The sequence below is a fragment of the Rhinatrema bivittatum genome, chromosome 8 (genome assembly GCF_901001135.1).
Source record: "Rhinatrema bivittatum chromosome 8, aRhiBiv1.1, whole genome shotgun sequence".
Classification (NCBI taxonomy): domain Eukaryota; kingdom Metazoa; phylum Chordata; class Amphibia; order Gymnophiona; family Rhinatrematidae; genus Rhinatrema; species Rhinatrema bivittatum.
In genome coordinates, this window is record NC_042622.1 from 70,918,374 (window position 1) to 71,206,731 (window position 288,358).

General features: G+C 44.2%; 1 protein-coding gene across 2 annotated transcripts; it reads right to left on the reverse strand.

Moving 5' to 3' along the window:
- Nucleotides 1-7,021: 7,021 nt before the first annotated feature.
- On the reverse strand, nt 7,022-237,454 carry LOC115096662 (ubiquinol-cytochrome-c reductase complex assembly factor 1). Of its 2 annotated transcripts, none has more exons than XM_029611613.1 (11): nt 237,318-237,454; nt 227,144-227,257; nt 217,586-217,662; nt 179,285-179,365; nt 176,748-176,855; nt 166,147-166,219; nt 151,343-151,400; nt 105,756-105,864; nt 48,481-48,558; nt 31,330-31,443; nt 7,022-7,554 (listed from the first exon to the last, which is right to left on the reverse strand). In XM_029611613.1, exons 2-11 carry the CDS (start codon nt 227,250-227,252, stop codon nt 7,420-7,422), a joined length of 942 nt encoding a protein of 313 aa, XP_029467473.1. In that variant the 5' UTR covers nt 227,253-227,257; nt 237,318-237,454; the 3' UTR covers nt 7,022-7,419. The 2 variants fall into 2 exon arrangements, with proteins under 2 accessions (XP_029467473.1, XP_029467472.1); XM_029611612.1 differs by lacking the exon at nt 237,318-237,454 and adding an exon at nt 227,348-227,554.
- Between the last annotated feature and the right edge of the window lie 50,904 nt (nt 237,455-288,358).

Consider the following 288,358-nt stretch of genomic DNA (forward strand, 5'->3'; position numbering starts at 1 on the left):
TGTACCTCTTAAAATCTGGCCCATAGAGTATCTGGAAGAAGAAGTGGAAGGAGCCATTAAGATAAGCAGGCAAATGCAATATGGATGCACTAAAAATGGGCATCCAAACTGGGCACCCGTTTTTCTGTCACATGCCTATCCACCTCTCCTGGGTGCACAATGTGATATGTAAATGAATAGCCGCATTAAAAAAGATGTGCTAGGGGAAATTGTGCATCCCTAGCATGTCCTTGGCATCGGGCGCCCAAGAGACATGGCTGTGCACACAGCCATGGATTAGGAAAACAGACAATTAATGAGCGTCCCGTTTTCCAAACCTAAACACAGCCATGTGTTAGGAAAATGGACGCTGGTAAATTGAGTGTCCGTCTTTCTACCCTGACCACCATCTTTTTTTATTTTTTTTTCAAGTTGCTGCTTTCTGTGGTTCCTCTGACTTAGTATCATGATGACAGTAAGATGAAGGAACACAGAAAAGCAGTATTTTCTGCTTTTCTGTTGATGGGTTGGAGTGCCTCAAGACTTAATGCCAGCTCCAGGGCTGGCGTAAATTTTTGAGGGTTAAAAAATGCGCATTGGGCGCATGGTGATTTTTTTTACATATGGGGTACTAGTTAATAGCCTCAACATGGCATTTACATGTTGTGAGTGCTATTAGCTACACTCATTTTGGATGCGCTAATCCCATTATTGCATCGGGAGTTATTCTAGCTTGTCCAAAATGCAAGTCCAAGCATCAAGCACCAAGCATCAAGCTGTGTGCTAGACTGAGCGCACTGTATTGTCTCTTCTTGGGGCCAATGCATTAGAAGAGTATTGTTGGTTGCTATGGTATCCGAGTTATTTATTTATTTTTTTTTGCCTTTCTTGTTTCCATTTGTTTTCTCACTCCCTTTCTTTTCTGCTTCTTCTTGCCAGTGACTGCTAGTGTGCAAGTGCTTGCGGCCTGTTAGGGTAAGTTTTCAAAGAGATTTAGGGAGCTAAATAAGGATTTAACTGGTTAGATCAAAGTCTGTCAAAAACTTACTGGGGTGAGTGCCTATATTTAAGAAAGTAAATTTCGCTAAATGGCAAAATATAGTTTGCTCAAATTTTGGGTGGAGAGGGAGAGAGAGTTTTATCGCAAATTTTGTTTTGGGCATATCGCACAGCTTAATGCCAGGAAAAAAGGTGTAGTTATTTCTGGCATTAAAAACATGCAATATGTGCATTACGCTATCACACACAGCATTACTGCTCCTCATTTTCATAACTCCCCAAACTCCTCCCCTCTGACTAAAAATACAAAATTTGCATTTCCATCTCACGATGCGATAAATAACGCCATAACAGATTTTGATGAATGACCCTGTGGGTCAGCAAAGTTTAGGTGCTGCCATAGCAATCCTAAATTTGCTCAGACTGAAATATCTATTTAAAAAGAGGTCCCATGGTCCAATTCCCCTGTCTCCGAACTATAAAATATATTATAAACAGCTCATGTGGCCCTGGCCTTCTCTTTCCCTCCTATTTAAAAAAGGTCCTGGAGCCTCAAAGCCCCTTCCCTCTCTCCAAAAAAAATGGATCCCCCCACTCTCTCTCTGTTCTCAAAAAAGGCAAAGTGGCAGCCAGGAAGTTCCTTCCCTCCTGCCAGTCTGCATTTTTATTTTTGTATAAGAGGGAGGGCGGGGAGAAACCCCACCAGCACTTTGCTTTTTTTGGATAGCAGAGAGGAGGAAGGGGACTTACTGGCTGCTACTTCCCCTTTTTTGGACAGCAGGAGGGGCCCCTGCCAGCACCCTGACTTTTTTGGTCAGCACGGTGGGTGAACCTCCCCAACTGGTACTTTGTTATGGTTGAAAGCAGGGAGGGAAGGGGGTGGGGGATGGGGAATCGGGCTGCGGGACCTTTTTTTAAAAATATATATTACATTTGGGAAGGATTGGGCAGCAAGCACTTTTAAAAAAAAAAAAAATACTAAAGCCAGGCGAAGAGAGAGGGAGATTGCTGGCTTGGTGGGCTTTTTTTGTTCTTTAAGAAGATTTAGTTGACTTGGGCTGATTTTCAGTGCTAGCTGACAAAACCTGAGCGCAAAATCTAAGTGCTCAGCAGGACCTATGGGCCAATATAATAAGCCTCGCTGATCCTACCACACATTTTAACTCCTATTTTACAGGGTTTTCAGCGGCAACCCTGGTATGAAATAGGGTTTTTAGCGCTGGAAAACCCTGTGTTGTAAAACCTGTGGCAAGGGTAGCACATCTCATGCAAATAACAAGGGTAATAAGTCTTTTTAGCTATTTCCCTGCAATGCAAGGAGGCACGCTAGTAGGGAGGCTGCCTAGCATGTCTCCTTTTACAAGGGGCAGGCATTAAGCTTCCCATGGTAGACAGGAGGACACCAAATCCCATTCGAGTCCTCCCTCCCCAACATGCTCAAATCCCCCTCCCTCACCTTAAAAAGTCAGCTGGAGGGGTTAGGTAGAGCAGGGTCAGTTGGGTCTGGGTCCTGTGTAGTCATTCTTCTTCCAGCTCCCCTTACCTTAAAAATGCAAAAATTGGGCCCTGCGGAACTCCCATCTCTGGAATCCTCTCCTAATCCCACCAGAACCCCAGCCTGAGAACGAAGAAAGTCTGAGGGACTCACGAGGCAGTGTGCGTGCAGGAACTCCCATGCATGCTTAAACTTTTACTGAGCTCTTAGGGCTGGGTTCATGACAACCCCAATCGGATGATTTAAGCCTGCTTATCAACAGAGAACCATAGTTAGGAAAAAGGACACCACCAAGAGGTTTAGTAACAGGGGTCTAAATTTCATCTGCTTCAAGCATTGTGAACCAGCTTAAAAAGCAATCTCTGTTGGAGAGTTAATATCAGTTCTTGCTTTGCTGACTATGGTACATAAGAACATGCCAAACTGGGTCAGACCAAGGGTCCATCAAGCCCAGCATCCTGTTTCCAACAGTGGCCAATCCAGGCCACAAGAACCTGGTAAGTATCCAAAAACGAAGTCTTCCCCTGATGCATCGGGGCCGACCAACCAGACCACCGGGTCCCGTGGGGGCGGCCCCGATGCACCTAATTTGAAAAAACAATGTAGGCCGGAGGCGGGGGCAGCGCTAACCATCCCGACCGCCCTGCCTCCTCCCCAGCCCACGCGTGGCCAACTGGAGAAGCCAATCCGGCGCCCGCATTATCGCGGGCCTCCAGGACTGCACCCCTCCAATTATATTAAGACTGAAAGAGAGAGGAGTTGAAAATGGTTATACGTGCAATAAGTTTATGGGTGGTGATTAATGCTAAATTGTCTGGAGTTCATCAAGTTAAGGCTGTAATTAAATCTGGATGTTATAAACGAAGACTACTACGTGACCTCAAACCCCGTCTTCATTCTAGGGCTTTTCGATCAGTGGTGCAAGTTATTATATTACCTGCACTAGATTACTGCAATTTGCTGACTTTAGGGCTGCCAATGTCAACTTTAAAAGCCCTGCAATTGTTATAAAAGGCTGCTGCTCAGATAATATCAAATTGTAGGCCAAGGGACCACATTACTTCAGTTCTTTTTGACCTCTACTGGCTGCTAGTCCAGCAGAGAATCAAATACAAGGTTGCAATGTTGACATACAAGCTGTTGTCTCAATTTTGTTTCATGGGTCAATGCTATGTTCAGGGTGTATAACCTGATGAAAGCACTGCGATCTTCACAGAGGGATCTCCTGGATGTCCTGAATGTAAGGCAGGCACGGCTCACTGACAGGATGGAGCATGCATTTTCTATGGCCATGCCAATAATCTGGAATTTATTTCCCCAAGAATTGAGATTGACAGATTGCAGCAAGACTTTTACAGGGTGTTTTTTTTTAAATTTAAACAAGCATTTCTGTAAAGTTATGATGAGGTCCACTTTTTACAAGCTGTGTGCACCAGGGAATATCAGTGGTTTATGTCTCATTGCTATTTTATGTTTATTTGTATGTGTGTCTGTTGCACAGTATAGGTGGGTTATAAATAATGAATAAATAAATGTCTTGTGCTTAGGAATGTGTGAGCCTTGCAGGACTTAAGGAACTGCAAGGGCACAATTTAAAGAATTTTAGATGTAATGCTGCTGTTACAATTGAATTATACTGCATACAGTATACTTTTGAAACACTGCAGTGTGTATAGCACATGTAGGGTTTTTCCGGCAAGTATTTTGAGCTCACATAGATTATCATCACAGAACTGTCTCAGAGCTCCTTATAACTACCTGGGAATTTCTGGATCTCTGGAGGAACACTGGAAATCTTCAGATGCTATCAGCTGAATTGGTACATATGGGTCAGAAGATGGATCTGCACAGCTGGAAGTAGATGGGAGTGACATCATGACGGCTCACGCAGCCAGGAGGCAGTGGTGTTTCATTGGCCCAGAGGGCCAGAAGGTAGAAAAAGCACTTACAGCTGAACAGGTGGGAGAGTTAGGGGTTGACAGAGGCAAGACAGGGAAAAGGACTGGAAAGTACAGGAGAGGAGGGGAGAGAGATTGCATTCGTGTGTGAATGACCGAGACTGTCAGTGAACAGGAGTGCATGTGTGAGTGAGAGACTGTGAGGGGATAAAGTCCCTCTCCAACTAATATGTGCCAATCTGAGTTAGAGGGAGGAGGAGACAGAGGAAGAGAAAGTTTTTCAGTTTGAGGGAGGGGGGAGAGAGAAGAAGAGAAAGTTTGTGTGCACCCACCCCTTCGGCTAGTCAATGCCACCAGAACTCATGTTCCTAAATATGTTTATAACAGATGGGGTTGGACAATAATGGAATGGAGGAGAAGAACCAGGTACAGATTCTCCTTTATCTCAGCAGTAGAGTCCCTGGAGGAAGCCAGATGTTTTGCAGGTTCAAATCCAAAGGATCCCAGTTGAAAACAATTGTCTATATTGGTATGGGATTCTGCAGCAAGAGTGAAAGCATCACAATGCTACAAGTTCTCAAGCACAGTATTTATAACCTTTAGTTACTTATGCAGTAGAACTGAGACCACATCTCAGAAAGGATAGAGAGGTTAAAGGAAGTCTAGAGAAAGGTAACTAAAATGGTGCAGGGAGTGCATCAGAAGTCATATGACATAAGACTTGAGGATCTAAAAATGTATAACCTAGAGAAGAGACAGGGGACTATGATACTGATTTTTAAATACCTGAAAGGTACTTGTAATGCACAAGAGGCAAACCTTTATCAGTGGAAAGTAAGTTCTGAAACTCAGGGACATGATATGAGGCTCCAGGGGTAGACTCAGGATCAACCTCAGAAAATATTTTTTCTCGGAGAGGGTGGTGGATACCTGGAATGTGCTCCCGGTGGAGGTGGTGGAGAGAAAAACAGGTCTAGAATTCAAGAAGGCATGGGATAACTACAAAGGAGCCCTAGGAAGTGCTGGGGTAACATGCATGGAGAGGCAGTTACAACCCTAAACAAGGATGTGGGGATATCCTACATAGAGCAGATATTACAACACTGAAAAATCTTGCTGGGCAGATTAGATGGGCCATGTATGTCTTTTTTCTACATTACCATATTACTGCTCATCAGATCAGCTGTTATAGCATTACCTCAAACACGTAACAGTACAAATGTTGTAACAAAATAAGCGTAGAAAATAACTGATGTCATGGGGTACCTGGCTAGGATTATGATATACCCCCCTAGATATGGTACAGGACAGCAGGGATGGTCTTCTGCCTAGCCAGACCCCTCCCCTGCAGGTTGAGCCCTTAGGTTCTGGGGACCGGTAGGGATTAGCTTGATGAGGCTGGACAAGGCAGGGCAGGCACAAGCTGGAACTGAGGTCAGGCACAGTTTGAACACTGTGGGCAGAGACAGACTGAAAGCAGAGGTCTGAGTATGGAACAGGAAGGGAGCTGAGGACTGGATACTGGAACAGGCTGGCCAAGACTGGACAGGATACTAAACAGGGGCATAAACTGAATATAGACAGGCTTGGCAAGATACAGAGAAGGAACTGTGTCAGGATATGGTCACAGGCTTGGGCAGGATACTGAAGGAGACTGGGACTGGATACAGACTGGGGCAAGGCAAGGCGATAGCAAGGTAGGGAATGGATACTAGGACTTAGACTGGGCAGGGCAGGGCAGGACAAGACAAGACCAAACAAGGGTAGGGCTAGACAAGACAGAGCAAGACAAGACTGAACAAGGACTAGAGAAGATAATACAGAACAAACCACTCTGAGGCCGAAAGGCAACAATACAGAAGACCCATAGGCCACTAAGGATAAGACCCGGAGGCCACTAGGCAAAGGAGAGGACTGAGAAAGTCACAGAGAAAGATCTAAAGTAACAGCAGGCCTCGAGGCCACAAGGCGAGGCATGGCCTGAGTAAGCCAGAGATCAAGTTGCAAGGTAGGAGTAGGCCCAGAGGCCACAAGGCAAGGTAAGGCCTGAATAGGCCACAGAGCAAGGTACAAAGAGACAGAAGGCCCAGAGGCCACTAGGAGAGGACAGGCCTGAATAAGCCACAGAGCAAGGTCTAAGGTAAGAATAGGCCAGGAGGTCACAAGGCAAAGTAAAGCCTGAGTAGGCCACAGAACAAGGTGCAAGTAGGAGCAGACCCAGAGGCCACTAGGCAAAGTAAGACCTGAGTAGGCCACAGAGTAAGATACAAGGAGACAGAAGGCCTAGAAGCCACAAGGCAAGGTGACTCCTAGATAGGCCGCAAGATACAAGAAGGCCCGGAGGCCACAAGGCATGGAGCAAGATAAGAGCAATCAGGTCAGAGAGCCAAGGGTGTCACCATGAAAAGACATTTAGGTTCTGGCAAATGGTTAAATGGTGCGGGAGCCTGGGTGTGGTGTGTGCAGTGAGGAGGAGCTGGACAAGGCTGAAGGTCAGGCTTGCTGAGGTCCCCTTGTGGAGGAGAGGCTGCACAACAGGTTGAACCAGGGCATGGAGAGCCTGTGGAACAGGTGAAACCGTGACAACTGAGAGACTTCCAGTTCTTACTCTGACGCCAAAAACAAATAATAAGGACATGGGATGCACAAGGAAAGGGGAGACAAGATTTTTATTAATAATAAACACATTGAAATGATCTTTGTAATTGAATCTCAAACATTTCTTCTTAAGTAACTTATTACTATGGAAGTGTCTTTTGCAAACTTGTCAGACTGAGAAGTTCTATCACTATGTGGTAGTAAGGACAGTATTTATACAAGAAAAGGCCCTTATCTAACTGCTGAGGAATGCCTCTCCTCCACCCCACACATCCCACAATTCTCTTAAAAGCAGATGTCATAAAAATTACAGCAAACGTTTGAAATACAATCATTCTCAAGTAAGAAATGCTTGTTTCACCCCTTTCTTTTGGGCATCCTGTGACCGCTCCATGTTTAGCACTTTCTTCCCACACTGTTCTAAGAAAGGTGTTTGCAGAGCTGGATTTCTCAGAGCCCCTCATCATTGTATGTTGGAGAAGAAGGCTTCAGTATGCTCTGTGGGTTATTCTCCATAAAGGGGCGCCAAGTCACGTCACCTGTGAGCAGCAGGTCCTCTCCGTTTAGGGTGTCCAGGTACTGCATCTGAAATGTGCAAGACAACAAAACCACATTCTTCCTTAATCAGAGAACACACTGACACAGTCACAGATATCTGGCCCTGAAATTGGTGAGAATTCATTACTCCTATACATTATCTGAATTTCCTTTTTATGCCCCTATAAGTTATACTAAGAGGCTCCAGCTTGTTGCGATTTTGGGGCTGTGGTAGACATTGTGGAATCTGCCTTGGGTTATAGAACTGTGGCAGATAGCTCCTGATGCTGCACCTCTTCCTACACTGCTCATTACTGGGGCATTCCCCTCACCCCACACATCCCTCCTCGCAGCTGTCAATGACACTCTATCTCCCTCTCTTTCTTGTTGCCACTGAGAGTGCCACCAATCTTGTGACAGTCTGGACACTTGGCACTATTTAGCAAGTCGTAGCAGTGTGGCTATGACTTACTAGGTAATGCCATATAGCGGCACCACCTTCTCATGGAGTATGGAAGATTGGAAGAGAAGCATTACTACAGTATGGTGGGAGGGGAACAACAGAAGACATGATGGGGGCGAGGACAAGAGATATGATGGGAAAGTTGAGGAAAGAAGAGTGTGTGGGGAAGAGATATGATGAGAAGGAGGAGACCCAGTAAGAAGGAGGGGACAGGAGAGAAGAGACAAGATGGAGGGAAAAAAAAGGCATTATGGGAGGGAGAAGAGGCGACACAAGATGTGAAGAGAACAAACAATGGGAGGAAGGACAGGAGACAAAAGATTGGAGGAGTGGGAGAGAAAAGCAAACATGGAACACAGAAGGAGACGTGACATGAGAAGCAGACATGGGAAGGAGGGAAGGGGAGAAGAGAACTGACATGAATGAAATATGAGGAGAAACTATATGGGAGAAGAAAGTGTGGGAGAGAAAAGAGAGATGGGAGGGAGGGAGATGAGTAAAAAAGGAAAGAGAAGAAAGGAAACCCATTTGGGAATGTAGAAACAGGTAGTACACAGTCAGTAGTGAGGTGATTGGTAAGAGAACAAAGAAAAGAAAGGGAATGTACGGCGTTTTTCGAGTCAAAAAAATGAGGAGATGTTTCAGTGAGGGAGTCCGTGGGGAATTACTACCATGTTAATAGACAAATGAGACAACATATGGAGGTGGATTGAAAGAACCAATGTAGATAATGTTGGAGACGTGCTAGAACCGCTATATGAGTGATTGAAGAAACTGGAGTTTTATAACGGCCAAATATGTGATTGAAGACATTAGAAATGGTGCCGCTTATAAGCCAACGTATTCATTGCAGCCTTTGGGGAAAGAACAGAATTATATATTTTTTTAAACTGGATGCCAAAACTTCAACATTGGTTGATATTGGTTAAAGAGAATTACAAAAAGAATCCCCTGAAGAAGCCATTGTTTACTGCAAAACATGGGCCCTATGTAGAGAATTGGAAAAGTGGTATTTAAAAAGTGTCTCAAACATGGTTACTGGTTGGGTTTTGTCATTTGGGTGTATAAATTAATCCCCTTTGGTTAGACAGATACAACATAATTTATATTATATCTTCAACAATACATTGTAAATTAGAGCTGCTACAGTGTTCAGCTAGAGAAATGTAAATTAGAGTTGTTACAGCATTTAGCTGAAGAATTTGTAGATAACATTGTAGGTTTAGTTTTGTAACAACGATTGGCTGAGGGATTTTTTAAAAATATATTGATGATTAAATGTTTTGTATATTTGGTATATTGGTGTAATATGTATAACATGTTTGTAATATGTTGGTAATATGAGGGAACTTTTGTATTTTTAATTTTATCTATTTAATTAAATTATGTGTCTCAAAAGTTAATCTAAGTGCAGATGGTTTATAAGGCAGATGTATTATTGATTGTATTAAAATTTGATACCTTACCAAGTTATCTTACTATTTTACAAGTCTATTTAAAAAATATATAAGGAGTCCTTTGATTATGATTATGGGAATGAAAAGTAACATAAAAGATATTATAAGGTAAATGTAAGAATATAAGCAGTTGCCATACTAGGTAAGACTGAGTGTCCATCAAGCCTAGTATCCCTTTTCCAATAGTGGCCAATCCAGGTTACAAGTACCCGGCAAGTATCAAATCAGTAAATAGGTCCCATGCTACTAATGCTACTAATGCAGTGACTACTAATGCTACTAATGCAGTGACTATTCCCTAAGTCAACAAGACTAGTAGTAGTTTATGGACTTCTCCAGGGACTTGTCCAAACCTTTCTTAAACCCAGCAAAGCTAACTGCCTTAACCACATCCTCTGGCATCGAATTCCAGAGCTTATGTGTTGAGTGAAAAGGAATGTTCTTTGATTTGCTTTAAATGTGCTACTTAACTTCATGGAGTGCCTCCTAGTCCTTCTATTATCTGAAAGAGTAAATAACCGATTCAAGTTTACCCATTCTAGTCCTCTCATGATTTTATAGACTTATGGACCTTATGGTCACCCTTCTCTATACTTTCTTCAGTTCATCTATATTTTTTTTTTGAGATGCGGCAACCAGAACTGAACACAGTACTCAAGATACGGTCTCACCATGGAGCAATACAGAGGTATTATCAGATTCTGTTTTATTCATCATTCCCTTCATAATAATTCCTAACATTCTGTCTTCTTTTTTTTTGACTGGCACAGCACACTGAGCCATTGATTTCAATGTATTATTTACTATGATGCTTGGGCAGTAACTCCTTACATGAAACCTAACATCGTGTAACTACAGCATGGGTTATTTTTCCCTATATGCATCACCTTGCACTTGTCCACATTAAATTTCATCTGCCCTTTAGATGCCCAATCTTCCAGTCTTTTCCTCCTGCAATTTATCACAATCTGTGATTTAACTACTCTGAATAATTTTGTATCATCTGCAAATCTGATTACCTCACTTGTCGTATTCCTGTCTGGATCATTTGTAAATATATTAAAAAAAAACTGGTCCAAGTACTGATCCCTGAGGCACTCTACTGTTTACCCTTTTCCACTAAGATAATTGACCATTTAATCCTATTCTCTGTTTCCTGTCTTTTAACCAGTTTGTAATCCACGAAACGACATCACCTCCTATCCCATCACTTTTTAATTTTCTTAGAAGCCTCGTGTGACTTCTCTCTGTTTTGACCATTATATCAAACCACACCATCTGATGATCACTGCACATTAGAATACTATCTTCATTTGTAAGCACCAGGTCCAGTGTTGCTCCTCCCTCGTGGTTTCCATCACTATTTGTCTAAGCAGATCACCTTGAAAAGCATCCATAATCTCTCTATTTCTTACAGATTCTGCAGCAGGGATACTCCAATCTACATCTGGCAGATTAAAATATCCAACAAGTAACATTTTCCCCTTCCTTTCCACCTTGGGATATCTTCAGCTAGATCTCTATCCAGTTCTGTCTGATTCGGATGCCTGTAGACCATACCAGTGAAAATGGAAGTGTGATCATTTTTTTTAAGACAGTCTACAGCTTTTCCTCCTTTCTCCACAAAACTTTGATGGTGCTAAGGGCCCTATTGCAGGCATGACTTATGATAAAGAGCAGTGAAGAAGCAGTGAAACACTTTTTGGCATATCGCACAAAAAGTCATTATTCTTGTTCTAAGTTTTTTTTTTGTTTTTTTTATCATAAGTAGCTTTATAATGACTCATAAGTATTTTATAGCATTTATACTTCAGTTTTGTGCTTTGCTTTTACTAGACAGACACCACAGAAGAAATGCTGCATAAGCTAAAAAAAAAAAAAAAAAGTTACTATGCCACAGTATTACAGAATTATGTTTAGATCACTCCAAGGCTGTGCTGATACTTCAGCTTAGTCACAAGCCCATAGATAGCATTTGCATACTAAGCGAAAGAGAATTTACATATAGCTACTTGGATTAATTGTTTATAATAAATAGCCAGTCATAGAAATTGTTGTGAGACGGCCTCGAAAGGCCTTGCATTCAGTTACGTAACGGGGTGTTTTAGTGTGCCCATGGGCCTCAGCCCGACCCTAGACGGATCCAGGACCAAGGGTTGATGGTGTGTTCCACCATGGCTGACGGTCTTACCCTCTGCCAGGCTTGCAAGCTCCCAAGGCCAACAACAGGATGATGCTGGAATGTGAATGGTCCTCTGACCATTCCGAGCCCTTTCGGACCTGCTGCATGGAACAGTATGGAGCAGCAGGCCTGGCTTGAGGTCGAGGGCAGATGGGCCTTGACATGAAGACATGACAGCAGGATCGATGCAACGGCATCGCGGACGACGACTTGACAGCAGGATCGATGCAACGGCATCGCGGACGAAGACATTACAGCAGGATCGATGCAACGGCATCGCGGACGAAGACTTGACAGCAGGATCGATGCAACGGCATTGCGGACGAAGACTTGACACCAACGCTGATGTGAAGACATCACGGACCAGTGGTCGATGTGATGGCATCCCGGACCAGGGTAGATGCGACGACTTCAGGAACAAGACATGATACCAAGAGTGATGTAACGGCATCCAAGACGAGACGAGGAACTGGCGACGTCCAGACGAGACGAGAAGCTGGGCGGAAGGACATTGGCACTGTCTCTCAGGGCACTCTACTCAGCCCACCCGCGGGACTGAGTCGTGGACCACCCTGACCACGCTGAGAACGGGACGAGCGCAGGGATGGGTCCAGTCGAAGCAGAACTCCAACGACGAAGCGAGTGTCGTCCGAAGCTCCACCTACGGCTGGCAGGACATGACGGCTCAGGAGCACAGGGCACTTGTCCACCTGTAGGCTAGTCCACGCTCGGGCAAGACATCATCCGAGGGACCCCCGGCCTAACAGGTACCGGAAGGCTCAAGAGCTCTGAAGACGAAGACACAGGAGCAGGACATCAAGGAACCTGGAACATCAGGAAACTGAGGATCAAAGCGAAACACCAGGACACCTGGACAGGGACCTCAGGCAACGAAGACGTAACTTGACATGGCATGACGTAACAACAAGAACTCCATGGAGAAGACGTAGAAGACCTGACGGAGCTCTGTCAGGCAGGAGCCTCCAGAGTGAAGCAACTCTGATGCAAGGCCAAGACTGAATGACGGAGCAGCCCTTTTATAGGGCTGAGCAGGAAGTCCACTCCCTAGGTGGAGCCAGCACACTTCTTGTGCCTGGCCCTTTAAATCTTGCAGAGGGGTGCGCGCCGGTGCTTAAGGAACAGGAAGCAGGACTGTGGACAGCGGCCTGCACAGCGTACAGTGTCAGAAGCGCAGGGCTGGCCTTAAGAGCAGGCCCGAAGATGGCAGTGGCTCCAGCCGCTGCAGGAGACCCCGAGGGCGGCTCCAGCCGCTATTTCAGCCCGGGGATGCGGCCTCAGGCCGCGAAGATCACCAAGACGCTGGCGGCGGCTCCCAGCCGCGAAGATGGTCAAGCGAAGTCCGCGGCTCCTGCCGCGGCAAAGACAAGACCACAGGGCGGCCTCTGGGCCGCAGGAGAGATGGAAAGTCCGCGGCTCCGGCCGCATGGGCAGGCCCGACAGCGGGTGAGGAAGCAGCATGGGGTGAGTGCCTGCTCACGGGTGAGGAAGCAGCATGGGGTGAGTGCCTGCTCGCGGGGAGACCCTCGGGCAGCGCAATTCATAACAGAAATATTGTGACAATTGTGTATTCCAGTTATTGTTTTAGGGGTTGGAGATGTGAAGAAGTGTAAACTCTATATAATGCCTTACTATAAGTAAAATCATATGAGAGAGAGCTTTGTACTGGTATCTTGCATGGCATTCTGTCACTCTCTCTCCACCTTATTATATTATTTGTAGCATTTATTAAAAAATGATGTTTTTCCACAGCTGCTGGTCCTAACCATTTATTGAACTATAACACCCTGCATTTCAGTTACCAGGATATTGTTTTTGACATAAAGTGCTATTCCCCTCTCTTTTCTGCCCCCTCTATCCTTCCACAATAGATTATAGCCTGGGATGGCTATATCCCGTTCATGAGACTCACTGAATCATGTCTTTGTAATAGCAACAATATCCAAGTCCGCCTCCACCATTAGGGTCTGCAGATCTTGAAATGTATTGTTCAGAGACTATGAGCACTCATGCACAGAGTTTTCCAGCTTTTTTGCTCAGCTTGTTGCTCTTCCTGGGCACCTTTTCTTCCTTTATGCTTAAAAGTGGACTCATTCTGACCTCTTTTCCACCCACTTCTGCTATGTTTATGATGTTGGTGGGTATATTCTAATTCCATTGACTTCCTACTGTCACCCCCATCCTCTATTTTAAATGTCTGCTGCCATATGTTTTAGTTTCTCACTTAGGATCCTTTTTCCTGCCACGGATATATCTAGGCCATCTTTACCGTATAGTCTTTTATTATACCATACATGGCCCCGGCCTCTTCCTTAAATCAGATTTTGAGCCATGAATTGAAGTTGTCAATATGGTTTAGCTTTCCCCTTTCCTTTCCATGAAGAGGTAACAATTCTTTGCCATGTGCCCAAGTTGCTTCCCCGGAGTCTGGAAAACTCTCTGTATTGCTTGGATACTGTTTCTGGTGAGGTCACTGGTCCCCAGATGGATGACATCATCAATTTTATAATTCCTAGTGGCTAAAGGATGGAAATGCAGAAAAGGGGTAGCTTACATGGGAGAGCAGCAGTTACTACCCTTAAGAGAAGGCATTGGAGTAACTTGCACAGAGCAGCAGTTACTTGCTGGGGCAGACTGGATTGCCCACTTGGATCTTTTTCTGCCGGCATTTACTATGTTACTATCTAATCGGTTTCATGGGATCTTGTTAGGGTGGTTTCCCTTCAGCCTGGTTTCTTCTTTCTGCAGTAATTCTTTGTGCTGCCTTCTCTCGTCTCTGAATTTCATGGCTTCCCCTTGCACTGTGTTCATTCTTTTGGTAAACCCCACGATGGATTCTGTTCTGGTTCCTCTGACAAGCTATGGACTTGGTAAGCTGAACCTATGATAATAGTCAGTGCAGGTCAGAAAAGAAGGTATTTTTATTTTCACACACCCTGTGATATTTTGTTCTAAAGGTGGCAGTAATCAAATCCTCACAATGGCTTGTAATCTGGATGTCTTTCAATACCTGAGGAGGGTAAACTGGGTGAATGTTAGAAACCCTGAAGCCGTGGTGGGAGTGATGTGTATTTTTCAAAACCCAGGCTTAGTGTATGGCCAATTACTTCTTTCCTCAACTGCTGGTTTATGTGTCTTCTATTATTATACTAGAGAGGTTCTGTTCACTTGTGTCTGCAGAAGAAAGTGAAGTTGTAGCTTTCTATAAGCAAGTGGGATGGCTGTGTAATGCTATGTTACATGGACCATTGTATTAGTTTCATGTGCGATTGAAATATTTTTGGGATAAATAGCATTTCTGAATGGAAAAGTTTCAAACCTTCATTGACATTGCTCATCTATAAGGTTATTCCAACATGTTCTGAACATAGTCATATAAAATACAGTGGTGTACTCTTATTAACAGAGAAAGTCACCTTAATCACTGAGAGAATGCCATGTCTTTTCTGATTTTGTTTCTTGCTTTTGGTTACTTTTTTATCCAGAGTATTCTATTTGAATTTTAAGAGCATGTCCAAGTCTGAGACATGTTGCCCTGAGTGTTGATATAGACTTTACTTGTATGATCAAACTATTCTGTGATATCGTTATGGGCTGAGTTTTGATTTGTTGCATTTTAATGAGTTTAAAGGGGAGGGGCTTCGCTTAATTTTATATTTTAAATGTTTTAGTTTAATTGTTACTAGCTATGTTTGAGTATAATTGTAAATTCATGCATGTTTAATATAAAGTGTGCTGTCTGTTCTGGCTGACTGATGGATCGTTAAAAGTGGCATAGAAGAAATTTGAAAATAAAATTACTTTTAAATAAAAACAACCAATACATAGTAAATGATAGCAGAAAAAGACCATTCGGCTCATTTAGTGTACCCGGTTATCCTGTCTACATAGCTAAGGATATAGCCCAGCTGCCAGCCTCAGAGTGGGACCACTTGCATGATTTCTCCTTAACCAGACCAGTTCTTTTTGTCTTCCTCTTCTGTACTCTACCATCTTGGGTAGAAGAGTATACAAGATCTTCACTTTCTTTCCTCCAGTACCTACCTTTCCCATTCCTATCCACAAGACTCTGTAATAATTTAAATACCCAGCAATACCAGTGTGGCCATTGCCTAAACATCTGGCCTCTCAGGTCCCTTGCGTAGCCTGCTAGATAAATCTGGCTATGAGAGCACCTGCATTTCTACTAAGGCTTCAAGTTAATTGCAGAATTTGCAGCCTGGCAGATAGAGCCGGCTGCTTAAGTCTCATTCGGTCATTACAGTATGATCTACATAGTTGTAATTATTAGTAAGCCTCCCGGGTTTCTTTGTAGCCTGCCAGACAGAAAAAGCTACGTGAATGCCTGCATTTCCACTAGCACGTCTAGTTATTATATAAATACAGCTTGCCAGACTGACCCAGCTACTAGTTAATTCCACCAATGCAGCCTAGCAGATTGCTTGGCCACATGGATGCCTATGTTACGCTAGAACTTCTAACATTTCACATTAACCTCTTTGCCTACATTCTGGTAGACCCAACACTCGTTATTAAACTAGGTGAGTGTGGTGCTATGAATGCTTAAATATGTGTCACTAGGCCACACTTTCTACTCTTTCTACTTTTAGCAATTAAAGATCTTCTGTACTGGCTCTCAGAAAGGAGAGGAAATGGAGGCTGGGATCTCTTTGCTATCATTTCTAAGGACTCAGCAGAGGCTGGACTTAAAACAGAAGACTTGCTGTACTCCGTGAATACAGAGAAACTCTGAACGTCTTCTATGCCAAGGTACCACTTAGACTAGTAGAATGATCTGTTTTTCCACTTACTCACAGGGGGTGCTGTCACAGACCACTGATATATTTATAAAGTGTAATTAAATCTCCTCTTAATAAACATCTTTTTTTTCTCTAGTAGCCCCAATTTGAACAATCATCACATGTAGGCCCATGTGCCTCTTTTATTAGTTTAGTGGCTCTTTGTATCTCTTCTAACATTTGTATCTCTCGGCTTGCCAGAAACACAAACTGGCTGGCAGGAATTGCAGAACTCTTTAAAAGTGTACAAGCACATCTTATACCCAAAAGGAAACTTTTTTAAAGCACGCCTGGAGGCTCCTTTCCTACTTTCTTTTCAAGTGAAAAGGAGCTCTTTAAACACAATAACCGTGCTTTAAAATTTATCTGTACTTCCTTTGTACTATGCAGTATTTCAGAAGTACACACAGCAAGCAGTAATACCTTCAAAAATTCAGCTTTTCCTGCTAAGTATTTTTGAAGTCCTTGAGCTGGTCCCCCTGAAGCTCTTCTGGGAGCAACCATGCTTGGCTGAGAATCAAAAAATGACCTTACATCGTATGAGCTCAGATTAATTTATGTCATGCCTGTCTGGTGTCCTAGCCAATACAGAACAACTAGATGCAGTGAGATAATTTGTAACTAGTTATCACAGCTGCTCTCGGAGGTTCAGGAGAATTAATGGTACAAGTTTTAATTTAATACAAAGTGAGTTTTGCTACTTTGAGTGTACTTCTGAAATACTGCACAGAATAAAGACATTCAGCTTTCTGTAAAGAGCCTTTCAACGTGTTGTAAATGTGAGGGACTGTACTTTAGAAATTTGGGGCCAGCTCTGGAGCTTGGCTACAGTGCAAAAGGGCTGTAATTTAGTCTCTTGTCCAATCCAAAGAGGCACAGACACATCGCAGAGATGATTCACTTGGGTATAGAGGAGGCAAGAAGACAGCTGATGCAGTGGTGATCCCTGCTGACTCAAATGCATAACTGAGGGGTTCATTGACTTCCTTTCTAGCCCTTTAAAGTTTTCCATCTAAATAGCAAGTCTGGTAATTGCAGCCCCTTATCTGGCTAGATTTTAGCTGGATAAGTCATTATCTGGCTAAAATATAGCTGGATAAAAAAGATGTGTTTCAGGGAGGAGTTAGACTATTGTTTAACTTAGCCACTTTTTAATAACTGGCTAGGGTAGCCAGATAACTTTAGACTTGCTTCAGAGAAGGTCTAAAGTTATTTGGACGTCTGTGGCTGGATAACTTCCTACTTAATCAGATATCTTTAAAAGATATCTTAATTCACCGGCTCTCGGCAATGTGAGGGCGTCTTACCACTGGAAGTGTAAACTGCAGGTAGTTTACGCATCCAGTCCAGAAGCAGCACTGGGAGCTGGTGAAGGAAAATAGCACTCCTGGCAGGGGTTGATTTTTATTGGAGTGGAGGCGTAGCCTAATGGTTAGAGCAGTGGGCAACGAACCAAGTCCCACTGTCGCTCCTTGTGACCTTGGGCAAGTCACTTTATCCTCCATTGCCCCAGGTACAAAACTTAGATTGTAAGCCCTCTGGGGATAGGGAAATACCTACAGTACCTGAATGTAATCCACTTTGAAGCGCTGAAAAAATTGTGAAAAGCGTAATATAAAAAATATAAATCTATTAATATAAATCTATTATTGGGGGGTGGGATGGGAGGAGCTGGGGGTGCGGCTGGTCTATGCAGACTGCGGGTGGAGGCCTGGGGCAGGGAAGCAGGATTTATATGCTTGTTAAATGGGAATGGGTTGGGGGGGGGGGGGTTGGCATCCTGCTAACCACCACAGTTTAAAATATTTTAGGAGGGGTTTGTGGGGTGGGGATTCCGTGTCCAACAGGGCCGTATATGAACTTGGGGGGGGGGGGGGGGGGGGAGGAGGGGGAATCGGGCTGCAGACCCTGTTTCTTTTTTTTGTCTTTGTCTCTGACAGTGCCACTCAACAAGACATCTTTTAAAGCTAAGTAGGAAGTTATCTAGCCATACAAGGTTGGATAAATTTAAACCTAACCAGCCATATTCAAAAGCTGGATTGTTAGGTTAAACGTTATCCAGCTAAAGGTTGCCAAATAACTTTAAACGGGAATATTCAGTGGGACATTTATCCTAACTTTAGCAAGATAACTTGTCCACTAAACAGCCTATTGAATACTGGGGATATGCGTGTATGTGGCCGCACCTATACTTGCTATATTATAATAAGCACATATACGTCTGCATTTTAGAAACAAATAAAATATGCATAATTCAACCACACAAACGTGTACATGCAATGCATTGAAACCACATATATCCATGGATTGAATGAGGGTACTTTACCCACCTATACAATTTTATGTGTGAAAGTAAACTTGGTCTTGACGTGTAAGGCCCGATGTTGGCCAATTTTAAAACATGCGCGCCATTAAGGAAATTAACCAGTTTACCAATTAGTCCACCAGTCCTTTTCCAGGTCAGAGAGGCCCTCCTGGTTCTTCAGCCTGAACTCCCCGAGTTGACCCATACCTCCTTCCCAGTCAGTGCTACACGATAGACATGCTTAATATCACTTACACCAGATAATTGGCAGGTGTAAAAATGTGTGTAAATTGGAAAATGTATGCGTGTGTCTTTTAATATGACAACCTGTGTAACTCTTAGCCCTGCCCTGTAACACCCCAGACCATCCTTCTTTATACACGTATATGTGTGTGCAAAAGTGAACATACGTGCGTATTTTCTGTTTTTATAAAATATGAAATACACGAGTAGAGGCTACTTACACACATATATGCTATATTTTATGTGTGCAACATTTTGAAATTTCACCTTTCTGGGAAAAGAGAAAGTAGGAACAAATGGGGAAGATTAAAAATAATGACAGTTTGCATTTAAATCCAAAACAGTTATTTAAACCTATAGAATCTGAATGTAAGGCTTCCTAAATACGTATAAAGCGATTCAAATCCTAATTCCTGATTCCTGTGATCAGACTTCTGTATAAAAGGTACAAACTCCCATAGATTAAAATCATTCACTGTGCATACTCTTTGGGGCGGATTTTCAGAGCCCTGCTCGCGTAAATCCGCCCAAAACCGGGCGGATTTACGCGAGCAGGGCCCTGCGCGCCGGGAAGCCTATTTTACATAGGCCTCCCGGCGCGCGCAGAGCCCCGGGACTCGCGTACGTCCCGGGGTTCTCGGAGGGGGGCGTGTCGGGGGGCGGGGCCGGAGCGCGCGGCGTTGCGGGGGCGTGTCGGCAGCGTTTTGGGGGCGGGTATGGGGCGTGGCTACGGCCCGGGGGGCGTGGCCACGCCCTCCGTACCCGCCCCCAGGTCGCGGCCCGGCGCGCAGCAGGCCCGCTGGCGCGCGGGGATTTACGTCTCCCTCCGGGAGGCGTAAATCCCCCGACAAAGGTAAGGGGGGGTGTAGACAGGGCCGGGTGGGTGGGTTAGGTAGGGGAAGGGAGGGTAAGGTGAGGGGAGGGCAAAGGAAAGTTCCCTCCGAGGCCGCTCCGATTTCGGAGCGGCCTTGGAGGGAACGGGGGGAGGCAGCGCGGCTCGGCGCACGCAGGCTATACGAAATCGATAGCCTTGCGCGCGCCGATCCAGGATTTTAGTGGATACGCGCGGCTCCGCGCGTATCTACTAAAATCCAGCGTACTTTTGCTTGAGTCTGATGCGCAAGCAAAAGTAGGCTGATCGCGCTTCTTTTAAAATCTACCCCTTTATGTATGTTTCTCCGGCCCTTAATCATTCTATGTTTTGGTGTCTCACTCTTACATCAACACACTTGTTGATGTAAATCCCTACTGGACTCTTACTTTGAAAAATTTCCCACCTAACCTCTTAACTGGGGTAACAGTCTATGTATCAAAACTGTGTCTGGGGTGGCTGGGAGATGGACAAGGGGAGGGTGTGGGATAATCAAATAGCATTGATCGCTACTACAAAGCAATTCTCGCATCTTCCCACAGCAAAACAATATCCTTTTGCCAACAAACTTTTATGCAGGACACTAGCAATTCAACTCAACAAAAACATTCTTTTGCAAAACTTTAAACACTCAGATCCATCAGCAAAACCAATACTTACACCTCAATCAACCAATACTTTTTCAAGCTTAAGATAAAACTGGGAGGATTACTTTCAAAACTGCTTGCATGCTCCCATGTATATAAGGGCATGCAAATTTACTACTATATTTTATAACCTTTGCGCAAATGATATGTGGTTACATAACACAAGTACATATGTGCGCAAACATGCTTACATATCAAAAAACCACGAGTCGCGAAGTTTGGACTTATCTGGAAAAACAGTAGCACTTATCCAGATAAGTTCCAATTTATGCAGCTAATTAGCAGCACTTAGCCATATAAGTCTGAAAAGCGCTACTTGTCCATCTAAGTAGTATTGTTTGGACTTATTTGAGTATGTAAGATAGCTAGATATATCAAAAAAAGCGTCATTAATCAGGATAAGTTCACATTTGTCCATCTAAGTAGGGGCAAAAGCACTACTTAACTAGATAAGTCGGAATTTAGTTGGATATGTGTGCTTCGAATTTTAAAGATATACGCGACTAGATTCTTTTCATGTTATTTAGACATAAGTTGGCTTTTACACGCGTAAGTCAGGGGATTTTATAAATGCATGCAGCAATGAACTTACCAGTTCACCCAGTCCATCTGCAGCTCATGAAGACTCTCCTGACTCTTCAGCCTGAAGTCCCCCTATTTCAGCCAGACTCCCCCACACAGTCATTTTTTTCACTTTTGAAATGTTTACGATCACTTACACCAGATATTGAGCAGATGTAAATATAAGTAGTAAAAGACTTTGGCAGGCTGTAAAATAGCAACGTATGCATGTAAATGCTGGCCTCTCCTTGTAACACCCCTGGCCTGCCCCTTTTCTACATGCACAAATTTATTCGCGGGCCCAGATTTACACGTGTATATCGCGTTTTTTAAAATAGCACATACTCACGTACATGCCATTTTATGTGTGCATGTGCTAATTCTTACCACATGGACTGGTGGACTCATTGGTAAACTGGTTAATTTCTCTGATGCGCGCATGTTTTAAAATTGGCCGACATACGCATGTAAATCGGGCCTTACACGGGAAAATCCAAGTTTACTTTCACACATAGGGAGGAGGAATAGCCTAGTGGTTAGAGCAGTGGGCTACGAACCAGGCATGTGACCTTGGGCAAGTCACTTTACCCTCCATTACTTCAGGTACAAACTTAGATTGAATATCGGTATATATATATATATATATATATAAAAAAAAAAATAATAATAACATATCTTTTGAAAATTCACCTCTGAGCTTTTACCTATTTCAAATTTTCGTACACCAGCAGATGCAGCCTCTTTCAGCCCTCCAATTTAATTCTCCCTTTCTGCTATAATCACTTCTCTCCCTTCCTCCCAAACTTGCTGCTTCACACACACACACTTCCCAATACCTCAGTCATCGAAATCCACTCAATTTTCCTGTTCCATGGGGTTGGAAGTAATTTTTAAATGTGCTTGGGTGCCATCGTGATTATAGCATATTTAGTCCTAATTTATATCTCATTCACCCACCTAACCTTTCATGGCTTGTTTCAAACCCTACTGTAAACATTTGTCCTTCAATATATTTCTTCTTTCATGCAGAAAATGTACTCTTGATTAATCAGTTCGACTTGTTCTCTTACTTTGTTCATCAGACTCAGTTTTGATCTTCTGTGGCTGATCAAACAGTCTCACTGTCTCAAATCCTGGTGAATTATATTAGTCTCAGTGTCAGTCAGAACTGCCTTTTCCCCATTGACTTCTCAGCTGATTCACACCTGAGGTAGCAGCTGTTGACATGAACTGAATGTTGAACTTTAGAAAAGGGATCAGAGCAGTCTCTAGCTGAAACAATGTAAACTGTTCCCTGTGGCTTCCCTAGATAAATTGTATTTGTTTCAATGTCACTCAAGTTGACTGCTTTCCTGCCAGATTCTCCTCTGATTAGTCTCTTCCGTGCATACTCTCTGCTCATATTCCTTATTACACAGCTCTTTTACCAAGATTGTTTACATTAATATTAAGCTGGTTTACCGACTGCACTTTGGATTATTTTTCACAGGTTTTATTTGCATGTTTTACAAAGTATTCATCATTTTTATAGGCTCTGCTCAGCTATGCGGTCTAAAATTCTCAGCTTCCCTGCATGTACAATTTTCAAGTGCACTGGAAAACTAAACTGAATCTAACGTTCTCGTAAACAATTCAGTGCACACAAGAGTGAATTCTTTCCTTTTGGCTGCAACTATGTTTATTTACTTATTTAAATATTTATATTCCGCTTCTTCCAAATTGAAATACTTGTGCAGGGTAGATTACAGTAAAAACACAATAAAACAATTATACAACAAACTTACAACAATCAATCATAGAAAATACTGGTGTATCAGTGTCTTCTATAATTACCCAAATGCTTCTTTTTATAATATAAGGGAAATTTTATAAGTCCTGTGTGTGCCAAAGTCATGAGATAGGCGAGTATCTTGGACCGGCGTGCGTTGCACGGATTTTAAGAAGCACTCGAGTACGCACTATCTCCCGATACGCGCGCAAATGGGAAAGACAAAAAAAGGGGTGGGGTGTGGACGGTACATGGGCGGTCTGGTTATGTAACATGAAATGTGTGTGTATTTACGCGCACAAGCATGCGCCAGGGTCCCCTACTGCATAACTTTTCTTCTGTTATGGATATAATGAAACAAAAACAAAAAAAATCGAGGCTAGGTAGCAGGGTTTTAAGGGTTGGGGCTAAAAAGGTAAAAGGGTGGCATATTAACTAGAGGGTCAGAAAATCCTATCCTTTACCTGGGGGAACTGGGAACTGACTGGGGAAAATGGTAATTGCGTCAGCATGCGTATAATAAAATCCCCCACCTACGCAGTAGAGCTATTTGTGCGCTCCCGCACGAGTCCATATAAAATTGTGCGCACATGTACGTGCATACAGCCGATTTTATATCATACATGCATAAATGCCTGTATGTTATAAAATGGTCGCATCCATTAGCGTGAGTCGGCATACATGTGCACCCGTGCAGCTGTTTAAATATTACCATCCCTGGTTTTAATCTCCCACCTAAACACCTTTAGGTCTTGGAAAATCTAAGTTTGGTTCTTCTCGTATCTAACTTCTCTGTGCTTTTGGTATGTTTACAAAGTTAAGTAATCAAGGTACGAGTTAAGCAATCATGATATGACTGCTCAAGGGCAATTTTGCATTGTGTTTTAATTCTGTAGGTCCTGTCAAAAAGGACTGTACCAGCCATACTTTATAAATCTATTTCCTTTAGTAGCCCCTGTCTGACACTGTCTCTGGGAATCCCCCAAATCTCAAAGTATTTCCATGAGACAGATTGTCCAAAGTCATCGACTTTGTTTTTTCACTTGCTTCATTGTGTTCTCTAGTGCTTGCTCCATCCTCCCTGGCTGAAATCTGATTTTCTACCTCTTCTACCTTTCTGAAACAGTATTACTCACAGTCTCTATTTTATCATAAGGTTTTTTTTGTTTCAAATTTTAGCTCTAATGTTTTAACAGCCACACCGGTCACTTCAGATTCATTTGCCTTTGGAGTTGGGGAAACAGAAGTCCCATTTGCCATCTTGGTCTCAGCTGCTCTACTGCTCTCCTTTTCTTTTCCTGTACTTCAGGAGCCATCATTTTCTCAGTTTTAAACTATAAACTAGTCCATAGAACTGCGATGTAAAAAAGGGTTAAAATCCTTCATTTAAGAAGATGGAAGGCAACGGATTTTGTCAGGACTTTGGGGAGGGCTTTGTGCATTATGTAATCTCAAGGAAATTTTTATATATACATATATATATATATATATATATATATAAGGTAATCTTCAGGTGTTTTCCTGAAAGGGCAATTAGTGGTCATGGGGTGATAAAAGTCTCCCTCTTGTCAATGCTTCCCCCCAGGCAGATCTGTTTTTCTAGCTCAGATGGAAAGGTAATCTGAATTTTAAAGTGTTGTGCTTGCTGCTCAGTTTTGCCTTAAGGTGTAGGTCTGATGTCACAGTGCATTTCCTTAACCCCTGGGGTCCCTGGCTTCACCAACTCATCATGGCTGTGATGTAGGATTCCTTTCATGCTGGGAGCTGTATGGAGTTTCAGACTATTTCTACTCCAACGCTGCCAATACTTTCTACATTAAATTAGTGTGAAATAAAAAAGAAGAATGTTGTCAAAAAATAAAAATCTCAAAGTTCAGCACATCAGCAGCTTTGATAGCCCTAGACATGAAATAGGGGAGGATTTACTTTCCCTGTTTTTATTTGACAAATTGCCATCTTCCCTACAACTGTCTTGGTCCATATAGTAAAAGAATCTGTGCTGGAAGAGAAAGCTATGAAGCATGGCATGGTGAATTAAGGTATTGTACAGACAAGCCACGTTAGAATTCTATCACCTTCCCTTAAAAGACAGCTGCACCTCAGTGCACTGGTAAGGAATATGCCAGAAGTGTACAAGGTAAGCAATACTCATCCTGTATCGGTTACAGAGTTTACTTTGAAAACGACTGCCAGCTCAGACAGCAATCATACAGGTTATGGAAGGCCATAATAACATAAGTGTTCTATCAAACTAAAAATATTTTCTTTTTTCAATATTTTGTATAACACTTTAACACACGAGCCAGTTAACAGAGAAGAGTACTTTGCTTAGGAGACTGGAAAATTAACCTTGCAAGGAAAGTGCAGGGCAGCTGGGAATGTTTACTTTGGGGAGAAACAGACTACAAGATGATAAAATTACTGTCTGTAAACATTACTTTTCTTGCTAGCTGGCACAATTTAGGTGCAGTATTAGTTAATGTTATGTATATGTGCTGATGGCTTTTTAAAATGCAAGTTTGCTTTACATTTGTTTTATTTCTGTTTAAATTCTCTCAGTGTGTATGTATTTTTTTATTTTTGTTACCATTGATTTGTATTGCATTAATTGTAAATGTGCACATTTGGTGATAGATTTTAAAAGCCTGGCGTGTGCTAAAATCAGGAGATATGTGCACGAATCAGGCTCGCGCGCACCCACCGAATTTTAAAAACCGCCCAGCTGCGCATGTATCTCCTGCTGCGTGCACATCTCAAGTTTTCAAAAAGGGCGGGGCAGGGCTGTTTCGGGGCATGGCTAAGAGATGTGCACATAAATACCTATGTGCCTGGCCACACGCACCCAGATCCCCTGCCGCGTAAGTTTACTTCTGCTAGGGCCGAGGTATAAGTTAAAAAAAAAAAAAGAAACTTCCCTTCCCCTTCTCTCCCCACCCTCTAAACCCTTTCTCCTATTTTTTTATTTTGCTGCTTACTGCTGCAACTTGCACGTGCCTTCCGACCCTTCCCCGATAGCGGCAAATGGCTGCTGTACCAGCCGCCTCCAGCCCTGCCCCTTCCCGCCCTTTAACAGGACCTGGCCCTTCGGTGTGTAACGGGGCTTACACGCGTGGCTCAGCCTCTTTGAAGATGCACCCGGTGTGTGCAAGGCTCAGCCTTGCGCTTAACCCACAGTTTTTGCGTGTGTGGGGGTTTTAAAATTTGGCCGTTTATGAATGTTGAAAATATGTGCGTATTTTCACTTTTACGCGTACATATACACGGGTAAAAAAAAGGGCAGTCTAGGCTGTTCCTGGGTGGGGCCAACACTTGCACGCATACATCTGTCAAATTACTCATGGAATTTTACACCTGCTAATTATCTGGCATAAGTGAAATTAAATGTGTTTATTGTGTATTATTGACTGGGTGAGAGGTCTGGGTGAACTGGAGTTCAGGCTGAAGAACCAGGAAGGTTTTAATGACCTGGAGAAGGACTGGGTGAACGGTGGACTAAACAGTAAACTGGTTATTTTCATTTATGTGTGCATGTTTTAAAATTGGCTGACTTATGCAAAATTCCACACATAAAATATACACATTTATTTTATTTTTATTTAGGTTCTTTTTGAAAGATTGGGTTGTGGGATTGAGCCTGAGCTGGGGTGGTAGGCTGTTCCATAGTGTTGGATCTGCTACTGTTAGGGCTCGTTCCCTTGTTGAGGTCCGGTGGGCCATTCTTGGTGATGGAGTAGGAATGAGTCCAGTGTTGGTGGATCGGAGAGATCTCTGGGAGGCTTGGAAATGAATGGCAGGGGTCAGCCAGTCGAATTTTTCTGTGTATAGTGCTTTGTGTATGAGTGTTAGAACTTTGTATTGAATTCTTTGTGGGATGGGTAGCCAGTGCAGGTTTTTGAGGATAGGCGAGATGTGTTCAGATTTGTTGGTGTTTAAGAGTGATCTTGCGGCAGCATTTTGGAGTACTTGCAGTGGTCTGAGGGTGTTGGATGGGAGGCCCAGGAGCAGGGCATTACAACAGTCGAGTTTGGAGAATAGGAGAGCTTGGAGTACTGTTCTGTAGTCTTGGGCGTAGAGAAGAGGTTTGACTCTTTTGAGGATTTGCAGTTTGTAGAATCCATCCTTTATTATTGAGCTTATATGTTTCTTCATGTTGAGTTCGTTGTCAATGAGTACACCAAGGTCTCTGGCTGAGGAGGATATTCTGTCGTCTGTTGTATGTACAGAGGTGTTGTCTTTAAGAGGTGATATTGACTTGTTAATGTGGAGTATTTTGGTTTTGTTATGGTTGATGTTGAGGGACATTTGAGATAGTAATTGTGTTATCGTCTGAAGGTGGTTGTCCCAGGTTTTTAGTGTGTTTGTGACGGTTTCTTTAATGGGTAGTAGAATTTGAACGTCATCAGCAGATAGGAAGAAGGTTAGGTTTAGTCCAGTTAGAAGTGTACATAGGGGGTGGATGTAGATGTTGAAGAGGGTGGAGGAGAGGGATGAGCCTTGAGGTATACTGGGGCAGATTTTATAAACCTGCGCACACGCGTACTTTTGTTCGCACACCAGGCGCGAACAAGAGTACGCGGGATTTTAATAGATACATGCGTAGCCGCGCGTATCTATTAAAATCCTGGGTCGGCGCGCGCAAGGCTGCCCAAAATCGGCAGCCTGCGCGCGCCGAGCCGCGCAGCCTGCCTCCATTCCCTAACCCACCCCCCCGGCCCTTCTAAACCCCCCCTACCTTTGTTGGCAAAGTTACGCCTGCTGGAAGCAGGCGTAACTTTGCGCGCGCCGGGCCGGCTGCAGCGCTCCATGTTCCGGTCCGGGGGCTGGTCCGGAGGCCGCGACGCTGCCCCCGAAACGCCACGTCACTCGCGACATGCCCCCGAAACGCCGCTTCACTCCCAGCACGCCCCCGACACCCCCCCCGACACGCCCCTCCATGCAAGCCCTGGGACTTACGCGCGTCCTGGGGCTTGCACGCGCCGCCAAGCTTATGCAAAATAGGCTCGGCGCGCGCAGGGGGGGTTTGGGGTAGGTTTTTGGGGGGTACGTGCGTACCCCTTTGAAAATCTACCCCACTGTGTGTAAGGGGAATTTGATTGGATTCTGCGGAGTTAAGTCTGACTTTGTATGAGCGGTTTGTTAGGTAGGATTTGAACCAGTTGTGTGGTGTTGCCTAGTCCGATGTCTCTTAGTCTGTTTAGTAATGTTTCATGGTTGATGGTATCAAAGATGGCGGAGATGTCGAGTAGGATGAGGAGGTAGGATTGGCCATGGTCCAGGTCTCTGAGAATGTGGTCTGTGAGGGTTATTAGGAGCGTTTTGAATTGAAGTGTTTTCTGAAGCCATGTTGGGATGGGGAAAGGATGTTGTTATTTTCCAGGTGTGCTGCAACTTGACAGTTGACAATTTTTTCAAGGATCTTGGCGATGAAGGGAAGATTGGATATGGATCTGTAGTTTGATGGATCAGTTTTGTCGAGTTGAGGCTTTTTGAGGATTGGTTTGATGCTAGCGCTCTTGAGGACGTCAGGGAATGTGCCTTGTTTTAGTGTTATATTAATTATGTCCGCAATGGGTCTAGCTATGGTGTTTGGGCTTTAGAAGTTTTATAGGTATGGGGTCGATGGGGTGTGCAGCTGGGTTTAGTTTGTGAATTATGGATTCTACTTCGGCTGAGCCAACTGTTTCAAATTGGGTCCAGAATGGTGGGGTGAGATGTGCTGAGTTAGGAGGTGGCTGATTGGTGTGTGGGTTTGCAGCAATTATTTTGGTAATTTTGTCGTTGAAGTAGTTGGCAAGTTCTTCAGGAGTCTTCTTGGAGAGGTGTGTTGGAGTTGGGTTGTATCAGGTTAGAGACGTATGCAAATAAGGTCCTAGGATTGAATTGGTGGTCATGAATCTTTTTGGCATAGTAATCTCTTTTGGCTTTTTCGATGTCTGATCTATAGATATATACTATAGTTCTGTATCTGTCTTTTAGTTGAGGGGATGGATCTTTTCTCCATTTTCTTTTGGATTGTCTTAGGAGGTGCTTGATGTTTTTTAGTTCAGGTGTGTACCAAGGTGTTTTGTATTCATTCGCTCTCTTGATTACTTTTTTGATAGTTGGGCATTTGATCTTTGCTACATCTGAATTGATGGCTGTCCAAGAGTTTGTCGCGGTGTTTGCGTCTTTCATGTCAAGGTCTTTCAGTTTGGTTGATAGGATTTCGGTGAGTTCGTTGATTGGGCATGGCTTGAGGAATTCGATGAGTTTGTTGAATTGGTTTGCTTCTGTGGGTGGGTGATTTATATGTAGGTTGGTGTGGATGAGTTTATGGTCTGACCAGGGGATGGTGGTGGCTGTTGGGGGCTGGGTGAGGTCTATGTGCTTGTTGGTGAAAATTAGGTCTAGAGTGTGTCCTGATTTATGAGTGGGTGTGTTGATTATTTGGTTGAAACCGATGGCTGCCATAGTTTCTAGGAGGGGTTCGCCAGTTGGTGAGAGTGGGGATTTGTCCATGTGTAGGTTGAAGTCGCCTAGAACGATCGCAGGTATGACCATGTCGATTTTGGTGGCGATGGTTTCAATTAGGGCGGATATGTTGTGTTGTAGAGTACCTGGTGGGGCATAAAGGAGGATGATTTGTAGTCAATTTGATTTGAAAAAGATGATTTTGATGGGAGGTGGAAGGTCGATGGGGTGTGCTGTGATGTTGAATTTCTTGAGAGTCATGAGGAGTAAGCCACCACCTTTCTTTTTTGGTCTTGGTACGGAGTAGATATTGTATGTTGCTTTGGGTAGTTGATTGATGAGGGTGTTGTCTGTGTGTTTGAGCCATGATTCCGTTATGCAGAGTATGTCGGGGTGGGAGTCAATAAGGAGGTCATGAATTAATGGTATCTTTTTTGTGATGGACTGTGCGTTGAGTAGGAGTAGTGATATTACTGTGATGGTTGTGATTAGCTTGTTTGGGTGTGTGTGGGTAGTGATATGTTTTCTTGTTCTGGAGGTGCATGTAGGTTTTGTGTTATTGGGAGTATCGTGTTGGTTTAAAGTTAGGGGAGTATGTTTTGGGTGCATGTTGGTGTAGGGGTGTGAGGAGGGGAATAGAGTAGGAAGGTTGTGTTGGTAGAGTGTGTGGTGTGGGGGGAGGTAATGGGTAGGGGGTTGTGTGGGGGTTGAATGCGGGGGGTTGCTTAGGTAGGGAGGTTTGAGTGCGGGTTAATGTGATGTGGGTTGGAGGGGGCTGATGTGAGACAGGGAGGTGATGGGGAGAGGCTGGGCTTTGGGTGGGGGGGAAAGGTGGATTGCAAGGGGCCAGGGTCCTTGGTCACGCTATTTGGGGTGAGTTGTTGTTAGGGGATGGAACTGGAGGTGCTGGCGCGGTCTGGAGTTAGCTCTTGCCTTGACGGGTTTGCACCGGTTGCGCAAGCATCTTGTGTAGAATCTGCTTGTCTGGGCATAGTTCGAAGAGGGGTTGTGAGTCAGTTCAGGCTCTGGTGGATTTGGCTATTGGTTTGTTCCGGATTATGTGGTGATTTGCTGGTCGGATGCGCGTCAATGGATTGGTCGCTGGACGGATTTGGACAGACTCTGGCGAGGTAGGATGTTAAGAGGCACAGTGGCAGCACAAAGGGGCACACTAAGGGATATGCCCCTTAGTCGCGCTCCTTAAGGGTGCGATGCCCGGCGCACGATGTCCGTGGTAAGGGGCACCGTTTAAATCCCCTTACCCAGCAGCTTTGGTGACGTCCTCAGTGGGGCGGTCCTCAGGGCGGTCTTCATGGTAGGCCTCCATGTCGTTCATCTGCGGGGGTCATCTTGGGCCTCCTCATCCCCCCTAGGTTCTCAGTCGCGGCAGGGCAGGATGGCTAGGCCGGCGCGGGAGCAGGTTCGCCGAGATAAGGGACGCCGTTGGAGAGGGCTCGCCGAGGTAAGGGGCGCCGTTTAAATCCCCTTACCCGGCGGCTTTGGTGGCGTCCTTGGTGGGGCGGTCCTCTGGGCGGGTCTCCATGCTGTTCGTCTGCGGCTGGTCGTCTCGGGCCTCCTCGTCCCCCCTAGGTCCTCGGTCGCGGTAGGGCAGGACGGCTAGGCCAGCGTGGGTTCGCCGAGGTAAGGGAAAAGTACGTGCATTCAGGGCATTGATATATATGGTTTCATTGCATTGCATGTATTCATGCGCAAGCCTACATACGTGTTTATGTTATGGGGTAGAGCTATGCATTTTTTACAAAATGTGCATATATCATACACACGTGCCATATAATACTTGTCTAGATCTTCTCACAGCCATATAAGTGCGTGTATGCCACCGTGTTCATTTGTTTGAAAGTTTTCCTCTATTTTTCCTTTCAGGTCACTGAAATAGTATTTTAATTTTCATTTTCACTTCTTTAGAACTGTGCATGTGCCAAAGACATGCAGTAGTAAAAGAGTAAGCAAGGCAGTGCAGTTTTAGTGGGTTTATCCAGAAAGCAAGAAAGGGCAGAGGGAGAGATAGAAAAACAATATATTTCAGCCAGAGTCTTACCTGTTTGCGTACATATTCCACCATGAGTTCCAAGTGCCTTGGATCATCACACTGTTTGTTGAAAAGATTTCTCCAAAGTGCGCCTGCCAGGACACGATCATCCGACAGGATCCCCTGAAATAAAAAGAAATTGAAAATCCTTTGATATGGGCTCAGTTCACTTCAAATTCGAAGCAGGCATATGCACATGTATGAAGATTATGCTAAAATGTAAAACAGACTAGGCACACCAGCAAGGGCGGAAGAAAAGGAAAGGGGATATGAAAAACTGGAAGAGCAGTCAAGGACGTGACAGCTTTAAGGCAATAAAATGTGTTGTAGCATACATTTGGGGAACAAAAATCCATTCGCCACTTATCAATTATAAAGGCAAGAACTTGAATCTACTAAGCGTAATTAATTCAGTTGACTTGAAGGCTGCCAGGCAGTATTCTTGGGAACATAAGAAGAGGATTCAGCAGTGGGAAAAGGGAGGTAATGTTGTTCTTATACTGGTCACCGATAAGACCCCACCTCCAAAACTTAGTGCCTAAGTTTTGGAGGCCTGCAACACAAAGAGACCAAAGGCATTCAAAATCTTACATGAATTTTCAAAACGTTCCGATGCAAAAATTAGCATATGCACGCACAGGGGTCGATTTTAAGACCTGCACGCGTGCGTGTGTGGGATTTTATAACCTATGCGTGGCGAAGCAAGTTGGTCTTCCCCAGTTCCCTCCCCCTCACCTAACCTTCCTACCTTTTCTCCTCTCCTCCCCAACCCCTAAATCCCCCCCAACCATTAGTTTTGTTTTTTGTTTTCATAAGTTCTTCAACATCTGCGCTTCTCTGGGACAATGCAGCCCGCCCCGCCCCTTTGGAGAGGCCCGGCACGTCAGTACATAACGGGGTTTACGTGCGTGTTTGGCGGGTGCAAGGCCCAGCCACACTTGTAACCCCCTGTTTTTACATGCATGGTCCTTTTAAAATCAGGCTAAGTAGCCTCAACTCATGTACTCTATATTTTATTAAGTTAAATATATGCACATATTTTCACTTTCACACACACATATGTGCATGTAAAAAAGGGGCAGTCTGGGGCATTCCAGGGCAGGTCCAACACTTATACGTGTAAGTTGCTCTTTTAAAAGACACTTATGCACGTACATTTGCTAGCTTACTAGTGTATTTTTTACATCTGCTGGTGTGATATTACACTGGATAGGCTGAAGAGCCAGGAAGGTCTCAATGACCTGGAGAATGACTGGGTGAACTGGTGGACTAATTAGTAAAATGATTAATTTCATTTATGCATGCATGGTTTGAAATTTGCAGACTTACATGTGTAAACTGGGAGTTGTGTAACTCGCATGTATATTTTTAAAATAGGAGGGAAAAGTATGCGTGTTCAATGCATCAATAGACATTTTTTAAATGCATTGCATGTATTTGCACATAAGGCTACATACACATGTATGTTGCAGGGTAGAGATATGTGTATTTTATAAAATGCACATATATCATATGTGCAGGTTATAAAATGCTATAGTAAAACTATGCATGGCCATATATGCAGTAGTTTGAAAGTTATCCTCTAAAGTGTTAACTTTCAAAGTGAGGTGTGTGCACACACATTGATTTTTTAACGTGCCCACATATTGGCTACCCGTGCGTACATACGCGCACGATTTTATATCGACGTGCATGTGTGTGCGCGAATGCCGTCTCAAGCATGTAAGTGAGGGGAATTTTAGTAGACGCATGCAGCAATGCATTAGCCCTATTTTCCCAGTTCCCTTCCAGTTCGCCTCAGTAAAAGAGAGGATTTCCTAAACCCCCTACCTAACAAGCCTCCCTTTTACCCTACTAACCCTGACTCTTAAAACCCTGCTAACTACCCTTTTTTTTTTTTTTTTTTTAAATTTATCTACTTACACACAGCCCATAGCAGAAGTAAGTTGTAACGTTGTGGGATCCTGGTGTGCGCTAGTGCACGTGGCTGACTGCATGGTGCGGTTCCAGCCTGTCCATGTCCCTTTTTTCAAAAAACCTTTTTGATCCGCGTAGCAGGAGATATGCGCGAGGCCGCGGGCCTTTTAAAATCCACGCGGCCCGCACGTGCCACAGTTATGCGCATATCTCCCGGTTTTGCTGCGCGCAACCCTTTTAAAATCTACCTCTATATGTTTTAGAAAGAAAAAAGGCAAGGAGGGATATAAGAAATAGTCAAATATCTGGCAGGCTTCCACAAGGGACAAAAAAGGGAGCATTTCTCATACAAGCCACTCAAGGACAAGGGGCCATAATAGGAAGCTTTCAGGAAATTCTTCATTGTTGAGAGAGTAGTGGATGACTGGAACTGCCTTCAAGTAGAGGTGGGAGCAGCCAAATCAGTGACAGAATTCAAGCACAGATGGGAGAGATACAGAAGGAAGTCATAACGGCATAGGAGGGAGTAGATCAGAGAATAACACATTCTCACATGCAGTTCCCACTTTATGAAATGCCCTACCACTGGATTTAAGGGAGGAATCTGATACAAAAATGTTCAGAAAAGATGTCAAGATAATGCTGTTCCAGGAGGCTTATGGATGATGTAAAAAATTTGGCATGGCATAATATGTTGTTTGATATTGATCTGATATGTTTTATTGTTTTAAGTGTTTTACATGGTATGTGTTATTTTAAATGTATTACATATGTTATTTTATGTGATCCGCACTGAATATAAGGTTATAGAAGAGTGTGGAATACAAGATTGTAAATAAATAAATAAATAACAGTTTAATGAAGCAGCAGATATGGACAACTGGGCATACCTGTAATCTCCAAAGGTCTTATCTGTTGGCAATCATTATGTTAGTAGGGGCAGAGCAGAAAGGCCGAAGAACATAAAATTTAGACAAAGTGGATGTGAAATGTGTTTTAAGGGCTTGTCTTTTCTTAATTCTGTTGATTTATTTATTTTAAAATGCTTATATACCAGTTTCCAGCAAAGCAGATCAATGTGGATAATAAAGCAAATGTTGCTTACCTGATGTAACAGGTGTTCTCACAGGACAGCAGGATGTTAGTCCTCACAAATGGGTGACATCGAGGATGGAGCCCTGTACGGAAAACTTTTCTGTCAAAGTTTCAACAAGCTTTGACTGACACTGGCACACTGGGTGCACTGAGCATGCCCAGCCTGCAATTATCCCTGTGAGCCACAGGTGTCTCCCTCAGTCTCGTCTTATAGCTAAAAAGCGCAAGCGAAACTAAAATAAAAGTATACAGACCCAACTCCGCGGGGTGGCGGGCGGGTTTCGTGAGGACTAACATCCTGCTGTCCTGTGAGAACACCTGTTACATCAGGTAAGCAACATTTGCTTTCTCACAGGACAAGCAGGATGGTAGTCCTCACAAATGGGTGAGTACCGAGCTGAGGATGCCCGGGAATGCATCAGATACACCGCAGATGCGCAAAGGCGTAACAACTGAGGTGGAAATGGGAACGGAGGGCATCCGCAACACCATAATGGGTTCGTGGAAGGATGTTGGGTAGTGAATTGAAAAAAGTAAGAGTAGGCGGACTGGCCAAACATGGAGCATGCCGGCTAGTCAAATGTAAGCAATAATAGGCTGCGAAGGTATGGAGAGGACTCCAGGCTGCAACCTGATAAAAAAGTACAAGCAGCAGTAACCAAAGGGAAGCTGTTAAGGCTAAGACGGACACAACAGTATGTGGATACCCACAGTGTTGTAGTGAAATGTCTGCTTGTTGGTAGGAAAGGAAATATAGACCACTTAATCAGAAGGATTAGGTCTGTGTGGCCACTGGAAGTAGCAGCTTGACCCTTGCATGAAGGAAAGAGTCAAGTGGAATTCACATGGAATGCAGTGCAATGTAGATAGAATGTAAGCGCAGCATTACTGTCCATGAATGTGGAAAACCCAGTCTCTCCCTAGGGCGAGAGAGAGAGGTTAGGAAAAATTAATAGAGTATTTCCTGAGGAACGGAGATACAACATCTACCTGAAAAGGATAGAAAGTTGAATGCGTAGAACTACTCAGTGGCAGAGGAACGGAGTCAGGTGAGTATGGAAAGAGTGCATAACTCACGGACCCTGCTGGCAGGAATGACATTAAGAGGGAAAGAAGTTCCCTTGCCAAACTGTGGAAGAGAGGAATGGAAAGGCTCAAACGTAGAATGTATGAGACTTATAAGGAGAATATATATGTTCATTCCGTGATTAGAGAAATAGAGGCGGCTTGATCAGTGGATAATCCATGGTAAGCCGACTCAGAGAGGATTACCGAAAACGGGAACCCAACTCCCAAAACGATACACCTCCTAAGAGAAAGGTGTATCTATGTGGAGGATGTCTGGAGAACAGAATCCGAGGGAGTAAGAAAAAATGGTGGAAAAGTAAAAGGGGTAATACCTCTTTTTTTTTTTTTTTTTTTTTTTTTTTAGCGTCAGGAGGTAAAGCCTGCCATATTAAACGGCAAGATTTATGTTTAGAAGGTTTTGTGACGCTACCAGAACCTAAGAACATCAGTAAGTCTATGATTTGGGACTGACTGGTGAGGGAATAAAAGGTTACTGATATGATGGATTGAGAAGTATGGGAAGCATACTGATCTCAGTCAGGGAGTGGGGAAAAGAATACTGAACCCCATCCCAGTTCAACATTAGAAGAATGCTGGCTACGAGAGGCAGCAGAAGAGATATATTGAAGAGGCCTTTGATGGAAGAAAAGGCATCTAAGGGAACGCATAGGAAACATGTGTAGGGAGCAGAACCTGTGCATCGTATGGAATGATGCAGACGCAGAGGAAAGTTTAGTTAAACTCAGCGTTAAAAGATTTGCCCTGTACACATGTAATTGAGACCATTCGAGAGGATAGAACCTACGTGGAGAAGGTCAGATAGAGCGTTCATTAAATCTCTTAGATATGTGGCCCAAAGACGCATGAAGTGAACAAGGGCCAAGGGTAGAGCTGCGCAGCTGTCTAGCAGAGCAGCTAAGAGGTTGTGCGTGCTTATGAGTTGGAAAGCACATTGTCCCTATGCTGTCTGTCTGTATGCACAAAGAATTGTTGCAAAAGCAGTATTGGAAGGCATAAGGGCATAACTCATGGGTGCAACGTCCAGGAAGTTTATGAGAAACTATGCTGGAGTGCAATAGATGCATAATGGGTTGACAGCTTTCAGGAGAAACTTTATAACCCTAAGGAATTGCGAGCATGAGTCGAAGGAGACTAGGTCCTAGTTCGAACTGGGATAAGAATCAGGGACGAAAGCAATGAAACCACTTAGGTCCATTGAGTATAGAATGTCACTGAATATAACCCATAGCAGTTTTGAATTATGAGAAAAAATGCATAGTGGGAAGAAACCCCATAGCCCAACCATGAAAAGTTGAAAGGTTGAGGTTATGGAAAATATGCGCAGGGACACATAACAATGTATCAGAATGTCTGTGCGCATGCTGGACAAGAGGGTCTTAAGACTGTGGTGTCCAGAAGTGTTACAGAAGGGATTTATGGCAGTGACAGTAATCCCAGTTAGTAAATGTATAGTGAGTTCTGAAAAAAGTGAGAGCTCTTTGCATGTACTGAAAGGAAAGTGAATGATGTTACACTCCGCAGAGAAAACAGCATTCACCAACAGTGATGCAAGAGACAGTTCACTTACCGAAGCTGGTGCCGGCGGCAGAGCTTGGGGTTGTAATGTTGACTCACCATAAAGCACATAGAAACATTAAAATAATGTACTTACTGCAGTATGGAGTGATGGTAACCAAAGATACCATTGTACCTGTGACGTCTAAAGAAAGTTGGATTTTCTTAGGTCCAGGATGTGCGGAGAGTAACTATTTTCTGTTAAAAGAAAGAATAGTGCAATTAAAACTCCCCAACCCCCCTCCCTTCTCCCCTCTGCACTTCGTAGCGCCTGGGGGAGTGTACCGGGACTTTGGTACAAGGTGGGGTGGCCACTCTGATATCTGACCAGATGGGAGACCAAGAGGTGTCCCAATGGAGGATATCATGTAGGCTCCTGCAGGTGTGTGAGCGGTAAGTGGTACCCGCATTTCTGTATGCTGTACAAGGAGACACTGAGACCTGTGGCCAGGCCTCAAGGTGGACTTGTACATGGGGCAATGGTTGCTGAATCTCATGTTTAGCAGATCAGCCAATGCAGCTGGACCTTGGTTGGGAGGGAACCAAGAGTCAGAGCATTGGTCGGCACAGGGACTTGTTACTGACAAGAGAAGAAGCCCTGCTGCAATCCCAAGAAGATAGAGGGGTTCTCCTGATATTGTGGCTAACATAGCTAACATAGTGATATGTGACACTAATACAGTTCTAAAAGGCACATGACCCAGAACTTTTCGAACCACGGTCCGAATGGGAGAACACAACTCTATGGGAATGCCGCCGAAGCGGGTACTTACCATCCGACGTGGATCGCCGCAAGACGAGCCGGTGAAGATTGTTGACCCCGACGGTCTCCGGAGTCCTCGAGGGTAAGGCCGGGGACGTAAACGTCCATCTCGCTCTGAAACCCGGTATGGTGGCACAGGTACAGAGGAGACAGGCCAGGCGTGAGTGGCGTTTAGACTGCTAAGTGTAACAGATGGCCATAGTCCCACACCACTTGACGGTGGGGCACGCCAGGAACAGAGGAGCCCTAACGGAACTCATGTTCCCTCCCTCGTCACAGCGGCTCGATGTGTCGTGACGCCAATGCAGAAGCTGTCGGACCTGGATCCGGAAGTTCTGGATCACCAAGGACTGCCAAAACTGTAGGAACAGTGCTGATGGCAGTGGTGATGTCGCTCTGCCCGAGCGTTGTCCAGCCTGGAGAAGGATGGCACCGATGTGCTGGATGGCGTCAGCGGCGGACGATCACGATGTCGGCGATGATGGGTGCCACGGTGCTCGGCCCGGTCTTTCCCCAGCGCCGAGATGGAAGCCCTCGTCGTCCTGGAAGGCGATCGATGACGAACTGTCAGCACGCCTGCTCTGCTCCTGACACAATGGAGTGTCTTAAGCTAATACGGGGCTTAAAAAAGAACCCAAAGCGTGGAGCAATGTGAGGAGGCGAGGGTATTATGTGGCGGTGCTATGTCGGTATTGACGATATTGAAGGCAACCTAAGGGGCTTCGAGGATATCATCAAAATGGGTATGAAAAATCGTCGATGACTGGCCAGGAGAATGATGACAGTGACGGGCACTGACAGCAGTGGCATAGGTATCTTTGAAACGATGTGGAATCGAATAATCGAAAAACATTGCCGTTATTGAAAAAGATACCGGCATCGACTGAGTCGAATCAATAGGGCGTCAAGGACACCGAAGGAAAACGGAGGTGTCGAGGGCATCGATGCATGGAGGCGGGCATTTATGCCGTTTGTGGCATGGCCACGGGCATCAACTATAGGGCCACAGACGTTGACGGTATCGATTTGGACAGACTCAGATTTCCAAGTGTACATGGCATCGGTGCCCCAGACACGTGTGTCGGTGGCATCGATATGGACACGTATGGAATCGATGGCATGGATCTCCCAGTCGATGAATTCCATCCCGGCATCAACGCCAGTCCTGGAATCGGCATGGGCATCGATGCCAGCCATAAGGCTGGCATTGGCATCAACGCCCATCCACGGAATCGAGCCGGCATGGATATCCACCGATGGGATCCACCTGGGCATCGAATTTCACCGATGGGAGCAGCCTGGCATCGACTGCCCTCGATGGATGCATTCTAACATAGATGCCCATGGATGAAACACCTGGGCATCGGTGTCCATCGATGCAAAAGGACCCGGCACCGATGCCATCGACGGACGGCCATCCGGCACCAATGCCATCGACGGACAAGCCATCCGGCACCGATGTCCATCGATGGGGACCATCCGGCACCGATGTCCACCGATGGGGACCATCCGGCATCGATGCCCACCGACGAATCGATGTGGCACCGATGCCCCCCGATGGAAAGGGCTGGACATCGGTGGGGAGGATGGGGCATCGATGGCATCCCCAAAAGGGGGGGGTGGCATCGATGAAGTGACCCTGGGATCGTTAAAAAGTGTCTCGGGCAGCGGTGGCGGCGACCCGAGTATGCATGGCAGTGACTAACAGCGTGTGCGTCAATGGCATGCATCCGGGTAGGGACGGCACCGAGGAAGCCCAAGGAAAAAAACAGTGCGTAGGAGGAAAAAGCCTGGTAGCACTGAAAAGCAAAAAACATGGATAAAGGCATCAGGGCACCGTGGGGGGAGGGGCGCTGATGACATATAAAAGCCCAGGGCGGTTTAGGAGGGTCCCGGTGTAGCGATAGGGTAACGACTGCGTGAGGGTACCAGGGAACGAAGGACTTGAAGCTACAGAAGTCCTAAAGTTAAGGAAAAAATCCCTACCCCACTAGCATAAGCAAGCAGAGTGTCACAGAGATACTCGCAAGCTGTTTAAAGCTAACTGAAAAATGGGGGAAGGGAAGGCTTCAGTCAGTTAACAGCCTTAAGATAGTGACAGGAACCGACCGAAAAATAAGAATTAGTACTCACCGAGCGTCGTAAAAACGTACGCGGAGGGAGACCTGTGCAGGGAAAAGTGTTTTTTGAAGTGAAAAGTTAAGTGTTTCCATGAGGTAATTAGTTAAAAAATCCTCACAGAGCTCCAACCGCTATGCTGACTGCAGAGCGGAAAAAAGAAGACTGAGGGAGACACCTGTGGCTCACAGGGATAATTGCAGGCTGGGCATGCTCAGTGCACCCAGTGTGCCAGTGTCAGTCAAAGCTTGTTGAAACTTTGACAGAAAAGTTTTCCGTACAGGGCTCCATCCTCGATGTCACCCATTTGTGAGGACTACCATCCTGCTTGTCCTGTGAGAACAACACATACCTAATGACAATCAATCACATACAATTTAACAACATAATTTACACAAAAATACAATAAAAATAAATTTAAAATCTTTAAAAAACTTATGAAGTACAGACTCATGTAATTAAGATCTACTCTACCCGTATGCCTGTCAGAAAAACTTGTCTTTAGTTTTTTTCTGAATTTTAGGTAATTCATTACATTTTGCAATTCATTTGGTAGAGTACTCAACATCACTGGCCCTGCATAAGAAAATAATCTATTATGAATTTCTTGTAATCTCCAATCTCTAAAAATTTAGGACCATCAAGAAATTTTGATCCCGTGAATGTAATATTTGGGATGCCATGTATGGTCTGATAAATTTGTACAAATCATTAGGACAGTCTCAATATATGGTTTTATGAATTAATGTCAAAACTTTAAATTGAATTCTGTGAAAATGGAAGCCAATGGAGTTCCTTTAACTTGGTTGTGATACTATCCTTATATTACAACCCTGCTATCACTCTGGTTGCAGAGTTTTGGACTAGCTGCAGCAATCTTAATAATATTTTAGGTACTCCCAGGTACAGAAAATTACAATAATCAATCTTACTAAGGCCTGTATAACTGCTCTGAGGTCTTCTTCTGAAATATATAGTGCTGCCTTTAAAAAAAATTTAAAACATAAAAAATGCTGCATTTACAACTAATCCAACATGATGTTTTAGGAAAAATCTTGAGTCAACATCTAAATCCCTTTCTTCTGCTTCTATAGGAATATTACTATCCCCTACCTTTAATGAAAGACTGTAATGAAATAGGCTGCCTTTTCCAATCCACAGTATTTTAGCTTTTTTTTTTTTAAATTTAGGACCAGCATATTATTATACATCCAATAAGAGTTCTGCATATATAAACATTTTCTAAAATAAAGTACAGTTTTATATTTTTTTTAGCTTTCCAGATGTGCTGAGGTTTGCTCTTGCAGTCTTGACGAGTGTAGAGAACCCTAATTATACAAAGAATAGAGGAATTGGATTTTTCAGGTAAACAGGTTTAATGGAGAATAATTACAAAATCTTCTGTGATTCCAAGCAAGGCAGGAAAACTATAAAGTTCTTGCAGCTGGTCCAATTAATTCACTCTAAAAAAAGGATCAATCATAAGAAGATAGAGTCTCCTTCACATGTGCCCAAGTGTAGCACTAAAGTAGAATGCTGCACAACTCTAAGATAAAATAACTTTTCAATTAAATCTTCAAAATAACTGGCAATTTTCAAAGCCAAGGTAATTGACCTGTCTGAAAATTGTACACAGGCTTCCAGGGTGGGCTGGGGTAAAGTTACCAATGAGTTTTGGTTTGCACCATTAATCCAAGCAAAGCTGCAGGTGTAATTTTACTTTGATTATTGCCAAGGGACAACATAATGGCAGAGATCTGCCCTTGCTTTTTTTCTGTGGGTACTTTTTTCTGTGGAGATTTTTTCCCTCAGAAATAATGCACATAGATTTGAAAATGTCATCTAGGCATGCTAGTTACCACCCCTGACCTAATCACACCCTTGGGAGTGCCTCCTGCCAAGGCGGGAAAAATTACAAACCTCAAATACCTACAGTACCGCTTTGAATGAAATCCACTTTGAAGTGCTGAAAATCAGAATATAAAGCAAATAAATAGATAAGTGTGCAGACCTTAGGACAGGCTTTCCCAAACCTGTCCTGGGGACCCCACAGCCAGTCGGGTTTTCAGGATATCCACAATGAATATGCATGAGATAAATTTGCATATACTGAGTCTCCATGGCATGCAAATGTATCTCATGCATATTCATTATGGATATCCTGAAAACCCGACTGGCTGTGGGGTCCCCAGGTTAGGTTTGGGAAGCCCTGACTTAGGACAATACTGCCAGACATAGTCAACCTGTGCTGATGGTGTTGAACGCTTTTTTACAATAAATATCTGTTTCAGAAATTTTTGTATTTGTGAATGATGACAATGTTCAAATATTCCTGGAGATCTGTATGGTCTGCTTAATTCTTCCCGTTCACACTAAGAAAAAAAAGAAGTTGATGTGATGCCCTTAACTTACCTATATTTAATTTACTAGCACTTATAAACTACTTTCCATTATCAAAAAAGATTGCTCAAAGTGGACATCATCTACATTATCGTTACTGATGTGATAAGAAAATGCCATACTGGGTCAGACCAAGGGTCCATCAAGCCCAGCATCCTGTTTCCAACAGTGGCCAATCCAGGCCATAAGAACCTGGCAAGTACCCAAAAACTAAGTCTATTCCATGTAACCATTGCTAATGGCAGTGGCTATTCTCTAAGTGAACCTAATAGCAGGTAATGGACTTCTCCTCCAAGAACTTATCCAATCCTTTTTTAAACACAGCTATACTACCTGCACGAACCACATTCTCTGGCAACAAATTCCAGAGTTTAATTGTGCGTTGAGTAAAAAAGAACTTTCTCCGATTAGTTTTAAATGTGCCCCATGCTTTACTTTCCCATACAGATGATAGCACAACAGTAACCCTTCCATATGCGAAGTAAAATGGATTCAAATTCCAAGAAAAATTCCTTTCCAGCTAGGAGGTCCAGATACACACATACACTTCTAAAAGATGCCACCAAGGCAGTGAAGCAAAGTGACAAGGTGATAGCTAAAGCCAGAAGAATGCAGGGCTGCATAGAGAAAGGAAAAATCAGTAAGAAAAATGAGGTGATAATGCCCTTGGTGAGGCCTCCCCTGGAGTTCTGTGTTAAGTACTGGTGTCCGTATCTCAAAAAGGATAAAGACAGGATAGAGGCGGTCATAAGAACATAAGATATGCCATACTGGGACAGACCAAGGGTCCATCAAGCACAGGATCCAGTTTCCAACAGTGGCCAATAATCTGAAGCTACTATTGCTTATTAATTAATACAAGTTTATAGATTTTTCCTCTAGGAACTTTTCCAAGCCTTTTTTAAACTCAGTTATACTAACTGCTGTAACCACATCCTCTGGCAATGAATTCCAGAGCTTAACAATGCGCTGAGTGAAAAAAATTTTCTTTGATTTGTTTTAAATGCGCTACTTGTTAACTTCATGGAGTGCCCCCTGGTCCTTCTATTATCTGAGAGAGTAAATAACTGATTTACATTAACTTGTTCAAGTCCTTTCATGATTTTATAGACCTCTATCATATCTTCCCTCAGTCATCTCTTCTCCAAACTGAACAGCCCTAACTTCTTTAGCCTTTCCTCATAGGGCAGCCGTTCCATGCCCCTTATCATTTTGGTTGCCCTCTGCACTTTCTCCAGTGTAGCTATATCCTTTTTGAGATGCAGTGGCTAGAACTGCACGCAGTATTCAAGGTGCGGTCTCACCATGGAGCGATACAGAGGCATTATGACATCCTCCATTTTATTTTCCATTCCCTTCTTAATAACTCCTAACATTCTGTTTGCTTTTTTGATTGCCGCAGCACACTGGGCCCACGATTTCAATGTATTATCTACTATGACGCCTAGATCTCTTTCCTGGGTGGTAACTCCTAAGATAGAACCTAACAATTGGGCGGATACAGTAAGACGCGCGGGAGAGCCGGCGAGCGCCCACTCTCCTGACGCGCGCCCAGGCCACACTCCTGGGCACGCAATTCAGTAAAGAAACATTTGCAAATTAGGGCCCGCGGTAAAAGGAGGCGCTAGGGACACTAGCACATCCCTAGTGCCTCCTTTTTGACAGAAGTGGCGGCTGTCAGCGGGTTTGACAGCCGACGCTCAATTTTACTGGCGTCGGTTCTCGAACCCGCTGAGAGCCACGGGTTCGGAAAACGGACACCGGCAAAATTTTTTAATTTTTTTTTATTTTTGGGGCCTCCGACTTAATATTGCTATGATATTAAGTTGGGGGTGTACAGAAAAGCAGTTTTTTCTGTATCACGCAGGAATAACTAATAGGCCCATCAACATGCATTTGCAAGTTGCGGACGCTATTAGTTTCGGGAGGGTTGGCCACATGTTTTCCATGTGCTATTACCCCTTACTGTATAAGGGGTAAAAATTGCGCATCGAAAACGCACGGCCAAACAGGGGCTAACAGTGTGCTCAGCCTGAGTGCACTTTACTGCATCGGCCCAATTGTGTAACTACAGCAAGGGTTATTTTTCCCTATATGCATCACTTTACATTTATTTATTTATTTATAATTTTTATATACCGACATTCACTTGTCCATGTTAAATTTCATCTGCCATTTGGAAGCCCAATCTTCCAGGCTCACAAGATCCTCCTGCAGTTCATCACATCTGCTTGAGATTTAACTACTCTGCATAATTTTGTGTCATCTGCAAATTTGATCACCTCACTCGCACCCCTTTCCAGATCATTTATAAATATATTAAAAAGCTCCGGTCCAAGTACAGATCCCTGAGGCACTCCACTGTTTACCTTTTTCTACTGTGAAAACAGACCATTTAATCCTACTCTCTATTTCCTGTCTTTTAACCAGTTTGCAATCCACAAAAGGACATCACCTCCTATCCCATGACTTTTTAGTTTTCTTAGAAGCCTCTCATGTGGGACTTTTTCAAACGCCTTCTGAAAATCCAAATACACCACATCTACCAGTTTCACCTTTGCCCACATGTTTGTTCACCTCTTCAAAAAAATGTAGGAGATTTGTGAGGCAATCACATGCTGGCTGTGACCCTGGTTCTTGCTAAATAGGACAAGCAACTAAGATGGATTCTCTGACGTCAGTAAAAATGGACATTGGCCTGTACTGCTTTGTGGACAATGCAGAGCAAATTTCCAGACCTGCTACGTACTTGCCTAATTGATGAATATACTGAGGTATGCCAGTCATAAAAAGGTACCCTGACAAGCAGAAATAAAGGAACTTTTCCAGACCTGCTCTGTTCATGCCTAACTGGCAGATTTACCAAAGTATGCCAGCCATAAGAGGTTCCCTGTGAGCAGGAAGAGATAAAGAGGATAATTGGTACTGTGTAAACGTGGGCCTCATAATATAGTGGGCCACTTTTTATGAATTTTGGGCCAATTCATGAAGGAAGAATTATCAGTTACTAGTCACTTGCTAACAACTGGTAAACGTCAAGTTGCCCCTGAGTTGAACCAAGAGAAAGAGGCAAAGAACTAAAGAAAAGGCGCGAACAGAGAACCTATCACACCCTGACTCATGTCTCCTCCTTACTATATATGAAGACAGTGAATTATGCATAGGTAAGTCCTTAAAAGTAGCACGGAGCTAAGCACGGAGGGAGTATTGGAGAGTCATCAGATGGTCATCAAAGGGTCATCACCAGAGTTGCAGTCATAGCCGTTGTCATTGGCTGGCAGTCCATCGCAAAGAAGAAACGACGACATATCAGCGTGTTGCCTAGTTAACCTGGACCTGGGCTGAAAGAAACTTGCAGAAACAAGGAGTACAGCAGAGCTGGTACCACACACTACAGGGATTCATGAGCAAAAGGCCGAACAATTTCTATTGCTTCTCAATTACAACAGATGCCACAGAGCCGAAAGGACCAATACCGCCAGAGCAAGGCCCTGGAAAGCGTATATTGCTGCATATCCTTAGTGGTGAGAAACTGGGAGCTCCATGCCCAGCTATGCTTAGTGTTGTCCCTGTACTAGTTGTTATGGTAACTCTTAAATAAATTGTTTTTAATCAGACAAATGGTCTGTATGGGTATTTCCAGCTAGAGAGGGGAAGCAGTGGGGGAGAATTAAGGAAACCGTAATTCCCCTACAATTCTCTTCTCAGTAGAGCTTACAATCTAATCAAGGCATATAAATTAACAGACAATTGTTAAAATTAGATGTAGAGGCTGAAGGTGGACTAACAGGCTTAAGATTTAAAAGCAGCCTCAAAAAAAGTGGGTTTTTAGATGTGATTTGAACAAAGTGAGAGAGGGAGCATGACGCACCAGCTCTGAAAATCTATTCCAAGCACATGGTTCAGCCATGTCACCTCCTTTTTTTTCTGCTGACCATTCCCTATGCATCCAAGCATCTTCCTGGGTTGTGCTGTTGCCTTATCCATCTGGCCACCTTGAGATCCTGCTTTTGACTCACGGACAGAAGAATCTTGCACCCTATACTGAACCACTCCTTTGCGTTTTTTTGCAACCCAAATGCAAGATTCTGCATTCATTAGCTGCCAGACTCTAGACCATCCCCCTCAAGCTTCGCTAAAACCTTCCAGTTTTCCACATCAATGCCAATTCTCAGTCTGATAAGACTTCTTTTTTTTGGCGCCCGCCTGGCTTTGACTTCTGCCGGTGGAATGACTGGAGGATCGCCTAAAGGGGGTGAGCTGGCAACCCTTCCAAGCCTGGATACAATGTTGAGCCCTGGCATAAGAATGCTGCCATTTTTGCCTCAAGGTTTTTTGTTTGTTTTTTTTAAACTTGGCACTGTCCTGATGCTGGAGAGGTAATCACTGAGCACAAGCCGAAAACGAGGCATGCAGTGCAGGAAAAGGCTTCCCCTGCGCAGAGTGCTGCGTGGCTGGTAGGACAAACTTTTGTCATTTCATATGGAGCTGCAAGAACCATATGGATGTTAAAAAGAGGAAGGGAGCAGCTGTAGGGATTCTATAGGTCAGTGGACTGACAACAGTATTGGTCAGAACTCTGGCCCATGGAAGAGCTGATAAAATACCTGCAACACCTAAGACTGTTTCCAGTGAGGAGCTATGATGAATTACAGCAAAGAAAGAGAACGTTATCTAGATGGCTCATATAACTCTATAGGCTTTTCCTTAATGTAAAGAATAAGTTCAAGGACCACAAAGAGGTACAGAAAGAACAATAGAACAAGTTAAACTCATCACAATCATATCTCCTCTCTACAGACAGTTAATACTGCTTTGATTAAAAATAATCTCTCTCTACAAAATAAGGTGAACAATTTAGAGAATGCCTCTAGATATCAGAACTTTTGTTTGTGCTTTTTACATTTAGATCCCTACATAATCTACTGAGAAAATATTGTTTTAGATGTATAAAACTTTCTTCTGCTGCTAGTCTTCCGATTTATAGGGCATATTATATTCCTCTTCATAAACATCTGCCTGCTTCTGCAGAGGGGGTACAGATGTTTTAGCTTCCTTAGATAGTTTGGATATTTCTGCTCTTTTTGAAGCCTCCCTAGAAGAGGTGAAAAACAGAGCAACTTTATCTCTTTTGCTTTATTTAGTCTTAGCTAGGGGTTTGCTGCTTCAATCTGGATTATAAAATAAGAGCTTTCCCTGAGATTTCACAAGCAGCGTAATCAGGTAAGAGATGATTTTTGAACTACATCAAGAAGTTATAGCGCTTGGTGCTATTTACTTTAAAAAGAAATGTAAAATCCAAGCAAAATGAACTATTACATATAAAGGGGGCAATTATCAAGAGTCCACATAATTGCAAAAGCCTTTGGATATATGACCTGCAGACTTTGCACCAGGTCTCAAAGGGAAAGTACGCTTGTGCTTTACTGTAAGTAAAATTTGCATTTGATTTTTCTGCAGCTACCTTTTCCCTTCAAAACAATGCACATGGTTTTTATGTGCGTTACTGCCTCCCCCAGTCTAACCCTGCCTAGGAGCCGGATACTCTGTCTGCGGGTAAAAGTATGTGTATAGTTGATCCCCATGCGTGCTTTCGCCCACAGAAAGAGGAAGCAATTTTCAGATACCTTATTTACCTAGATAAACAATCATTCTCCCAGGTAAGTGGCTTTTGAAAATTGCTCTCAAATGGAGTACGTGTGCTTTTATTGACCCAGATCACTTAAAGCTCTTTCTTCAGAATAGATTGCCAGTTTGCTCTTCAACATCTTTTATGGATGTTCCTGTATCCTCGCGTCCTGTTAGTTAGATGAAGCTCATTAGTGAATTTTGTGTAATCAAATGTACTGAATAAGGTGCTACTTATATGTGATATATGTCATCTTTTTCTTTTCCTTTTTGGCACATATTTTCCTTATTGATTCCCTCCCTTTTGTGCCTCTGGATTTTACAGCATTAGTTTTATCTTATTTTCTTGTTATTTATTTATAAAATTCTTATAGCCCACGTATTCCATGAATCAGTTCATAGAGGCTTACAGTATATTTATATAATAAATAATCGATGATATAATTATCTATGTCTTATGATTTTTATATGCCAAAATATATGATTATAGATATACTCAAATGCTTATTTAAAAAAAAAAAAAAAAAAAAAAAGGAAAAACAAAGATGCAAATATTGTGCAGTTCTGCATACTAGAGTATGACATATAAAAGTTACCTCATCGTAGCCGAAAATTGCAGCATAGAAATTCTCTGTCATGACTCTCATGCTGTTCTTCAGGGCAACAGAATCAATCTGTAATGGGAAACAGAAATGTAAATGTAAAAGTGCTCTGCTCTATGTTTTCTGTTACCACTCAGGAAAGGGATTTGAGAATTAAAATGGACAACAAGCAAGTACTCAAAGCCTGACAGTAATCCCTATGACTGGATGAGTGATGGGCTATATTAAGAGGGCAATTTTCAAGGGGATTTCCATGCATAAAAAGCTTTTTACTGCTTAAATCGGCTGTCTGTTAATTGCCCACCCTGATTGGGGGTAAAAGTGTGTGCACAGGTCCACAACCTGCATGCTTTCACTTGTACTGCAGTGGAAGCATTCTTGGCACACAGGGCGCCCAGATACATGCGTATGTTGTAAAATAGTCCAGGCGCGCGTATATGTGCGCACCCATCAGCATAAAGTCAAGTTTGAACCACGTAAGTTATGGAACTTTATAAAGCCATATATTCCCCTTTATGACACCATGACTAATTTGATCAATTCATCCAGTTCGCCCAGTCTACAGCTAGGTCCTCCAAGTCCCCCTGGTTCTTTGGCCTGCATTCCCCCCAGTTACCCCAGACCATTTAAACTCCTCACAGACGCCTGTAAAATTACACAGCACTGGACCTGGTTGCGCGCCTAGGTGCGTAAGCACTTAATGCGCACATCTCTTTATGGGAACCAATGCACAGGACTTCCTGTTTTGTGCATGCTGATAGATGAGGCTTCCTCATTTGCTGGAGGGGGTTGGGAAGCCCGCCAACATTAAAGACTTTATCACTGTAGTGCATGGACAAAAAAGACAGTAAACCTTGCTCCGCAGGACAATTCAGCCATCATCAAGAAAAGTTTAGAATGCTGGAAAAAGTGGCTCTGCAAGCTGGATGCGGCCCATAGTTTGGGGAGCTCTGCAGTAGGGGAAGAATTGGAGGTAGAGTCCAATAGTGGAGAATGTAGCAAGCTCTGCCTGCCATGCACTCCGAATACCTTTTCTGGGCCCTTTCAAAACATTTTTGAGTGTTTCAAAACAGCCATATATCCTCCTTTATGACAGAAAATTTTCTGGAAAAGCCACTATTCGGCTTGCTATTCACCTAGTGAGCCCCAATCCTCTGGGGCTCAATCAAACCTACAGTAGACAGAAAACCAGAGGGCCATCAAGTCCTACCTTGTTTTGATTGCTTTTGGCTATGGTTCTGTGGTTATTCAGATAAATGTGAGAAAATACTAAATGGTCAACTCAGTTAGGTCTTATTACCTCTCTATTAAGAGTAGTTATATTACAGGAAAAGCCAATACTAGGTTAGGAGCACATTTAGAGTAAGGTATCTTCGAAGGATACTGTTACAATAGGGAAACATACTCCACTATTTTTATTTTGAAATTATGGGAGCAAATTTCAAACCTCCTGCCTGGATGCAAACTCCCCACTTTATGTGCATAGATTGGTATATTTTAAAACTTGCCATGTAATTGAGATTACCAGTTTTCTGATTCCTCTACCAGTTCACCCAGTCCTTCTGCAGATCATCAGTGACATCCTACTTCTTCAGCCTCAACTCCCCCCAGTTCATCCTGACCTCTCACCCAACAAATAATTGACAACAAACCCATCTGATATCAATTGCACAAAATAGCAGGAGAAAAACTGTGTGAATAAGTTATCACATGTACTTGCGTAAATCTGATAAAATAGCAACTTACGCATGTAACTCTTGCCCCCTCCCTGGCATGCCCCTTGACCGCCCTTTTTTTATGCATGTAGATGTGCACACAAAAGTGAAAATATACACGTATGTTTGTTTCTAAAATAGCGTGTACTTGAGTACAGGCTACTTATACAGAAATATGCTAAATTTTACGCATGGAAATCTTTGAAAATTCACTTCATGTGTGTTATTTTCAACGGGAAAAGGCAAGTGCAAATCTCTGTGGGTACTTTTCCCTGGGGCAATTGTCATAGGGAAAGAATGCATATACTTTGAATGCATGTCCTTTCCTTTGGAAAACTGCTGTAAAGCCCGTGGATAAAAAGTACTCAGGATTTTACACAGGCAAGTCATTTTTTTTCCCATGCATAAAATATACGCACGCAAGTTTCTAAAATAGGCAGGAAAAGTACCTGTGTTCAATATTTATTTATGGCAGATATTTATGTGTAAGCATATGTACGTGCGTATGTGGGGGGGTGGGCATATGCATGTTTTATAACCTCCGTGTACCTGATACGCGCAGGTACTGTAGTAGTTCTCCGCATGCCCATATATGCATGCATATAGGGCCGCTCGGAGTTGTTTGAAGGCTACCCTTATAGATTTTAAAGTGGGATCTATGCATGTTATTTTCCTCCCCCAATCTAAACACACTCCTGGAAATGCCTAGTCCTACTTTGGCTAAAAGTTCATGTGTTGCTGAGCCCCGCACGCACTATTAGCCAGGTTACGGGTGGGCAATTTTCAGGAAGTCAGTTTACCAAGTAAATTGGTATATAACCGAATAAATGGCTTAGGAAAACTGCCCTCCCCATTTCAATTGTACATTATCTATATTGTTGCAAACTTTCATTTTTCTTTTGTACTCATTGCAATATTTATTTCTTTTTGCAGTTTCAGTGGAAAAATTCTATTACAAATCTGCTCTTTTGTATGTGCACTGAATGCCAGATTTTGACAAGCCAGGAGCTCTTGCTCCAGTTTAGATGTGGCAAAGTTTTCACTCCTGGGACTTTCCTAATAGGTGTTTAATACAGCTATTGTGGTACTTTAAGGTTGATAATTCATAAGAAGTCAAGAAGGGGAATCTACTAGCACATAAACAAAGAAGGAAATCCAAATCAGAGAATAAAACAAAATATAAAAATACAGCACATTTTGAGCAATCACACTGCAAAATTTAAAAAATCAATTACTCTTCTTCTAAAAAGGATTCAATAAAAACAACCTCTAATCATTTCTACGCCTAGGAAAGTTAATTAAATGTAAACCCATATATTTAGATATTTTCTCTCTCTCCTCTCCTCCCAAACCGGCATTTGCGATAAAAACCATTTCGGCCAGTAATGCACAGCTAACACAGGCATAACACACAGAAAAAAGGTGCAGTTATGTCCGGTATTAAAATCTGTGTTGCTGTGCATTACTCTATCGTATACCACATTGCATTTTGTGATGCAATATTTATCACGTGCGTGATAACATTAGTGTGGACCTTTGGGGCCCTAACGCGCACGATAAGGCCCTAACGCAATTTGATAAATAACTCTATAAATTTGAAATTTTCGAGTCAGTATCCATGGCAGGTTTCTCACACATTTCAATAAGCTCCTTAAACTTAACTATAACTTGATGCTGAAGTTCAGTTTTGCCAAGACTACAAATCTGAGGCTAACAGAGACTGCTATTTCCTCCAGTTCTTGCCTCAAAGTATTCTCCACCTCAGTGTGACCAGCAGAGACCCAAGGTCCAATCAGAAAAGGCTGGGGATGGAAATGACTAGGGGCTGTGAAGGATCTAGACAGCTGTCATACCACTAACATCAACCTCTGCAGCACTGATGTTTGCACAGAAGCCAGTCTGGGACCACAACTGTCAGAGAGGGAAGAAGTCAGAACTGGTTCCTCTTGATCTGTATGTCCTGCAGATATCCCCAGGAAACTTCTCATCAAAGAAGGGAGTATATAAGCTCTAAAGCTTATCAAAGTAGTCTTCATCTTGGGCCGGATTTTAAAAGGGTTACGCGCATAAGGTACGCGTGTAACCCTTTTAAAAATCCCCCCTGCGCGTGCCGAGTCTATTTTGCATAGGCTCGGTGGCGCACGCAAGCCCCGGGACGCGAGTAAGTCCCGGGGCTTACAAAAAGGAGCGGTCGGGGGCCTGGCCAGGGGGCGTGGTTTTGGATCGGGGGCGTGTTTGGGGGCGTGTGGGTGGTCCGGGGGCGTGGCCGAGTGCCCCGACACAGCGGCCTGTGTCGGGGCCTGACGCGCCGGCGCGCGTAAGTTACTACTGCTCGGAGGCAGTAGTAACTTTTCAGATAAAGGTAGGGGGGGTCTAGATAGGGCCGGGGGGTGGGGGGAACGGGCAGCGTGCGCAGGGCTGGGCGCATGCAAGTTGCACAAATGTGCACCCCCTTGTGTGCGCCGACCCTGGATTTTATAAGATACGCGTGGCTACGCGCGTATCTTATAAAATCCGCCGTACTTTTGTTCACGCCTGGTGTGCGAACAAAAGTACGCGCGCGCGTAGAATTATAAAATCTACCCCCTTGCTTTTACATTTGGCCATACAAGACGAAAAATCTTATAAGCAAGAAAGAGAAACATAAAGAGCCATAAGGATATTGAGAAGATCAGCCATGTCAGGTCAGTATGCCACCATCTGAGTCCCCTGTGAACTGAAAGTTTGATGATGTGCTACAGGATGAGAACTGAAACGATGTATGAAGTGTTATCATAAACATTATGTGCTGGATTTTAAAAACCCTATGCGCCCCGGGTCTATTTTATAAATGCCCAGCGACGAGTGTAAAGCCCCGGGATGCGTCTAAGTCCCGAGGCTTTACAAAAGGGGCGGTCCGGGGGCGGGGCCAGAGGCGTCTGGCACAGCAGACCATTTGCCGCTGTGTTGGAGGATCGCATGCCAGCAGGCGCATCTTGGGCCTGCCCGGAGGCAGGCGCAAAAGGTAAGAGTAGGGCTAGGGAGGAAGGTTAAGGGAAGGGCTGGGAAGGTTAGACTAGGGGGAAGGCTGCGGGCATCAGCACGCGCAAGATGCACTAGTGGGCACCACTTGTGCGTGCCGATCCCTGATTTTATAACATGCGCGCAAGCCGCGCATGTTATAAAAACTGGCATACATGTGCGCGTGCCGGGTAGCGCACGCACATGTACGCCTGCATGTAGATTTGAAAATCTACCCCTATTTCAATGGAAAAATCTAAAAAAAAAAAAAAAAAAGTTAAAATAATGATGTAATCTTTCTCCATGACACAATCTGAACATCATGGAGAGAATAACTCTTATGCACACACTGTTCAGCAAATACTATGTATTTCACATAGAAGCATCTAGAACAGTGGTTCTCAACTCTGTCCTGGGGACCCCCCCAGCCAGTCGGGTTTTCAGGATATCCACAATGAATATGCATGAGAGAAAATGTGCATGTTATGGAGGCAGTGCATGCAAATTTTCTCTCATGCATATTCATTGTGGATATCCTGAAAACCCAGCTGGCTGGGGGGGTCCCCAGGACAGGGTTGAGAACCACTGATCTAGAACAAGGCTTTTCAGATCTTCCCAATGAAAATGCCTGAGAGAAGTTTGCTTATACTGGTAAATTTATCTCTGGCATCACCAGCAAAGGTCTGGGAAGCAGTGACCTAGAACAGTGTTTCCCAACCCTCGCCTGGAGGCACACCTAACCAGTGTGGTTTTCAGTGTAGCCACAATGAATATGCATGAGATACACTTACATACACTGGGTTGCATACAGACTTATATATTTAACATTGGGAGTAGACACAAAATAGACTTTTATATCCCAATCAAAACACATTTTGCATATTTGCCACAATATTCTCCTACAAGGTCAGTAGCCTGATGCTTCTTATATGGGAAAATCCTCATAATTAAATTAACAGAGAATTCCAAAGGATATTCAGAACAGTTTCTCAATCATTTCAACTGTAATATCCCAAGGACAGGAAAAATCTGGTTACTAGCAACCATAATCTAGAAGTATTTGACAAATGGAACAGAAGAAACCTGAAGGTTAAAATAATGAGCCCAATCCCTGTAATGATTTAATTCTATTTTTATAGACCACATGAAGCATGATGTCATATCTCTCACAGTACATTGCTGCTTTCTCTGCACGGTATAGATCATGTTTCCTTTGGGCAGAACGCACTTCTAAATTAGCTACAGTTCTAAAGGACAGCCCAGAGCTCTTGAAACACACTCAATAAATTACATCTCTTTTTTAAACAAACAAGTTTCATGACTTATGATATATTTGTCATATACTTTTATGACATAATAATATTACTATGAGGATTAGTTAACACCTGTTATACATGTTACAGCCAGCAAAAGCAGAGGGGGCAAACCCCCAAAATCTTTACAACACAGATACACCTAACCCTGACCTTCCCATCCCAAGGGCAAAAGCTGCATTAAAAACAAACCCCTATAGTATAAGCCTACAAGCAGTAAGATTAAGTCTTCATATTTAGAGAAAATGCTTCAATACATGGCATTAAATATGAGACAAATACATATTTCAAAAAACTGAAATGTGACTTTTGGGGGGGTTGCTGCTGGGTAAAAGCAGTCAGTTTTTATGGCCTTGAGCTTCATCCACCAGATATGATCCCTGTTTGATAGGAAAGACATGTGTTAATCTGGAGGAAATAATTCCCTCCACCAGGGACTGGCAGCAAAGAGAATGAAGTAATTGAATCTGTTTTTGAATAAGCAACCCATTTGATTAAGAAAAAAGGACCTCGTTATTCCTGTTCTTTATAAACTGCATTGGCTCCCAGTGGAGAAAAGGGTCCATTTTAAAATGATCACACTCATCTTCAAATGTATCCATAGAGGAATCCTAAATTATTTAAAGTGAGCAGATTTTTACAATTTATGACAACAAAATATGCTTCAATTGCGAACTAACAGGTCTTCCCTCTAAATACATTTCTGAACAATTAACACTATACATGGTTATAAAATATTACCTTCATTTTGAAAATGAAATTGTATTATCAAACTATTGCAAAAGAGCCCAAACTATTGCAATCCAATGTAATAATGCTGCCAGCTACAAAGCAGGTAATCCCAATGTAGAGAGCACATGAGATCAGCATGAAAAATTAGTAAACAAACTTGAATGCTTCCCATTCCCATATCTATATTTACTGGAGATTCCTCAACCCCAACAAACAAATCCAGTTGAATTTGTGGCCCATACATTGTACTCTCACAAAGAATCCATCAGTCAACCTGCAGTCCATACATTACAGCCAATAGTCAATCGGGGAACCTGCGTTCTATGCTTAGCATTCTTATATTCTGTTAAGTACAAACATTTTTCTTAAGCCAATTCAGAAATTAAATGAAAAATCCATTTTAGTTATGAAAGATTAATGCATTGTATTAATGGTGCTTTTAGGTTCAATCTTTTTTTTCCCACCAAACAATTATAAGGTGTATGTTGATAGTCCATTGTTTACAGATTTTGAATCTCTGCACACCATCATTTATTTATTTACAGGCATTTGATATTCTGCCTTTTTCTAAAAATAGACCCAAGGCCAATTACTTAAAGTAAAAAGGCACCGAGTACAAAATAATGGATACACACAGCTGGGGAAAAGCAATGTAGCTTACCTGTAACACTGAAGACAGCCGTGGTTAACAAGATCATGGATGGGAGTGGGATAGATGTAATTCCATTTACTGAAGAAAATGTATGGGAGGAGCTAGGAAACATGGAAGTGGACAACGCCATGGGGCTGGATGCAATACATCCTAGGATAATATAGGAATTCAAAGACATGCTGGCAGGTCCGCTGAAAGACCTAGTCAATAGATCCCGGGAGTGGTGCTGCAGGACTGGAGAAGAGTGGTTGTGCTGCTTCAAAAGAGGGGTGGCAGACAGGAGGCTGGAAACTACATGCCTGTTAGCCTCACCTGGTGGTGGGGAAATTAATGCAGACTCTGCTGAAGGAAAGGATAGTAAACTCTCTCTAATCCTGTGTGTTACTGGACCCAAGGCAGCATGGAGTCACCAGGGGAAGGTCCTGTCAGACAAATATGATTGACTTTTTTGATTGGGTGACAAGAGAACTGGATTAAGGAAGAGCACGCAATGTGATTTACTTGGATTTCAGCAAAGTTTTTGATACGGTTCCACACAGGAGGCTCGTGAATAAAAAGGAGAAGCTTGGGATTGGGCACCAAGGTGGTGAAGCAGATTACAAACTGGTTAACTGACAGAAGACAGTGTGTAATGGTAAATGGATCCTACTTTGAGGAGAGAACAGTGTTAAGTGGAGTGCCTCAAGGATCAACTTTGGGACTAATTCTGTTCAATATCTTCAGGAGTGACATTGCAGAAGGAATAGAAGGTAAAGTTTGTCTTTTTGCGGATGATACTAAGATCTTCAACAGAGTGGGCATGCCTGAAGGAGTAGAAAGAATGAAAAGTGATTTAAGAAAGGTATTAATGATGCACAAAGTTCAAATCTTTTCTATTGGAAAGGAAACTTTAGAACTAGGGGTCATGAAATGAAACTCCAGGGGGGACGACTCAGAACCAACATCAGGAAATATTTTTTCACAGAAAGGATAGTGGATGCCTGGAATGCCCTCCCAAAAGAGGTGGTAAGGACAAAAATGGTAAATGACTTCAAAAGCGATAGGCAGTGCGGATCCCTAAATACTAGATTTTGGAAATGAAAAAAGGGGAATATTGGGGTAACCTGCATGGAGTGGTATGGATTGGCAGTTACTATCCTTAACAGAAGGCATGGGGGTAACCTGCACAGAGTGGTAGTTACTACCATGACAAACTTGCTGGGCAAACTGGATGGACCATTTAGTCTTTATCTGCAGTTGTTACTATGTTACTATTGTGAGATATGAGACTGTGCTCAGTGCTAAACAGATATAATATTCCAGTGCTTTCTGGAAAGGGAAAGCATTATGCTGTTTGTGTGTCGTAGTTTCCTCTGGATGAAAGAAAGGATTGGGGAACATGAAAGAAACATTTAAATATTTGACAAGCTTCAATAAAGCATGAAAATTTTCTTTAGATAAGGGAATTCAAGTGCAAAGAGTCATGATCTAAAGTTGCAGGAAAGAAAGTTCAAAGGAAACTGTGCCAGAATCTATTTTCATTGGTGATGATTCAGAAGAACTGATATAAATCACTGTGAAGCTGGAAGATGTAATAAGGCAGATTGACAAATTAAAGTGTAGCAAATCGCCTGGACCAGATAGTATACTCCCCAGAGTTCTGAAGGAGCTAAAAAATGGAATTTATATCTGTTACTGGTTATTTGTAACCTATCGTTGGAATCGTTCATCATGCCTGAAGATTGGAGGGTGGCCAATGTAACCCTGATCTTTAAAAAGGGCTCCAGAAGTGATCTGGAAAATTATAGACTGGTGAGTCTGACTTCAGTGCCGAGAAAAATTGTGGAAACTATTCTACAGAACAAAATCACAGAACATATAGAAAGACATGGTTTAATGGGACACAGCCAGCATAGATTTACAGAAGGGAAAACCTGCCTGAGCAATCCGCTACATTTTTAAAAAATATCTTATTTATAAGAATGTTGCAATATATCAAGCAATATATAACAAGCAATGTTAAGTTGTAATGAAAAACACAATTTAAAGGAAAAAAAAAAGAATATATAAAATCTTTAAATAAAATTTTTACAACACTATTCTCAAGTCCATAAAGTAGGAAAGATTGTAATCACAGCATAATATTCTATACTTTCAGATGAAACCTTTGTATCAAAACAAAACACCAGTAAGGATACAAAACAGTACTAAGCGAGATTTATCGTCTATAAATCTCTTCAACTGCATAGGGTCATAGAAAATAAATTTGTTCCCCTGATACATTACAACACATTTGCAAGGAAATTTAAGAAAAAATGTTGCTCCCAATGCCAATACTTGTGGCTTAATATCAAGAAAAACTTTCCTCTGCAGTTGTGATTGCCTGCAGCAGTTAGGAAAAATACTTACTTTACCATCTAAAAAAGGAAGAGACCTGTTCTTTAAAAAAGTATCTGTGGACTTTGTTCCAATATGAACATTATGAAAATTGCCTCCTAAACAGCAAATATCCTCTGTTTAAAACCTGGTTAGATTTCTTTCTAGGAGCCACAAGGAATTGAGACATCTTATCAGAGAAACCAAGGGTCCATCTTACATTCCCCTCAATATCCAGGCTGTAAGGATCAGAGACTGGATCAACTATCTCTGGTTCTCCAATCACAGATGGGAGACATTCCCTTCTTGATTGGTTACCTCCTGAAGAAGTAGAAACCACAACTGTCTCCACTAAAAAGGAACTCTGAGGATCATAGTTCCCTAGTCCCTACTGAATTTTATCAAGGTTCTGTCTGCTAGGGGTATGGGAGGATAAGTGTACAGAAAACCTGTATCTCAGTGAAAGAAGGCAGCATTTGCCATTAGTCTGCCTTCTGATCTCCTCCTGCAGCAGATGACTGTTATCTTCCTGTTCTCGCCTGTTGCACATAGGATCACCTCAGCTCAATATCACTCAAGGAAGGTTCTGTTTGTTTTATCTTGATCCAGGGACCACGCATGTCAGGATACTGTCTCTTCCTGCCAAGTATGTGGCTGTTAATTTACTTTCCCTTTATATATTGTCACTTCATGGTTGTTTACATATATAAAATCATTACAAACAATATAAATAAAATATCATAATAATACTCATAACATACCCCATATACAACTCCATGTTCATCATCATTCTCTTTGAACCTTCCCCCTTTAATGTAACAGACGTTTTCTCAACAGGATCTTCCTTATCACTACCATTAACAATTCATGATAGAAAAAAATAATTTAAAATAGTATATAAAACCTGCTGAGTTTGTTGTATAGTATATAAAACCTGATGAGTATTGTTGCTTCCTTATGGAAGCAACAATACTCATTTTGATGATGCAGCACAGTTGGCAATTCATTCCAAAGTGTTGAAGCCACCACTGAAAAAATGCATCTCTTAGTTTTCTACAATGGATCAATTTAGCATCTGGAATACACAAAAATTCTTTCTGCATAGATATAGCAAAAATTGATTATTCATTGCTTTAAAGGCCAGCATCGAGATTTTAAATTTACAGCAAGCACTTCCTGGCAACCAATTACACTTCATTAACAAAGGGGTAACATGGTCCCTAGGATTAAGACCACCAAGGATTTTTGCTACTGTCTCTTGTGACTGAAGTCTCCCTAGCATTACCTGGGGTAAACCCACATACAAAGTGTTACAGTAATTCAGTCTTCATGTAATCAAGGCTTGGATCACTGTAGTTACGCTTTCTGATGATAAAAATGACTTCAGTTGGCAAATAACATGTAGGCATCAAAAGGAAGTCCTAACCATCGAAGAAATCTGGGTTTGAAAGGACAGAGAACAGTCAAACCATACATCAAGATTCTGTACCGATTCTCAAATTGGGGTAGAGTAACCCTTTATCTTTATCTGAAATATATTCAGCTGGGTTCCCTTTCCAATTCATAGGGCCTCTGTTTTCTTCTAATTCAGTCAAATGATATCGTAAGTTCATCAGTTTTAATATCTTGCATAATGGCATCATGTAGAGCTTAAACAGATGTGGAAGAAGGACAGCTCCTTGTGGGACTCCATATACAATTCCTATGGCCGAGACTTAAAATGGCCTCAGGAAATTTATTGCATTCTATCTGTTACAAAAGAGGTAAACCAGTTCAACACTTGGTCTTGAATACTTACATCTCTCAGCCAATCAATCAAAAGGGGGACCAATAAGAGATGTATCAGTTTCACACCCTGTTTCCCAATACAGAAGAATGAAACCTGTTCTTCTTTTTGTTTAGGTAGAACATGCCCAACTGACTGATTGAACTCAGACAATTTTCTTGGCCACCTGATTCCTGAAAGACTTTAGAGTTGTCAGATGATTATATAGAACCTCTTCTCTTAGAGCAATGGTTCTCAACCAGTGTGTCGCTAAGCACAAGCAGGTGTGTCGCCACACTTCCCATAAGAATATAAGAACATAAGGAATTGCCATGCTGAGTCAGACCAAGGGTCCATCAAGCCCAGCATCCTGTTTCCAACAGAGGCCAAACCAGGCCACAAGAACCTGGCAATTACCCAAACACTAAGAAGATCCCATACTACTGATGCAATTAATAGCAATGGCTATTCCCTAAGTAAACTTGAATAATAACCGTTAATGGACTTCTCCTCCAAGAACTTATCCAAACCTTTTTTGAACCCAGCTACACTAACTGCACTAACCACATCCTCTGGCAACAAATTCCAGAGCTTTATTGTGCATTGAGTGAAAAAGAATTTTCTCCGATTAGTCTTAAATGTGCTACTTGCTAACCTCATGGAATGCCCCCTAGTCCTTCTATTATCCGAAAATGTAAATAACCGATTCACATCTACTCGTTCAAGACCTCTCATGATCTTAAAGACCTCTATCATATCCCCCTCATTCGTCTCTTCTCCAAGCTGAACAGCCCTAACCTCTTCAGCCTTTCTTCATAGGGGAGCTGTTCCAGGAAGACCATGCCATCCTTTTTCCAGTACCAGGGTGCTTCATTCAGTGACTTTCCTAATTCCATTCTTGGATCCAGTCTGCTCACCCTCTTGGGATCCCCTCTATTTGACAAGAATTGTCACAAATCTATCCTTTTGGATAGTTTTTAAAGACTGTCCATGTGGTGCTGAGCATGGTCACTTGTCTCACTTGTGTGACTTAGATAAACTACTTATCTTCAGATAAATTATAACATTAACATGAATTGTCTTTTCACCATGGGAAACAAACAACAACTTTTCATACACGATCTACAAAAAAAATGTTCTTAAAAAGAGGACAGCATAGTAGCTCTTTTATAGAACCAGTACAGTAGCTATACTGTTCTGAGGTATATAAAGCAGACTTTAAACAAAACATTTCAATATCATATTATTGTGGCATAAAGAAAAAATTCTAAAGGCTACTGTACAGTATTATATAACAGTGTAAAGGCTTCTTGTGGAAGTTGGCTCTTTTTCTTTGCCTCCATGCAATATATGCTAGCTTTTGGTAATTTCAATTTTGTTTAATGTCAACTGATTTCTGGTAAATAGCAAATGACTGGATTATAATCTGTTTATTTTGTTCTGGTCTTCAGTGTTAAAAATTGCACATTGCTAGAAAGGATGAGTGAACCCAGTGACTTAGTAAATGATAGCAGATAATGGCTAATCCGGTCTGCCCAGTTGAGGTTCAACCACTTTGAGTAGATGTGCATATAAATTCCCATAAACCACCCAACACAAACTCCCCTACCCTACAATCCATTTCCTAAGGCTGCCTTCCATATCTGTGCCAAGCATGCCCCAAATCTTGTTACAATGATGGCTCCAACACCTCTGCTGGTAGGCCATTTCAGGTCTTGGCATCTTCAGCTTTGATTCTTACAAGACCAATTTTTAAACCCACACCCATGTCCCCCGAGATTTGTAATAATTCCCACTGCCACCAAAGTTAATGAGGCTGCTGTAAATAAATAAAAACAATTCCGGAAGAAGACTGCAAGTAAGCCCTTACATCGGCTCCACTGGACAGAGGTGTTCCAAAGTATTGTTGCCACTCTTACACTTTATGAGAGGGCTTCCTGGACCTATTTAGCCAGTGACTATGGCGCTCTTTCAGGACACCTGTGGATAAGCCCTTCCATTGGCTTCATTGGGCAGAGGGATTCCAGAGTGTTGTCACTGTCCTTATATATCATCAGAGGGCCAATGACTGCAGCACACCCCTTCTTGCTGTTTTTGGGCTTTCCAGGATTTTTGAGATTTTGGCATGAAGATGGGTAAGAAGCGAAAAAGCTCTGTTTGAGCTCCCGCACCAGCTCCCTCAACATCTCTCCCTTCTTCCCAACCAACTCTGAATTTGTTTTTGTCACCACAGCTTTAAAGTTAAAAGTTTCCAAAGAAGCGATACCATTTATTGTACAGCGGTATTATGTGCCTGCCTATACTTTATCTACTTCTGTACCTTCAGTTGGCTTGCCTACTGGGAAAGTTGATCTTACTGGGGTTTTTTTTATAGCAGTCCAGCTCTGAAAACACGGAAAGGTCAACTTTACTAATCATTTTCACTAATGAAAGTGATAAAGAATGGACTTTAAGGGTTTGGTTTTTTTGCCTTTACGACAAATATTTCTATGGTCAAGCTATAGTACTTTTTCCTGATGTGGTAAAAGAGACTCAATTAAAGGAGGAAGGACTTTCTTAAGAATAAGCAGAGAGTAATACCTTAATAGTATCCTTCATAACAACTACAGATATTAGTAAGTTAATGAAAAATTATTTTCAGAGATATCCTGTAGCTTATCTAGGTCAGAACATTAAGATTTTTCCAGATCTTGCACCCATTACTCAAATTAAAAGACGAGAGTTCTTAGCTATGAAGCAAAGAGTTATTTCCTTGGGTTTTTCCTTTTTTCTTAAATACCCCTGTCAGTGCAATATTAAGAAGGAAAATGAGTTTTTCAGTTTTACTCAAATAGATCAGTTACGTCAATTTATAGAAGCACGAGAGCCAAGAACCTCTACCCCAGTATCACAGAGTTAATGAGGGAAAATTATTGAAACAACAGTGGTCTATGTGCTTTTTGCTTATATGGTGTAATAATTACCAAATTTAATCTCTCCATATTTTCTGTAATAGTCTCAGTGTATGATTTAGCCATTTATTGATAAAGTTTTCAATTTACAAATTATTGTATATCAGTTATAGATTTACAGCTGAATTGGTTTCAATGCAAGTAATTGAAGTAATGTAATTTGCTTATCTGTAAATTTGAAAAAATGATAAATAAATATTAAAAAAAAAAAAAGAATAAGCAGAGAGTAATTAATATGGGAGATTTGTTTCTTCTAAAATTTCTATGTAAACGTTGTTTTAAATATAAAACTAGAAGTTACGTTGTTTATGATCCTACTCAGTTAAAATCGTTTCTTCAAACTAGGATTACTCCAAGCTCATCTTGTCCATAAAGTAATTTTTTTTCCCCTCTCTTTTGGACATATTCAGATTTTGACATGTTTTCTTTATGTAATTTTCTTCTCTTTTTCTCTCCCTTGATGCGGTTTAAATAACAGCTAACTGTTTAGAAACTGTGTATTTGTGTATTACTTTTTTCAAGATCTTCTTGGTTATAATTGTTTGAATGTATAAATAAAGAATTAAAAAAAAATAAAATTACATCCTAACCCATAGTTATTGAAGTTTAGGCTTTATTAATGGTCCCTCCATGAAGGTCATCTCAAGCATCTTAGAAGCCTGATGCTGTTTCACTACTGCTGTTTAGGGTTGTAACTGCCACTCTGTACAGGTTACCCCAGTTCTTTGTTACCATTCTCTTTGCTACTAAAGATTCTTTGTGCTTATTCCAAATTTTACACTCTATTACAGTTTTTGTCTCCATCTCCTCTGTGAGTCCTTCCATTCATTCACCACCCTTTCCATGAAGAAATATTTTTGGATATTGCTCCCCTGAGTCTGCCCTGCTGGAGCCTCATTCTGTGACCTCATATTCTAGAGTAGTGGTTCCCAAACTTGTCCTGAGAGACCCCTCCCTAGCCAATCAGGTTTTCAAGATAGCTGCAATTAATATGCATAAGATAGCTTTGTATGCACTGCCTCCACTGCTTGATGGAAGTCTGCTTGTTTTGTGTTTGACGATTCTATCAAGGATTTAAGCTTCTGGCTACATTCATACAAATACATATTGCACCACAGAGCTGGTGAGCCGAATCTGGGCACTGAGCATGGAATCCTGAAAGGTCTTCTTGCCCAATGCATCCAATGCCTTAGGGTCCTTTCCACTTCAATGCCGATTCAACCATCACAGAGTGATGCACCAATTGGACTTCCCCAAACTTTGGGATGGCCTGAATTCTATACTTCAGGTCCAATTTCTAAGCTGAAACCATAAAATGATTTCAAAATCATATGGCTAGTGAGGAACTCACAAAAACTTAAATAAAGTCAAACACTAACTCATTACACAAAATTATCAAAATATTCACATGTCAAAACATAACAAAAGTACAGAATATAAAGATAGCTAAATACAAAAAAATCAAACTCAATCATATATATCAAACCACAAAAAACATCTAAAGATTCACAAAGCAAACACATGAAGAACATACATCTACACTAGCTGAATGAGGATCCAAAAAGACAACTATATATAAACACACAAAACAAAATTATTATGTGGATACACACAGTACAATGACAAACACTACCAACAAAACAAATATACAAAAATATAAAACATTGAAAAAAGAAAAAAGCTTTTTTTTTAAATTTAAAAACAAAACAGAGTGCTCAGAGAATTTAAGCTGAATAATAAATCTTCAAGCTGAATATTAAATCTTTATAATACTTCTTTATTAATCTTCCAGATGTTATTGGAAGAAACAATTTACTCTTCAAGATAACCCAATATGTTTCGCCTGTAAAGGCTTCATCAGGTTTACACAAGTAAGTTGCTATTTTACAGCCTGCCAAAGTGATACACGTAAGTCTTTTACTTGTGTATATTTATTCCTACTCAATACCTAGTTTAAGTTGATCATAAACATCTCAAAAGTGAAAAAAATGACTGGATAGAGGGTCTGGGTGAAATGCCGGGACTTCTGACTGAAGAGCTAGGAGAGTCTGCACGAGCTGCAGAAGGACTGTGTGAACTGATAGACTAATTGGTAAAACTGGTTATTTTCACTGCTGTGCATGTTATAAAATCCCCCAATTTACGCGTGTAAAAGCAGACTTACAGGGGGTAAAAGCATCTAATTAACATAAGTAAATCAAGTCGGATATCTTTTAAAATTTGAAGTATAAATGCACAGGTATATTATTTGTGTACACCTACCCAGCTATATTCCAACTTATCCAGTTAAGTAGCACCTATGCCGCTACTTGGACAAATCTGAACATCCGGATAAGCAGCGACACTTAGCTGGCTATATTCTAATGTATCCGGCTAAGTAGCATAGCACCTGCTGCTACTTAGCAGGATAAGTCTGGAAAGCACCACTTGTCTGTCTAAGTGGCACTTCTCGGACTTATGCAGCTAACTGCAGCTAGTTAGCTGGATAAATCAATTGTCTGGCTAAGTCTGAGCTTGCATGGCTCATGTTTTTTACATAAGCGAGCATTTGTACGTGATTATATTTTCGTATTTTATAACCTGTGCATATCGTTTCTGCACAGGTTATAAAATACAGTAGCAACTTTGTGTGCGCCCGCCCATATGCATGCATAAATGGGCACTTGCGAGCAGTTTTGAAAGTTATCCTCTAAGTTAGCAGAATGACATAAAAATACAGAATATTAAAATCAATATTATTATTGTTAACAACCTGACAGTTATACTCCCTCTGTATTCCAAGGACACCATCATAAATCTTTTTTCAACCTTGTATTTTTAGGGGCATGGGGGAAAGGGTACTTGAGAGAGTAAGAAGAAGAGGGAAAGATACTGAGGACATTCTCATATCTGAACATGTGCCAGCTTTTAGATTTTGCTGTTTTATTGGGGAGGGAGGGGGGAAGAAAGGGGGCAGGAGGGATTGGTTAGAATTCCATTGTCAGATTTCCTGAAAATCCTAAGTGCCCCTTTAAAATTGAGAGACCCTCCCCCTTGCCCTGGTGATAAGTAATAAACACATTTCCTGAAACCTCTATCTTGTCTGCCTGTCTTGATCAGATTATATGCTTCCTGGAGAAGCAACTGTCTCTTATAGGTACAGCATCTGTACAGCACTATATACATTAGAAATGGTGAAGCAACAGTAGTAGCAGTAAGTAGTAGGTTTGCACTTCAACAGTTAAAGATTTTTTTGCCAGAATTTTAAGAGTGCCCAGGTTCCAAATTACAGATAAAATAAACAATGAGAGGTCTGTGAAAGCTCCAGTCTGCCATGTTCGTCAATGTTAACAAGGGCTCCTTTATTACTGTAACCTTTCAGAAGCGAATACAAATTATTACTTTGCCCTCCCTCTGCCCTTAAGTAAGAGGAAAGGAGAAGGGAGAAAGCTGAAAAATAATAATTCCCCAGAGAAATGGGGGATATTTTTTAAAAGCTTTGTAAAAATGTATTAGACATAGTCTGCTGTCAGAATTTGATCTGATAGTTTTGTGTGTGGGTCTCAAAGTACACACCAATAAAGAAACTTTCAAAGATGTAAAAGGAATGAAAAGGCAGATCTGGAAAGAGAGAATGAGCTGAGTTTTCTTGAAGAAATGACAAAAAGAATCCCAGCTTACCCTGGAAGGAACATACCTCTTTGGGGAGAGACTACCCAAAGACACATTCAGAACAAACAAAGCTGATTCATGTTCCCTCTTCTGGCTTCTTTTCTGGCGTAAAGTTGCAAAACTGAAAAAGAATGTTCTGCCATGACTGACAGAATAGCCATGAGCACCTTTACAGCACTGCATTGTTCCTGGTGCCATGCCATCATCATGACAGAACACTTTCCAATATGGTTTCCCAGTCATGAGCAAGTAAAGTTGCTCTCTGAAGACAGCAGTTCACCAAGCACAAACCCTCCCCTTCTGCCCTTCAGATTTATTTCTCCCCAGACAAAGCTTCCATATAGAACTAAGGGGAGCTGCGAGTCCACAGAAATGGACAGTAAAAGGCTTTTGCCCTTTCCAGAAAACTCTGGCAGAATCTGATTACTTGTCACCTAGCACGGTCATGCGACTAATATGAGGGAATGGTGAACTGCTGGTACGTATGTGGGAATGTGACTGCCAGAGCCGAGGCCAGGCCATCTGACACCTTTGGCCAAGTGAAAAACTGTGCCCTCACCCTGAATACAACATAAGACAGCATGAGCTGGGAGACTCTGTTACATGGAGGGGGGTTTGATTTTTATTTTGACTCAGTAGTTTTCTCTTGTTTCTTCCCACTTACGGGCCGATACAGTAAGAGTCGCGGAAGAGCGGGCGAGCACCCGCTCTCCTGTGCGCGCGATTTAGTGTCGGCCCGCATGCAAATGAGGGCCCGTGGTACTTTGACAGGAGCGGCGGCTGTCAGCGAGTTTGACAGCCGACACTCAATTTTGCCGGCGTCGGTTCTCAAACCCGCTGACAGCCACGGGTTTGGAAACCAGACACCGGCAACTTTGAGCGTCCGGTTTTCAACCCACAAGCAGATTTAAAAATTAAAAATAAAATTTTTTTTTAACTTTTTGGGACCTCCGACTTAATATCACCATGATATTAAATTGGAGGGTGTACAGAAAAGCAGTTTTTTCTGCTTTTCTGTACACTTCCCCGGCACCGGCAGAAATTAAAACGTACGGCTTGGCTGCACATTTTACTTACTGAATCGCGCGGGAATAACTAATAGGGCCATCAACATGCATTTGCATGTTGCGGGTGCTATTAATTTCGGGGGGGGTTGGACACGCGTTTTCAATGCGCTATTACCCCTTACTGAATAAGGGGTAAAGCTAGCGGTTTGAAAATGCGTGTCCAAACGCGAGTTAACAATGCACTCCACTGGAGCGCACTCTACTGTATCGGCCTGTATATCAGATCCTGGCACCATGTGCAGAGAAGGGCGACCAAAATGATAAGAGGCTTGGAACGGCTGCCCTGTGAGGAAAGGCTAAGGAAATTAGGGCTGTTCAGTTTGGAGAAGACACAACTGAGGGAAAATATGATAGAGGTCTTCAAAATCATAAAAGGACTTGAGCAAGTTAATTTTAATCAGTTATTTGCTCTCTCAGATAATAGAAGAACTAGGGGGCACTCCATAAAGTTGCAAGTAGCTAATTTAAAACAAATCAAAGAAAAATTTTTTCACTCAGCGCATTGTTAAGCTCTGGAATTCATTGCCAGAGGATGTGGTTACAGCAGTTAGTGTTACTGGGTTTAAAAAAGGTTTGGATAAGTTCCTAGAGGAAAAATCCATAAACTGCTATTAATTAATAAGCAATAGTAGCTTGTGATTTGTTTGGGTACTTGCGACTTGGATTGGCCACTGTTGGAAACAGGATACTGGGCTTGATGGACCTTTGGTCTGATCCAGTATGGCATATCTTATGTTCTTATAACCTGCTCTATCTATAATTCTAAGCGGAGTAAATATTAAAAATCATAACCATCAAAAGGTTCACAAACAAGACAAACAAAAATATTTATCCATGCATCAAATATTATTTACCATGTGTAAATTAGATAAGTTTCTATCATTGGAATAATGAGAACGGAAAATATTTTTGGATGTATCTTATGGATAGATTAGAGGATTCAGTATCATCAGACATAACCAATGACCCAATGTAAGAGGCCGGGAAACTGCTCGCCAAGTTTCTCTTTGAATATCTGGGGGCAGCTAGAACTGTATGTACTTCCATACCCACAGACTTTGCACTGCTACCATAAAGCATATGCAGAAGTTCCAAAACGAAATCCCAGCATATTGCTTACCAGCTCCACCCTCCCCCTTAAAGCCTTGCATTGCCTCCTCCTCCAGTCACACCCTCCCCACACACAATAAAAAATAATGCATTTAGAATACATGAAAAAGAATACTCAAAGCACAGTCTAAGGCAAAAATATCACTTACAACAACATGTATATTATATTTACATGCTCTGCTGTGGTACTAACCCTGCAAAAAAAGCAAAAAAGATGCTTGGAACTCATATGGCATTATCCCTTTGGTAAAGCCTGTTGAGTGTGGGCTTGATCCTGAGAAAGTATTGAGCAAACTGAATAACAACCCTACCTGTGAAAAGACAACACTACAAAATATTACACCAGGTCCTAGAACACCAATAATACTTATTAGGAAAAACAGAAAAAGCCAAGCTAGTACAGAAACAAGGAGCTAGCAGAATCCCTGACCTCAGTCATACCTGCAGAACACAGAGACTCTCAAATATAGAAAAAAGATATTATGAAGTATCAATAGAAACTTGTAAACACTGAACTGGCAACCGCAACAAGAAAGACTCTGTATGCAGTGCAACACTGAAAAAACAGAAACATCACCATTCATCATAAAACAAACAAAAAAGTCAAGAAATATAAAACATCAATCATAATAATAAAACCATACTAATAAAAAGAATAAATATTTCAAGACAGCTGTCTAGAACATCCAATAATTAAAAATTAATAAACTTTTCTAAATGCCAATAAAATATTTTAAAACAGATGATACATCAAATAATACCCAATAATTACTAAATATGATTAAAAAAAAAATCTCGTTTTGCATACCTGGGAACTTGATTTCCAGATGCACTTATATTGTTATGGATTAACATGGGAAGAGTACGGAGTTGTTTCTCCTCTATCTGTCCCATGTTCAATCTCATTCATCTTCAAACATAATCTCTGCTATTCTCAATCTCATGCGCACGCACCCACACACACAAACACATATTCTTGTTCCCAGTCATTGGAGCCTTATTCCGGCTGGATCCTGTTCCTGCGCTGCCCGGATTCTCTTCCATCCTGACCTTCAGTCCTGCGCTTGTCCCACTCTCTGCATGGCCTGCAACCAGCCTCTTCAGGTTGTGTAGGGCACGCAGTGAGACAGGTTGGTCCGCGACCAGCCCAAGGGAGGCTGTGTAGGGCGCCCTGAGGGGCTGTGCCTGACTGAATCTTCTATGTACCCTGAAACCTTGTCCGAGTCTTCCAAGTTCCACGAAACCTTGTCCGAGTCTTCCAAGTATCCTGAAACCTCATCTGAGTCTTCCAAGTTCCACGTATCCTAGTCTGAGTCTTCCAAGTTCCTGAGTTCCATCTCTTGCCTTGTTTCCACCCTTAGCCTCCGTCTGGCCTCACGCACTTGTCGTTCCCAAGCGGTGGGTCCGGAAGGGCTACCGAGTGGCTGGAGGGCTACTCTTGAGACCAGAATTGCATTGCTGGGACTCACAGGTGCATGCAGGTCCAGTGGAGGGCTGAGCCTGCCTTGTTCCAGTTCCTGATGTTCCAAGTCTTGATCCTGGTCCAGCCTTGTTTCAGCTCCAGCCTGTGCCTGAACACTCTCACCTCCCACGGTGTGTGTCTTGGGGCTCCGACCTGAGCCGCACCATGACCCAAGGGCTCACAATCTCTCTGAGCTCGCAACAGTTTGAATACATGGGGCTCTAAAAGGGAGCATATTTCCAAGCTCAGTAGATTCTAGTGAGGTGTAGGCCTGAATACAATTTGGGAAAGGCAATTTGGAGGGACTGCAAAAAAACATGGGTCTAACTCTATCATAGTAAATGTTGGCAGAAAAAGACCATTTAGTCTACCCAATTATTCTGTTCACACTGCTAAGGATACATCCCAACTGCCAGCCACATAGGAAGTAATTTTACAAGAAGTTACATGTATAAATACTACATGTATACTATCATAGCAATTTTTAAAACCCATTTATGGGTGTAAAATGCACTTACACCTGAATATCCTATGGACAATTCAATGGCATATATTGTAGCAATTTTTAAAAGCCCACGTACACAGGTAAAATGCATTTATGTGTGTAAAACCCAATTGTAAGCATGTAAATGCTTTTTAAAATCAGGCCCATAGTGTGACCACCTGCTCCTTATTCATGACAGACTTTTTCATCTTCCTCCCTTGTACTCTACACCTTCTTTGTTAGAAGAGCATACAAGGATCCCTACTTAGTTCCCTTCAGCACCCATCTCTCCCATGCCTAACCACAAAATTTTATAATAATCTAACCAGCCAGCAAATACTAGCTTGCTGTTGCCCAAATATCTCGCTTCCTAGGTCTCCTGCATAGCCTGCCAGTCAGACCAGGCTACACGAACACTGCCATTTCCACTAGAATGTTTAATTACTACAGAATACACAGCCGCTTAAGACGGATCGAGCTTCCAGTTTGATTCTATCATCACAGTATGATTTAAATAGTTACCATTACTAGTGAGTCTTCCACGACTCTTACACAGCCTGCCAAACAGACCTGGCTATGAGATCACCTGCATTACCAGTAAGACTTCTAGCTTACAGAACATGCAGCTTGCTAGTCAACCTCGTCATGTGGATGCCTGTGTTACTATTAGGACTTCTAACATTTCATATTTACCCCTTTGCCATATATTCTGGCAAACCCAACATCTATTAATTAATTGGGTAAGTATGGTATGATGAAACCTTAAGTTTGTATTGCTAGTTTGTGCTTTCTGCTTTCTCTACTTTTAGCAACTATGGATCCTCTGCTTATCCCAGGCCCTATTAAACTTAAGTACTGCTTAAGATGCCACTACCCACCCTGAAGTACATTCCCTGACAATCTTTAGACTCTCAGCTGTCTTAGGCAAAAAGGGGCCAACAGTTTACATAAAACCTAAAGCTGCAGAGATATTCTGTGGAGTCTGTATCCACTTAAAAAACAGACCCTGACTTTGACTTGGTGCAGTAAATAATTTAGCGCCATTTTGCAAGTGACGAAAAGGATTTGAACTCTGAAGTCCAGTCTAGGAAAACTCAGAAAAATATTTCTTATATGGAAAAAATGATTTTCTGGAAATTCCTGTTAGGCTTCTGAAAAGAGGAAGATCAACTGGAAGCAGCAGACACCGTTTGCAAGGTGGTGATGATTCCTGATAGAACCAAGGTCCATTTCACCTTGTCCCCCAAAATGATACTCACCTTTACATGTCAGGTCACCAAGCCTGCCCTGCACATCTTCCCTGAAACCCCTGGCCACACGATTTTACATGTATTAATATCCAAACCAGAGACTTCATCTCAAACGCGTCATAGATCAAGTGGATTACATACTTTTCACAGTCCTCTCCTTAGACTAGAAAGAAGTGAAATTTATTTGCCTAGCCTGATGGATAACTCAACAGAACTTTCTTCCAATTAGTTCAAGCCTCTTAGTCTCCTGGCCTGGTGGGACAAATTCATAAACTCTACAAGACTGATATTAAAGACTTTGTACATGTGACTTTTTGAGTTAATGAACAAAACAGTGAGCTTTCACTATTTTTTCCCACCAACTGCACAAAATTTACCTGGACAAAAACTGGTGTCACTGGAGGCATTCTGGGGTTAGGGGCGTAACTATCAAGTGAGGGCATATATTCATTGTTGTCCAAGTTAAATTATGCATAAAGTGTGATCCAAAACACAGTAGTCCTAACTTTATCAGAGTATATATATACACGAGGGTAAGTCAGTAAGTAAGTCACAAACATACATGGGATTAATATTCATGAAATTTATTTAAATGCAAAAGATGAATTATTTACTGTGAAATATACAGAATATAGTCACAAACAGTTTTTCTGGAAAAACCAACTACTTTTCAACGTAATCGCCGCGAACATTTATACATTTGTCCCAGCGTTTGAAAAGTCCGTCAAAACCTTCTGCGTAAAAGTCTTTTGGCTGGCATCGTAACCAGTGCTTCACCTCTTGTTCCACTTCTTCATTGCTGGTGAAATGTTTACCACCGAGATGGCTTTTCAGTTTGCCAAACAAGTGAAAATCGCTGGGTGCCAAATCCGGACTGTATGGTGGATGTTCAAGAACTTCCCAGTGCAGGTTCGCAATTGTCTGATGAGTCTCATTCGAAGTGTGTGGTCTGGCATTATCGTGAAGAATCAGCACTCCTCTTTTTTCCAGATCTGGGCGTTTTCTACGAATAGCTCCTTTAAGCTTTAATAGAGTAGCACAGTAGGAAGCCAAGTTAACAGATTCACCATGCTTCTGCAAACTGGTTAAGAGTATCCCATCTCAGTCCCAAAACACAGTCAACATCACCTTTCCTGCAGAAGGCACAAGCTTGAACTTTCTCAGTGTCGATGATAGTGGATGCTTCCACTGCATGGAATCGCGTTTCGCTTCTGGTTGATAGTGGTGCACCCACGACTCGTCACCAGTAACAATACGTGCCATCATTGATTCACCTTCGTTTGCATAACGGCAGAGATTTTCCAAACAGACACCCATCTGGTTGTTCTTATTGTCTTCGGTCAGCTGTTTGGGAACCCATCTTGCACAGACTTTGCGAAAGTTCAATGCATCGTGCACTAAGGAATATGCTAATCCGTGAGAACACCCAATTTCTTTGGCAACTTCGTCAATTGTTACCCTCCGGTTAGCGCGAACCATCTCTTCAACCCGCTTCACAGTTGTCTCTGTCGCAGTCTCTACAGGTCGACCAGGTCTGGTTTCGTTGTTCACGTTGGCACGTCCTTGTGCAAATTTATCGGTCCAGTTATAAATTGCTTTACGCGAGAGACATTTCTCTCCATATACTGGATACATTTCTTTATGAGTGTCTTTTGCCACTAAGCCCTTAGCCCATAAAAATCGGACAACAGCACGTTGTTCTTCGACCGTACAATCTGTCAACACGGCAGCCATTTTCCTTGTGTACACAGCCCCTGCGCATGCACAGTTTAAATAACTATTTATGTACATAAGCACTTCTAAGGTGCTGCCATCTATGGAATATGACAACATTACAGATATATGTTTTATTACCTTAGTAGAGAGATTTGTGACTTACTTACTGACTTACCCTCGTATATTCAGCGGCAGACTTGTGTGTAAGCCCTTCTGCATAACCAGAAGAGTTTCATATGTGACTTTCCCTGATTATTGTTGCTGCTTACCAGTTTACTGAATACTGACCTTGTGGAGGGCCCTAGCACATCTGGAGCCAATGTGAAATTTTCCCCTTTATGAGGATGAGACAAAAGCCATACTCTGGAGTGATGGTAAGACTTTATTTGCTGCGATGGCACAGACACGTACATATGGAGGCAACTGAGGTCTGTTACATAGCACAGTATTTAGAGAAACAATACAATGGTGGAATATGGAGATCACATGGTTATTGGAGACTTTCCAGGTTTGTGTGCCTAAACTCAGTAGTGCGGACCTCATGACCCAAGGCCAGGCCTAACATCTGAGCAAAACAGAAACCACAGAGGGGCCCCAAGTGCTGGAATTTTCTCTGCTATACAGATGCAAGACCTACCTCTTTCCCATATAAGCCCACAGGTTCCGTCATAAGCGAGAAGTGGGAAGGTCTCATAACCACAGACCCAGGTGCTCTTCTAAATGCTCTGAGGGGGGAGGGTGTGTGCGTGTGGACTTTCCATCTCTCACAAATATCGGGAGAGATGTCTTCACAGCAATCTTTTCAGTTCTGACCATTCTTTTGTTCTTAGAAAAGCCAGGAACGTTCCAGCATGACACGGGCCTAAAAATACATGTTTATTGATCATGTTTTTTGTTCTGTTTCACTGTATTTTGTTGATTTGTTTATCTTGCAGATTAAGTACCCCTGATGCAGCTCTTCTGAACAAAACATGTTTCATGCCGGTGTTTTTAATGAGGTTAATATTCAAAAGGAATTGTCTGGCTAAGTCCAAAACTTAGCTGGACAAACTTGGGTTGAAATATTCCTCCTCAATGACCAGCCAAGTTTTAGCTGGATAAGTCATTAACTGGCTAAATCTTGGCTAGATAAACAAGATGTGGATCAAGTGTATTGCGGCTGAACAAAGTTATCTGCCTAACTTAGCCAATATTCAGGGATATCCAGCTAAGTTAGGCAGATAAATCTAGAACTACTTCACAGCAATCCTAAAGTTATATGGCCATTTGTAGCCAGATAACTTGCTACTTAATCAGTTAAATTCAAAATATAGCTGGTTAAGTGATAGCAAAGTAAAAAAAATCAAGTTTGCTTACCGTAAATGGTGTTTCCGTAGATAGCAGGATAAATTAGCCATGCTGTCTGGGAGAGCGTTGCGATCCCGAGTAGGCGGAGTTTCCTCAGCTAACCACAGATTTTTGACTCTGTGTGGCTGCGTGGTAGTGTTCCCGCGCGGTTCCCTCAACTCATCAGTTTCTTTGTAGCCAAGCGAGAGGTACCTTAAGTTAGCAAACCATGTGTGTCCCTTGCGTGACTGTCTAGGGAGGAGGGAGGGAAACCATGGCTAATTCGTCCTGCTATCTACGGAAACACCGTTTACGGTAAGCAAACTCGCTTTTTCCCGTCGCTAGCAGGGCTGAATTAGCCATGCTGTCTGGGAGTCCCAAGCTCCCGGGTTGTGTCCATGCATATATGCCTTTGGAGGTTTGGACAGCAACCCCTGAAGTAGTAGACAGTCTCATATCTTTTTACGTGTTGATAAGACTGTTGTGCCTAGTGCTGTTGTTGCAGGCAATAGTGTGATGTGAAGGTATGAGTGGACGACCATGTTGCTGCTTTGCAGGTATCAATTAAGGGAACTTTTTTCAAGTGGGCAACTGATGCTGCAATGGCGCAGATTTGGTGCGCCTGAGGCTTTGTGAGAAGTTTAATGGAACGTTTGTTGTAGCAAAAAAGAATGCATTGCGATAACCAACTGGCTATGGTCCTTTTTGAGACTGGTTGTCCAGGGTCATTTGGGTTAAAGGAAAGGAACAAATGAGAAGGCCTAGAAGTTGATTGAGTCCTTTGTTTATAGTAAGCCAATGCTCTTTTACAGTCTAACGTGTGCAAAAGCTTTTCACGTTTGTTCGTATGCGGTTTTGGCATAAAAATAGGTAGAGTTATAGTCTGATTAAGATGAAAAAACATTACTATCTTAGGGAGAAAGGAAGGGTGAGGACGGAGGGTCACTTTGTCATGGTAGAATTCTAGATAAGGAGAATAGTGAATAAGGCCTGGAGTTCGCTGACTTTCTGTGCGGATGTTACGGTGATTAGAAAGACTGCCTTCCATGTCATATATTTAATGTGGCTGGAGTACAATGGTTCAAAGGGAGGAAGCATTAGTTGTTCCAACATGACATTTAAGTCCCATGGTATTGGTGGTTTACCCACCGGTAGGTGAAGCTGTAACATGCCCTTCATGAATCTGGAGATTAACGGATGAATAGAGATTGGAAGCTCGTTAAGAGATTCATGAAAGGTTGCTATAGCACTTATATGAACTCGTACTGAAGCGGTGGCTAACCCTGCGTCATAAAGTGTGTGCAATTACTGCAGTAGTTGAGTGGCCGTGGATGAAAAAGGATTTATGTTTTTTGGATTACACCAGTTCAAGTACCGCTGCCACTTTCCCATATAATTGCGACTGGATGAAGGTTTCCTGGAAGTAATAAGAATATCTTCTACCTGTGAAGATAGACCTAAGTGATTTAGTATTTGCCTTTCAATCTCCACACCGTTAAATTAAGTGATTGATTCATGGGATGAAGTAGAGAGCCCCCTTCTTGAGTCAGAAGATGTGGAAGGTTTTGCAGTATTATCGGCGGACGAATGGAAAGTCGCATGAGGTACAGATACCATGGCTGTCTTGGCCATGCTGGGGCGATGAGTATCATGTCTGACACATCCTGGATGCATTTCTGAATTGTTCGAGAGATGAGAGGAATGTATGCCTAATGTCCATGGAATGAGAAAAGCGTCGGGAGTGAATCTTTGGTTGCTGGGATAAATGGAGCAAAAGGTTTGGACTTGTCTTTTGGTTTCTGTAGCAAAGAGATCTATTGTGGGGAAGCCCCATTGTTGGAAAATGTTTACTGCCACCTCTGGATTTAAAGTCCACTCGTGTGGATGAAATATCCAATGCTGTTACATTGTCCAGACCCGGAAGATAAGTCGCTTGAATGGATACTTGGGCCTTGATTGTCCAATGGAGAATTCGAGTTGCTTCTTGACACAGTGTCCAGGAACCGGACCCTCCTTCCTTGTTTATGTAAAACATGGCTACCTGGTTGTCAGTATTTACCATTAGGCTCGATCCCCGTATCTGAGCAGAGAACGTCTGAAGTGTCTTCCAAATGGCACACAACTCTAATTAGATTGATTTGGTATGAAGACTCTTGAGGAGTTCACAGACCATGAGTCTTCAGGTCTCCTAGGTGGGCACCCCAACCCTTGCTGGAGGCATCTGTGGTCAGTGTGAGCTGATGAGGGGGTAAACGGAAGGGGGCCCCCGAGGAGAGGTTCCTGGGGGAGAGCCACCAGCGAATATCCTCCTTCATTGCGTTTGTAATTTGATTCCTGCAGTTGAGTGGTTGTAGAAATTGAGACCACTGAGTTTTCAAGCCCCATTGTAAACGGCGCATGTGAAGTCTGGTGTGGGGAACCATGTAGATTGTTGCCGCCATATGTCCCAGAAGTTGGAGAACTTGACATGCTGATGTCTGGTTCTTGTGGAGAAGGCTGTGAGCCAACATTGTCAGAGTGTGGATTCTGTCCGCAGGAAGGTGTGCTCTCTGTTCTACTGTATTTATGTATTTATGTATTTATGTATTCACGAAATGCCTAGCAGTGGTGGTGGCTCACCTCAGAAAACTTTCGATCCAAATTTTTCCTTACCTGGACGACTGGTTAATAGTAGCGTCTGATTAGTCTACACTGAAAGATCATACGTTACGCATGATCGAATGCCTTCAGAAGCTGGGATTTCTTGTCAACTACGAGAAGTCTCACCTGCAACCTACTCAAGTAGTTGAGTAGGTTGCAGGTGAGACTTCTCGTAGTTGACAAGAAATCCCAGCTTCTGAAGGCATTCGATCATGCGTAACGTATGATCTTTCAGTGTAGACTAATCAGACGCTACTATTAACCAGTCGTCCAGGTAAGGAAAAATTTGGATCGAAAGTTTTCTGAGGTGAGCCACCACCACTGCTAGGCATTTCGTGAATACCCTTGGGGCTGAAGATAGGCTAAAGGGAAGAACCTTGTATTGGTAATGTATATTCTGAACTTGAAAACAGAGGTACCACCAAGAAGATGGGTGAATTGGTATATGGGAATATGCATCCTTCAGGTCGATGGAACATAGCCAATCATTGGGCTGAATCAGCGGCAAGATATTTTTGAGAGAAGTCATTTTGAATTTCTCTTTTTGGATGTGTTTGTTGAGTAGCCGCAGATCCAGAATGGGTTGTATACCCCCCTGACTTCTTAGGAATAAGGAAGTATTGGGAATAAAATCTCAGATGATGTTCATGAAGAGGGATGACCTGTATGGATTGCTGAAGTTATAGGTTGGTCAATTCTGCTGTGAAGGATCTGGAGTGGGATTGTACCATCCGTCTCGGAGGGATATGAGGAAGAGAGGTAGTGGACTGAAAATTTAGAGGGTAACCGTTCTTTATGATGTTTAGTACCCACTGCTCCGAAGTGATGGATTCCCAACTGTTGAGGAAAAATTGAAGACGTCCTCCTATGAATATTGGTAGTGGTGGTGGCTGTATTAACTTCAAAAAGACAATGGCTGCTTTTGTTGAGGTGCCAGCGTTTGCTTTAGTTGTCTCTGTTGTCTAGGACGACCCCTTGAAACAGGTTGAGCTGTGTTTCTGGGTGGGACATATGGTTGAGGTCTATACTGAGAATAGAGTCTATTATATGGTCTTGCATAATACCGACAATGGTAAGGATAAACCCGGTGTTGAGTTTTGTGTGACTCTGCGGGTGTTGTAAGGGAAAAGTACAGCTGCACTTTGTTCCTTTAAATGTGAGACTGTTTCCAAATTTATCTCCAAAGAGATTGTCTCCTGTGCATGGAATATCAGCAAGTATCTCATGTACATCAGGTCGAATTGCGCTTGCCCTAAGCCAAGCAAGATGTCTGGCTGCTATAGCAGAAGCGGACGCCCTTGCCGATGACTCGAATGACTCATAAATTGACTGTAGTAAATGTCTGAGATCTTCTTCTATATCCAAAAAAAGACTGTGGAAGTGTGTTGTCCTCCGATAAACAAATTGGACGCAGCTTTTGAAGTGATTCAAAGAGGTACTGCGTAGTATAGAATTGATGGTGTTGTATTCTAGTTGTGAGCATGGAGGAATGGTACACCTTCTTTCCAAAGTCATTTAGACATTTATTCTCTTGGCCAGGTGGTTCATTTGAATGTAATTTAGTATGCTTAGCTTTTGATAAGGCAGATTCTACCACAATGGAGTGATGAGGAAGCTGAGAAGTCTCATAAATTGTGGAATTACGCATTTTATACTTAATGTCAATCTTCCTGGAGGTTGCCGTTGTTGAGAAAGGAGTTTTCCAGATCTTGAACAGAACATTTTCTATTACTGAATGTGGTGGTAAAGCAGTCGGCTCGGGAGGAGATTCAAACATTTTTAGGATCCCTAGCATTTCTGCCCTGGGATCAGGCACCCTTCCAGTTTCCACCTGAAGGAGGTTGCCAACTTTTTCAATAAATTTTGCATAAGTCAAGTCCTCCGGAGGAGAATAAGGCTCAGGTAGGCCCTCCGGAGGGTCGGATGGCATTCCCGTCGAAGAGTTCGAAGAATGGATTGATTCCAGAGAACCTGGGCTAATTGGTGGGACCAGTGTATGTTCTGGTTCCAATGGTTCAACATTTAAAGGTGAAGCTGGTGAACCTTGAGGGGAGTCCAGTGGTGGTATTTGTTTTGCATGCTCTAGGTCCTGGAAAAAAGAGCTTAGGATGTCCGAGATTTTAGTCGTAGCCGATGCCACAAGAGTGCCCTGTGGAGGAATGTGCAATCTTTGTTTTGGGGCTTTTGTTGCAATTGCCGCCAACAAAATGTCCTCAGGTAATGTTCATTCTTGTTGGTCCCGAGGTCAAATAATGGGAGACGGGTGAATACGTTTTGTTAACGGGACCTGTAAGGAAGGAGAGTGTCTCTTAGACTTAGATACGGATGAGAGACTAGCAAAAGAACTCTCACTGAGTGGGTGTCTGTCCTGAGAAGAGAGATTCAGGAACAGAGACATTTTCAACCTCCATGTCAGAGCTGATACTAGAGATTTTTTGTGAATCATGAGTGTGTTTTCTCTTTTCCGTTCTCTTTTTTACAGTATGCTTCGATGGATGTGAATGATGTGACTTATGATGATGTCTGTCTGCTACATCCCGGTCTGGCGACTGCACCTGCATCCTCTTTGCGCCATGCACCTTAGGTGCATCGTGCAATGATTTCTGCGTTATTGATGCGCCATGTGGCTGTACATGCGCCGTAAATGCGTCGTGCCCCAGTTCATGCACAGTAGATGCGCCTCGCGCCGGTCCATGTGCCGTAGAAGCGCTGTGCGTCGATGCATGTGATTTAGACGCACCGTGCATTGTACGTGCCTCATAGGTTTTTGGTGCGTCATGCGTCCGTTTTATCGGCGCTGAAGAGGCAGATCTAGATGACGCATCCCCCACTTCTTTTAATCGAAGTACCACCACCGGGGCCCCGGCCTTCTTAAAAGGCCTTGAGGATGTATGAGACCCTGGCCCGGTACTGGGGACAACTCTCTTGAGTTCGGATGGGCCCAATGAGGAAGCCCATTTCAAGTGGGCCTTACCTGATTTTGCTGGTCCCGGCGAAGAATGCACAGATGATAGTGGGGCTGAAGTGCCCGTCCTCAATCTCTCCATTCTTGCTGCCCGCTGTCTCTGGGCTCGTGGAGACATCCTACCGCAGTCCCAACATGATGCTTGGTCGTGGTCTGGGCTCAAACAGATGTAGCAATAATTATGTCCATCAGTGATGGACTTAATTTTGCCACACTGACAATACTTGAACCCAGAAGGCTTCGGAGCCATCTGGGAAGAAAAAATTTGAGAAAAAATAAGACAAAAATTAATCGAAAGATTCCTTCAGGAAAAAATAGCAAGAGGAAAAAACCCTGCGTGTGAACGGCTCATGAAAAAAAGAAACTGAAGAAGTGAGGGAACCACGCGGGAACACTGCCTCGCAGCCACACAGAGTCAAAACTCTGTGGTTAGCTGAGGAAACTCTGCTACTCAGGATCGCGACGCTCTCCCAGACAGCATGGCTAATTCAGCCCTGCTATCGACGGGACAAAAACAAAAAACTGTTACCTTCAAGCTCAATCTCCCTGATAACAATTTAAAATGAGTGTGGATATAGCACCCAATTCCCCCTCCCCCTCCCTCTTCCCCAATTCACCAAATTTTTTGTTTAAAGCAGTGGGCACTAGCATCCCAAAGTCAGCCCCTACTATTCCCAGATATTTTCATGAAAATCAGGAGCCCCTCCTGCCACCCACCCCACATTACCCCCCCAACCTGCAACCTTTATTCCACCCTCCCCAATCCCCCACCACACCTAGGCCACCTCAAACCCTTGCCAGGGAATTCAAGAGAAGGGCTGAGATATCTGGCTAACTTAGCCGAATATCGGATATATCCTGCTAGGTTAGCCAGATAACTTTAGACCTGTTTCCAAGTAGGTCTAAAGGTATCTGGCTTTGTGTGGTTGGATAACTTTCTATGTAACCAGATATCCTCAAAGATATCCAGTTAAGTAGCTGACAGTGTCATCCAAAAAAGAAAAAATTTCTAACGGCCCGCATCCCGATTGTGAGCTTTCCACCCCCTTTAAACATCAGTGGTCATGTCGGGCCAAGCAGCCCCAAAACAAGCTTGATCCTTCCCCCGCTCTGTTTACACTTCCAGCACTGCCTATATCAGAAGCAACGTTGGAGCTGCCAAAGCAGGTGAGTAAGACCCTCACTTCCAAGAGGGCTCTGTTCTGGCCATCGGGTGGGCTATGAGGGATCGGGGAGGTGAGGCCAGGAGTACCAATGGCAACTTTTTAATGAAACCAGGAAATAGGGCGGTGGCAATGGCGGCGACTGGGGATTGTGTTTGTTTTGGGGCTGATGGGGAAGGCTCACAATCAGGCACGGGCTCTTAGAATTTTTTTTTTGACATCGAGAGCTACTTAACCGGACTGAAGATATCCAATTGAGTAGATGCGCATTGGGGGGGGGGGGGGGGGTTTACGTGCGCCGGGCCTATTTTCAAAAGGCCCGACGACGCAAGTAAAGCCCCCGGACATGTGTATGTCCCGGGGAGGGGTGGAGTGTGGGCGGGGCGGTCTGGGGGCGTGTCCAGAGCTTCCAGGCACAGCGGCCATTTGCCACTGTGCCCGGGATTGCGGGCCGGCCGTTGGCCAGCACGCGCAACCTACACCTGCCCTGAGGCAGGCGTAACTTATAAAATAAAGGTGGGGTGGGATTTAGCTAGGGCTTGGGGGCAAGTTAGATAGGGGAAGGGAAGGGAAGGTGGTGGGGGGGCCCGAAGGAAAGTTCCCTCCGAGGGAACAGGGAAAGCCATCGGGGCTCCCCTAGGGCTCGGCGCGTGCAAGGTGCACTAGTGTACACCCCCTTGCTCTCGCCGACCCCGGATTTTATAACATGCGCGCGGCTGCACGCTCATGTTATAAAATCGGGTGTAGATTTGTGCGCACTGGGTTGCGCGCACAAATCTACGCCCGCGCGTACCTATTAAAATCCGGCCCATTATGTCTACATCTCCATTCAATCCAACTCTCCAGTCTTACTTTTTAGACTTCTGGCATTCACATACAGATAATTCAAAGTATGTTTGATCATTTTATTCTAGAGATGTGAATCGGAACTGAAATCCGAACCGATTCTGGTTCCGATTCACATCTCTATTTTATTCACACACACATTGGCTCTTCTTTGTTTTTAGTTTATAATTTTATTCACCAGGAGGTCAATATTCAAAGTCATTTAAGGATAACTCACAAGTTATCTGTCTAAAGGGCAAGATTTGCACTATTCAAACACTTATACCACTAAATTATAGCGGGATAAATTATTATCCAGTTATAATTTAGCCAGATAAAAAAAGAGGCATTCCGGGGCAGTTAACCTAGCTATATTTCCAGCTAAGGGGGGGGTCATTTATCAAAATGCATTAGGGTGTTATCGCAGGTGTTAGGGCCCTAACACCTGCGATAATGCTATAACGCATGCGATAAACACCGCATCACGAAATGTGTATGCAAATTTAAAAATTTGACTCAAGTGGGAGGAGTTTGGGGGGAGTCTGGGCAGAGTAAATGGAAATGAGAGCTGTTTAATGCTGTGTGCAATAATGTAACACATATTATTGCGGGATTTAAAGCCGGAAATAACTACACCTTTTTTCTGGGTGTTATGCCTGCAATATCTGTGCGTTGTGGTCGAAACGGGATTTATTGCAAATCCCAATTGCAAATCCCCCTCTCCCTCCTCTTAGCCATCCCTTGATCCTTGGGCCTCCAGGCCGCTACCACCTCCCCGAGCATACCTCTGTCGCCTTTGCACCTCCAGATTCCCTTTAAATAAACTATATCCTAGTGAATACTGTCGCCAAATTAATATAGCTGGTATGTACCTGTACATACTTCAACTGTACATAGTCTCCCTCTTCTATTTTTTATTTCATTTTTGTTTCTGTTGTCGTATACTTCATCTAGATACACCTTTCCACCCGCTCCCCATCCCCTCTTTCCCATACCCCCTCCCCCATCGCTCCCTCCCCCCTTCCTCCCCCCGCCATCCTTGCCCCTTTTGGTTCTTTTTGTATTCTGATTTTTGGTTCTGTTATTAATGTTATATTGTTATATTGTTACATTGTTTCATTGTATTTCCCGCCTGAGTTCTTTGTAAACCGGCATGATGTGCTTCACGAATGTCGGTAAATAAAAGTTAATAAATAAATAAATAAATAAATAAATAAGATGGGAGAGGGGAGACAGCCTCTGTGGAGGCCCACTGTTTTTTGAACTATAAGTGCATCAAGCTAGGTAGAGAGAACATGGTACAAATCTACTCTTCTCTCACCTTTCAACCCTCCAAATCACAGTAAATCTTCACTGATGGTAACTGTGTTGTTCGTACGTATAAAATTGCCCCCCAGAACTCACCCCACCCCACAAACCTCATTCCGAGTTACTAGTGCCCCCTCTTACAGTGGTATAAATGGTTTTCTTTTTTGTGCACCTCTACAGAGTCTCCCTCTCTCTCTCTAGCCAGCTGCCCAAAATGCGATGAAAGCCTGTTCGGGGACTTCTCAGATTGCGATGTGAAAATATCACGGGTGCGATAAATTTAAAGTGAACAGGCTCTATTTCTGCTATATTTATAGCCGTTTGATAAATCTAGGTCTAAGTTAGTTGGATAACTTTAGATTTGCTTCAGAACAGGTCTAAAGTTATATGGCCTCGTGTGGCTGGACAACCTGCCACTTAACCGGATATCTTCAAAAGATATCTGGTTAAGTAGTGATCCTATAAGAGAAAACAAGAACTTCCCCAAGGTCCTCTTGGCACCATTCTCACCCCATCACCATAAATAGCAGAATCCCAGGCTGGCCAGATTCCTCCACAAACTCTCCTAAATTAAAAAAAAATATCAATTTTTGTCACTGGGATTCCATCCCTTCTCCCCCCTTCCCAGGTAAATATGTCACAAATATACTGGCTCCTCACTATTCCCCCTGCACCACTACCCTGCCCCAAAGCCTTCCACCTACTCAGTACTTGAACCCAGGATCACAGCACACAACGATCTTGGGCGCTTCCAGTGTTGCTCTAGTAATACCTACTGGATTTATTTAAAATTTGGTAGCCAGATAACTTTAATAAGTATATTCAGTGGGATGTTTATTCTATTGTATATCCAGGATAAGTTATCTGGCTAATGTTAGCCAGACAATTTGTTCTCTTATCAGCTTACTGAATATTGGCCTCAACCTGAACAGCAGTTGGAATCATTTATCTCAGTCTGCTCTTTACTTTCGGTCACAGGGGTGATAAAATACTTGGCAGTAGAGGGTTAATCTTTGCTTCTGTGGTTAAGTTCAAAAATTATTCTCTAATTGACTGTTCCAGCACAGCAGACAGTAGCTTTCATTGCTAGTACTAAGATTAAGGGCTGACCTATTACCACTGACTAGATTCTAGATTATTTGTTTTAAAAAGCTTAAATTGAGTTGTTTTATACCACAAGGTGGAGATCTCTATCAATGAAGAATTCCAATGATCTTTCAAAGCTGTTGAGTTACTATTTGCATTTCATGCCACTGCATTACACCAACTTTTATGTTTATTTTTGAAGTTTGGCTTAAATGTCACAATGGAAAAATGAAGTAAAGAGCACTGGTTAGCCACAGAATAAGATACACCTAGTGGCAAAAACACCTAAAAAAAAAGGATCTTGGTTAGGTGGAAGAGTAGTGGGAAATGCTTATCTGAGGTCTGCCTTCACTAGCGGAAAGTGCTGAAGCCAAGGGCTCTTGCTCTGTTTTTACAGCTGTGTCAATCTTTGGTTCTGGACTTTTGCAGATACATGGAAGAGAACTCGATGGTTACGGTTCTCATAAACTCCCATTTAAAAAAGCAGCCATTTAGTTAAAAGGACTTCTCTGCTTTCCATTCGAGTCTCATAATTGAAAGAATTCAACAATCAATCAGTATATACAGAGCAAAGCAATTCAATGCTACACACACATGGTAAAGTATAATACAGAAAGCAAAATTGCTTACCTGCTATGTGTGTTTTCCATTGACAAGCAGGACTGAATTAGCCATGACATGTGGGGGTGACATCATCCAGCGGCACCGAACGGACCTCTCTCTCATAGTTAGTAGAGCTTTTGCTCTATTGATCATATGCAGGAATTGCTTCTTGGGCTTTGTTTTGTGAGCACCCTCAGTCTTTATTTGTCTGAGCACTGGTATCGGCATGTATCTCTTCTTTCTCTGCTGGTTTTTTTTTTTATTAATTTCAAAATTTTACCTATTAAATTGCCTTGCTGCCTTAGCAGCCCCCAAACAGTACTTTTCAGTGCTACCTTTAAAAAAAACCAAAAGATTTTTCATCAGAATGTCTTCTAAGAAGAAAGTCACAGTAAGTGGGTTTAAAGACTGTGCTTGTGGGAGGGAAATGTCCATTCTAGATGGACACAAACTGCTACCGCTGCCTGGGTCCAGACCATGACCAAGCAAATTGGTACAACTGCAGACAGATGTCCCCTGCAAATGCAACAGTCCAGGGCCTGGAAAATGGAGGTACTGCGTAAGTCTTGTAGCAACTGCAATATCTCTCCTGTCAGACAAATATCTCCAGTTCCTCTAAAGTATCTCCTGTTAGACAAATTCTTGAGGTCCAGTAAACATAGCCATCATGTGTTGAAGAAAAGGAGGCGCCACTCTGCAGAAACACCAGAGAATTGGGCGCTAAGGAAGCACATAGGTTTGAGTGTGTTGTGTCCGTCGGTTCCCGACGCCCTACGCCCTCTCTCCGCCCTCCTCACCTCTTTGGCGCCTCCCTCTATGTCCACGGGAAAATTGGCTGCTGCGGCGTCTTCCTGCCGAGGACCTCCGGCGTCCCCGGACCAGCTCCATGCTGCTAACCGCCATGTTTCCTGGAGGCCTAGGGGCGGCCCCGACTGAAGTACCGGCGATGGCGCGAACCTCGGGGGCGTCCCCCGAAGATGACATCACCCGCGACAGATATTTAAGGTCTTAGAATTTGCTAACACATCGAGTTAGCAAGGATATGGATTCGTTCTATCTACGCTACTCTGCCTCCTCGGACTAACCAGGGGTACCCGCTCCTCGGGGGCCTCGCTCTCTCTCTTACTTTGTAGATTGCAGTCTGGAACCGGTACTCGCTCCTTGAGGGTCCTTGTTCCCGGACTTCTTCGAATTCACTTCTGCCTGGAAGTCAGCACTGCCTACTACATCTGTGAGTTACCATCGCTCTCTCAGAGCTTTCCTTGGAACCAAGTACTCGCTCCTCGAGGACCTATACTTTCCAGCTCCTGGGCTTCTATAAGACATTGTGTGAGTGTTCCATCGGGTTCGGTACATGTACTCTGCTTACCCTGCCTACTCATTATATTTCAGTTTCTCTACAGCACAGCCTCCAGGGATCGCTGTTCCAGCTTCTGAGGGACTGCAGCCCAGCCGGGCATTCCAGCTCACTACTGCCACCTCTGGTGGTTCAGTATACTGTCTAATAAAAGAACTAGTGTGTGTCTGTCTCCATACTCTGAGCCTGACCGGTGGTCCCTCTCGGGGTCTTCCCCGGGGGCATGGTCATCTGCCACTGGTCCAAGGATCCACCCACAACTCTCCTAAATATTACAGATTGCTAACTCCTATCTGATTTCTCCTCCCATCAGATAGTGGTTTCATTACAGAGTGCACCCACACTGTCGAGCCACAATGGTACATCAGTGTTATTGAATGCATAAGACTTCAAAGGCACCATCCAAGCAAAAGACTACATCAGCGCCATCTAAGCACAAGTCCCTGTCACTATTGTTGTGAAAGTCACTGGCGCCATCGATTCATAAGTCTTCTACACATCGAGCCTCAGAACATCAATCATCGACACCTTTGCCCATTAAACCATTGGAAGTATTGGCACATCATACTGCAAATCTTCCTACACAACTATATACTAGTCAGGGCATGTTCTTCACTGGAGCAGTGGGGGATCCAGCACCAATTACTAGAGCACGCTCACCAACAAAATTACTGTCACAAGGTCTGGGACTGGAAACACTAGATCCTATTTGCTCTGGTGTCCCCAGTACAAATTCTACAAAGCCCAGATGTGGAATTTTCTATTCTAGTATGTGTAGAGGATATGCCATCACCTTCACCAGGTCAGATTGCATGTCAGCTACTTGAACACGTAGCAGAGTTAGTGAAAGATTTATCTCATTAGTGAATAAGGATAAGGAGGGTGCCATTCAACCTTTCCTTTCCAGGATGTCAAATTTACTTCCACAAGACGAAGTTCCAGAATCCCCAATATACGTGGATTCTCCATCGGAACTCTCACAAGTGGTTTCTAGCCCACTGCATTCTTGTATCTTTTGCATAGCATTATGAACAATATTAAAATGATTTACTATGATCGTACAACATTCTGAACTGTTTAAAATAGTGCATAAGCCACCTTGTGCTGCAAGTATATAATCTAAACCATGTCGATTATAAGTAGAAACAATGGTAAGTTCATCAACAGTTTGCTGCAAAGCTCTCAATGCAATTCCTAGCTCATGTGTCACTACATGTAATACTGATTGCAATCATCTAATAGCCATTCCTAACTCAGCAGCTACTGCAGGTTGAACAAAGGATAACCACGAGGTATAACTAAGTGCATCTAACCTAGTTTTTGTTAAGGGATAAGTAGAGGGACAGCTGAGGGAACACTTCTATGGGAGTGATCATGAGGGGGCTTTAATAGTGGAACAATTTTTGTGAAGTAATTAAATGTAACTAACACACAGAAATCATATGACACAGGGAGTTTGAGGAAAACTATTCCATCACATAACCAATAATGTCCAATACCCACTGCATTCACATGCAGCGGAATCAAGCCACTCTGAGGATACGCTCCAGGAGTTCTCTCTTCCGAAGTGATCCAGGATCCCTCCCCAGTCACCACCGTCATTATGAGAGTCCTGGATCAAGGTTCCCTTACCTAGGCTCAGAAGAGGAATTGACGGGAATTCCCTCTGACCCCTCTCCGGAACACTGGTCTTTCCCGGAAGACCTTTCCTACTCCAGGTTTCTTGACAAATTAGGAAAAATTCTTTGAGTGAATGTACGAAAGGGCATAGACACTCATGCAGATATCTTGGGCTTCCTCCAGGTTCTGGAAGCACCAGTAGACCCAGCAGTGATCTCGGTCATCACATCCTGTAAGATTTGCAAATGAGAATGTGGGAAAATCCCATTTCCTGTGCCCCAGTAGCAAAAAAACTTGATGTTAAGTAGTGTTCAAAAATCCCCAGACTTCGGAATAGTACAATGACCGCATCAATCAGTAGTGGTAGGATCAGTTCTTAAGAGGGATGAAAACAAGAATACATTAGAATATGCAGCCAGGGAAAAATCCCAGACTACTGGACAATTTTGGCAAAAGATGTTTCAAAGCTCCATATTTAAAGCATGGATCACTGCTCATCAATTTTATATGGTTCAGTACTTGCATGACTGTATATAAAAGCTGACGCTGTTTCTTCCAGCTGATGATTGCAGAATCACATACCTTCAGCCACTATTGGATACCAAAGAATGTACAATGGCTTGCAAAGTATTCAACAATCTAAAAAGTCAGCAGATTTCTGTGGATTACAAATGACACTTACACAGATTGTTTCAGACAGTATGTTTATTGTAAACCAGTATGCTCTTAAAGTAAATTTTCAAAGTCACAATTCAATATTTCTATGCATTTTTGTAAGATAAAATTAAAAACTGAAAAATGCTCCTTGCATAAGTATTCAACCCCTGTTCTATGGAAACTCCAGTTTACACAGATGAAAGATATTGCCCTAACAATTGGCTTACAATTGGTCAGTTTTTCTGGATAAAAGAGCCTCTAATTCCAATACCATTGGTCAGACTGTGAATCTGAAGGAAAGCTGTGAAAATGAAGACTAAAGGGCATTCTAAGGAAATTAAAGATAAAGATATAGACATGCACAAGATAGGAATAGGCTACAAAATAATATCCAAGTGCTTCTATATTCCAGTGAGCACTGTTGGATCAATTGTGAGGAAATGGAAACTGCATCATACCACCCAGGCACTGCCTAGACAAGGCTGTCCCTCAAAAACTCAGCACCAGAGCAAGGAGAAGACTTGTGAGGGAAGCCATAAAGAAGCCACCAATTATTCTGAAGGAGCTACAATAGCTGAGACTGGACTGCAGGTGCACCAGTCAACCATATCAAGAGCTCTGCACACAACTGGCCTGCATGAGAGGATGGCTAGAAAGAAGTCATTACTAAAGAAAAACCACATCAAAGCATGTCTGGAGCTTGTCAGAAAGCATCAGAGTGACCCAGCTAAAATGTAGGATAAGGTTTTTGTGGTCAGATGAGCTTTTTGGCCAACAATAAAGTATGGGGGTGGCAGCATCATGTTGTGGGGATGCTTTTCCTCAGCAGAGACTGGGCATCTTGTTAACATTGAAGGACAGAATGCTGTCCAGCTTTATGTAGTAGTTATGTTCTGTATCTATTTATATGTTGGCTGTCCAGTACTTCTAATAAAGAAATATTGGAAAAATAAATTGAAGGACGGATGGATGGTGCAACATACAGGGAGATACTGCAAGACAATTTGCTTCCCCTTGTTTCTTCCCACTGTGAAGGACGAATAGATGACCTGTCTTTCGTACGGATTCCGACCTTTCCAGGTATCGGACTAGGAGTCTGCCGACGTTAAGATGGCGAAGATGAGCATAAGGTCTCGGAAGAATCTTGCCGTCTGGCGATATCAGAGAGATAGTTTGGTTTAGATGGAAGTGAGAAACCACTTTTGGGAGAAAGGAGGGGACCGTGCGTAGCTGTATGGATCCCGCTGTGAACCTGAGGAATGGTTCTCGACAAGACAGTGCTTGAAGCTCGGAGGTGCGAAGGGCCGAGCAGACTGCACTAGAAATGCAGTCTTCAATGTTAGGAGTTGGAGGGACAGACCGTGGGTGGGTCTGAAGGATGCTCCTGATAGGAAGTCTAGGACTAGATTGAGATTCCATAGAAGCACCGGCCACTTTAGGGGTGGCCGGATCTGTTTGACTCCTTTCAGGAAGTGGGAGACGTCCGGGTGAGAGGCTAGGCTGCTGCCCTCCACCTTGGCTCTATAGCATGTCAATGCGGCCACCTGCACCTTGATGGAGTTGAGAGACAACACCTTCTGAAAGCCGTTCTGCAGGAATTCAAGAATCGTGGGGATGTTGACTGTCTGCGGGAGGATGTCGCGGTCCTCACACCAGGCTTTGAATATTCTCCATATCCGTATGTATGTTAGAGATGTGGAAAACTTGCATGCTCGGAGAAGGGTGTCAATCACTGCCCCGTGTATCCGCTCTTCTTCAGGCGTGTCCTCTCAATGGTCAGACCGTAAGAGAGAATCGAGTTGGGACTTCGTGGAGGATTGGGCCTTGCTGGAGCAGATCCCTATATAGAGGTAAAGGGAGAGGGCTCCCTGTCAGTAGTCTTCGCATGTCTGCGTACCATGGCCTTCTTGGCCAGTCCGGGGCCACTAGGAGTACTGGCCCCCGTGGTGTTCTATCATGCGGATGATCCCACCCAGTAGTGGCCACGGTGGGAAGGCATATAGAAGGATTTCCTGTGGCCAGGCCTGGACGAGGGCATCGATCCCTTGGGATGTGGTTCCCCATCTGCGACTGAAGAAGTTGGGCACTTGGGAGTTGGACCTGGTTGCCAGGAGGTCCATGGCTGGTGTTCCCCAGTGGTTTACTATCAACTGGAAGGCTGTGGACGACAGCCTCCATTCCCCTGGGTCTAGACTTTCTCTGCTGAGGTAATCTGCAGTGATGTTGTCTCTTCCTGCGATGTGGGCGGCTGAGATCTCTTGTAGGCTTGCTTCTGCCCACACCATTAGGGGGTCCATTTTCAGGGACACCTGTTGGTTTCTGGTTCCTCCCTGGCGGCTGATGTAGGCAACTGTTGTGGCATTGTCTGACATAACTCTGACCGATTCGCCCCAGAGTCTGTGACTGAACTGTAGGCAGGCTAGCCTGACTGCCCATGCTTCTAGTTGGTTGATGTTTCATCCTGACTCTTCTTTGTCCCATTGTCCCTGGGCGGTCAGTTCCTGGCAGTGGGCTCCCCACCCTCATAGGCTTGCATCCGTGGTGAGCAGTATCTAGGTCGGCGAGGATAGCCTTACTCCCTTGCTCAGGTGGTCTTCTGTAGCCACCATTGTAGCTGGGTCCGAACTTTCCCCGGGAGCTGGAGGCGAATGGAGTAGTTCTGGGACATCGGATTCCATCGTGACAGTAGGGAATGCTTTAGGGGTCGCATGTGAGCTCTTGCCCATGGAACCACTTCCAGTGTGGATGCATGAGACCGAGGACTTGAAGGTAGTCCCATACTTGGGGTGAAGACTGCTTAACAGGTTTCGCAATTGGTTCATCAGTTTTGTTCTCCTTGTAGGAGTCAGAATGACCTTGTCTTGTCTGGCGTCGAACCGGACTCCCAGGTATTCTAGAGATTGGGAGGGCTGCAGACAGCTCTTGTTTGTGTTGACCACCCACCCGAGGTTCTCCAGTAGAGTTTTGACTCTGGTGGTCGCCTGATGACTTTCCTCTGGGGATTTTGCCCTGATCAGCCAATCGTCCAGATATAGGTGTACAAGGATTCCTTCTTTCCTCAGTGTTGCTGCCACTATCATCATGATTTTGGTGAACGTTCGAGGTGTGTGGCTAGCCCGAAGGGTAGCACCCGGAACTGGTAGTAGTGGTCCAGGATCGCAAAGCATAGAAATCGCTGATGCTCGTGATGGACCGGGATGTGCAGGTAGGCTTCTGACAGGTTCAGGGATGTCAGGAATTCTCCCAGCTGTATTGCACTTATGACCAAGCGTAGGGTTTCCATGTGGAAGTGGGGTACCCTCAGGTGGCGGCTGATGGACTTGAGGTCCAGGATGGGCCGGAATGTAAACTCTTTCTTGGGAACGATAAAACAGATGGAATAGTGCTCAGTATTTTGTTGTTGCATGGGCACCGGCATTATGGCCTTTAAGGTGAGCAATTTGGTCAGCATGATTTCCATTGTTGTCCTCTTGGAAGGGTCGTGGCAGGGAGATTTCACAAATTTGTCCGGAGGGATGTTGGGAATTATTAGAAAGGGAATGATGAATAAAACGGAAAATGTCATAATGCCTCTGTATCGCTCCATGGTGAGACCGCACCTTGAATACTGTGTACAATTCTGGTCGCCGCATCTCAAAAAAGATATAATTGCGATGGAGAAGATACAGAGAAGGGTGGCCAAAATGATAAGGGGAATGGAACAGCTCCCCTATGAGGAAAGACTAAAGAGGTTAGGACTTTTCAGCCTGGAGAAGAGACGGCTGAGGGGGGATATGATAGAGGTGTTTAAAATCATGAGAGGTCTAGAACGGGTAGATGTGAATTGGTTATTTACTCTTTCGGATAATGGAAAGACTAGGGGGCTCTCCATGAAGTTAGCATGTGGCACATTTAAAACTAATCGGAGAAGGCTCTTTTTTACTCAACGCACAATTAAACTCTGGAATTTGTTGCCAGAGGATGTGGTTAGTGCAGTTAGTATAACTGTGTTTAAAAAAGGATTGGATAAGTTCTTGGAGGAGAAGTCCATTACCTGCTATTAATGAAGTGGACAGAAAATAGCCACTGCTATTACTAGCAATGGTAACATGGAATAGACTTAGTTTTTGGGTACTTGCCAGGTTCTTATGGCCTGGATTGGTCACTGTTGGAAACAGGATGCTGGGCTTGATGGACCCTTGGTCTGACCCAGTATGACATGTTCTTATGATGTTGTGGAAGTCCAGATAATATCCCTCTCGAATGATGGTTAGGACCCACTTGTCCGAAGTTATCTTGACCCATCTTTGGTAGAATAGAGCAAGCCTGCCCCCTATCGCTTCTTCCTGTGGATGGGTCAGCTGATTTTCATTGCGGGGTGTGGCTGGGGCCTGGACCAGAGCTGGCTCCCCTTTTGTTGTGCTTGTTCCGAAAGGACTGGCCCCTGCCTGCCTCCGAGGTGTCCGTGTCCCCAATGTTGAGGCTTTTGGGCGGGAGAGGCAATTCTCTGGGTTTAGAAGGTCCCGGGATGTTAGGGTCCTCTGAGGGAGGCTGTGGCTGTGTCATCGGAGGCGCCGGTTGCATGTGGACAAAGGTATGTAGGCCTTTGAAGAATTCTACCCAGGAGAAAGATGCTGGGTATAAATTGAGGGGCACTGCATCCCCGGGGAGCCCCGTTTGAAGGAGGTTCCGCTGGGGGCAGAGAGTTCCGGTGTACTGTCGATGGATCCGGATCCCAGTACTGGCTGGAGAAGACCCTGGCCTGGTTCACCCAGAGCCTCCTTGCACTGAAGACACAGAGCCGTGGCCTCTTCGTGCTGCGCAGCTCTGATGTGGCATGCTGGTCAGAGGACCTGAGCCTTGAGCTTCTTGTCTGGTGGTGCCATGGTTTGTGCACGTAGGATTGCAGAAACCCCCGGGTTGTGCATTCACGTGTATACTGGGAGGCTTAGTTATGCGCTCCGGGTGCGCCGAAGTTGTGCATGTAGGTCGGATGCGCGCTCAATAAATGCGCGTGTCGCTATGTGCACGGGTTTAACTTGTGCGCCTGACACAGTTGAGTGTGTGTCTGTGCGCCCGGTGCCCTCGTGCCCATGGGTCTGATAGGCGGACAGGGCGGCGATCCAGTGGAAATGGTGTCGGCGACCACGTGAGCAATATGACGACCACCTCGGAGGGTCTCCACGTGGGAAGACCCTCGTATCGGACCGGGGTCTAGCCCTTACGGGGCTGATCAACCAGGTAGCACCGACGCTGGCTGGCGATCTGTGCAGCTATTCGAGTCTCGGAGACTGGAGACTTAAAGAACGTTTTCTACCTTACCTTGTCTCGGCGCTTCCCAGTCTTGTGCCAGGTGGTCTCCGGCTGCTGGGGGAGAAGGAAAAATACCTTCACCGCCACGCTCAAAATTGCACCTGCTGCCTCACAGCTGCACCCGTTGCCGGGGGCTAAGTCCACGCCGTGAACCATCTACCGAACCGAGGCCTACCTCTGAGGGATTGCGGAAATCACCTCAGGAATTCTCGACTGGAGAAGGGACCGTAGGTTTCACCGCAGGAGAGCGGGGCTCGACTGTAGAGGTAAGATTTCTTCTTTGTTTTGGTTTGTTCTTCTTTCTTCTTGGTTTGAATACTCTTAACGCTGTGTAACCGTGCATAGAGTCCTGAACTGCTATGGAGACGGAAAATACTGAAGAGCAGAGCTTCCTGCAGGGGTATATGTACTAGGGCTGACCGTCACATTGAAATCTGATCCGTCTCCAACTGCTATCAGGAGTACACTATACCCATTGGTCCTGCGTCCATCTGCTACACATCAGGAAATGTTAGGGCTCAGGGTGAGCATCTGAGGGATACAGCGCATGCACATGCTGCAATGCATGCACTGACCTAGCAAGCACAAAAGAAGGCACGCCCCAGGGAGACCAGAGGAAAATGCATGGTGCAGCGGCTCAGGAATACCACAAGAATGAAAAACAGAGCTGGCCAGAAGAGCAGGCAGCAGAGACAGACAAGGAGTGAAAAATTAAACAGTGAATGTGGAGGTGCATGCTGCAGTTTTTATGACTGATGGTATAGGAATCCCTCTGTAGAGGCCTGCGTGGGTTCAATGAGCATACGAGATTCCCTACTTGATCCCCCCACCCCTGCCCCCATGGTTTGCCTGACGTGCCTGAGAGTGGGATTAATTATGCAAGTTTGTGTGTTCATCGAACCAGGATGGTACAGAAACACTGGGATCATCTGCAGGTGGCAGAGGTTACAGCTCTAAACAGCACTGATAGCAAATGTTGCTTACCTGTAACAGGTGTTCTCACAGGACAGCAGGATGTTAGTCTTCACATATGGGTGACATCATCAGGATGGAGCCCAATCACGGAAAACTTCTGTCAAAGTTTCCAGAACTTTGACTGGCCCCTACTGGGCATGCCCAGCATGGCACTAACCTTGCAGCCAGCAGGGGTCCCCCTTCAGTCTTATTTGAAAGCTACAGGTAGTGCCAAAAATAAAATAACAAAACGTTACAAACCCAACACTGCGGGGCGGCGGGCGGTTTTCGTGAGGACTAACATCCTGCTGTCCTGTGAGAACACCTGTTACAGGTAAGCAACACGTGCTTTCTCACAGGACAAGCAGGATAGTAGTCCTCACATATGGGTGAGTACCGAGCTGAGGATGTCCAAACATGCACCAAATGTACCCAACGGCGTGCAGCAGGCACAACAACTGGGGTAGAATTTTGTAGAGGGCATCCTGAACCCCACCGGGCAGGCGGAAGGGTGTAGGTACGTCACATTGGAAATAAGTTACGCAGGTCAGACTGGCCGAAGATGGAATCCTGTCTTCCGGCTTTGTCCAAGCAATAGTGGGCTGCGAAAGTGTGGAGAGAGCTCCAGGTGGCAGCCCTGCAAATGTCAGGAAGTGGCACCGATCGTAGGTGTGCTTCTGAAGTTGCCATGGCCCTCACAGAGTGTGCTTTAACACGGTCTTGAAAAGGAATGCCTGCTTGCTGATAGAAAAAAAGATATGCAGTCCGCCAACCAGGAGGAGAGAGTCTGCTTACCCACAGGTTGCCCTAATTTGTTGGGATGGAAAGAGACGAATAACTGAGTGCTCTTCCTGTGGGCAACTGTACGGTCTAAGTAGAACGCTAGAGCCCGTTTACAGTCAAGGGTACTATATCTCATTTCATATTCTTTGTTGGATATCCTGACAACCCAACTAGGCAGGCAGTCCCTGAGGGCTGGGTTGAGGACCACTGCTTTGGATTACTTCACACCTTCTACGAAACAGAGGTATATATTTGGTATGAATAAGCTCTGGAAGATGGAAGAAACTTATGTCCTCCAATACTTAAACCAAAGTAGGATACTTTAAACTTAGATAAGCAATAAACACTAATTCACAGTTGCAAATAAGAACATAAGACCTATATATGGGGAGGTTAATTTTTAAATATTGTGCATAACAACATATACACACATTAGTAGGTGTGCCTAAAGTGAGGCCTGTATCACTGTGCAGAGGGAGCCACACAGTTCATAAAATATCACATATCACACCCTAAAAGTACACATGTATGTTTCAGTAAACACATTTTTCTAGTGCAGAGATCCACTTTTTATATAACTATTTTATAAAAATATGAGCATTTTTTTTTCATTAAATAACTAACATGTGCATGTAATAACCCTCACTATGTGCAGAGGCAGATATTTTATAAATTTGGCTAATATATGTACATATTTCGCTTAAGAAAATACTTGTGCGCATGGATTCAGCAGTTATGTTCAACTACTGGCTAATCTCATCAATCCCTTTCTTGGCAAAAACAATAGAAGCAGTTGTTTTGAAACAACTCAGTAATTTCATAAGACATAATGCAATTGTCGATTGGTTCCAGATGGGCTCCAAGAATGGATTCAGCGCAGAAACACTGTTCCTCTCTAGCCTAGCTACCCTCATCAGAGGCTTTGATATGTGGGTTGATTATGGTCCTTACATTATATATATATATGCAGCCATTGATACCTTAGATCAGTGGTTCTCAACCTTTTTCCCATCATGACACACCTGACAGGCCTTGCTCACATGTGTGACACACTGCTCATTACAATTCACGGTGGAAATAAAAAGTAAAGGTCAGGTAATTATTTTTATTGTTAAGAATGACACAAGGAAAAGATACGTATTCTGTCTGAACAGAAATTGCATAAATAGTAAACATCCCACACCAAAACAGCACCAATTTCCAGCACTTAAATAGTAACCACCTTACCTAAGAAAAGGCAACACTGAAAATATTACACCAGGCCTTAAGACACATCTCCTATTAGGAAAACGGACCAAGTCAAGCTGCTATAGAGCCCTACACAGAAACTATACGCCAGAAGTAAACCTCACCTGAATCATATGTACTGACCTTCACCTAACAAAGAATAAAGAGACCAAAACGCATAGGGGTGGATTTACGCGCGTAACCACTCCTGCGTGCGCCAAGCCTATTTTGCATAGGCCCGGCGACGCGTGCAAGCCCCAGGGCTTGAAAAAAGGGGCTGGGCGGTCCGGGGGCCGGGGCTTCCAGACACAGTGGCCATTTGCTGCTGTGCCGGGATCGCGGGCTGGCTGTTGGCCGGCGCGTGCAACCTATGCCTGCCCAGAGGCAGGCGCAACTTATAAGATAAAGGTTGGAGGGGGGGTTTAGGTTGGGCTGGGGGGTGGGTTAGGTAGAGGAAGGGAGGGGAAGTTGGGAGGGGGGGAGCGGAAGGAAAGTTCCCTCTGATTTTGGAGCAGCCTCAGAGGGAATGGAGGAAGGCTGCGCGGCTCGGCGCACGCAAATTGCACAATTGTGCACCCCCTTACGCATGCCAACCCTGGATTTTATAACATGCGTGTGCATGTTATAAAATCGGGCGTACCTCTTAACATCCGGCCCATAACTAGAAGCACACAGACAAAAACTGAATTGGAAACCGCAACAAGCCAGATTCTCTGTATGTAGTATAACAAAGGAAAAAAAGAAACATCACCCATCCTTATAAAACAAATCAAGAAATATAAAATCAGAAGCAGTAAAACCATACTAACAAAAAGAACAGATTTCAAAACAGCTGATAAATGTAATATCCAATAATTTAAAACTCATAAAAAATTTCTAGATACCAATAAAATATTTCAAAATAGTAGACACAAAGACCCAATAATAAAAAAATAATAAGGATACAAAAAATGTTGTGCTCTGTATACCTGGGAACGTTTGATATCCAGGTATCCTGAGATTGTTTTGAATTAGCAGGAGGAGGGGTGGTTTGTTTGGAACTTTCTCCTCTCTCTCAGTCACACACCAGCGCTCTCTCTCACACTGGCTCTCAATCACACACATTGACTATCTTCTGGACTCGGAACCAGACATCTGTGCCATTACTGAAACATAGCTGAAACCCACAGATATTGCATTAACCAACCAACTACCTCTTCAGTTCTACGATATATTCTCTATACCCAGACAAAAAAAAAAAAAGAGGTGGCGGCATCCTTCTAGCGGCAAAAAAAGAGCTAAAACTAATCTCGCACACCTTAAAAACTGCCTCTAAACTAGAAATAGGCCTTTTCAAGTCTAACCATCTACAAATTTGCCTAATCTACTCCCCCCTAGGGATCCTAGACTCAGATCCTTCTCCTCTTATTGAACTCGTTGCCAAACATATCAACTCTGACATCCCAGCTTTCATCTTGGGGGACTTCAACATCCATGTAGACTCGATCCCTCTGACTCCCAACTGCGAAACTCTTCTATCCTCCTTCAAAGCCATGGGATTTAAGCAAATCATCAACAACCCCACACACAAAGCTGGCCACACCCTGGACCTCATCTTCATAAACTCTTCTACTGCACTCAACTCTCCCCCCGCTTGTTCCCCTATCCCATGGTCTGACCATCTGATGATCACTACAGATCTATTGATCAATAAAAATCTGACTCCCCCCATCCACAAAACAACCATTCAATTCAGGAAACCATGCTCTATGGACGATCTGATTTCCCACCTCTCTACAGACTTACAAACCTCAACCTTTCCAACTCAGACTCCTCATTGTCTTCTTGGCTCAACATCACAAACTCTGTTGCAAATAAAATCTTTCCCTTGATCACCAAAGAAATTAACCCATCTTTTAAAAACAAAAAACCCTGGTTCTCTCTTGAGTTGAAAAACCTTAAACAAGAGTTAAGACGCAAAGAACAGAGATGGTGCAAAGACCCCACCCCTACCTCAATGTCAGCCTACAAAGCCACCATGCACTCCTACAGGAACATCATACTCTGCACTAAGAGAGACTTCTATACCAGCAAAATCCATAACTTCTTCTACGATGTTAAGGCTTTATTCTCTTATGTGTCAGCGCTTACCAAACCTTCCCCTCCCACTATTCCTGATGACAAAGCCCAATCCAAGGCGAACGAATTGGCAACATTATTCGAGAAAAAAATCTCCAAGCTCCTAGACCCACTCATCCTCGCTAATACCCAGCCTCCCCCCCTCTATACCTCCCCCGACTGCCATACAGCAACCTTTGATTCCTTGGAGCTCACTTCATCTCTAGAAATTGAATCTGTACTCAAGAACATGAAGCCATCCTCTCACCCTTCAGACCACATTCCTACAAAACTCCTACTTTCCATTCCAAACCACTAGCAGGAATCATCAACTGTTTCCTAGCCCAATGATTTGTACCTGATCCATTGAAAATCGCCACCATCAAACCACTGCTAAAGAAACCTAATTTGGATCCTGCTGACCCCGCCAACTTCCGTCCCATAGCCAACCTTCCTTTCATTGCCAAACTTATGGAGAAACTAGTCAACACCCAACTCTCTGACTATCTAGACAATCACAAGATTCTTTTCCCTGCTCAGTTCGGATTCCATAAATCCTCAAACACAGAATCCCTCTTAATCTCCCTCACCGACAACATCCTCATGGGTCTAGACAAAGGTCAATCTTACCTACTAGCCTTACTGGACATCTCAGCGGCGTTTGACATGGTAAATCATTCCATTCTCATTAATCGCCTAGCTGACATTGGCATCTCAGGCTCTGCCCTTAGCTGGTTCAAGTCCTTTCTCAGCAATAGAAACTACAAGGTCAGAATAAACAACAAAGACTCCCACCCCATAAGCTCCACACATGAAGTACCTTAAGGTTCATCACTCTCTCCCACTCTCTTTAATATTTATCTTCTCCCCCTCTGCCAGCTCCTTGAAAATCTAAAATTAACACATTATATTTACGCCGACGATGTACAGATCCTGGTCCCCATAACAGAATCCATCACCAAAACCTTTAACTTTTGGAACAGCTGCCTCAATTCAATCAACCATCTCCTAACTAGCCTCAACCTAGTCCTCAACACTACAAAAACAGAACTTCTCCTCATCTCTACTAACGACATCAACTCCTCCATCAACAACCTCTCTACAGCCACAACAACACACGTGAGAGATCTTGGAGCTACATTAGACAACCGACTGGACTTTAAAAAATTCATCAATAATACAACAAAAGAATGCTTCCATAAGCTACACATCCTAAAAAGGCTCAGACCTCTCCTGCACTTCCATGATTTCCGCACGGTTCTTCAAGCCACCTTCTTCTCAAAAATTGACTATTGTAACACTTACCCTCAGTGGCCTCTCCCTCCCCTCCCCCACCCCCTCCCTTTTAACTCTGTCCCTATTCAAGATCAGTACTATGTGCGGAGATAGTCTGTAATTTATGTTTCCCTCTCATGAGGTTTTTTACTACATTGTATTTTGATCAGCCCTTGTTATACGTTATGTCATACCCCTTGTTATACTTTAGCTTATTCTTTCATCTATATTTTATATTTAATTCTCTTCTCAATTTTGATTTGAAGATACTTGTTATTTGTAATGTTTCCAATTTTGGTTCGATGTAAACCGGTGTGATAAGAATCTTCATCTTGAATGTGGGTATAGTAAAAAGATGTAAATAAATAAATAAATATACACATGCTCTCTCACTTACATAGGCTCTCAGTCACTCACATATACACATGCTTTTTCTCTCTCACTTATATAGGCTCTTAATTACACATTTACACAATGGGGGCGGATTTTAAAAGGCCCGCGCGCACCGATTTTGCATAGGCCGCCGGCGCGCGTAAAGCCCCGGGACGCGCATAAGTCCCGGGGCTTTCGAAAAGGGGAGGGAGGGGGCGTGTCCGGGGGCGTTCCCAAAACGATGCGGCATTTCGGGGGCGGGCCCGGGGGCGTGGCCGAGGCCTCCGGACCAGCCCCCGGGACCGGAGGACGGAGCGGGCTGCCAGCCGACGCGCACAAAGTTACGCCTGCTTTCAGCAGGCATAACTTTGCCGACAAAGGTAGGAGGTTTTTAGATAGGGCCGGGGGGGTGGGTTAGGTAGGGGAAGGGAGGGGAAGGTGGGGGGAGGCGAAGAAAAGTTCCCTCCAAGGCCGCTCCGAAATCGGAGCGGCCTCGGAGGGAACAGGCAGGCCGCGCGGGGCTCGGCGCGCACAGGTTGCACAAATGTGCACCCCCTTGCGCGCGCCGACCCCGGATTTTATAAGATACGCGCCGACCCCGGATTTTATAAGATACGTGCGTACTACAAAAGTACGAGCTTGCGTATTTTTAAAAAATCTGCCCCATGCTGTCTATCTTTTCACGCTTACACACACAGGCTTTCAATCACACACATACATGCTGTCTTTTTCTCTCACACACAGACTCTCATCCACATGCTTACAAACATGCTCTCTCTCTTTCTTTCATTTACACACAGGCTCTCAATCACCTACTCACATGCTCCCTCACCTAAACCAGCTCTCAATCACCCACAGACACACATGCTCTCTCTCTTACTTATACACACAGGCTCTTAATCATACATACACATGATCTCTCTCACACACAAAGGATCTCAATCATACACATATACTCTTTCATAAGAACATAAGAACATAAGAAAATGTCATACTGGGTCACACCAAGGGTCCATCAAGCCCAGCATCCTGTTTCCAACAGTGGCCAATCCAGGCCATAAGAACCTGGCAAGTACCCAAAAACTAAGTCTATTCCATGTAACCATTGCTAATGGCAGTGGCTATTCTCTAAGTGAACTTAATAGCAGGTAATGGACTTCTCCTCCAAGAACTTATCCAATCCTTTTTTAAACACAGCTATACTAACTGCACGAACCACATTCTCTGGCAACAAATTCCAGAGTTTAATTGTGCGTTGAGTAAAAAAGAACTTTCTCCGATTAGTTTTAAATGTGCCCCATGCTAACTTCATTGAGTGCCCCCTAGTCTTTCTACTATCCGAAAGAGTAAATAACCGATTCACATCTACCCGTTCTAGACCTCTCATGATTTTAAACACCTCTATCATATCCCCCCTCAGTCGTCTCTTCTCCAAGCTGAAAAGTCCTAACCTCTTTAGTCTTTCCTCATAGGGGAGTTGTTCCATTCCCTTTATCATTTTGGTAGCCCTTCTCTGTACCTTCTCCATCGCAATTATATCTTTTTTGAGATGCGGCGACCAGAATTGTACACAGTATTCAAGGTGCAGTCTCACCATGGAGCGATACAGAGGCATTATGACATTTTCCGTTTTATTCATCATTCCTTTTCTAATAATTCCCAACATTCTGTTTGCTTTTTTGACTGCCGCAGCACACTGCACCGACGATTTCAATGTGTTATCCACTATGACACCTAGATCTCTTTCCTGGGTTGTAGCACCTAATATGGAACCCAACATTGTGTAATTATAGCATGGGTTATTTTTCCCTATATGCATCACCTTGCACTTATCCATATTCAATTTCATCTGCCATTTGGATGCCCAATTTTCCAGTCTCACAAGGTCTTCCTGCAATTTATCACAATCTGCTTGTGATTTAACTACTCTGAACAGTTTTGTGTCATCTGCAAATTTGATTATCTCACTCGTCGTATTTCTTTCCAGATCATTTATAAATATGTATTGGGACAGTAAGGGTCCCAATTGGGACAGTAAGGGATCTGTATTGGGACAGTAAGGGTCCCAATTGGGACAGTAAGGGATCTGTATTGGGACAGTAAGGGTCCCAATACAGATCCCTGAGGCACTCCACTGTCCACTCCCTTCCACTGAGAAAATTGCCCATTTAATCCTACTCTCTGTTTCCTGTCTTTTAGCCAGGTTTAGCCAGGTCTTTTAGCCAGGTTTAGCCAGGTTTTCAATCACAAAGTTACACATACAGATTCTCAATCTTAAACTTACATTTATGTTCTCTCTTACACAGGCAGGCTCTCAATCACAGACATACTCTCTTTCACATATACAGGCTCTCAATCATTCACATACATGCTATCTACATAAACACAGGATCTCAAACACACATGCTTGCTCATTCACTCTCTCTCCCCCACCCCCCCGAACTAGTGGCAGCAGCAGCCTCCTCCCAACCCTAAAGGCAGCAGCAACCTCCTTCATTTTCAGCCCTCGTGGAGAAAGGAGTCCCATTGGCCGCAAGGGTTGACATTGTTCCTTATTTTACTCCGAGCTGCGCTGCTCATCCTTCAGGCCGCACCTCTCTTCTTTTCTTCGGGCCGATGCTGCCCACACTAGCATGGTCTCTTCTTCCTGTGCACGCACCTGCTGCTCACCACTTCCTCTTCCGGGGCGTGGGAAGAAGAGAGCATGCCGGTGCCGCTGACTCCAGCTGTTCTGCCGCGTTCTGCCCGGGCTGTCAGCATTTTAAACCCAGGCGGAGGACGGGGAGCAGCTGAGTCAGCGGGGGACCAAGATGTGTGGCGACACACCTGTGTGTTCTTGGCGACATACTGGTGTGTTGCGACACACCGGTTGAAAACCGCTGCCTTAGATCATAGGATACTGCTTGATAGCTTACAATTTTTGGGGATAACAGAGATGATTTTCATCTTACCTAACCAGCCACTCAGCAAATCAGAATTGGGAATTCTCTTTCCGAATGGAATGCAGTGACCTCCGGAGTCCCCCAATGGTCATCCTTATCAACAATTTTTTTCAATATTTATCTCCACTGTGTAAAGTCTTGGGCTGTCTTGTTATTAATTACAAGATTTATGCTGATGACATACTGTTCTTCATCCCCTATACATCTTCCTAGGCAGCAACATTTGATCTAGTATCTCTATGTATAAATTCAGTTAGGCGTTGGTTGCAATTAACAAGTTATAATTAAATGACGAAAAACAAATAATCATTCTTACCAATATTAAATCACCAACACGTCACATCCCATTTACATTTTAGTTTCAAGGTCACTGCATTCCAAATTCCACAAAAAGAAATCTGGATGTCATTGTATTTATTTATTTAACACTTTTATATACTGATCATACCGGTTTACATCTGAACTGACAGGTGGAAAGTACTTAAAACAGTAACAGGTGGGGGGGAGAACAAGGGGGCAAAGAATAAGCCAGAGACAGAGCAGAAAATATGTCATCATTGATACCAATCTATCAATGAAGGCCCAAATCAATGACACTGTCAAGTCTTTTTTTTTAAATTGCGATTATTGAGGCATCTTAAAACCCCTCATTCATAAGCCTTTAGTTTTGCCCTTCAATCTCTTGTTTTGAACAGCTTAGGGTATTTCAATTCTCTGTATGCCAGTCTCCCAGCTTGCATTATTCGTGCAATGCAAATAGTACAAAACTCCTCTTCCTGGATTTAACAGGCAGTAAAATGTGTGACCATATGACACCCATACTTTCATATTTACATGTTTACTGGTCCAATGGAAAATTCAATACAAATTAGCTTCCCTTGTACATAGTTTACTGAATAGCAGCTCTATTCCATGGGCAAATGCTTTCTTGAAGTTATATAAATCTTCTTGTCCCTTTGTTCTGCAAATAAAGATTCCATCCCCAAAAGTTGCCCCTCTTGAAATAACAAGAGACAGAATATTTTCAGTAGTTGGCCCATACTGTTGGAACTCATTACCTGAACAATTATGTTTGAAAGCATTGAAGAAGCAACCATCCTGTGGTTATAATCTTTCATCTTAATGAAAGAACTCAAGGAATCATGTTAGAGATTCCCCATGCAGGTTTGTTCGTTGTTTTTACTTTCTGTTTAACTTTGTTTTTAGACTGGCTGTATTTTTTCATTCAAAATATTCTGTATGTGAATTCCTGTTATCCACCTCAAACATAATATGTATGATGGTGCAGAATAAAAATGTTTTATAATAAACAAATAAATATGTATATTATATTTATAAAATACCTAAATGTTCACTTACTTCCAAACCCTACCCCAGCATGCCTTCTTTGTATGTACATATTTTTCTACATCATATTGACAGTATGTGCATAGTCCTGCTCTTCCGAAAATGTGTTTGCTGTGCACATAGATTACTTAAATGCATATATGCCGATTCTACTTTCCTTTTCAGTTGCTGTTGTGTCACAACACACTATCTATGTCAGTGACTTACCCCCATAACTTTTCCACGCTGCTCAACATCTTCCCACATAGCATGAACAATGTATCGGCACATATATTTCCCAGCTCTTCCTTCTTGCTTCATTCGCACCAGACACATCCTGTAACAACATAAGTCACATTATTTTAGGTTCTTCATGACTGTTCCCTGGTGTAAAGGCATTACATGTTACTATTACATGATAGTCATCCAGAGATTCAACATCAGCAAAGTGATAATGGTATTAATAATGCATCAGAAGCCAGCAATAAAAATTCTGGAGAACGAGTGGAAACTGAGTGGAGTGGAAACTGAATATTCAGTCACGTCGAGAACGACATATCTTACATGGAGATATAAGGAACTTTCACAGTGGGATCTATATAATTCTCCAGAATTAAAGATATGCCCCCACTGCGGATGATTTACAAATGATATTGTACTTCAAATACGATCTGTTTTGAATGTTTTTGGTACAAACTCATAACTTAAGTCCCTAAGGCAGCCACTTGAGGAGTGGCGAAACTCGGCCAGAGTCGGCAATTTTAATACGTCTCCACTATAACAAATACTTTTAAAAGGACATCTGGCATCTATTTCTTTTTGTTTTACCCTCATGGTTTTTTTTAGATCGCCTTCCTCTTTGTTTCTTGGATGTGATGATGGGTCGGGGAACCACATAGCTGCTGCTATATGACCAAAAACGACTAGGAGTCGCCTTGCAGACGAGCGAGGAGAAGACAGCAGACTGCAAACGAGCGATATCATGGTGTTCGCTTGGTCAGGAGGAAGAAATTTCCTGTATCAAGTTTATGCAAGTTCTAATGAATATGAAAGTATGAATGGATTCTATGGTTGATATATCGAAGTTGATCAGAAAACCCAAGCGTTGTAGCAGAAATATGGTTAAGCTCAGAGAACACAGTATTTCGTCCCTTGCCTGTGTTGTGATGAACCAATCATCCAAGTACAGGAAGACATGCATTCCCTGGTAACAGAGATGAGTTAACAGCAAAACGATAATCAAGGAAAAGAAGTTAATATATGGTGTACAATAATAATGAGAAGTTTCTGAATATAATATTGAAACAAAGGGAAATATAATCATTAATTTATATACAGAGGAAAAGACCTCAAACCGGAATGTATATATGTATGTGAATGTTGACCGAGAATATGAATGTTGATTTTGTAAACTGTTGTGATCTTCTTTTCGAATGACGGTATGTAAATAAATAAATAAAAAACTGTCCAAAGACCTGATAATGGCTCTTTTTCAATCAAAGGTCAATAAAAACATCTATTTTTATTTTTCAGAAAGTGAATTTATTTGCAAAATATCTTAAAAATCTTTAAGGAGAACCATGTTCTCTTGTTGCCATAATTCTATTAGAATCTAGTGCATCTAAAACACTAAACTCAGAATCACAAGAAAATCAAGCCAAAATACTGCACTGATATGTATATCTCAAAATAATGTATTGGTGCACTGTAGACCACACTTCACTGCCAAAATACTTTTCATGAAAATAGACAATGCAGACTTATATTCTCCAAAGTTGGAGTCTTCAAAATTCTCTAAGATGGACATAAGTGATATCTGAGTAATGCACTGTAGATCAAAATACTGACTTTGGCAATGTTTCACTTATTTGCTGCATCAGGGTTTATTATATATTTTAGGCACAAAATACAGCATAGTTTTACTCCCTAGAGTCCTCAAGTTGTTGCAGTGAATATGTAAAACATTGCCAATGTCAGCATTTTGATCTGCAGTGCACTACTCAGATGTCATGGCAGCAGGGGCAATATCCCACCTAACTATGATAGGCTGTATAGAGCTATATTGGCAAAACAGCTTGATAAATTGAAGTCTGAGATGGATGCATCGATGGGGTAGAATGTTTGGTCACACTGGATGCTTTTTGGCATGCTTTGACAGGTCTTTAGAGACGTGGATCAGGGAATCCAGCGTAGAACAGAGGTATTGTGTTGGTTGTATTAGAGCTGCACCATGCATAGCAGGATCATGTTTGGAGGCCACAGATTTGAGTGGTGGTGGAGCATCAAGCATAGAGTACATTGATGGAGCATGCATCAAATGCGTCAGTGAGTCATGCACTGAGTGCATCAGAGAGTTGTGCTTCGAGTGCATCAGAGTTTCCTGCATTGGGTGCCTCAATGTGCCACGTGCTGCTGGCATCAGTTGAAGTTGTGTCAGGTGAATTGACGCACTGTGCCTCTGCATTGCCGTCAAGGAAACTGATGCACTGCACTTGGAATGCCTATGTTTCTTTAGCACAGCTGAGATGGTTCCAGTGACTGATACCACTTCACTTTTAATACTGAGCATCTGGCAGAACTCAACCTCGCTCGCAGCTTTGGCCTAAGCGGATGGGGGAGATTTTGATGAGCTTCTGCGCGACTCCTGTCCTGGGCAAGGCAGATGAGGACCTACTGTGACTCCAGAGATATTTATGCAGTTGCTTGATTTCAACAGCACTTTACCTCTGCGAGTGTGGGGACATCCGTACATAGCATAGCAGCTCTTCTAGTCATGATCCAGCCTGAGGCACTGATAACACAATTTGTGATTGTCAATGAGGGGCATATTCTTCCCACAGATAAAACCGCTCACCATGATTGACTTCTTCATGGACATGGTAAAAGGGAAGGCTACACTTCATTAAGAAGTTTGTTTTTTTTTGTTTTTTTTAAGTAGCACTGAAAAGTGCTGTTCTGGGGCTGCAGAGGCAGTGGGGCAACTTTAGAAGAAAAAACTGAAGTAAAAATATATTGAATAAAGTAAGTTTTAGGATTTTTAAAGAAAAAATGTAGGACAGAGATTACATCCGTGCTGTGCTCGGACAAAAAATAAGTGTGGAGACTCAAGAGACAACATCCACATGGGAACTCCCGCACATGTTCAGTAGAGCTCAATGCTCCACTAGTTTGGAGAGATGAGTCCATTCAGTACCGCCAAATGACGATGCCCACATGCAATGGCTAATTCAGCCTGCTTATCAACAGAAAACAGTGATCAAAGCATGGTTATTTTGTGTAGCTGATATGTTTAGATGACAGTAGTCACTATGTGCTGTCTTTATAGATTGGCTGGGAGTTTTATTCTTTAGAAATGGGGGAGAGATGTGGGTGATGAGGTTTATAGGATTAGATGGGGGTTTTAGGATGCTATCATAATATGACTTATGTATGATAATCAAGAATTTTCTTACTTGCAAAACCCCATGCACTTATAAGCACTGTTTTCCAAGCTATACAGACTCTGTAGGAGAATTAAAGCAGGATTACCACCTGCTTAGCAAGAAGAAGAAAATATTAATGCCAAAAGACTGTGTTTATTTTATTTAATAACATTTATTAATCATTTCTATAAGACACAATGATAAAGCGACGTACAATGACAAGCAAATATACAAAACTAAAAAATTAAAGACCTCCACATATAACATCTCAATAGTTAAAAGCAGACATTACCATACGTCTCCAATACATGAGGTCAATAGCAGGTCTTGCCAATATGGGAAAGAGTGTACCTAGGATTTGTGGCTCCCACAATCATCAGCTGGTTTATTTACAATCTAGCAGTTAAAGCAAGAGGTGGACCCATTAAATTATAGGACAATGTTCTATAAAACTTGACTAATGTAATGAGACCCTATCTGTCTCATTCATCACACATTAGTGGAGCACTAAGTATAACTGCCCTTTGAAGTTCAAATAAGCAACACATGAGAGATAATCTACGATACAAAAAACCAAAAAAATAAGTAATTTCAAAAGTAAAACCTTTCATTAATTCTCTAAGAGCTGCGCTGCAAAGCAGAAAGTTATGTAACAACATAAAATAAAAACACACAGTTTTTAACCACAAATACATATTGAAAGTGTTCAAATGCTAAGTGTGACTTTCTGGCCATAGAATGAGTCTGTTAGATGAAAAATTCCTAAGATTATTGAGTAATGCCTGGACCCTGTCAGAGTGAGAAAGATCAGGCTGGTTTTGCTTTTATGTGGTTTTCAAAGGTAAATGGCATCACTTCTCTCAGAAAAGAGGCTGTGTTTGATATATTGTGCTCTCAAACACCAGTTTTCTAGTTGGAAGAATGATCTCATGGAATTCAGCACCTTATACAAAAATATTGGATTCTGTAACTGTGTTGGCCATCAAGAGTTTCAAGGGCACAGAGGTGCTTGCCAGCCACAAAAGTCCTGAACCATACTAAAAAAAAACCCAATACTAAAAAAAGAACCATACTAAAAAAAATCATGGTACAATTCCTTTACTATCTGTGGGAAGCAGAGACAGGCATGAACACTGTAGGGGAACGGGTGTTGGGATAGCATAAGTGGAGCAGATGGAGGGACACTGGAGTATCCTGTGGGGGTGGAGGGAGAGATAATGAAGCAGGCACTGTGGAGGGAGAAACTGCTGGAGGAGGCTGTCACTTAGGGGATGACCAATAGGTATGACCTCTGTAGGAAGAACTCAGGAAGGACTGTGCCCTGGGGATGTTATTAAAGTGTGGCTGGCTTCTCTACTCTGGAATGCAAATGGATGGGAGAATGGCTCAGTAAATGCATAGGTAAGACTCTGAGAAGCTTAAGTAGGCCCCAGGTCTAGCTCACAGGGACAAGAAGAACAATTGAGAAGAAGCTGTGGAGAGGTAAAGGATAAATGACTGACTAGGATTATTGAAAGAGCTAAACTTCAACAGGTAAGTTTTTCTGACTGAATTCAACTGCGGAGACCTTACTTTGAAGGGGGATACTTTTTATTAATAACTTTTTGTTCTTTTCATTTTTGAAAAAAGGGATTTTTTTTGCATTGCTTTTTTTTTTTGTTTCTTAGGAATTTTTTCTTAGTTTTAGAAAGGAAGAGTAGAAGATAGGGGCACCCTCCCCCTCCCCCCCCACACCTTCACTTCTAACTTTATAGACTAACTCACTAGTTAGGGGATAGACATTGGTTGGCAGAGTATCACAAGAAGTAATTTAGATAAATGTAATTACTGCAGAATCAAGTAAAGTTTCAGGAAGAGATAAATTAGTAATACCATAATTACTTTTCAGAATAAAAGAGAACAATACTGGTTGGTACCAGAAAAAGGAGTGAGAACAAGTGAATTAGCTCATTTTGTTTTCTGCAAATAGAACAAATTAATTACATTTTTTGTGAGCTGATTAGTAGTATCATATTAGATCTTGAGGGAGCACTGAGAGGAGAGGATCACCTTGCTGATGACTGAAAAAAATCAGTAAGTACTGCTTTGGAAAATTTTGGAAGATAAAAAGTTTTGGGGAGAAGTAAGCTATTGCAGCATTTTCTTTAGTGTGTTTGTGTGTCTGTATTAAATAGCTAGTCAGAAGACACGCAGAAGCAAGAAGTTTGTGTGTATTAAAAAGCTAATCAGAAGGAATGCAGAAGCCAGGAGTTTGTGTGTTTGATTTCCCTCCCTCCCACCCCTAGCTCATCCTTTAATTTATAGGTAGGAAACACTTTCACATTAAAAAAAAAAAAATCAGCCTATTAATGAACACAGGATTGCCCCAGGCCTTATCAAGAGTTTAATCATTCCCTTGAAGGTCACTAACAGATAAATAGTAAATACACTAATAAATTTAAAGGACTCATTGCATCTCATTGCAACCTAAACTTAACTAGGAGCTGACCAAAATTAAGATGAAGGCAGCAGTCTGGCAGTGAGAAGGAGGTCTTCCAGTCTTTTACATCAGGTGTCACATGTATGATTTTTACCCGCCAGTGAAAAGTTGTATGTGTGCATATGGAGCAAAGAGCTCCTGTCTCTCAGAGAATGAGTCCGATCTGTGGAGGATAGAGTGGTAGACCTGGAGGAGCTGAGGCAGACAGAGAGATATATAGATGAGACCTTCAGGGATGTAGTAGCCAAGTCTCAACTCCAGTCTGGCAGCCCTGATGCTGCCTTGGAGAAGGAAGGTCTCCTGGTCACAGAGCATTAACCTGGTGTGGCAGGAAATGATCCTGTAGCAAGGACCTGCTCTCTAGGTGATGCATTATCCTCTCGCTACTGCCCAGGACAGAAGGGTTAGGTCGGCCGTCATAGTTGGTGTTTTGATTATTATGAATGTAGATAGCTGGGTGACTGGTGGGTGTGAGGATTGCCTGTTAACATGCCTACCAGGTGCAAAGATGGCGGATCTCACGCATCACCTAGATAGGCTTTTAGACAGTTCTGGAGAGGAGCCAGTTGTTGTGGTATATGTGGGCACCAGTGACATACGAAAACTTGGGAGGGAGGTTCTGAAAGCCAAATTTAGGCTCTTGGGTAGAAAGCTGAAATCCAGAAACTCCAGGCTGGCATTCTCTGAAATGCTCCCTGTTCCACATGCAGGTCCCCAGAGGCAAGCAGAGCTCCAGAGTTTCAAACCGTGGATGAGACGATGGTGCAAGGCAGAGGGATTCAGCTTTGTAAGGAACTGGGGAACCTTTTGGGGAAGGGATGGGCTCCACTTTAACCAGGGTGGAACCAGGCTGCTGGTGCTAACCTTTAAAATGAGATAGAGCAGCTTTTAAACTAGAACAAGGGGGAAAGCCAACAATCGCTTATCAGCACATGGTTCGGAAGGAAGTATCTTCAAAGGATACTAATGAAGCATTAGAGTTAGGGCATCCCAACAGAGAAGTTACAATAATAAGAAAAATAGTCCATGTGCCTATAAGTAAAGAATCACCTGAGCTAAAAGATTCCAAATTATCCCAGACAACTGAAAAGCAGAATTTTAATACAAATAAAAAAAACACACTTTGAAATGTTTGTTTGCTAATACCAGAAATCTAAGAAGTAAGATGGGAGAGTTAGAGTGTATAGCAGTGAATGATGACACAGACTTAATTAGCATCTCAGAGACAAGGTGGAAGGAGGATAGCCAATATTATAGTGCTATACCAGGGTACAAATTATATCGCAATGATAGAAAGGAGCAACTTGATGGCAGGATGGCACTTTATGTCTGGAATGGCATACAGTCCAACAGGATCCTGTAAAAGACTAAATGCACAATTGAATTTTTATGGGTAGAAATCCCTTGTGCATTGGGGAAGAGTATAACGATAGGCCAAAAATCATAAGACGGACAGTGAAATGCTAAGAGAAATTAGGGAAGCTAACCAAATTGGTAGTGCAGTAATAATGGGAGATTTCAATTACCCCAATATTGACTGGGTAAATGTAATATCAGGAAATGTTAGAGAGATAAAGTTTCTGGATGGAATAAATGACAGTTTTATGGAGCACTGATTCAGGAACCGACACGAGGACTTCGGGATGACGTCACAGCACACGGAAGCATAAGCTGAGAGCTTCGTGATCACCCCTCCTTTTCATCCCTTACCATCCATGGGGATTTTCTTTTACCCCGCATCAAATACCTGTGGCAGTAGTGGGAAGCCATCTAGGGTCGGATCGCCAAGTTTTTGGGGCGTTTCGAGGCCCTGGTTTAAGGAATGCGCCATCGCAGTGCCCGGGCCAGCGTGGAACAAAGTTCAATTAATGAGGGAATACCAGAAGGAACCTGTGCTGGAATATCAGGGGAATAGACTGTTGCTTTTCAACGATTTCTCAGCTATGGTGGCTTCCCAGCGAAAAGCCATGGCTCCCACTTGCACAGAACTACATAAATGGGGTATACCCTTCACATTAATGTATCCTGCCAAGCTCCGTATCCAACACAATAACAGAACCCTCTTTTTCACTTCCCATGAAGAGGCATCCAATTTCCTGGCTGGCCTGGCTCTGGAGGCGAATCCTTAACATTGCTCTGCCTGCAGTATGAGCAGTTTAAGAGATCTATCTTCATGGCGCTACTGAGCAGCAGCGGATGGATCTTTTTTTTGTCACCATAAGAAACTGGTAGATTGGAGACAGAACTAGTGCTGTGTTCTGTGCCTTGGCCTTACAAGGATAAGAGTAAGGCTGCGCTAATACTGTCTTTCTCTCTCATCACTTCTGGCCTGGTTATATTCTACTCAGTCCATTCTTACCTAAAGACCATGGGGGTCAGAAGCCAGGTGACCATTTTTAAGGGTTGGGTTCAGAACTCAATGAGTGCTCTCTGATTTTTTGACTGTAGGGGGACTCCCCCTCCCAACTGTCTCTCTCATGGAAGCCACAGATGTTTGGAGCTGGTGTCTATAATCAGGGTCTACTAGTTTCTGTTCACATGATATTTTTACATTTGTTAATGTTACTGCTAATGTACTTTAGTGTTGAGGGTAGGGTATGCTTAGCATTATTGGGGTGGAGAGGTGGGGGGATAGAGGGGGACGGTGGCGTACCCCTGACTGGTGCGGGGGGTGCTGCCGTCTTGGGCCTCCTAGAGCAGAGTGCGATGCCGCAGGGCACTGTTTGGGCGAGTGTATGGTCTGGTTGGTGTGTATGGTATGTGTGGACTGTATGGAATGTGTGTGGGGAGTCAGGGGGGTGGAGGGTGGGAAGGGGGAGAAGCTAGGAGAGGTCAGAACTGTCTCAGCTGTGGGTGGATGGTCACTGAACATTGTACAATTAGCTCTGGTGTATGTGCCAAATGATCCCGGAGGCCTAGGCTGGGGGGCCCAGGGATTAGAGAGACTGATAAACCGTACGAGATGCCTCCTGGAGGCTATATACTGATGGACCCTGCCCTATGGCTATGGTAAAATGTACGTCTCTAAATGTGGATGGAGTGCACTCTCCCCTTAAGAGGAAAAAATTAATTACGGCTTTTAAGCGGATGGGTTCCCAAGTGGTGTTTCTGCAGGAGACCCACCTATCGGCAAAAGAATACGCTAAATTACAGAGAGAGTGGATAGGGCAATGTGTTTTCTCTTCCTATTCCTCCAGGAAGAGAGGGGTGGCTATTTTAATACACAAACAATTACCCTTTCAATCTGAGAGTGTGGCATGACACGGAGGGCAGACATATTATTGTAAAAGGAACATGTAATCAGCAGAAAGTAGTGCTTTGTAATATCTATGCACCTAATACTTATAACCAAGAGTTTTTTACTCTATTGCTAGATATTCTTGCTGAATCCTCAGATCATGCACTGTTCATAGGAGGGGATTTTAATATAGTTGCGAGCAGGCAAGAGGATTGCAAACCTCCAAAACCCATAGACTGTAACAAGCATCGACAGGGTGTCAATTTTTTATGCCAAGAACTCCGTTTTTTAGATATCTGGCGGGCCCTCCATCCTGGGGAGCAGGATTACACCTTTTACTCCCATCCCCACAGCTGCAACTCGCGCCTGGATTATTTATTGGTCTCTGAGTTTCTATTTCCAAGAATCACGACAGCTACCATTAGTACCATTGCTCTGTCTGATCACGCTCCTGTGTCGACCAGCGTCACCCTTGGGACGGTTCCAAAACCTCCTTTTTCTTTGCGTATGTCACTGGGGCTACTTGACTGCACATTTACGTATATTTGCAGAAGAAATGGGAAGAATATGTTCACTTAAATTCTAGTTTGGAGGTCACCCCTGGGGTTCTGTGGGAGGCTGAGAAGGCAGTGATGAGAGGTCATGTTATCGCATATATTGCTACTCAAAACAAAAAACATAACAAAGACATTCTCTGCCTAACGGCTGAACTGAAGCAGGCCCAACTTCATCACATACAAATAATGTCAGAGCAGAGCAGGTATGAGATGGACAGTATCCGAGACGCGTTAAATACGCTTCACTATCAACGAGCGTCCAAATCAATGCGATTACAGATATCAGCTTTATCGCTATGGCAATAGACCCAGCAAATTCCTAGCTAATCTGGTTAAGGCTCGGAGCCCCAAATCACTGATCAGTAGTATTAGGGATGGAAATGGGACATACCAAACTACAATAGAAAGTATCACATCCAGGTTTCATGAATACTATAGTGGTCTTTATAAATCGAAGCCCAGTGCCCCATACCTCTTAGCTGAGTTTTTCCATACCCTTCCCTGGCCCCAAGTGATCTCGGAACAATTGCAGGCTCTAAATGGCCCTATCTTGGACTCAGAAATTCATGCAGTGATCCATGGGTTGTGGTGAGGGAAAGCAGCGGATCCAGACGGGTTTAGCCCCGAATTTTATAAAATTCTAAAGTTTCTTCTGTTGCCTGTTCTACGGCCATACTATAATAAATAGTCTTGTTAAAGGCAACCAACTTAATCCCAATGAAAATCAGTCAACCATTATTTTGCTTCCCAAGCCCGGAAAAGACCACCAGGAAGTGGGATCTTATCGGCCCATATCCCTTATCAACTGTGACCTCAAGATTTTAGCGGCTGTCTTAGCTGCCAGACTTAGGGGCTCATTTTCCAATATCGCATGCGATACCAAAAAGGGGTGTACCTTATGCTAATAAGCATGTGTATCGCGAATTGCACTATCAGCTATGCAAAAGGCTGTTATCGCAAGTTGCGCTATTAGCCCAATTTGTGCTACATTGCCAGTATATCGCAGAGAGAGAGAGAGAGAGAGAGAGAGAGAGAGAGAGAGAGAGAGAGAGAGAGAGAGAGAGAGAGAGAGAGAGAGAGAGAGAGACTTACCATAGTGCATCCTCCCTAGACAGGTATTTGTATCCCTATGGGAGGCCCACCTAGTAACTCAAGGTGAGGTTTAAGTATTAGTGTAGGGGGTTAGGGGCCACTTTCACATTCAACGTGAGACGTACGAACAGAACAGTGGTCTCTTGTGAAGATTTGATGACCTACAGAGTGAGGAAACTCACTCCCAAGATGAGATTTGTGCAATGTTCTCTCCACCTAGCTTGTTGTTACCCAGGTAGAGAGTCCATCAAATCTTCACAAGAGACCACTGTTCTGTTCGTACGTCTCACGTTGAATGTGAAAGTGGCCCCTAACCCCCTACACTAATACTTAAACCTCACCTCGAGTTACTAGGTGGGCCTCCCATAGGGATACAAATACCTGTCTAGGGAGGAGGCACTATGGTAAGTCTCTCTTTCTCTCTCTCTCTCACATATATACTGAAACAAGCCTGTCAGGAGACATCATGAACCGCGATAAACTCTTACCAGCCTGTAACGCAAATGAAAGGTGTAGTTATTGGCCGCGTTAGGAGCCACGCTAACAGTGCAGCTGTTTCGCAGCACATGATAAATCCTCCCTACTTTACATTTGTTCCACCCTCTGAATACAAAATTAAAAATTTGCATTCGCAAATCGCATTAACTGCTGTTAGCACGGTTTAAAGAATTATCGTGCGTGGTAACTCCTTGGAAAATGAGGGCCTTAGTTCCATACGCCCCCTCCTGATTCACCCAGATCAAACGGATTTTATCAAAGGGAGACAAGGAGTTAAAAATGTTCGCAGGTTGATTGGCCTTCTCAGTTTTCTACCAAGAGCTGAAGCCTTAGTATTAAGTTTAGATGCCGAAAAGGCTTTTTGACTCCCTCTCGTGGAACTACTTATTTTGGAGCTTGCAAGCCTACGGGATTGAGGGTGACTTTCTTACCTGGTTATAGGCTTTATATACCAACCCCAGTGCCAGGTTGCTTATTAATGGCACCCTTTAGAGCCTCTTCCGATACAATGTGGTGTGCGACAGGGATGCCCCTTGTCCCCCCTTCTGTTTGTGTTGGCATTGGAACCCTTGGCTATTAAATTGAAACGTGATGACTCATTCTGTGGGCTTTGCATTGGGAGGCATTTGTTGAAGATAGCGATGTTCGCTGACGACATCTTGTTCTTTATTGGGAAGCCCAAAGACAGTGTCCCAATTATAATTACCTATTTTAACCAGTTTAAGGCGATAGCTGGACTGGTGATTAATTTTGCTAAGTCTGAGGCACTAGCATTAGATCTTTGCTTACCCCAAGATTGGGAGAATGGATTCCCCTTTAAGTGGGCTCTGAACAAATTAAAGTACTTGGGGGTGTGGATCCCCCGGAATCCTCTTTATGATCTTAATATTAAGAGTACAATCGCTAACATTTGTTCTCAACTTAAACAATGGAGGTCTCTACCTCTTACCCTTTTTGGAAGAAGCACCCTATTAAAAATGGTACTTACACCCAAGCTGTTGAACAAACTACACATGTTGCCTTGCTGGCTGAAGAGTAAAGATGTACGATGGTTGCAATCCTCTTTCCAGAAATTTTTGTGGGCGAGGAAAAAGGCTAGGTTGGGATATCACACACTTATATACTCACGAACTAGGGGGGGGGACTAGGTCTTCCTGATTTCAGGCAATATAACGCCGCTTGCCAGCTTAGATTTGTTGACGAATGGTTGTTGGACAGATATTCTTACTGTGATGATGGTCTTGGATTAAGCATGGTTTCCCCGTGGTCTCCTCTCTTTTTGATACAAACTACGAATGCTGACTTTCGTACCCTGGAAATACCTCGGAGCCTAGTCCTTCCCTGTCGTCAGGCCTGGCGTTGGCTGAGAACACAGGAGAACATGCCTGGTGTGCTTCCTGACATTGGTTCTTAGTCTTCCTCCCTGGAGCCTCAGCTCGTGACCTCTGGTTCTGCTGATTTTTTTTCTGATGGAAAAGGTTTGTCGTTGTCTTTGGATCATTAAAGTTTTTCAAGTATCTGAAAGTCTGAATCATATCATCCCTGCTCCTCCTTTCCTCCAGGGAGTACATATTTAGATTCTTCAATCTCTCCTCGTATGTCATCCGATGAAGACCCTCCACCTTCCTGGTCGCCCTTCACAGAGTGGCAGTTACTACCCAAGCAACTTGGAAGGCAGACTGGATGGATCATTTGGGTCTTTATCTGCCATCATGTACTCTGTTACTATGATACAATTCTTCATTTCCATAAAATCATTTACGCAGGGGCTTCTGTAAGTGCTTTTCAGCATATCGATGGATATCTGGCCATTCTGAGCCTTCTGACATCTAAGAATTCATGGTGTCATAAATAGATATGTTGTCCACAAAGGAGTGCAAAGAACAATGAAGGTCCAATTTTAATCTTCATCAAAATTATTTATTTTAAATGTTCAAAGTCGCCACTCCAACTTTCAAAAACATGCACAATCGAATGACTATTTCGATTGTGCATGTTTTTGAAAGTTGGAGTGGCGACTTTGAACATTTAAAATAAATAATTTTGATGAAGATTAAAATTGGACCTTCATTGTTCTTTGCACTCCTTTGTGGACGATATATTGATTGTGGAGTGCAACCAGCTCCTTCTCTTATATTTGGATAAATAGATATGTTACCATAGCCTGTTCTGTGGACGCCTCATTCTCTCTTCTTTCTCAAGGCAAGCGGGTGATGACAGCTTTATGCCTCTTCATCTTCTGGCATCCCCATATGCTTTGCTTCTTGTCCATTTCCAGGGAACAATTAGTGTATGTCTTTTGAAGGTTTGTAAGTCATGATCTGGAAGCATGTTCAGGATTCACGTGTCCAAATTGACCCCACTTTGACCTTACTCCAACAGGTGAAGAGTATAGTTAGATCTGCTTTCTTCAAACTCCACCTGCTCAGGCATCGAAGCCTTTTTAAAGTATCTCTGTCCTGAAGACTTATTAATGCTCTAGTGACATATGCCCTGGACTATTGTACTTCTTCATATATTGGTTTGCCACGGATGATTCTACAACCCCTCCACTTAGAATGTTGCAGTTCAAGTTTCTGGAGCATGCACATGCATGTGATCATATTACTCCCATTTTATTTAAATTACATTGGTTACTTTTTATTTGGAGAGTACATTTTAAGGTTTTTAATTGGTTTTGAAGAAATGACATGGGCTTGCATCCAATTGTTTTAATTCTTTAAAAAAAAAAATTATCAGCCTGTGTGCTCACTGAGATCCTCTAATTGTAACTTATTGGACATTCCTTCTTTTAAACAGATTAAATTGGATGAGTCCAGACACTGCTTGTTTTGTGTTGCCAGTCCTAATCTGTGAAATATGCTGCCTCAAAATCCTAACGCTGAAATTTCTTTGCCTACTTTTAATAAGCTTTTAAAGGCACACTTGTTTAAAATAAGGCAGCATTTCAAAGCCAGATTAGTTATGGGTTGTGTTCTTGGCTCCAGAACATCATTTGACACAGGCATTTTATTTATATTTTGTGCTTGTTTTCTCCATTTTGTGGCTCATTTATTGCAATTAGTGCTACATTTTATTATTTAATATGTTATTGTATCATGAAAGATCTATGTATGTTTACTGTAACCCATCCAGATGTTTTTTCCACAGGATATAAATGTTTCAAATAAAATAACTATTAAATCTTGGAGAACATCTATTACAAGTGAGCAACTTTTGCTTTCTCCAAGGACAAGAATAATGTGAAGTCCTCACATGCGGAGAATGAACCCCTAGCTACAGTCTGCCCCACACTAGAAAAGGGGAAATAGAACCAGAGAAATGTAGCCAATGGACACAACTAATTTTGGTGGCAAGCAGCCATTTTCTTTACTTTTCCCTTTTTTTTCTTGACTAGGAACAGCTTGGAAAGAAAGATAATGGGCCGAGGGGGAAGGTAGAGTTGGGTTCTAAACCTCAGACAGACTCCACAGGACATACTGACTAAAGCTACTGTGAAGTCAGGATTCCTTATTCATATAATAATGAGATGTGACTGCGTATACTGAATTCCACATCACAGCTTTGCAAATCATCATAGAGGCTGATCTCAGGTGATCCACTGATAATGCCATGGCTCTAACAGTATGATCTTTGACATGCCCTACCAGATTCAGGTCTGCCTGGGCATAACAGGAGATGTAATCTGCTAACCAATAAGAAAGGGTATAGTTGGCAACAGCAGTTCCATGTTTTTGGGGTTAAATGAAACAAAAAGCTGTGTGGACTTTCTAAGGGCTGGGCTTCAGCCATCTCCAGAGAAGCCAAGACTTCAACACTTGTTCACCCCTTGTGGACATGTGGCATAGGCAAAAATCGTGGAAGGACAATTAACTGGATAAAGTGGAAGCCTGACACTATCTTAGGCAAGAACTTAGGATGCATGTGCAGAACCATCATGTTGTGAAAAATCTTTATATAAAGAAGATAAGTCACTAGAAACTGGAGTTCTCTGACTCTGTGTGCCAAAGTGATCACCATAATATGACCTTCCAAGTCAGGTAATTCAGCTTAAAGGAATCTAGGGACTCAAAGGGAGTTTTCATTAGCTGAGTCAATGCCACATTGAGGTCCCATGGTACAGCGGAAGGCTTGATGGGAATCTTCAACCAAAGCAAATATAAAGGCTTGATGGAACAAAAGGCCGCACAGAATTGAGTGCACCTTCTACATGATGGTAATAACTAACAACTACCCAAGATGAACCATAAGAAAGGTAGTCTTCAGATCAAACTCTTAAAAGATGTAGAAGGAATTCAAGCAGTTTTTGTGTGGAACAAGAGAAAGGGTATAGAGCTTTTCCTCACACTAGAAGGCAAGCCTCTTCCATTTCAAAGCATAGGAATTCCTTGTGGAATCCCTACTAGAAGCCAGAAGAATATGAGACACATTCTCAAATAGATTAAACAAATATAATGCTATCTTCTCAACATCATATTTATTTGTATTTGATATTCATTAGTTTTCAAGGCAGATTACAATAATTCATAAAACCAGATACAATCACATGAGGATTAATAGTATATGTTAATTTGAAACCAATGCCATTATAGGGGAATCAAGATGGCAGCATTGGGAGTGGGCGCATATGGTTCTCTCTTGCTGATTCTCTTTTTTGCTTTGTTACCTGGGTTGAGGTGCCACTGAAACAAAAAGGGAAGGTGCAGTGTTATCCCTCCCAGTCTCCAGCACCTGGACCAGTGAAGCAGTCCCTGATTTCTCCCTTCACAATCCCAGCCTCTGACTTAATGACATTGGAAATGCATGATGGCAAGTCTAACAAGGACATTGCCTGCCTGGAGCTAGAAATATTTTTAAGCTCAATGTCAGAGATGTTTCTTTAGTCCCTAGTTTGAGAGGTACAGAAGAGTTTTGCTGCATGAGAGAGGCTGCAGTGCTTGGACAGGGGCCGCTGATTGGAGAGTCTTGGTTGGTGAAATCTCTTATTGTTGAGGAGGCATGCACATATTCTGCAGAGATATCTTCTCCTGTTCAAAAGAATTTACTGCAATTCAGTCACTTGCAGTTCTGTCGGTGGACGATGGCAACCTGAGAAAGGTGAGTGGCGTTTCATCAGCCATGGTAGCAACTTCCTCCCTCAAGGAGTCAAGATTCAATTCAACCCTGCTAAGGCCACCACGTATTACTCTAAAAACTGATTGACTGGTGTTAACTAAATTAGAAGGATCCATTTAAAAATGTTCCACCAATATCGCAGGTTTGACAGCTTTGATTCATTCAAAACTTTGTCCCAAGGGAAAGTTTTTGAGAAACTTTCTAAAAAAGTAGGGGATTTGGAATAAAAATCTTGAGAATAATCTCAAGCAGTTAAACCAGAGATTTGTGAATTTCCCTAAAGTTGCCTTAGAAGTTCCACTCATCGTTCTTAAAAAATATATTTTTCTGAAGTGTTTAGATTGCCAAATGAAGCAATGCCTCCCCAAAGTAAGGTTTATTTTTTCACCATCTGCAAATCAAATGAAGGTACCAAAGGATCATTTCTAATGATCATCTGGATCATTGGACCTTTCTAATGACCGTCTGGATGTAACAGTGATCCTGGAACAGTCCATGCAGAAACAGCAGGACAGGACTACTCTTTTCATGACATTTGGTTTTGAACATGACAAAGAAATGATTTTCAAGCTGTTTTTTTTCAATTTAAGTCTTCTTTATTCTTGAGTGAATGGATCTGGGTATAACCAGACTATATAAAGCAATACAGGATAGGCATAAAATATTTCTTGCAATACACACCGAAGCACAGGGTATTGGTGCAGAGATATTTGTTAGATTTCCTTGAAATGTTATTTCATTGAGCAATTCACAGATGGCAAGGTGTTAACTGCTAATACACACAAGAAATCTGTCATGAACTGTATAATTTCAAGGTGTAAAATAAATGTCAATGCTATATATTTTTAAAGGTTAATGACAACCTGCTGCTAACCACAAAGTTTCAATTTTAACCACTTTTATGTAAATGTAAACCTTTCCTAAAGCAGCCAAAGAGAGCTTTCTATTCAGTATGAGTAAAGCTAGCTACAAAATGACTGTGTATATAGGGAAAGGGAACTACATTTTCCTTTAAAGATTTATTTTAAATATTTGGTTATTCCTTTCATCATATATCCAAACAGTGAATGAACCATCCTTTATAGCCAAGGGGATCAATTATCTTGGGGATCTTTCTACTACCATGATGATCGGTCATCACACTCAGACTAGAAGAGAGAGGGCTTGAAGGCTGAGGTTGAGGAAAGTGCCCTAATTCTCAATAAAACAAAACCTTATTTATAATCTACCTTCCCATAGGTACAAACTTACAGGGTCATTTAATATGCTGCAATATTTTATCACTAAGGTGCAATTCACCGCTGGGGGGGGGGGGCCATCATATGATAGTTTGCCTCTCCCCGACAAGATATCGCAGCATTCGTGCAGTATAATAAAAAAATCACACTGAAAAACTTGGCTGAAGTGCGTGATGGCAGCCCACTTTGGCTAGAGCCGCCATTGCTTAAAGGGCATGAGGCCCAAACCCCCGCCCCCAAATTTGCAAAAAAGCCCCTGGGGTCTTTTGCAACCCTGTGCACCCTCCCCTCCCCCACCACCACACAAACCCAAATAAAAAAAAATAACCTTTAAAAAGAGTGTTGTCTTGCCCCCCCTTCCCAAAGCCTTCCCTTAGGTATACAACACAACCCCCTGGCCGAGCCAAATGCTCCTCTTCAAAGAATCCCCCGCCCCCAGCATCAACCCTCCTCAATCCTCTCTGGTCCAAATACTTTCATATCCCTGGGGTCTAGTGGTCCCCTCAGCATCGCCCACACCTCCAATCAGAAAAAAGGCGCTGGTGGTCTGGGGGGGGGGGCAACTGGAACCCCACCCCCACACCCCTTCTGTACCTCCAAAATTCTTCATTGGGGTTCAGTGGGAGCCCAGAGGGCCCCCTAATTCCATTTCCCCTATCACCTTGCACTTGTCCACATTAAATTTCATCTGCTATTTGAAAGCCCAATATAATTGCGATGGAGAAGGTACAGAGAAGGGCTACCAAAATGATAAGGGGAATGGAACAGCTTCCCTACGAGGAAAGACTAAAGAGGTTAGGACTTTTCAGCTTGGAGAAGAGACGACTGAGGGGGGATATGATAGAGGTGTTTAAAATCATGAGAGGTCTAGAACGGGTAGATGTGAATCGGTTATTTACTCTTTTGGATAATAGAAAGACTAGGGGGCACTCCATGAAGTTAGCATGGGGCACATTTAAAACTAATCGGAGAAAGTTCTTTTTTACTCAACGCACAATTAAACTCTGGAATTTGTTACCAGGGGATGTGGTCAGTGCAGTTAGTATAGCTGTGTTTAAAAAAGGATTGGATAAGTTCTTGGAGGAGAAGTCCATTACCTGCTATTAAGTTCACTTAGAGAATAGCCACTGCCATTAGCAACAGTAACATGGAATAGACTTAGTTTTTGGGTACTTGCCAGGTTCTTATGACCTGGATTGGCCACTGTTGGAAACAGGATGCTGGGCTTGATGGACCCTTGGTCTGACCCAGTATGGCATTTTCTTATGTTCTTATGTTCTTCCAGTCTCACAAGGTCCTCCTGCAATTTATCACAATTCACTTGAGATGTACTGGTGGGTCCGCGGAAAGACCTGTTCAATAGATCCCTGGAAACAGGAGTGGTGCCACATGATTCAAGAAGAGTGGTGGTGGTACTGCTTCACAAGAGTGGTTGTAGGAGGAGGCTGGAAACTACAGGCCGGTTAGCCTCATTTCTGTGGTGGGAAAATTAATGGAGGCTCTGCTGATGGGAAAAAAAATGAACTATTTACAATCTGGTAGGTTGCTTGACCATAGGCAACTGAGGAACCAGAGATTCGCCCCACTTACTTGCCAGTTTCTTCAACTCACTCCCAAACAAGAGTGAGCCTTTAAAGGGCAATTTGGTAAGGTGAGCCTTGGAGATTGCATCGGCCGACCAATTTCTCAGCCATAAATGATGCCTGGCCACTATTACCAAAGTCACCCATAACTGCCCTGGAATTCACTCTAGATTCATCGACCTCCTGAATGAGAAGTAAACAAGAGCGAGCCACCAAGACAAAACAAGAAGTTATCTGCAAGGTCCCTGCCACTGCTTCAAATACTTGCTTAAGGATGGCCCCAATCCTTTTATCATGCGCATCCTTCAAGACTGCTCCTCCCTCCATGGGGATAGTCGTCCATTGGAGACGGCACAGACAAGTATGTGCACTGTCGAAAAATGCAAACACTCTCTCACCACTGGATCCAGGGGTACATGCCTTCAAAAATCCAACGCCCTTTGAAATTAGCTTCTGGGGTGCCCCACTTAAGATCAATCAATTCTTGAATGGCCTCCACAACAGGGAAAAAACATAAACTTTATGCAAAGAAAACAAAATGGGATTTTTATTTGGCTCAGACATGGAATCTGCCCCAGTTACTCCCAGCATCTTTAACGTCTGGGAAATCAGAGCCGGTAGCTCATCTCTATGAAAGAACCACAACATAGTCCTATATGGTTCTAGTCCCAGAGGAATTTCCCCATCTTCCAGGGAATCCAGGTCAACCTCATCAACAGTGCCATCTGGATTCCTGTCAGGAACACCTGCAGGGAGCTGGGGCAAGCCCCGGAGCTTAAGCATAGGATTAGAAGAGGGAGGAGCCACCGGCTGAGTGTCCAACCGGACAGAAATGGGGGCGCTGTCATCTGCCATCGGCCCAGGGATTCACCATTTCCTCCAAGTGTCATTCCTTACACTACTGTCACTCTGTGGGAGCCAACCACTACCGACCGCTTACGGAAGTATTATATAGATAGCTACCATCTCTTTCTATGGGACTTGCCAGCAGCCTATAAATAACAAATTGCTACTCCATAGCAGAGGCATGATAGATTGCTATCTCAGTAGCGAAGGACAACATACCTATTGTTAGCTCCTCTCCTCAGAAGAATATCATTGAGCAGATTGCCAACTCCTCTTCCATGGGGAGTTGAGCCATACCAGTTCACTACCAGATTACTAACTCCGCCCTCCTGGCAGGGTAAGCCCTACAGATAGCTAACTCCTCCCCTCTGGAGGAGCAGATCATGACAGAATGCTAACTCCTCCCCCTTTCAGGAGAAAAGCAGATCAGATTGCTAACTCCGCCCTCCTGGCGGGGTGAGCGATAACAGATTGTTACGCTCTCCTCCTCCAGAGGGGAGGAGTTAGCAAACAGTTTCCATGATTTTTCCCGGCACTGAAGTCAGGCCCACCAGTCAATAGTTTCCCAGATCAGCCCTGGAGCCCTTTTTAAATATTGGGGTTTCATTGGCCATCTTCCAACCTTCAAGTACAACAGATGATTTTAATGATAGGTTACAAATTAATTGAAATAGGTCTGAAATTTCATTTTTTAGTTCTTTCAGAACCCTGGGGTGTATACCATCCGGTCCAGGTGATTTACTATTCTTCAATTTGGCAATCTGGCCTACCACATCTTCCAGGTTCACTGTGATTTGGATCAGTTGATCTGAATCATCATCCTTGAAAACCATCTCCAGAACGGGTATCTCCCCAACATCCTCTTCAGTAAACACTGAAGCAAAGGGAATATAAAACAGGGGAAAAATGCCCAATTGGTTGGAAATGAAGGTTCACAATGCCAGATCTCAGCCATGGTTCCAGCTGAGCTGGAAGTACAAAAGAAGGACAAATGTGCCAGATAAAAAAAAAAAAGAAAAAATCCTACGGTTTTGGTGAAAATAGGTCTTCATTAATAATTCTAGATCCATCAAGAGAGCCAATACAACTACCAAGGTGGCTTTAGTAGGACACAAAGAAAAGGCATCCAGAGATAGCATTCTCACATTTGAATGTCTCTGCTCTTTTCTATTCAACACAAATTATGTGACAGATTTTCCTTCTGCTCCTGGCCCTCTACAAAGTCTCATCATTCAGACTGAATAACTCACAAGGATCCATTTCAGGAAAATTAATTAACCTTAATTTTCTTTTTAACTTTTTATCCTATTTTCTAAATATTCTGAATTACACACTAAAGTTACATTGTCTTTTCAGATCTTTGAAACTTACAACTTATCGTCAGTCTCCATCACTCTTCTCGTGGTATCATCAGTCAGATTTCCCTGCACATCAATTTAAGAGACTGATTTTCTTGTCCCAGAGTTTTTACAGAAACACAGAAATGATGGCAGAAAAGGACCAAAGGATCCATCCAGCCTGCCCAGGTTATTCTCATGCTTATCAAATTTCCCAGACCGTAAAGTCAGGGCCCTCGGATGCTGTTTAAAGCTAATTTCCCCTAACCCTTGCCGTGGAAGCAGAGAGTAATGTTGGAGCTGCATCAAAAGTATCAGGCTTGGTGATTAAGGGTAGTAAAAGCCACATCAACAAGTTACCCCCATGTTTATTTGTTCCCCAAACCGTAAAAGTTGGGGCTCTCATTGGTTGCTGTCTGAATTTCTTTCATATCCTTAATAGTATGTTATAACATTTCATTTGCAACCGCTCTTAAGGGAGTTTCTTGCCTAGCATAACATCTCATTTGCAACAAAGCTCATGGAAAATCATGCAAAAGACATTTATCAGCACTCTTAACAGCAATCCTGTCACTCTCTGAAACCAACAAATTCCCATCTCCCACAATAACTCCTGAATTTGAAGTCTTCCATCACCATCTGAACAGCCAGATCAGGCAGCAACACACAACAAACGTTCAGTGACTAGCACTACCCCCTCCAAGGAACAAAGGGACTCCTATAGCAACAGTAGACCTGGAAAACTCCTGCATAGGTCAGAAAACCCCTTGTAGGCTTTCCTATAGATTTTGAAGAAATGCTGTTCTTCGGGACTGTCAGATGATGGCATCAATTTGTATGGCTGATATATTCTTTTTGCGCATGGAGAATCTGAGTATTCTTTCATTGAATGCTGATGGAATTCATTCTCCTGTATGAAATGGTCCTATGAGAGTTCAGCCAACGCCATGTCACATGATGGAGTTAGATTAGTGCTCTCTCCAGCCCCATCTACTTTTGAACAATATGGAATGAAATAGGAGAGGATGGGGGAGTGTAGAGTAAATATCAATGACCCTAAACAAGGATATGCATCATTAAACTTGCCTTCTGCTATGCGCACAGACTGAACCAAGTGCAGGCTAAGCAACACAAAGATGGAGTCTTCCGTCATGAGATGATCTCAGCAACTTCATATGAGACTATGATTCACACAGAAGAGAATAAATTGGAATTGTTCTTCCATATCAGATATTTGTCAGCAACTCACAATGTGAGAGAACTGTACACATGTCCTTGGTGAAAACTTTGAATCCAGCCATGAAACCTGCTACGAATTGGTATTGTTCAGCACATGTCTGCTGATGAACTTTATGTGAATATTCATATGCATCTGGACTCAAGATGACAACATTTGCATCTCACCAATTCTGTGTCTATAGATGGTCTTAACAAACAATCGAGATCAACACACTGAAACCTATGGAACCGAATATGCAGTGAGGTTCCGAACAGGGAAAAGGACTCTGAATTATACAGACTGCAGATTATCTCAGAACATAGAAAAGGGATTTTATGTCCCAGGGTTTTGCTTCCAGAACTTTTGATTGTTTAGTGCATTAGACCTGCAAGTAAGACTGAGTTTTATGCTCAGCAGCCTGTTCCATAGCCAACAGGAATCTTGCCAACTATCCCTTGACAGAACTAAAGCTAAGAATTTCTTTACCTTATTCCTACCAATATATCTCACAGAGACAACTGTGAGACCTTTGGGTTGTAAATGTCATCCGCCACATGGGTTTGCTGGATTCGTGGTGTTGAGACAGATCCTGAAGTTCTGCAGGGGTTTGACCCACAATGGTTAAGGGTGAGATAAAACTGGCTTAATTACTTTTCAGCTAGGTTAATTAGTTTGGCAACTGCATAATTAACAAGTGCAAAGTTGGACTTGGAGATAACGACGCATAGTTCTGTTTATCTTTCATTACACTGCTTTGCTCTGTGAAACTGTAACAAACTAAAACCAAAAACAAAGAAAAAAAATATCTGTACAGTATTATACCTTGTATACTTATGCTGCTACAATAAAACGGATTATTTCACAAAAAGTGTTAGCAACTGTTCCCTTAAAATTAATGAATTTGATTCATAAGGTTATCAGATTAAATTCTTTTAATCAATTATAGTTATCCACATGAGATATTCCTACAGGAGGGTGTTCACACAGCCTGGTTAGGTGAGAAGGGTTTTGATTGTGAATCAACAGGGGTCCGTTCTACCTTTTGTTAACTTTGACACAAAACAGACCTGGACTTGTTTTAGTTAAACATAACATTTAGATATGATAGCAGATGCCATCTCAATTTCTTATTTCCAAACAGGTCTGAGTCTTGGGGGGGGGGGGGGGGGGATGTTAAGATTCATAATGTCAGAGCCATGGCTATATGCACTGCTCAACTAACACAGACCTCTGTTGGAAAGTTTTGCATGGCTACAGCATGGACTTCTTTCTACACATTTGCTTCCCATTACTAATGCCGGAAACAAAATCAAAAAGAGAAATTACGGTGAAACTAAAAGCACTGATTGAGGTCGCAGAATAAGTCTCACCAGGAAAAAAAACCAGAAGGGTCCTGAGGTTCAATATCTGCTATTGAAAAAATTAATATAATTTAAAAAGCTCATAAAAACCTATTTTAATGCAATAAGAGGAAATTAAGAAGCAAAAGATCTCCAACGAGAGAGATGTGAAATGTGTCCAATCAGATCTGTGCACAGAAAAGAACTGAGGAGGCAGTGTCTGGGTATTCCACACATCAAATAAAGCCTTTCTGGGTTTTTTCACAGCTTGCTAAGAAATGCTCCACTTCAGCACTATCGGAAAACTTGTGTGGCTCATTCATCCTGCTCATCTATGCAGAATGCTGATCGCCGTGGAATAGAAAAGAAAAGGTCCTGTTTAAGTCCATGACAGCAGCATGGAAAAAGGGTAGCAATATTTGGAAAAAGAAAGTCTCAACCTTATCCTTTCTTTTTTTTTTAACCTTTTACTGTTTGCAATGACAGCTTTATTCCTGGTCTAGAAAATGTCACAAGAAAGGTATCAAAACAATTTAAAAATCCTTTCTTTTTCATTAGCTGCATGATAAAAATGACATATCCCACTATCATCACTTTTATGTAATTTAAGCAAGAAACTAACAAACAGGCATTCATGGATCTTTATTTGATAATGAAATGGGGAAAAGCATCAGACAAAGCATCAAGAAAGATAATTAATTGTCAATATGATATAAATATCTGATCAGATGTAAAAAAGGTAAACAAATACATAAATAAATAAAGCTGAATCAAATAAGGGATTATGGGATCTGATGGGTTCTTCAACCTGGAGACAGGATACCAAGCTTGATGGACCTTTGTCTGACTCATCATTGCATTTCTTATGTTATTAGTGGAATACCAAATTGCAAACTGAATTCTATATAATAGACATTCATTAATTGTTAAAACAAACACATTGGCAATGGATAGAAGAATAAAAGAAATGCATTAAGATATTTAATGGGGTATAATTGATCAAGTGAGAGCCTCATTATTGGGATGGTCTGAATCTCTAGCATGCCTGAAATGTTTTGCAGAATTCCCTAATACATCATTTTAAGAACATAAGAACATAAGAAATTGCCATGCTGGGTCAGACCAAGGGTCCATCAAGCCCAGCATCCTGTTTCCAACAGAGGCCAAAACCAGGCCACAAGAACCTGGCAATTACCCAAACACTAAGAAGAACCCATTCTACTGATGCAATTAATAGCAATGGCTATTCCCTAAGTAAACTTGATTAATAGCCGTTAATGGACTTCTCCTCCAAGAACTTATCCAAACCTTTTTTGAACCCAGCTACACAAACTGCACTAACCACATCCTCTGGCAACAAATTCCAGAGCTTTATTGTGCGTTGAGTGAAAAAGAATTTTCTCCGATTAGTCTTAAATGTGCTACTTGCTAACTTCATGGAATGCCCCCTAGTCCTTCTATTATTCGAAAGTGTAAATAACTGAGTCACATCTACTCGTTCAAGACCTCTCATGATCTTAAAGACCTCTATCATATCCCCCTTCAGCCGTCTCTTCTCCAAGCTGAACAGCCCTAACCTCTTCAGCCTTTCCTCATAGGGGAGCTGTTCCATCCCCTTTATCATTTTGGTTGCCCTTCTCTGTACCTTCTCCATCGCAACTATATCTTTTTTGAGATGTGGCGACCAGAATTGTACACAGTATTCAAGGTACGGTCTCACCATGGAGCGATACAGAGGCATTATGACATTTTCCGTTCTATTAACCATTCCCTTCCTAATAATTCCTAACATTCTATTTGCTTTTTTGACTGCTGCAGCACACTGAGCCAACGATTTTAAAGTATTATCCACTATGATGCCTAGATCTTTTTCCTGGGTGGTAGCTCCTAATATGGAACCTAACATCGTGTAACTACAGCAAGGGTTATTTTTCCCTATATGCAACACCTTACACTTATCCACATTAAATTTCATCTGCCATTTGGATGCCCAATCTTCCAGTCTTGCAAGGTCCTCCTGTAATGTATCACAGTCTGCTTGTGATTTAACTACTCTGAATAATTTTGTATCATCCGCAAATTTGATAACCTCACTCGTCGTATTCCTTTCCAGATCATTTATATATATATTGAAAAGCACCAGTCCAAGTACAGATCCCTGAGGCACTCCACTGTTTACCCTTTTCCACTGAGAAATTTGGCCATTTAATCCTACTCTCTGTTTCCTGTCTTTTAACCAGTTTGTAATCCACGAAAGGACTTCGCCTCCTATCCCATGACTTTTTAGTTATCGTAGAAGCCTCTCATGAGGGACTTTGTCAAACGCCTTCTGAAAATCCAAATACACTACATCTACCGGTTCACCTTTATCCACATGTTTATTAACCCCTTCAAAAAAATGAAGCAGATTTGTTAGGCAAGACTTCCCTTGGGTAAATCCATGTTGACTGTGTCCCATTAAATCATGTCTTTCTTTATGCTCTACGATTTTGATCTTGAGAATAGTTTCCACTATTTTTCCTGGCACTGAAGTCAGGCTCACTGGTCTATAGTTACCCGGATCGCCCCTGGAGCCTTTTTTAAATATTGGGGTTACATTGGCCACCCTCCAGTCTTCAGGTACAATGGATGATTTTAATGATAGGTTACAAATTTTAACTAATAGATCCGAAATTTCATTTTTGAGTTCCTTCAGAACCCTAGGATGCATACCATCCGTTCCAGGTGATTTGCTACTCTTTAGTTTGACAATCTGGCCTACTACATCTTCCAGGTTCACAGTGATTTCGTTCAGTTCGTCTGAGTCATCACCCCTGAAAACCATCTCTGGAACTGGTATCTCTCCCTAACATCCTCATTAGTAAACACAGAGGCAAAGAATTCATATAGTCTTTCTGCAATGGCCTTATCTTCCCTAAGAGCCCCTTTAACCCCTCTGTCATCTAATGGTCCAACCGACTCCCTCACAGGTTTCTTGATTTGGATATATTTTTTAAAGTTTTTATTATGAGTTTTTGCCTCTACGGCCAACTTCATTTCAAATTCTCTCTTCGCCTGTCTTATCAATGTTTTACACTTACCTTGACACTGTTTATGTTTTATCCTATTTTCTTCAGATGGATCCTTCTTCCAATTTTTGAAGGATGATTTTTTGGCTAAAATAGCCTCTTTCACCTCACCTTTTAACCATGACGGTAATCGTTTTGCCTTCCTTCCACCTTTCTTAATGCGCGGAATACATATGGACTGCGCCTCTAGGATTGTATTTTTAAACAATGTCCAAGCCTGTTGAACACTTTTAACCTTTGCAGCTGCACCTTTCAGTTTTTTTCTAACTATTTCCCTCATTTTATCAAAGTTTCCCTTTTTAAAATTTAGTGTTAGAGCTGCAGATTTATTTATTGTCCCCCTTCCAGTTATTAGTTTAAATTTGATTATGTTATGATCACTGTTGCCAAGTGGTCCCACCACCGTTACTTCTTTCACCAAATCTTGCGTTCCACTAAGAATTAAATCTAAAATAGCTCTCTCTCTTGTTGGTTCCTGAACCAATTGCTCCATGAAGCAATCATTTATTACATCCAGGAACTTTATATCTCTAGCAAGTCCTGATGTTACATTTACCCAGTCAATATTGAGGTAATTGAAATCTCCCATTATTATTGCACTGCCAAATTGGTTTGCTTCCCTGATTTCTCTTAGCATTTCATCATATGTCTGACCATTTTGTCCAGGTGGACGGTAGTATACTCCTATCACTATACTCTTACCCAACACACTTGGGATTTCTACCCATATAGATTCTACTGAGCATTTACTCTCTTGTATGATCTTTATCCTGTTGGACTCTATACCCTCCCGGACATAAAGTGCCACACCCCCACCAAGTTTGTAGAAAGTAATCATAGCTTCAATCTAGGAAGCCATTTTATGCATATTATATAACATACTGAAGATCAAGTTCCTATTTGACAAGACCTTATTAACCATCTCCTGCTTTTCTCATATAGTTTTGCGGTGCAATAACCTCATTTCTTACAATCTTAAATTTTATCCCTTGCTCTACTTATTGCGAAAGTAACAGTTACTTGATAATTTCCTTTGCTTTAGGACAGTCAGATGAATCCAGAACAAGTGGGTTATGCACCTCTACCAGCAGATGGAGATGGAGCAAACTGACGACACAGTATAAATACCCGTTCAGTGACATCAGCCTGCCAGTATTCTCTTCAAAAGCAACTGTGGACAGTAACAAAACTTGTTTAAAACAAATAACCATATCAACACTCAGTCAACAGGCAACACTGAGCTCAAACAAAAATGTATTAATCACTATTCTAGGGACTGGATTAACACTTACCAGTAATCCCTGTGACATGTGAACACGCAGGAGGACCATCATACAATCATTCAGCAGCCAAGGGAGGGAGGCTGGATTCATCTAACTGTGCTAAAGAAAAGGAAATTATCAGGTACATAGTAATTTCTCATTTCTTAGCGTCCAGTCAGATGAATCCAGAACAAGTGGGATATAGCCAAGCTACTCCTGAATAGGGCGGGAGGCTGCAGACGGTCCAGTCAAACGCACATACAAAGGCTGCATCCTCCCAGGCTTGCACATCTATACAATAATACCTGGAAAAGTTGTGTAAGAAGGACCACGTTGAAAGCTCGGCAAATGTCGACGGGAGAAAACAATTTCACTTCTGCCTATGACACTGCCTGAGCCCTAGTGGAATGACCCCTGACCTGACTAGGTAACAGCTTCCCAGCATCAACATGTGCAGCCGTGACTACCTCCTTAATCCAGCGAGCTATCATAGCCCACAAGGCTGGCTCCCCCGCCTGGTGCCGCGCTGTGAAGGACAATAGGCAATTTGCCTTCTGTAAAGGCTTAGTAACCTCTAGATACCTAACAATATGTCTCTTGACACCCAAAGGTAGCAACAGAGATATTCCTCTACATCTCTTTCTCTATCCAGAGATGGCAGGGAGATGGACTGATTTAAGTGAAAGTAAGTGACCACCTTTGGTAAAAAGGAAGGAACAATACACAGCTGTACCGCCCCTGGAGTCACCTGGAGGAATGGCTCCCAGCAAAACAAGGCCTGCAGCTCAGAAACTCTACACTCAGAACTAATTGCCATCAGAAATACTGTTTTCAAAGTCAGTAACCGCAAGGCAGTTTATATATTGGCCTAAACATAGGACCCGCTAAGAATACCAATACCAAATTAAGACTCCATAATGGTATCAGAAACTATAAAGGAGGACAAAGATGTTTCACTCCTTTCAAGAAATGGGCCAAATCAGGATGAGCTGACAAGGAACCACCATTCACTTGACCCCTGAAACAGGCGAGAGCCACAACTTGTACCTTTAAGGAATTGAGGGCCAAGCCTTTATTCAAGCCATCCTGCAAAAATTCCAAAATTAGCAGGATCTTGACCGAACAAGAAAGAGTACCTTAATCTTCACACCAGGACTCAAACACTCACCAAACCCACACATAGGTCAAGGAAGTGGAGAATTTTCTAGCTCTTAGCAAGGTGGAAATCATTGTCACAGAGTAGCCACGCTTCATCAAGTGAGTCCTTTCAAGGGCCAAACAGTAAGAGAAAATTGAGTCGGATCTTCGTGAAGCACAGGACCTTGCCGCAACAGATCCCTGTGTGCCAGAAGTCAGAAGGGGAATGCCACCAGGTGTCGCTGCAGAACTGCATACCACGGTCTCCTCGGCCAATCTAGAGCAAACAAGAGCACCATCCCTCTGTGTGCTCGATCCTTCCGGCTAATCTGCCAAATAAAGATCAGTGTTGGGACAGGTCCTGTTCAACATCTTTGTGAGAGACATTGTGGAGGGGATAGAAGGTAAAGTTTATCTTTTTGCAGATGATACTAAGATCTGCAACACAGCTGTCATGCCGGAAGGAGAGGAGAGAATGAGAGATGATTTAAAGAAGCTTGAACAGGGGTCAAAGATATGGCAGCTGAGATTCAATGCCAAGAACATGCATCTGGGGTGTGGTAATCGAAACAGCTGTATGTGATGGGGGTGGGGGAGGATTGTTGTGCACGGAGCAAGAGAGGGACCTTGGGGTGATAGTGTCTAGCAATATGAAGTCAGCAAAGCAATGTGACAAGGCAAAAGCTAAAGCCAGAAAAATACAGGACTGCATAGAGAGAGGAATAACTAGTAAGAAAAAGGAGGTGATAATCCCCTTGTACAGGTCCTTGGTGAGGCCTCACCTGGAGTATTGTGTTCAGTTCAGGAGACCGTATCTCAAAAAGGACAGAAACAAACTAGGGGTCATGAAATGAAACTCTAGGGAGGAAGACTCAGAACTAACATCAGGAAATATTTCTTTATGGAGAGAGTGGTGGCTGCCTGGAATGCCCTTCCAGATGAGGAGGTGAAGACAAAAATGGTGAAAGATTTCAAAGGGGCATGGGATAAACTCTGTAGATCCCTAAAGACTAGAGGATGGAAATGAGGAAGAGAGTGCATGGGGGTAACTTGCTGGTGTGGTGGTTACTACCCTTAACCATCAAGCCTTTACACTGTTGATACAACTCATTATTGCTCTCTGCTTTAATGGCAGGGGGAAAAAAATAAAAGGAAAATCAATTTCAGACAGCAACCAACAAAGACATGAATTTTACAGTCTGGGAAAACAAACAAGTGGTAACTTGCTAATGCGACTGTTACTACCCTTTACCAATAGCCTTATACTTGTGATGAAACTCCAACAATCCTCTCTGCTTCCTCGGAAAGAGATAAAGGGGAATTTGACTCAGACAGAAACCAACAAGGGCCCTAACTTTAACGGTTTGGGAAAATAAGTATGGGGGGTAACTGCAAAGTAGATGTCACCCCCTGATGATACCTTTACAGGGGAGATCTGTGTATGCAAGCCTGTTGCCATCCCCCCTGATGATACCTTTATGGGGGAGACCTGTATGGTCTCCCCCATAAAGGTATCAAGAAAAATGGTCCATCCAGTATGCTGGGCATACTGGATGGACCATTTGGTCCTTTTCTGCTGTCATTTCTATGTTTATATGTAACATGGGCCATGGAGGGAAGGAGTACAGCAATTTGTCTTCCGGCCACTCCTGCACCAAGATATCGATCCCCAATGACTTTGGATCTCTCCTGCGACTGAAACGCTCATTGGACAACGCCCATTCTCCTGGGTTCAGACTCTCCCTGCTGAGAAATCCTGCTCTTAGATTGTCTTTTCCTGCTATGTGTGAGGCTGAGATCATTATGAGATGCACTTCTGCTCATTCCATAAGTTGATCTATTTCCTGCGATACTTGTTGGCTCTTGGTTCCTTCCTGCCGAACCAATCGACCCAGCAGCCTGCCACTGAGCTACAAACATGCCAACAAGACCACCCTGGCTTCCAGTCAATTGATGCTCCAGAGAGACTCTTCTACATTCCAGCACCCTTGCGCTGACAGCTCCTGACAGTGAACTCCCCAACCGTGGAGGCTCACATCTGTTGTGACTACTAAACAGATCAGTAATGTTAGGGAAACTCCCTTCCTTAGATGATTTGCTTATAGCCACCACTGCAGTTGGGAGGAGACCTCCATTGGCAGGTGGAGTCAAATCGAATAGTCCTGAGACTGCAGGGTTCCAGTGAGACAGCAGGGAGCACTGAAGAGGACGCATATATGCCCTCACCCATGGTATCACCTCTAGGGTCACCGCCATTAAGCCAAGTACTTGCAGGTAGGACCATACGATGAGGCGCAAAGTGTTCAACAATAAACGGAGCTGTGCCAGCAACTTCTAAAACTGGAGTTTCCGGCAGGAAAACCTTGTCCTGCTTTGTGTCAAACTGAACCCTGAATAATTCCAGTGACTGAGCAGGCTGAAGTCTGCTTTTGGCAAGGGTTACCACCCAACTGAGTTCCTACAACAGGGAAATAACCTTGCGAGACACCAGGAGGCTCACTTCCAGCGACTTGGCTCGAATCAGCCAGTTGTCCAAATACTGGTGTAATAGGATCCCATTCTTTCTCAACTCTGCCCAAACTACTACCATAACCTTAGAAAAGGTCCTGGGCAGGGGAAGTGACGTCAGCCTTCCTGCATGGACGCTTAGAGAGTTAGCTCCCTTCGCACTTTCCCCAATCCTTGATTTTTGGCGATATAACTACACCAAACCGCTTACAAACGGAGAGATATGACAACGAAGAAAAAAGCAATAGATTTAAAAACCTTCTCTTACGATTCCGGCGGCTCTCGCTTTGCTGCGCTGCGAGACAGTCCGGAGGCGGAGGGCGGCAAGATGGCGACTGACGGCCCACCGCACTCTGCGGAGCTTGATAATCCGCCGGCACCTAGTACGAGCAGGCAACCGGGAGATCCGACCAAGGACGATTTTCGAGGTTGGTTTGCGGAGATACAGAGTGACATCAAATCCATTAAGATGGATATGAAAGCTGCGCTCGCGGAATTTCGGACGGAAATGGGAGAGCTAGGCCGCAGGGTGGAAGACGTGGAACATATGGTGGAAAGTCAGGCCTTGGAAGCCTCGCGAGTCAGCGCTGAAATATCCACGCTTCATAGTAAGAACGAAGACATTTTGCTCAAAATTGAGGACATTGAAAATAGAGCACGACGGTCGAACATCAGGATTCGGGGAGTGCCTGAATCTGAGGCCTATATGGACGCGGCGCTGGTGGTTCAAAAGATATGCCACATGGTACTCAGCAGCGGGTCTAAGGACTCTGATATTCGGGACAATGATATTGAATTGGATCGGGCCCACAGGGCCTTAGGGGCTGCGAGAAATAATGCCCCGAGGGATATCATCGCTTGTCTTCATTATTATCACCAAAAGGAAAGGATTATGCAGAAGTCCCGCCAAATGAATGCCATCACATGGGACGGGCATAAGGTCGCCATTTATAATGATTTAGCTGCGGCCACCCTCCAAAAAAGGAGAGAATTCAACACGGTTACATCCCTACTCCGTAAGGAGACCATTCGATATAGATGGCTTTATCCCAGCGGATTGGCGTTCACAAAGGATGGGGCCACGCATCGCATTATTAAACGGGAGGATGCCCGAGCCATCCTGGAGGAGGTAGGCATCTCGTTGCCGGAAGATGTGACCACAACTCAGCCTCATGGGGGCCAGGAGCGGCCGCGATGGCAGAGGACCGGGAAATCGGGATCCAGGCTGCGCCGCAAGTCGACAGACCCCAGCAACCCGAAGGAAGGAGTAGCGTGAAGCCTGCGGACTGATATGTCTTGATTTTGCTTTACTCCTTGAGTAGAGGAAAGCCTCTAAGGCTGCGAATATGTTGCCGACAGAGGTGACTTTAGTTATAATAGCCATGCCAATCATATGGTACAGGTTTGATTTTCGTTGCTGATGTTGAAAGTTTTCAAATCGCTGAAATAAGTGTTTACAAAATTGCAGTTCTGATTGGGGGGAGGGGTGGGAGGGGAGGAGGTTGTCACTTTTTCCACAGATAACACTGCTGAAGTTTCAGTGGTGGGTGGGGGGGTACTGGGAGGGGTTTAATCTGGGTGATGGGAGGTTGGGGGGGGACGTAAAGTCCGTCATTTTGCAGGGAGATTGTTAGATCAGATATATGTCCATATAGTGGGGAGATGGAAAGAGTGTCTATTATTTAACTATTCCATGGCGTGGGTATCCATTCTATAGATGATGTCCATTAAAGTGGTGACCCTTAATGTCAAGGGTCTGAATACGCCGCTTAAACGGAAAATGTTGTTTAAGGAGGCACTTTCTCTAAAAGCCTCCATAATTTTCCTACAGGAAACACACCTGCGCAAAAAGTATGAAAAGCTGATGATGTCAGTTCACTACCCGCACACTCTGTTTGCTGCTAGCACACCCCAACATAAATACACGGGGGTGGGGATCCTACTCTCCAGAGACTTGATGGTTCAAGTTGTCCAGGTCCATCGGGATAAGGGCGGGCGGTTCCTGATAGCTTCTGTGTTCATAAACAAGGCTCTATATACCTTGGTTAATATCTACAATCCCAGCTCCTTGCAGAGGGAGATTTTTCAACGGGTAGATGAGATATTATCATGTCAGAGCGGTATTCTGATTATAGGGGGAGATTTTAATCTAGTCCGCGATCCAGCCTTGGACTGCTCCAAGGGAGGTGGTCACCACTCTAAAGTGGATAGAACAGCTCTATAGAGTTTTCTTAGCAAATGGCAGGTGGTTGACATTTGGAGGGAACAAAATCCTGCTGGGAAAATTACTCGTTCTATTCTACAGCCCATGACACGTATACACGCATTGACTTTCTCTTTATCGATAGCACACTGATGCATAGTACATTGCATGCTGGGATAGGCAACATCATGTGGTCGGACCATGCGCCTGTATGGTGGGAATTTAACAGCTTACGTATGGATTCTGGGCGTAGGTTCTGGAAACTCAATGATTCTATCATAAAAGACAAGGAAGGGGAACACAGATTAGAGAGGCTATTAAAGACTACCTAGCAGTTAATGATACTGCAGATACGACTGCAATTATCCTTTGGGACTGTTTGAAGGCAGTTATAAGGGGAAGGATCATTGCGATAGCTGCATATAAAAAGAAAGAAAAGGGTCGACAACAACAGCTATTGCGGGAACGCCTAGCGATGGTGGAGACAGCTCACAAGCAGGGCCCTTCGAGGGCGCTTTTAAAAGAACTGGGAGATATACGTTACCGCCTTCGCATGTTGGAATCTGAAGAGTTAGTTTGTAATTTAGACTTAGCTAAGCAAACATATTATGAACATGGTAATAAGGCGGGCCGACTCCTGGCACACAAATTGAAAGCTAGAGTATCCCAGTCGTTGATTTCTAAAATTCGAGCGCAGGATGGGTCTTATATTGTAGATGGCGAAGGCATCAGGAACCAGTTCAATCAATTTTTCGCTGGTCTCTATGCCCGGGACGAGGGGGTACCTGAGGAGGCTATCACCACCTTTTTGGCAGATATACCTATGCCCTGTTTAGATCCATCTCTATCGGAGGGTCTTAGTCAACCAATCTCTTCTGCGGAAGTTCTAGCAGCGATCACAGGGTTAAAACCAGGGAAGGCTCCAGGAATAGATGGCTATACCCCGCTATTCTATAAAAAGTTTAAAGATCTACTAGTAGTTCCCTTAGCTAACATGTTTAATTTGCTGGGGAGTGGTGGACGCATGTTATCGGCGGCCAATGTTGCTGGTATTACAATACTACCTAAACCTGGCAAGGATCCCACACAATGTAGTGCGTATCGCCCAATCTCGCTTATAAATATTGACCTAAAAATTTTGGCAAAAATACTAGCCACTAGACTGAATGTAGTCATAACTACTTTAATACATGAGGACCAGGCTGGTTTTATGCCCAAAAGGATGGCAGGTGACAATATTCGAAAGGTGATTAACCTTATTCACCATGCTAGGACGAATGCTGAAGAGTCTTTAATCTTCGGGGTTGATGCTGAAAAAGCATTTGATCGAGTGCATTGGCCCTTTCTTTTTCGGTTAATGGACAAAGTCGGTCTGGGGGGGGGGGCTTCCTTAAGTGGGTGCAGGAATTATACAGGGAGCCTGCTGCTTGCATAAAGGTGAATGGGGGATATTCCGCTAATTTCAGGGTGGAACGGGGAACGAGACAAGGCTGCCCATTATCACACTTATTATTTGCATTATATCTGGAACCACTAGCAATAAGAATTCGGGCAAAGGGAGAAGTTAGGGGTGTTCGACTCCAGGACAGGGATTATAAAATTTCGCTCTATGCGGATGACGTCCTCTTTACTCTGACCCACCCGGTGGACTCCTTGAAAGCTTTGCTGGTAGAACTGGAGGACTTTGGTAGAGTTTCTGGTTTTAAAGTCAATAAGGAAAAATCTGAATTACTATCCATATTCATGTCTCAATCTAAGGTTTCTGAATTGAAGCAACTCTTTCCATTTCAATGGGCAAAACACTCGGTAAAATATTAGGGGTACAAATTGGGTCGGTTTACGGAGACCTGTTCAATCGGAACTACTTGCCCTTATTTACCCGGTTGGAGAAAGATCTCCAGCAGTGGGATAGACTGGAATTATCCTGGTTAGGCAGGATTGCGGCCATAAAAATGACTTACCTGCCGAAATTAGCTTACTTATTCCAGACACTCCCCTGCTTAATACCGCAGACTTATTTTAAAAAGCTGCAAGCCAGGATCTTTTCCTTTATTTGGAAGAGAAGGCCACCCCGGGTTTCTCGATCTGTGCTTTATCAAAACAAAGCAGATGGTGGCCTGGGGGTCCCACATCTCCTTAAATATTATGTAGCCTCTCAACTTAAGGCTTTAATAGATTTCCATGACCAAGTACATCCTAAGCAATGGGTTTGCATTGAACTGGCTATGAACCAGGGAGTGTCGGTCCGGCAGCTTTTCTGGACCACTGGGCGGAGACATATCACAGATGGTTATTTGTCCCCTTGCACTGCGGCTACTTTACACCTATGGTATAATTGGAGACCGCGAATGACAGGGACGCAACAATATTGGTATACCACCCCGATTAGGGGATGTGCACAATTTAGTGCTGGACGGATGGGCAAACAGTTCCCGCAATGGGAAGAGAAGGGATTACACACTCTGGGACAGGCTTGGATGGATCAGAGGGTTATATCCTTTGATGATCTGAGGGGAAAGTATGATCTTAAGGTAACAGATTATTATGACTATTTACAGCTACATCACTTTCTTGTGTCTAATGAAGTACGGGTGGATCTGAATAAAGGAAAGACACTAGTGGAAAGTTATTGTGAGAAAGCACACATAGTAAAGGGAATTATATCTAAGTTATATATCATCTTAAATGTGCCCCTCACTCAAAAAGCGAACCATTTGAAAGCCTGGGAAGCTGATCTGGGGGGGCCACTAGAGGAGGGTGAATGGGATGATTGTTATCAAGCGGTGCGGCATTGCTCCCTTTCGGCTCAATTAGTAGAACAAAGTTATAAGATGCTGTTTCGATGGTACTTAACCCCTTCCAAATTACAGAAAATGGGTCTTATACGAGAAAACCTTTGTTGGAGAAACTGTGGTATGGTGGGAGACTTTTATCATATGTGGTGGTCTTGTCCAGAGATTACACAATTATGGGGACAAGTAGGACGATGGGTAGGGGAATTGTTGATTAAGGATTTTCGCTGGACTGTTCAAGGAGCTTTACTACATAAGTCTATGGACGGAGTGTCCAAGCAAACAAGGCCATTTGTAGGAGCGGTTGCGATGGCGGTGCGAGGGGAGATTGCTAAACATTGGAAGGAGAAGAGACCGCCTTCTTTGACATCAGTGCTTCTCCGTTTAAAATGGATACATCATATGGAACATCTCACGGCCTTAAGACGGGACACTATTCCACGTTTCTCTGCCAGTTGGCATGCCTTTCAATTATGGTTTGCAAAAAATGATACCTCTCTGGTTTGACGCAGATGATTAACGGACCTTGGGGTGGGGGGTTGGTAGGGGGGGGGGTTGGGAAGAAAAAGCCGCTATGCCATATATCATACTTGTTACATTGTACAAATATCCGAACTATGTGTTTTACTATGTTTTTGGATGTTTATTGTATTTTGTGGTATAATAAAAAGATATTTACAAAAAAAAAAAAGAAAAGGTCCTGGGAACAGTGGCCAAACCAAAGGGCAGCGCCCGAAACTGAAAATGGCATCCCAATGGCGAACTGCAGAAAGCATTGATGTTCTAGTCGGATAGGAATGTGACGCTATGCCTCAGACAGAACCAGAGAATTCAGAAATTCCCCCGATTGCACGGCCAATATTACCAAGTGTAATGTTTCCATGCAAAAATGTTTCACTCACAGATGATGGTTTACGTCTTTGAGGTCCAGAATGGGATGAAACGAACCCCTCTTCTTGGGCACAACAAAATAAATTGAATATCGCCCCGTATGTTCAAGAGACGTGGGCACTGGACCACAACCCTCGGACTGAGAAGCCTTGCCAATGTATCTTCCTCTGCCTGCTTCTTCTGCGAGGAGTGACAGAGAGACTCAATGAACACATCCCAAGGAACACTGCAAAACTTTATCACATATCCTTCTCATATCACCTCCAGGACCCTCTGATCCGATGTGATTTCAACCCACCTCTGATGAATGAGAGAGAAGCGTCCTCCTATCGCCTGTTTTTGGGGGTGGGTAGACGAACATTTATTGGGAAGATCAGGAGGTTCCACTACCCAATCCTGCGTCCCTTCTGGATTGTCTGGGATGAAAGGACTGAGACCTACCGAAGGGTCGAGTCCTCTGAAAGGTTGCTCCTCTATAGGGTCAAAAATGCTTGGATCCTCTAGCACGACCTCCCATATTAAGGGAGCGTGGCATCTGCTTCTTATCCTCTGGCAAACGAGGAACCGGAGAATCTTCCTATTTACTGGCCAGTTTCTCCAATTTATTCCCAAATAAGAGCAAGCCTTTAAAGGGCAGTTTGGTGAGGATAGCCTTGGAGGTCGCATCAGCTAACCAATTTCTCAGCCTCAACTGACGCCTGGCCACTACTATCGAAGCCACCCCTCTGGCTGAAGTGCGGACCAAATCACAGCCTGAATCTACCAAGAAGGCAGCAGCTGGTTCTATTACTGCTCTGGAGTTCACCCCAGAGTCATCGACCTTCTGGGAGAGAAGCAAACAAGAGCAAGCCACCATGGAACAACAAGAAGCGATCTGCAAGGCCATTGACACTGCTTCAAATGCTTGCTTAAGGATAGCCTCAATCCTATCATGAGCATCCTATCCACAGGAATAGTAGTCCATTTGGAGACTGCACACACAAATGCATCTACTTTCAGAAAACATAAACACTCTCTTCACTGGATCCAGACAGTACAGGCCTCTGGGGCATCCCATTCAAGATCAATCTATTCTTGAATGGCCTCCATCACAGGGAAATAATAAGAGGCTTTACCCAAGGAAACCAAAATGGGATTTCTCTTTGGCTCAGACACGGAATCTGTCCCTGGAACTCTGAGCATTTTCAAGGTGTGGGAGATCAGAGCTGGCAGTTCATCTCTATGAAAGAACCATAGCATAGTCCTATATGGTTCTATCCTGGAGAAATTTCACCATCCTCAAGAGAGTCAGGATTAGTGTCATCATCCGTACCATCTGGATCTCTATCGGGCAGTCCCGCTGCCGCTCTAGGAGTAGTCTGGTGCTTAACAGTAGGTCCAGGTAAGATTCCTACTTGCGACCCTGCCCTGGAAGCATTGGAAAGGGTGGAGGACTGTGCCTGAAGAAAGGATTGCAATCCCTGGAAAAATTCTACCCAAGAAAAAGAAGAAGTATCCATACCAGGAGGTACCTGAGGCATACTCAGTCATGGGATATCCAAAATCAGGCATTCCAGCTGAATCATCTTTACCCAGACCTTCATCCAGCTGGGAAGAACCAGGCTTAGTGAAATCAGAGGAAGATAATTCTCCCTGAGCCTCCAAACAGCGCTGGCACAAGTTAGCAAGCACTCATGGCTGAGAAGCCCAAAATTGACAGGCAGTGCAAGCAGAAAGCGCTTAGGTTGCTTAGGTATAGGCGCAATTAGGTTGACAGTGCGCTGAGCAGCAACTGGAGGCGTGCATCTAGCTGGGGTTGCTTAGTATTTGTTTGTTTTTTTTAACGCCCAAAATCTAGGCGTCCCAATGCCTAGACATCCAAGACAGGTGCCCAAGGATAGGTACCGTAAAAGGCTTAAGCGCTCAGCAATGCTCAACTTGGGCGCACAGGTAAGCGTGCAGCCACTAAGTGCACCGCTTAACTTGGATACACAGACCACTAGCCCGACTAAGCATCCAAAACTGGATGCACAACTTGGACACACAGCTAGACACATACACTGAACCAACATTCCTGTAGAGGGCAGCCTATAGAAAGCGCACGAAACGCTTTTGAGGCCTACCACGCCACATGCAGTGACAAAGCCTCAGAGCGGGGCCTAACCTACAGAGGCTGCTCAACCTGTCAGGCTGCCCACGTCCCTCGACCTCCCATGGAACGGGATGATCGTCGGAACAGTATGCTGAACAGGAGACCGGGGAAAGGAGGAAGCCCTATGCCAAAAAACCCTCCTTCTCTGTCTCTGTATGTATTATTATTATATATTTTTTAAATAAACTTACCTGAGCTCAGTCTTACCTGGCTGAGTACAGAGCCAGTCTCCAGCTGCGGGGGGCATGTGCCGTCACTGCTGTGCTCGGCTTCCTGCACCCACTGCCTTTCATTTTAACAGCTAAGTCCACACCGACTGACGGCTACTCGACCAAGGCACACCTCTGAGGGATCATGGAAATAACCCCAGAATTCTCAACTGGGGAGGACTATTTGGTAGGAGAGTGGGGTGAATACTTTTTTTTCCTTATTTCTCCTTTTCAAATCGAAGCAATCACCAGAGGGGAGATGCACGTCCACCATCTGCTGGAGAATACTGGCAGGCTGATGTCACTGCAGGGGTATATATAATGTGATGTCAGTTTGCTCCATCTCCATCTGCTGGTAGAAGTGCATAACCCACTTGTTCTGGATTCATCTGACTGGACGCTAAGAAAATTCTTATTTTTCTTGTCTGCCTGGCTTGACTAGATTATATGCTCCAAGGAGCAAGAACTTTCTCTAAAGTCTCTCTGTACAGCACTGCATATGCCAGGTAGTACTATACAAATAATAATTATCATTAACAACTACAACATTAGACGAGACAGAGAAGAAATTTAAAAAGTTTTGGAGACCGATATTCAGCACTATTTAACTGGATTAAGTAGGGACTTATCCAGCTAAATGGCGGTGGCTGAATATCCAGTCCCATTTAGTGTCAGCCACTTAGCCAGATAAATACTTATTAGCTAAGCCAGATAGGTGGTGGATGAGATGTGGGCGAAACAGGTTGGAGTTACTTATCCAGCTAACTTAGTGCCAATATTCAGACTTATCTGGTCAAGTTAACAGAGTAAGTTACACCTGCTCAACAGCAAGTTTAAAGTTAGTTGGATAAGACTTATCCAGCTAACTAGCCACGCTGCTGAATATCCTGTGTGAGTTAGCTGGATGGGACTTATCCGGCTGACTCACTTAGACTGAGTTGTTTGAATATCTACCCGAAAGTGGTAAACAACTAATACTAATTAGTTAAATCACAGCTAGAAAGGTGATTATAAGTAGATTGAAAAAAAAATCATCAGATTATTGTAGAAATCACTGATATAGCTTTTGAATGGAATAAACAGATATCTGGTAAAATATAGAAAAGTAAATTTTTTCTTGGGGAAAATTTGTAAACTGGCTATCTCCAGATACACATAAGAACATAAGAAATTGCCACGCTGGGTCAGACCAAGAGACCATTAAGCCCAGCATCCTGTTTCCAACGAAGGCCAAACCAGGCCACAAGAACCTGGCAAGTACCCAAACACTAAGAACATCCCATGCTACTGATGCCAGTAATAGCAGAGGCCATTCCCAAGTCAACTTGATTAATACCAGTTAATGGACTTCCTCTCCAAGAACTTATCCAAACCTTTTTTAAACCCAGCTACACTAACTGCACTAACCACATCCTCTGGCAACAAATTTCAGCGCTTATGCGTTGAGTGAAAAACAATTTTCTTCAATTAATCTTAAATGTGCTACTTGCTAACTTCATGGAGTGCCCCCTAGTCCTTCTATTATCTGAAAGTGTAAAGAACCGATTCACATCTACTCGTTCAAGACCTCTCATGATTTTAAAGACCTCTATCATATCCCCCCTTAAGCCATCTCTTCTCCAAGCTGAACAGCCCTAAACTCTTCAGCCTTTCCTTATAGGGGAGCTGTTCCATCCCCTTTATCATTTTGGTCACCCTTCTCTATACCGTCTCCATCTCCATCCATGCGGCGAACAGAATTGTATACAGTATTCAAGGTGCAGTCTCATCATGGAGCAATACAGAGGCATTATGACATTTTCCGTTTTGTTAACCATTCCCTTCCTAATAATTCCTAACATTCTGTTTGCTTTTTTGACTGCTGCAGCACACTGAGCCGACGATTTCAAAATATTATCCACTATGGTGGAAGCTCCTAATATGGAACCTAACATCATGTAACTACAGCAAGAGCTATTTTTCCCTATATGCAACATCTTGCACTTGTCCACATTAAATATCATCTGCCATTTGGATGCCCAATCTTCCAGTCTCTCAAGGTCCTCTTGCAAAGTATACAATCTGCTTGTGATTTAACTACTCTGAATAATTTTGTATCATCTGCAAATTTGATAATCTCACTCGTCGTATTCCTTTCCAGGTCATTTATAAATATATTGAAAAGTACCAGTCCAAGTACTGATCCCTGAGGCACTCCACTGTTTACCCTTTTCTACTGAGAAAATTGACCATTTAATCCTACTCTCTATTTCCTGTCTTTTAACCAGTTTGTAATCCACAAAAGGACATCGCCTCCTATCCCTTGACTTTTTAGTTTTCTTAGAAGCCTCTCATGAGAAACTTTGTTAAACACCTTCTGAAAATCCAAATACACTACATCTACCGGTTCACCTTTATCCACAATCAAATCAAATCAAAACCAACAATGCAGAAAATGTTATCAGAAAGAGATTGGAAACACAAATGTTCAACTAATGCTCAAAAATGTACCCGTGGCGATATGTAACTGAACAACCTAAATGACAAACCTATATGAAAGAAACCAAGACAAAGATGGGAATGGGAATAAATGTGAGTATGGAAGAATGTGGTATACTGATAAAAGAAAAAGGAGGCAACTTACCCACTGCTTTGCAAAATCTATAAACGAACCATGAGAGTCAAGGTGCAATTCACAATTGTAAAAATCTCTGTATTCTATACGAGGTTTAGAGAGGAAAAGTAAATGCTCAGATTGCATTTTCAACATGCACAAAAAGCAGTTGCAAATGTCTGCTGGTGCTTCATACCCATGGCAAGTTTCAACCAAACAATATGTGCATACTTTCATTTCCAAAATTGGTACAGAGTCTGCAGGTTAAAAGTACCCATGGGCTTTGTCCCAATGTCAGGGAAAAGATGTTCTGGCTGGCCTTGAACTGGGGTCTGCTAGGTCCAAGGGAGATGTGATTTATGTGGAGCTACAGACTAACTCAGAAAAAATCTGCTTTAGATTGCAGATAACCTACAGTATAGCCCCGCCCCTGAGGATCCGGACTGGTCCTGGGGGATTCAAAAAGGATGGTGAAACATTTATAAGGTGTTCCCAGCATTTAGATGGCTCGGGGATGAAAGAAGAGAAATTATGGTGAACTGACCTGGACTGCAGATAAGCTTTACTCAAACATTTACTTGCATTACATAATTCAGGAAATGTTATTCTGTCATTGTCATTAAATAAACCAGTACTGAGACACAATACAGATCTGACGGTGCTTGAAGGCCCTCAACCTGACACTCAGTGTGGACAGTCTGAAAATTGCCCTATATGTCTTTTCAACAGTTATAGTAAGCTGTGGATTATTAATGGCTTCTTTTGGATCAAAGTCTTGTGGCAGCAGGCATAACATAGACAGTGCTGATTACTGGCATTAAGATCTATCATAACAACGGGTGAAAGCATACTTTTTGCTACATGAGAGTTGAGTGGCTCCAACCATTGTTACGTAGATGCACAACATAACTATAAAGCTATCAACTGTGGGAAAAATTATCTGCTAAGTATCTCCAAAATGTACATTTAATGATTCCGGTTTAACCTTGAACATATCCCTTAAAGCCATGAAGTTCATAATCATCTATCAGTGATAGTTCATCAACTTTTCTTAACCTCTGGTGCAAAGCACCTACTTAGATGATCACCTTTGCCAATTTTGGTCTTGTCCACATTACATTTAACATCTCTGTAGTGTAATACCTGATCACTAATAAAACAATAACAAAGATCCAAGCTAATAAGATGAAAAAGTAAGCATCAGTTTTAAAAAAAATGCATTTTTCCAAAGACTTGTAAATTTGTTTCAGAAAGAGAGGATTCAAACTAAATTGGCCTAAGTGCTAAAAGATGAATTTTAAAAGCCTGGTATGCACCAAAAATCAGGAGATACGCTCATTTATTTTATTTTTATTTATTTAACATTTTTATATACCGATCTTCATGAAAGAAATTCATATCAGATCGGTTTACAAATAACATGAGGGGAATAACAAAGTCAACCATATAACAAGAAATGAAAGTTACATATAACAAGGGGTATTAACCTGGAGGGCTAGGATAGCCGGAGCGATAGAAGGCATAACTGAACAAATTAGATAATACAATAATATGATGAGAAGAGGCATAAGTGTATAGGCTACACTTGTCAGAGAGTTTAGGTAGGAGTCAGTGTCTGAATTAGTGAGGAATTGCTGGAACTGTAGGTTAAGTGAAGGCCTGGATGAAGAGCCATGTCTTAAGTTTTTTGCGGAAGGTAAACGGGCATGGTTCTAATCTGAGTTCTGTGGGCATCTTGTTCCAGATGGCTGGGCCAGCTGTAGAGAAGGTTCGTTCTTTGGTAGATGATAGGCGGGTAGATTTCGTTGTAGGGGGTTGCAGGGTGCCTTTATATGCTTCTTGAATCGGTCTGTCTGATGAGTATAATTTGAGGGGAATCTGGAGGTCTAGTTGTTGTTGGTTGTGAATGACTTTGTGGATTATAGTGAGAGCCTTGTGTAATATTCTATATTTGATTGGCAGCCAGTGCAGGTTCTGTAGTATGGGGGTGATGTGTGTTCCTCTGTTGGTATTAGTCAGGATTCTTGCCGCAGCATTTTGGAGCATCTGTAATGGTTTGATAGATGAAGTAGGGAGCCCGAGGAGAAGAGAGTTACAGTAATCTGTTTTGGAAAAGAGTGTGACTTGGAGCACTGTCCTGAAATCTTGGAAGTGGAGGAGGGGTTTGAGCCTTTTCATGACTTGTAATTTATAAAAGCAGTCCTTGGTAGTGTTATTGATGGCTTTCTTAAGATTCAGACGGTTATCAATGATTACTCCAAGGTCCCTTACTTGCGTGATCTGGGTGTTGCCTGCTGGTGGATTGATTAAGGCCGAGTGGTCCGAGGAGATGATTAGGAGTTCAGTCTTATTTGCATTCAGAACTAGAATTCCATTCAGAACTAGCTCATGTCAGGCTTGCGGGCGCCGAGTGGTATTTAAAAAGCTGGCCAGATATGCGGGTACTTGCCGCTGCGCACATAAATGAAAAGTTTAAAAAGGAATTGAGCATGGGTGTGGTCTGGGTGGGGCATGGGCATTAGGATTCAAACTTGAAATTTGTGCTTAAATACTTAAGCGCACTGGTGAGCACCGGAGTCACCAATCACGTAACTTTACTTCTGCATTGGATGACGTGTTATGTTGTAAAACAAAAAATCTAGGTAAATCAGTGGGGTTTTAAAGGTCGGGGATAACGGGAGAAGGGAGGCTATTAAACTAGGATGGTTTGGAAGTCCCATCCCTTACATAGGCGAAGTGGGAACAAACTGGGAAAACCGGTAATGGCGTCGGCACACGTGTATTTTAAAATCCCCCCACTTATGCGGTAGAAATGGTATTTGCGCGCATCCACTTAAAATTGCACGTACATGTTCGCGTGGTCAGGCTATTTTATAACATGCATGCATATACGTGTGTATGTTATAAAATGACCGCGTCCCTGGGTGGGGGCCAACAAAGGTGCACACATGTGCGCCCACGCACCAGTTTAAAAGTTACTGTCTAACTGTTTCTCCCATTTTGTGCCTATGGGAAAAATGTTGAGTACATAAGGCTCTGAGTTTTATTGTTACTTACCAAACATGAAGCTGAGTCACCAAAAACCAGGAATTCAATGTGTCAGGCAAACTGCATCCTAAAGAAAATACCAGCATAATCAGGAACCAATCACGATGTTCCAATCTCCTCATCCTGAGAGAAGTAGATGCACTTAGGGGTAGCAGATTTAAAAGCCACCTGCTAATCTCTTGGTCTGACCCATCATGGCATTTCTTATGTTCTTAAGAACTAGTACAACCTCCCTACCCTGTTCCTATCTCTGTCGCAGAATAAGATGGCAGATAAGGACATTTATGCCCATCTAGTCTGCCCAATTTTACTCCTAGTACAATGCCACAGACCTCAGTTGCTTTCTGGCTTTCCTTCACATTTCACTACCAGAGATTATCATATTATTTATAAAAGGTAGAAAGTACATTAAACATGGAACATTTAAATGAGTAAAGGTAACTAATTTCCCTTATTATCAAAACTTACGAGAAATGAGGCAAAAACGCTGAGAGGAACCATGTTGCAAGCATAAATTGAGCCCTTGAGAAAGGACACTATTAAGTCTGAAACACAGCATTGTGTCGGGCAAGGAGATCGTAAGAAATATAGAGATTGCAACATATTAACAGCATTGAACAAGGAGATCGTAATGAATATAAAGATTGCAGCTGAACTAACATGAGGATTGGAATCCAAGATAAGTAAAAGTTCTTACAGATTATGGACTAAGAATAACAAGTTCAGTAGTCAATTCATATTTTATTATCACGGGTGAAGAAGCACACAAAATATAAAAAATTGTTTTGATGGTAACATTGACCTATGATTATATGTAAGGCAGAGTGCAAAATGCTGGGAAGCACAACACAATGATGCCTATTATGACGGTCAAGATCTAAGCGTTGTAAGTTTTGATAATAAGGGAAATTAGTTACCTTTACACAGTATTTGCAAGACTGACTATTTCCATCTGAAAGGGGCCATATTTAGCATCAAGAGTTATAGATTTCACATTTAAGTGAGTGGCATCTGGACAGAGTCCAATACACTGGAATTCCATAATAAAAATCAATCTTAATGCATATCACCAAATTAAAAATTAGACTCCCCAACCATACACTCAGCTCTTCTAGTGATTTAATGCATAAATTGATCTTCTTACATAAACTCCTTGCAATTTTCCCCTACTATGTGACTTTTCAATCTCATACACTGCCATCGAGACTCAGATTTATAGGGAATTTTTTTTCAACAAAATTGTTTTAGGTCTATCTTCATTTCATAGTATGCAGGACAATTCTGTCCTATCCCAGGGATGAAGGTAAAATTAGGTTACTTACCTGCTAATTTTCTTTCCTTGAGCTCTACCAGATCAGTCCAAACACATGGATTTTTCTCCCCTACCAGCAGCTGGAAACCGAGACCAAAGCTCTTGCTGGGGACTCAGCCACATAAGGAACGGCGCCACCTGCAGTCTCTCAGTATGAACTTACCAAAGCAACATCCTCCTACCAGCAGGGGTGATAAAAGGATTGTTGGTAAACCACAACAGCTGACCCCACTACTGAAGGAGACTAACAAACAAGAATATGCAAACTCTCTGTCACATTAAATTAAATACTGAAAGAAGCAGGATACAGGCCAACTAGGTAGGATTCTGGATTAGCAAGTAAGAATTAGCAAGTAAGTAACCTAATTTTACTTTCCTCATCAGCCCAGCAGACAAGTTCAGGCACATGGGATGTGCCCAAGGGAGGGAGCCTGAAGACTTGCTTTTAGCACACTCACCTTGAACAAGGCTGCGTCCTTTGCAACACAACCAAACGAGAATGTTTGAAAGGCTAGCACAATGAGACCTAAGCAGCCGCATTATAGAATATCTGTGGTGAAATAACCAGTACTTTGCACAAGAGATTGCTTAGCCCCCAGCAGGGAAATGTCCTGAGCCCTTTAGGAACCCTCCAGATCTTTGCATATACAAACCACAACAATAGCCACCTTAATCCATTTAGAACCATAGTCTCAGAGCCTTCCTCCCCTTTCCTGAAACTGCTGAAGAGCATGAAGGGATGATTGACTTGAGAAAGGCATTTCATTACCTGAAGATACTTGAAAGGAACCCTTTGCCTATCTAAAACATGAAGAGAACTACTCTCCAATTTTGATTTTCAGAAGGATGGTCACTCTACCTTCTGCTCTAAACATAAGAATGACAGTCCTTTAGGCAAGTAGTAATGCATCTTTTGAAAGGAAAACCTCTTCTGAAAAACAAAAATCTCAAAGGAATCCCTGCAACTCTGAGATATGTCATCAAAAGAAACTGCTACCAGGAATACCACCATTAAAGCAATAGCCTATAGAACTGCCTCTCTGATGGGCCCAAAATGGAGGTCCACACAATGCTCTCAATATGAAGACAAGGATCCAAGAAGAGACCAAGCCTCTGACTGGAGACCAAAAGTGCTTAAATCCCCTATATAAACTTTACCATTTCCAGGTGCACTGCTAAAGACAGACTTTGGATCTGCCCTCTATAACAAGACAGTACCACCACTTGCACTTTTAAGAAGTGCAACACTAGGTCCCTCCGTAACCCCTCCTGAATAAAGGAGAGAACAGAGGGATCCCTGTCCCAGAACCCCAAAATACAAAACATTTTGAGATTAAAACAGACTAAGGAAGTTGATGTTCCCCCTGGTTTGCAGAAGGGTAGAGACTACCTCATCGGACTACCCCTGCTCCCCAGCCTTAGCTTCACAAAAGCAAGCCATGATGCAGAAGTGAACTTTCTGATCCAAGACCACTGTCCTCTGATGTAGTAGATCCTGCCTGAGACCTAACAAGTCTGCAAACCAAGGGCGCCTGGGCCATTCGAGAACTACAAGGAGTGCCCGCCACCCCCCCCAATACCTTTGCAGCCTTTGAATAACTCAACCAAAAACCATCCAAAGTGCAGAAAAAGTGTCAACCCCATTCCGGGCCATGCTTGCACCTGAGCGCCTAGATGCACAGACTCCTGCTCTCTCTGTAACTGCAAAAATTGAAGGTTCTTTCATCCTGCCATATGTCATCATAATCCTTCAAAGCTCCTTCCATATATTCAGAAATATGGAGTATTCTGTGCTGGAGAATTCCCAGTCACCTGGATTGGCCACGTGTCTGCTCTAACAATCTGCCTGTACCTTCTGTGATGTATGAAGGCAACATCACTTTGAGATGCACTGTGGCACACATGAACAAGAAGCTCGCATCCGATACCACCGCAGCACTCCAGGACCCATTATGCTGACTTATGTGCACCACTGCCAATGCGTTGCCCAAAAGTACTCTCACCTCTCTCCCTTGGACTACAGAGAAAGACTCCAGCATGAGAAGCCCGATTGAGCCACCTGCACCTGTCCAGGAATGCCCCAGCCACAGAGCCTAGTGACTGTGGCCAATACTGTCCACCTCGGAATTTTCAAATCCATTCCTTGAGACAAGAACCAATCTGACAGCTGCTACATCAGACTGCACCTGATCTCTATCAAAGCGACAGTGTGACCTGGTAGTCCCTAGTCTGAGGTTTCCAACATAAAAGACAAACAGTCTGCAAAGGCCACCAATGTACATCTGCCCAGGGTCCCAAGCCAGCATTAATCCCAACATTTGAGGATAATCAGACTCTGGGACTCTCCATTTTCCATAAACCAGAACCTGATTTTAGATCTTTACTACTGGTATTCTTCCATCACAAGGGCACCATCCCCTCCAAAGCACCCAATCGAGCACCCCGGTATTCCAAACTCAAGAGGGCTGCAGGTTGCTTTTTGGGGGAAATAGCTCACCCAACCCAGCTGTTCCAATAGCTGAACCATTCTGGTAGTTGCTGGACAGCATTCCTCTTCTGATTACCCCTATGTTGCGTCTGTCGGTCTCAGAAGGCTTCAACCTCTGTGCCTCACCTTTTTCTCTGCTCTCCTCGCTAGCCTTGGGAAGATGGCTATCGTCGCGTCTGCATGCCGCTCTCGCTGGCATCCCTGGAATGGCTATGGTAAAGCCTCACACCATGTTACTCCTAGGGTGCGCGCGCGCACATCACCCAAATCTTTATCCATGTCATGGCGGGAATCTCGGGGCGTGCCCCTCGAGTGACGTCACGCCATCCGGGTATTTAACCTGTCCTTGTTTGCTAGCTCATTGAGTTAGCAAAGACCGTGATACGGATCAGTCTGCCTCTGGTCTGAACTACTCTGCCGCTTCCTTGCTGCGCTGGAAGCTCTCTCTGCCCTTCGGGGTAATTCACTAACCTTGGGTACTGGCTCCACGGGGGCCCTTTGCTCTCTTTCAGGAGCCTATCTGGGATCAGGTACTCGCTCCTCGAGGGCCTGCTCTCCCTGGTACAAATGCCTGTCTTCAATTACTGCCTGCTGGAATCTTCATTCTTATAACACCAACATTGTGAGTAATCTAACTTCTCAGTCTGTCTCATCTACAGCTCTACCACGCTGGGAACCTAATCTTGGATTCCCTATACCATCTCAGAGAGACGGGTCCCCTCTGCCGAGGGTCCCTGGACTGCTACTTCTGGATTACCTCACTACTGCCACCTCTGGTGGTATACATCAGCTGTTCAATAAAAGACATAACTCTGTGTTTGTGCATCCCGAGTCTAGCCTAGTACTGTGGCTCCTCAGGGGGCTCCTCCCCTCCACAGTACCCAAGAATCCACTCAAACACCTCAAAACCATAACAGATTGCTAACTCCATGGATTTGGCTCAGCTCACGGCATTGCAGGCCATTCCAGGCCTGGCCCAGCGAATCTCCGAACAGCAGAACGCGCTGGAGAACTTGATTGCTGCGTTTAACCAGCTGCATGCACAGATGAATTCACCAATTACCATAGGTAAAGAAGTTACACCGCCAGAAGTGACGGTCAAGACAATTGTACCTCTATCTGCTCCAACACGCTTCTAAGGGGAAGTTTGGAAATGTAGAGGATTTATCAACCAATGTTACATGCACTTTTCCCTGCAACCTAATCATTTTCCTACAGCCTATGCCAAGACCACCTACATTCAGAAGAGCGTTGGCTTGGGCCTCTTCGCTGTGGGAGCGCGATGATCCTATCCTACAGGATCTGGCCAGGGGTTCCTTGAACTGTTCAGGTCAGTTTTCGATGACCCTGCCCGGCACACGACTGCAGGATCCTCTTTGGTTTACCTGAAGCAAGGTAATAAACCTCTATCAGATTTCGCCATAGAATTCAAGACACTAGCGTCAGAATTACATTGGGACCCTAAATGCCTGAGGACTTTCTTCTTTGAAGGATTGAACACTCATTTGAAAGACGAGCTGGCAGCTCGTGAGATGCCTGAGACCTTGGCTGAACTGGTGAAGTTAGCAACAAGGATTGATCGCTGACTTCGTGACAAGGTTCAAGAGACCAAGATTCCCAGAAGACCCCTTTCAGGGTAAAACTCGAATTAAGTCAACACCCAGGCCTGTTCCTTCGGTTCCAGTTGCCAGCGAAGAAGAACCAATGCAATTGGGCCGCAGTCACCTGACTTCAAAAGAGAGAAGAACACAAAAGAGGTTGGGGCTATGCATATATTGTAGACAAGCTGGTCATGCTATACAAACATGCCCTATATGTCCGGGAAACTGGTAGACCTAAGTCCTGCGGGAGGACTCTTCTTAGGTCTAACTGCTCCCTCTCCTCTGCTCTCTCTTCCTGTATCCTTAATCTGCGGACCCTTAGAATACCAGACTCTTGCCCTAGTGGCCTCAGGGGCAGGAGGCAACCTCATTTTGAAACAATTAGTGGAGCACTTGCGGATCCCCACCACCACCATGATGTCTCCACTACTCCTAACTTCAATTCATGGGGAGCCCTTACCGGGTGAAGTAACCCAGCTCACTGAGCCAGTGAGTTTACAGACCGGTGCTCTCCATTCAGAGACTATTTCCTTCTTTGTACTAGAGAAGGCCATGCACCCTTTAGTACTGGGGCTACCGTGGCTGCAGCAGCATATGCCTCAATTCAAATGGGCCACTCTGGAGCTTTCATGTTGGGGTCCAGATTGCCATGGTAAATGTTTGATGGAGGTTTCTCCAATACCCTGCATGCCAACTACCCCGATGATGCCTGGGTTGCCACCTCAGTCTGCATCTTTTCAAGATGTATTTTCCAAAGACGCTGTGGATGTACTACCTCCACACAGATCCTACGACTGCGCCATCAATTTGAAGCCTAACACTGAACCACCTAAAGTAAGGGTTTACCCTCTCTCCATTACTGAGAACAAAGCTATGTCTGAGTACATACAGGAGAACCTTCAGAAAGGCTTCATAAGAACCTCCAAGTCTCCTGCCGGCGCAGACTTCTTCTTTGTGGGAAAGAAGGACGGAACATTGCATCCATGCATTGACTACAGAGGTGTAAACGAGATCACTGTGAAAGAACATTATCCCTTACCACTTATCTCGGAGCCAAGATATTCTCCAAGCTTGATCTCAAGGGAGCCTACAACCTAGTTCGCATTCGTTCTGGCGATGAATGGAAGACAGCCTTCAATACCCGGGATGGGCACTTTGAATATCTAGTGATGCCCTTCGGCCTGTGCAACACCCTGGATGTCTTCCAAAACATGATGAACGACATTCTGCGTGATCTACTCTACAAATGTGTCGTTGTATACTTAGATGACATATTGATATTTTCCCAGGACATGAACACTCATCTGGAAGATGTCAAAAGAGTGTTGCAAAGACTCCACGAGAACCGCCTATACGCCAAGTTGTCTAAATGCGAGTGCCACAAGGAATCAGTATCTTTCTTAGGATACACTGTTTCCAACAAAGGTTTCCAGATGGACCCACAGAAGCTGGAGAGCATTCAGAAATGGACACAACCAAAGGTCTAAAGGCTCTTAGATGATTTCTGGAATTTACCAACTACTACAGAACATTCATCAAGAACTACTCCTCACTAACTGTTCCCTTAACAGCAATGACTAAGAAAGGTGCTAACGTCGCCAATTGGTCTACAGAAGCTGTGACAGCATTTCAGAAACTGAGACGCCTTCTCAAGTAAGCCATGCCTTCGACATCTGGATCCAACCCAGCCCTTCATCGTTGAGGTCGATGCCTCAGACGTAGGCGTAGGGGCCGTGCTAAGCCAGGCCAGTGATACTAAGACCTTACATCCATGTTCCTTTTTCTCTCGGCGCTTTTCACCAGAGGAAAAAAACTACGGCATTGGGGATAAAAAGCTACTGGCAATAAAGATGGCGTTCGAAGAGTGGCGCCCCTGGCTTGAAGGTGCACAACATCAGAGCACTGTTTTCACGGATCACAAAAATCTGGAGTACCTCTGTCACGCTCAGCGCCTAAACTATAGGCAGGCGAGATGGTCCCGGTTCTTCAACAGATTTGACTTTGTGCTGAAATACCGCCCTGGAGAGAAGAACTTCAGAGCAGATGCCCTATCTCACTCATTCCTCCCTGAGGACGTACCTGATGAACCACAACATATCATCGACCCGAAAAGAGTTATCTTGTCAGCTACTCACTTGTCAGCTACTCACCTGGTACCTGCAGGCAAGACTATTGTACCCAGGAACCTAAGGAAAAAGCTATTAGCTTGGCTCACGATTCTAAACTGGCTAGACACCCTGGTCAGCGCAGAACTCTGGTTAAGCTACAGAAGTACTACTGGTGGCCCACCATGAAGGAAGACACGTTCTCCTATGTTGCTTTTTGTTCCAATTGTGCCAGACAGAAGCCACCGCCTGGACATCCTTGGGGTCTTCTTCAACCCTTGCCAGTACCAGACGAGCCCTGGACTCACATTGCTACAGACTTTGTGGTAGACTTACCACTCCCGGGAGGTAACAATACCATCTGGGTTACAGTGGATCATTTCTCGAAGATGGCTCACTTCGTGGCGCTCCCTGGCTTGCCCACAGCCATGGAGCTTGCAAAGCTTTTCATCACCCATATCTTTCATCTACACAGCATGCCAAAGCACATCGTTTCAGACAGAGGAGCTCAATTTACAGCTAAGTTCTGGAAAGCTTTGTGCAAGAAGTTTGATATCTCTCTCGACTTCACCTCAGTCAAACAGGCAAATGGAGAGAATGAATAGGACACTCAAGCAGTTCATTCGTGCCTACATGGGTACACGTCAAAATGACTGGGCTGAACTTTTGCCATGGGCTGAACTCGCCATCAACTCTTATCCAGCAACATCAACTGGATCAACACCATTTGAAGTGGTCTATGGACGACTACCATTACCACCCTTACCACTTCCACTTTCAATGTCGTCCCCGGCAGCTCAATCTACTGCCAAAGAAATTCAACAACTTTGGACTCAGACTAAAGAGATGCTCCAAAAAGCAGGACAAAGAGCTAAGAAAAATTATGATGTTCACCACTGCAATGCTCCTGAATTCCAGGCTGGTGACAAAGTCTGGCTGTCTACAAAACTTCTAAGACTCAAGCTACCATCAGCTCGTTTTGCTCCACGCTTTGTCAGACCTTTTCCCATCCTCCGACATTTGGGTACTCTTTCGTACAGTCTAAAACTTCCACCTGCGATGAAGATTCATAACACGTTCCATGTCTCACTACTGAAACTGCTAGTCCTTAGCGAGTTCTCCACCAAGACACCTGAACCTTCACCTATTGATGCAGAAGATGACATCGAATACAAGGTAGATGTGAGAAAGAGAGGCAGAGTATGGGAATACCTCCTGTCATGGGAGGGTTATGGACCTGAAGAAATTTCTTGGGAACCTTTGGCAAATATCATGGATAAAGAGATGCTTCAGCAATACCACAGAACGCATCCTCAGAAACCAAGACCAGATAGGAGGTCTGGAGGGGGCCCTTTGAAGGGGGGTACTGTTGCGTCCGGTCTCAGACGGCTTCGACCTCTGTGTCTCACCTTTTTCTCTGATTTCCCTGCTAGCCTTGGGAAGATGGCTACCGCCGCGTCTGCATGCCACTCTCTCCGGCATCCCCGGAACAACTATGGCAAAGCCTCACACCATGTTTCTCCTAAGGGCCTCCTAGGGTGCGCGTGCGCACACCACCCACGTCATTATCCACATCATGGCGGGAACCTCGGGGGCGTCCCCCTCAAGTGACGTCACACCATCCGGGTATTTAGCCTGTCCTTGTTTGCTAGCTCATTGAGTTAGCAAAGACTGTGATACGGATCAGTCTGCCTCTGGTCTGAGCTACTTTGCTGCTTCCTTGCTGCGCTGGAAGCTCTCTCTGCCCTTCGGGGTAATTCACTAACCCCGCTCCTCGGGGGCCCTTTGCTTTCTTTCAGGTGCCTATCTGGGATCAGGTACTCGCTTCTTGAGGGCCTGCTCTCCCTGGTACAAGTGCCTGTCTTCAACTACTTCTGCCTGCTGGAATCTTCATTCTTACAGCCACCAACATTGTGAGTAATCTAACTTCTCAGTCTGTCTCATCTACAGCTCTACCACGCTGGGAAACTACTCCTGGATTCCCTATACCATCTCAGAGAGACGGGTCCCCTCTGTCGAGGGTCCCTGGACTGCTACCTCTGGATTACCTCACTACTGCCACCTCTGGTGGTATACATCAGCTGTTCAATAAAAGAACTCTGTGTTTGTGCGTCCCGAGTCTAGCCTAATACTGTGGTTCCTCACGAGGGCATGGCCATCCTCCACAGTACCCAAGAATCCACTCAAACACCTCAAAACCATAACACCCTAATCATACAACCTTGAGATAAGGAGGGAAAAATAAGACCACAACTGACATCATCACCTTCGTAAAGTTCTGGGCACTGACAACAGACCGAAAGAAGAGCCTGAAACTGGCCAAGCCCACCCAGTACAGCAAAACTGAGGATTCTCTGATGGCCTCCTCCAGAGGTTAAAAACTCTCCTTTTCAATGACAGAATCTCCATCCAGGACTGAAAAAGTCTTCAAGAATGCACACATCTTCCACAAGACTCCTTTATTGCTGTTTTCCTATTTACCTAAAAATATGCAGATCGCAAGAAACAATGGATGAGCAAATTTAAAAGCATACCATCTGTTACTATTGAGAGAAGGTACTGGTCTATTAGAATGTGGATCTGCTCTCCACAAAACTGGACCACCGGCCTCCTTTCTGTTGAGGTTAAGAATGATCCCTCCAGAGGAATTATCAGCAACTCTCCTGTCATCGATAACATTACCTGAAGGACCTTTTTGACTTTCTTGGGAGGACTAAGCCTTATTTCCATAACTGCTGCTTTGGTCAAGAGAACGATGAAGTTGAAGCCTTTTCCAGCAAATGGCAATTTGTTGTTTTTTTATTATTATTATTTCAAACTACTGAGAACCCCTTCACAAATTCCCTTGGTTCTAACCTCAAGCAACTTAAAGAGACCCTAACTACAAAACTGGACCGCAGCCAAAGCAAATGACCAGATGAAACAGACCTCTGTACCTCTGGCCAAGGTTTAAAAAAGACCATATATATAGAATCCACTATAAAGGCCAGACCGACTCTCAGCCTCTCCACCTCCTTAGCAAAAGGAGTGAATTCAGCAGAACCTAACAGAAAGCACTGAGCCCACTGCCTATATGCCCAGAACATATACATCCCATGGAACACTGTTCGAAGCAGAGAAACATGAAGGCAGAAAAAGAACATATGGTCCATCCAGTCTGCCCATCCATCTAATTAAATTTAGCATTATAATTCTCATCACTTCCTTAAAGATTCCCTCTATTTATCCCATGCTTTCTTGAATTCAGAAACTGTTTTTGTCTCTACCACTTCCATTGGGAGGCTGTTCCACACATCTACCACCTTTTCTATAAAGAAATATTTCTTATGATTACTCCTGAATCTACTCTCCTTTTACCCTCATCTCATGATTCTTCATTCTAGACCCTCCTTTCCATTGGAAAAAGCTCACCTTCTATGCATGGAAACCATTGAGATAATTGAATGTCTCTATTATATCTCCCCTATCTCGCCTTTCCTATAGGGTATACATGTATAGATCTTTAAGTCTAACCCCATATGCTTTAGAATGAAGAACACTGACAATTTTAGTAACCACCCTCTGGACCGACTCCATCCTGTTTATATCCTTTTGAAGAGGTCTCCAGAATTGTACACAGTATTCCAAGTGAGGTCTCACCAGGGACCTACTGTATACAGGGGCAATATCACCTCCCTTTTTCTGCTGATACCTCAACATCTCAAAATCAATTCAAATTTAGGAAAATGGTAAAGGCCTGGTTGTCCTCTTACATGTTTGATGATTAGGTGTCAGGGGCAGAGGAGTCCGAACCAGTAGCCCCAGATGATCAAGGCCAAGGGATTTTGAGGTGGAGCCACAGAGATTCTTGCTTAAGATAAATTTTTTAAAAAATGGCAAATAAACTGTATAATCATATAATACTAACATGTATAAAAAATGATATAGGTAGTATTTTACATTGAAATGATATACACACGGGGTAGATTTTCTAAATCTACGCGCGCGCGAACAAAAGTACGCCGGCGCGCGCAAGGGGGTGCACATTTGTGCAACTTGTGCGCGCCAAGCCCTGCGCGCGCTGCCCGTTCCCTCCGAGGCCGCTCCGAAATCGGAGCGGCCTCGGAGGGAACTTTCCTTCTACCCCCCCCGCACCTTCCCCTCCCTTACCCACCCCCCGGCCCTATCTAACCCTTCCCCCTACCTTTGTTGGCAAAGTTACGCCGGCCGGAGGCAGACGTAACTTTGCATGCGCCAGGGGGCTGCTGGTGCGCCATCACCCGACCCGGGGGCTGGTCCGGAGGCCTCGACCACGCCCCTGGGCTGGTGCTACGCCCCCGGAACGCCCCGAAAATCACGCCGCCCACCCGGCACGCCCCCCTTGCAAAGCCCTGGGACGTATGCGCGTAACCCTTTTTTTTTTTTTTTTTATAATTAACATTTTTATTGAAATGTAAAACAACAAGCAACATGAACATAGACTTAGAAGTAGTCAAGTAATAACAAAATTCATGTACAAGCCAATACGCGCGTAACCCTTTTAAAATCCGGCCGACAGTATTTCACATCAAATTTTATTTATATAAAAATATCAAATATATCAGAAATATATCCACCAAGCAAAGTACCATAAAATATGAAAAATACATAAATCTCATAAAACCATCACACATACACATACAAAACCATTCTCACACATAAAAAATCTTCCTCCCAACATGTTCTGCATACTATTGCTTCATCAGGGGAGAAATAGCAAATTCAATGCATCACATCTATAAAGAATGGCTAATACATTTCAAAATTTTCAAAAAATGCACATCTCTCTAACAGCAATTGCACATATCTTAAAAGAGCAATACAAATGTCCTTCATGGGAGTGTATATCATTTTTTGTATTATGTAAGATAAATTTCAATCATTCAATCTTGTACTTCTAGGCAGCACTCCTTTCTAACAAAACTGCTGCTTTCTTGTAGAGTGCAGACACCAGGGCTTCTACCTTAGAAACTCCATCACTACAAAGCCTTGCCAAGACATGGGAAGATCTTATAGCTCTTCCCATCTTTAGCCCAGTCTCCGAAGGATCCTGTCTGTCGAAAATAAGATTCCTACTGCCCTATGAAAAGGCAATACACTTCAGCTGTGACTCTGAGACCTTTGAGAATTGGAATTAATAGTCCATAGTCTCTGCACACTGCAACTTAACCTGAACCTGGTGTAAAAATAACTGGCAGGGTTTCTATGAACAGGAGATTGTCTCCTTCCGCCAACAGGATTTCCTCTGGCTGGCTGATTAGCTCTTCCCCATTAAACACCCTTGCTAGGGTGCTTTGAAAGGGTTTTCCTATGAAATTATTATTACTGCACTGTGATTTTTCACTGATTAGACTTGTAGAATTATTGAAGATTGCTAACATGCCAGGATATGCTGAAACACTTGAATGTAGGCCAAACATTAAAAAGTATGTTGAGTTCAGCCTTAAGTTTGTTCCTGCCCTCTGGACTCAATTTACAAGAAAATTTTTTATTTAGATTTATATTCTGCTTTTTGCACTTGTTTCAGCACTTCAAAGTGGATTATATTCAGGTACTGTAGGTATTCCCCTATCCCCAGAGGGTTTACAATCTAAGTTTGTACCTGAGGCAATGGAGGGTAAAGTGACTTGCCCAAGGTTACAAGTGGGACTTAAACCCTGGTCTCCTGGTTTATAGCCCACTGCTCTAAACACTAGACTACTTCTCCACTCACATGATTTACAAAAATCCCAGCCTCATTAATATATATGAGATGAAATTATAATTTCAACCAATTAGGAAAATGTATGCAAACAAACTAGCTTATTAATTGTAAATTGGAGGTGGTAATTATTTAATTTGGTGTGTAAACAATGCTCTCGGAGACTGTTTCTGAATTGCTTTGCTGGTAATCTTGCACACTCCTGAGATATTCCATACTTTATCTACATAAAGATCTTTCTTAAACTGCCGGTCTGATGATTTCATTTTGATTAACCACAACACCTCTCTGTCGAGGAGACTGAAGCTAAAGGAAGTATTCTAGTCCTATTACAGTCTCTGCCTGGTCCTGGAGCAAGCATTTTGTGTGCAGAGACAAAGACTGGTTCTAATTCTCCCTCTGGACCTAGATTCCATCTGGCCCACCTGGGCTGAGAAGAGTCAATGGAAAGGCCCCTAAGGCGACTCCCAATGGCCTGAAATTATCCATACCAGTGCACCATTACATGCAGACAACACAGTACACCCAGATCACAAAATTCAGACACAAAAGCTTCGGGAGCAGGAGGACTTAGGTGAACTTTCACCTCGGATCCCTCTAATGGCAGATCAAATGAGACCCCTGCGGGAACAAGCACAACTCTGATAACCTCAGGCCTGCCGGTGGCCCATTCCAAAATGGCCACTACTCCTGATATGCCCGGGACTCTCTCTGCAGTGCTGACATCCTATTCCAGAGAATCACCTATTACTCACCCCGCTAGGTGGCGCCCACAAATGGTCTACTCCTCCCCCAGTGCCAACCCAATGAAAGAGTGCTTCAACACCAGTCTGCATAGGCTGAACTTTCCATCCGTGTCAGCACCGCGTTGGCCCACTGAGCTCCTGTCTCACTTCTGAGCCTCTACACAAACCTCTTGCTGCCAGTCCCTGCACCAGGGGGGAAGGAGGTCCTTGCAAACCACTCCCCAGGCTGAAGTTTCCTGCCACTGTCTTGCCTGCTTTTCTCTTTTTTTTTTCTTTCTGACGGAAAACAGATAAGAATACATTCCTAAAAGATGAAATCCAATAAGAATCTTCTTCCAGCTTTGCAGCCTAACAGCCAGGGGAAAGGAGGATAGTACAGGAGAGAGAAGGAGGTGGAAGAGGAGGAGAGAGAAAGAGGGAGCCAGCACCAATGTCTTTCTGTACCCTCTCAGTAACTGGGATCAATCTAGCTAGAGGTATCAGAACCCACTGCTTGTCCCTACCCAACCAGGGGAGAGAACTTGTCCAGCTACTCCCTCTGGGAATCCTTCGATTCATCAATCTTCAAACTGTAGATTTGGCACCTCTATAATCTGTTGAAGACAGAAAAATATTGAGAAACTGCAGGTAGTACAGTTCCTTACATAGCTGAATCCCAGCAAAAACTTTGCTCTCTGTCTCCATCAGCTGATAGAGAAGAAAAACTCATGCATCTTGACTGTTCTGGTGGGATGAGGAGGAAAGAATTCATTCACCATATGAAGAAAGATAATTTAGTCACCCAGTTTAAGGTTAAATTAAGGTTAAAATTATTGCAAATCATTAAAAAAGCAAATACTCACTTTCAAAAAAATCATCAAAGTCTATTCTTTCAACACAGCAGGTGTACATGCGAAGGCCAGCAATCTTAATCTTCTGTAAAAGATAGCACAACATTTCATGATAAGACATTCAGTTATTAACACATGTAGCTACATCTGCATATGCCATTATAATCTGATGGATTTTGCTCACTAATGCATCTAACTGAGATTTCCTTCATCAAAAACTTTGAGCAAGATTTCTGCTGCCAGTATCTGCAAGCAATCTTTCTCTTGCCAACAGTTGCAAGAAGGAGATCCCGTTCTAAAATATGCAGGCAAGATTTCCGTCTTTCAAATAGCTGTATATGATTTCCTTTGCCAATATATACAATTGGAATTTTGCTAATAAATGCAAGAGGGATACATATTACTTGGACTCTCTGTTCACATTTACACGACAGATTTCATTAATTGTGATGCATCAGATGCTGTTAGCTGCTATCATACAGATGCAGATAACCCATGCATTTCCTATAGTCACATCTGTGTAATTGTACAGCAGAGACGAGCATAATAGCCAACAATCACACTCTCCTCTCTTCAGTTAATAGGGTCAAAGAACAGTGACTCATTTCTCATGTTTCAGTTACTACACTGTACTTATATGCAATTTATGTAAACAGTTGTGAACATTCGCTGGAATGACAGTATATAAAAAGCATAAATAAATAAATAAACAAATAAATAATTAATACCATGGATACATCAATTTATTATACCTCAGCTCCACTGACAAATTTACTAAATCTGTGAATCCCATTTGACATACCTCAGTAATTATCTAGGGCATACATTATTGATGTTTATTATGCTCCTGTCATTAATGTTATGGACACTCACTCATGTATTATATCTCAGTCACCAACTATGGATTTCCATCCTTTTCATGCCTTACTTACTCAATATTAAAGATGCCTGTGCCCCTCACTCCTCCGTTCATCATACTTCAGTACTACTCTCAGAAAGGCTCACTTGTGCATTATATGTTATTTAGTATTCTAAGAATCCCCATCCCTATTTATCTTACCTCCGTTACTAATACCAGGGACATTTCTCATTTTTGTACCTCAGTTTCCAATATTTGAAGCATGCCTCAGTTATCAATACTAGAGAAAATTATCTTCATTCACTACACCCCAAATTATCATATCCCAAATACTAATACCATAAATACAAATCCTTTTATTATGCTTTCCAACAGTAAACATTTTTATTTATTTTTAAGTTTTTATATACCGATATTCCTGTATAGAATACATATCGCACCGGTTTACAGAGAACTGGACTGTCGCCTCTGGGGCGGATACATTGGAACAGGTTGAAAATTAACTTACAGTGAAACAAATGGACTGCAATTCAAAACACGATTAGCTAAAATAAAGTACAATTCAAAACATATTTACAGTGGGGTTGGTGGAAATAATTATGTAAATGAAGATCATTCAATCTATAATTTAGCTTACACCTGGAGAAACCAACTCCAAGGGGAAGTGGGAAGGTTTTGTGACGAGTGGCATTCTGCTTTCTTTGGAGAATACCTGTTACAGATAAGCAAATCTTATGGACAAGGCAGAATGGCAGTCTTCACACATGCAGAATCCCTACCTATAGACTGCCCCAAACAAATAAGGAGAAAACCCAAAACAGTGCCAAGTGAAAAAAACTGTTTTGGGTGGCAACAGGACATTTTTTTTTATATTTTCTGTCTTTTTTATATGGGCAGTCTGGGACTAAAATATCAGGCCCCAGAGAAGATGGAGTTGGATCCTATACCTCAAAGATTTCTCGAGACAGACTTACTGTCACGTCAGCAGTCCCTGTCCAAGCAACAATTCAATGTGAATATGTGGAAAGAACTCCATGATGTAGCCCTGCAGATCTCCTCCATGGAGGCTGATCTTAGGTAAGCTACCAACACTGCCATGGTTCCAACACTGTGAGTCTTGACATGACCCACCAGATTCAGCCTGCATGGACATAACAGGAGGAGATGCAATCTGCTGGTCAACTTGACAGAGTGCATTTGGCAATGGGCTATTCCAAGTTTATTTTATTTAATTAGATTTATATTTCACTTTTCACCACTTCAAAGCAGATTACATTCAGGTACTGTAGGCATTTCCCTATCCCCAGAGGGCTTACAATCTAAAGCCAGGATTCATCATTCCGTGCGGAATGATGAACCCTGCGCTACATGGGGGCGAAGCAGGGGGCAGTCGGGCGATAGCCTGCAGCCGGCCGCACCATGGTGGTTTCGCCTGCTGCGGTGCAGTGGGCTGCAGGCTATCGCGGGCATAGCGCCACTGTAATATAGGTGGTGTTATTCCCTGCGCTACTGCTGGCGATAATGTTTCAAACATTATTGCCAGCAGTGGTGCCGCCGATGCTTAGCATAATTCCCTCCCTAACTCCACCCCTCCTCCTAATTTAAATCTTACCACCGCGATAAGGGCCTATTGCGGCTTGGAAAATAACCCCCTAAGTTTGTACCTGAGGCAATGAAAGGTGAAATGATTTGCCCAAGGTCACAAGGTTTGTCAAAAGAAACAAAAGCTGGATGAACTTTCCATGGACTTCAGTCCACTCCAAACAGAAGGCCAAGGCTCTCCTGCAGTCCAAAATATGTAGTACTTTTTCACCTTTGTAGACATGGGGCCTGAGAAAGAATATTGAAAAGTTGACTGATTGGTTGAGGTGGAAGTCTAATACAACCTTATCCAGGAACTTAGGATGAATGTGAAGAACCATCCTATCATGAAAAAACAGTAAGTCATTAGGGAGCTCACTAACTCTGCAGACCGAAGTGACTGCCACAAAAATATGACCTTCCAGGTCAGGTACTTCAGTACACAAAATTCTATAGGCTCATAGGGAGCTTTCATCTGCTGTGACATGAGGTCCCATGACACCGCAGGAGACCTGATGGAAGGCTTCAAGTGAAGCAACCCCTATAGGAAACAAGAAACTAAAGGTAGTACAGAAATGGGTTTAACTTTCAATATGGTGGTAGTAAGCACTATGGTGAACCCTGAGTTGGTCTTAAGACCTGACTCTGAAAGATGTAGAAGATAATCAAACAGTGTTTGTGTTAGATAGGAGAAAAGATCTAGGGCTTTTTTCATCATGCCAAATGGCAAATCTGCTCCACTTCTAGCCATAGGACTTTTATCGTGCAGTGCTTCCTGGAGCTGGAAAAGCACAAGACACATCCTCAAAAAGATTCAAGACTTGTGCAGCTATTTTTTCAGCATCCAGGCTGTGAGGGCCAGGAACCAATGTTGTGATGGTACAACAGCCCCAAATCTTGAGTAATGAGAGTTGGGGAACTTGCCAGACAGACTAGATTTCTGATGGACATCTCCCTCATGAGTGGAAACCAAATCTGTCTCAGCCAAAAGGGCACTATGAGAATCATAGTCCCCTGGTCTCTTCTGAGTTTCAACAAGATCTTTGCAACAAGAGGAATTGGAGAATATGCACATAGTATACCCTGGCTCCAATTTAGGGCAAAGGCATCTGAGTCTCCTCTGTCTTGAGTCCCTTTTCTAGAGCAGAAGAGCAGTACAATTTCCTTTCAAAGAAGTCACAAACAGCTCTATCGCAGGTGTGCCCCTCACACTCAATACCTGATTTTTTAACCCCCCTTTCCATGGACCATTCGTGGGGTTCCAGGTTCCAACTTAGCCTGTTCGCTAGGTCAGTCTCCTCACTTAAGAACATAAGAACATAAGAAAATGCCATACTGGGTCAGACCAAGGGTCCATCAAGCCCAGCATCCTGTTTCCAACAGTGGCCAATCCAGGCCATAAGAACCTAGCAAGTACCCAAAAACTAAGTCTATTCCATGTAACCATTGCTAATGGCAGTGGCTATTCTCTAAGTGAACTTAATAGCAGGTAATGGACTTCTCCTCCAAGAACTTATCCAATCCTTTTTTAAACACAGCTATACTAACTGCACGAACCACATTCTCTGGCAACAAATTCTAGAGTTTAATTGTGCGTTGAGTAAAAAAGAACTTTCTCCGATTAGTTTTAAATGTGCCCCATGCTAACTTCATGGAGTGTCCCCTAGTCTTTCTACTATCCGAAAGAGTAAATAACCGATTCACATCTACCCGTTCTAGACCTCTCATGATTTTAAACACCTCTATCATATCCCCCCTCAGTCGTCTCTTCTCCAAGCTGAAAAGTCCTAACCTCTTTAGTCTTTCCTCATAGGGGAGTTGTTCCATTCCCCTTATCATTTTGGTAGCCCTTCTCTGTACCTTCTCCATCGCAATTATATCTTTTTTGAGATGCGGCGACCAGAATTGTACACAGTATTCAAGGTGCGGTCTCACCATGGAGCGATACAGAGGCATTATGACATTTTCCGTTTTATTCATCATTCCTTTTCTAATAATTCCCAACATTCTGTTTGCTTTTTTGACTGCCGCAGCACACTGAACCGACGATTTCAATGTGTTATCCACTATGACACCTAGATCTCTTTCTTGGGTTGTAGCACCTAATATGGAACCCAACATCGTGTAATTATAGCATGGGTTATTTTTCCCTATATGCATCACCTTGCACTTATCCACATTAAATTTCATCTGCCATTTGGATGCTCAATTTTCCAGTCTCACAAGGTCTTCCTGCAATTTATCACAATCTGCTTGTGATTTAACTACTCTGAACAATTTTGTGTCATCTGCAAATTTGATTATCTCACTCGTCTTATTTCTTTCCAGATCATTTATAAATATATTGAACAGTAAGGGTCCCAATACAGATCCCTGAGGCACTCCACTGTCCACTCCCTTCCACTGAGAAAATTGCCCATTTAATCCTACTCTCTGTTTCCTGTCTTTTAGCCAGTTTGCAATCCACGAAAGGACATCGCCACCTATCCCATGACTTTTTACTTTTCCTAGAAGCCTCTCATGAGGAACTTTGTCTAACGCCTTCTGAAAATCCAAGTATACTATATCTACCGGTTCACCTTTATCCACATGTTTATTAACTCCTTCAAAAAAGTGAAGCAGATTTGTGAGGCAAGACTTGCCCTGGGTAAAGCCATGCTGACTTTGTTCCATTAAACCATGTCTTTCTATATGCCAGCTATATGGCTCTGAGGACCATTCCTTAAGAAATGGCCCGATCCCAAATCTGAAAAGTCTCCTGACTGAAGAGGTGCGATACTGTTCCTCCCTGCTTGTCGATGTAGAATATCACCAATTGATTTTACATCTGATTGAAGATAATTTTGTTAGCTAACTGATCTCCGAAAGCCTTCATAGAATAACGAACCACCCTTAGCTCTTGGAAGTTTATTTGATGAAAATTTTCCTGAGTCAACCAAAAGCTCTGAATGCAGAGCCTCTCTACTTGGGCTCCCCATCCCAGGTTAGATACATCTATGATTAGGAGAATTTGAAATGGAGGAATTTGGAAGGGCATACCCCTGGCCAGATTGTAATGGATCGGCCATCAGTGCAGGGAATCCTTTAGAGTCTAAGTGACTTGGATGCTGTCCCAAAAAGTTTGAGTAGCCTGATCCCACTGCAATCTGAGGGTCCACTGGGCTCTTTTCTTGTGAAGACATGCCATGGACTGTTGATCCCATGTGGCACAACATTTTCAAAATGTATCATGCTGATGCCTGATAGCGCCTTCTTATCCTCCCCACTGCAGCTATCAATGTGATAATCTTCTCCTGTGGGAGAAATGCTCTTGTCCAAGTCATGTCTAGCAGTGCTCCTATAAATTCCAACTGAAATGATGGGTTCAATCAGGCCTTGGGATAGTTGATCTTGAACACTAGTAACCAACACCTGGATGGTTTTGCTTATTAATTGAGGCACTACCTTGAGATCTGCTCCTTAATAGCCTGTTGTCCAGGTAGAGAAACACATGCACCCCCAATCCAGTCCAGAGGGAGTGCCGACTACTGGTGGTTAAGTTGGACTTGCTGGGAAAGAGCACTCAAATCTTGAGAAAAAAATTCTTAAAGGGTTAACTATTGCTTACTGTATATATTATCTGTTAGTTTGTAAGGTTAGTATTTGCTAGTGTTAATTGTGCATGTTCAGAGAAAATAGCCTTTGGATTATTTCTGTAAGCTATTTAAAATTATTCAGAGGGATAGCTGTGTTAGTCTGGTGTAGCAAAAATGACATGAGATGGGTGGCATCTTATAGACTAACCAATTTATTAAGATGTGAGCTTTCGAGGACAGAGTCCACTTTGGCAGATGCATGAAGTGGTGTACAAGAGAAGTGTAAAATATATGGGGATGGGGCAGAATTCAGAACAAAGAAGACATTGAATATGCAGGCAAGATTTGGAAACAAAGTGATAATAAACTGAGGTATGAAAAAACCGAATGATCTGAGAACAGTTAAGTTCATAGATAGTTGTAGTGTGCCATGAAGCCATTGTCTCTGATCAGACCTAAGGTGATGGTGTTAAGTTTTCTGACAAATTCTAATTCAGAAGTTTCACACTGGAGTGTTCCTTTGAAGTTCATTTGTAGGAGTATGGCAACTTTAAGGTCAGATAGAGAATGCCCTGGAAGGCTGAAATGTTCACCTATTGGTTTCTGAATGTTGCCATTTCTAATGTCAGATATATGTCTATTTAATCTTTTCCTTAGGGACTGACCTGTTTGTGCTATGTAGACAACAGAGCGACATTGCTGGTAGGTAATGGCATATATTACATTGGAAGAAGAGCAGGAGAATGAGCCCTGGAAGTTGTAATTGATGTTATTGGTTCCTGTGATGATCTTGTATGGGTTAATGTGTGGACAGAGTTGGCATCTGGCAGAGTCTGGTTCCTGAGTTGGTGTCATTGTTGTACAATTTGTGGTTGCTGGTGAGTATCTGTTTGAGGTAGGGGAGTTGTTGGTAGGCCAGGATAGGTTTACCACCCTCTCACAGGCTATGGGTAGCATCATTGTCCAGGATGGGTTGTAGATCTTTGATGATATATTTTGGTGGTTTCAGCTGAGAGCTATAAGTAACAACCAGGGGTGTTCTGTTATTTTCTTTTTTTAGATGATCCTGTAGCAGAGTGTCTGGCTCTGTTGATCTGTTTTTGTACCTCATTGGATGGGTAATATAATTCCAAAAAGTTCCACTGTAATTTCTCCAGATGGGAGTCTCTCTCCAAGGGGGTCAGAACAGACGCAATTGTATTGTAAAACTTGGCTGTAGACAATGAACCTGGTGGTAGGGGGTGGGTGGAAGCTGGAGACATGTAGGTATGTGTGGCAGTCGATGGGTTTCCGGTACAATGTGTTTCTTATGTGCCCTTTGTAGTTGGACAATGGTATCCAGAAAGTGAATTTGCTGTGTGGATTGTTCCAGGCTCAGGTTGATGGTGGAGTAGAGTTTGTTGAATTTTTGGTATAATTCTTTAAGTACTTCAAGTCCATGGGGTCCAAATGATGAAGATGTCATCAATGTATCTTAAGTACAGGAGCAACTTCTGGGTGTAGGAGTTGAGGAAACATTATTCCAAATCAGCCACAAAAATATTAGCATATTGTGGAGCCATGCAGGTACCCACAGCAGAGTCATTGATTTGCAGATACAAATCATTTTCAAATCTGAAGTAGTTGTGTGTGAGGACAAAATGGCAAAGTCTGTTAGCCAGATCAGCTGTGGTGGTGCGTTGGAATGGAGTCTGGATTTCTTCTCCTTCTTCATGGCTGATTCAACTATAATGGAGGCAAGCGATAACTGCACCGCACTATAGTACAGCAACTTCCTCATCTGAAACTTCAGGTCTGTTTTCCTGGGCGATGGAAGTCCTGAGAAGGGAAAACTCCCAGGTTTTCTTCAGGACTGCATGGAACGGATGCGCAGTAGGTTCGGACAAGACCTCAAAGATTTTTAGGATGCTGAGGACTTCTGCTCTAGGATCTGGTGTCTTCTTTATTTCCACCTTGAGCAGAGATCCCACCTTTTCTATAAACTTAAGAGTAAGAGAGGTCCTCAGGCAGCGAGGCTAGCTCTGGGGGCTCCTCAGGCAGGTCAAATGGAATGCCTGTAGAAGATCCCGGCAAAGAAGGCAGGGAGTCAGGTGGTTCTGAGCTCAGCTGTGGTGATAATGGTGGGTGAGACAACCTTTCTTCCTGGGGGCTATGTGGTCGAGGCAGGGATTCATCCCGTGGGGACAACTCCCCCTAGGGGCTTGGAGGTAGATGCTTTGCGGTCCCTGCTTCCAGAGATGTGAAGAAATTGCTGAGAATTTCCATGATCTGGAATATCGCCTGGGAGGCTAGGCTACCTTCTGCTGTGGTATGTTGTCCTTTGATGCAGTATCTGCGGTGGTAGAATGATGATGCCTGCCCTGGGCCAACTGAGTTTTCTTGGCCCCTGTTCGTACTGCAGCTAGGAGGATGTTTGATTTGGCCCCTCTTTTACGATGAGTTGCTGGCTCCATTGCACTAGACGGCCTGCACCTCTTCAATAGAGGATCCTGAAGATGATAATATCTTTTCCTTCGGGAGATGGACGACAGATCAGAGTATACTCTCTGCAAAGATATGGAGGAACCCTCCGACAAGGAGAGTCCTATATCAGAAAACCCCATTTTACGTAAGTCCTCCGATGTAAACACAAACTGAGGGTCTAGTCTCGGTTTTTGTGTTAACACAGGCTTAATTCGAGAAGCTTTGCGTCGTTCGAAGATACCCTGCATCGTTTTGTCCGACGCATGCCTCATCTGCGTCATATGTATCGTGGTGTATGCTCTGACGCATTAGTGTGTTGTGCCGGGATCAGTTGACGTCAATGCTTGCGCCAGATCTTTATGGCCTGGTGTGTCGGTCTTGCTTCATTGTGATGAGTTCAATGCATCCACGTCAGCATCACAATTGCTTGTCGACCCTGGCTTCAGTGTTCAGCTGGATGGCACATCTTCCGGTGTTTTTGTGGGTCATGGAGGGCGGAAAGTGTTGGGGGCCTCAGACCCATTCATCTCTGCTTACCCTGGGGCCCCAGGGAGGAAGCTCTTTTCTTCTTTGCCCATCTGTCCATGTTTGGTCCCGGGGAGGAGTGAGAGGAATGGCGCTCTGACACCAGAGCTGAGGACCCAGCCTCTTCTCAAAGACATGAGATCTTTTGTGCACACTGCCTCTGTGCCCTGGGCAACATAAGACTGCAGTCCAGACACTCGGACTATGCAACTAGCAACTGGCAGATTTAAAACAAATCTTAGGAAATATGTTTCACTCAGCACCCTATAAAGCTATGGAATCTGTTACCAGAGTGTTATGGTTTAGTGGTGTTTGGGTGGATTCTTGGGTGATGTGGCAGATGACCACACCCACAGGGAGGAGCCCCATGAGGCACCACAGCACTGGGCTAAACGCAGACGCACAAACACAGTATTAGTTCTTTTATTATACAGCTTGAAGTGAGCCACAAGAGGTGGCAGTAGTGAGGTAGTCTGGATGTAGCAGCCTCAGGACCCTCGGCAGAGGGAGCCCTTCTCACCCCGATGGTATAGGTGAAGTCCAGTGTAGGTTTCCCAGCACGGCAGTACTGTGGATGAGATAGACTGAGAGTTAGGTTATTCACTAGATGATTGCTGTAGGTATGCGATTCCACCAGGTAGAAGAAGTTGGTACTTGGCACCGAGGCAGGGAGAGCAGGCCCTCGAGGAGCGAGTACCTGATCTTTGTAAAGCACCTGAAATAAAGCAGAGGGCCCCTGAGCAACGGGTACCCAGGTTAGCAATACCCTGAAGGGCAGAGAGAGAGCTTCCAGCGGCAGCAGAAAGCGGCAGAGTAGCTAAGACCGGCCGAGACCAATCTGTTGCTAACTCAACGAGCTAGGAAATGAGTTCAGGCTATATACCCGGATGGCGTGACGTCAGTAGAGGGGAACGCCCCCGAGGTTTGTGCCATTGCTGGAATAAAGACGTGGGTGGCGTGTGCGTGTGCACCTAATAGGCCCTTGGCAGGAGCATGGTGGGAGGCAGCACCATAGCCGTTCCGGGGATGCTGGAGGGGTCGGCTTGAAGACGCGGTGGGAGCCATTTTCCCTAAGGCAGCGGGAGGAGCCATGAACAAGGAGAGGCAAATGGGGCGAAGCCGTCTAACACCGATGGACGCAACACAGAGGATGTGGTCAAGGCAACTAACATAGTGAGGTTCAAAAGAAGATTGGACAAGTTCCTGAAGGAAAAGTCCATAAACAATTAGCAGGCAGGTAAACCTGGGAAAGCCAGTGCTTATCACTGGGAGTGAGATACAAAAAGTAAATCAACTATTAGGGACCTGTTGGGTACTTGTGACCTGAACTGGCCACTGTTGGAGACAGGATGCTGGGCTTGACAGACCATGGTTTGACCCAGCATGGCACTTTGTATGTTAGGCTAGCAAAGGTCCCTTATTGCTGCCTAGGCAAGCCATGTGGGGATGGAAGATTAAAGATATAAGGGAGGTAATAAGAAAAAAGAAAACAAAATTTATATTTTATTTTAGTTTCAGGAACCCTTACCCATTTCTTAAACTTCAGGTCCTAGTATCAGGGAAACTCACTGAATTACTATATTTCATGTCCTAGTAGCAGGAACACTCACCCATCTGCTATACTTCAGTGGACCAGTGAATCCTATGGCCTCAATTATTTTAGTGAAAGCACCAACTTCCTCTTCTGATGGCTGAAGATTGCCTCTTGTTGTGAAAAGCTAAAACGACAAAAAAATCAAACAAATATAAATGGAATAATTTCATTCAAATTATTTTCCACTTTTGGAACTTAATTCGTTTTTGTTAATAACTATTACTTAGTACAAAGTAGGAAATCTAAAACAGGGGTTGGCAACCAATGTCATGTGTGCCGCAAAGACATTTTGCTCAGCATGCCACCCATTTGCTCACCAGTCTTCACTTCTCACTTCTGCTGGCAAGAGCACACTTATGTGTTCTGCCTCTCCTACCGTTCTTCTAGGCTGGACGTTTTTCTCTGCTGCCACATGGAGGAACTGAGTGCGGTGAACTGGCTCCAGGGCAGATAAGGAAGGAACCAATGGGGAACACAGCTGGACAGGGTGGAATAGCACATGCACTGAAAATGCAAAGACCCGACCCAGGATAGAAGAGGCTCTCTTATCAAGAATCAGCCAATGAGCAATAGAACTGGGTTCAATGAAAATCGGATCCTGCCCCATGGAAAGAGGACCTCAGTCAACATCTTGCAGATTGTCCAGAGCACAAAGATTTCACCAGCAGGGGAGTCAACCATTTTTTGTTAGATAAATAAAAGATATCATAACTATCATATTTCTAAATCACATTCTTGGCTTCACAGAGGTCATCCAAAGCGGTGTACACACTAATTTTAAAAAATACACAATATACATAACAACACAACTCCATAAAATAAATTAGGAACACATAAGGGCCTCATATCTGAACATCAGCAAATACCATGCCCTTGTCTTACCATACCAGTGACTAAAATACCAACCATCAAAGACTTATCACTCTCCATTTAAACCACTGCCCTTCCCCCTAAGCCAGCCACTCAGCACCTAGACCAAGGAAAAATCTACAACTTCATCTTTTTCTAAAGATGAAATAGTTCTATTCCAACAGGATCCCTAAAGACACTCCATTCCAAAGAGTGGGGCCTATTGCTGAAAAAGCTATTGCCCTTAATCATGCTCTGAGAATGTTTTTCAGGGCAGGAATAGCAAGCAATCTGTCTGTCTTCTTCTATATACATAAATCATTTAGCAACTGGTAGGGTGACCTCCAGATTGCATGCACACCTCACCAACTGCTAAGAAGTGCATACACATAGTTCAGAAATTATGCGCATACATGCCAAACTATGCCGGTAGTGCAGAGCGTACAAATGTACGTTCCACTGCAAGACTCCAGCAGACACAAGGGCTGTCAGCAGGAAGCCAGTGATGGGTGGCATAGGAAAGATAGTTGTGAGAATGGAGGGAAGCAGACAGTTAGAAAAGGGGAAAAGAGCAATATTGCTCAGATTGAAATGGTCAGATTGGAGGGAGAGGGGAAAAGCTTAGTTTGCTGGGTTAAGGTGAGGAACGGTGGCAAATAACCAGGACAGAGATGGAGGGGTGATAAGAGTGCTGGGGTCAGACTAGGGAAGTGAGGGGGAGAGAAAGTCCTGGGATCAGCCTGAGGGAGGGTGAAATTGGAGTATGCTGGGGTCAGGATGCAGGGGGGGGGGAAAGAGAGAGACAAGATTGCTGGGGTCTAGATGGGATGGTTGGAAGAGAGTGTTGGGGAAAGGCTGAGGAGTGGATAGGGACAAGAGCGCTGGGGTCCAGATGGGGAAGGGTAGGAAGAAAGCACTGGGGTCAGCCTGGATAGCTAGTGCTCAGCACCTCCAATTTGACATATCCTCTGTTGAATTTTCAACTGATGTCAGCTAGTAATCATAATAATATGCACTGCATCTAGCCAATTACCTGTTCGTTCCCCTCCCCTGTTTTGTTTGCCTTGCACTCCAACACTTTACAAGTAGATACTGAGATATTTTTGGTACTCTACTCAAAAACGTTGCTGATCCCATAAATTGTTGTAGTAGAATGAGATCTACACCCTCTCTTCTATGAAAATGCTACCACTCTGAATGACCTTTCAGCATGCAGAAACCCCTACACCCTTTTAACTCATTCAGTGCCAGTTTTGCACTTTTTCTCTAATACTTCCACATGCATTAAAAGTAAAGATAAAGTACTCATTTAGAGAAAGGATGACATCTTAGGGTTTTCTGTATCCAGCCTCCCTTCAGTTCATGCTAACATAATCCCAGACTGGCAGCTAATGCTTGGCTTTGCATAATCGTTCTCAGTTTATTATCAGCACACACAGGTTTGGTTTTCACCTGGTTCATGTCAGAAACTGTAACCTGTTTAAACATATATTTTATCTTCCATTTCTGATGTGCACATGTATTACTGTAAACATTTGTCTACCTTGAATCTATTCTTCCTTTCCATAAAGAAATATACCAGTCCTGCTTTAGACTTTACTTCTGAATGTGACTTAAAAATTTAGCAAGATGTCCATGGTCGACAACAGACCCCCAACAATTCTTGTTAATAATGGCAAATGTGAAGCAGAAATTCAGCTTTACCTTATTCGTGCTATAAAGGGATCTGCATGGCTGTATTTGTGTGTTATGTCTTAGCCATGGAGAAAGTCTTGTCTGAGAACCCTGCAAATACAGAAAACATTGGGGCATTATTTGAAAGTCAGGCAGGAACCTCATCAAGTTAAACTGATAAATTGCAACTAAAAAGCAGAGTTATTATTTTTGCAGAAAACACTCAGGAAATAACAAAGTTGCTTACCTGTAATGGCTATTCCCTGTGGACAGCAGAATAATCAGTCACAGAAATGAGTGACATCAACTGAGCCAATGCAGAGCAATGCATGGGATTTCTCACCCTGCCATTACCAAAAGGGGCCCCCCCTCAGTTCCAGATATAATAGCTAAAAACAAAACCCATCTTTAAAAGGAGAGGTAGGAGGGTAGATATAGATGATTATCCAGCTGTCCATGAAGAATGTCCATTACAGGTAAGAGGCAGGCTCTGGGGGCAATAAGCAAAAGTTTAAAATAGGGTTTGAAAATTGCCCCCCCCCCATATACAGTAACCATGCTGGATGATAGCGGGCAAACTCTTTGCCAAAGGAATGATGCTGGGAGCAGGCACAGGAAAGGACATACGGCAATTTCAGCACAAAATCCCTATGTGGACTTTTGGCTAAGGCTTTACACCTGCTTCTTTGAAGGTGCGCAGCCCCCAAATTTCCCAAGGAAAGCTCTGCAAGGAGTTACCCTTTGAAAATAAGCTTGCAGGCCAGCTGAGTCGGTCTGCTGGGAGGTTCTCTTTTCCTGCCAACTATGTGGCTGTTAAGATCACCCCCATGAGAAAAGGCCCCTATTCCACACCTCGACAGCCTCTCAACACAAAAGGGACAATTCGGTCCCTCTCTGCTTGTTTAGATAGAACATGACTACCTGATTATGTTTGTATCACTTTTCTGTTTATATTTTTAGAAATTTCGTTGAACACCTGATATGTGAAAGCCTTTCTAGCATTCATCACTTCCCATAGTTTGAGGAAGTTTATATGATAATATTTTTCCTGAACAGACCAAGCACCCTGGGTGTGAAGCCCTTGAGTATGAACTCCCTAGACCAGGCTGGAAGCATTCATTATTAAAACAATTTGGTGAAGAGGAACTGGAAAGGGTAATCCTATGGCCGGATCGACACGAGACAACCAACAAAACAGGGAGCCGTTCAGCTGTTCTGTGACAAAGTCCCTGGTCCCTGAGTGGTTTGATTCCACTGAAACATTAGCCCATTGGGCTTGTGTCTTGCAGTGACATGACATCGGATTGATGTGACCTGATGATGCCAAATGACCTGACATACTCAATATTTTCCAAGTTGCCTGCTGAAAAACTCCCTTCATAATGGACACTAATTCAGTATGGATTTGTTTGCCTCTGCTTGAGGTGTGCTCTTGACCAGCTAATTGTCCAAACAGGGAAACATAAATCCCCAGTATCTGTATAAATGCTGCAATGACTGCTAAGTCATGACTGCTAAGTCTTGCTAAGTCTTGTATGACCTGATTTGGCTCTTCTGGAACCCCCTCCTACCAATTTTCACTGCCTGAGTCGTCCAAAATCCCCCTACCCCCTAGGCAGCCCCAGAGAGACCTTACCTCCTCCGACAAGACTGCATGCTCACTGACAGTGGATTGGTCCCTCCACTGTCAGGTCTCAGTGAAAGGATCAATTCCCTTTCAGAATTCTGAAAGTACAACCTTCTGAAAGGAGATTAGTCCTTTTACTGTTAACTGCCACTAAAGGGACCAATGGGCATACAGTGAAGGAGTGAATAAAATAATATTAAGTGACAGGCATGAGGGTATCATTTTTTCCTTTATTAATGGCACGGGTGGGGTGCCTTTCGCCAACAGAGATTTCTGGATGGGGAGAGGATCCTTTGACTGGGCCTGGTGGCCTCTTTAAAAGATGTTAACCACAAAATGTGTAGCTGCCATCTTGTATGACCATGGCATATTTAACAGAAGGCAAAAAGCAATGTCAATCCCCTGAAGAAGCCTGATAGGTGAAACAGCAGGGCCCGTCGTTGGTGTAGATTTAATTTTCCAGCTATAAGGATTTAAAATTTGTATTTAGATTTGAAATTCAACAGGAGTATGTTGTTCATATAAGAATAATATTGAGTTATTTTTATGTATGATATGTGTGTTTAGTATGAATTGAAGAATGGTGAGTTATGATTTCTAATTTTGTGTTTTTAGATGAAAAATATTTTGAAGTCAGTACAGCATGTATGGTTGTTTATGTATATATAAGCGGTACCTTGTATTTTGTGATACAAACTATTCATCTTTGTAATAAAATGGTATTTTTATAAAATTGTATTTAAAATAATTATTCCTTTATATACTTATATGGATTAGGAATCATAGGGAAACTCCGATTTAGTATTGTGACCATAGCATTAAACATGTAACATGTTACCTTTCAATCTCTGTTAGCAATTATAAATTTTATTTTATATCACTTTGAATTACTATAAGATATAACGATTCATCAAGTGGAATAAACCATAAACCATTTTCCAAGCCATGATAAAGCAAGGAAAATTTCCATGGGATTTACTAAACTATAGTACTCATGGCCATAGAAACATAGAAGCTTGCCCATCATCACCAATTAATTCAGCTTTACAATCCCTACCAGTCCCTCATATATCCCCTGTGCTTATCCCATGTTTTCTCGAATTCAGATACTGCTCTTGTCTTCACTACCTCCATAGAGTCGCTGTTCCATGCATCCTTTCCCTGTTTGTAAAGAAATATTTCCTTAGATTTCTTGAGTCTATCCCCTTTCACCCTCAAGTCAGAACCACTCATTCTAGAGCCTTCTTTTTGATAAAAGAGGCCTTCCTCCTGTGCATAAACCTTGGAGGTACTTAAATGTCTCTGTCATATCTCTCCTATCTCGACTATGCTTCAGAATGAAGACCGGTGACCATTTTAGTAATCACCCTCTGGACCGACTCCAACTGGTTTAAATCCTTCTTAAAGTGCAGTCTCAAGAATTGTACAAAGTATTCCAAATGACATCTCACCTGGGGCCTATATACGGACAATATCACCTATCCTTTTTTGCTGTCCATTCCTCTCCCTATGCATCCAAGCATCTTTCTTGCTTTTACAGTCATCTTATCCACCTGTTTGGCCACCTAGCAGTGGCCTGGGCAGTACACTCCTTCCTTGGCAATGAATTAAGTGAAGTGGAGCTGGTAGTGCATTCATGAGACAGGTTGCTACTCCGGGAGCACCCTGCAGTCAGATCTGTCATCCTCTGCCAAGCTAATTGGTCTTACATTTGTAAATGCTTAAGACTATCTTACTGTCTGAAACTTGTACATCCTGCCAAAGAAGGCTGGTATACCATGGGGAATAACCAGCTGGGGGAACTAACTCACTCACCCGGAGGGCCCTGAAAAAAGCAAAGGAAAATGCCACTTGGAATAATGCAGCCTCCACGGGTGAGGAGCAAACAGATCCCGCTGCTTCTGAAAGAATAACAAGAACATCATGCATGATGGGCTGGCGCATATACCCTAGTTTCCCTGGCAAAACCCTGCACTAGCTTCTTAACAAGGAAAGCAGAGTTGCTTACCTGTAACAGGTATTCTCACAGGACAGCAGGATGTTAGTCCTCACATATGGGTGACAACATCAGGATGGAGCCCAATCACGGAAAACTTTTGTCAAAGTTTCTAGAACTTTGACTGGCACCTACTGGGCATGCCCAGCATAGCACCAACCCCGCCTCCAGCAGGGGCCCCCCTTCAGTCTCGTCTTATAGTAAAAGTACATGCGAAAAATAAGAAAACATAACGAACCCAACACCGCGGGGTGGCAGGCTGGTTTCGTGAGGACTAACATCCTGCTATCCTGTGAGAACACCTGTTACAGGTAAGCAACTCTGCTTTCTCACAGGACAAGCAGGATGGTAGTTCCCCCATATGGGTGAGTACCGAGCTGAGGATGCCCAAGCAATGCACCAAATGTACCCAAAGACGTGCAACAGGCACAATAACTGGGGTGTCAGTTTGGTTAAAGGGCATCCTGAACCCTAATGGGTCATGGAAGGATATTGATACATTAATTGGCAAATAAGTTACAAAGGACAGACTGGCCGAAGATGGAATCTTGTCTGCCAGCCTAGTCCAAGAAATAATGTGCTGCAAAAGTATGGAGAGAGCTCCAGGTAGCAGCTTTACAAATGTCAGTAAGTGGCACCGAACGGAGGTGCGCTACTGAGATCGCCATGGCGCTGATAAAGTGTGCCTTGACACGGTCTTGCAGCGGAATGCCTGCCTGCTGATAGCAAAAGGAAATACAGTCCGCTAACCAGGAGGAGAGGGTCTGCTTTCCCATAGGTTTACCCAATTTGAAGGTATCAAAAGAGACAAACAATTGAGTGGACTTTCTGTGGGCAGCTGTTCGGTCTAGGTAGAAAGCCAGAGCACGTTTACAGTCGAGAGTATGCAGAGCCTGTTCTCCTGGATTTGAATGGGGCCTGGGAAAGAAAGTGGGTAGTATAATGGATTGATTAATATGAAACTCCAATACTACCTTAGGCAAAAACTTAGGGTGAGTGCAGAGCACTACCCTGTCATGCAGAAGTTTAGTGTAAGGCGGGTAGGTAACCAAGGCCTGTAACTCACTAACTCTGCGAGCGGATGTGATTGCCAGAAGAAAAATAACCTTCCAGGTGAGATAGCGGAGATCACAAGATTGGAGAGGCTCAAATGGCGGTTTCATGAGCCGCCCCAAAACCACATTAAGGTCCCAGGAAGGGGCTGGAGGGTGCAGTGGAGGTTTAAGGTGCAGCAAGCACCTCAAAAAGGTTGTTACCAAGGGTTGTACCGATATGGAGACATCCCAGACACCTTTACGGAAGGCGGCCACCGCACAGACATGCACCCTGATAGAGGAAGTTTTCAGGCCTGACTCTGACAGGTGCCAGAGATAGTCCAGAAACTTCGCTGTGGAACAAGTGAAGGGGTCGATGGACATGGAAGTACACCATACCGTAAACCTGTGCCATTTATAGCAATAAGACTTTCTCATGGAAGGCTTTCATGAAGCTACCAGGACACGGGAAACCAGCTCTGAAAGGTTAAGAGGTTGAAGAATTAACCTGTCAACATCCAGGCAGCCAGGAATAGGGCCTGGAGGTTGGGGTGACGTAGGCATCCGTCATTCTGAGTGATCAGAAGCGGATCCTTCCCCAGAGGAATGTGCCGGTGAATTAATAGGTCCTGAAGTATTGGAAACCACACCTGGCATGGCCAGTGAGGGGCTATCAGAATCATCAATCCCCCATACTTTCGCAACTTCACGAGAGTCTTCGAAATGAGTGGAAGTGGAGGGTATGCATAAAGGAGACCGCTGGTCCACGAGAGGGAGAATGCGTCTCTTGGCTGCAAGTGTTGGCTGCGAGTGAGAGAGCAGAAGTTTCCTACTTTGCAGTTGTGGATTGACACAAAGAGGTCTATGTAAGGGTAACCCCAACGTTGGAATATGGAGTCTGCTACAGTGGGGTTGAGGGACCACTCGTGTGGTTGAAAAGTGCGACTCAGCTTGTCTGCCAACACATTGTCCACTCCCGGCAAGTAGGTGGCTCTGAGGCACATCGAGTGGGAAAGGGCCTCCACCCATAACTGTGCTGCTTCCTGACACAGGAGGTAGGAGCCTGTTCCCCCTTGCTTGTTGATGTACCACATGGCCACCTGGTTGTCGGTTTGAATCAGGATGACCTTGCTGGTGAGGTAATCCTGAAAGACCCTGAGAGCATATCTGATTGCCCGAAGCTCTAGGAAATGTATCTGGTGTTTAGCTTCCGCAAGAGACCAGATGCCTTGAGTTTGTAGGTTTGCAACATGTGCACCCCAGCCGATGTTGGAGGCCTCTGTTGTCAAGGTTATTTGAGGTTCTGGAGCCTGAAATGGAAGGCCTTGAAGAAGATTGGATTGGTTTATCCACCAAGCCAGCGATAAGCGGAGCTGGTTGGTGATGTGGACAATGGTGGACATTGGCTGAGAAGACTGAATCCACTGTGATTTCAGAGTCCACTGCATTACTCTCATGGCAAGGCGAGCCATCGGAGTGACATGCACCGAGGAGGCCATATGACCCAGTAAGATCAGAAAGTGACGTGCAGTTGAGTGTTGTCGAGACTGCTGTTATTGGGCCAGAGAAGCGAAAGTGAGAGCCCGATCCTGGGGTAGGAAGGCGCTTTTAAAGTGTCCAAGTCGGCCCCTATGAACGATAGGGTCTGAGATGGAACTAGCCTGGATTTTGGACAGTTTATGAGGAACCCTAGGGAGATCAGGGTATGCAAAGTAAGATGTAGGGACGTCAGCGCATTTTGATGAGTGGGAGCCCTGATCAAACAATCGTCGAGATAGGGATAGACATGGACATTTTGAGCCCTGAGATAGGCCGCTACCACAATGAGACACTTGGTGAAGACTCATGGGGCAGATGCTAGGCAGAATGGCAGCACTCGATACTGGAAGTACTGGAATCTGCAATGTGACAGAGTGATTGAGATGTGCGTGTAAGCGTCCTGGAGATCTAGAGAGCAGAGACAGTCTTCCCTTTGCAGAAGGGGAAGTAGAGAACCCAAGGTTACCATCTTGAACTTCTCTCTTTGAAATTATTTGTTTAAGGCGCGAAAGTCCAGTATTGGGTGAACGCCACCTGACTTTTTTGGGATTAGAAAATACCAGAAATAGAATCCCTGGCCCTGCTGGGAGAAGGGTACTGGTTCTATTGCCCGGACTCGAGGAGGATGGAAACTTCCTGATTGAGAAGGTGAGAATGGTCGAATGTTTCCCACGTCAGCTGAGGTGGGGAATCCAGTGGAACGGTGAGGAAGTTGAGGTGGTAACCTTGAGTCACTACAGCCAGTACCCACTGATCTGTCATGATCATGTGCCACATGCTGGTGAAGTGGCACAATCAACCTCCTACTGGTATGGAGGGAAGAGGAAGCTGGGCACTGCTCTCCAGGAAGGAGTCAAAATCTGGATGCTGGGCCCAGCTGAGGGGCTGGTTGTGTCTTTTGGGTCAGAGGTTGTCTGGATTGGCCTTTTTGGTAAGGTCTGGAGGGACGACCTCTAGAAGCCGGAGGGTAATATCTCCTTGGTTTATACGCAGGCCTCTTGGAGTCTCTTCTGAAAGATCTCTTGGAAGAGGAAGAGTAATCAGAAGGTACCAAGGAGAGTTGGCGGAGAGTCTCATGGTGGTCCTTGAGCTGCGCCACTGTTTCTTGAATCTTTTCTCCAAAAAGATTATCCCCAGCACAGGGTAAGTCAGCTAACCTATCCTGTACTTCTGGTCTGAAGTCTGAAGACTTGAGCCAGGCCCACCTTCTCGCACTTATTCCTGCTGCAGAGACTCTGGAGGCAGTGTCGAAGATGTCGTATGCAGCATGGACCTCATGCTTACCAGCATCTAGACCTTTTTGAGCAAGGGTATGAAGCTGGTCTTGAAACTGTTCCGGTAGAGAATCAGAAAAATCTTGGATCTTTTTGAACAGATCTCTATTGTACTGTGTCATGTACAATTGGTAGGAAGCAATGCGGGAAATTAGCATTGAACCATGAAAAACACGTCTGCCCAATGCATCCAGGGACTTTTGCTCTTTTCCTGGAGGTATGGAAGTGTGAGGTTTGGACCGTCTTGCTCTTTTCTGGGCTGACTCCACAACCACTGAGTGATGATCTAACTGAGATCATTGAAAACCAGGAGCAGACTGTACTAAGTAGCATCTGTCTTGCGATTGACAGGTGGTAAAGAATCTGGATGCTCCCAATTTCTTTTCAATAGATCAATAAGGATCTCATATACTAGAATGGACATGATTTCCTTAGGAGCATCAATGAACTGGAGTACTTCCAGCATATTGTGCCTTGAGTCCTCTTCTGTCTGAAGCTGAAATGGAATTGTTTCAGACATCTCCTTTATAAAATTAATGAAAGACAAGTCCTCTGGAGGAGAACGTCTTCTTTCATCAGGAGAAGAGGGCTGTGAAGGAAGATCATCAGTGTCCTGGGACGTGTCATCAGTCCAGGGATCATAAGGCTCGTCACCAGCTCCCATGGGATCATCAGATGGCAGAAACGGTGCTAGTCCTGAAGGTCCAGGCCTAGGCACCGATGGAATCGGAGGTGGCACCGAAGGCATCGATGGAGGCATCGACGGAGGCACCGATGGAATCGGTGACATTGATGGACGCGTCGGTGGCAGCACTCCGTAAGGCGGAATGGAGATCGGTGTTTCCTCTTCATCTGATGATAAGGGTATCGGCGTGGAAGGAATCGGGGCCACCGGTTCCCTCGGATCCACTGGAAGAGCACCGATCAATGCATCCATTCTGGCCAGTAGCGGTGCAAGAGCCATGGATATCGGGTTGGTGACCAGCTCGGGAACCGGCACCGGGATCAATGGGGGTTTAAACCCCTGGAGTGCTTTTCCGATGGCCTCTTGGATCATCCAATCCAATTCCTCGTGGAAACCTGGAGCGTGGAGCCCTGGTTCCAGAGTAGGAGGCAGCACTGGTGTAGCCAGAGGGACCACTGGTGAAAGTGGAATCGTGGCTCCCGGCACCTGTCCAGGTAGGGAACGCCTCGGAGACCCAGAAACAGAAAAGGATGGGGCCTTTTCTGTTCGGGATTTCTTTGAGGGTGGCTCAGACGACGTCGATGCCGAGGGCTTGCCTGTAGCAGTAGCCTGAGCTTTCCGATGGCGGTGTCGATGTTTTTCTTGATGTTCTCCTCTGTCTTTTTCCTGAGGAGGAACAGACGGGGTCGACACTCGTGGAGTCGTCGAAGCCGGTCGGGCAGCAGCGGGTTCCTGGTGCTGGCACAAAGTCGACGGTACTGGTTTGGACGACGTCGAAGCTATCGATGGAGTCTGGGTTTTTGGCCGAAAGAGAAGTCCCATTTTCTCCAGCCTAGCCTTGCGACCCTTTGGTGTCATTTGGGCATATTTGGTGCAAGTAAGGACATCGTGGTCGGACCCCAAACACATCAAACAGACCGTGTGAGGGTCAGTGATGGACATTGTTCGAGTGCAGTTAGGGCACCGGCGGAAACCCGACGCCATGGCCTCGACAAAAATTTAGCCGCGGTGCAGTCGATGGCCAATAGGCAGCGAGGGAAAAACTCAACGGGAATCGACCACAAGCAGGTAAAAAACTTACCGTTCAACCGCGGAGTAAAGTTATCGATAGGGGGACCCCTGTGGGGTAAAAAGTTTGAAATGTTCTTAAAGAAGTTCGTGAGGAAAATTCCTGTCAGGAATATCTGAAGAGCTCCTTAACCCCCCATATTTGAGGACTACCATCCTGCTTGTCCTGTGAGAAAGATTTTGTCAAGTTCACTTATCCATTTAGCTTTGTGAAGAATGCTACCCAAGCCATGCTTGCTGCCAAGTTACCATGAAATCAGCCCGCTTGTCTAGCACGTGATGAAATTCATGAGCTGACTGGAGGCCAGAAAGAACGGTCTGTGATATCTCTGCTGCAACTAGAACTCCTGAAATTGTCTCCAGCCCCTCACATATAACCACCATGTACTTGGAGCCACTCATGCCTTTAGCAATTCGAAAGTCCATTAGAGATAATGTTTCAGAAGTGGACTGGAATGTTGGTGGGCCACTTTTCCACTTCTGGAGCCAAAAACCTAAAATGAGACCACTGTGCCTGAGATAAAGCATCGTCTATGGTCGGTGAAATCACCTGGAACATGTCTAGCAGTTAAATGAATATTCAGGACGAGGCATCTGAGTACAGGACTCTAAGGAGCTCAATGGTACCTGGGCATTTTGCTGTCTGCCTGGTAACTGCCATTATTATACCCATATTGTCTCTTTCCTGTTAGCCAAACCCTGACCCCATATGGATATGGCGGCTGCTACCGGAAACAATTCAAGCAATGTGACATTGAGAATCCCACCCAACAACCTCCACTTGGGTGGCTAAGGGGCAGCATACCAAGCTCCTTGGAAATATGCCCCAAGACCCATGCAATTAGATGCATCAGTGAAAATAATTTTGTCTGAACTGAACACAGCAGGTGCCTGCCAGATACAAACAGCATTAAAATTCTCCAAAACATGAGACCATGCATTCATATCCACCTTCACAGATCTAGTTATTTGGATGAAATGTCTGACATGAGAAATGCTGCTGGTTAAGCTAATCTCCTAATGAAGAAATTGTCCATGGGAATGACCATGCAGGCAAAGTTCAAATGACCCAAAAGAGCCTGCACTTGGTGCAAGATCATCTTTTTAACTTGCAATGCTCTGCTGAGTTCATCCCGCAGCTTCCTAATTTTCTCCTGTGGGAGTCAGGAAATCATCAAGTTTGAATCCAACTCAAGACCCAAAAAGGTCATAACTGCTGCAGGGTCCTCTGTGTTACCTTCTGCTAATGGGATCCCCAGGTCCCAAGCGATCATGCAGAAAGCTGAGAGAAGCTCCTCGCAGACTCCCAAGTCTTAGGGCCCTATAAAAAAGAAATTATCCAGATAATGGATAAGGCTCTTGTAGCCTGACACTACTCAGTTACTTACTATACAAAGGTGCTGAAAGCCTCAAAACAGGTGCAGGACATGGAGCAGCCTATTGGCATGCACTTGTCAAAATAATAAGATTCTCATCTAAACTTTAGCAGATAAGCAGTGAATGGAGATAAGGCAGAAAGCCAACTCGATATCTGCCTTTGCCATGCAGGCCCCCAACTCATTTTTCTGGAACAATGAAATACCTAATCAAAGAATGCATACTGAACTTTGCAAACCTCTAGGTCAAGGTACTGGTTAACACCCCACCCCAAGAGGTAAAAAAGGTTGGGCATAAACTGGAATTTTCCTGGCTCCTTCTTCAGGACTATCCCCAGAGGGATACCACAAAATCGGAAAGGGAGCCTCCGGAAACAGATCTGCCAGCTACCCTAGACCGATTTCCTTGCTGAGCTTCTCACAGATGATGCCTGCGTGCAAGTAGGTAGATTCTGCATTTTTCACCCTAACCGATAACACTTCACCTTTACAAGGAACCCTAAAGCCATTGTTAAAACCTTTAAAGAGAACCTATGCTGCCATTTTGTTTGGGTAGAGACTCATGCCAACCAGCCATCCTATCTAACCTGACTGAGGACACTTCCACTGGTCTGGGCCACCACCACCCCATCTCCTCAAGGGGGCTTCATGCTGGAGGCACCTGGAAACTGGGTGGTCCCCAGAGCAACTGGAACAAAAGTGCCTGGTTTTACATAGGGACCTTCTGCACTGGTTAGCCCTGAAATGCCTGCATATGGCTGGCCCGGGAACCACTACTGTCCCTCTCCCAGACTGCTGGTCCTGGCCCAACGCTGATGCACCTCCCCGAAAGGACGCGCAGTTATCATTTCACTGCGCTGTGTATCTATATTTCTAGATCCCCACATGTCTGACATATCTTTAGCCAGTTGTTTTTGAAAATGCTCATTGTAGTTCAGCCAGGCCTAACCACTATAGGTTCTATGGGCCCTTATTATCAAATCCATATATTTAAACAGGCTGGGGCACAAGTCTGGCTTCTTTCTACCAAAGCAAAAAGAGGACTAGAATCCAATTACTGATTGACCTGAAGACCCTATGCTTGCTCCTCTTCTTCTCCCCTTTTCCTTCACCTGCACCCTGAAATTCCTTAGACAGGAGGAAGAGTATGTCAATATAATTTCCACTGAGTATCTTCCTAACCAGCCTGCTGGACACATTGACCCCCAGCAGGACAATGGGCCTGAGCATCTGCTGCTAGGGGGGCCAACAAATGGTCCCCAAAGAACAGTGCTAATACCTTGCGGCCAGCCCTGAAGATCATTGCAACTGCATGTTCTGAATAAAAGAGAGAAATCTGAAGATTGCAGCAGGCACATGAGAGCTAAGAGATACAAAAAGGGCATGAATCAGAAAGTTTAGCAACAAATGCAAAAAGAATTAAATATATTTTAGAAATACTGGAGAGAGGGCGGTGACAGACTTGGCAATCAAATAATGTCATACATGTAAATCATTCAAGCAAGTGAAAGCCAATGATTCCTAAAGGTTCATGATGGAAAACACTACCACACCAATGATAAACCGTTTGTTTAAGCAATTGGGAAAACAAACTAAAAATGTCAAGATGAATCGACAAAGCTAAACACATTTTAAAACCAAAACTGATTCCAAAGAAACATTTTCCAGGCTGTGGGTCATCGGAATATGAAAACTGGCCTGCTGCCGTGCTCAGGTGCTCTAAGAGCTGTGAAAAGAGGCCTTGTTAGCTGCCTCTTCCCGAGACGGCAATTCTTAAATGTGCTGCTGCCATGTCTACCAGAAGCTAGAAAGTTTTAGAATGTGATTACTGCAAGTCCCAGAGAATGGAGAGTGGCAGTGCAGCATCAGACTGGTGAGTTCAAACTCAGGAGAATGTTCTGTTTCCAAATAAAAAAATATTTCTCCTAAAATATAAAATATTGGATTGGCCACAGCGGAGGACCCCGAAACAGAATAGTAGAAAAGCTAGGGTTTTCTGTTTTAATTATTGGTTCTGTTACAGTTCAATCTCCAAGCTAGTGAAAAGTTATCTGATGGCCATAGGGATGCAAAGCTGGATTCAGTTTCTAAATTAAATCAGACGATAATATAACATGGGAAGGCAAGCGGCCTTTTCCAGTTCTAGTTTTTTGAGAGCTTCTGCCTGATGCAGCTCTGAACTGTGAGCTCATGTTGCTGCAATTACAAACATTCTCAGTTGCAGAGCAAACCATACTGCACCCAGTTATAGTGGGGACCCGAACACTATAAGGAATAAGTTCAAATTTCAAAAGCTCTTTAGTTCCAACATATTTTCTGTTCTTTAGAAAAATCTCTATTACCTAGTAGTTAATGTATATAAGGAGACCTCTCTTTCTTCTCACAGCACAGCCATCTGAGGAAACACATAAAATGTCTCAGTACTGTTTTATTGTTCTAAATTTGCTTGGATTTCAGGATGGGCCAATTTTGACAGCAAGCAAGAGAGCTCCTAGTCAACATATTACTAACGCAACATGTTCAGAAGAAGGGGAGAGAAAATGAAGAAGGAAAATGAAGAGCACTAGGTAGAAAGTTTGGGTAAAAGAAAAAAAAAGGAAAACAAAAACTAATTTTGGCATTTGTTAAGTTATCAAAGTAAGATTAGGCTGCTGAAACAAGCCTGACTGAGGCATATTAGTTACGATGATGGATTTTATTCATTTATCAATCCTGATATGAATGGTAGGATAAATGCTGCAGTACCACTGAAAGAAGAATGGTAGGCAGGACTGGGCATTCTGGGATGTGGCTACTTGTCTGGCTATTTATTATATTTATATTCTGCTTTTCAGCCACTTGAAAGCAGATAACATTCAGTTATTATGGCTAACTTAATAAGTGATGATATTCACACGTATCCAGCTAAATTGGATCAAGGGACAGTGCTAGATGTAATATACTTGGATTTCAGTAAGGCTTCAGGGATCGGTTCTTGGACCGGTTCTTTTCAACATTTTTGTGAGAAATATAACAGAAGGGTTGTCAGGAAAGGTTTGTCTTTTTGCCAATGATACCAAAATCTGTAACAGGGTAGACAGCAAAGAAGGAGTAGAAAACAAGAAGAGGGATCTAGCCAAGACCAAGGAATGGTCTAAGGTCGGGCAGCTAAAAGTTAATGCTAAAAAATGCAGAGTAATGCATTTAGGCTGCAAAAACCCAAGGGAAAGGGACAGTACTGGAGGTGAATTTCTTCTAAGCACAAAGGGAAAGCGGGATCTAGGGTAGTTTTATTTGATGATCTTAAGTCCTTTTATTGTCAAATGACACTGATGGGACCAATGGGCATACAGTGAAGGAGTGAATAAATTAATCCAAATAGGTGGAAAAAGTGATGATAAAAGCCAGAAAGATACTTGGATACGCGGGGAGAGGAATGGTCAGCAGAAAACCTGGAGGTGATATTGACCCTCTGATGAGACCTCACTTCAAATACTGTTTACAAGTTGGAGCCCACATCTTCAAAAGGATATAAACAGGATGGAGTCGGTCCAGAGGGTGTCTACTAAAATAGTCAGTGGTCTTCGTTCTAAAGCATATGGGGATAGACTTAAAGATCTACATGTATACCCTAGAGGAAAGGCAAGATAGGGGAGATATGATAGAGAGATTCAAATATCTCAAAGGTTTCCATGCACAGGAGGTGAGCCTCTTTCAATGGAAAGGAAGCTCTAGAACGAGGGGTCATGAGAAAAGGTTGAAAGGGGATAGAATCAGGAGTAATCTTAGGAAATATTTCCTTATAGAGAAGATGGTGGATGTGTGGAACAGCCTCTCAGTGGAAGTGGTGGAAACAAAAACAGTATATGAATTCAAGAAAGCATGGAATAAATACAGGGGATCTCTAAGGAAGTGATGAGAATTATAAGGCTAAATTAATTGGACAGATGTGCATACTGGATGGGCCATATGGTCTTTTTCTACCGAAATAAGAACATAATAATAAACGAAATTGCCATGCTGGGTCAGACCAAGGGTCCATCAATCCCAGCATCCTGTCTCCAACAGAGGCCAAACCAGGCCATAAGAACCTGGCAACTACCCAAACACCAAGAATATCCCATGCTACTGATGCAATTAATAACAGTGGCTATTCCCTAAATAAACTTGATTAATAGCCGTTAATGGACTTCTCCTCCAAGAACGTATCCAAATCTTTTTTGAATCCAGCTACAGTAACTGCACTAATCACATCCTCTGGCAACACATTCCAGAACTTTATTGTGCATTGGGTGAAAAAGAATTTTCTCCGATTAGTCTTAAATGTGCTACTTGCTAACTTCATGGAATGCCCCCTAGTCCTTCTATTATTCGAAAGAGTAAATAACCGATTCACATCTACTCGTTCAAGACCTCTCATGATCTTAAAGACCTCTATCATATCCCCCCCTCAGCCGTCTCTTCTCCAAGCTGAACAGCCCTAACCTCTTCAGCCTTTCCCCATATGGGAGCTGTTCCATCCCCTTTATCATTTTGGTTGCCCTTCTCTGTACCTTCTCCATTGCAACTATATCTATTTTTTTTGGAGGCGATCAGAAATTTCATTTTTTAGTTTCTTCAGTACCCTAGGATGCATACCATCTGGTCCAGGTGATTTGCTACTCTTTAGTTTGTCAATCTGGCCTACTACATCTTCCAGGTTCACAGTGATTTCATTCAGTAAGTCTGACTCATCACCCCTGAAAACCATCTCTGGAACTGGTATCTCCCCAACATCCTCATTAGTAAACATGGAAGCAAAGAATTCATTTAGTCTTTCTGCAATGGCCTTATCTTCCTTAAGAGCCCCTTTAACCCCTCTGTCATCTAATGGTCCAAATGACTCCCTCACAGGTTTCTATATTCTAAATTAACCATGATAAGTTAGACCTGCTAACTCAAACTTATCCAGGTATATTCAGCAGCACAGCTGCAGTACGGAAAGCGCAGTTGCTTACCTGTAACAGGTGCTGTCCTATGACAACAGAATGTTAGTTCTCACAGATGGGTGACATCATCAGATGGAGCCCGGCATGGAAAACGTTTGTCAAAGTTTCTAGAAGCTTTGACTGGCATACAGAGCATATCCAGCATGCCGCCATCCACACGCCCTCGGATAGTTCTGCCGTCATTTCTATGTTTCTACATTGTGGGGATGCTTTTCTTCAGCGGGTACTGGGCATCTTGTTAAAATTGAAGGACAAATGGATGGTGCAACATTCAGGAAGATACTGCAAGACAACCTGCTTCAGTCTGCTAAAAAAAACTAAAACTTGGGAGAAAGTTCACCTTTCATCAAGACAATGATCCCAAGCACAAGGCCAAAGCAACACAGGAGTGGTTGAACAACAAAAAGGTGAATGTTCTACAGTGGCCAAGTCAAAGTCCAGATCTCAATCCAATTGAAAATCTGTGGCAGTATTGGAAAATTGCAGGTCATAAGCATCATCCAACATGGAGCAAATCTGCCAGGAAGAAAATCATTCCCAAACAGTGTGCAAAGCTGGTAGAAACTTACCCCAACAGACTTAAAGCTGTTGTGCAGCAAAAGGTGGTTCTACCAAGTACTCGTCTGAAGGAGTTGAATACTTATGCAAGCAGCATTTTTCATTTTATTTTACAAAAGCAGAGAAATCATGAATTGTGACTTTAAGAGCATACTGGTTTGCAATAAACATACTGTCTGGAACAATCTGCTGAATACTTTTGCAAGCCTCTGTATTTAGGTCTTTAAGCTTCTCTGAGAGACAAGCAGGATGATTAGCCACACAACTGGAAGACAACATCCAAGGGTGCCAATGTTGAAGCATTTTCACAGCTGTCTGGAAAAGCCTAGAAGGCTTTTCTGGGCATGCATAAAACCTCTAAGCAGCTGTAACCTCCATCACCACACAGGTGTCTATTTTTTTCTCTGCAAAGAAGCCAGATGTTTTCCACAGCAAAACTGTGGCTTCTTTTCAGTGATTTTTTTTGGCTATTTTCATACTTTTTTTTTGCCAAGCGTATGGGTTCCTTATCTACATCCATCCCTTTAGTTTCCTAGTTAAGTATGGCATTTGTAAAATTTTCTTTTTCATTGAAGTCCATTGGCGCCGAAGTATTTTTTTTCTCTCTCTATGTAAGAGTGCTACTGCTGTGATCTCAATTGCTATTTTCTTGGTCTATATGGAATATAATTTTATCTCTTTCTTTTTTTTTTGTTGCAGAAAAAATGTCCAGTTGCTTCAAATGTTGCCCGCACTGCAATTTTAAGATATCCCTCACAGATCATCATGAGGTTTACATTTGTTGTTTGAGGTGATGGGCACGATGGCATCTGCTCAAAGTTGTCACCTAGGGCTGTCAGACTTCAACAATTAAGAATGCAGGACATTAAAACCAGAGTGACATCCAGTCTATCAACATTGCCATTGAGGCATTGGGTTCAGGTGCTACACTGGCCACTGTAGAGACATTTTGACACTAATATAGCCTCTGTTCTGAAATAAGGTGTTACGCTTGGGCTCCGGTCAGGAGTCGTGAACACCACCCAGCAGGGTGGCTCCAGGTGGAGAGAGACAGGAAACTAGAAACAGTGTCAGGTTCCAGGCTGGGTCAGGGCAGGCAGCAAGTATCAGAGTCTGGGTTCAGGCTGGGTCAGGGCAGGCGGCAAGTAGCAGTGTCTAAGTACAGGCTGGGTCAGGGCAGGCAGCAGTAGCAGTGTCTAAGTACAGGCTGGGTCAGGGCAGGCGGCAGTCAGCAGTGTCTGGGTCCAGGCTGGGTCAGGGCACAGTAAGCAGGGCAAGGCAGGTCAGAAGGCCCGTAGGCCACACACACACACACACAGAAGGCCCATAGGCCACACACCAATAGCGGGGCAAGGCAGGTCAGAAGGCCCGTAGGCCACACACACACAGAAGGCCCGAAGGCCACACACCATAAGCGGGGCAAGGCAGGTCAGAAGGCCCGTAGGCCACACACATACACACAGAAGGCCCGTAGGCCACACACCATAAGCGGGGCAAGGCAGGTCAGAAGGCCCGTAGGCCACACACATACACACAGAAGGCCCGTAGGCCACACACCATAAGCGGGGCAAGGCAGGTCAGAAGGCCCGTAGGCCACACACATACACACAGAAGGCCCGTAGGCCACACACCATAAGCGGGGCAAGGCAGGTCAGAAGGCCCGTAGGCCACACATACACAGAAGGCCCGTAGGCCACACACCGTAAGCAGAGCAGGCAGGTCAGAAGGCCCGTAGGCCAGGTAAGAAAAGCGAGGAAGAAGGCCCGAAGGCCGCGCAGGGCAAGGCAAGGAAAGGCCCGAAGGCCGCGCAGGGCTAGAGCAGGGAGCCCAGGTGAGCTCGATGCCGAAGCACCGAGGCAACTGTCAGGCAGGGTTATAAGGGCACACCCAGAGCATAGAGTGGACAGAGGAGATGGACTGGGCCTGTCAGGAAAGCCAGCACTAGAGGGACCCCTGGTGGTGAGGCGGTTGCACTGCAGCCAAAACTGTAACATAAGGGAATTTACGTTTTATTTGCTCTCAATTATCTTTATTGAATAAAGATACATTTAGAAATTTAGTAAAGCAAAATTGCTTACCTTGTAATAGGTGTTATCCCAGGACAGCAGGATGTAGTCCTCACATATGGGTGACGTCACTGACGGAGCCCTAGTGCGGGAAAACTTTCTGTCAAAGTTTCTAGAAACTTTTGACTGGCCCTGTGAGGCCACTGAGCATGCCCAGCATGCCATGATATTCTCTGCCACAGGGGGCTCTCTTCAGTCTCGTATGTAGCAATAAGCTTTAGCAAAAATAAAATAAAAAAGGTTAACATACCCAACTCCGTGGGGTGGCGGGTGGGTTCTGTGAGGACTACATCCTGCTGTCCTGGGATAACACCTATTACAAGGTAAGCAATTTTGCTTTATCCCAAGACAAGCAGGATGCTAGTCCTCACATATGGGTGATTAGCAAGCTAGAGGCTGAGTCGTTTTGTAGTGAAGCAACATTGCATCATTGTTGATGAAAATGAGTCAGCCGAAGAACACAGCAGGTTGGGTGTAGAAGGAGTTGGGATTAAACTGGAAACAAGTTCTTTAAGACAGATTGTCCATAGGCTGAATCTTGTCGTCCTTGCTTGTCCAAACAGTAATGAGCTGCAAAGGTGTGAAGAGAAGTCCATGTTGCTGCTTTACATATGTCAAGGATTGGCACTGAACGATAGTGTGCTACCGAGGTTGACATTGCTCTTACTGAGTGTGCCTTTACTCGCCCTTGGAGAGGAAGACCTGCTTTTTCATAGCAAAACTGTATGCAATCTGTTAACCAGTTGGATAGAGTATGTTTACCCACTGCTTTACCTGGTTTGTTTGGATCATAAGAAACAAATAGTTGAGTAGATTTTCTGTGGGCTGCAGTGCGGTTTATGTAAAATGCTAGCGCACGCTTACAGTCCAAGGTGTGTAAGGCTGTTTCTCCTTGATGGGAATGAAGCCTTGGAAAGAATGTGGGTAAAACTATGGTTTGGTTCAAGTGGAATTTCGTAACTATTTTGGGCAGGAATTTTGGATGTGTACGGAGAACCACTCTGTCATGTAGGAATTTTGTGTAGGGTGCGTATGTTACAAGTACTTGTAACTCACTAACCCTCCTAGCTGATGTAATGGCTATGAGGAAGATAGTCTTCTATGTGAGAAATTTAAGATCACAGGAATCTATGGGTTCGAAAGGAGAACGCATGAGTCTTGTTAAAACCAGATTCAGGTCCCATTCTGTGACTGGAGGCCGAATTGGTGGTTTAAGTTGAGTTAAACCTCTCATGAATCTACTGACGAGAGGTTGTGAGGATATAGGTGCATCTCCCAGTTTGTTATGGTAAGCTGAGATTGCACTTAAATGTACTCTTACAGATGAAGTCTGGAGACCAGATTCTGAAAGATGGTATAAGTAGTCTAGTAGAGAAGTAGTGGGGCAGGTGAAAGGATCAATACTCTTTTGGTTGCACCACATTTTCCATTTCGCAGAATAGTTCTTTCGTGTTGAAGGTTTACGTGAAGCTATAAGCACTGGAGATACATTGGTTGAAAGACTGAGTGGTTGTAAGATCAAGCTTTCAACATCCATGCTGTCAGGGATAGGGATTGAAGGTTGGGATGGTGCAACCGACCCTGATCCTGAGTTATGAGAGTGGGAGCTACTCCTAGACGAATTGGATCCCTGACTGATAGGTCTAGAAGTGTGGGAAACCATACTTGTCGAGGCCAATAGGGGGATATGAGTATCATGAACCCCTTGTCCTGTTGTAGCTTCACTAGAGTTTTGGTTATGAGCGGTACTGGAGGATACGCGTATAGTAGGCCTGAGTTCCAAGGGCGCGCAAAGGCGTCCTTGGCTGGTTGATTCTTCTGTTTGTGTAGAAAACAGAAGTTTTGTACTTTGTGATTTAGATGTGACGCAAAGAGGTCTATTGTTGGTTGTCCCCATCGTTGAAATATCCTGGTCGCTACTGAGGAATCCAGGGACCATTCGTGTGGTTGGAAATGACGACTGAGTCGGTCCACTAGTACATTGTGAGTGCCTGCCAGATAAGGGCCCAGGCCCAAATCTGCGCAGCTTCTTGACAAAGGAGATACGAGCCCGTACCTCCCTGTTTGTTGATGTACCACATGGCAACTGTGTTGTCCGTTTGAATGAGAACAGTCTTGTGAGAAAGGCAGTCCTTGAACGCATGCAGCGCATAACGTATAGCTCGAAGCTCTAGGAAATTGATTTGAAATGTTGCTTCGATTTGTGTCCAAGTCCCTTGAGTTTGGAGAGTGTCTATGCTCTCCCCAAACCAAGATGGATGCATCTGTAGTTAACGTTATCTGTGGGACTAGTTGTTGGAAAGGTTGGCCCTTGCGCAAATTGTCCTTGTTCACCCACCAGAGTAGAGAGGAACATAGCTGGTGAGTTACTTGAATTGGAGAATGTAGTGGTTGAATGGCTTGGATCCATTGAGACCGTAAAGTCCATTGAGTTACTCTCATGGCTAGCCTTGTCATAGGGGTGACATGAACTGTGGAGGCCATGTGGCCTAATAAGGTTAGGAACTGATGAGCTGTTGCCTGTTTCTTTGATCGAATTGAGTTTGCCAACCTGGAAAGTGTCTCTGCCCGATCTTCGGGTAGAAAGGCCTTTGAGAGGATGGTGTTCAATTCTGCCCCTATGAATTGAAGTAGGTGCGATGGAGTGAGATGGGACTTTTGATAATTGATGAGAAAGCCCATGGAGTGAAGTAGAGTGATCGTTCAGTTCAGAGAAGTCAGAGCTCCTTGTAGAGATTGACTTCTGATGAGCCAGTCGTCTAGATATGGAAAAACATGGATACTTTCTTTGTGTAAGTGTCCTGCAATTACTGCCAGACATTATGTGAATACCCTGGGAGCAGAGGCAAGTCCGAATGGCAGTACTCTGTATTGTTAAACCACAATCCAAACTTGAGGAAAACCTGCAAACTAGCAGAGTACATAAATTTTTACATCAAAATTCCAACACCAATAGGGAGCGGTATCAGAACAGTTAGTGCTCCAGTCTCATGGGCTCTTGCCCTTACAGGGCTACAATCCCTCTCTTGTGTTAGCACTGTCCAATCACGTCACTTACCACTTCCCATATGGTGTGAAGATTTTTTTTTAATTTTTTATCACTATTTCACCCGTTTCTTTGTGCAATAAAACCTCCAAACTCCCTTTTTTTTTTTTTTTTAAAACACACGCTCCCGTTGAAGCCATAAACTAGCTGTTCCCTTATCATGCAATCTAATTTCTATCTCTTACTTCACTATTAATGTAACGAATAACTTATCTCATGTCTCAACATATGATCTCCTTCCTTGCCCGTTATTTCATTTGCCTACCCGACATTGACAATGTTTCGGCGCACCCGCTGCGCCTGCTTCAGGGGCACTTAGTTATAATCTTGCAAAAAGAGAACAATTTTAATCATCCTTTTTTCGATCTCACAAAAATAGCTAGTTTATGGCTTCAACGGGAGCGTGTGTTTTAAAAAAAAAAGGGAGTTTGGAGGTTTTATTGCACAAAGAAACGGGTGATAACTTAAATATTCACAGAGAGAGAGAGGTTGCCAGGGAGAATCAAGATGGCCGCCTACTGAGAGGCATGTTTTTGGTTTTTTTTAGCTCCGTATTACCTCGAGTTCTTTTTTTCTTCCTGACATGCCACATACCAACCGCAAGGCTAAGAGCAGGGAGTCAATCCCAGTCACTCCCCAATCTGACTCCTTTCAGCCATCAATCCAGGGATTCTTTATCCCAGTCTGAGTCCACTCCTGAGATGTCCTTGGCAGCTTCAGCTGCAGAGCGAGAGGCTGTTTTGCCGGACTTTTATGTTACTCTTAGCCCCGGTGCCCCAGCGACTCCGCCTCTTCTTCCTCAAATGGCTTCCTTGGGGGATCTTTCACTGCCGTGTGGAGTTCAACTTCCTAGATCGGCAGTTTCTGGAGTGGAACCCTCTGTAGGAACTGTTATAAGCTCAGGTCCTGAGTCAGAGGTTTCTTCAGAGTTTTTGCTGCAACCACAGCGGCCCTTGGGTGATGAGGATCCTGTTAGGCCACGAGCCTTGACTTCAACACTGGAGGTAGTTGTGAAAGATCTGTGAGAGGATCAAACATCACAGAATGGCAAAGGTATTGATTTTTTTCTACTTCGCCCTTCTTTGCCTAAGCCCTCAGTTTGGTCTGCTATAATGGTACTCCAGAAATCTATTGCTATCCTAGTTGATGTTACTTCTACTGTTTCACCTCGTATTCAAGTTATTGAAAACAAATTGAGTTCTCATTCTAAGAAAATTGAATATATGGAAAATCAAATTTCAACTGTACAGCAAGTCCAAGAGATTTTAAATATCTGATACACTTCAGTTGAGGAGATTGGAACATATTGAAAACTCTCTTTGGTATTTGAATCTTAGGATTCTGAATTTTCCTCAATCTAATCTCATTTCAGCTATAGACATGTTTAAAAAAATATTCTTTAGACGTTCTCAAAATACCTTCGGAAGATATACCAACTATTGCTAAAATATACATTTAAAATCTATGGATGCTAATATACCCTCTCAACTTCAAGATATGGATCCTAATCTGACTCAACTTTTGGAATCATCTATTGAAGTACCTATTTCTCAACATGGGACTTTATTTATTTATTTTTTCTCATAACTGACATTTTGTTCTTAGATCCATTTTTCATAATAGACTTTCCACTTTCTATGGCCAAAGGGTCTGGATCTACCCTGACATCACACATTCTACGCAAGAACGTCATAAAAAGTTCCAAGTATGTGAACTGTGTCTGTGGCACTTGGAGCGAAGTTTATCCTCAGATACTCATGTAAATGTGTATTCTTGTTTGTACATATAAAATTTCAACAAATAAAAAGTAAAAAAAAAAATATTCACAATCTACCCAAGAGATATTTCATAGCATGGCCACTGTGGCATTGGGTAGTTGGCGGTGGAAAGATCTTAAAGCTTATTTCTGTTACCATTGTAGTTCAAGAATGCTCTTCTTCAAAGGAAGTTCTGTTTCATCCATTCCTTATATATACTTTCTTCTCTTCACTTCAGTGCTGTATTTTTCCTTATACTCATAACAGTTCACAGTTTAGGATGGAAATGAGAAAAAAAGGCATTTGAACTTTCCCCCCAGGATTTGCATTCAGACAACAACCAACAAGGACTGAACTTCACAGTCTGGGTAAACAAATAAGCGTGGGGGTAGCTTGCTTATTATGGCAGTTACTACCCTAAACCAATTAAGCCTGATACATCACTTTGAACGCATATACAGCATTGCTCTCTGCTTCAACGGCAGGGGGAAATGTGGAAAAGAGGATTTGCATTCAGACAACATCCAACAAGGCATTGATCTGTGCAGTCTGGGTAAACAAGCATCGGGGTAACTTGCTTGATGCAGCGGTTACTACCCTTAACCATTAAGCCTTATGCTCACCTTTGATGCAACTCCAATATTACTCTCTGCATCAATGGCAGGGGATGGCAGGAAATTTGAATAAAACAGTTACCAACAAGGGCCCTAAACTTGGTGGTTGGTGAAACAGATAAGTATGGGAAAATAAGTGTGGGAGCTTGCTGGGCAGACTGGATGGGCTGATTGGTCTTTTTCTGCCGTCATTTCTATGTAGGTATTGAACTTTCACCCATACAAATAGTTTATATAGAATTTTGCTGAAACGTCATTGAGTTGTCCATAGTCTACAGTATAGAACAGCATTGTGAGTTGTTCAAAAAGTTTCAAAGGTCCATGACTGTTTGCCATCTTTGATTTTCTCTGTTTGCATTTCTTATCTTGTATCTTCTGTAATCAGCCAGTATTGACTTTGTAAATATTCAAGTTAAATATTCTCTGAGCTTTGTAACTTGACATATACAATCTTTTGACAGTCATTGAATGCTATTTCAACTCATGTGAGATTATAATTTTGCTTAAACACATTGAGGTCCATATTCAGAGTCTATCTAGCTAGGAAAATTAGCCAGACATAGCTGGGATATTCTCCTAGGACAAGCAGGATGGTAGTCCTCACAGATGGGTGACATCATCAGATAGAGCCCGGCACGGAAAACGTTTGTCAAAGTTTCTAGGAGCTGAGACTGGCACACTGAGCATGCCCAGCATGCCACTATCCGTGTGTCCATGCGAGGTCCCCCTTCAGTCTCTTTTTCTGTGATGAAGTATCCTCGCGGTCTTTAGGAGCTCTGCTACATCTGCCATTTTTGTGCTTTAAATTAACTATTTTTCTCCTGTTTCATCGCCGGTTCCCCTTCGCCAGTCAGTATATCTCCTCGGCGCAGTAAGTAAAATTTTTTTTCCCTTCTTCACAGTCAATTCCCGGCATCCCACTTCTCGGTGGCCCCGTCATCGACCACACGTCAGCTATTTTTCATGGCATTGACCGGATTCCGTCGGTGCCCCCAATGCCCACAGACCATGTCCATCACGGATCCGTATGAGGTTTGCATCCTCTGCCTGGGGGCATCGTACAACGTTCGAGGGTGTCAGCTGTGTGATCAGATGACCCCCAAGGGCTGTCATGTGCGAATCGATAAAATGGAGAAACCTTTTGGTTCCAAAAAGTTTGCTCCATCCACACCCGCGTCAGAGTCATTGACACCCAAGGGTCTGGGGGAGCCGCTCAATACGCTCCCCCTCGCCTCACCCCCGGGACATCTTCTAAAGACTGAGGGGATGGAGACCGTTCCTCCATGGTCTCACCGATTTCTAGGACATCGGGATCCTCCGCCTCCTCGGCACCAGGGAAAGACTGGGTCGAGCACCGTGGGAGATCCCACAAGCATAGTCACCAGTCACTGACAGCGCACGGCTCCAGTTCTGATGCGGTGCTGGTGGCTGCCGCACTGCCAGCAAAGCAACCTCATGGTACAGAGGCCCCATCCTCCAATAAACCTGGGAGTCCCAGGTGTTCCCCACCGATATCGGTGCCGGGCACCATGCTCCATCGAAGATCCGAGGAGGAACCGGTGATGCCTCTTCCCCCTCCTTCAGTCCTGTCCTCACCAGACTTTCAGAAATTGGACAGCAGAATGCGGTGCTCCGAGCTCTGTGGAGCGTTCAGCTGCCCCTACACTGATGCCGGAGTTTCCGCCGTTGATCTTGGCATTCCTGCTTGAGTATCTGGATGTCCTCCTCTGCGCCCTCCCGACACAGCTGGTACCCGAGGGACCCTCGGTTCCCCAGCAACCACAAATGCCCCCCTCAAGAGCAATCCCCATTACTGCTTCCTCCAAGGAGGAAGATGCGTCTGGCGCTGCAGTCCTGAAGCCTCGGTTCCCCGAGCCTTTGCCCGGGGCCTCTGGCCTCCTGCGGCCTCTGGTTCCCCGCTATTGGCGGGACCGTCGATTCCCTTGGTGCCTTCGAGACCCTCAGAGCCCAGGGCCAGGGATTTACACAGGCCTCACCCGTGCAGGTCCCGTTATGGCTTCAGCGAGGAAGAAGGCCCTTACGTCCCATGGGGCGATGATTTTTCAGAGTCTTCTTCTGAGATCTCTGATGACCCCATCAGAGCCTTCACCACCAGAGGAAAGGCGTCGATCCCCTCCAGAGGACCTCTTCTTTGTGGGTTTTTTCAGGGCCATGGCCGAAGCTATCCCCTTTCAGTTTCTTATGGAAGAGGATGCGAGACATAAAATGTTGGAGGTCCTCCAATTAGTTGACGCTCCTAAGGAGATAGTGGCTGATCCCATTCATGACATCTTTAAGGATCTTCTCCTTCAGATATGAGAACACCCAATATCCATCTCTCCAGTGAATAGGAAGGCGGATGCCACCTACCTAGTTCAGCAGGCCTTAGGTTTTGAGAGGCGTCATCACCCTCCCCAGTCCATAGTTGTGGAGTCCGATTTCAGAAAGGCAAAGTACTCCCACATCCATGCCTCTGCCCCTCCAGGAAGGGAGCATAGGGAACTGGATGCTTTGGGTAGGAAGGTTTTTCAGGGCGCTATGGTCATCGCCCGTATCTCTTTCTACCAGTTGTACATGACCCAGTACAACCAAAACCTGTGGAAACAGGTTCAGTAACTTGCAGAATGCCTACCGCAGCAGCATCAGGAGTCATTCTCTGAGATTGTACAGCAGGATCTGGAAGCCGGAAAACACAAGCTGAGATCCAGCCTGTAGTTTCCAGCCTCCTCTCTGCTCCCGCTCTTCTCTGATCTTGTGACACCGCTCCCATTTCCAGGGCTCGTTTTAACAGGTCCTTCAGTGGACCCGCCTGCAAATCTCTGAGCTCCCTCAGTATCCTGGGATGTACCTCATCCGCCACTTTTAGTTTTCCTAGCTCTTCCTATACATGCTCTTCTGTAAATGAAGTTTTGTCTATTCCACCCCCATCCACAGTCTTGTCAACTAGTGACAGTCCTTCTCCAGGGTCTTCTTTAGTTAACACCGTACTGAAGTATTTGTTTAATATTTTGGCCATTTCTTTGTCTCTCTTCAAACATTGATCTTTGTCATCTTTTGTTACGAGCGCACCCTCCGGCTGCTGTTATGGACTGAGGGCTGGGAGGCCTTCGGCTATTGTTATGGGCGCGGAGGCGCGGTCATCTCTTAAGCAGATGATGTGAGCCCTTGGGCCACGGTGTGACTCAGGGAGGAGCCCCAAGACACCCTGCGGGAGGTGAGCTGTTGCAAGCACAGGTAACGAAGAACAGGACAAGGCGGAAGTGAAGACAAGGCCCCAAGGTCTGACCCTCTACCGGACCTGCATGCCCCAGGACAACCAACAACGCAATGTTGATCGATGAACAGTCCTCCAACCGTTCCAAGCTCTTTTGGACCTGCCGCTGGGTACGGCAAAAGGCGGCAGGCCGGACAGAGGATGAGGGCAGACGGAGTCCTTAGAACACAGAAGACTTGGACTAGGACCGAAGCGAGGACATTGTAGACGAGGGCTGAAGCGCAGACACTGTAGACGAGGGCTGAAGCGCAGACACTGTAGACGAGGGCTGAAGCGCAGACACTGTAGACGAGGGCTGAAGCCAAGACACTGTAGACGAGGACTGAAGCAAGGATCAAGGGCTGGTTCAAGACTGCGACACAGCGCGCCCTACACAGTCCACCTGCGAGACTGGTCGCGGACCACTCTGGGCTCGATGCAGACTCCAGGAAGAATAGTGGAAGCTGAAACCAGAACATGACGAAGATGCTGAAGAGGCCTGCACCGGAATGCGCCCTACACAGCCCCCCACGGGACTGGTCGCGGACCACGCCGGGCTCGGAGCAGGTTCGAACAGAGTCTTGACATGGACGGATGCAGGTTGCAATAGGCTCCGAAGACCGGGACAAGACTGAAGCAGGATTCTATTCTCAAGGATTAAAAACAATGGACTGAAGCAGGGGTCTTCCGGAGGGTTGCACTGCGGAGATGAAGATGGCCTTGTACCGTGAGGCGCCCTACACAGCCCACCCGTTGGACTGGTCGCGGACCATGACATCGGTACGTCAGGAAGGTGAACATAAGGGAACCAAGGCATGGAGGCAGAGGCGAGACAAAGGCATCAGGAAAGACATCGGACATCAGGAACACGGAAACCTCTGAAGACATGGACGAAGAACATCAGGAACCTGAAGACGTGGACAAAGGAGATCAGGAACACGGAGACATCAGAAGACCTGGAGGAAGGACATCCAGACACGGAGACATCTGACGACATGGACATCAGGATCAGGAACATGACGAACACAAAGCCGTCATATCAAGGAGACCACGGAGGACCTGGACCGGAGAGAAGACACAGCCAACTGTGGAACCCGATCCGAAGGCCTGGAAGAACTGAAGAAAGGCCCTTTTATAGAGCTGAAGCAGAAAGACGTCATCAGGTGGGGACCAGCAGCACTTCCTGTCGCTGGCCCTTTAAATACTATGAAGAGGCGCGCTCCGGTGCCTAAGGAAAGGCCCTGAAGAGCTGCAGCACTGCGGACAGTGGCATCCGGCCATGCAGGAGCAGAGAGGAGCAGGAAGGCCTCGAGACGGCCTTCTGGCCGCGACGAGGACCCTGGGGATGACGTTGCGGCTCCTGGCCGCGGAGACAGGCCGGCGGCGGCTCCAGGCCGCACAAGGAACAGGGGGCATCGGCACTATGCCGCGAAGACAGGCCGGCGGCGGCTCCACGCCACAAAGAGGCAAAATGGCACGACCTCCAGGCTGCGGGTCTTGGCGTGGGTGTCGGTCCGGCCGCGGAGGATGGAGTCAGTGGCGTCTGGCAGTGTTGAAGCTCAGGTGGGTGGAGAGGCCTGCTCGCAGAGAGTAGCTCCGCGGGCAGGAATCGTAACACCTTTCAATTTCATTATATCACTTCGTACCTTTCTCCTTTCTCTGATATATCTGAAAAATATTTTGTCACCTCGCTTTACCTCTTTGGCAATCCTTTCTTCCACCTGACATTTTGCTTTCTTGGTTTTTTTCTTTGCCTCCCTCAGTTTCACTAGATATTCTTCCCTGTGTTCCTCTTTTTGGGGATCCTTTATATATTTCTTGAATGCTATTTTTTTTGCCTTTATCAGCCACATCCTTTGAGAACCAGATTGGTTTCTTATTTCTTTTACTTTTCTAACATATAGATTTGTTGTCTTTGTAATTGCTCCTTTTAGTTTGGCCCACTGTTGTTCCACCTCTCTCATTTTCTCCCAGTCTTCTAGTTCTGCCTCCAGGTACATCTCCATTTCCACAAAGTCCGCATTTTTGAAATTCAAAACTCAGGTCTTCGTGTGACCTCTATGTATCCTATTTGTGATATCCAGCCTACAGTTTGATGATCACTGGTGCTCAATGGGTACCCACCCAGACATAAGAGACACTATCCCCGTTAGTATAATTCCCTCCCTCGTGGGTTCTCCCTCCCTTTTGTTTGAACAAAGCCCCTTAAAGGGCATCCACTATCTCTCTATTTCTGTAAGATTTCACAGAAGGGATTCTCCAGTCTAATGTCTTGCAGATTAAAATCTCCAACAATCAACACTTCTCTCTTCTTTCCCACCTTTTGGTTGTCTTCAATCAGATCTCTGTCTAGTTCTTCTGTTTGAATCAGAGGCCTGTAAATCACTCCAGTAAAAATGGATGCACCATCATCTTTTTTTTTGGGATGGCCCTTAATGCTTCTTCTCTATCTCACATTCCTTGTAGTTCAGTTGCTAGGATATTTGATATAAAGAGCTACTCCTCCCCCTTTTTTGTCCTCTCTATCCTTCCTTAACAAGTTATAGCCCGGTATGGCCATACCCCGACTCTTGTAGATACCAGCCTTTTTCAAATTAACAAACACAGCTATTTAATACAGACAAGCAATATCAACACTTGGAAAAATAGAGAGAGGTTTCAAAGCATGCAATACAGAAATGCAGAAGAATATCACCAAGAAAGCAATTTATAATATAGATAAAGGAAAATTGGTTCTTACCTGCTAATGTACCACATATCAGTCCAGACTCCTGGGTTTTGCTTCCCTGCCAGCAGATGGAGACAAAGTTTCACTGACACTGTACATAACCCAGTATTGACCTGTACTCAAGCCAAGATGACAGCAACAACCATAAATTTCTAAGCTGCTTCAAAGCAAACTCACTCTCCTCCAACAAGCCGGAAGAAGGTGAAATTGCCCAAAAAGATAATGGAAAACTTGTTTCCCAAATTTAATATAAACGATCAGCATTGAAAACCTCTAACAACTCCACACTATATACAAAGCAACAATACGAGCAGCAGACTCTCCCCCCCAGTAAATGGGCGGGTCTCTGGACTGATCTGTGGTACTACAGGAACAAAAATTAGCAGGTAAGAACCAATTTTCCTTTCCCTGTAGGTACCTAGATCAGTCCAGACTCCTGGGATGTACCTAAGCTCCCCTTAACTCGGGTGGGATGTGAAGAGTTCCGCTCATCCAACACTTTTACTAAAGCACATGGAAGCTGGAGCCCTGACATTCAAGCAGTATCTAGCAAAAGTGGGCAACAACTTCCCAGTAGCCGCCCAGCAAATTTCATGCGGAGACACCTGCTGTGACTCAGCCTAGGAAGTCGCCTGAAAACGCGTCAAGTGCGCCCTAAACCCCACCCCACCCCACCGGCAGCAGGCGTCCTTTAGAAATGTAAGTCGACTTGATCGCTTCCTTCAGCCACCGCACAATAGGAGCCTTAGATGACTTATTTCTCTTCTTTGGACCACTCCACAGTACTAAGAGGTGATACGATCTACAAAGAGGTGATGCGATCTATGAAAATCATATGCAACTTTTAGATATCTCAATAATGCATGCCTCCAATCTAAGAGCCTAAGCTCTCCCATATAAGATGTAGAGGAATCCAAATCCATAAAAGCGGTAAGCTCTACTGTCTAAAATGCCGAGACTACCACAGGCAGAAAAGAAGGCACCATGCATAAAGATACCCCTGAATCAGACATCTATAGGAAGGAATCTCGACACGACAGCACCTGGAGCTCTGAAATTCTCCTGGCTGAACAAATAGCCACCAAGAAAACCACTTTAAGAATCAAGTCCTTAACCATAGCTCTCTTTAGTGGTTCAAACCAAGCTTTTGAGTGGTTCAAATGAGCCTCACACAATCCTCTAAGAACTAGATTCAGATTTCAAGATGAACAAATGATTCGTACCTGAGGATGCAAGTTCTTAGCTCCCTGAAGGAACCATAGAACATCCGGATGTGTGGACAGAGGATACCTTTGCACCTGGAGACAACCCAATATCGTTACCTGAACACTCAGAGAGTTAAAGGCCAGTCCCTTGACCAGAACCTTTCTGTAGAAAAGCCAAAATATGCGACACCATAGCCTGAACAGACTGAGGCTCCACTCTATCAACAATAGACCGGGACTCGAAGATCCTCCAAAGCTGCACATACATCAAGGATGTAGAAGGTGGAAACAACCACTTCGGAATATCCCCTCCATCTCAGTTGTCTCCTCTCAGAAGCGAAACCATGAAACCAAAGTGAGCCACCTGACCCAAAAATATTGGGCCCTGGTGGAAAACAGTCAACTGATGTCCAACCTCAGGGGCTCATCTGTGGCTATGGTGATCAGATCTGAGAAGCATGGTCGAGGTGGCAATTCTGGAGCTACCAGGAAGCCTGGATGTTTTTCTATCCACCATAATCCCTTCTCCAGCAGAGGCCATGGGGGGGAAGACAAAGAAGAATCCCTCGAGTCCACGGCAGCATCAGAGCTCCGAATCCTTTGTACCGTGTTCTGTACAGGGGCTGTAAAATCGCGATGCCTTGGAATTCTCTTTGGTTGGGATATCCTCATCTTCCATGAATGAGACACATTGCTGCCTCCAACATCTCCCATTCCCCGAGGTCTAACTTTCTCTGACTGATAAAATCCACCTGAACATTGTTCACTCTGGTGATGTGAGTCACTGCCAGCCACTCCAAGTGCTGTTCTGCCCAAAGAATCAACTACCGGGCCTCTCGAGCCGCTGCCTGATTCTTGATTCCACCGTGATGGTTGATGATGTTCACCATCGTCGCACAGTCTGATAGGATCCATACTGGATGGCCACATAACCTTGGCAGTCAGGCAAGCAACGTGAAATGCACCACTCTCGTCTCTAACTGATTGTTAGGCCAAGACGCCTCCTGTTTTGACCACTGGCCCTGCGCCAACTGATCTTGCCACTCCACCTTCCATCCAAAGAGACTTGCATCAATGGTGTCTATTATCCAGTTAGGAATCTCCTATTCCGCACCACACTTGAGATTGGTGCAAGTAAGCACCACGAAAGATTGTCCCTGGTTTTCCCCCTCTAATGGAAGAGGAAGATGAAACTCTTCCAATAACAGATTTCAGCAGGAGAAGAGCCCCTTGTAGAGGCCGCATATGTGCAAACGCCCAATACATTAATTCCAATGTCGATGCCATAGAACCCAGATCTGTAAATAGTCCCAGACCCTGGGTACCAAAAGCGCTATCAGAAGCCTAATCTGACTCTGCAATTTCAGCACTCTCTCTCTGTGAGAAACACTTTCTCCGCCAGTGTGTCAAACTGAACTTCCAGATACTCCAGAGTTTGTAAGAGGACTAAATGGCTCGTTGCTAGGTTCACCACCCATCCTAGAGACTTCAAGCGCATCGGTACGTTTTATACTGATTGTTGACAGAGGTAATTTGATTTTTTTTTTTATTTATTTTTTTTTATATACCGCCATTCATCTCAATTGAGATATCACACAGGTTTACATTCAGGTACTGTAGGTATTTCTCTATCCCCAGAGGGCATACAATCTAGGTTTTTGTACCTGAGGCAATGTAGGGTAAAGTGACTTGCCCAAGGTCACAAGGCGTGAGAGCAGGACTTGAACCTTGGTCTCCTGGTTCATAGTCCACTGCTCTAACCACTAGGCTATTCCTCCTCCTTTCACATGAATAAGCCCCCACAACCATCATCTTGGTGAAGGTACATGGAGCCCTTGCCAGCCGAAGGGAAGGGCTCAAAACCGAAAATGTTCCCTTAAGATCATGAACCTCAGGAATCTCTGGTGCCCTGGCCTGATGCTATGTGCAAATATGCCTCTATCAAGGCGAGAGATGCCAAGAACTCTCCCTTGTGTACCGCTGCAATGACAGACCTGAGTTGGATCTCAGAGTTTCCATGCGGAAATGGGGAACCTTGAGAGCTGCATTTACCTTCTTTAAATTCAATATCTCTTGAATTGGATACAGGGGGGGGAAAGAAACAGGAGGCTTACTTTAAAATTGACCAATGGCCACGCCAAGTGTGTTCAGGGTCAGAGCCAACAAACTCAGCAAGACATCTCTGTGAAAGAAGAAAAAATTTGAGCAGAGTCCAAAGTGGCTTTCAATCATATACAGTTTCTCCCTCTTCTGGAAGTAAGAAAGCCAATTCCCCATCGGAATCCTCCAATGTCTCATGATCCACACTCCCTTGAACATTACTAGGGACAGCCTCTTTGCAGCATTTGCCCGCCGTGTCTGACAAATGGGAGGCCCAAGCACGTGATCCCTACGTAGTAGGTTGCTTTGCCTTTACTGGGCACCCTTGCAGAAAGGTCTGCAGGTCCAGGAAACTTTCCACCCAGGAGGAGGAGGCTGGATCTATACCAGAGTCCATAGGCCCAACCTTGCTCTCTCCAACCTCTCTTGGGGAAGCTTCTGACCTCGGGAACAAGGTAGGAGAACTGACTATTGCCTTGCCCCATTCCACTACCCCTCCAGAGACACCATAGGCCAAGGGGATGTCCCAACATGGGCAAAAGCTGTAGTAGTCAAATCTAAATAGCACTGACACAAACAAAGAGAGAATGAGGACTGAATTACTATCAGACAGCAAGTCTCATAGATAGCAAGGTGCTTGGACCTGTTCGTCCCCGGCGCCTAGCTCTCCTGAACTTCGGCTCTAGGCGGCCTCCTATGCACACACCACCCGGGCATACATGCACACCCCTCCAGGATGGGCACAAGTACATGCTCAAGACTAGCTTGTGGTTGTATGCGCTCGAGTACCCACACAAATACATTTCCAGTCTATGTTGCAGCCTTAAGCGCTTGAGTACCTGCACAAATACATGCTCAAGTACCTGCGCAAATACACACTTAAGTCTAGGCTGCAGACGTAGACGCTCAAATCTAAGTTGTGGCCTTATGTGTCCATGTCCCAGCACATGCAAGTGCCAAGTGATGAGAATGCACGCACCTGAGAAAAGAACCACTGCAGTGGCCTACCACACGGCTAAACCCTGCTGCACCTTCAGGGTATTCAGGCCCAGATCTGTTTAATATCCGGCACCAAAAATCATCAGCCTGAAGAGCTTCTCAACAGCTCAGGCCTCTTGACTAGCTGAGAATCCATAGAGACTGGGGCCAAGAGCCAGCATCTCGCTAAACACACTTTCCGCATAAGCAAATTAAAACTGGCAGAAGACTTCTACCAGAACCAGAGACTACTCCTCAGTGCAAGTGCCTCTCTGCACCTTTGCAGAACAGGGAACCGCCGGCGATATTTGAGAAGGGGATTCCCCTGACTCTCCTGTCGAAGCTGCTGGGGAATTGAAAATGGCTGCCGTTTCCATGGTGATGGGGAAAGCCTCAGCGTTAGATCTAGTCACCGGTGAGGTTTGTTCTACTGGTGCAGTCATACTTGACGCAGACCCCCGAACGCTTTTGCTGCACACACACGCTGTTCCTCCCCATACCTGCCGCACCACCAGCACCTCAATGGCAAGCAGGAGAACAGTCCTACAGCGCCATGCAGCCAACACCTGGTCTTCTCCACAGGCAGAGAAGCTGCTGAAAAATCCCATTGCTGAGCTCCCAGAGCTGCTAAGGTAGCTTTGCCCCCTGGAAACTCACTGCTGCACAGATTCCTCTGTCTAGTTCCTTGTTCTCTCTTTTTTTTTTTTTTTTTTTTTTTACTCTCCGAGAACTAATAAAGATACATAGAAACCAATACTTTCCTTTGGTGCAGAGGCTCAGGTTGCAGGAGCACAGGCCACATGGCAGACCAGAAAAGAGCCAGACCACTGGATAAATTCCGTCTCCTTTTGCCAAACTTTAGTGACCCAGCCTAGGACAAACTATATTAAAGAAATACTTCCCTGCTCTACTGAGCTTGTAGTACAGAACTGCCAGCAGGTTCCACTACTGTCTCGTGGGGGATGAGGAATCTGGACCATCAGATGTCCACCCCACAGACCTCCGGACCGAGGTATTAGAAGGATCACCAACCCCCTGCTCATCCACCTCAAACCAGGGGGAATGGCCCCACCAGGACCTCACAACCCACTGAGAGGATCCAGAAATTGTCTTTTAATCTTTATTTTTTCTCTCTCTCCACACTGCAGGTTTTACACCATCTACCAACTGCTGGAGACAGAGAAATACTGAGGGACTGAAGGTGGCACTCTGGGTTATGTATATTGTCAGTGAAACTTTCTCTGTCTCTATCTGCTGGCAGGAAGGCAAAACCCAGGAGTCTGGACTGATCTAGGTATGTACTGGGAACTTTAAATTTTTCAACTTAATTGGCCACAAGAACAGGTAGCAATGTGTGTCTCCTTGCAATCAATTCTGACTAAGGAAGTTCTTGATGACCCCCTGCAATGCACTATGGGGTAGATTTTCAGAGCCCTGCTCGCCTAAATCCGCCCAAAACCGGGCGGATTTAGGCGAGCAGGGCCCTGCGCGCCGGGAAGCCTATTTTACATAGGCCTCCCGGCGCGCGCAGAGCCCCGGGACTCGCATAAGTCCCGGGGTTCTCGGAGGGGGGCGTGTCGGGGGCGGGCCCGGTCGTCGCGGCGTTCCGGGGGCGTGTCGGCAGCGTTTTGGGGGCGGGTACGGGGCGTGGCTACGGCCCGGGGGCGTGGCCGCGCCCTCCGTACCCGCCCCCAGGTCGCGGCCCCGGCGCGCAGCAGGCCCGCTGGCGCGCGGGGATTTACGTCTCCCTCCGGGAGGCGTAAATCCCCCGACAAAGGTAAGGGGGGGGTGTAGACAGGGCCGGGCGGGTGGGTTAGGTAGGGGAAGGGAGGGGAAGGTGAGGGGAGGGCAAAGGAAAGTTCCCTCCAAGGCCGCTCCGATTTCGGAGCGGCCTTGGAGGGAACGGGGGGAGGCAGCGCGGCTCGGCGCGCGCAGGCTATACAAAATCGATAGCCTTGTGCGCGCCGATCCAGGATTTTAGTGGATACGCGCGGCTCCGCGCGTATCTACTAAAATCCAGCGTACTTTTGCTTGAGTCTGATGCGCAAGCAAAAGTAGGCTGATCGCGCTTCTTTTAAAATCTACCCCTATGCTGCTGCCACCCTCATACTTTACTGTTAGGATGGTGTTTGTGGAGGAATGGGCAGTGTTAGGATTGCATCATACTTAGCGTTTTGAATTTTGGCCAAAAAGCTCAATCTTTGTCTCATCTGACCACAAAACCTTATCCCACATTTTAGCTGGGTCACTCTGATGTTTTCAGTCATGCTTGATGTGGGCTTTCTTCAGTAATGGCTTCTTTCTAGCCACTCTCCCATGCAGGCCAGTTGCATGCTGAGCTCTTGATATGGTTGATGGTGCACCTCCACTCCAGTTTCAGTCACTGAACTCTGTAGCTCGTTCAAAGTGATTGTTGGCCTCTCTGTGGCTTCCCTCACGAGTCTCCTACTTACTCGGACACTGAGTTTTGAGGGACAGTCTTGTCTAGGCAGTGTCTGGGTGGTATGATGCAGCTTCCATTTCCTCACAATTGATCCAACTTGGATATCCAAGCATTTGGATATTATTGTAGAGCCTTTTCTTATCTTGTGCATGTCTATAACTTTATCTTTAATTTCTTAGAATGCTCTTTGGTTTTCATTTTCACAGCTTTCCTTCAGATTCACAGTCTGATCTATGGTACGGGAATTAGGGGGTCTTTTATCCAGAAAAGCTGACCTTTTTTTGATTCACAGGTAGGGACTTGGAGCTTCCACAGCACAGGGGTCGAATACTTATGTAAGCAGAATTTTTTCAGTTTTTAATTTTATTTTACAAAAAATGCAGAGAAAGAATGAATTGTGACTGAAAATTTACATTAAAAGCATACTGGTTTGCAATAAACCTACTGTCTGAAACAATCTATGTGTCATTTGTAATACACACATCTGTTGATTTTTTTTAGGGGACTGAATAGTTTTGCAAGTACACATTAGAGAAGAGGGAGGAGAGAGAAGATACATTAGACTAGATAAACAATGCTCTAGAGACAAACCCTTCTCCTTGGAATGAAAATTCATGTATGAAGTTAAATGGGGACAGACTGAAAAGAAACATTTTGCCACAGAAAGGGTAATGGATGCATGGAACAGCTTCATGACAGAAATAATGGAAGCAAAAAAACAGTATTGGAATTAAAAAAAAAAAAAAAAAGTATGGGTTAACCACAGAGGATTAGCACAGCTGTCAGGGCCAAATTTTCCACTAAATAGAGCCGGAATATGGATAGGAACTCCATGTCAGCAACACTTTAAGCACTTTCCCCTCCTTTCCTAGCTGGCTGTGCCCACAGATGCCAAAATGAGGCTGAGAGGTTTCTGCAGCAATGCTGTAGTCAGCTGTCATTGCTGTTAACCTGTCTGTTTCGAGGTGTTCATTTCCCATCCCTCCAGTTAAGCTGGGAGGCCTTTACAGAGACCACTACAGTAATCAAGATGTTCTAGGACCAAAGACTGAAGCACAGATCTAAATATTTCATTTGGCAGAGGTGCAATACTCCTCCTCCTCCACTCTTCAAAATCTCAAGGTGGGAGAGTGGGGTCTGTAGGGCAGAGAAGGGAGACACTGGGATAGGAGAAAGAGGGAGAGAATACATGGGGCAGTATAATTTTCTAGGTCAGTGGCAGCAGGGAGGGAGTCATAATCTTGCATACCAAGATCTTCATTGGAAAGGGTTCACAGCACTTCCTGACACAGGCACAGAGGTGTCAACACCATCAGGCAAATGCAAAGTGTAGGAGACAGACCACTCAGTGTGCAGAAGTTCTGCCGGAGGAAGCCACCACTGGCAGGAGGCAAGGAGAGAGACAGAGTGGGATGGATAAGCATAAAGCTAGGAGAGAGAGAGAGAGAGAGGGAACAGAAGTTGCTAGTTAAGAAGGATAGAGAGGGGAGATGAGGAGGGAAAGGTGGTTTTAGGACTGTGCAATATCACACTCTCTCCTGATCCCTATCCTTTCTGATCTCCAGAGGGGACACTCCCACAGAGGACATTTCTAAATTTAATATCCATGAGTACCAAAACCTTAAATCCGGTCATGGAGGCAGCGAGGATAAAATTTATCTGCATCATTCATCAAGTTACTGTAAATGGAGTCTGCAGTACTGCTGATCAGATCAGATAAGCCATTATCTGCTGTCAGATTCTCTGTTTCTATACTTAAACTTTCAATTTCGCAGCTAGCAAAAATGGCATATGCGCTGGGGGAATCTTATAGTATTCTCTTAGTTATTTTACATGTCACTTCCATTATAATATGTTTATGTCACTGTATCCTCTACTATGCTATTTCATACTGCAATTTAAATAACTATTTCAGAACACTAATTAAAATACAGTTTTCCTTATTGTCGAGACACTGCTCCCCAGAGTTACAATTTAATGTTCAGACACTCAAATGTATTCAAATGATCATACAAACCATTGGCGCAGCTGCCTGGACATCCACGTACAAAGGTCTAGGATCTGAGCCCTTTCCATTCCTACCAATGCCATTTTCTGTTAAAAATGAATAAAAATAATTACATCTGATGCTCAAAATGCTAAAAAAAAAGATCAAGAGTGAGGCAGAATTAATACAAAAAAAATGGCAAAAGCAATTTCTTATCATTAACACATACTTTTCATGAAAACACTTCAGCATATCCAAGAGACAACAATTACCCCATTAAACCTTACCAGGAACATGAAAAACAACCATACAAGATAGGAGCTGCATGAAATAAACAAACTATGAATACATTTCTACCCTGCTTGGATAGGATCTAGCATTTTAGGGATGTTTTGTCTTTTTCCCTTTATAGCCCTCCACTTTCAATCCCCTCTTCCTCAGATGGCTAAAGGAACAGTCACTGGCCCAAAGGCTGGAGGGGAGCCTCTCCAGTGAGCCACACCCTCTATGCTGCTCATTAGCAGGCAGAGGCTATCACTGTTTTGGGACTTTTTTCCCTCTTTCGACCTAAGCGCACTACTTGTAGTGTGCCCAAACCCTGACAGATGGAGGATTTGAACCCGGATCCCTAGTCCTGGAGTGTGTACCCTAAACTGTTGTTTCACAAACTTTTTTTTTTAATGCCAGGGGCCAGTTGGCTGACCTCCTGATCTGATGAGGACCAACTGGAAGAGATCCCTAAAGGGCAGGGGACAGTGAGAAGGAATTCCCTCTTAGGGCTGAAGAGCACAGGGATCACAATAGTAGAGAAATAGTGAATGCCCTGCAAGGAGCTTTGTTCAAACAAATGGTTATGGAACCCATGAGAGAGGGGGCTATACTCGATTTAGTGTTCACTAATGGAGATAATGTCTCTGATGTCCAGGTGGGCACCCACCTCAGCACCAGTGATCATCAAACGGGATGGTTTAATATCACAAAAAGGATACGGAAAAGAAGCACAAAGACCCAAGTTTTGCAGTTCAAAAACACGGACTTTGATGAAATGGGGAAGTACTGGGGGAAGAACTAGTAGGCTGGGAGAACAAGAGAGATGTGGAACAACAGTGGACCAAACTAAAAGGAGCAATTACCAAGGCAACTAATCTATATGTTAGAAAAGTAAAGAAAAGCAAAAGAAAAATGAAACCTATCTGGTTCTCAAAGGAGGTGGCTGACAAAATAAAGGCTAAAAGAACAGTGTTCATGAAATATAAAAGATCACAAAGGGAGGAGCACAAGGAAGAATATCTGGTAGAACTGAGGGAGTTAAAGAAAGTAATCAAGACGGCAAAATGTCAAGCGGAAGAAAGGATTGCCAAAGAGGTAAAGAGAGGTGACAAAACATTTTCAGATACATCAGTGAAAGGAGAATAGTTCAAAGTGGTATAGTGAAATTGAAAGGTGAAAAGGATCAATGTGTAGAGAGAGACTAAGACATGGCAGAAATATTAAACAAATACTTCAGTTCTGTGTTCACTAAAGAGGACCCTGGAGAAGGACCGTCGCTTCACTCTGGCAAACCGCTCCCCAACCAGACGGACGCCTGGTGCTTTGTAAAACCGGATCTGCAGCATCCTTTCACGCTTCCGCTGCTGGAGACTGGAGACCCAGTTCCTCCAGAACCTGAGGAAGAAGTGGCGCTAATTCATCTTTACGGAATAGTTGGAGAATCTTGGGGTCATCCCCCTCTGCCGGCGGTCTGGAATCCAGGGCATGTGGGTCGTCACCCCCAAGGTCCGTGTCCACCGTCCCTGAACCATCGGGGTTGTCCTGCTGTGCTTCCGTAGGAACACGCAGCCCTTGAGTGGGCACAGCTCCTGCCTGTGAGGAACCCTGCATGCCCTGACTGGGGCCGCCCTAGGCAGGGATCCTCCCCGGGATAAACCAGGCTCTGGTAGTAAAGGGGGGGGGGGGGGGTAGCTGATCTCCTACGCTAGACCCACCCCCCTCATATTGTGCCAATAAAGCTTTGTGCATTAACAGCACAAACTCAGGTGAAAAGGGAGCCGGAGTCCGCCCATTGTCAGGCGCAGGAAAAAGGGCCCCTCCCTCGGGCCCTATTGGCCCTCCCTGTCCTTGTACAGGACCTGGGAGCACCAGTAAAAGTACTGGGGGGGAATCCCCCGGTGTCTGAGGTGCCGGAGATTCGAGCCCCGAGGGACTCAAAATGGCCGTCGTTCCCGCGGTTTCCCCAGCGGGATGCCTCGCGGTCGCTGCTGCACCCGACGCAATCGGGGAAGGCCGAGCCATGCACCTCCGACGTTTAGCTGGCCTGGGGAGTTCGGAGGGACCTCCCTCCCCCCCCCCTGGAAATGCAGGCCACGCAAAGGCCGCAGCGACCCCGCATGCGCGACAAGCCACCCACCTCACCATCGCGGCGCCAACGATTCGAGCCAAAACCGGCAGAAAACAAAAATAAAGTAAGAAAAAAACCCCGTGAAGAAAAACCAGCCAAACCGAGCCCGGGGGGGGGGGGGGGGGGGGGGGGGGGAGGACGGAGAGAGTCGACACAGCTCCTACCTGTTCCTGCCTACCGGATCCTTTACTATTTTTTTTTTTTTAAACTTTACTGCTCTAACAGCAGTCTCACTGTAAAAATTCCTCTCCTACGCTGAAGAGAGCTGTTCAGCTCAATTCAGCAATTAACTGAAGAGAAAAAAGTGAGAAAACTAATTTGGGAGCCAACACGTGACAGGGAGGGATCTGGACCACCGGATGTGCACTTCACGGTTATGGGATGGGGACGTACAAAAGGGCCCCCCCCCCCCCACCTCAACCAGATAGGGTAGGGGTTCCTTACCAGCAACCCCGACCCCCTGGGAGGAAGGCTCTCAAAATTTAAAAGGAAAAACTGCCAAAAAATCCTAAACCAAACTGCAGGGTTCACGCATCAGTCCTGCCCTGCTGGGAGACAGAGAAATACTGAGAAACTACAGGGGGCATCAGCATAGTTAAATCAGTGGCAGTTTTACTTTCTCTGTCTCCGCCTGCTGGCACGGATGTATGAACCCAGGAGTCTGGACTGATCGGTATGTACAGGGAAACTATGTTTACACTGTGTGTCATTAAAATCTTCCCATGACAATACAGTGACACCTAGGAGGTGATCAAAGAAAATACAAAGAGCAAGTCTACAGGAGAGATTCCATAAATGGGCTGGCCCTCCCCTCCAAGGTGTGCTTCCCAAAGAGTAGCACTCTGCACCATCTCTGCCAGAGCAAAGATCAGCTAGGTGAGGGAAGTGGGATTGGGCATATAAGTAAATGTTATCTTTAGCCGGTAGACTTCTGGTGTAATTCTCAAGGGCTGAAAATGAAACATGGAATCTGCCAGAGCACGAAGAACACAGCCTTCCCCTGACATATCACTTTGTGTATATTCCAGTCAAAATGTGGAATAATGAAAAGATCCTACTAATAATGAGTGAAAACAGACTAGCATGGAAAGAACATCAAATACATAATATTTGGATCAACCCAGTGAGTCACCTATGCAAAAGCCAAATCAGACGATGCAGAGAACATTTTACACACTCATATTCCAAATTACCTGAAAAGACAGGGCTAAGATTATGGGGGCAATTTTCAAGGGCATTTACCCATGGAAAACCCCCCTTTGAACATTGTTCTGGGTTCTCAGCAAGAAAAACGTGCAGCACTGGAGACAGGGTGGAGCAGGCCAGCAGAAGTATGTGTAGTGATTTCATTTTGAAATCCCTGCGCCTGCTTTTCACTGCAGTGTCAGCAGGCGAATACGTATAAGAAAACTGCCCAGGGAGTTTCCCTTTAAAAAAAACGCTTGCAGCCCCATAGGGCTACAAACTGCTGGCCACCACTGAAAATTGTCCTTGTGAGAGGCAATTATCAAAATATCCCACAGGTACTTTTTCATGCAAACTTTCCATCAATTCTCCAAGCAGAAGTACAAACTTACTTTCCCTCTGAAAACTGTCTAGGGGAAAAGCACCCACACAGATTTGTGCCTGCTTTTTCTGCGAGTACTATTTGACTTTCAAAATAACGTATGTAATTTTGAAAATGCAAAACTATGTGCAGTACTGCCTCCCCTGACCTAACACTGCCTCTGAACCAATCTACTATTGCCACAGATAAAAGTACCAGTACTTGCACTGCTGGTCCCTGTGCCAACGTCAAGAAATATTTCTTCATGGAGAGGGTAGTAGGTACCTGGAATGCCCTTCCGAAGGAGGTGGTGAAGATGAAAGCAGTCAAAGAATTCAAAGGGGCATGGGATAAACACTGTGGATCCCTAAAGGCCAGAGAATGGAAATGGAGAAAAGAGTGCATGGGGGTAAGTTGCTGGTGTGGCGGTTTCTACCCTTAACCAATAAGCCTTCATACTCTTGATGCAACTCCATCATGGCTCTCTGCTTTAACAGCAGGAGGAAAAAGGGAATTGGATTTGAACAGCAACCAACGAGGGTCCTGACTTTTACAGTGTGGGAAACTGATAGCTGGGGATAACGAGGAATTGGATTCAAACAGCAACAAATGAGAGCCCTGACTTTTACGGTCTATGGAAACAAATAAGTATGGGGGTAATTTGCTAATGTGGTGGTTACTACCCTTAACCAATAAGACTGATACTTTGCTGCAACTCCAACATTGCTCTCTGCTTCAACGGCAAGGTGTAACGAGGAATTGGATTCAAACAGCAACCAACGGGGGCCCTGACTTTTATGGTCTGGGAAACTGATAAGCATGGGGGTAACCTACATGGCACAGCAGGTACTACCATAAGCTTGCTGGGCAGACTGGATGGACCATTTGGTCCTTTTCTGCCATCATTTCTATGTATCTATGTTTTACTAGTGGAAAGGGTGGGCAACTTTCAGAAGCCAATTTATCTGGATAAATGGCTTTTAAAAATTGCCCACTTACTAGTCCAAAGGAAGCCATTTGTTTCCTAGATGAAGTGTGCAGCTGAGAAAAAAAAGCACAGAAAAGAAACCTGAAATACAAAACATCAACGGGAGAGGAAACTGAGACCAAGGAGAAGCCTGAGAAGAAAGGATCAGGAGATCTCGAGAGGGAAAACAACGGCAAGCTGGACACCACAGGGGCAAGTTCATTATAAAACAGGAAGAATACAACATGCAATATCCCTGAACAATTAAAACTAAAAGACTTGTTTTACTAAAAATATGGAGGTAAAAGAAGAATGGTAACCTACTACTGAGGACAGAAGCATAGTCTGAGGCATATTTTTATTCCTACACAACCCTGTTCCCTATTATTCTCCAAAGTGAAGGAGAAATGAAGCCTTCAATAAAGGAATGACAAGTGGAAAAGCTGAAGGTGATGGAGACAGAGAGAAGGGACAAAAACTGGATCTAACTTTGGGTTGTGCTGGAAGGGATTTAGCTCTTTCAACCTGTGGCTTGTAAGGCATTGTAACTGCTAAGTTCTGACCGGTTCACTTATGTCTGCTGTATACATTGTCATGAAAGACTTTAAGGCACAGGCAGTTTGGAGGGGTGGGGGTCTATAAAAATGAATATAATTGAGCAGGAAGCATGGATTATGCGATTGAGCATTATACTGTTTTTCTACCAATAAAAAATACTAAAAAACAAAATTAAGGAATGGCTACAATGGAAAGAGTTGTAGATGAGTTGGGAGCAATGCTGAATTTTGGGTTCAGAGTAGTCAGAGGGGTTTGCTTTTGGTTCAGGTTGGAAAAATTAATTTTGGATTGGACAGAGGGCTTTAGTTGTGGTAGGGTTTAGTTTTGGATCAAGCAGAGGTGTGTGTTTTAAGATTGGTTCTGGTTCAAGTAGAGGGGTTTGATTTTGGCAGTTGGGGGAAGGAGTTTGATGTTGGGTTAGGCGGCAGGGCAGGTACAATCAGCAGGAAAGACGTGATGATTTAGTAGCACACGGTATATTCAGTACCAAAAGCAAACGTCTGTGCGTACTTTTTACCCGCAGACTTTAGAAATTCACAGGTGTGCACAGAACCAGTGTCAATGCACAGGCTCAAAGTTGCACCTGCGCCTGAGCAATTGTAACTTTGTGCATGTATATTTGCACACATACTTTTGAAAATGTAAAGTATACATGTAAATCATGTCCCACCCCCTACTCCACCACAGGTAATTTTTAAAAGGCCATTTACACACATAGAATGAGAATTTAGAATGAAAATCCTTTTTTTTAAATGGGCATCCAAATTGATTAAGTACCTAGGTATTAGATTAAGCAATTTGTTAGACGAGCTCTTTGACTTAAACTTCATTCCCCTTATCAAATCAATCTCCCAAAACATGGACATATGGTCAGGTTATACCCTCTCCTGGTTTGGCAGAATAGCTTTGGTTAAAATGAACCTAATCCCACGGCTCAATTACCTCTTTCAATCTCTTCCGATACACTTAACCACAGAGATTCTGAAAAGCCTTCAGAGGACAATCTTTGCTTTTATTTGGAAGCGCAAACCACCAAGGATCAAGAGATCTATCCTATATACATCTGAATTACAGGAGGGGGGGTCTGAGTGTGCCAAATGTCTTATGGTATTATGCTGGAGCGCAGATTAGAGCTACTGTAGACTGGCACAAAATAAAGACTGAGAAGCAATGGGCGTGGCTGGAAGCTGAGATGGTGAGAGGGATTCCCCTTCGTTTTCTAGTGTGGCAACCACAATCTACCTGGCCTCCGATAAAAAATTGGCCACCCTCAGTAAACACCACAATAAAAACCTGGTTGCAATGGAAGGCAAAACTGGTTGGTCCCTGCAGGTATTTTTACAAGTCCAGTATTAATTACAATACTCGATTCGCTGCAGGACATAGAAACATAGAAATGACGGCAGAAGAAGACCAAACGGCCCATCCAGTCTGCCCAGCAAGCTTTCACAGTTGTTTTTCTCATACTTATCTGTTACTTTGACCGCTGAGGTCAGGGCCCTTATTGGTAACATTTTTAGTTCTAATTTCCTTCCACCTCTGCCATTGATGTAGAGAGCAGTGCTAGAGCTGCATAAAAGTGAAGTATCAAGCCTAATTGGTTAGGGGTCGTAACTGCTGCAATAAGCAAGCTACTCCCATGCTTGTTTACCCAGATTATGCAATTTAGTCCTTGTTGGTAGTTGTTTGAATGTACATCCTCTTATCTTCATTCCCCCCTGCCGTTGAAGCAGTGAGCTGCGCTATATATCCTTACTTTCTTTTAAACCATGGTTGATAAAGGAGTGGTGACTTTTGAAAAGCTTGGGGGAGACCAAAAGATGGTTTCCTTTTGTTAACTACAGGACAGATTTCAGCTGGATCCCAAGGAAATTTTTCATTACATACAGATCCGACACTTTCTGATGACTGAGAAAGTGGAAAATGACCTGCTATTGGGGAAAACTCAAATTTGAACATTGGTGTGACCAGGCTGACACACTGAAAAAGACCCTCTCTCTTTTATACAGGTTCCTAAACCAGGATGTGTTGGGGAAAACCTCCTATGTAAAGGCGTGGGAACAAGACTTGGGGAAAGAACTCACTGAGGAGACATGAGATTCAATCTATTAAAATGTTAAAAAATACTCTATCTCAGCTCTAGTACAAGAAAATAATTACAAGACCATGATGAGATGTTCTATCACCCCAAAAGGATTGCTAGGTTTGTACCATCGTATTCAAACAGTTGTTGGAAAGGGTGTGGGAGCATTCGAACTTATATACACATGTGGTGACAATGACCAAGGCTTGGCGACCTATGGAAAAGTATATTTAAACTGGCCTCCAACTTAGGTCCTCATTTTCTAAAGTATCGCGGGACAACGGGGGGGGGGGGAGGGGGGGGCGGTCCTGCGCTGCCGGCATTGTGCCCAATAACTCCACCATAGAAGGTGTAGTTATTGGGCGCGAAATAGGCAGCGAAAAGGCCCTTACCTTTTCGCTGTCCAGCCCCGGTGACGCCCCGACTCCGCCCTGATGTAGGTAGCGCAGGCGTGCGCTACCTGCGCTGTTAGCGCAAGCCTGCGATAGCCTTGGAAAATAAGGTCCTAATTGGGTGGGCGGTAGACTCCAATCCGGAACAAGCGCTATTAAGTGTTCCACTTGATAGGCCCGATTCAGAGAATCCTCTGTTCCAACAATTGATGATGGCAACGCATTGTGCCTTTGCTTACAGCTGGAAGTCTGAGAGAACCCCTTCAACTGATGAGGTGAAACGGAGGTTAAATAAGATTTGCCTATTAGCCAAATTGACCACCATAAAAAATAAAACCTTATCAAAGTACTATAATAATTGGATGCCTTGGATTGAAGATCAAAAACCAGTGTTAGGCCCACTATACTTTAACAGCAGTGTTGCAACATAATATGTTAATGAGTCTAAATTTTGTGTTATAGTTTTTGTATCTTGCCAGGTTGAGTGATCATTACAGTAACCAAAGTGTGTGCCTTCTTATATGTACTGATCTGGAATGGGATGGTACGAGGGGAGGGAGAAAAGGGAAGAATTGATAATGATGCACACCCCAAGAATATCTTGTAAAGTTATAATCATGTTTATTGGAAACCTTTGTACTATGCTTGCTTTACTTTGAAATTTGAATGCTTGTAAGGTTTTTGGTGTTTAACATTATGCATCAATAAAAATAACAATTTGAAAAAAAAAAGAATGTAAATACTTTTGAAAATTACCCCCTAAAATACTGACCTTGCCTGTGCAAAACTCCATGTGTGTGTTGCAGCTTGCCTCTTTCTCTGCACATCCAGGATTTTGTTGATTTTTTCATTTATACTGAATAAAGCTTTTACTTTTAATTTATTACTATGTTTCTGCTTATCATACCTGCCCTGGTTAAGAGTGGGTCAACACTGGTTGTGTGTGTCAGTAAAAATGTTTGTTTACCATGGGCAGAAAACATTCCTATTTTTTAAATATTAATATCTTTTAAATATTTTTTAAATATTTTAGAAAGTATTCCTATGAAGGCAGTTTTGACAACCCAAAACTCGTGCACAATGCACTGTAGAATTTTTGCCCAAAACTTAAGTTCAATGTTATTGGCACAAGTATTTATTTGGACAATTGTTTCTGTGGCCATTTTTCCCTTGCAGATAGTAAAAGAAATTAAATCCTCAGGCTATATCAATATTATTATTAAACTGTCTTATAGGATTTCTGCCCAAAAATATGTAACACAGAAAAGTTTTATTTAGCTATACTGCAATCAGCATGAAACCTGCCAGAGCTGTGATAGGAACTAAGGGATCAAGCTGAGCTGTTGTCAATGCTATCCTGGGTGCTGGAAGTACACAGAACTACTCTCCATGCTGTTTGTAGTGTGTCTGAGGATAGGCAAAACTGCTGTCAGTGCTGCATGGATGTAAGGAACATGCAGAGCTGTTGTCAGGTGTATAATGGCTGCTGAGAATCCAAAGAGCTGCAGTCAGTGCCGAATTGGGTACTGATGTAAACAGAGCTGTTGTCAGTGATCTGACTGGTCTCTGCAGCATATAAAGCTGCAGATGTATGATGTATATGCTGGGTTTGGGGTGATGAAAAAAAAGCAGCACAAATAATACCTTTGTCATGCTGTATGAGATGAAGATCTTTTGTGGAGGTGTATCCACAGGCTAGTATGGGGACACTTTTGCCATTCAGGAGCCTCCTCAGTGTAGCCTGGCACAGCATGGCCCCTGCAACAAGAGAAGAAAAGAATCAGACGTAGAGAAAAAGGTTAAATGAAAAGATACAAGAGTGGGAGGAACCAAATCAGTGTTACCAACCTCGCTTATTTACCGCGAGATTTGGGCTTCTTTTCCTAATCATTCGCTTTTTTTTTCTGATTCGCGAGTTGCTTTTAATTGGGCTATTTTTCTGCCAGTCGTGGTTTTTGGGGCTTGTTGGGCGGGACTTGTGCTCTGATGTTGCAGTAATTGGCTGCTGCGATGAAGCCTGTCCATAGTAGGCGCACCCTAACTTGTTGCTGCAGTAAGCCAATGAGCTGCAAATCTTCACACGAGGAAGTATGAGGTCTCTGCTGGAAGTTTGCTTGCTTCCCCGACGAGTTCTGCAGGAGTTCCCTTCCTTCCCTGACCGGCCAGAGCTCCTACCTCCCTTTCTCCTGGGTGGTGCTTTTGCACGCCTTGGTCTATCCGGAGACACCACTTTTTCCCTTTCTGTCCCTGCTCCCACGTGCAGAGAAGAAAAGTTTTTGTTGAGCTTCTCTCCTGCACGGCAACCTAGCCTCCCCGCCCCCCTCTATTGCTCTTCCCAACCCTCCCTGCTTCTGCTGCGGCTCTCTCCGGGTGTCTTTTTATCTGCCTGCAAGTTTCTTGTCGTCCCAACCCAAAGAAAGGTAAGAGTATCTATTTACACTCTTTTTCCTTGCCTTCTGAGGATCAGTGCGGGCTGCGGGCAAGGCTCAGCCCGGAGAGAATCACAGCACAAGTCAGGTGTGTTTGTTGTTTTGCCTCGTTTGTCCTGCCTTTTTTGTCTGGTTTTGTGTTTCCCTTCCCCTCCCCCAGGGGGCCTGCCCAGGTTTTTTTTTCCTGTGTCCTTCTTTCCCCTAATTGCTACACAGTCCCCTGTGATCAAATGTGCGGCCACCCCCCGAAAGTAATAGCGCCAACAACATGCAAATGCATGTTGATGGCCCTATTAGTTATTCCCGTACGATTCAGTAAATAAAATGTACAGCCAAGTGCTATTACCCTATACTGAATAAGGGGTAAAGCTAGCACGTCAAACACGTGGCCAAACAGGGGTTAACAGTGTGCTCCACCAGAGTGCACTGTACTGTATCGGCCTATGAATTAGGCTGCAGTAAGCCTTTATCAGGTTTCTTTTTTTTTTTTTTTCCAATTTCCCTTCCTCCCCCTCCCCAGGACAGCTTGCATGGTTTTTGCGAGAAGCCAGTTAATCTTCTGTGCTTTCAACACATGTTTCACAGTCCTCTCTTCTCTAACCCCCCCCCCATCCCAGCAGCCTGACTTCAAAGCCATAATGTTTTTCTCCTCCCCCATTTGCTTTCCCTAGCACATGCCCTCTTCAGTGCTTCTTCTCTTTTCTTCCTTTAACACTTTTTTCCCTTTTTTTTCTCTCTTCCTTGGTATCTCCCTACCAGTAGGCAATATGCCAAGGAAGGCTCCAAAGAACAAAGTGGGGGGAAGTGATCCCTCCCCCTTCTCTCCCGTACTTGAAGTGCTTAAAGCCACAGGGCACTTCCCACCAACAGTGCCCACCATAACCGTAGCAGGGGCAGGGACTCCCACTCCATACTTGGTCCCTTTGCTCCCCCCAACCCCCTGCACCGGGAACCCTTTTTTGCGGGAGCACAGGGGATGGGTCAACCACCCCTGCCTCTCTCGGATTATCAGCAGTTTCCAAAGGCCCGAACACACATGGCCTTTTTTTCAGTTGTATCTACCACCGTGGCAGACCTGGTGACCAAGGTGCTGGCTTCTAGGCTTATTTTCACCTACTCCATGCCAGGTCCCATCATTCAGACCATGTCAAGTGCTGCGCCACTTACTCTAGTCCTGCACAGAGACATAAGTAGTATTATCTCTGTGCTTATTTTCCATGCTAGAGTGCAGCACGAGAAAGGATTGCAGGGGGGTTTCATGTACCCCGGCACTGGTGGTTACTCCCTCTGCCAAGACTGATACGGAGGGCACAGTGGATGGCAACCGGGTGGGGGGAGGATACCCTAGCCCACTAGTAACTGCCGTCCCTGCCCCCGCTGCTTCCACGCCAGTGACGGACGATGATGCCCCCGCCGTCACTACCCTACCCGTTCCGACGGAAGGTGAAACCATTGCAGCGGGGGTAAGAGAAAACTAGAACGTACAACATGCGTAGTTCCGGGGAGGTCAACGCCCAGTGCCGGGGTCCGCTCCGCCCGCCAAGCCCTCCTATGCGGCGGTGATGACGAGGAGCGTGCAGGTACTGAGTCCCGCCCTGCATTGGGCCCAGGCACGGGGTCAAGTGTCCAATTCTGCCAGGGGAGGACCCCCAGGACTACACTTTGGCGATGGCAAAGTTGGTGGGCCCCAGGAGCATCATCTCCTGTGGAAAAATGTATGGTAAGGTGGTGATTGTTTTGGCGAGCCTCGCCGCCGCGCATAAGGCGCTCGTTGAGGGGCTAGTGGTGAAGGGGACTTTAAACCTTTTGGAGCCCCTAGACTGTGTCCGTCCCGCCGTTTCTTCCCGACGAAGCGCTGGCGGCGCATCTCGGCGCGCTCCGGAAGATCAAGTCCCAAGTGTCCACCATCCCGATGGGACACGCTGACTGCCCTCAAGCACATAGAGTCCTACAGGAGAGAGGCCGCGCTGAAGCTGAGGGAAGGGCAAGAGGAGGCTGAAGGGGTGTTCATCATCCCCTTTAATGGATTCGCGTATAGAGTCTACTACGTGGCAGGTGAGGTGCTTCTCATGCAAGGGAGTGGGGCACACCCGCAAGGCATGCCCCTTGGCCAAACACCCCCCCCCCCCCCAAGCAAGGCCGCGGCGCCGTGCACCTCAGCCACTGTGACCCGCCCAGCCCCTCTGCAGAAGACCCCAGACCCCTCTGGGCATGGTCAGACTGCCGGCGTTTCGTCTGTGCGGAAGGATCCCAACTCTCCCATCACGACCGTTTCACCAGCCCCGGCTGTTCCACCTGCGAGCACCAAACCCCACAGGAAACGGACGGGGCCCTCGGACGCTGCTATCGTCAACGCTGAGGTCAGACAGACCCTTGCCCCTCCCCCAACGGTTCCCTCTCCGGAAGACCTGGACCGGCGGATTGGAGGTGCGGGACTCGGGGGCTGGAACTAAATCTGAGTGGACCTCCCCCCGGCCATGACCCGGCGAATGTGTTTCTGAAGACTGACACTCTGCTCGACCACCAGCCCTGTCCCGACCACGACATACAGCCTAGCGGGCACACTATTGATAGAGTAGTCGACCCCACGATCCCTCCCCCACCCGAACTTGGGAGCTCGGCCGTGGAGATGGCTTCGTCCCATAGGGAGCTCCCATTCATCTCGGATGGGCTAGGGGAAAGTGGGGAACGGAAAGATGAGGCTCCAGGCCAATCGCCTCATTCCGTACCGGCGAAGAGACCTAAACTGCATTTAGTGGCCACAATTGCCAGATCGCAGGACTGAGTTGGCTCAGTGCCTTTTCATGTCCCACCATCGGGTCTCTGCAAGAGACACAGGGATCCACTGGTCGGGCCTGTAGCCTGGGTTGCAAAGACCAGCAGGTATGATCACCAGGCCAAGGCCCAGATGAAGGCTGAGAGGAGGGTGCTGAGATTCACCCCAGGCGAACCTCTGACCACTGACTTCTGGGAGCCCGAGGTTCTCCGCCGAATGGCAATGTACCGCCTCCTGGTCCATACAGTCCACTATCTGGCGCTCGCCTCATACCCCGACACAGTCTGGAGGAGTGTAATCGGCGGCAATAGGGGACCATGGTGGGAATCCTTCTACTCCTTCCCCACCCCCAGGAAGAGCGCGTACCTGGCATGGAGGGTGGCACATGGGACAGTTCTCACAGGTGGCATGATGGAGGCCATTACCGGCTCCGTGGCCTGCCCCTTTTGCCAGGCACGGGAATCTGTCACCCATGCCTACTGGTTTTGTCCCTGCCTCACTCCCTTCATTGCATTTCTGAAAAACTTATTTTTACGCTTTTGGTTGATCTTTTCTCCCCCATCTCCTTGTTTATGGCTATTCCACTTCAAGGCACCCGGTAGCACGTAGCCGAGCCCGCCTTGTCAATTATCTCCTGGTGGAGGCAAAGCACACTATCCGGTGCACCAGGGAGGCGAAGCAGGCCGGCGAAGAACCAGCCCCATGCGAGATGTTCTTTTGCTCCTTGCTGCGGTCCCGTTTAGGGGCAGAGCACGCAGTCGCCATCCAGAGGAACAACATCCCACTATTTACAGCTGAGTGGGCAGTCGACTGCGTCCTCTGTCCGCCTCCACTTCCCCCTACCTACACCCTTCACATCTGCGTGTAGGTGTCTGTTTTCCTCCTGAATCCCACACCCCTTCCTTTTCCCCCCACTCGGTGACTCGGATCTGCGATGATGTGCTAAAGGACACTGTGATTCCTTTCTGCCTTTCGGGCAGTGTGACCTGCTTCTCTGCCCTTCTCTAGACTGGGAGGGAGTGCACGTGAATCTGTAGATCGCTGCCTCCAACGATTGAGGCGTTTTGTTTATCGCAAGGTTGACCTCTGATTTTGTTCCGTACATAACCCACGGGATGTGGGCTGTACGGTTTTGGATGCTTTTCCTTGACCAGAGCATGGCGCCTTATGATAAAATAGGTCATTTGTGGGCAGACCCAGCACCAGCACGGTATGCACAAGCGTCGCACGTGGGCAGACCTGGAAGGCCAGCACGGCATTGCAGCAAGCAGCAGAGAAGGAATCTTCTGACTGTGCAGCTACAGCCAGGTATCAGGAGGGGAGGAATTAGTATGTTGGGAGGGGGGAATGAGAATGTGGGGGCCACAGATGTGCTCGGAGGGGGTAGGGAGGGTGGAATCAATGTGTGGGGGCCAGGGATGTGCTTGGAGGGGGGAATGAGCATGAGGGAATTGAAGACGCGTTTGTAAGGGGTGGGAGAGGGGAATGCGTGTGTGGCGGCCAGGGATGTGCTCAGAGGAGGGGAATGAGTGGGAGGGGCTGGTGTTTTTTAATTTGTTCTACTCCACTTGATTTCATCTTTTTTTTTTTTTCATTTCTTCTCCCTGCAGATCACCTCTGTAAGAGAGCCTGTCCATACCTACTGTTTCCATCCTTGGCTGCTACAATACTAAATGGTTTTGATCTACTATGGCTAAAGTAAAGAACTGGGCTAAGTATGGTAAAAAGTACTGCAAAGCGTGGGAAGAGGAACATGAACTAAAAGCATGGATTCAGCCTGTTTTCAGCAATGAGAATAAGGCTATGTGCAAATTTTGTAAGTCTGACATTCGTGCACATCATGCAGACCTTCTGCAACATGCTAAAACAGAGAAACATGTGAAATGTTAAGCTCCTTTTTCATCTATGTGACTCAGACATTGGTGTTTCAATTTCACATGTTTTGGGCTTTTTTGGGCTTGTTTTTTTGGAAAAAAGTGCTTGTTCTTTCATGAAAACCTGGCAGCCCTGGACCAAATGTGACAGAGGAGAGAGAACTATACCAAAAAAGAGACAGCATTTGCCAAGGGTAGGAAGAGAAGAGAATGCAAACACAGATCATGAAGAAAGAGGGCCTGTAAAGAGGAGACCAAGATAATAGTGGAGTAGGAGAAGAGGAAAAGAAGACTCAAGGGATGATAGAGGAGAGGTCTGCACCAGCAATGAGCCTCACTCTGAAGTGCTGTGCATTTTTAAGAATATTATTGTAAATGATTAACAGACCACATTTTTGCAAAAGCACCTGTTTTCATGAGTGTCAACACTTTATAAAAATATTTTAATACAGTAAGATAGTGGGAACTTCTATTTTCACATTACTGCGGGCATGAAAGTTAAGTTCCAACTATCTTAGCACATTTGCAACCAATTACAACTACCATGTTAAAATATCGGAGGAAGATAGATGCTGCTTCCAAACTCACAGCTTCTGCCGGTAAATGATTATAGAATTCATGTAAATTAAAAATTCCTAACAAAAAACTGTACTATCCATTTATTTTATATATACCCTATAAATTTGCAGCGGTCTCCACCCGTGTCTTTGTGCCTCTCTCACCTTCATACAGCAGGGAAAGATGAATCCAAGTCAAGTAAGAGGAAGCAGTTTCTGGAACAGCGACAGCTAATGATATGAAATGGACTGGCCTGCGTGGGTAGGAGGCAGGGAGAATCTGTGCAAGTGGGTCGGCTCTCTACAGTGGTGCTAAGAAATTGAGCTGCCTTTGAAATTCATAGGTGGTCTTTTTTTTTCGCCATCGCAATTATAAGGGGAATGGAACAGCTCCCCTATGAGGAAAGACTAAAGCGGTTAGGACTTTTCAGCTTGGAGAAGAGACAGCTGAGGGGGGATATAATAGAAGTGTTTAAAATCAAGAAGTCTAGAACGGGTAGATGTGACTCGGTTATTTACTCTTTCAGATAATAGACTAGGGGGCACTCCATGAAGTTAGCATGGGGCACATTTAAAACTAATCGGAGAAAGTTCTTTTTTGCTCAATGCACAATTAAACTGTGGAATTTGTTGCCAAAGGATGTGGTTAGTGCAGTTCGTATAGCTGTGTTTAAAAAAGGATTGGATAAGTTCTTGGAGGAGAAGTCCATTACCTGCTATTAATTAAGATGACTTAGAAATTAGCCACTGCTATTCCTAGCAACGGTAACATGGAATAGACTTAGTTTTTGGGTACTTGCCAGGTTCTTATGGCCTGGATTGGCCACTGTTGGAAACAGGATGCTGGGCTTGATGGAACCTTGGTGCCACAGTATAGCATGTTCTTATGTTAGTTCTATAAGTATCGCCAAGAACTTTGGGATCAAATAAAAAAACCCCAAGTCCTGTTCCCATTTCATAATGTGCAGGAGGTTAGGGGTATCTGTGTCCATTAGTAAATTATAAATTTTAGAAATGATCCTTGTAATATAGTCTGCATTCGAACAGAAGTTTTCAAATAGTGATTTGTTGTGGCACATTGTACCCTTGGCCCGCTCTGCGAAAATAAAATGTTTAACCTGTGCATATGCTAAAAATTGTAGTTCCCTAGAGCAGTGGTCAGCATGCAAAATTTCTCTCATGCATGTTCATTCTGGCTATCCTGAAAATCCGACTGGCTGCTGGGCCCCCAGTACAGGGTTGGGGACCACTGCCCTAGAACATAGCGTTGGGAGAGAGACTGAAAAGCGAGGAGGTCTCTGTGATTAAGCAAATGACCAAAGTTTTATGTTTGACGGGGTACGCCAGTCACGCGCCGCCATAAGTAATCATTGGGGCGAGTCACGCGGCGGACACGATGGGGAGTGTTGCACACGGGGGGGGGGGGGGGTGAGTGGCACGAGAGCAAATGGGAATGCAGCGATTTAAAATCGCTGCGCATCCATGGGCTGGGGGAAGCTAGGCTCGCTGGGAGGAGCAACCGCTGAGGGCAGTCGGCCAGCCAGTGCTCCTACCATGTGACAGGAGCCAGCCAATGGCACGGATACCCTGTCATATGGTAAGGGCAAAGGGCCATCGGCGCCATCTCTGAGTGGCAGCCGACGGCCTGAGAATGGGAGATTGTTCCTGGGACCACCACTAGACCACCAGGTATGTTTTGGGGGGCTCGGGAGGGTGGGGGAAGCTAAGGGGTCGTTTTTTAAAGGGTCGGGTGGGGTTTTTTTTTAATCGGGCCATCGGTGCCATTTTTGAGTGGCAGCCAAAATAGCGCCGATGGCCCGAGAGTGGCAGATTGGTCCCCGCGCCCCCACTGGACCACCAGGTAATCGTAAAAAGTTTTGGGGGGGTTCGGGAGGGTGGGGGAAGGTGAGGGGTTAATTTTAAAGGGTCGGGCCTCACTACAAAAAAAATAACGATATGAATCGAACCAATTCCGATTCACATCACCCACGATCAGATTTTTTTTCCCCCTCTAGCCGAACCCGATCGTTAAGACGATCGGGCACACGATTCACATCTCTAGAAAATAAACATTTTTAAAATTCATATATATCCCCTTTCCAAACTCAAACTGAGTTACAATTGAGTATAGTAGGTAGGTCCCTGCCCCATTGGGGTTATATTTTGTAATTTGTACCCAAGACAATAGAGGGCAAAGTGACTTGCCCAAGATCACAAAGAGCATCAGTGGGAGAAGCAGGATTTGATCCTGGCTTCCCTGTTTCTCATTCTTTTGCTGTAACCACTAGGCTACTCCTGCAGTGATAATCAGATTAGTATGGTTTGATATGGTATAGTTGAGCTTCTGTTTATGACTTTGATTGGCAGGACTAATTGTTTTGTCACATTACAACCCAGAAATGTACTGGCTTAACGGTTCCCTTAAATTCCACCAAGCCAAGAGATCCACAAGACACCAATATCATGCAACCATGCTAACCCTCTCTCACAAAACCACCAAACTGACCGCAACTAGAGCTCGTCTACTCTCTGTATCAGGACCCAACCCTTTGGAACACTATGCCAGTAGATCTACGCCAAGAGGCTTGCCATAAAACATTTAAATGAAAACTCAAAACATGGCTTTTCACGAAGGCATTCAAATAGTACATATCACCAAAACTCACTCATTTTGCTCACCCTTCAATCTTCTTTGCCAACAAAACACTCTCCCTGCCACACAATGCCTCTACCCTCACCACCACCCCAACCCCCCTCCCGCGTCCCTGCCCCTAACAGATCCCTCAGTTCTAACTTTACGATCCCTCATAAGATAACTCCCTCTTAGTTGCTACCATCTTGGATTTTCAACTTCATGCCTTGACTTACATATCTTCAATCATCACATTTGTATATAGTTTTATAATCATATATGCTATTTCCTCCCCAGTGCATCTATTGTAAATAGTTCCTTGCAATCTATGCAACTCCTCCTTTCCCTCCCCCATGCAACCCTTTCAACTCTTCATTCCCCTCCCTATATGCAATATACAACCCCCATCCCCTCTATACATTCCGTCCATCTCCATCCCCCAATCATTTCTCTCAATACCATCTCAGTTATCCAACAACCTCTATGTAAGTCTCTCTATTTAAGCCTCGTTCATTGTATAGTTCATTTATTTAATTTTATCTTATTCACTGTTTTCCTATAAGTTCTATGTAAAGCCTCTGTTTTGCTGATTTTGAAGTTATAATGTAAACCGAACTGATGTTATCCTACGAAGTCTGGTATATAAAAACCACAAATAAATAACTTAAACAGAAATTTATTTATGTTTTTATTAATATTTGCTTTGTGTGGCGGTATATAAGTGAATAAAAAAAATAAATAAAAGTGGCCACAGTGGAGAGAGTTGCACAAAAGTTCAAAGTCCTGGATTTCAACTATACTGAGTTGGCTAAAGTAGACAATTACCTTAAGGAGGTGCTGGAAGAGTGAGAGGAAGTAGGTTTAGTGAGATAACAGTGGTCTGCTAAATTAAAAGGAGCTGCTATATTGGCAGCATATCTTTGTCTTGAAATTAAATAAAGGTAAGAAGAAAAGGAAACCTGTATGGGTGTAAAGATTAACATTCAAAAGGTACAAAAGATCAAAAGAGAAAAAACACATGAAAAAAACCTAGAAAAGCTGAAAAAAAGAGGACAACAACAGTGTGAATAGAAGAAAAGCTAACTAAAGAGGTAAGATGAGGTGATGACTTTTTTTCAGGTATATCAGTGAGAAGAGGAAGACCTGATGTAAAACTGTAAAATTTGAAAGACAAGAAACAATGTCCGGAGAGAGACTAGGGAAAAACCAGAATTCATACACAAATATTTCTGTTTAGCATTCACTGAAGAAGAGTTTGGAGAAGGAGCATTGACTGTTAATACGTATAGATATGTGTTCTGGGTTCAGACCCCGCACACTGGCATTCTGCCTAAGGGCTCTGACCTGGAGGCTCATCTCACTGGGCTCTACCCTGAGAGTTACCTGAATGGCGTATCCAATATAAACATACAGGTCTACTTCGGGGGGGGGGGGGGGAGAGGGGCTTATCTGATGTAAGCACACACAATTACTAGGTGTTACCTGAGGGGCTTCTCACCTGCATGTGTAAATAGGGTGCCCAAAGTTAAAAGAGACAAGAAGGTTATTACCTGGGTCCCAGGTCTGGCAGGGCAGGAGAGGGCCAGTTGGTGAAGGCCTGATGGGAGCGGCTGGTGCAAGTGGAAGCGTCAGGCAGCCTTAGAGTTTCCAGAGCAATGATGTCATTGCAGCAAGCTTCCCAGAATGCTAGTAAAGCTACTTGACAGTTTAGAATCCAAAAAAAAACAAGACAGTTTTTTAGAACAGGATTGCTGATATGATGCCTAGTAAAAATATCAAGAACATAAAAAAAGAGAAGGAACGGTAAAAAGAAAAATAGAGCATGACTGGGAAGGATGTATGAGTGTGTGTGTGTATAGAACAAAGGTTTCTGTAAAGGGAAAGGGAAGAATAAAACAGGGTTTCTGATAAAGTTAATGCCCCACGTGATTCTGAGCAGCTTAGTTTAACTAGAACATATGTATGAAGGAAAACTCACAAACAGTGAGCAAAGAAAGATTTGTTGAAGGGACAAATGAACTGTGATGGCACAAATATCTCAGTCAGCCCTGCAAACGAGGTTTGATTAATGATTAACTTAAAAATAAAAACTGACCAGAAACAAAAGAAATTGACAATAACTTTCATCACATTCACAACCCTTCATGACAAACAAAATTGCTAAATTGAAATTTAAGGCAACAGAGAACCGCTTGTCTGTGTCAGTGAAATCATTAAGTAGCAAAGTAATAACTCTAAGCTTTATTGTACTGCTGTAGATAGATAGTATGAAGCAGGAAGGCAAGGCACTGAAGTCCACAAGGTGTCAATATGTTCAGACAATCTCAGATGTAGAAATCTCACCCAGATGTTCAAGATAGGTGGGAACCCGCAGTGTGGGTAAGGCTGAGCCTGGTGGGTCGAATTGGAGCACCGGATCGTAGAGGTACTCACAGGAGCGTAGTGCGGACATCTTCCTGGCACTAGAGGTGGTAGGACTGAAGGTCTGTGGTGCAGGATAGACAGACTGATAGGCCCTTGAGGAGTGAGTTCCTGGTAGTCCAGAGATCCTAAAATAGAAGAGAGAGAGAGACCCCTGAGGAGCGGTTGTCTAGTTAGTAGTAGCCCCGAAGGGAGGTTGGAACGAGAGACCCCCGAGGAGCCGGTGTCTAGAGCTTCGTGAGGAGCGAGGCTCGGAGGTATTGTTATAATTAGTGAGGTTTGGGTGGACCCTTGGACACTGGCAGCTGACCTCGCCCACAGGGGGAAGTGCCGTGAGGGGCCACAGGCCAGGCTCAGCTCTGGACACACAAACACAGATATTTCTTTAGACAGTTTGAGTAGAAGATGTAGCCCGGCTGGGCTAGTATTCCCCAGGGTGCTGGAACAGCAGTTCCTCCGGTAGCAGTGTTGTAGTGGAGAAAACTGAGAGAATGAGTACAATAGAACATTCACAGAGTCCCAAATATGGAGAAGCCCCAAGATAGGGAGAGCTGGCCCTCGAGGAGTGAGTACCAGGTCCCTGGGAGCAGAGAGACTCATTGGCAAAGTACTCACACAGCGGTTCCACGTAGGAGATGGCACTGGCGCTGGAACGGAGGCAGGCCCTCGAGGAGCGAGTACCTGGTTCCAGGGAAACAGCTCTGAGGAGTAGATGATAGTAGTACTCACAGATGGTGTCTGTAGCGAATTCTCAAAAAAGATATAATTGCGATGGAGAAGGTACAGAGAAGGGCTACCAAAATAATAAAGGGAATGGAACAGCTCCCCTATGAGGAAAGACTAAAGAGGTTAGGACTTTTCAGCTTGGAGAAGAGACGGCTGAGGGGGGATATGATAGAGGTGTTTAAAATCATGAGAGGTCTAGAATGGGTAGATGTGAATCATTTTTTTACTCTTTCGGATAATAGAAAGACTAGGGGGCACTCCATGAGGTTGGCATGTGGCACATTTGAAACTAATCGGAGAAGGTTCTTTTTCACTCAACGCACAATTAGACTCTGGAATTTGTTGCCAGAGGATGTGGTTAGTGCAGTTAGTATAGCTGTGTTTAAAAAAGGATTGGATAAGTTCTTGAAGGAGAAGTCCATTACCTGCTATTAATTAAGTTGACTTAGATAATAACCACCGCTATTACTAGCAACGGTAAGATGGAATAGACTTAGTTTTTGGGTACTTGCCAGGTTCTTATGGCCTGGATTGGCCACTGTTGGAAACAGGATGCTGGGCTTGATGGACCCTTGGTCTGACCAGTATGACATGTTCTTATGTTCTTCCAAGTAGAAGAGGAGATGGATGCAGGCAGCGAGTCAGGGAACATGGGCCCTCAAGGAGTAAGAACCGGTTACCTGGTAGCGACCTGAAAGAAGCAAAGAGGCACCCCAGGGGCGGGTACCCCGTTAGCAGAAAGAGTCCAATAGAAGTTGGAGAGGCACAGTAGCTGGGTACGGAGAGCGAATCCCATCCGTAAGAATCCCCTTGCTAACTCAACGGCTAGCTATAAACTGTAGGTTTAAATATCCGGGCAGCATGACGTCATCACAGGGGGACGCACCTGAGAAATGCGCCAATGAGGAAATAAGAATGAGGGCTGCACAGTGCGTGCGCCCTAAGGTACCTGTAGAACATGGCGGGAGGCCCAAGCCGGTCCGGGGATGCCAGAGAGGACGGCAAGCGGACACCACGGCAGCCAGATGTCCATGAAGAGCAGGAAGAGCCATATAAAAGGAAAGGTAGGCAGAGTGAAGCCGTCGGGAAGTGACGGTCGCAACAGGTAGAGAGGCGTCTAAGTGTGCAGCTTAGAGCGGTCAGAGTAGCTAAACCGAAGTCCTTGCTAACTCAAAGGTGGCAGCGAAGCGGAGGCTTTAAATACCCGGAGGTATTGATGCCATGCGATGGGGAGCCCCCGAGGTTCCCACCATGACATGTATTTGAGTGTAGGCAACATGCTATACTAAAAATTCTTATTATTTTTTATTTATTTATGTTTAAAAAAATATTACAAGGCAAAAAGATCTTTGTACAGCAACATTGGGACAACAAATAAAGAAAAAATAATTATTATATAAGCAAAAAGATACATTTATCTCCATACTGGTTACACAAATCAGCTTAACTTTTCAGGGGGAACTAAAAATTGAGGATATTATTACATATTCTACAATAGAAGAAAAAAGCAGTTTTAAGAATTCCCGATTATTATTATTGCCAAGGAGTTACTCTAGGTTACTGAACAGGCATTCTTTTGGCCTCCAAAAAATTTTGCAGTTGGTCTGGTCTACAGAAAATAAATGTATTATTATTCATCTTAAGAACACACAAGGATATCGTAGAAGAAAATTTGCACCAATATCCAAATCTTCTTGTCTCATGCTCAAAAATGTTTTACGTCGCTCTTGCATTGATTTAGCAAAGTCAGGAAACATCTGGACCTGGCCTCCATAGAAGAGAACATTAAGATGTTGGAAGTAGTGCTTCATAACTAACTTTAAATCCTGAGAGGAAAAAAAAAGATATCAGAAGTGTAGCTCTTTCAAGCACCTCCTCTATAGAATTTTCTAAAAACGCTGTCAGATTAGATATGTCTATTGCTTTAACAGAGATCAAAGCTTGTTCTTTTTTCTGTAGAAACAGAATAAACATGTGTTTGGTTAAAGCTGGAACTTGTTCCGCAGAAATTTGTAATATATCCATAAAATATTTCCTCACTATGTTTATTACAGGTACACCAGAAACTTTAGGAAAATTACTGTCTTAAATTCAGACATCAGGAATGATTTTCCAAGGATTCAATTCTTCTGATAGTAGCTAAACGCTCTCGTATCAAGGAAGCATTAACTGTTTGCAAATTCTTAATATCACTTCCCATTGCTTGCATAGTTGAGGAATGTTCTGACAATATCTTCTGATGATCTCTGGCAACAGAATCTAATCTCACTGAAACATTCTCCAGTCACTGAGATTGTTCCTTGAAGACCTGTAGGAGACCCACTGTCAGGTCCCAGATAGAAGGGTCTGGGGCAGTTTGATTTCCAAATGGTTCAAGTCCAGGGAATAATTCCCCTTTTCCAAGGGAAGCTGATGAAAAAGCTCCCCCAGCTGCTCCTCCTGTTATTATTGTGGACCCTTGTTTCGGGGTAGCAGCTACCGCGAAGGGTGAGGCCTGTTGGACCTTAGACTTGCTAGAAGACTTCACCCTGGAAGCATGTGACCCCCCCAGGAGGAGCCCGTAGGGGTCCGGCCGCTGGGACGTAGGCGACTCTTCTGAAGACTGTAAGATGTCTGGATGCAGGTGCCTCCTGCAGGTCGTGGGTTCCAGATGGCTGGCGTCTCCAGCAGGTCGTGACAGTTTAAGAATGGAGCTCATGATGCTGAAAGGAGAGAACACCATTCTGGGGCAAAGCTTGTTGGGATTTGTAGTGTTAATTCAATGTGGCCTTGCAAGCCAGATTTTTTAAATTGAGCAATTAAGAAAGGAACAAAGAAAAACAAACAGCTGGAAAAGAGCTGGGCAAAGAGAAACTTGGGAAGCTGAGAGAGGAGCAAAGCACTGGAATCCACTTGCAAGAATGGGCTCGATGGATCCAAAGCTATCTAGCTGGTAGGGGATTGCTGTGACAGCTGCTAGGAAGTACAACAGCTGGTCGGATATAGAAGTAAATGTTTTTCTCACTGCCTGATTTTTTGCTAGTGTTTATTTCATATATCAAACTAGAAATATTGATGGCTTAGGCCAGTGAATTGAGTTGTGAGCTGTACAAAAGAGGCTTAGAGTGAAAATAAAGAAAATGCAAGAATGTCACACCTTATCTCTGGAAAGAGGAGAGATGCCAACTTTATACCTAAAAGAGTATAGTGAGGAATATACTGTGTCACAACACATGCACATACCCTAAAGAGCTAGAAAAAAAAGTTTATCTACTCGAAAAAAAAAAAGACCAAAGCAAAGCAATTTACTGTTACAGTTCTGGCCGCGAGTGCCGCAACCAGTCCCTTACCTCCGCGTTCCTGACCTGTTCCCGCTTCACTTGGCCTAGTTCGCGGCCTGTTCGGTGGCGTCCCCGCGAGGGCCGCGCTGCCGGGAGACCTCCCATGGACGCCCTGTCTCTAGGCGCGCACGCACGCACCACTTGGGCGCTTTTCTAGGACGTTTCCCGCAAGTGGTGACTCCGCCCAATTCCTGACGTCAGACGCCGCGGCCTTGATAAGCCGGCCACGGACCCTCAGTCTTTGCTTTGCAATGGGCTTACCTACCGGATCCCTGTTGCTTCGTGCCCCGGAGTGAGTAGTCTTTGGAACTCGCTCCGTTCCTGCTTGCCTGCTATAGTACCTGCTTGGTTCCTGCTTCCTGCTACAGTACTCCTCCCGCCACAGTCCTGCATCTGGGTCGGCGAGACCCGCCTCTGTACCTAAAACTTCTCGTCCCGACGCTCCCACCTGCGAACCCATGCAGCTGGGACGGACCCCGCTCTCTGCTGAAGAGAGGCAATGACACCGTTCGTTGACGTTGTGCTTGTATTGTGGCCAGAAGGGCCATTTCTTGGCACGCTGCCAGGAGCGTACGGAAAACACCAAAAGCCTAGGAGGTAGGGAGGAGCTCCTCCTAGGCTGTGCTACAGCTCCTCAATTCCTGTTACCCTAGAATACCCTGGAGGATCCATAGAGACGATTACGTTCCTGGATTCTGGAGCTGGGGGTAATTTCATCCTGCAGGACTTAGTCTCCCAGTTGCGAATTCCTACGCATAAATGGGAGGTCCCATTACGAATTACCTCCATCCAGGGGACGCTCCTTCCAGGACCCATCGCGATGTCCACGGCACCCATTACTGTCCGCACCGGGGCGATCCATTCGGGGGAGTTAGCCTTCCTAGTGTTGGATAAGGCTGTCCACCCTGTGGTGCTAGGGTTGCCGTGGCTACAGAAGCACTCGCCCACGATTCGGTGGGATACTCTACAGATTGTCAAGTAGAGCCCCTTTTGTCTAGCTAACTGTATGAAGGTGCCTAAGGCTCCCGGACTTCCATTGATGCACTCTGCCTTAGGTCCTCCGGCACCTTATGAGGACTTCACGGACGTCTTTTCTAAGTCCAAGGTGGAGATCCTTCCGCAGCATCGCCCGTATGACTGCGCTTTAGACCTGCTACCGGGAACTATGCCCCTCCGAGGAAGGGTATATCCCTTATCATTACCTGAAACCCGGGCCATGTCTGAGTATATTTCAGAGAATCTGGCCAAGGGGTTTATTCGCCCATCCAAGTCGCCTGCAAGGGCGGGCTTCTTCTTTGTTAGCAAGAAGGACGGCTCGCTGAGACTGTGTATAGTTTATCGAGGCCTAAACTCAATTACTAAGCGGGATCATTACCTGCTCCCGCTAATTCCGGAGCTCCTCGATAGGCTCCAGGGAGCGAAGATCTTTACAAAGTTGGACTTACGAGGTGCTTACAACTTAGTCAGAATTTGTCCCGGAGACGAGTGGAAAACCGCTTTTAATACCAGGGACGGGCATTACGAATACCTTGTGATGCCTTTCGGCTTATGTAATGCTCCGGCGGTGTTCCAGCACCTTATGAATGAGGTGTTACGGGATCTCCTGAACACCTGCGTAATTGTCTGTCTCGACGATGTGCTAGTCTACTCCCAGGATCTGTCTTCACACCATCAGCATGTCTGTCAAGTGCTCCAAATACTTAGGGAGCATAATCTGTATGCGAAACTTGAAAAGTGTAGTTTCGAGAAGACGTCCCTGCCATTCCTGGGCTACATAATCTCTGCAACTGGCTTTTAAATGGATCCTGAGAAAGTGGCAGCAATTAAGAATTGGCCCAGGCCGAGGGGCCTCAAAGTGTTGCAATGCTTCCTCGGCTTTTCCAATTTCTACCATCACTTTATTCCTAACTACTCTCGTATTGTGGCCCCATTGACTGCCCTCACCCGAAAGGGAGCCAACGCGGTGGACTGGCCTGTTCCCGCCTGTCAAGCCTTCGAGGCCCTCAAGGAAGCGTTCTTGTTGGATACCTGTCTTCGGCATCCTGACCCCAGCCGGCCCTTTGTGGTGGAAGTCGATGCCTCCAATGTGGCCATGGGAGCTGTGCTGAGCCAGTACTCCGATTCTGGACAATTGTTACCCTGTTCATATTTCTCGAGGAAATTCTCACCGGCAGAAAGCAACTACTGTGTTGGTGACAAAGAGTTGCTAGCCGTGAAACTTTCCCTGGAAGAATGGAGACAATGGTTGGAGGGGGCCAACCATCCGGTTACGATTTACACTGACCACAAAAACTTAGCATTTCTGAAGCAAGTCCAACTCCTGAACCCAAGACAAGTCTGGTGGTCGCTGTTTTTTGATCGGTTTGACTTTACTCGACGCTACCGACCTGGCTCTAAGAATGTTCGAGCCGACGCACTTTCGCACTCTACTGAGGTCGAAGAGACTTCTGACACTCCCCAGTACATCTTGGATCCTGTGAAAGTGAGCCTTGCTGCAACCTCGGTGTCCTCTCAAGGAAAGACCGTTGTTCCACGTCGCTCCCGGAGAGCAGTCCTCACTTGGGCCCATGACTCCCTTACTGGGGGCCATTCTGGCTGTAAAGGGACCTTAGATCTCTTGAATTGATTCTACTGGTGGCCGACGGTGAGACAGGACGTCCAAGCCTTTGTGGGCTCTTGCCCTACCTGCGCTGTACAGAAGCCGCTCATCGGGAAGCCCAGGGGCCTGTTACAACCATTGCCCATCCCGGTGGAACCTTGGACACACATTTCCACCGACTTTGTCATGGACCTGCCCATCTCGGAAGGCAATTTGGTCATTTGGGTGACCGTGGACCGATTCTCTAAGATGGCGCACTTTGTCCCCTTGCCAAAGTTACCTTCTGCACCTGACTTAGCCAATCTCTTCGCTCAACATATCTTTAGACTTCACGGTCTTCCACAGGATATAGTCTCAGACCAAGGACCACAGTTTACTGCTCGATATTGGAAAGCACTTTGCAAACGCTTCAGTGTGCAACTTAGCCTTTCGTCTGCGTTTCATCCCCAGAGTAATGGACAAACGGAACGGACTAACCATACCCTAAAGACTTTCCTCCGTTCATTCGTGAATGAACGACAAGATAATTGGGCCAAGTTACTCCCGTGGGTGGAGTTCTCGTATAATAATCATACGCATGCCGCTACTGGAAGTTCGCCTTTCCTCGTTGTCTATGGGAAGCAACTTTGACCGCCCTTGCCTTCGCCTGAACCTAGTGCATTCCCAGCAGTGCAACTTTCAGCTCGCCAGCTCCTTTCCTTATGGACTTCTATCCAGGGAAAGCTCCGTAAAGCTGCCCAGTCTGCCAAGAAATGGGCAGATAGGCATCGTCAGCCAGCGCCTATCTTCCTTCCAGGAGACCGCATCTGGCTTAGTACTAAGAATCTACAGCTACGAAACCCGTCTCGAAGACTAGCTCCAAGATTCTGTGGGCCTTTCCGAGTCGCCGAACGAGTGGGAGCAGTCTCGTACCAACTATGCCTACCCTCCTCATGAGCATACATGACGTGTTCCATTTGTCATTGCTGAAGCCTCTTGTCCTGTCTAGATACCACTCCCGGGCTCCTGAACCATCAGATCCTTCAGTACCAGACGACATTACGTATCAAGTATGTGAGATCTTGGATGTACGATTCCACCAACGACGCTGGGAGTATTTGCTTGCCTGGAAGGGTTGTGGACCCGAGGATAATTCGTGGGAACCTGCCTGTAACATCCTCAACAAGGACTTATTACGGCAGTTCCATCTGGATCACCCGAGTAAACCTGGACCTGCTAAGAGGGGGCGTAAGAGGGGAGGTACTGTTACGGTTCTGGCCGCGAGTGCCGCAACCAGTCCCTTACCTCCATGTTCCTGGACCTGTTCCCGCTTCACTTGGCCTAGTTCACGGCCTGTTCGGCGGCGTCCCCACAAGGGCCGCACCGCAGGGAGACCTCCCATGGACGCCCTGTCTCTAGGCGCGTGCGTGCACCACTTGGGCGCTTTTCTAGGCCATTTCCCACCAGTGGTGACTCCGCCAAATTCCTGACGTCAGACGCCGCAGCCTTGATAAGCCGGCCGCGGACCCTCAGTCTTTACCTTGCAACTGGCTTACCTACCGGATCCCTGTTGCTTCGTGCCCCGGAGTGAGCAGCCTTTGGAACTCGCTCCGTTCCTGCTTGCCTGCTACAGTACCTGCTTGGTTCCTGCTTGCCTGCTACAGTACCTGTTTGGTTCCTGCTTGCCTGCTATAGTCTTGCTACAGTTCCTGCCTGGTTCCAGTACCCGAGTCTTGCTACAGTGCCTGCCTGGTTCCAGTACCCGAGTCCTGCTACAGTTCCTGTCAACTGTTCTAGTCTGGTTCCAGTTTCCAGTTCCGCTCATCAGCCTGCCTGCTCCAGTCTCAAGATCACCAACCCGCCTAAGTCCCAGCGGCCAGGCTCCTACGGGCTCCTCCCAGGGGGGCTTCGTCTTCCAAGGGTGAAACCTCACCTAAGTCTCAGTGGCTGAGCTCCTATGGGCTTCTCCCGGGGGAGTACCAGCTTCCAGGGTGAATAGCTCCTCTACGTCCTGCCTGAACATCTGCCTCCCGGCCTGTGGTGCCCCAGAGACTTTGAATACCTTTCCCAGTCTCCTGCAGGTCGGCCCAAGGGTCCACTAAACTGAGATTCCCTAACATTTACTCTCATTTTTAGTGAACGTATTTATTATTTATTTAAAAGCTTTTATAATCTGCCAAGTCATCAATTTGTTCTTGGTAAATAATATATATTGTAATAATCACATATCGATTAAAATATTTAAAAAAACCCTAGTTCTTTTTAGAACTGAGCAGAAATAGACATTCCAGTCTCCAAGAAATCAAGACAGAATTAAGCATGAGCTCCACTTTATGCAAATAAGGAATGCTAAAGGAAAGGAAAGCAAAGCCTGCCCTTTTCAATTAGGGAAGGATATATAAGAGAATTCAGAAGTGGGGAGGCTGGAAATATATCCAGTAATTCAAAGAAGATTTAAAAACAACAAATGACACTTTAGAAATAATACTTAGCCAAGACTAGAGCCCAGTACTCCTATGAGATACAGCAAGCAAATGAGCCCTGAAATAATTAGAACTTTAACCCAAGTGCAGTTTGAATTTAATAAGTAGCCCTATTGTCTATCTGTCTAAAATGTAAAGTAAAACTACTAGAATCAGGAATCGCATATAACTGTAATTCAAATTCAAAGTTAATTAAAAAAAAAACCAGCCAAATATACTTTTAAAAATAAAAAAATAGAACTATAGCCCAGTCCTCCTATGGAATATAGGATGCAAATGAATAATGTCTTTGTTGAAGTGAATGTGTCAGAGTAAGATATGTATAAGTAGGTGTAGCTTGCAGTAGTGCTACCTCGTGCTACATTGTCTGATTACAATGGAGTCCTGAGGGTGTTGGAACAGTAATCTTAGGCTGTATTGAATGTGTGCTTTTGCATGCATAACTTCTAGAATATCCTTGGAGCCATGCTACGTATAGGACTGTGTATGAATATGAATTGAGGTTATGTGTTTGAGTTTTTGTATTTGTGTACAGTATGGCACTGCTACTATTTGTTTAAGAGAGAGGAGGTGAACATCATGCTAAGCAACTAAGGTAATCTGGTTCTGTAGGAGGTAGGGTCTGATCAAGCAGTTTTGAAAAGGTGAGTGCTGGAATCTTTTCAGAAAATGATATTATCTCTTTAAAAATGACTTTGCCAGATGCATCTCTAAGTGGAATTTGAATGGCTGAGACGCTGCTGGCAGCAGCTATGTGTTTGCAAAGAGCTGGTTGAGACTTTCATTTCGCAGATTCCAAGCTGGAGAGTAAGCAGAGGCCTGCATCACTGTGTCCACAAAGTGTTCAAAGGCACTAAGCACCAGGGGGCTTTCCTAAAATTGGCACTGGCCAAAAATCACAGAGTGTGTAACGATGGTTTTCATGAAAGTTTTAGAAAAAGCCTAACTAAACACACAATAAAAGTATAAAAATGTTTTGTGGCTTTGAAGTGAGGCTGTTTTGCTGAAAGGGAACAAATGAGCTCATGTATTAGCCATCTCCAAATTTTTCATCATGACTTGTTTATGGATCACAGGTAAAATCATTACTCGTGTCGATGAATTTTTCTTGATTTTTATTGGCCTGGCCTAGTTATATACTGTATTAATAAGTCTCAAAGTTCATTTTGTATTATTGTATTTTTTTTTGTATATAGTATTTTGTTTCACAATTGTACGTCACTCTTTGGCATTTTTAACAGTAAGGCGATTAATAAATGTAATAAATACATTTTTACTCTAAAAAATGCAAATCATGTGTCCATTTTCATTTATTTACTAAACTTTAATCCATGGATTGGGGGTGCAAGATGGCAGTAGGAACGGATATGTGTTAAAGAAATGCCAAGCCCAGATGGTAAGTTTTGTGTTTTCTTGGGCTGTCACCCTGCGTTTCTCTCATTTTTTCACTATTAGGTTTCTTTAATGATTTATGATAGATGACAGTATGCTTTGGAACTTCCCAGTCAGAGTTCACACACTTTATTTATATTCAAGGATGTGTAATGGGTTGGAAGGGAAGAAGAACACTCAAAGCCACCAATTCCTGCCCCAGATTTATAACTCAGTACTATCCCCCAGCAAATCCACTGTCCTTTTGGCACTGGGCAGTGACTGGAGTACAGTTTAATGTGCGTGTATGTTTGGGGACAGGGATTAACTACTGGCATAAAAACTCAGGAAGAAAGCCGAGAAGAAAGGAGTAAACATGGGCAAAGTCACCCCAGGGAAATCAAATTTAACTGAACTCATTTTAAACCGAGTTTGCTGGATTTGGGCATGATAAAGTTTATCATAAAATGTAATTTTGCAGTTACTTCTGCAATCGGAATCCTGGAACTGGTGGTGCTTCTCTTGCGATTTTTAACCTTGGTGCACATGCTCTGCATGCATATAAATCTCTTTTATCATTCATTGGTTTTATGCAAGCAAGCATTCAGCTAGGCAGAGTAGAAGCTCCTTGCTACTCTGGCATATACACAGTCTTCTAAAGGGGTAATAAAGTGAAAACGAAAAGGAATGAAGAATATAAGAACATAAGAAATTGCCATGCTGGGTCAGACCAAGGGTCAAGCCCAGCATCCTGTTTCCAACAGAGGCCAAACCAGGCCACAAGAACCTGGCAATTACCCAAAAACTAAGTCTATTCCATGTTACCATTGCTAATGGCAGTGGCTATTCTTTAAGTGAACTTAATAATAGCAGGTAATGGACTTCTCCTCCAAGAACTTATCCAAACCTTTTTTGAACTCAGCTACACTAACTGCACTAACCACATCCTCTGGCAACCAATTCCAGAGTTTAATTGTGCATTGAGTAAAAAAGAATTTTCTCCGATTAGTCTTAAATGTGCTACTTGCTAACTTCATGGAATGCCCCCTAGTCCTTCTATTATTCGAAAGTGTAAATAACCGATTCACATCTACTCGTTCAAGACCTCTCATGATCTTAAAGACCTCTATCATATCCCCCCTCAGCCATCTCTTCTCCAAGCTGAGCAGCCCTAACCTCTTCAGCCTTTCCTCATAGGGGAGCTGTTCCATTCCCTTTATCATTTTGGTAGCCCTTCTCTGTACCTTCTCAGTGGCAACTATATCTTTTTTTGAGATGCGGCAACCAGAATTGTACACAGTATTCAAGTTGCGGTCTCACCATGGAGCGATATAGAGGCATTATGACATTTTCCGTTCTATTAACCATTCCCTTCCTAATAATTCCTAACATTCTATTTGCTTATTTGACTGCTGCAGCACACTGAGCCGACAATTTTAAAGTATTATCCACTATGATGCCTAGATCAATTTCCTGGGTGATAGCTCCTAATATGGAACCAGCAAGGGTTATTTTTCCCTATATGCAACACCTTGCACTTGTCCTCATTAAATTTCATCTGCCATTTGGATGCCCAATCTTCCAGTCTTGCAACCTCACTTGTCGTATTCCTTTCCAGATCATTTATATATATATTGAAAAGCACCGGGCCAAGTACAGATCCCTTTTCCACTGAGAAAATTGACCATTTAATCCTTCTCTCTGTTTCCTGTCTTTTAACCAGTTTGTAATCCACGAAAGGACATCGCCGCCTATCCCATGACTTTTTAGTTTTCTTAGAAGCCTCTCATGAGGGACTTTGTCAAACGCCTTCTGAAAATCCAAATACACCACATCTACCGGTTCACCTTTATCCACATGTTTATTAACCCCTTCAAAAAAAATGAAGCAGATTTCATTAAACCATATGCTCTACGATTTTGATCTTGAGAATAGTTTCCACTATTTTTCCCGGCACTGAAGTCAGGCTTTATATCTGGAGAGCATAGCCCATCCCCAGAATTATTCTGCTCAGTTTGGAACAGATTTTTAAAGATGTGGTGTGCTTCCCGGCGCGCACACATGAATGCGCCAATTTTATAATCTGCGCGCTCATGTGCGGGTGGCGTGCGCAAGGGGGGGGAGGGTCTTATGCAATTTCCGTGCAGCAACACATCCCGGCCTTCCCCAATTCCCTACCCCCTACCTAACCTCCCTTCCCCTTCCCCTCCCCTCTCCTCCCCAACCCTTAAACCCTTTTTCCTACCTTTTCTTTTTTTTAATTTTTTTGCTTATTGCTCTGTTGGAGCAGAAGCAACTTGCATGTGCCGGCTGACTGTCAGTGCCTGCTTCCCTGGCACGCACCGACAGTCTTCTTCCCTTCCTCTGTACCAGCCGCCTCCAGCCCCGCCCCCTGGACTGCCCTTTCCCTTGGGCCCAGCACTTCTGCGCATAACGAGGGTTACGCGCATGGCCGTGCCTTGCGTGCACAGTGCACATTTTCAAAGGGGCCCGGCTACGCGCATAACCACTGGTTTTTACACGCGCAGGGGATTTAAAAATTGGCCGTTTGTGTAAAAGTATAGGCAAAACTGGGTTACTCGCATACTGCAAATAGAGTCCCAGCCTATTTTGTGATAGCCATTTATGTGCATACAATCAGGGTAATTTTCAAACCAGCCTTTGAAAATTACCCCCTTTATGTCTAAAATATGTGTCAGGTGTGGGTGTATTAAGGTCATTTAGAGATTTTCTAAAGCTATATGAAAAGATCTCTAGGGGGAATTGCAGGAATCTTGGAGTAGAGTCATGGTGGAGAGAGGTTTTTGGTGAGAGGAGGCAGGGTTGTTGTCCTGGTCTCTGGAATTATTCTCCAATTTCTCACTTTCTTCTAATGGAAACGTCTCTTGCCTCTCCACAGAGACCTAGTGGGCCTGTTTCTTTGATTTTCTCCTAAATTTGTGAATGGAACAGTTTCCCCTTGTTCCCAAGGAAATAAAAGTTCAACTGTCTCAGAGTTTGTATGTGAGGGATTATACAAAAGGCTCCCTCAACCCACCTTAAAATACAGGCTAAGGCTTGGCCATCATGGTCCTATTGCTTGGGCAAATGTCCTCACTGTTATGCTTTCTATATTACTCCTTTTACGTACTGATCTTCGTGGGAATTCTCATTTTAGAGCCGGGTCCTTGGCCCCTGTAATAGTTACCAATTTGTTATTGTTGATGACTCAGGATCACAGTTTATGTCATGCTCCTTACCTCTATTATTTAATATATTTATGTCTATCACTTCTATATGTTTACTTTTGACACATTCTCTTGATTCACCAGTCTTCAGTACCCTTGTTGGGCGGGGGGGGGGGATAAGTGCTTTTAAGAAAATAGGACAGACATTGTACTATTGCATCTTTCACATGTCATGTTATATATTATACATTTGCTATGTTTCCATGTTAACTGTTGTACTTTGTATATCTGTTCTAATAAAAATCTTTAAACAGAAAAAAAAAATACAGGCACACACACATACATAATGTATCTGTGAGGGAGAAGGAGTCTGTGTATGTGTGAGAGAGAGAGTGTATGAGATAATGAATGTGTTATTGTGTGTGTGAGAAGGAAGATAAAATTTGTACGGCTTTACCTCCCCCAATCCACGATGATCTGAGTGACTGGAAATCAAAAGATCCCAGGCATGGAGAGAAGGAGATTTTTAAATCCTTATTAGTTTTAATTATTGGGTGCAATTTGATGTTTCTGCTCTTTTGAAAAATTTAATTTTTTGAAGGGAAATAACATTTTCTAATTATTGGATTTTTTTATTCTTCAGATGCTTTGAAATCTTTTATTGGTATTTGGGAAATTTTTTATATTCTTATTTATGAACTGGTTTGAAATATTTATTGTTTTTATGATTATGTTTTGCTTGTATGGTAGTTTTATATTTCTTGATTTGATTATTTAATGTTTTATGAAGAATGGTAATGCTCCTCTTTTTCCATCATTGCTCTGCATATAGAGGCTTTGCTTGTTGTGGGTTCCAGTTCAGTTCTTCTCATCACATTTCTGTTAATACTTTCTGATCTCTTCATTCTGCATTTGGTGAGGTTCTGTCTGTGTTCTGCATATGTGATAAAGAGGAGGAGGGGGGCGTGTCAGTTTTAAAAATATAGATTGCAGGAAGGAGCTGGGCTTTATTTGATGGCCAAGACAGACTGAATGAATCATGGGGGCAGCACAATAATTGTTTGCACAGGGCAGCAAAAAACCTAGCACCAGCCCTGGGCAGGAGTCCCGGTCAGCAACTGGATGCTGCTGGTGGATACAGGCCGGGTGGCCTGTGAAGGGGAACATCTGGCTGGGGTGAGGCAGATGTAGCCTTGGGGGTTATTATATTTGGCATTTGGCAGCTCTGGTGAATTACTGTTATGTTAATAAAGCTGCAGCCTTTTTGACATTCCAATCAGTTGTTTGTGGTATTTGTGCAGAGTGTGGGTCTATTTTGTAAAGGGAGCCAAGGTGAGGGGGGACCAAGAGCACTGGTTGCCCATATTATAGAGGCCGTGGCTGGCCCAAAGCTTCATTGTAACTATCTAAAGGAAGAGAACTCATTAACAGTTTTTAGAAATGAAGGATTTCTTGTGGTATACCAGTACTCTTCAAATCCTGTAAAGAAGAAAGTTAGGAAAGTGATCATCCTAAATAGCCATTCCAGAGGGACTGCAGAAGTTAAAGGAATTTATTTTATTTTTATTTATTTAAAATTATCTATGTTCCGCATCATCCAAAAAGTTTAGGGCGGGTTATAATCTTTACATACACAGCAATAAAACCAGAGTAAAACAAATAAGATATAAAATAAAAACAAGAAAAAAAAACAAACAAAGTCAAAATGATACCAAGGTGGCAATGGTATCTGAAACAGCCTCGCATTACAATGATAATCAAGATGGAACCATGGGACAGAAAAGAGGCTTAAGCCGCAATCTCAAAGACATGCTTAAATAAAAAGGGAGCGTCTATAATAGCAACAGAGGATCCCATAATAAATTCTATGAAAGTCTTGGAAGCAAGGGAGGTCAAAGGGACACCAATTGTCACTGACTGTTTTGGTGTATTTTTGTAGGGACTGTATTTGTGAATGACTGTAATTCTAATTTCTTTGTCTTCTTTCATCTTACTATTTGCTTCAGTACATTTTTTTTTTTTTTTGGAACATTTTAAGGTGTGAAGAATTTTTTCTTTGTGTAACTATGATACTGATCCTCTAGAGCAGTTGTTCCCAAACCTGCACTGGAAGACCCCCAGCCAGTCAGGTTTTCAGGATATCCACAATGATTATACATGAGATAGATCTGCATGTACTACCTCCACTGTATCTAAATCTATCTCATGCATATTCATTGTACAGAACCTGAAAACCTAACGGGCTATCTGTGTCTCAAGGACTGGATTGAAAACCCCTGCTCTAGAACCTAGAAACAGTTGCTTCCCCCTAAGCAGGGTCAATCCTTCTATTAATCGAAATAGGTAGTTGGCTAAGGTGGCAATATTTTAGGGGATAGCAAAAACCTCCAAGGGCCACTTTTAAGGCATGGCACCACAAGATAAAAGACAATGGATGCGGGGTAGATGGGGTGAGGATAGAGAAGAAGCTGGATGGGTGGGGGAATTGTGGAGAGAGGGTACTGGTTGGGGAGAGAGAGAGAGAGAGAGAAAAAGAGAGAGAGAGAGGGGGCTGAGCAGGTGAGAGTGGGGGGGGGGGGGAGAGAGAGAGGATTCTGGTCAGGTAGGAGGTAGATAGAGAGCAAACAGATTGGGGTGGTGCTACTGTGCTGATCAGGGAGTGAATGGGAGAAGAAGAAAGGGGAGCTGTTGAATGGGGGATGGAGAAAGGTATGTTGGGCAATGTGACTAGGAGGCAAAGGGAAGGGAATGCAGGCTCTGCCAGAGGGGAATAAAAAGTGGATGCTAAATGGGACCAGAGAGGGTCGCAAGCCTGGAGATTTGCTTAGGGTATCTAATCCCATGCACAAGCCCTTGCCCGAGAAAGAAAACCCACCAGGGGCGGTGTTGAGTTTGGTGTACCCCTTTGCTAAAGGGAAGGCCTTCCCAAAAAAAGAGTTACCTATAAACCTCTATTTCCACAAGTGAACTTCTTCTCATCTGTTGGTGGTATTTCAGTGTTTTTCCTGCGTAGGGTTCTGTGGAGGATCAGCACAGCAGTGCTCCTGATATCGTGAGATTCAAAGTGGCGCATGACTTCTTAGACATGAAATAAAAATCATTTTACCTGCAAAATGAATGAGACAAAACACTTTTGCTAGTCCTGCTGGTTCCCAGTTTTACTCCTCCTTGCTCTCACGCTAGTCTAGAGCAGAATCTGACCATGGTACAAGGAACTCTCGAGAACCCAGCAAGAATCCTTATTTCCAACTGATTCTGGACTAGGGGAATTCCAGTACAGAGCAGGAATGTAAAAGCAAGCACAGGAGGGCGGAGTGTTAGAAAACAGAAAATCGGAAAGCAAGGGAAAATAAAGGGAAAAAGAGGAGGCAATGGCTTTTGGCCCAGACTGGTACAATGGGTCACAAAGAGGTCACTGGCTGGAGCCTCTCCTTAGGAAAAGCTTTCCAAAAACACAGCAACACCTAATAAACCAATAATGGCAACACGAGTACTCAAAAATAAAATATAACATAACCACATCACAAGAGCTGGCACACCACTAAAAGAAAAAATACTTTTCATAAGAATTTTAAAAGCAAAGCAATACAAATATGTATTTATTCATGAATGCCTCAAATAAGTCAAGCCCAAACTTATATTCCATATTTTTCAAAAACAGAAATGTGCAAACTTCTTTAAAAAAAAGTTTGTGAACAATTCAACAAGCCTGGGATGACTTATTCTGCCTTTTGTGACTACGTAATCACTTCAAAGTGGATTACATATTTCCCCATCCCTAGAGGACTTACAATATAAGGGGCGGATTTTAAAACCCCTGCGCGCCGGCGCGCCTATTTTGCATCAAAATCGGAGCGGCCTTGGAGGGAACAGGCAGGCCGCGCTGGGCTCGGCGCGCGCAGGTTGCACAAATGTGCACCCCCTTGCGCGCGCCGACCCCGGATTTTATAAGATACGCGCGGCTACGCACGTATCTTATAAAATCTGGTGTACTTTTGTTCGCGCCGATGGCGCGAACAAAAGTACCCGCGCGCGTATTGTTTGAAAATCCGCCCCTAAGCTTGCACCTAGGGCAATGAAAGATAAAGTAACTTGCCCAAGGTCACAGGGAGCATCAATAGGAGAAGCAGGATTTGAACCCGACTTGATTTAGAGCTTGTTGCTCAAACTTCTCCACTAAAGGTACAGTCCATCGGTTTGACGAATCTCTTTTAAAAGAAAAAGCACCCATATTGCTGCTCTCTGTTTTTTCCCTTCCCTCACCCATGTTGTCACTGTCTCTCTCCCTCCTTGGTGCTTCTCTTTGTCACTGAGCCTTATATATTACCTCCCACCTGCTGATGCTGCTGAGTTCCCAATAACTCCACTGAATCCTTCAAACACTACCAAGCCCCCAGCCCTCACCGCTGCCTCCTCCTAGTCATGCGCCATTCCCACCACTCTCCTCTGAAACAACAACTTTTGTCTTGATCCCACTCCCCCTGCAGTCCCCAGTGGATGCCTCCTCCCTCTCACACCCTGCTGATGTCCCCCAGCTCCATTGTCTTGCTCCCACCCACCCTGTCAGCAGCATTGCCGTCAGCAGAGAAGTGGGAAGGAGAAGTTTATGTATGGGTATCATCAGTGGGTTATGATAGGGAAGGAGGGGGCAGAAATGAGAAACATTAGTCGGGGTGGGAGGGAGGACACAGGGCTTGACAACGAGAGGACGGAGATCTGCATCAGAAAATCTGAGAATTCCCTCAAACTTAAACCAGTCTGAAAGTCACTGGATTTGAGCTTCACCTCAAATATTTGCCCATCTCCACATACAGCATTTTTTTTGGCATCAAAGTACCATCAGGTTGGATGTGGTACAATGGACAAGTTGTGTTGTCTGTCAAGTTCAATATTTGTAAGGGCAATGCCCAAAGTTTTGTGTTCACTGTGAACCGATACGATGTGCGAACGGATATCGGTATATAAGAAATGTTAAATAAAAAAAAAATAAAAATAAAAAATTCAGAGAGCTAGTGAGCGGGTAAGTATCTGGGTAAAGTTATCTTGATATTCAGGGAACATGCTCAGATAACTGTTTATAAATATACATGGCTAAAATTATCTAGATAACACTAAAATAGGTATTTTTTGATCAGACTAACCTGGGTTCATTTAGCTGGATAGCATGAGTATTAGCGCTCATCAGCTAAAAGTTAACCGTGCCAACAGAATGTTTCCATCGCAGTCTCTGTTTTGCATAGGTAATGAGTTAACCAGACAAAATTTAGTCAGACAGCATGGGGTAAATATTCAAATCTTAGGTTTTGTCTGGGTAACTTGGAAAGTTACCCAAACAAACCATTTAACTATCAACCTCACAGTATTTTTTAAATGAAAAAAATATGCTACCAGCTGATACCAGAGCAAGCAATGTTACTGTTGTGGGAGTCTCAGTTTAGTGGTCCCTTGGGCCGACCTGCTGGAGACTAGGAAAAGATGGACAATGTCTCTGCTGGACAGCGGGCCGGGAGGCAGATGTTCAGGCGGGACGTAGATGCTCTTCACCCTGGAAGCTGGTGCTCCCTCGGGAAGAGCCGTAGGAGCCCAACCGCTGGGACTTAGGTGGCTTCACCCTTGGAAGCCGAAGCCCCCCTGGGAGGAGCCCATAGGGGCCCGGCTGCTGGGACTTAGGGGGGTTGTGGATCAGGACAGGTAACTGGAACCAGACTAGGACAGTAGTGATACTGTAACTGGGTACGGGTTCTGGAACCAGGCAGGAACTGTAGCAGGCTCGGGTACTGGAACCAGGCAGGAACTGTAGCAGGACTCGGGTACTGGAACCAGGCAGGAACTGTAGCAGGACTCGGGTTCTGGAACCAGGCAGGAACTGTAGCAGGTATTGTAGCAAGCAAGCAGGAACCAAGCAGGTACTGTAGCAGGAACGGAGCGACGTAGCCAAGCAGGTCACCCCGGGGCGCAGCACAACAGGAAACCAGAATGCTAACCCGTTGCAAAGCAAAGGTTGGACGGCCACAGCTGGCTTATCAAGGCCGCGGCGTCTGATGTCAGGAATTGGGCGGAGTCGGCACTGGCGGGAAACGGGCTACAAAGGCGCCCAAGTGGCGCGCGCGCGTGCCTAGGAACAGGGCATCCACCGGAACCTTCACGGCGGCGCTGCCCCAGCGGGGACGCCGCCAAACAGGCCGCAAGCCGGGACTCCGGAGGCGGGAGCAGGTCCGGGAATCAAGAGGTAAGGGCCTGGCCGCGGTGCTCGCGGCCAGAACCGCAACAGTTACATCTTTTATTAGAGCCCATTTCCTATTTAAGATGTATTACAGTCCTAGCCTGGGCTCTCTTGTAGGCATGAGCCCTTGTGAGCCCTTCTCCATAATCTTATACTTCAAGACCCTACTCATGGGAACTGGTAAAAAAACATTTCTGACGCTCTTCAAATAATTTACAGCAAGAAAGAGTGATTATTTCCAAAACCATCCTCTTCAAATGATAATTGGATGAAGAGTTTTAAAAAATAAAATATTTACAATCTATTTACATTATTTGATGGATAAACTTCTTAACATCTAAGATTTTTTTAGTGTTGAACAAATATGTCAGAATGGTACTTAATGGTGATGATTCAAAGGAACTGTAATAAATCACAGTGAACCTGGAAGATGTAATAGGACAAATTGGCAAACAAAGAATAGCAAATCACTTGGATCAGATGATATACGTTGTGATTCTGGCTGCTGTGTGGCCTCCTTACCACCAGAGGCCCTCCATGAGCACTCTCCCCTGCTGGCCCAGCCTTTCTTGCCCACCTGCCCTATGTCCAGACTCCAGTATTGAACCCTGCATAGCCCATGCCTTGGTGCTTTGGCATCGAGTTCTTTTGGGCTCCCTGCTCTAGTTACCCATTCCTTGCCTTGCTTTATGTGCCTAAGGGGCCTTCTAGTTCCCTGCTTGCCTTGCTTTGAGGCTCATGAGCATTCTGGTTCCCTGCTTGCCTTGCTCTGTGGCCTCTGGCCCTTCGAGTTCCCTCCTTGCCTAGTGGCCTATCCTAGTCTTCCATCCCTTTGCCTATCCTGAGTCTTCCTGGTCTCCCCCTTGAGATTAAGCCTCTTGCTCTCCTTTCTTGCCCCTGCCTTTCCCTTGGGACTTCTCTTGCCTCGCTGCCTTCAGGCATTCTGTGTTTCATGTTCAGTGTAGTCCTTGTCCTGGTTTGCCCTGTCTTGTCATAGTCTGTCTTCTTAGTTCCAGTTCCCTTCCTCCCGTACCACGCTTACCAGCATTCTGTTCCTGTGTTCTGGTTACACCTGTATCTGCACCCAGTTCCAGTGCTCTAGCTCCACGCTTACCCGCACCCACTTCCATGCATACCCACACTCTGTTCCAGTATTCCTGAAGTCCACCCTTATCTCCATGCACCTCGGTCCATTCCAGAGATTCAGTCCAACCTGCACCTCACTCTAGAGACTCTATCCAGCCTCACCTGACCACCCGCACTTGCTCCAGTCCTTCTCTCTTGTGCCACTCCTGGAAGTGGTGTTCACTTTACCTGGCTACTGCCCAAAATCCTAACAGTATGCCGAAGCCATCCACCTCCAAATGCAGGGACAGGACTCTGCACCAGCACGGTGAGTCAATCTTTAATTCTGTCCAGCACAACATCTCTGCTACTCAGCGGTATTTTACCTGCACACTGTCAAACCTTGAATTATCCACACTACCAAGAATGTCTAGCCTGTCAGCTTTCAGATCAGGAATCCTGGGCATGCAGTAGATGTGGGAAGAAAAATGTTTTTGTCTATCAAGAGTGTTAGAACTGTGAAACCCCTGGGCCCGGTTGGTGGAAGTGTCCCTGTATTCCTAGCTTGCCACTCCCAGACAAGGCATGCCCCCGCTGCATAGCTAGCAGACCAGCTGTTCATCAGGAAGCTGCCATTAGAAACAGTCACTCTGTCTTAAGGTCTGGTTCTGTAACCCTCAGTTACAGCCAGTTTCTGAGACCAAAACACCATCAAAGCTTGAACCAGGGCCAACCAGGAGACTAATGAAGAACATGAGTGTTGCAGCCTGCTCCAGAACCTTTTGATACCCTATCTATAATCTAACTAAGCTGTGTTCTGTATCTAGCCAGGTAAACTCTGTAATTACCCACTGGCCATATTTTTGTAAAAAAAAAAAAGAATCTTAGCACAACTTCTCAGGGAACCTTAGGGAAAACCTCTCAGAGAAAATTAAAATCTCCACCGGAAAAATCGGGGACTCACCTGGTCAGTAATATTCCTGTGGCTTCCTTGCTCTGTCCTCAGAGACAGTTCCTCTAGCGCAGAGAACATTAGTTGAGCCAAACCGAGCTCTGCCTTTCACAGCTGACAAGCTGCTTCCCAAGACGTCCCAGAGCAGAGTGTTTTTTGCTAATCTGCAACCCCACACCAGAACCAGGGACCGGAGGTCAGAGGATCTGCAGCTTGGCTTTATCCACCATCTGCTCTGTAGCCAGGTCTATACAACCTCCTCGGTCAATCATGGACAGCCCTCTACCTTGTGACCGGTTAGCAGCAGGCTCCTCCATCCAGCCAGCTGATTCTGCACGAGGTGCCTGCACACCGGCACCACAACCAGCAGGCAGTGCCTGCTCTCAGTCTAGCCACCCAGCAGGAGATGCCTGCCCTCTGCAAATTCTTCTAGCGGAGAGCATCTGCTCCCAACCGATCCACCCAACGGGGGGTGCTTATTCCCAGTCAGCCAGTCCTGAAAAGGACATCTGATCTAGCTGTGCCCTGTTGCCCCAGGAGGGGTCCATTCCATCTACTAAGCTCCAGATGGAGCACCCATCAGTCCAGCAGCCCCAGGAGGGGCCCAAGCCTGTCTCACAGCTCCAGGAGGGGTTCAAACTAGTGGTACCATCCCAAAGGGAGCTAAGGCAACCTCACCCTGCAGGAGGCACCTGCTTTCAGCAAGTCTGCTTAACTAAAGAAATCCATCCACGCCAACCCACAACATTCTCTTTCAGCCAGTACCCCCTGAAGAGGTGGGACTCAGGAGGAGAAGGTCTTGGGGTGGGGGGTATGTACTGTTATGATTCTGGCTGCTGTGCAGCCTCCTTACCACCAGAGGCTCTCCACGAGCACTCTTTACTGGCTGGCCCAGCCTTCTTTGTCTACCTGCTCTATGTCCAGACTCCAGAATTTAACCCTGCCTAGCCCATGCCTCGGTGCTTTGGGCTCCCTGCTCTAGCCACCTGTTTCTTGCCTTGCTGTGTGGCCTCTGGCCCTTCTAGTTCCCTCCTTGCCTAGTGGCCTATCCTAGTCTTCTATCCCTTTGCCTATCCTGAGTCTTCCTGGTCTCCCCCTTGAGATTAAGCCTCTTGCTCTCCTTTCTTGCCCCTGCCTTTCCCTTGGGACTTCTCTTGCCTCGCTGCCTTCAGGCATTCTGTGTTTCATGTTCAGTGTAGTCCTTGTCCTGGTTTGCCCTGTCTTGTCATAGTCTGTCTTCTTAGTTCCAGTTCCCTTCCTCCCGTACCACACTTACCAGCATTCTGTTCCTGTGTTCTGGTTACACTTGTATCTGCACCCAGTTCCAGTGCTCTAGCTCCACGTTTACCCGCACCCAATTCCATGCATACCCACACTCTGTTCCAGTATTCCTGAAGTCCACCCTTATCTCCATGCACCTCAGTCCATTGCAGAGACTCAGTCCAGCCTGCACCTCACTCTAGAGACTCTATCCAGCCTCACTGGACCACCCGCACTTGCTTCAGTCCTTCTCTCTTGTGCCACTCCTGGAGGTGGTGTTCACCTCACCTGGCTACCACCCAAAATCCTAACATACACCCCACAGTTCTAAAAGAACTAAAAAATGAAATAGCAAGCCTATTTTTAGTCATTTGTAACCTATCATTAAAATAGTCTATTGTACCTGAAGATTGGAGGATGGCCAATGTAATGCCAATCTTTAAAAGGGCTCCAGGGGTGATCTGGGACACTATAGACTCATGAGTCTGATGTCAGTTCCAGAAACAATCATAGAAACTATTCTAAAAAATAAAATTAGAGAGACTTAGATTTGTTTTAAAAGACATATTTTAAATACAAAAATATTTGGAGTAAATATTGGAGTATACTCTGTCCTCCCTCTGCCAGCACCTGTATAAGTTTTGATGATCTTATTTATCACTGAATGCTTATTCTTCACTTTTTTCATTCTCCTTTCCTGTTAATATGCATATTTATAGCACCTGGTATTATGCATATGTAAGCCCTCTGTGCTACGGTCGTGGACCCTTGGGCCGGCTGAGACAGTGGATGGTATGCTGTGGAGGACCACAGCGAGCGTCACAGTCGGTAGGTGGCACGGAAGAGACTCGGATGAGGCTTCACCACTGGAAGTCCGCGGTCCCCCCAGGAGGAGCCCGTAGGGAGCCGGACCTCTTGGACTTAGGTGGGATCCTATGCGACCAAGGATCCGGGCTGCGGCCGAAGAGATGGACGAAGGACGGCTGGGCCCAGGTCGCTGAATAGTCTTTATCTTCGGAAGCCCGCGGCTCCCCCGGGAGGAGCCTGTAAGAGCCCGAGCCGCTGGGACTTAGGAGAATCCTCTGGGCCAGCAAGTACTAGATACCTGAGGTGAAGAAGAAGCCGAAGTCGGAGTCCAAGAGTGAAACCAGGTCAGAAGCCAGAAGTCCGAGATCCAAACCAAAGCCAGGGACAAAAGCAGAAGACGGAGTCGTGGGACGGAGCCGGGTCTGAAGCCAGAGGTCAGAAGACAATACCAAGCCAGGAACAGAAGCTGAAGATGAAGTCATGGTACGGAGCCGGGTCGGAAGCCAGAAGTCAGACGTCAATACCAAACCAAGAGCGGAAGCTGAAGACAAGTCAGGAGTCAAAGCTGGGTTTGTATCCAGAAGACAGAAGAAGCAATCCAGGGACTACAGCAGCAACTAGACACTCAGACAACTGAGGAACCTCGTTGCAAGGCAAAGGCTTGACCAAGCTGCAAGGTTTAAATACCCTGCAGCGTGTGATGTCATCTGGAGGCCGTCCCTAGGATTTCCCACGCTGGCCCCTTTAAGAGCCGAGCCCCTGTGCACGCGCCTAGGGGGCGGGGCCCAGCACGTTGGGTCAGCGGCATCTCCCTCACGAAGGGAGAGCCACAGTGGCAGCCATGTCGGGCCTGGACGGCCAGAGAAGAGTCTGCGCGGGCCGGGCCAGCCCTGAGGTAGGAGGAGGGACCAGGGCATGGCCCGGTCCCGTAACAGTAACCCCCCTGCTACGCCCCCTCCCTGGAGGCCTGGGTTTACCTGGATGATCCAAGTGGAACTGACGAAGGAGGGATTTGTCCAGGATATGGGAAGAGGGCTCCCAGGAGTTCTCTTCCGGGCTGTACCCCTCCCACGAGAGGAGGTATTCTCACCGGCGATGGTGGAACCGGACGTCCAGGACATCCTTTACCATATAAGTGACGTTGGTTTCGGCCTCAGGGGCGGTAGGTTCTGGAGGTTTACCATGAAAGGTGGAGAGGACCACAGGCTTAAGCAGTGACACGTGGAACACCTTGTGGATTCTCAGGGTGGACGGCAGACGTAACCGGTAGGAGACTGCCCCTACTTGCTCCACAACTGGGAATGGGCCAATGTACCTGGGGGCTAGGCGCACAGAAGGGGTCTGGAGATGGATATTCCTGGTACTCAACCATACTTTCTGCCCTGGGAGGAAGGCCGGGGCAGGTCGCCGCAACTTGTCTGCATATCTCTTAGCCTTGGCCGCCGTCAAATGGAGTTTCTCTTGAGTGATGCTCCAGAAATTGCGCAACTGTCACACCGTAAGTTGGACTGCCGGGGATGGCACCGTCAAAGGCAAAGGCAGGGGAGGCCTTAGGGTCTTCCCATAGACCACCTGGAACGGGGAGAGGTTGGTCGCGGAGTGCATGTGGTGGTTATAGGAGAACTCCGCCCACAGTAACAAGGAAACCAAATCATCTTGGAGATCCCCCACGAAAGACTGGAGGAAGGCCTTTAAGGTCCTATTAATGTGCTTGGCCTGCCCGTTGGCCTAGGGGTGGAAAGCAGTAGTTAAGTCGAGTTGCACGCCGAACTTCCTACAAAGGGCCTTCCAGTATTTTGCAATAAACTGCGGACCCCGGTCAGAGGTTATGTGCAACGGGAGGCCATGTAGGCGATAGATGTGCTGCGTGAAGAGGGTAGCTAATTCTGGTGCTGAATGCAGTTTAGCGAGAGGCACAAAATGAGCCATCTTTGAGAAACGGTCGACCGTGACCCAGATTACGGTCTTTCCGTCTGAAACCGGCAAATCGACAATAAAGTCGGTGGACAGGTGGGTCCAGGGCTCGGTAGGAATGGGTAGCAGCTGAAGAAGACCCCAGGGGCATCCGTGCAGGGGTTTTTGCTGGGCGCAGGTGGGACATGACTGGACGTAGAGGCTGACATCCCTCTTGAGCTGTGGCCACCAATAGAATTCTGACAGAAAATCCAGGGTCCTAGCTATTTCTGGATGTCCAGCGGTCAGGGAGTCGTGGGCCCAGGCTAGCACTTTACGACGGGAATGAGATGGCACCATAGACTTCCCCGCGGGAGCCACCTCAGAAGCTGCTAGGAGAACCTTGGCTGGATCCAGAATATACTGAGGCGAGTGGGTGACATCTTCCTTCTCCGTCGTGCGGGAGAGAGCATCTGCTTGAACGTTCTTGGAGGCAGGACGGTAACAGAGGGAAAAGTTAAAACGGCTGAAGAAAAGCGACCAGCGCGCCTGCCGTGGATTAAGGCACTGGGTGCGACACAGATACTCCAGGTTCTTGTGATCTGTGTAGACAATTATCGGGTGCTGGGCCCCCTCCAGCCATTGGCGTCACTCTTCAAAGGCGAGTTTGATGGCCAGTAGTTCTTTATCCCCTATGCCGTAGTTCCTCTCGGCGGGAGAGAACTTGCGTGAGTAGTAGGAACACGGCAGGGGTTTTCCTCCTTTGGATAACTGGCTTAGAACGGCCCCAACCGCTACGTCGGAGGCATCGACCTCCACGATGAATGGGCGTTGGGGGTCAGGGTGGCGGAGGAAAGTGTCTTGGAGGAATGCCTCTTTTAAGTCCTGGAAGGCTCGTAGGGCTGTCTGCGGCCAGCACTTAGCGTCGGCGCCCTTCCTGGTAAGGGCCGTCAGTGGAGCTACCTTCTGGGAGTAGTGGGGGATAAATTGCCAGTAAAAGTTGGCGAATCCCAGGAATCGTTGGAGTGCCTTCACCCCCTGTGGTTGTGGCCAGTCCCTGATCGTCGCGACCTTCTCAGGGTCCATAAGGAAACCTGTGGAAGACACAATGTACCCAAGGAAGGGTAACGAATCTTGATCGAAGATGCACTTCTCAAACTTGGCGTAAAGTCGGTTGTCTTGCAGCTTCTGTAGTACTCGTCGAACATCTTGGCGGTGCGTCTCCAAGTCTTTGGAATATATGAGCACATCATCGAGGTAAACGATTACCAAGGAGTGTAGCATGTCTCTGAGAACCTCATTCATGAGGTTTTGAAAAACCGCCGGGGCATTGCAGAGACCAAAGAGCATGACCAAGTACTCGTAATGGCCATCTCTTGTGTTAAATGCGGCTTTCCATTCATTGCCCGAATGAATCCTTACCAGGTTATACGCCCCACGGAGATCCAGCTTAGTGAACACCTTGGCCCCTTGTAGTCTGTCCAGAAGTTCCGGGATCAAAGGCAGAGGGTACCGATCCCGCCGGGTAATGCTGTTCAAGCCATGTTAATCTATGTAGGGTCGGAGGGACCTGTCTTTCTTTGCTGCGAAGAAGAAGCCTGCTCCAGCCAGGGACTTAGATGGTCAAATAAACCCTCGGTCCAGGTTCTCCCGGATGTATGCAGACATGGCTTGTGTTTCTGGAAGGGACAACGGGTAGACCCGTCCTCGTGGCGACGTGGTGCCCGAGAGCAGATTGATCGCGCAGTCAAAGGGGTGGTGCTCCGGGAGGATCTCGGCCTTCTCTTTGGAAAAAACGTTGAGATAGTCCTGGTAGTGGGGCGGCAGTGCCACAGTCGACGACAGGAGAGGTATCAGTGGCCGAGGGACCGCAGCCAGGCAGGAATCGAAGCACGCTGGTCCCCAGGATGCCACCTGGAGGGGATCCCATGAGATTACAGGCGAGTGCTTCCGAAGCCAAGGTAGCCCCAGGATGACCAAATGCATGGACTTCTCTAGGATGAGGAAGGAGATCTCCTCTTGATGCAAAATACCAGTGCGTAAGGTGAAAGGCTTGGTGCAGGTATCGATGGTGCCTGGAAGGAGTCTCCCCTGAATGGAAGACACGCGGAGAGGGGGCCTTTGGGGTTGAACCCCAATCTGGAGTTGCTGAACTAAGTCCTTAAGTATTAAGTACCCCCCGGCTCCAGAGCCGATCAGGGCTTGCGTATCGAACTCCCCATCCAGGAGGAGTAAGGTCACCGGCACGATGCATGGGGAGTCAGATGTGGTGTGACCTAGGGTTAGCTCCCTGACAGTCCCTAGGTCTGAGCGTTTCACGGACGCTCGCTACAGCGGGCAACGAAATGGCCATTGCCACCGCAGTACAGGCATAAGCCCAGGGACCAGCGTCTCCTTCTTTCTTCTTGGGAGATAGTCCCCCGACCCACCTGCATGGGTTCGGTGTCTTGGGCCCTTGGAGAAGCTGGTGGAGAACTCCCGCTTCGGGAAGGAATGGAACCAAAGGTCCCAGGCCTATGCACCGACCTCTTCTCTCGGAACCGGCGTTGGATGTGGCGGTCCACGCGGCCCGCTAGATCAATGAGATGGATGAAGGACAGCTGGGCCCAGGTCGCTGAAGAGTCTTCACCCTCGGAAGCCTGCGGCTCCCCCGGGAGGAGCCCGGGAGAGCTGAGCCACTGGGACTTAGGAGAATCCTCTGGGCCAGCAAGTATCGGATACCTGAGGTGAAGAAGAAGCCGAAGTCGGAGTCCAAGAGCGAAGCCGGGTCAGAAGCCAGAAGTACGAGATCCAAACCAAAGCCAGGGACGAAAGCAGAAGACGGAGTCGTGGGACGGAGCCGGGTCTGAAGCCAGAGGTCAGAAGACAATACCAAGCCAGGAACAGAAGCTGAAGATGAAGTCGTGGTATGGAGCCGGGTCGGAAGCCAGAAGTCAGACGTCAATACCAAACCAAGAGCGGAAACTAAAGACAAGTCAGGAGACAAAGCCGGGTCGGGATCCAGAAGACAGAAGAAGCAATCCAGGGACTACAGCAGCAACTAGACACTCAGACAACTGATGAATCTCGTTGCAAGGCAAAGGCTTGACCAAGCTGCAGGGTTTAAATACCCTGCAGAGTGTGACGTCATCTGGAGGCCGTCCCTAGAATTTCCCGCGCTGGCCCCTTTAAGAGCTGAGCCCCCGCGCGTGCCTAGTGGGCGGGGCCCAGCGCATTGGGTCGGCGGCATCTCCCTCGCGAAGGAAAGAAGGCAAAACGATTACCGGCATGGTGGCATGGTTAAAAGGGGAAGTGAAAGAAGCTATTTTAGCCAAAAGATCTTCATTCAAAAATTTGAAGAAGGATCCAACAGAAGAAAATAGGATAAAGCATAAGCGCTGCCAAGTTAAATGTAAGACATTGATAAGACAAGCTAAGAGAGAATTTGAAAAGAAGTTGGCTGTAGAGGCAAAAGCTCACAGTAAAAACTTTTTAAAATATATCTGAAGCAGAAAGCCTGTGAAGGAGTCAGTTGGACCATTAGATGATCGAGGGGTTAAAGGGGCACTTAGAGAAGATAAAGCCATCGCGGAAAGATTAAATGATTTCTTTGCTTTGGTGTTTACTGAAGAGGATGTTGGGAAGGTACCCATACCGAGGAAGGTTTTCATCGGTAATGATTCAGATGGACTGAACCAAATCACGGTGAACCTAGAAGATGTGGTAGGCCTGACTGACAAACTGAAGAGTAGTAAATCACCTGGACCGGATGGGATACACCCCAGGGTTCTGAATAAACTAAAAAATGAAATTTCAGACCTATTAGTAAAAATTTGTAACCTATCATTAAAATCATTCATTGTACCTGAAGACTGGAGGGTGGCTAATGTAACCCCAATATTTAAAAAGGGCTCCAGGGGCGATCTGGGAAACTACAGACCAGTTAGCCTGACTTCAGTGGCAGGAAAAATAGTGGAAAGTGTTCTAAATATCAAAATCACAGAACATATAGAAAGACATGGTTTAATGCAGGGGTCAGGAACCTATGGCTCGGGAGCCAGATATGGCTCTTTTGATGGCTGCATCTGGCTCGCAGACAAATCTTTAATAAAAAAGTAAAAATCTAACAAAATCCCCCGCCCTCCTGATGCCTCCCAAGACCTGCCAAAAGTCCCTGGTGGTCCAGCAGGGGTCCAGGAGCAGTCCGGGAGTGATCTCCTGGACTTGGCCTGTCGGCTGCCAGTAGTCAAAATGGTGCCGACGGCCCTTTGCCCTCACTATGTCACTGGGGTCGACCAATGGCGGCGGTAGCCCCAGTGACATAGTGAGGGCAAAGGGCCATCGGCGCCATTTTGACTACTGGTAGCCGACAGCCCAAGTCCAGGAGATCGCTCCCGGACCTCCGCTGGACCACCAGGGACTTTTGGCAGGTCTTGGAGGGGTCAGGAAGGTGGGGGTTGTAGTAAATTAATTTTGGAGGTGTTGGGGGGCGTCAGGAGGGTGGGGGATTTTGTTAGATTTTTACTTTTTTATTAAAGATTTGTCTGCGAGCCCTGGACCCCCGCTGGATCACCAGGGACTTTTGGCAGGTCTTGGGGGAGGGGTTAGGAGGATGGGGGGTTGTAGTAAATTAATTTGGCAGGTCTTGGGGGCATCAGGAAAGTAGGGGGTTGTAGTAAATTAATTTGGTAGGTCTTGGGGGAGTCAGGAGGGTGGGGGGTTGTAGTTAGTATGGCTCTCACGGAATTACATTTTAAAATATGTGGCGTTCATGGCTCTCTCAGCCAAAAAGATTCCCGACCCCTGGTTTTGCCTCATAAGAACATAAGAACATAAGAAAATGCCATACTGGGTCAGACCAAGGGTCCATCAAGCCCAGCATCCTGTTTCCAACAGTGGCCAATCCAGGCCATAAGAACCTGGCAAGTACCCAAAAACTAAGTCTATTCCATGTAACCATTGCTAATGGCAGTGGCTATTCTCTAAGTGAACCTAATAGCAGGTAATGGACTTCTCCTCCAAGAACTTATCCAATCCTTTTTTAAACACAGCTATACTACCTGCACGAACCACATTCTCTGGCAACAAATTCCAGAGTTTAATTGTGCGTTGAGTAAAAAAGAACTTTCTCCGATTAGTTTTAAATGTGCCCCATGCTAACTTCATGGAGTGTCCCCTAGTCCTTCTACTATCTGAAAGAGTAAATAACCGATTCACATCTACCCGTTCTAGACCTCTCATGATTTTAAACACCTCTATCATATCCCCCCTCAGTCGTCTCTTCTCCAAGCTGAAAAGTCCTAATCTCTTTAGTCTTTCCTCATAGGGGAGTTGTTCCATTCCCCTTATCATTTTGGTAGCCCTTCTCTGTACCTTCTCCATCACAATTATATCTTTTTTGAGATGCGGCGACCAGAATTGTACACAGTATTCAAGGTGCGGTCTCACCATGGAGCGATACAGAGGCATTATGACATTTTCCGTTTTATTCATCATTCCTTTTCTAATAATTCCCAACATTCTGTTTGCTTTTTTGACTGCCGCAGCACACTGAACCGACGATTTCAATGTGTTATCCACTATGACACCTAGATCTCTTTCTTGGGTTGTAGCACCTAATATGGAACCCAACATCGTGTAATTATAGCATGGGTTATTTTTCCCTATATGCATCACCTTGCACTTTTCCACATTAAATTTCATCTGCCATTTGGATGCCCAATTTTCCAGTCTCACAAGGTCTTCCTGCAATTTATCACAATCTGCTTGTGATTTAACTACTCTGCACAATTTTGTGTCATCTGCAAATTTGATTATCTCACTCGTCGTATTTCTTTCCAGATCATTTATAAATATATTGAACAGTAAGGGGTCCCAATACAGATCCCTGAGGCACTCCACTGTCCACTCCCTTCCACTGAGAAAATTGCCCATTTAATCCTACTCTCTGTTTCCTGTCTTTTAGCCAGTTTGCAATCCACGAAAGGACATCGCCACCTATCCCATGACTTTTTACTTTTCCTAGAAGCCTCTCATGAGGAACTTTGTCAAACGCCTTCTGAAAATCCAAGTATACTATATCTACCGGTTCACCTTTATCCACATGTTTATTAACTCCTTCAAAAAAGTGAAGCAGATTTGTGAGGCAAGACTTGCCCTGGGTAAAGCCATGCTGACTTTGTTCCATTAAACCATGTCTTTCTATATGTTCTGTGATTTTGATGTTTAGAACACTTTCCACTATTTTTCCTGGCACTGAAGTCAGGCTAACCGGTCTGTAGTTTCCCGGATCGCCCCTGGAGCCCTTTTTAAATATTGGGGTTACATTTGCTATCCTCCAGTCTTCAGGTACAATGGATGATTTTAATGATAAGTTACAAATTTTACTAATAGGTCTGAAATTTCATTTTTTAGTTCCTTCAGAACTCTGGGGTGTATACCATCCGGTCCAGGTGATTTACTACTCTTCAGTTTGTCAATCAGGCCTACCACATCTTCTAGGTTCACCGTGATTTGATTCAATCCATCTGAATCATTACCCATGAAAACCTTCTCCATTACGGGTACCTCCCCAACATCCTCTTCAGTAAACACCGAAGCAAAGAAATCATTTAATCTTTCCGCGATGGCCTTATCTTCTCTAAGTGCCCCTTTAACCCCTCGATCATCTAAAGGTCCAACTGACTCCCTCACAGGCTTTCTGCTTCGGATATATTTAAAAAAGTTTTTACTGTGAGTTTTTGCCTCTACAGCCAACTTCTTTTCAAATTCTCTCTTAGCCTGTCTTATCAATGTCTTACATTTAACTTGCCAATGTTTATGCTTTATCCTATTTTCTTCTGTTGGATCCTTCTTCCAATTTTTGAATGAAGATCTTTTGGCTAAAATAGCTTCTTTCACCTCCCCTTTTAACCATGCCGGTAATCGTTTTGCCTTCTTTCCACCTTTCTTAATGTGTGGAATACATCTGGACTGTGCTTCTAGAATGGTATTTTTTAACAATGACCACGCCTCTTGGACATTTTTACTTTTGTAGCTGCTCCTTTCAGTTTTTTTCTAACAATTTTTCTCATTTTATCAAAGTTTCCCTTTTGAAAGTTTAGCACGAGAGCTTTGGATTTGCACACTGTTCCTTTTCCAGTCATTAAATCAAATCTGATCATATTATGATCACTATTGCCAAGCGGCCCCACCACCGTTACCTCTCTCACCAAGTCCTGTGCTCCACTGAGAATTAGATCTAAAATTGCTCCCTCTCTCGTCGGTTCCTGAACCATTTGCTCCATAAAGCTATCATTTATTCCATCCAGGAACGTTATCTCTCTAGCGTGACCCGATGATACATTTACCCAGTCTATATTGGGGTAATTGAAGTCTCCCATTATTACTGCACTACCAATTTGGTTGGCTTCCCTAATTTCTCTTAGCATTTCACTGTCCATCTCACCATCTTGACCAGGTGGACGGTAGTATACCCCTATCACTGTAGTCTTCCCTGATACACAAGGGATTTCTACCCATAAAGATTCAATTTTGTATTTAGTCTCATGCAGGATGTTTATCCTGTTGGACTCTATGCCATCCCGGACATAAAGCGCCACACCTCCTCCCGACTGCTCCTCTCTGTCATTGCGATATAATTTGTACCCCGGTATAGCACTGTCCCATTGGTTATCCTCTTTCCACCATGTCTCTGAGATGCCAATTAAGTCTATGTCATCATTTACTGCTATACATTCTAATTCTCCCATCTTACTTCTTAGACTTCTGGCATTAGCATACAAACATTTCAAAGTTTGTTTTTTGATTGTATTTTTATTCTGCTTTTTAATTGATAGGGATAAGTTAGAATTTTTTAGCTCAGGTGAGTTTTTAGTTACAGGCATTTGGACTACTTTTCTAATTATTGGAACCTCACTGTCGGGATGCCCTAATTCTAGTGCATTATTAGTATCCTTTAAAGATACATCTCTCCGAACCATGCGCTGCTGAGCGACTGTCGGCTTTCCCCTTTGTTCTAGTTTAAAAGCTGCTCTATCTCCTTTTTAAGGGTTAGCGCCAGCAGTCTGGTTCCATCCTGGTTAAGGTGGAGCCCATCCCTTCGGAAGAGACTCCCCCTTCCCCAAAAGGTTCCCCAGTTCCTAACAAAACTGAATCCCTCTTCCTTGCACCATCGTCTCATCCACGCATTGAGACTCCGGAGCTCTGCCTGCCTCTGGTGACCTGCGCGTGGAACAGGGAGCATTTCAGAGAATGCTACCCTGGAGGTTCTGGATTTAATCTTTCTACCTAAGAGCCTAAATTTGGCTTCCAGAACCTCCCTCCCACATTTTCCTATGTCGTTGGTGCCCACGTGTACCACGACAGCCGGCTCCTCCCCAGCACTGTCTAAAATCCTATCTAGGTGACGCGTGAGGTCCGCCACCTTCGCACCAGGTAGGCATGTTACCAGGCAATCCTCACGCCCACCAGCCACCCAGCTATCTACATTCCTAATAATCGAATCACCAACTATGACGGCCGACCTAACCCTTCCCTCCTGGGCAGTAGGCCTTGGGGAGATATCCTCAGTGCGAAAGGACAATGCATCACCTAGAGAGCAGGTCCTTGCTACAGGATCCTTTCCTGCTACATCTGGTTGGTGCTCTCCCATTATGAGACCTTCTTCCTCCAAGGCAGCACCAGGGCTGCCAGTCTGAAGTTGGGACTGGACTACTATGTCCCTGAAGGTCTCATCTATATACCTCTCTGTCTCCCTCAGCTCCTCCAGGTCTGCCACTCTAGCCTCCAGAGATCGGACTCGTTCTCTGAGAGCCAGGAGCTCTTTGCATCGCGTGCACATGTACAACTTCTCACCGGTGGGTAAAAAATCATACATGTGACACTCGATGCAAAAGACTGGGAAGCCCCCCTCTTGCTGCTGGACTGCTGCCTTCATCTCAATTTTGATCAGTTCCTAGTTAAGTTTTAGGTTGCTATGGGAGTAGGAATGTGTCTAAGTTCCTTTAAATGTATTAGTGAATTCACTATATGTCTGGTAGTGGCCTACTGGGGTCTGATCGAATTCTCAATAAAGTTTTTGTTGATGGGGTTTTTTTTTTTTTTTTTTGGGTTTTTTTTTGTGCAAGTGGCACCTGCCTATAAATTAAGGGATGAGCTTGGGGTGGGTGGGCGAGGGGTGGGAGGGTTGGGAATTACAAACAGTCTAACTTTAGTTAGTCAGCCTGAGTGACTCACAGCTCCCTTGATTAACAAATGTTGTTCCCTATTCAAACCTAATCACACTACCTCAACACCTTTCCAAGGTGAGTAACTGAGCTGAAATATTCAACTTTTTTACTTTGGTATATACTGCTCCTAGCTTATTTCTAGCTTCTGGCTACTTTTTTGTTGGGGTTTTTTTTTTTTTTTTTGTGGTTTTTTTTGTTTTTCAATACAATGCACTCAGTTATTTATTAAATAAAACACTTAGCTCTTTAAAAGTCTGGAGGACACTTTAATAGTCAGGCAGACTTTTTAAAAAATAAACACACTACCTACTGCTACCTTATTGACTGACTATTTAAAAATGCAAACAGTCTAACTTGTTTTATTTACTGACTGACTATTAAAGGCACAAACACACAAACACACTAAATAATATTCCCAAATAGTTAACTTTGCCCCAATACTTTTAAAAAAGTCAATGTCAATGTCCCAAGCAAAAACTTACTGATTCCTTTCAGCCACCAGCAAGGTGATCCTCTCCTCTCAGTGTTTCCACTGGAATGTGGGTTACTGAGCTCTTTCCTTCTAATTTATAATGTGCTTCTAAAGTAAATTAGTGCAAAATAATCCCTTAGGAGATGTACACTTCAGTTAGATTTCCTGCGTGACCTTTCAGTTAGATTTCCTGAGTGACTCACTGCTGTGCTGATTAACAAAGAATAGCACCTATTCACAAATACACAATAGTACCTATTAACAAAACACACAATCTTCACACTTAGTTAGTCAGCCTGAGTGACTCACAGCTCCCTTGATTAACAAATGTTGTTCCCTATTCAAACCTAATCACACTACCTCAACACCTTTCCAAGGTGAGTAACTGAGCTGAAATATTCAACTTTTTTACTTTGGTATATACTGCTCCTAGCTTATTTCTAGCTTCTGGCTACTTTTTTGTTGGGGTTTTTTTTTTTTTTTTGTGGTTTTTTTTGTTTTTCAATACAATGCACTCAGTTATTTATTAAATAAAACACTTAGCTCTTTAAAAGTCTGGAGGACACTTTAATAGTCAGGCAGACTTTTTAAAAAATAAACACACTACCTACTGCTACCTTATTGACTGACTATTTAAAAATGCAAACAGTCTAACTTGTTTTATTTACTGACTGACTATTAAAGGCACAAACACACAAACACACTAAATAATATTCCCAAATAGTTAACTTTGCCCCAATACTTTTAAAAAAGTCAATGTCAATGTCCCAAGCAAAAACTTACTGATTCCTTTCAGCCACCAGCAAGGTGATCCTCTCCTCTCAGTGTTTCCACTGGAATGTGGGTTACTGAGCTCTTCCTTCTAATTTATAATGTGCTTCTAAAGTAAATTAGTGCAAAATAATCCCTTAGGAGATGTACACTTCAGTTAGATTTCCTGCGTGACCTTTCAGTTAGATTTCCTGAGTGACTCACTGCTGTGCTGATTAACAAAGAATAGCACCTATTCACAAATACACAATAGTACCTATTAACAAAACACACAATCTTCACACTTAGTTAGTCAGCCTGAGTGACTCACAGCTCCCTTGATTAACAAATGTTGTTCCCTATTCAAACCTAATCACACTACCTCAACACCTTTCCAAGGTGAGTAACTGAGCTGAAATATTCAACTTTTTTACTTTGGTATATACTGCTCCTAGCTTATTTCTAGCTTCTGGCTACTTTTTTGTTGGGGTTTTTTTTTTTTTTTTTGTGGTTTTTTTTTGTTTTTCAATACAATGCACTCAGTTATTTATTAAATAAAACACTTAGCTCTTTAAAAGTCTGGAGGACACTTTAATAGTCAGGCAGACTTTTTAAAAAATAAACACACTACCTACTGCTACCTTATTGACTGACTATTTAAAAATGCAAACAGTCTAACTTGTTTTATTTACTGACTGACTATTAAAGGCACAAACACACAAACACACTAAATAATATTCCCAAATAGTTAACTTTGCCCCAATACTTTTAAAAAAGTCAATGTCAATGTCCCAAGCAAAAACTTACTGATTCCTTTCAGCCACCAGCAAGGTGATCCTCTCCTCTCAGTGTTTCCACTGGAATGTGGGTTACTGAGCTCTTTCCTTCTAATTTATAATGTGCTTCTAAAGTAAATTAGTGCAAAATAATCCCTTAGGAGATGTACACTTCAGTTAGATTTCCTGCGTGACCTTTCAGTTAGATTTCCTGAGTGACTCACTGCTGTGCTGATTAACAAAGAATAGCACCTATTCACAAATACACAATAGTACCTATTAACAAAACACACAATCTTCACACTTAGTTAGTCAGCCTGAGTGACTCACAGCTCCCTTGATTAACAAATGTTGTTCCCTATTCAAACCTAATCACACTACCTCAACACCTTTCCAAGGTGAGTAACTGAGCTGAAATATTCAACTTTTTTACTTTGGTATATACTGCTCCTAGCTTATTTCTAGCTTCTGGCTACTTTTTTGTTGGGGTTTTTTTTTTTTTTTTGTGGTTTTTTTTGTTTTTCAATACAATGCACTCAGTTATTTATTAAATAAAACACTTAGCTCTTTAAAAGTCTGGAGGACACTTTAATAGTCAGGCAGACTTTTTAAAAAATAAACACACTACCTACTGCTACCTTATTGACTGACTATTTAAAAATGCAAACAGTCTAACTTGTTTTATTTACTGACTGACTATTAAAGGCACAAACACACAAACACACTAAATAATATTCCCAAATAGTTAACTTTGCCCCAATACTTTTAAAAAAGTCAATGTCAATGTCCCAAGCAAAAACTTACTGATTCCTTTCAGCCACCAGCAAGGTGATCCTCTCCTCTCAGTGTTTCCACTGGAATGTGGGTTACTGAGCTCTTTCCTTCTAATTTATAATGTGCTTCTAAAGTAAATTAGTGCAAAATAATCCCTTAGGAGATGTACACTTCAGTTAGATTTCCTGCGTGACCTTTCAGTTAGATTTCCTGAGTGACTCACTGCTGTGCTGATTAACAAAGAATAGCACCTATTCACAAATACACAATAGTACCTATTAACAAAACACACAATCTTCACACTTAGTTAGTCAGCCTGAGTGACTCACAGCTCCCTTGATTAACAAATGTTGTTCCCTATTCAAACCTAATCACACTACCTCAACACCTTTCCAAGGTGAGTAACTGAGCTGAAATATTCAACTTTTTTACTTTGGTATATACTGCTCCTAGCTTATTTCTAGCTTCTGGCTACTTTTTTGTTGGGGTTTTTTTTTTTTTTTTGTGGTTTTTTTTGTTTTTCAATACAATGCACTCAGTTATTTATTAAATAAAACACTTAGCTCTTTAAAAGTCTGGAGGACACTTTAATAGTCAGGCAGACTTTTTAAAAAATAAACACACTACCTACTGCTACCTTATTGACTGACTATTTAAAAATGCAAACAGTCTAACTTGTTTTATTTACTGACTGACTATTAAAGGCACAAACACACAAACACACTAAATAATATTCCCAAATAGTTAACTTTGCCCCAATACTTTTAAAAAAGTCAATGTCAATGTCCCAAGCAAAAACTTACTGATTCCTTTCAGCCACCAGCAAGGTGATCCTCTCCTCTCAGTGTTTCCACTGGAATGTGGGTTACTGAGCTCTTTCCTTCTAATTTATAATGTGCTTCTAAAGTAAATTAGTGCAAAATAATCCCTTAGGAGATGTACACTTCAGTTAGATTTCCTGCGTGACCTTTCAGTTAGATTTCCTGAGTGACTCACTGCTGTGCTGATTAACAAAGAATAGCACCTATTCACAAATACACAATAGTACCTATTAACAAAACACACAATCTTCACACTTAGTTAGTCAGCCTGAGTGACTCACAGCTCCCTTGATTAACAAATGTTGTTCCCTATTCAAACCTAATCACACTACCTCAACACCTTTCCAAGGTGAGTAACTGAGCTGAAATATTCAACTTTTTTACTTTGGTATATACTGCTCCTAGCTTATTTCTAGCTTCTGGCTACTTTTTTGTTGGGGTTTTTTTTTTTTTTTTTGTGGTTTTTTTTGTTTTTCAATACAATGCACTCAGTTATTTATTAAATAAAACACTTAGCTCTTTAAAAGTCTGGAGGACACTTTAATAGTCAGGCAGACTTTTTAAAAAATAAACACACTACCTACTGCTACCTTATTGACTGACTATTTAAAAATGCAAACAGTCTAACTTGTTTTATTTACTGACTGACTATTAAAGGCACAAACACACAAACACACTAAATAATATTCCCAAATAGTTAACTTTGCCCCAATACTTTTAAAAAAGTCAATGTCAATGTCCCAAGCAAAAACTTACTGATTCCTTTCAGCCACCAGCAAGGTGATCCTCTCCTCTCAGTGTTTCCACTGGAATTTAATGGAACAAAGTCAGCATGGCTTCACCCAAGGCAAGTCTTGCCTCACAAATCTGCTTCACTTTTTTGAAGGAGTTAATAAACATGTAGATAAAGTTGAACCGGTAGATGTAGTGTATTTGGATTTTCAGAAGGCGTTTGACAAAGTTTCTCATGAGAGGCTTCTAGGAAAAGTAAAAAGTTATGGGATAGGTGGCGATGTCCTTTCGTGGATTACAAACTGGCTAGAAGATAGGAAACAGAGAGTAGGATTAAATGGACAATTTTCTCAGTGGAAGGGAGTGGGCAGTGGGGTGCCTCAGGGATCTGTATTGGGATCTGTACTTTTCAATATATTTATAAATGAACTGGAAAGAAATATGACTAGTGAGGTAATCAAATTTGCAGATGAAAAAAATTGTTCAGAGTAGTTAAATCATAAGCAGATTGTGATAAATTGCAGGAAGAGCTTAGGAGAATAGAAAATTGGGCATTAAAAATTTTAAATGGCAGATGAAATTTAATGTGGATAAGTGCAAGGTGATGCATATAGGGAAAAATAACCCATGCTATAATTACACAATGTTGGGTTCCATATTAGGTGCTACAACCCAAGAAAGAGATCTAGGCGTCATAGTGGATAACACATTGAAATCGTCGGTTCAGTGTGCTGCGGCAGTCAAAAAAGCAAACAGAATGTTGGGAATTATTAGAAAGGGAATGGTGAATAAAATGAAAAATGTCATAATGCCTCTGTATCGCTCCATGGTGAGACCGCACCTTGAATACTGTGTACAATTCTGGTCGCCGCATCTCAAAAAAGATATAAATGCGATGGAGAAGGTACAGAGAAGGGCAACCAAAATGATAAAGAGGATGGAACAGCTCTCCTATGAGGAAAGGCTGAAGAGGTTAGGACTTTTCAGCTTGGAGAAGAGGTGACTGAGGGGAGATATGATAGAGGTGTTTAAAATCATGAGAGGTCTAGAACGGGTTATTCGGTTATTTACTCTTTCGGATAATTGGTTATTTACTCTTTCGGATAATAGAAAGACTAGGGGGCACTCCATGAAGTTAGCATGTGGCACATTTAAAACTAATCGGAGAAAGTTCTTTTTTACTCAACGCACAATTAAACTCTGGAATTTGTTGTCAGAGGATGTGGTTAGTGCAGTTAGTGTAGCTGGGTTTAAAAAAGGATTGGATAAGTTCTTGGAGGAGAAGTCCATTACCTGCTATTAATTAAGCTGTCTTAGAAAATAGCCACTGCTATTACTAGCAAATGTAACATGGAATAGACTTAGTTTTTGGTTACTTGCCAGGTTCTTATGGCCTGGATTGGCCACTGTTGGAAACAGGATGCTGGGCTTGATGGACCCTTGGTCTGATCCAGTATGGCAGGTTCTTCTGTTCTTATATTTTATGTGTACAACTTCCACGTAATGTATAACAAGCCATTTATGCATATAAACCCATGCTTTATGCATGTAAATGTCTTTGAAAATGACCCCCGATGAAATTAGATTTATATGCATAACTTTAAGCGGAGAGCACACAATATGTGCGCTTACTGGCTAAGCTTTATCCTGGCCCCTGGCACATCTCCAGTGATAAATTTTGTGCACACAATGAGTTGTGCAACAAAGAGGTAAATTTTAGAAGGGATGTGCCGACTTTATAACATGCATGCGTTGCCGCGTGCATGTTATAAAATCTGATACCTGCGCACATGCATGCCGATTTTATATGTGCACATGGGTGCCAACTTGCGCGCGCAAGGGGGGGATTTGTTAATAGACGCACGCTAACGCGACTTGGCCTTCCCCAGTTCCCTAACCCCCTAGCTACCCTTCCTCCCTTTTCCCCTTTCCACCCTGACCCCTAAACCCCACCTACCTACCCTAATATTTTTGTTTTAAAACTTACCTGCTCTGATGTCATTTTGAAACAGCTCACCAAGTGTCTAGGTAGCCATTCTCTACTTGATCAATACCAATTTGGATTCTGTAATCACAGTGCTGAGGTCTTACATTTGTCTTGCCTTGATATGGTCAGGCGGGCCTTTGTATTGACTATGGCATAACTATTGATATCACTTGATATCTCAGCAGCATTTAATACCCTAAATCATGAAATCTTGACCAAATGGCTGAAATTGGTTTCTCAGGGACAGTATTACATTGGTTTACATCATATTTAAAAGAAAGCGAATTGCAAGTGTGGCAAGGCGAGATGGTTTCAAACTGGTTTCAGATGCCTATGGGGGTGCCACAGGGCTCTACCCTATCAGCCACATTGTTCAATATGGGGTAGATTTTCAAAGGGGTATGCACAACTGGTGCCCTGCCTGACCTGCGGTGCATGTTACTTTAATATCTCCTTCTTGCCTTGTTTCTCTACCTTTCTCCTGCCTTTGCCCTTGTCTTGCTTGTTTGGTCCCTGGTCCTGGTCTGTTAGGACCAGGACCAGGGACCTATCCTGTTCATGTCTTGCCTAGTCTGCCCTGTTCATGTCTTGCCTAGTCTGTCCTGTCTTGCCCGTGGTGTCTCACTGTCTTAGCATGATTCTCTGGTACTGACCTCTGCTATGGACCCTGACCATTCTCATGCTCGCTACCTGCCTCAACCCTTGGCCTGGACTTGTTCTTTGTTTTCTTGCTGCCTGTCTTGACCCTTGGCCTGAACTTTGACTTTGTCTTCTCACTGCCAGCCTTGATCCTGAACCCTGCCGGCCCTGGAACCCAAAGACTCAACCCGTGGGGAACAGGGCCGGTACAGTGAAGCTCCAGCTCCTGTCCCACCAAGGACGTGTCCGCCAGCTGTTGGCATGGGCCTAGTGGGTTTGCCTACTAGGCTGCATCAACTACACCACAGCCTAGGGGTTCATATCTGTGAATATTGCACCTGGAAAGAGAGAAGACTCGAGGAGGAAGATTTTTAAATAGAGAAGGCATGGCCATATTACAATGTGAACAGCTTTCCTTCCAAAACATGACCAGACAGCAAACAAAACAACATTTATTCATACAAAAGGAAAAGGGACCCTAAAAGAATGCAACTGAAGTGAAAAAGAGATTCTAGGATGTAATACTCATCTAGGGCCAAATGTATTAAGCATTTTCCCTTCTCATAGACACAAGGCTTGATTCACTAAGGGGTCGATATTCAATAGATTTACCTGGCTAAAATTGGGTTTTGGCCCGGTAAATGTATCTGGTTAAAAATACGGCCCCTCTTATTTGGCTACATTTGTGCCGATAAAATTGCAAGCTGCACACATTTAGGGCTGGATTCATCATTCTTCGCAGAATGATGAATCCCGTGAAAAAGGGGGCAGGGGGCGAGGGGAGGGGCGGGTCAGCTGCAGCCTTTCGCACAAATAGGGCCACCGTAAAAGATGGTGCTATTCGCTGCACTATTGCCGGTGATAAATAGGCAGTAGTGCAGTGAATAGCCTTAGCCGCAATAGCCGGTTAAAAATAGGATTGGGTAGAAAGTATTCCTCAGGCGGGCTTTCAGATGTATCCAGTTAGCATGATATTTAAACCTAACCTGCTAAACTGAACTGGGTAACCCCAACTATACAAATGAAAAGCCTAAATCTCCCCACTCAGATTTTGAACGGGTAGGTTTAATCGGATATTCAGTTCAGCTGCAGAACTAGTCAGGTAAGTCTGGTTAATAGCTGTGTAAAGATAAAAATGGGTAAATATACATGTTTTATCTTACCCACTTTGCGGATTTTAGAAATCAACCCCTAAGCTTCTGTTTCCCCAACACAGAAAAGGAGACAAGCCTTAGGGAATTAGAGCCTGAATGGGAGAAAATGTTCTCTCAAGTAAATTTACAAAGCAAACCATTTTGAGTTTTGAATGATTTAAGTCAGTGTATTTGAAAGCTGAACAGAATGTATTTTAAAATTCATTTGAGGGAGAAGTACATGAGGACTGTGTCCCAGCCAGCTTTATTGCGATACAGCCGACAGCTGCATGGGTTACGCTGGCATGAGCCATGAATGGGGGCGGACAGCTTCAGAAGTGGTAAAATAATGCTGGTCGGTCGGTCGGTCGGTCGGTCAGAAGTTCAGCCTTCCACCTTTATGACAGCGCATTAGCCTCTCTCACACTGAGAAGCTCTCATGTGTATGTATTTGCAGGGGCTATTATCTGCCCCTTGAGAGCCTTGGTTAAAGTCCAAATTTTCAAATAAACAGTACACTTGGAGACAGGTATGTGTGGCTAATTTTTGTTGCATTTGGCTACAATGTAAGTGTTAAGCTGGCTAGGTAAACATAAAAGTCTGCCATTTAAAACAATGCCTCCCCATTAGCGTTTGACTATGGGCCTGTGCTCCATGCCCACTTCTGCACGAGTGTGTAATTTCCTGTATAAAATGTGCTTGTTTATACAGCGGCCATGTGAGAGATGCAGTAATCTCCATAGGTTATTTGAATCTGACTTTAAAACCTCTGACCCTTGTGTAATAAAAGGTGTTAAAAGATATTGATGTTATTGCATCTTAGCCAAATCCCTTAAGAATGTTTAGTCTGGACAAAAACCTTTCAGTAGTCCTGGCCGATTACACTCCTATTATTTTGTGTATTACTGTTACTGCTGAGTACTGAAGTTCCAGGTTTCTAACACAGATATATACCTCTCTGGCAGGCTTCACTATTTCTCAGCAAGCTTTAACAAACAGAGCATTGAAAACTTCATTTTACACTAGATTAAGCCATTGCGAGTTGGTTTAATTGAGTGTCGTAGAAGTTGTTAATGGATTGTCTCATGAATTGTTGATTTAATACCCTGTCCTGTAAACCTGATGTAAGGCGCACACTTGCTTCACTAACACAGACTACAATGCTATGGCAGAGCCAAACAAGAGCACAGCCAGGGTGAGCACTCGGATATCTCATTCACTGGGCTCTTCCTCTCATTCACTCATGTACACTTCACAGATTCCCTCTTTCTCTCTCTCTCACCCCCTTCCCTCCCAAAGTATTGCTGGGGAGGACAGTTTTGTGTGCTCTCAGCCCATAAGTGGACCTGCTGCTGGTGGACTTGTCTGATTGCTATTCTTCAGACTGGCACCTGGATCAGTTCTAAAAACAAGAGACTGAGTATTACGCCATAACTCGTCATCTCAATGGGATCGGAATTCTGGTATCCAAGGTAAACTTTGATTGAGAACCTGACAATTTGCTGGGAACCCTTGTTCTGCTCCCAGCACCCATCAGCCTTCCAGAACAATCTGTGCTGCAGGTAGAGAAGGGCCCGTCCCAGGTCAGCTCAGCCTGACAATATTTGCAATGGAGAATCTCACAATATTTGCAATGGAGAATCTCAGGCCTTTCTCCAGCAAGTGGCTCAGCTGTAGGCCAAATGTGCAGTGCTTGAAGCTACCCCTAGCCATGACATCAGCTCCCCAAGGCCCCACCTTACTGCTGCTGGAACACTTTGACGGCGCCAAAAGCTGTTTTCATGGATTTATTCATCAGTGGCAGCTGTGTGTCGTGTTATGATTCCAGGAATTCACCAGGTTTCCCTTTGATAGAACAGAACAATCCCCTGTGATCAAATTGCGATGGTATTCTTCAGTCCTTTCCCCATATCTTTGATGACCCATACTGAGTTTGCACTTCTGAAAGGACTCTACTGTTGCTAAAGCAGGAGGCAGGTTTGGTGACTAAATACTTGGCCCATTTCCTCCACTTGGTGACAGACACTGCATGAAATGAACCTACCCAGTGGCACCGATTCTGCATGGGATGAAGATGCATTGGCCCTAATGAATAGACATTAAAATCAGCCCTCTGGTTAAATGGGCAGGATTGATAGACATCTTGATAAGGGACCCATTTGGGCACTCACATTATTATTATTATTTCTGCACGGTTGTCGCTACTTTCTTTTATTGTATGTATTATCTTAAAGACAATCTTGTTTTATGTGTCTCTTTATTATTTACCACTGCACTCTATTCATACTTGTTTAAACCTCATTAAGAATTAAGGGATGTTTTGAGAGGTGAATCGCATCTGCATATTCTATGAGTCATATTGTATGCCTTTGCTACAACTGGGGAGGAGGGAAGAAGAATGTTAATAACGTTTGACTGAGTGGAATGTTTTTGTATATCAAACTTGATGTTACTTAACAATCAATAAAACTCTCAATAAAACAAAAAAAAATCCTCACCAGGTTAAGTGGGTGAAAAAGGAGAAAGCCAAGCCCATCTACAGGAATGAAAGCCCCCACTCTAGAGCCTAAGCAAACTGACCCATCATATAAAAGAACAGCCCAAGATCTAATGAGCTCAGCATACTGGAGAGTTCCCTTTCCAGCTTGGCCAAATTGAACCACTGTTCTAGGCCGGGTCCAATATACCATCTGCTTGACTATTTATCATTTATTGAACCCTAACTAATCAGCTCCTAAATAGACATCAAATATCTCTCACATTTTATGTGTCATGTCAGGGAGTTACATTTTTATATTCATTTTTTCCATGTTAGAGAGTTGGATATTTGGACTTTGATCATTGTTTAAGATGATATTCCCGTCTGTAAAATTGTCCTGTGCCATTGTCACTTATGCCTCTTCATGCTTCTTTCCCTGTAGAAAAAAGGGATTCTCACAGTCATCCATTTTATTTATAAGATCAAATATTCAGGTATACTGGATTCAGTTGGCTCAACCTTGCTAATGATTGAGAGAACATGAACAACATTTGACATTCAGTTTCAGCAAATATTACTTACAAGCAGATATTCAGGGGGAAATGAAATTCATAGAAGTCCACAGAGAGAAATATATTTTCCTCCTGCCTCCCATGATGGTAAATCCATCTTGGCCAGCCGCCATTGTCGCATATCCCCATTCATGTCCATGGGCATTTTTTAATATAGTAACATGGGAAGTGATGGCAGGAAAAGGCCATCCAGAACATCCAGTCAGCCCAGTTATTCTGTCCACAGTCTCAGGTGAAAGTCACAGAATGTGACAATCAGCAAGATTTTTTCCATATTCAGGATATCTTTTTCTTTTTGTTTTCCTCCTTTGTTCTCCACCATCTTGGGCATCTTGACACATAAAATCCCCATTTAGTTCCCTCCAGCACCCACCATCCCTATGCCTAACCCCAAGTCTCTGTAATAATCTAAGTAACCGACAATACTAGCAGGGCCATTGCCTAAACACCTGGCTCCTTTGGTCCTCTGCGCAGCCTGCTAGAGATCAGACCTCATGGGCACTTGTGTTTCTGCTAGGGGAGGGGTGTAAGAGGCGTATGAAGTGGCTGAGCAGTGGGGAAGGAAGGGAAATCAGACTGCAAGGAGGAGGGAACTGAGAGACCCAATCAGAAGACAGCTGGGCAGGTGGCCATGGAGAGAGGTGATGGGGAAGATGAACCAGACGCACTGTTTACTGGGCTCTGTCACTAAGATAAGTGCATTTTTCCTTTCAAACTTAGGGTAGAAAAGGAACTATTAAACTGCTGGTTTTATGAGTAAGGAGAAAGGAAAGCTTGTAAAGGTGTTTAGGAAAATTCTCAGGAAGAAGATTGGGAGACTTTTTGTAATATTAAGAACTATTGTGTTGTTGCGACATAAATGGACTCTGAAGGGTTCACCAGGAAGCAATGGGACTGCAGCCTTTTGAGTTTACTTATGGTTAGCCAGCTAAATTCACCCAGGGCACAGGAGGAATGACTTTCCTTAATTAGCAAGTTGCCACAGGGAGATATACACACAGGGAAAAGTTTGTCAACTGGCTGGGAAGTTTCTGGAGGCACAGTTGGAAAGTTAGGAGAGGCTTCCCTTCAATGATGATAGGATTTGGGAGGCTGTAATCACCCAGAAGAGAGGGGTCCAAATTAGAGCTGTGTCCTAATAGAGGAAAGTTCTCTGGGCGCAAACGCTGCAAAGAAACAGAAGATTTACCTGGGGTTACTGAATCGATCTGGAAAACTGCAACATTCTTTGTGTTTTGCCTTTGGAATTGGAGCATGGGCTTTGTTTAATGAAAGATTGTTGTTACCCTGTAATAAATGCACAGTGAGGGTATAAATGTAAAACCAGTTAAAGGAACGTTTGCAGAGTCTGGCTGTTTTTAGCTGTCCGTGCTTGTAATATCTTCTCTCAGGCATCTCTTCTCCAGGCAGAAATCATTCTATCTTATGCATTTATTTGCAGGCTTTCTTAAGTGAGCTGTTGCATAATTGCCCACTTTGTGTCCATAGAGCTTATTTGAGGGCAGTTTTCAAAAGCCATTTACTCGGGACTCTCCATCCCTTCCAAGTAGCTCAGCCAGAACCAACCTCTCTGAAACATAAAATCAAGGTTCCTTTAGGGAAACCAGGTGGAAGGGAGCAGAGAGATCTGTGCCCATTCCCTCATATAATCTCTTCCTTCCACAAAGACTGCCAGATAGATGCAGGCTGTAACCATCCCAGAGAGCCAGGTCAGGCAAAGTTTGATTTACAAAAGAGGAAGGGTTTTTTTTTTTCCCCTGGGTTCAAAATATATTTGACAGTCACTATGTTAAGTCAGACCTAGCTAGCCTCTCTTCCTCTGGGATATGGAGAAGCTCTGCTGGATCCCGATCATATATTTAAATGCTGGTTCTGTAAGTGTAAATGCAGGAAACCTGTCACTGTCATTCTGAAGCAGCAAGTCAGTCTTCTTTGGGGATTTTCCCTGAACCCAGCCCAGTCCTGCTATCTTAACTAGAGGGCAGAGCTGAAGTTATTTTGAGGTTAGCTGGCTAACTTCCGAGCTAACTCGGAAGTTAGCCAGCTAAATGAATATTTAGGCACTTATCCAGCTAAATTAGGGATGTACTGGGGGCATAACTGGGACTAGTTGAGTTAGCTGGCTAAGGGTCTGGTTTACTAAGACTTTTCTCCCATTCTTTGTCTATGGGGAAAAGACTTAGTAATTCAGGCCCTACCTTAGCTAACTGCATTAATACTTAAGTGGAAATATTTATTTGATTTATATTCTGCTTTGTGGTTTTTCAGAGTGGATTACATTCAGGTACTAGAGATATTTCCCTATCCCCAGAGGCCTTATAATCCAACTTTGTACCTGAAGCAATGGAGGGTTAAGTGACTTTCCTAAGGTCATAAGGAGCTGTAGTGGGATTTGAACCCTCATTTGTAGTAGTTGCTCTAACCTCTATGCTACTCCTGTGGTTGGGAGTAGCATAAATTATCCAGGTACGTTTATCCAGTTAACTTTGCTATTCAGTCTGTGTCTCAATATGGAACCCCACAGTTCTAGGAATCTTGTGTGTACAAATCTGGAATTATCCTGGATACTGCCTGCAAGTCGCACTGTTTAAAAGCCAGGAGCGTTGTGTTTTACCTGCCTTGGAACTGAGATTGAGAATTCAGTTAAAAATTTACTTTGGCTAGGAAGCAGCAAGTATTTTTGTATTATTTTGAGGCTGAAAGCCGGAACTAATCTTCTGGCTCCTGAGTTTGTTTTGCTTTATAAATAAATGCTGTTGTGACTTCAACACTTCAGCTGTAGCATCCTGAGCATGTTGATTCCTTAGCTGCCTCACACCAGATAAATAAACTGTCTGATACCTTCCCATCCTGTACGAATAAAAGGATGTATAGGGATCAACAACACATGCACTTTACCAGTGGAAAACATAGGTAGGCTCGGAGGTGGCATCAGTTCAGCGGAGGCAACATTGTGTGTATTTTTGCATTTTCAAAACTGTGTGTGTTGTTTCTCAGGAAAAAAATATCCTCAGAAAAAAGCATGTGCTAATCTGTGTGGATACTTTTTCCCTCAGCAATTTTCAAAAAGAAAATTCATGCAGATTTAGCAACTACCTGTATAGCTTTAAAAACTGTCCCCTTTACATTGGTAAAATAATCTGACAACCATATACAAGGATAAGTGAACACATTGGTGCACTCCTTCCTAGTGTTACAAAACCTATTGTGAAAAACTAGAGTTGGTTTCCCCCGGACGTGTTTTGGGCAGGGTTGGAAAACGGTACTTGTAGATTGATTTTCCAAATGCTGTGTGTTATTTCTTGGTCCAAATCTCCCCGAAGAAAAAGTAGGCATTAATACGTCTGCAGGTTCTTTGTACCGATGGACAATTTTCAAAGGGAAAGTAAGCGCATATTTGAAAGTTAGATACCAGGTCTGTGGGTACAAAGTCTGCCTGAACTTGTACCTACGAGGACCAACAATATTAAAGAAAGTGCACTGGAAAAAGATGTTAATCCACAGAACAGTCTGAGTGAAGTTAAGGCTAAAAAAGGCATCTTAAGCCAGTGTGATGACTGGACTTTTGGAAGTTTGTTCACTCCTGATGGAACTGTATGGGAGTAAAAGCAGACAGATATTTAGTTATAAACATATGTGAGAATTGCTGACATGGATAAGTGAGATCTTCAAATAGTTTCTACAACATGCAGTTCTATAACCTACTAGCCATAGCCTGACAGCAAGGAAAGATCAGTGCGCTGGGGGGCAGGACATTGATCTCATGACCACAGCAGGTCAATCCTCCCATGTTTCCATGTAAGACTGAGCCCTTTGACCTTATTAGTACAGAGCAGAAAACAGTGGTAGGATTTACTTGCTAAGGCTACATGATAATGAGTTCCCTCCTGTTAATAGGATACTACCTTGGGCTACCTATAGCCCTGTGTGCAGGATTCAGCCTACAGTCATGACATCACTTTCTGTGGACAAGGCTTGGTC

What these genes read in the sequence shown, in the direction of transcription:
- LOC115096662 (XM_029611612.1), bottom strand. Translation starts at nt 227,390, where the DNA reads ATGATTAGGAAAAGAAGCCCAAATCTCGCGGTAAATAAGCGAG. An exon ending in TCTCATACAGCATGACAAAG is followed by an intron (nt 217,663 to 227,143) that starts GTATTATTTGTG and finishes CATTTTTAACAG; the next exon opens with AAAATGGCATTGGTAGGAAT. An exon ending in AGCGTGGAAAAGTTATGGGG is followed by an intron (nt 48,559 to 105,755) that starts GTAAGTCACTGA and finishes TTCCCATTACAG; the next exon opens with ATTGATTCTGTTGCCCTGAA.